We start from the raw sequence: 262,370 nt of genomic DNA, 5'->3' as shown, positions 1-262,370 counted from the left end.
TGCAGGCATCATCAGTATCGCTAAAAAACAACACAACAACGGAGTTAACCAACAGTAATGCAAATGTAAAAATACCTTACAAACTGACAATCAGATTTTACGATTAGGTAAGGTGCAACTGAACTGTCGGCTTTGGCTTGTTTGTGGGGACGCTCGATGAAACATAAAAGAAAAGAAAAAAGGGGGAGAACACAACATGCTGCAAACGATAGCGGTAAAAAATGCCGGCGGTGATCTGGCTCTACGTCATTGATAAGCTTGTCACAATGACAACACAGTTGGTGGACACTTCAACGGTGAGCGGAAGTAAAAACAATCAGGCAATATAAGGGGGTTGATGTTAATTTTTGCCTTGATTTTGTGAAAACAAGTTGTTGTAAACCGCTGGAAAGTAAACACATTGCTCCTTGTCATTCACGCAATGGTTGTTTTTATGAATGTGGAGTGTTTCCAGGAATAGAAGTTTTTTGTGTCCTTCCTCCATCTCTAGGAATCGGACCTCGTCAAAGTTAACTCGATGGCCGAGTGTGGCAGCGTGTTTTGTCAGTGCTGTCCTCTGGCCATTATTCGCTGCAACGTCGCGGTGATGCTCTTTTAACTGAGTCTGTAATGCTCTTCCGGTTTCACTAATATATGCTCCACCGCAGTCCTTACACGGAATGTAATACACAACGCCTTTGGGTTGGGCCGTACTCTTCTCGATGGGGTGTGACACCATCCTGCCAAGTGTTCCATGTGGCTTTGTGTAGACCGCAATACCATAGTCCAACATTATACGCCTTAGCGTGACTGTTAAAACGGGAACATATGGCAAAACGATCGTACCGGTAGTTGACGCTGTTTCTTGCTGGGGCTTGACCGCAGGCTTTCTTCTAAATATGCATGACGGATACAGATTTTTTCCGCAGTGCATTCTTGATGAACTTCATCTCTTTGTCACGGCCTTCTTCTCTGGAAACCAGAGCCTCGGCTCTATCCATCAGCGACCGCACTGCCGCTGTCATGAGCTGTATCGGATGTTCCGACTTAAACGACAAGTACCGATTGGTGTGCGTCTTGCGATACACACGAGTGCTGATCAACCCATTCTCATCACGGATAACCTCTGTATCTAAATGCGGTAGTGTACCACCACTTTCCTTTTCTAAAGTGAATTGATAGAATCTTCCACATGGTTAATGTGGTTAAGGAACAACTGGAGCTGTGCTGCATCAACAATGGCGAAGGTGTCGTCGACATAACGCTTCCAGTAACGGGGAGGATGCGCAAAAGTGGCAAGTGCCTTATCCTTATTTGTTTCCATTACTACATTTTCCACTACCACAGAGATCGGAGAACCCATCGCCGTACCAAACACCTGTTGGTAAAACACACCACAAAAGGAAAAAAAGGTGGCGTTCAAACATGATTTCAGCCCTTCTGCGATATCCTCGCAGGATAGCAACGTGCGCTGCGCAAGGTTACTGTCATCCTCTTAGCGTGCAATGACATTAGTAACAGCTACCGATATTGGCACATTGGTGACACGACGTCAAAGGACACCATACACTCACCATCCGCTATTGCCAAGTCCTTCACTTAAGCTGCAAATTCACGTGCGGTTTTAACGCGATATGGGCTCTTCCCAATCAAAGGGGAAATAATCCTTGCTGCTATAAATTTGGCGAGCATATAAGACGGGACCCGATAAAGGAAACAATGGGTCTGAGGGGCACACCAGGCTTGTTTTTTTTTATTTATTTTTTTTTTTTCTTGTGTTTTTCTTACGTTTTTTTGCGTTTTTAGAGTTTATGCGCTTGATGCACTATTGTTGACATAACCCTGTGGAAGTCTCGCCGGATGGCAGACGAAACGTCGGTTTCAAATAAACACTTTAGAAACTTAAGTGCCAGAAAGCAATTCTGATTAATTAGTATGCCTGGCAGCAAAAATAGCAGTATGCATAATACTTGTTTTAGCGAATTTTTTTGTGGGTAACAGGGTTTTCAATACAAACCGACTATGTGTTTATTTTTAATTTATTTAAACAAAACAAAACACGATTTACGAACAGTAACAAGAATTTCAATACGTCAAGTAATATGTGGTAGGATGTGGAATGGGAAGAAATACCCAAATTGCGCTCAAATTATCTTGCAAAACAGCATTTGAAAAATTGCCAAGCAGGCACAGAAGTGATGTTATTTTGTGAATGCCAACAAAGGCAATTGACTTCGTAAAATAAACTTCTTGTACGTAATTTTAAACAGTAGTTAATAATCATCGAAAATATAACAGCAATATTTACACAATAAAAGTAGGCTATATAGTACTCCAAAAAATCGTTAGGTACGCTTGAGTGTTCTCAATGTCATATAAGCATTCTTAGGCTTCCTCGAAAAACGTGCGATCAACGATGGCCAATTTTCCCGGTTTTCCCTTGCAACTAAACTTCAGTCTGTTGCGATAAAGCCTTACTCTCTCTTGAAATTCAACTTCGGTTTCACCCTCTTCTATTTCCAAGTCCTCGGTGGGAAGTATATTATCAAGCTCTTGCATGATAGCAGCGGCGTCCAGGATTTCAGGTGACGATGTTTGGGGTTCGGCTTCTTCTTCTTTATCATCGTCGCTTTTTTGTGATATATTAGCGTAAGGTGAACTTTCATCTCCATCTGTGGTTGTCTGGCTGTTTGTGTGTTCATCTTCGCAAATAGCGATTTCGGAAGCATCGGTGTTTGCCTCCGGCTCTTGTGGCATCGATACGGATTCTTTTTCTGTCATTACGACAGCATATTCATTTTCGTCAGTTGTAATCGATTGGTCACTGTCGCTATTTGAAACATGTGCCTCAGTTTCAGATTCACTGGAATCAGCCTCACTGTTGACAATTGAACTTTCGCCAACATTTGGTAAGTTGGTGGGTTTGTTGTCAGCACTGTGACTGCTAACGGACACCTCAACATCGAAGATGTTATTGGTTTGAACGTCGTACGACCCTACAGCCTGCAACATATGAAAATATACCGAGATAAAGATGACTAACAATCAAAATTTAATTCGGCGTTTGTCGAAAAGCACTCCCAGATAATATTCCAAGAAATAAGCAATGCATTTGTAAACATGTACATCTTGATTCCAAGTGTGCGACGAGGACTTTGGCCATTGTTGTTGAAAATATTTAATACTTACAACATTGCACTTGCAAAACAGCGTACAAAAACGACGGTCGGACAGGTAAATGTCTCGGTTATTTTATTCGTAACTGTTTAATGTCCATTCCTTTCTTTCGGCAACCGAAAGCCTTTTGAACGGACCTTATACACATACCGCCGTTGTGCAAACAGTTTAGGAAACTTACTTGTTTGTTTTTTTCTCGACGGCTGCTCCTATACACCACAAGCGCAATGAGCAATACGAACATGAATATGCTGCTCGCAAGAATAGCCCACCAGGGAATCGGTCCGCAGCATACTACTGATGATTCTTCAAAAAAGTAAACCACATGGCAGTCATACAAAGACTCATCACACCGCTTGGGTGCAGTGAACGAAAATAAATTATTATTAAACTAAAACGCTATCAGTGTTTTGAAAAAGTATTCGATTGATATACAGAACATTGTGGTTCACAATGGACGAAATAATACGATATGAAGAAAATCGGCTTTTTACGTTCGCTCAGGATGACGGGTTGAGATGCTGGACTGGAGTACCCGTGTACATTCGTGGCACTAACCGTTATGGAATAAGACAAAGACGCTTCTTTGGTGAAAGAGAGTTTGACGTCTGAAATTAAATCGCAAAAAGAGAAACTGTGTAAAACACCGTCACTCCTTAAAGAGCCCACTGGAATATTTGTAACCAGTAGTTTAAAGGCATAGATTAAAATTAGCAGGCACAAAGAGTCAATTAAAAATAAAAATTCCTATCTTTTTTTGTTTTGAATGTTCATTTCTACTAAGTACATTTCGAAAAAACCAACACTTATTACCAATCTTTATTAAAGAAAATGTCACGAAATGACTGTCTGTGTATGTCGGTACTGACTGACGGAGTTGTCTTTCAATGTATCAATGTAATGCAAATGTTTGTCGTAGAAATTCGGGATGGGCCAAACTTCCCTGCCAATGCGAAATACTTACTGTTAGTAGTAAAGGTTTTTGATTGCTTTAATAATGATTGTTGGTGTTCTGTTGCAACTCCCACTCGGTACGACGTAGCACCCATGGAGCGTTTCCACGATGTAAGTATATGACTACCATTTTTCGAAGCAACCAGCCCTGTCGGTGTGGTTGGCACTGGTGCAAAAAAAACACAATTTATTTGTTGCCGTATCTTAATTTGCACTATAGGTATGTTTGTTTTGTAGAAGTTATGGGTGGCCTAGAGAAAATGGTAAAATACAGAAAAGCGTTATTATAATTTATAAATCTTATTATAAATCTATGCATGACTCCAAAAGCTGTGAAAATGCGGGGGTCCCAATTTAATTTCCTCATGACTTTGCCAATGGTATTACATACTGCTGTCCAGATACGGTTTAGGTAAAATTTTATAGAGCACATTGTTTTCTTGTTGGTTTCACCGTAATTACTGTCCATATATCTACATTTAAAGATGAATGTGGCCGATATTGTTACACTGTAAAAACGTTTTCCTGCAACCCGAAACTCTAAACGTTTACCTGTTGTCACATTTATCTCAGGTGCTCCTTCGGTGTTGATAAACACAGCTTTGTTCGGCCTTTCAAGCAAAGTTAAGGTTGCAACCTGTATACGGTAAGTTGTTCCTGCCGCCAGACCCTGGATGTTGTGCGAACTTTTGGGACCGGCATCGATGTTTCGAAGCAAAAGGCTTTTGTTGAAGATGCTAACACTGCGTTGTAAACATGGAATCAGTTACACATTATACGTGTTGCCCTTTTTCACTAGTTTTTACTCATTCTTGACTGCCACCCAGCAAGCTGCTTGCGAAGGCAGAAAAAAGAAAAGTTTGCCACAGTTTTTCAGATTTAGATTATATGAGTGAAAAAAATTGTGCACAAAATTATCAATCAGTAATGAGATGCTTAAACTTTAGTTGTTTGAACTTTTCTAGGCAGATTACATTATGAGACTTAGCGAAAACGCCATCTTTGTTACGTCACAGTGGTTCTCATGTAAACAGTTGTGCTGTGTAAGTTCATAGAATTAGTCTGTGTGCAGGCTACTATTTTTCACCTTTTGCCGGAATGTTTTTGTATCTAGTTTAATCAAAATGTTAGTTGTGTCATGGGGCAACTGAATTAAGTGTTTTATGGGCAAGAACACGTGTTTTATGTTCTATTGTAATACTTTATGTGCACAAATAGATACCAAACATTTTGTTTCTATAACGCGCACTGTTTGTCACATGGTAAACTCGTTTGAAACCTGAAATTAACACTTCTTTCAAAAGCTGTTGGTTTCCAGGTCAATGATATACTGCTTAATGTCATGTCGTCGAAGGAAACGTTTGTTGGGTTTGGGGAAGCTGCAAAATAGAATCAGCAACATTTGTTGTTTTGAATCGTATGGTCAATACACCTAAAATATTGTTACCCGCATCTTGTACAATCGTTTGCGATGGATCACTCGGCAAACCATGAACATTTACTGCTTGAACAGCAGCAGTGAACCAGGTCGCTGCTGTGTCCAGATCAGAAATGAGCAAGTGCAAACCTGCAAAATAAAGTATGTGTATTTTCGTTTTGAATGTCTAACGATATGCATTGGATACTTAACTTTTTTGTATTTATCCGACCCGTGGTTTTTACATTGATTATTTTTTAAGTTTTCAAGTACATTACACAACCCACTTGGGGTACATCAAAATAACTTGTTTTTCATTTATAGGCAATAGAAACTTTTTGCATTATAGGCAGGGACAAGCAGAATATGGGTATAAAAAAGATTATATTTTAGGCCACAAAGACTTTCTGTTTAATCTGTTGGCAACCATATTGATTATGTTCAATATACGCTAATGAATCAGTTACCGGTAGTGTGGAAGCGTTTTTCAGATAATCGCTTTTTAGTTGTGTGCGCTCCGACTGCTATGATGTATGACAGTGCACCGGTGGAATAATTCCATGTCAGATTGACGCTTTTGACGTCATATCCACTCAAGCTTAGATGTGTGGGGGGATTTGGAACTAAAATAGACAATATAGGCATGGGTTGTTGTGGTTTTGAACACGCATTACCACAAATTAAATATGTAGTAGGCTACAACAATGCCCATACGAAAGATGCAAATAAACCTTTGGTGTACAATAGACGTTTTTACGAAGACGCCTCTAGACATGAATACAGGTGGATGATGAAATATCACATCATGCACGGCGGAGTATTATACCTTTAAGTATTTATGTCGCAACTAAAAACGATTGTCACACGATTGTTTGTTTACCTGTTGTAACAGTAATTACTGGCGAGCCGTTCTTGTTTTGGTACTTTTCAGGGTTTGCTGGTTTCGGAGTGCTTATAGTGATAACTTGCACAACATATTGAATGCCAGCCTCCAACTCCGTAAAATTGTGGTAGGAAGTTAAAGTTGTCACATTAAACAAAACTCGATCTCCTTTCTTCAGCAAAGCCCTGAGAACATAAGGAAGTAATGCAGGTTATAGTTATAAATGCAATCCGGCAAAATAACTTGACAGAGAAAGACATTTAGGCAAGCTTTGAACAGAAGTGCAATGTAAGATCACAATAATATATAATTGCAGTTAATTGTCCAACCTGTATTCAATGGTTCCATTAAAAGAAGGAGGTGTCCACATCGCTGTTATTAATGATGTTTTTACTTCAATATACCGAAGATTGGTTGGGTTGTCGGCAGCTAAGTATTGATAAATAGTTGCTTTTAATTCGGTCGACCTTGTGTCTACTAACTCAGCAAGATTTCGTACCAGTTAAGATAGATAGTTGAGTTGGGTTGTTGAGATTTTTGTACGCGGTTTGGTGCGCGTGTAGGAAGTGAGTGGTTGTGAATACTTCAACCAAATACTCAGTTCCGGGAGTCAGATCATCCACCTCTATGTCGGTGCTGCTGTTCGTTTCTTTCTCCAATATCGTTGCGCCATCAAAGGATAAAGTCAGACTGTAGACAACAATTTAGTCCCACTATCGCGCACATAAAACAGTAGTATTTGAACGTTTACAAACGCGTCGTACCAACCCCAGAAGAACATTTGCTATAACGTTGGTAATACGTAAGGTCCGGGACATCTACTTACGTGTAGTTGACTCTTCCAACAGTTCGGGGCGTAGGCCATGATAAAGTGGCTGATGATCGAGAAACAAGGACATCCGAAAACTTGGTTGGATTACCAGCAGCTGCAGCCATTTAAACACAAACGTAACTTGTTAGCCCCTCTTTACAATACAAGTCAGTACTACCTGACTGATGTAAGTTTATCACCATGTATTCAAATTTGCATTATAAGGGTTTATTTCCTTGGGTCGGCCAGGTAAAGCTAACATTATTAAGGTATATTTACCATTAATTTACTTTTGGGTGTGTTTATACTTTAAATCGTAGCTCTATATACCAACCAGTATATTGAGAGGAAATCGGAGACCAATGACTGTCGTTCCTATATTGTGCTAGCACTGAGAAGTTGTGGGATGTCCCAGATTCCAAACCGCTGACCAGGTTATCCTTGTGACTTGAGACGTTGAATGTTTGTGTAACATTTACAGAGCGAACCAAAATCTGAAAAAACGAGGTTTTAGTGTGAAAACGTACAGAGAGATTGCAGAAACATGCTATGTTGATAGGAGTGGGGTACACGAAACATATTTAAATCAATTACTTTGCGCCTACGCTAAATAACAACGAAAAAAACAAATGTTTACAAGCACATGACAGCACATATATACCATATATCCTGTAGCTCCTCTAATGTAGTCCCAGGACATCGACACAGAGTTATAAGTGACGTTAAAAATGCTAATATTTTGTGGTACTGGATAACCTAAAATGAAACAATGTATTCAACAAAGGCTGCACAAATGTTTGACGAATATATAAATAAATTAGCATAGACACATAGTCCACGTTTTTAAGTCAAAGTCGCGATTTTCACGTATACCGCATTATGGGAAAAGTGATATGCACTTAATAATACATACATTAAAATGTGTAAAGTCAACACAGTAACAGTGTTGCAGTAAATGTACGTTTTAGGAATTAACTCGAAATCATCAGTCACTTTCACAGGCTTAATCGGTCCTAACCTGTAAACTCCCAAACGCGCATTGGATCGCTTTTTCCGGCATCATTTACAGCCCTAACCCCGCAATCATAAGTTCGGTCGGCTGAAACATTCTCCAACTGATAAGTGGGTGAAGTCAGGTTGTAAACTTCGACGGTTTGGTTCGATTCAGACGACCCGCATGTCACGTCATAGCTCTGTGCCCCTCTAACTTCGTCCCATTTGATGAGTATGGTGAAGTTGTATTCGCTGAAATTGGCGACTAGGTTGGTGGGGACACCAGGGACTGTAGGAAAGTAGGGTGAATTTAGAACTCTTTATTACATATAAAGTGGTATATTAGGCGATTAGTTGCCAAACAACAGTAAGGATAAGTTTGTGCATTTTGTGTTATTATTATTATTGGTAACTTTGTAGCTTCAAATTAGTACAGATTATCACTTTCATGCAAGAATGGTTGTACAAGCCACCAAAATTCTCACTAATTATTAAAAAGGTTTTTAATTAACTATACACCAAATTGATTCGTGCGATTGTATCTAAAAATTCCATATCTATGCGTTGTTGCATTTGCTGTAGATATAGCCTACAATGGTGTGAAAAGATTCCAAATATCGTAGCAACATTGCTAAAGACCTTCTAAATCAAAACTTCGTACCTGTGTATTGGTAGGTGTCGAACAACACAGACCAATCCGTTTCACTACTGTTATAGGTAACTGTGATGCGGTACTGGGTTCCAGATATCAAATTGCTTAATCGTGCGGTATGGTTGCGAGTCATAATTCCGCCCACGGAAGATGAATTAATCGCAATGCGGAAATTGGGATCGCGAAAACTTTGGTTAAACCAACTTACGACAAAACTTGTTCCTTTAACTTCAGAAAAGCTCCAGATTTCTATGGAATGTAAAACGATTGTTCAGGTCTATTTTTTTCTGACATATAGCATCGATTTTAATTACAGTTAGATAAAACGGAATTATGTAGTTTCTTATAATAGTTTGCAAGAAAACAGTAGTGATCGCAATATTCTTGGAGCTACGCCATCAAGCCTGATGTAATATGATGTTATAGTCAAAATAAAGCTGTAAATTGAATTGTCACTTAGGCTACGTTCAAATAATGCAATATCTTTATGTCATTTATTTATTCAAAAGTCAGAAGTGTTCATAAGCCAATTAACGCATATAGAAGTTGTGATTAGTTTGGTGGACTAACCGGTGGAGACTTCGTCAGAAAACTCGCTCGGACCAAACTCGTTGACAGACGCCACTGACACCAGAAAAACATCTCCCGCATTGATTCCACTTGCAACAGTATATTGTGTTGCAGGAGCGTTGACATTTATTGTCCTCTTGTTAAAGTTTTTGTCTCTTAGTTGAATCGTGTAGCTTGTTGCTCTTTTTGCCACCGGCCACGAAACGGTGAAATTGTTGGTATGAACCCCAGTGACGCGAATGGTTGGTTTTGGCAAGCCTGTGAAAAGCATCGTGTGACCGCAACTAGGATACCTAGCAAGCCAACCTTGTTTCTTATCCCCATAAAATGAGATTCGTTTAAAAACCTCTCAAGGGTAATAAAAGTTAACTCTGTAATGCTGTTGTCTTACCTGCGTAAAATGAGACGTTGCTCTTTGGACTTTCAACTTCAGTTCCGTTGGCCAATCTGGTGATGACTTGCATTATCAACACGTATGAGTTAGTATTGGTGAGCAGATTATTTGTAGCTACCTGCAGAATATTGATTAACTGTCCTATTAGAGAACAAGTCACCAAAAAATAATCGACAACAGTGAGGTATACCTTGTAGTTACTGGAACTGTCGATATCCATTTCGGAAAGAGTGATGTTCTCAACGATATCTCCTTGGTCTGTGGTTACTTTGAAGTCGTACCGCACTGCTCGAGTAACTTTCGGAATTGTGAACTCGACTCGATGCCCGCTCGCGTTTGTGACAATGGGTCTGATGCCGACCATCGAATCATCGCTGGGTATTGCACCGGGAGCTACGACAAGCACACATTTACGACGATTTATGGAACTTTTTGCTCAGGTAAACAGCTACATCTATACCTGTTGTGTAAACTATGGTATATTGATCTGTAATGTTGGCGTATCGTGCAGTGAAGATGCGATCGTACACCGTTTGGTCCGTTGAATTTGAAGGACAAACCTTCACTAGATAGTTGTGTCCTATAATGTTGACGCTGTTTTCTAGGAAAATGTGTTTGCGTTCCCCGTTTGCCAACAACTCTAAACAAACATCAAAGGAACAATTAGGCACATAAGACACGTGGACTGAATAGATCGATCAGCGAATTGCATCATGCTGATCGAAGAAAAAGTGTATCACAACTGAAACACTATGGATGAAACTACCAAAGGAAGTCTGGTGTGATTTTAGGCTTCGGTTTGTACAAATGGCATTTATGATACTTTATCAAATTACAGTTTACTTGTGTGGTTTTAATTTAACTGGCGTCACCGAGGAAAAGCTAACAAATACAAATGCTAACAAATTTATCGAAAAGCCTGACTTTAAAAACTGCTTGGCAACTTCGCACCTCTATCAATAAACTGAAAACTTGTGGTCGCATTTCCTTCAATGTTAGGAATAACGAGTTTGGTCGCAGCTTCTTCATGGCTCATTGTTGTCCAGGTTCGCTTTTCCGACGACGAACATTTCGGGTTGGTGGAAAATGTGGGGTACAGTATTGTATTGTCCCCGAGTGGTTCATAATCGTATCCCCCGGTTCCTGAGGCTAAAATGCGTTTATTCTAAATGTGATGTTAACTAGCGTATTTTACAACACAAACGTCAAATCCTATACTATACAGTGGTGGTCATTACGCTCCTATTCATTTAAATTAATTTTAGTCAGCTAACACAGCTTAAAAAGCTAATGCAAATTTACGTAGGCCTACCATGCAAGTGAATCTTTGAGTCTTTGAATTCACTGCTTTCCGGAAGAACATATTTCGATAAAGTCACATTCGCCTCCGCTTTCTCTTTGATCAAAACCTCGTAATGCAGAAGTGCGTCGCCACTTGTACTGTTTTCCACTTCCAGGACTTTCACTTCATGTTGTTCAGAATAGTGGGAGAGAAGTTTGGTTTTCATGTCGTCGAGCCAAGCAGACGTAACGAGTGAAGTGTTGAATGGATTTAGCGGCAAAATCACACGACCGAAAAGCGAAAGTGGGGCTGCAAACAAACGGTGTACTGATTGGTTTTCGTAAAACTGTATTGATTACAGGTCAAAAAGAATTTAGATATGTTGTGGGCGCCGAAATGAACCCTAAATAAAAGTTTATTTCAACTTTGGCTATTTGGAGGTGTTTTTAATGTTATGTTTACGCATGAGTCTGTTTAGCAACGAGTCAAAAAGACATGCTCGTAGAATAGAGGACAATCAGCTTTTTGATCTAGTTTCAAGCTTTATACAAGGTTATGCCTCACCCGTTTTAAAGTTTGCTGGATTTCCAAAAGGACTTTTGTCCTTTTCTAAATACTGGCCAAAGACAACCTTCGAAATCCGAACAGAACAGCTGTGCACATGATCAGCTCGCAGGTTTCTAATTCTGTGTAAAATATTTTCCATCATTGAATCTCTGATAAACCGATGAAAAATCACAATAATAATTTCACCAAACCTCGACTTCTCCAAGGCAATTTAAAAAGCGATCTGGCCGCTGAAAATGTGTGAGTATCATTTTGGCCAAAAAGAAGAAATTATATATCCTCAGATCTTACGTGTTTTGGGGGGGGAATGCAGCTTAAACGCGGCGAGGTATAAAAAACGTGATGAAATAATGACGTAAATTATGGTACAGTTATACCGTTGTTCTATAATAGTGAATACCAACATGAAATATTAACCAAATAGGTACAACTTACACAACGACGTAGTAGTTGCTGGTGATTTCGTGGTTAGGAGCGGATACGTAAGACAAATCCTTCTCGAGTGCTGAATATTTTACTTTCCATTCGGTTGCACCAGGAACTTGTTCAAGCATCAAGATCACAAAAGTCGGTCGCGCAAGATAGGAAAATGTAGCGGGACCTGGGGCTGGTGACAATGCAAATAAGTTCAAGGCAAAATGCTCCAGCTTTTTCCACTTTTTGTAATATACCGTGATTTGCATTGTATACGTCACTTGAAATTATGCAGAAATTTAGTGAACTAATTTTGAACATGGATAATTGGCTACTTATCTTACGTTATTTTGCCCTTAAGAAAAGTAAAAACATTCACGAAAACGAAACAAACTTTAACGTCATAACACATGCGACCATTTGTAGTCAATATGTACAGAACAAAGAAAATGTTGCTTGGCTGATGAAAATTCCCAGTGTGGTCGCAATTCAAGTATACCTGTCCGTACTGCCAACCAGTCCGAGTATGGTGAATAACTGCCGCCGTCAACGTATCTTCCCCGCAATTTGTAAACAGTGTTTCGCTTGAGATCTTCGATCTATGAGCCAACGTATATCATATTTAAAAGGATATTACCTTGGTTAGTACATGTACTTGTTTTGGACTTACCCAAAAAGCGTTGAATTCCACTTTAACCGTGTTGGTTTTATTATCACGAGGTCCGTGTACCTCATGAAACACGTACTCCAACACTTCATTTACCCTTGTGTAAATTTCAATCTTTTGATGCCTTTGGTTTTTTAATAATAGTATCGGTTCTAAATAAAAGGAAATACAATATTGGTAGGCATTTGTGCCGCAATAGAACCACATGCGTTGGTAAAAAACAATTGGTTACTTCAACTAAATCCAATTACCTGGCATAAAAGCTACTTACTTTCCAGTTGTGCCGTTGTCGACCCCAACAAACACAACAAGGGGAAAAACGAAGCGATCCTCCCAACAGTGATCATTGCTTTTTTGGTTCTCAATCGCCCTAAACTATGGTGTCAACAGGGACTGTTCAACCGCAACATTTAGTTTAACACATAACAAGACAACCAGGAGATTCTGTCTTGTTTCAATCTATAACAACTGTATACAAGCAATATTGCGCCCATCTGCCACAAACAACAAAAAAAGATAATTCGTAAGACGTAGGATCAAACAAATACGCCCACTTAAGCAACCACAACGTTTGCATCCAAAGATAGCAACTGCAGGAACATCCATACGTGTTGTCAACATACCTTTGTTTCTGTACGTCAGAAGCACCCAGTGTCATGACCTACGTATCAAAGTAAATGATGTATGTATCGGTTATGTTTGTTAACACATTTGCGCCAATATGGTACAATTAGTAACTACTCAAAACTATATGTATAGGTTACTGCTTTCCTAGGGCAGGAAAAAATTAACATGGGATAAACAACAAGCATATACAAAATGATAAGGAACAAATTCTTTGTGCGAAGACGTACTGTTGTTTCATGCTAAATTTGCCTACAAAAGGAACAATTACGTATCCACCAGATAAACAGTATTGCAACCCGCTTTCGTGACGATAACACGTGGGCAGGTAGACGGATAAAGAACACAGCATGTAAATATACACTTCGTTTAGGTTTTGGGGAATTTCGGGAATGGGCGTTTGTGCAACATTACGAGCATTTGCGTAGCCAGAGAGGGACCAACGGTTACGACTGCTCCCAAATTTCCGCGATAAAGTTTGTAAGTTTTGTTTTCCTTTTCCCGTCCTTTCTGTTTTTTTTACGCTTTGGAATTTATCGTTGTGTTTGCGTTTTGCGTACTTGTCCTGATGAAGGTCGGTTTGATAACGTCTAAAACGTCGACCGTATAACACATATAAGTTTTGCCGGAATAGCTTTAAATTTATTGAATATTGTGACAGCTAGCATCAGAAACAAATTGTGTGTTCTGCACTTTGCGGCAATTTTTTAATAAATATATGTTTCAAGTAACAAACCCATAACGCATTTGGCCCCAATAATTTCCGGGTAGCTACGCCACTGTATTGGAAAAAGGAATCACTATATTAAATCCGATTGTGCCCAAAAACAACGTTGTGTTTAACTTTTCAATCCCCTTTTTACCATTTTGCCACTCTCTCTGCAAAATCTGCCGTAAACCTTTTTGGTTGTGGCCCTAATTTCAACTACGCCATATAATGTAAATTTAGTTGTCATGACAACAAGCATAAAAGAAGTCGAGTAAACAGCTCACCGTAACTCTGAGGAATACTAGATGATATACCCATGTATAAAGTCGTCCATGTCGCCATCTTTTGTAATTCCATGGCTTCCGAAAGCATTTCGGTACTTTGTAATCACGTTAGTCATTTCGTTATCAGTAAATTGTAAGGGGTTGGCGACCATCTTGGCTCTTAGAACGTAGCCACAGTGTTAATGGTCGATTCGCGTCGTACGATAATCAGGCTTGGACAGGCTTTGCAATCGAACAATGTTTGATTTGAACACGGGTATAAAAAGAAATTAATTTATTTTCGAAATTGCAACCGAAAGAATGTCGACGTGGACCAGTCTACGTTAGTTCACCTTCAGAGTCAATATCTATATATTATCCAACATTATAGGAACAACACACACTGGCAGTAGTGTAAAAACCGGTGAATGTACACAATCCACATCGAGTCGAATCCATAGTCTACAGAAATGCGCCTCCGCAATATCTAAACAACCTCGGTTTGGAGCAAGTTTCCCATCCTCGCTTCACGGGGATCACGTGAGCCGAAAACGCTTTTCCTCTAATTCGATTTCTTGTCGCCGCTTCAAGATGGCTTCATTCTGTTCCCTGATCCTCCTCATTCTCTCATCCAGTTCCTTTTCGCGCTCGCTGGTCGCATCTCTTCCCTGTGCAACCACATCAGGAGAGGCGCGCCTCTTGCTTTTTGGAACACTTCCTCCCAGTCTGTCTTTCACATTCCGAGCGTTTAGTGTTTCCACGTTAATCCTTGTTCTCTTTTGATTCATGCTCAAGTCCACCTTTCTACGCTTTCTGCGTTGATGAGATCCCTCGGAGGCTAAGACAGGGAGAATTTTTGTAGGGATTGTAGTCGCTATAATGGAAGATGATATCTTGTCGTCTCTCCCAGATTTGACAACAAAGTCATCATCAGTTTTACTTTCGGAGAGAATGTTTTTCTCCTCCCACTGGAGGTCTCCACCTCTTTTCCTCTTCTTCCTGTTCATTCCGCTCATCTTAGTCCTTGCATCCACCTCAGTTTTAGGCAAAATGTCATCTTTCCTGGCAACAGACTTTATGTGGACACTTAGTCTCTTCTTGACTGGTCTTCTTGGAGGCGGTGTTTCTTCTTGGTTGGGTGGAGGATCAGAGATATCTTCAATTTCGCCAGAGGACAATGATGAAGCATCTGAAGTTCTGGATGCACTGATGAAGACACGGGTATCAACTCGCTGTTTCGAAGGTGTTGAGTCATCCTTGTCGTCAGACGCAGCTGAAAAGTTTAAAAAATTGCAATTAAAAGATTTTTTCCGGGATAAAGGAAATTCAAGCAAATGTGAAAGATTTTAAACAAAGTTTATTTTCTGAATAAAGTTGTGACACATATATATTTTATCTTATAATCTATCCATTGTGATTTTATAACGAATCATAAAGTCACAATGGATAGATTATAAGAGAGCATATACTGAAAAAAACAGGTATAAGTCTTAAGGCCAGAATGGTTCGTATGTATGTCAGAGGGGCCTTAGATAGGAAAGTTAAGCACAAAATTGAGGACTGGTAAAAGACTCAATGAAAAAAATTTTGGACAGATGTGTTGTTCTCCGAGTTCAAAATATTATTTCAAGCCTAATTCAATGTGATTATATGTAAAAAAAAGTTTTAGTTTTAGAAAATTTAGATACTGCGGCATTGGTAGAGATGCCACAAAGTGTCATTTGCAATCATGTTTGAGAAAGCAGTATTTTATTGCACACATACCGTTGCTATTTTCTGTAATTTCAGTGTCAAAATCCTCGGCGATTTCAAACTGTTCGAAATCTTGCTCCCCAATGTCAGAAAAAGCCTTTTCCTCTTCATCTTCTCGCACACTTTTCCTCCGAGCGAGTTTGGGAGCACTCTCCATGAGGCGGGCGATTTTTTCTCGTCTCTCACTCACCGGAGTGTGGGGGGCAAAGTGGAGAACACTTCTTTTGCGCTCCTTTTTGCTGCGGAAAACAAAATTTTATTCTATCACTGCCTTGTCCAATAACGTAACTTTAAAAACAGAAAAAACAGGAATATTTGAATTTTTATCATTTTTGACATATGGAAATGTTAGGTTTAGTATTAGAAAAGTAAGCATACAAACACTTACATTTCTTTTTTGCCATTTTCATGGTTAGAAACACTTTTTGCACTTGTTTTGCTTTGGGTCTCTGGTTTTAATCTTACAGACTTCTTCGTGAAATGTTCGTTTGTAATATTCCTGCACAGTAACATTTATGAATAAATTAATCAGTCAATTTGGATTGACATGCCCAATTGCACAAAATCTAATACCAACTGACTTAACATAAGTTTTTCCTTAAAGTTGACACTTTTTATTTTCTTTAACCAGTATTTAGCAATATTTTATGCAATAGGTTGTTAAAACAGCAAGCTCTCAACAAATTTCCCACCTTGTGATAAAAATTTTTTCCTTTTCATTTTCACCCGAAACCTTCCTGTATTTTTCAAGGTTTGCCTTGTCAGCTAAACTCGATTTGACAAAAATGCTGGGTTGTCTTCTGGTTTCACTTTGACCCTCATCTCTTGAAGAAGGCAGTGGGTCTCTGTTTTCATCTTTCGTGTGGTTACGGGGCATTCCTTTTTCTTCAAGTTTTTTCCGCAAGTCCATGGACCTAGGTTCAGTTTTTGTTGCTGCCGTTTTTAGTGAAATAACTCCACTTCTTGATGACTGGGAAAATTTCTTAGAATCACTACAAACAAAAATTAATTTAGTTGAAAACTAAAACATCATACTATTTTTTAAAAACAAACCAACCAATACAACTACTGTTTGTACTAGTAATGTATCATAAAGCCTAATAAACATGCTTGGATAAACTAGGCACCATGGGTGCTTTTTCATGCTTATGAAAACAACCTACCTTCTTGCCCTATTAGTTACAGTCATCCCACCAGATTGGCTATCTCCTATTGGGCGAGTCTAAAAGTAAGTAAATACTACATTATATTTGCTGTTATGTTATATTACAAAAAATGGCTTCGTTAAACACCAAATAACAATGGAACTTAACCAGTTTTGCAGGACTTTCATCACCACTGGAATCTGAGAGGAAACTAAGGTCAGATGAGTGAACACTGTCATCCCCACCAGAGCCTACAACATAATTTATTATGTTACCAAAGTTTTAATGTGGTGTTCACCTAACTGTTCTTCTCTACCTGCCCTACGGTTTCTGGCACTTGTTTTTCGTTGCTGTAACTCTTTAGGTTTGGAAGATGCGAGTGGGTTTACTGGTACTGCAGGCTTTCTGAAATACGGGATATATGTTTTTAGTCAAGTTTGAATAAAATTGAAAATACTACGAGAGAAATTCTTATCTAAAAACGAAACTTATTTAAGAAACTGTTATCCTTAAAACAAAAATATTAAAGAAATTGTTCACCTTTTATTGACAGTTTCCCTTTTAACCAGTTGGTGATCTGATTCTTGCTTCTTTCCCACATCAATATCAGATATCTTCTTTTCTCTGTCTTTTTTAATTGGCTCCGTCTTTACTTTCTAAATCCCACAGAATTATGCAAATTTTTAGTATTACCATTTGGGGCATTTTCATGAGCGATGAAATGCATTTTACTTGTATGCTCAGATTTTCATTAAATCAGTAGTAGTAATAAAAAACTACGGCAAAATTGCAATCACTGCAATAATTTTTTTTGTGGGAACTGAGCTTACCGACCTTTTTAGTCAATTTTTTTTTTGTCCGTTTCTTTACTTTAGGTTTGGGTTTTTTGTCAGCTACTAATTGTTTTTCTTTTGGTGACGGAATGTTTTTTTCAGGTATTTCAAAATCACCACCCAAAAACTGGTCGATGGCGTTCAAAATATCATCATCTTCATCAACAGATTTAAGACGTTCGGCCACCCCACTTCTGTCACTACACAAATTTAAATTCAATATATATATAACAAATATATACATCATACATGCCAACATTTGGATGGAAACCGATTTAACTATAACCGAAGTACAGAAATGATCAAGGCAACAATGTATGCAGTATAAGCAAGGTATCATTTACTCTATTTTTTCTTTTTGTGTGTCGGTTTTATTCTCCAAATCATCTTGTGTGCTCGATTCACTGTCACTTTGTCCATCTGAGCTTGTGCTAAAAGGATCAGTTGAAATTTACATGTTGTAGATTAATTTAAACATGTTTGTTTATTTTGTTGTTTTGTTCCCACAATCTAAGTGTCAGATTTTTGTATCAGCCTACATAATATTTTAAAATGGAAAAAATACAATCAGAAGAAAAAGCTCAATACTAAGCCAACTCTACAAAATAATGCTCTGTTCAAACTAGCTAAACCAGTACTAGAACATCCAACCAACCTTGACACATTAGATTCTGGGTCGTTTGAGCTTGCACTTGCTTCACTGTCGGAAGTGTCAGAATCTTCAGAATTTTTCCGGTTAAACTTGTCATTTTGTTTGGCTGGTGCAAGCAAAACTAAATTTTATGCAAAACTTTGGTTATATTGTATAAACATCTATCTTGTGTCAACTTCAATAAGAAAAGAATCTGGACCAGTTCATCCCAGTATTTTATAACATTACAATACTTAAAAGCATGCTTCAAAGGATCATTTTTATCAATAAAACAAATTACCTTCCTTTGGATCCGGGGTTAGGTTTATAAGATTACTGCTCTTTGGGGGCTGCAATTTTTCGAAGATGCTGCCTTCATCCTTGGAACAAAACAGCAAAAAAATTTTGCATTGATGCACATTATTGGGCTGGCAAAATTTATATACACATTAAATTTTATTGAGGTTAAATTTGACTAAACTTTTTTTTTGAAAAAGCATTTTTCATAGTTATGCACATGTAAAGATTACTAATATATAAGATACTTTTCTGCTTTGTAATGCAGCTCGCCGTAACGTGTCAAGGTTTTCTACATCCCTATTCTGGATTCTTGGTTTGTTTAAAGAAGCCAAAGCAGCCAACCGTAAAGCTTGTAGCTCATCATCCTGCAATGCAAAAAATATTTAATTGAAGCGCTTAAAAAATCCAAACACAAAAGTCCACATTGACATCTCTTAGTTGAAACCCCCAATAAAAAATTTTCAGCAGTTAAATCATAAAATAGGCATTTTGCGTGTTATAACTAAGGGCACAAAATAAAATTGCCAAACAAAATGGTATTTGCATGTCACATCCAGCAAGCTCAAGTTAAACGTCTAAACAAGTTCCATTACATTCCATGTTTTTGAAAAATAAACACAGCAGAAATTAGAGATGTTTGCACTCGGCGTTGGTACATTTAGTAATGAGCGTTGGCTTGGCACATACGATTTCGGGGTTGTAATTGTAACACAAATTACCTCTTCCTCCGACATTTAAGTTACAGATGCAACACACTAAAACAATCCAGTGATAAAAATCAAAGCTATTTTGCTAAACAATGCCGAAAGTAACATACAACTTTACCACACGTTTATCCAATGAGCAGGAATAAATAGGAAAAAATATTGTCAATACTGCATGCGCGAGAACTATTATTTTATTGATCATAAATGTCCTAAAAATAAAAAATCATCAGCACTATTATAAACTTAGCGTTTGAAACGAAAAGCGGACTAAAAATTATTTGTCACTTGAGACCGAGGGATGGCAAGATGTTGTACTTTGAAGTGGAACGACCGGATGAGATCTAGTAGTAGTCCCTGGATAGAGGAAAATCCAAAACGTACAGTTGGAAAGTAGGGGATTTTTTTCTGGGAGAAACTGTCATGGTTAGAAAATATTAGGATTGTGGTTAGGATTTTGATTAGGGTAAGTGTTGGTGTAGAGTTGAATTAAGCCCAAAAATTTCTGAAAAATGCCCTAAAAAACAATTTTGGGAGCCACTATGTCGTGTCGAGTTTTGCTGATAAAAATGGTAGAAAGGCTTGCAAGCAGACATACGTTATTTCTGTTCGAAGTGCCTCGATTATTATTAGATTCCGACTTTGGTGCAATGGCCGTGCCAATGTATCCACAACGTCATTCTCATATAGCTTATTATGTTGTGTTTTTGTGGCATCAACCGGATTTTTATTAACGTTGAATAATAATCACGCTGCAAACACATATCAACTCATTTACGGCGAGCGTGCTATTCGTTCGTGTGCAGGCAAGATAATTAAAAAATCCGGTCAACCTATTTTATGACACTTCCAGCAACAAGCCTTTTCAAATGAGTCACGGGGTAATCCGAACTGAAATAACCATGTATGCATTTTCATATAAGCCACATATTTGTTGGTAAAAGATTCGAACACACGAGGTAACGAACAAGAGACGAACAGACAGAGACTTTTGTACGCGTGGTTTGTAACGATTTCCTTGTCGCAGGATCGCAGCCAGTCGCACTGGAACGTGATGGGTTGCGACAGATTGCATGTGGCGAAAGGTTGGCGGTTGCGTTTCGATGGGCTGGCCTGTTCTCGAGATGTTTAAGGTCTGTCGACGCAACGAGTTGGTGGTTGCGTTTCTATCGGCTGACCAAAGCAAAACCCATCGAAAGCAACCGCCAACTCGGTTCTCAGAACGTTTCCTTTGATCCACATCGACAGACCTTAAACATCTCGAGGACAGTCCAATCGTGGTGGTTTTGGTTGGAGATGGTCGGATCGTCTGGAAGTTGCGCTTGGTCTTGCTGATGGTCAATCGCACGTTGTGATATTGGTCTGCAGTCCTCCTAGGTCTGAAACAACAACGGATCCTACGGCAGTAAATTGTTCATTTAGGCGTAGAGTGTACAGTGGAGTAGATAAAAACGCAAGAAAACACCAGAAAAAAAGTGTTTCTCGACGTTGGCCTGTGGCGCCCTGGGTAATGGGGCATTATGCAATTTTACATTTTCCCTGAAATACCGTCAGCAAAACCGTTCCGAATAAAAAAATTTCGTTCCAAATTGAACAATTTCGTTTCGGAACGAAAATTTTGTTCCGATTTTGTTGGAACAGTGTCCGCAGTATTTGCGTTTTGTCAAAAGTCAGACCCAAACTAATAAATCCGACAGGTCGTATAGATTATGATAATAAAGAAACAAACAGATTGATATATCTCAAAACCAGGTATCCTTTATAGTAGACAAATATAACCCAATCTGCCAACAGAAAAGTGGGAAGGTTTATTGTAAAGTACCACAAAGTGAAAAAGGTTTTGCCAGCAGGACCATATTTATCACCGCTGCACTGGTAAGACGTAGGACGAAACAGTTTGCACAAATTCTAATGTCTAGGGGTTATTGAAGGCCTTTGTAGCAGGTAAATCAGTTGGCTGACATTTTAAGCTTATTAGAACAAAAATAGTCCAGGAAATAATCAGGTTATCGTGTCGCGTCTCGTAATGCATTGAATGTATCACAATGCCACGTATTCCAATTAGATGTGTAATCGGCCAATGTGTTTGGTTCTGTTTTGTCTTAAAGTTGATTTTTGAGTTGACCTGCGTGCAAATCAAACAAAGAGTGCATTAATGTTGAGGGGTCTTGAAGAAGTTTTTTTGTATTTAGAAAACATGAATAAAAAAAAGAAACGTCTGGTAGTTTTTTTGCCCTTTGCGTTCGTGGGATTGGTTTTGTTGATGTCGAACAATGAGAGCTTTGATGCTTTCCAAAATCATGGACCGAGAATGGAAGAAGCTGATAAATATACATTGAGAGATGTATTCATTACGATACGCACAGGTCAGAAGTTTCATGAAAAAAGGCTGGATGTCGTTATAAAAACATGGTTTAAAAAGACGAACTATCAGGTAAAATTTGCAAACAGACGATTTATTACACTAAATTGATGCTTTGTGTCCAGCCCATTAGTTTACCCACACTTTCGTTTCTGTATTAATTTTTGTCATGCACAATCCCTTTTTGTTGTTCAATATGGTAGTAAAAATCAACGCGTTGTTCGCTTGTATTGGTTTGTAACAGCGTTCCCCAAACTTTTTTGTTTTTTCGAAACGATACACTCCGATGATCTGCGTCCACGTAAAAGTGATGCCAAACCACACAAATACGAAAATATCTCTGTAAACAAAAGTTTCGCAAATAAAAACAAGGGACCAAACCTCTTGATGCCAGTAACAGTACAGCGTATGCCTATACACAATTAAGATTCAGAATTGTTTGTGAGTATTGGCATTCATGTCTTCTTGTGATATAAACGTATTGTACGTATAATAAGATTGTTGAATACTGCCCTTTTGGCAAACAATAAATATGCCTGGCAGCATCAGTAACAATTTGTATGATAAGATAACGCTTACAAATCATTTCGAAAGAACTTCAACCGTACCCAAAAATTTTTACGGGTCACTCCGCGGAGCTGAGTTTGAGAACCGCTGGTTTATAAAATGTGTGCTTAAAAATTATGAAAAGGCTTGATAAACATTGCAGTGCGTATAAACGGACCATCATAATCCCCTTGCCACCTATAGTTAGCATTTTGCTACGTCGCCTGGTCAAAACAATGCAGTCAGCTTATGCCTATATGCCGGTAGTCATACCATATCTTTGCAACTCAAAAACACCGAGGCGATTGACAATTTCGAATATTTATTTGCAAACTTACAGAATTACAAACATAGTAACTATTTTTACAGCTGACTAAAGTTAGGCCAATTTAATTTTGTGTGTGTGAGAAGAACCAAATCACAATCTGACTGTGATGTAACAATACAAATTATGCCATAATAGAACAAAATTAACAGTGTGTTTGAACGGCCAAATTACACATCTTTTACAAGCGAGGTTTATTCATAATACTTTGACACATGGTGTCTGACCAAATTACCGGGACATACCGGTTGACTGACCACGACTCTAGGACAAGGTGCTAAACCGGGGCAGTCATGGCTAACAACAAATACCTCTGGTATTTCTTTTCAATGTAAAGACTGGCCTACCTCATTTTACACCAAATACAGATGTCACACGTGTTATTTCAACTAAAAGTTGTCATCAGGTCACAACTAATGATACAGACATAACATTTTTAATTGTAAAAGGAAATAAACAGATTTGTATTTGATTTTCAGGCAACCATCATAACGGACAATGATGATCCGATATATCAAAGGAAAAGTGGTAAGCTTGTATTAATTTATATTCTAACGTCAGTTGTTTATCCGCAATTTTAAATGGGTCGTTCTTTAACCAGGCTTTGTAAATTTCTCACCTCATAAAATTGAATATGTTTTTAAAATTATTGCCACGACCTTTGAGGAAAGTGCATATAAACCTAAAAAGTTTATTACAGTTCCGTTAACTTTTCAGAAAACAAACTTGTTCCAACGAAATGTGAAGCAGCACACGGACCGTAAGCAACTAATATATCTGTAAAACGTACATCATATCTACCAAGATTTATTATGCAGGGATGGCATTGGATGCAAGCAAGGTGTCGCCTACGATTTGTTTATGGCTGACAAAGAGAAAAGGTTGGTGCGAGTGTTAATTACTAGTTCACGAAAGGAGTATGTGTGTTGTGAATAAATTTGCTACATGTGTATTTTCTCACTAGAAATTACAAAATACTTTTTGGTGTTTTGTTGGTTACGTAGGTGGTGGTGCAGTTTTGACGACGACCAATACGTGAATGTCGATCGGCTGTTGGAATATCTCAATGGGTTCAACTGGAAAGAGAGTATTTACATTGGAAGAAGAAGTCGGCGAAGTTTTAAAGTACGTTGTTTTAGTGTAAAGCATGTAATCATAATTAATGTAATTGTTATTACTGTGGTTAAATAAAATTACACTATTAAAGCGGTTGATGCTTTATTGCGAGAGTCGGAAAGGGGTGAGCAACACAAAAAACACATGTATATAAGGCGGCAATCGCGACACGGGAAAAAGGCAATAGCACGCTTCAATGCACAGGCGAACACTACAGTTCGGTCGCCACACTATAAACATAAGAGATAGCAACAGAAATCTTTATTTCTAATGCTTTAAGAGATGTAGTTTTTGTTTTCTATCAGACTAAATACAAAGGCCGGACATACACTCATCAGTTTGGAACAGGTGGTGCTGGTGTTTGCCTGAGTCGAACGCTTGCTGAACGAATGAAGCCGTGGTGTGGGTGAGTTTAACAGTTAAAAGCAATTTGGGTAGCCAGGGTTCTTTTATTTTTTTTTAAATTATATCTTTAGTGCAGTACGTATCCTGTAATTACCCCCACACATTCGCTTATTTATTTCAAAAAAAGTTTCGAGACAATACAAAAAATATCGTCTGGTAATGAGAACTAGGTTACGAAAATCTGAATTCACAAACTCGTATTTCCACACAACTCGAAATTCCTCGCGCGACTTTGAAAATTTGCAATAAATCCAGTAAAACTCTTTTTGTTTAAATCTAATCATAAGGTTCACAGGCTTCGCAGCCAAGACATTACTTCTGCGTTGTTTAAATCTATGTTTTTCCTGCACAAAATATATCACCTTTATTTACATTTTAAATCACTTCAGAGCTGATGTATTGCCTCAAGTTGGTCAAGAATTAGGAAAGGGTGACGACGTGGTATTTGGATTGGTGATTACTCAATTCATCGGAGTGGACCTGACAGAGTCTCTTCTCTTACACTCTCACGTGTCCTCAGACAACTTAATCAGCATTAAAACCGAGGATCTCAAAGATCAGGTTGGGTCAGCACTTTAGATAAAAAATTTCATTTGTGCTAAATAGTTTGTTGATACAGTGGGAATGTTAATTCCTAAGCATGTATACGGTATATGCTGTCAAGTTTTTAACATGATATATAAGGTTAATATTTTGTCCACAACTAGTTGGCTAACACACGTGCGATGCAATCTGAATCGCCTGATTTTAAACATAAACAAGTTATGCCTTTTATGATGATTTATTTAGATTTCGTTTTCCCACATTGGACACAGAACGGTTAATCTGTCGGGTATCAACGCCATGTTCACTGTGCGGGAAGATCCCACAAGATTTATGTCTCTGCACTGTCACCTTTATCCCCGAGACGAATTGTGCAAGCGAAATTAATAAAAATTCACAGCTCAACTCTCTTATACTCGTCCAGTTGAAAATTCTGCAAAATACCTGGAAAGTATAGACCAATACTTGGAGCCATTATTGTCGTATCGAGTTTTGCTAATAAAATGGCGGAAAGGCTTGCATGCACACATGCATGAATTTCTACTAGGAAGGCCTTGAAGTTTTTTAGCGGCCGTGACAATTTCCACGAACTATCTTTTGAAAATAGTTACTTTCCGTTATCCGTGCTACTAGCAGATGTACCATGAACTTTGGAATCAGGGGTGTTAGTGGCCGAGTCAGTTAGGTTTGACGGTTGGAGTAGGGGTTCAAGCAACTCGAGAAAATCCGAATAATTCGGTGATGTTAAATTTGCCGACGAATGGAAAGACGTTGCAGAGCTCATGTTTTAATAAGAAGCACTTTGAGAGATTCAAAATAATGAGGACTTTTCCAGGAATCAACCTGTTCTTTGACGCTTTGGTTAAATTTTTGATTCTTGAAGTCTGGTTGTGCAATGGTGCCAAGCCCATTCTTTTTGAGCCGCAAGATCCTAAAATTTAACAAAAATGATTAATTATGTGAGAGAACATTTTATTTGTGCAATTCAGCTTGCCAGTGACTACATTGGTACTTCGACATCCTCAGAGACCGGTGGCAAAGTTCGCTTTTCATCACCAAAACAAAACAACCAAATTTAAACGAAGTCATGTAATTTGTTTAAAAACAAAACATATTAACAATGAAAATCGCCGCAAAAATTATGCTTGTCTTTAGTTAAAAAAAATTATTTGATTGTAACGTGCATCATATGTTTGTCTTGACTCCAGCAAGTGTGCCATCTTTTTCCAAACCATTGTACATTCATCAAGTTTCAGGAAAATATTTCACTAAGGAATTTTTTTAGCATGTTTTGCATGCTATAAAGATATAAGTGTATCATCTCATATGTGCTCTGCCAAAATTGCTAATTCTGGAAACACTGTATCCTACATGCACAACCACAAACTATCATTGAACATAGATGACTGCTCCAAACCTCTCTACCTGTTCAACATTTAGGTTTCCACTAAAGCTAGAAATTTGAAATAGTGTGCCGTTTGCAGTATTTTTCTTGTACAAACGCAGCTTGAATGAGTTAGTCAAACTTGTTACGATATTGTTTACATAGGAAAATATTTTTAACCGCATGATGAAATGCAATCGGTACCTGTAAAAAATCTGATGTCTAGGGGTTTCTACGCTTTTGTCGCATCCAAACCAAGCAATGACGTAACATCATAAGCTTATGAATACAATAGTCCAGGAAATATTCAGATTAGGGTGTCGCGCCTGGTAATACAATCAATGTACCACCATGCCACGTATTGTAATTAGATGTTTAATCGGCAAATGTGATTGGTTCTATTTTATGTTAAAGTTGATTTTTGAGTTAATCTGCATGAATATTAAGCAAAGAGTTTATTGATATTAAGAAAGTTTATCACAGTTTATAAAACATGAGTGTGATAAAACAACTGCGGTTAGTTTATTTGCCTTGTGCAATTATGGGGTTGATTTTTTGGATATCGAACAATGAGAGCTTTGATGCTTTCCAAAAATGTGGCCCGAAAGTGGAAGAAGTTGAGTCATATACATTGAGAGATGTATTCATTACGATACGCACAGGTCAGCAGTTTCATAAAAAAAGGCTGGATGTCGTTATAAAAACATGGTTTAAAAAGACGAAGTATCAGGTAAATTTGCAAACAAACGAGTTATGACATGCATTGTGTCCAGGCTGTTGGGTAATCATTAAAACAGGGTGGGTATAGACCAGTTTGTGTTGATGTGACTATCCTCTTGTGCAAAAGGGGTGGCTAAACCATTTTATTAGTGACTAATTTGGATCAAAATTTGAAAAGTGTGATGCCAAAAAACCACACAAATACGACAATATCTCTTTAAACAAAAGTTTTGCACCTTCAGCCTACTGCTTGGTGCTAGAAACAATAGTGTGTATGCCAATACACAATTACTATTCAGAATTGTTTGTGAATATTGCCATTCATTTCTTCTTGTGATATAAAGTTGCTTGTTATATAAACGTACATTGTATGTATATTAGGATGACAGTTACAAATCATTTCAAAAGAACTTGACCGTTCCCCCAAAAATTTTCACAGACGACAAGGGGCGAGCCCAGTTTGAGAACCGCTGTTTATAAAACTTGTGATCCAAAATCATGAAAAGGATTGATAAACATTGCTGTGCAAATTAACGGACCAGAATAACACAATGCAGTCAGATCCAACCAGGAAATTGTGTGACGCGCATTGACAACCATTGTTGTAAAATTCCATTAAATTATCAAATAAGTCCTGCGGATAATAACGCTCTATTTTTATGATAAGCGTAGGCAGCATTAACGTTATAAATTGTGAATATTGAAACTACTCTTTAATTTAATTTATATTTTTTATAATTCCGTTTGTTGTTGTGCTGAGTGATGTAACAACACAAATTATGCCATATGGAATAAAATTTACGGCGTTTTGAAACTGACAAATTGCACGTCTTTAACAAGTGAGGTTTATTTATATGGTTGACTGGCCACGACTCTAGGACAAGCTGCTAAACCGGGGCAATCATGGCTAACAACAAATACATCCGCATTTTTCTTTCAATCTAAAGACTGGCCTACCTCATTTTACGCTAAATACAGATGTCACACGTGTTATTTAAACTGAAAGTTGTCAGTAGGTTTACAGGCTTGGCAGCCCGTGCATTGCAGCCTAGCTGGATCAGCCACATTTTCCCGACAAGTCGGAACGTGATTTAAAAGAACGACCCTGGGCTTACCAGGCCCATAGCTCTACCAACTGAGCTACACAGGAGCTCAGTGATTTTAAGGGGTATATTGTGGCCAAGGTATGCGCAAGCGCACAACTTGCCAGGCAAATTCACATATACGTAGGGAATCTCTACCGCCATACTCAGACAACGCAGTAATACTTCATGCAATGGCATGATTGGCAGGATCGCCCAATTGCACAGGTCCTTGCAAAGTTTTCAAACTACGATTTTCGGTCCAAGTCACAACCAATGATGCAGACATAACATATTTATTTGTAAAAAAGTGAAACAAACAGCTTTGTATCTGATTTCTATAGGCAACCATCATAACAGACAAAGATGATCCGATCTATCAAAGCAAAAGTGGTAAGCTTGTATTAATTTCTATTCTAACGTCAGTTTATTATCCGCAATTTTAAATCGGTCGTTTTTAGGACATCAAACACTGGTATTTCATATAAATTAAACCAGTTGATCGTTTCCGTAACTTTTAACAAGGTTTTGTAAATTTCTCACCTCATAAAATTCAATACTTTTTAAGCCAAGGCTTTTGAGGAAAGTGCATGTAAACCTTAAAAGAGTTTATTAAAGTTCCGTTAACTTTTCAGAAAACAAACTTGTTCCGACGAAATGTGAAGCAGCACACGGACCGTAAGCAACTAATATACCTGTAAAACGTAGTATCTACCAAGATTTAATATGTAGGGATGGCATTGGATGCAAGCAAGGAGTCGCCTACGATATGTTTATGGCTGACAAAGAGAAAAGGTTGGTGCGAGTGTTAATTTCTAGATTACGAAAGGAGTACGTGTGCTGTGAATAAAATTGCTAAATGTGTATTTTCTCACTAGAAATTACAAAATACTTTTTGGTGTTTTGTTGGTTACGTAGATGGTGGTGCAGTTTTGACGATGACCAATACGTGAATGTCGATCGGCTGTTGGAATATCTTAATGGGTTCAACTGGAAAGAGAGTATTTACATTGGAAGAAGAAGTCGGCGAAGTTTTAAAGTACGTTGTTTTAGTGTAAAGCATGTAATCATAATTAATGTAATTGTAATTACTATGGGTGAATAAAATTACACTATAAACATAAGAGATAGCAACAGAAATCTTTATTTCTTCTGTTTTAAAAGATGTAGCTTTTGTTTTCTCTTAGACTAAATACAAAGGCCGGACATACACTCATCAGTTTGGAACAGGTAGTGCTGGTGTTTGCCTGAGTCGAACGCTTGCTGAACGAATGAAGCCGTGGTGTGGGTGAGTTAAACATTTAAAAACAATTTGGGTAGCCAGGGTTCTTTTATCTTTTTTTATTTTTTATTTTTGTTTTTAGTGCAGTACCTATCTTGTAATTACCCACACAAATTCGCTTATTTATTTCAAAAAAAGTTTCGAGACAATACAAAAATAACGTCTAGTAATGAGAACTAGGTTAAGAATATCTGAATTCACAAACTCTTATTTCCACATAACTCGAAATTCCTCGCGCGACTGTGACAATTTGCAATAAATCCCTTAAAAATCTTTTTGTTTAAATCTATGTTTTTCCTACACAAAATATATCACCTTTATTTACATTTTAAATCACTTCAGAGCTGATGTTTTGCCTCAAGTTTGTCAAGAATTAGGAAAGGGTGACGACGTGGTATTTGGACTTGTGATTACTCAATTCATCGGAGTGGACCTGACAGAGTCCCTTCTCTTACACTCTCACGTGTCTTTAGACAACTTAATCAGCATTAAAACTGAGGATCTCAAAGATCAGGTTGGGTCAGCACTGTAAACAAAAATTTCATTGGTGTTAAATAGTTTGGTACAGTGGGAATGTTGATTCCTGAGCATGTATACGGTATATGCTTTCAAGTTTTTAACATCATATGCAAGGTTAACATTTTCTCCACTACTAGTTGGGTAAAACTCGTACGATGGAATCTGAATCGTCTGATTTTAAACATAAACAAGTTATGCCTTTTGTGGTGATTTATTTAGATTTCGTTTTCCCACATTGGACACAGAACGGTTAATCTGTCGGGTATCAACGCCATGTTCACTGTGCGGGAAGATCCCACAAGATTTATGTCTCTGCACTGTCACCTTTATCCCCGAGACGAATTGTGCAAGCGAAAATAAGAAAAAGTAACAGCTCAACTCTCTTATACTTGTCCAGTTGAAAATTCTGCAAAATACCCGGAATGTATAGACCAATACTTCGAGCCATTATTGTCGTATCGAGTTTTGCTAATAAAATGGCGAAAGACTTGCATGCACACATGCATGAATTTCTACTAGAAAGGCCCCTTTTTTAGCGTGCGACTTTGGCGCAATGGCCGTGACAATTTCCACGAACTATCTTTTGAAAATAGTTACTTTCCGTTATCCGTGCTACTAGCAGATGTACCATGAACTTTGGAATCAGGGGTGTTAGTGGCCCAGTCAGTTAGGTTTGACGGTTGGAGTAGGGGTTCAAGCAACTCGAGAAAATCCGAATAATTCGGTGATGTTAAATTTGCCGACGAATGGAAAGACGTTGCAGAGCTCATGTTTTAATAAGAAGCACTTTGAGAGATTCAAAATAATGAGGACTTTTCCAGGAATCAACCTGTTCATTGACGCTTTGGTTAAATTTTTGATTCTTGAAGTCTGGTTGTGCAATGGTGCCAAGTCCATTCTTTTTGAGCCGCAAGATCCTAAAATTTAACAAAAATGATTAATTATGTAAGAGAAAATTTTATTTGTGCAATTCAGCTTGCCAGTGACTACATTGGTACTTCGACATCCTCAGAGACCGGTGGCAAAGTTCGCTTTTCATCACCTAAACAAAACAGCCAAATTTAAACGAAGTCATGTAATTTGTTCAAAAACAAAACATATTAACAATGAAAATCGCCGCAAAAATTATGCTTGTCTTTAGTTAAAAAAAATTATTTGATTGTAACGTGCGTCATGTTTGTCTTGGCTTTAGCAAGTGTGCCAGCTTTTTCCAAACCATTGTACATTCATCAAGTTTCAGGAAAATATTTCACCAAGGAATTTTTTTAGCATGTTTTGCATGCTATAAAGATATAAGTGTATCATCTCATATGTGCTCTGCCAAAATTGCTAATTCTGGAAACACTGTATCCTACATGCACAACCACAAACTATTATTGAACATAGATGACTGCTCCAAACCTCTCTACCATTTCAACATTTAGGTTTCCACTAAAGCTAGAAATTTGAAACAGTGTGCCGTTTGCAGTATTTTTCTTGTACAAACGCAGCTTGAATGAGTTGGTCAAACTTGTTACGTTATTGTTTACATAGGAAAATATTTTTAACCGCATGATGAAATGCAATCGGTACCTGTAAAAAATCTAATGTCCAGGGGTTGAACGCTTTGTCGCATCCAAACCAAGCAATGACGTAGCATCATAAGCTTATGAATACAATAGTCCAGGAAATATTCAGATTAGGGTGTCGCGTCTGGTAATACAATCAATGTACCACCATGCCACGTATTGTAATTAGATGTTTAATCGGCAAATGTGTTTGGTTCTATTTGTGTTAAAGTTGATTTTTGAGCTAATCTGCATGAATATTAAGCAAAGAGTTTATTAATATTAAGAAAGTTTATCACAGTTTATAAAACATGAATGTGATAAAACAACTGCGGTTAGTTTATTTGCCTTGTGCAATTATGGGATTGATTTTTTGGATATCGAACAATGAGAGCTTTGATGCGTTTCAAAAATGTGGCCCGAAAGTGGAAGAAGTTGAGTCATATACATTGAGAGATGTATTCATTACGATACGCACAGGTCAAAAGTATCATGGAAAAAGGCTGGATGTCGTTTTAAAAACATGGTTTAAAAAGACGAAGTATCAGGTAAATTTGCAAACAGACGAGTTATGACATGCATTGTGTCCAGGTCGTTGGGTAATCATTAAAACAGGGTGGGTATAGACCAGTTTGTGTTAGATGTGACTATCAAAATTTGAAAAGTGTGATGCCAAACCACACAAATACGACAATATCTCTTTAAACAAGTTTTGCACCTTCAGCTTACTGCTTGGTGCTAGAAACAATACTGTGTATGCCAATACACAATTACTATTCAGAATTGTTTGTGAATATTGCCATTCATTTCTTCTTGTGATATAAAGTTGTTATATAAACGTATATTGTATGCATATTAGGATGACAGTTACAAATCATTTCGAAAGAACTTGACCGTTCCCCCAAAAATTTTCACGGACGACAAGGGGCGAGCCCAGTTTGAGAACCGCTGGTTTATAAAACTTGTGATCCAAAATCATGAAAAGGATTGATAAACATTGCTGTGCAAATTAACGGACCAGAATAACACAATGCAGTCAGATCCAACCAGGAAATTGTGTGACGCGCATTGACAACTATTGTTGTAAAATTCCATTAAATTATCAAATAAGTCCTGCGGATAATAACGCTCTATTTTTATGATAAGCGTAGGCAGCATTAACGTCATAAATTGTGAATATTGAAACTACTCTTTAATTTAATTTATATTTTTTTATAATTCCGTTTGTTGTTGTGCTGAGTGATGTAACAACACAAATTATGCCATATGGAATAAAATTTAAGGCGTTTTGAAACTGACAAATTGCACGTCCTTAACAAGTGAGGTTTATTTATATGCTTGACTGACCACGACTCTAGGACAAGGTACTAAACCGGGGCAATCATGGCTAACAACAAATACATCCGCATTTTTTCTTTCAATCTAAAGACTGGCCTACCTCATTTTACGCTAAATACAGATGTCACACGTGTTATTTAGACTAAAAGTTGTCAGTAGGTTCACAGGCTTGGCAGCCCGGGCATTGCAGCCTAGCTGGATCAGCCACATTTTCCCGACAAGTCAGAACGTGATTTAAAAGAACGACCCTGGGCTTACCAGGCCCATAGCTCTACCAACTGAGCTACACAGGAGCTCAGTGGTTTTAGGGGTATATTGTGGTCAAGTATGCGCAAGCGCACAACTTGCCAGGCAAATTCACATATACGTAGGGAATCTCTACCGCCATACTCAGACAACGCAGTAATACTTCATGCAATGGCATGATTGGCAGGATCGCCCAATTGCACAGGTCCTTGCAAAGTTTTCAACTAGGATTTTCGGTCCAAGTCACAACCAATGATGCAGACATAACATATTTATTTGTAAAAAAGTGAAACAAACAGCTTTGTATCTGATTTCTATAGGCAACCATCATAACAGACAAAGATGATCCGATCTATCAAAGCAAAAGTGGTAAGCTTGTATTAATTTCTATTCTAAAGTCAGTTTATTATCCGCAATTTTAAATCGGTCGTTTTTAGGACATCAAACACTGGTATTTCATATAAATTAAACCAGTTGATCGTTTCCGTAACTTTTAACAAGGTTTTGTAAATTTCTCAGCTCATAAAAATATTTTTTAAGCCAAGGCTTTTGAGGAAAGTGCATGTCAACCTTCAAAAAAGTTTACTACAGTTCCGTTAACTTTTCAGAAAACAAACTTGTTCCGACGAAATGTGAAGCAGCACACGGACCGTAAGCAACTAATATACCTGTAAAACGTACATCATATCTACCAAGATTTAATATGTAGGGATGGCATTGGATGCAAGCAAGGTGTCGCCTACGATTTGTTTATGGCTGACAAAGAGAAAAGGTTGGTGCGAGTGTTAATTACTAGTTCACGAAAGGAGCATGTGTGCTGTGAATAAATTTGCTACATGTGTATTTTCTCACTAGAAATTACAAAATACTTTTTTGTGTTTTGTTGGTTACGTAGGTGGTGGTGCAGTTTTGACGACGACCAATACGTGAATGTTGATCGGCTGTTGGAATATCTCAATGGGTTCAACTGGAAAGAGAGTATTTACATTGGAAGAAGAAGTCTGCGAAGTTTTAAAGTATTTGTTTTAGTGTAAAGCATGTAATCATAATTAATGTAATTGTAATTACTATGGGTGAATAAAATTACACTATAAACACAAGAGATAGCAACAGAAAACTTTATTTCTTCTGTTTTTGAAAGATGTAGCTTTTGTTTTCTCTTAGACTAAATACAAAGGCCGGACATACACTCATCAGTTTGGAACAGGTAGTGCTGGTGTTTGCTTGAGTCGAACGCTTGCTGAACGAATGAAGCCGTGGTGTGGGTAAATTCACCATTTAAAAACAATTTGGGTAGCCAGGGTTCTTTTATCTTTTTTTATTTTTTTTTTATTTTTATTTTTGGTGCAGTACGTATCTTGTAATTACCCCACACATTCGCTGATTTATTTCAAAAAAAGTTTCGAGACAATACAAAAAATAACATCTGGTAATGAGAACTAGGTTAAGAAAATCTGAATTCACAAACTCTTATTTCCACACAACTCGAAATTCCTCGCGCGACTTTGACAATTAGATATAAATCCCTTAAAAATCTTTTTGTTTAAATCTATGTTTTTCCTACACAAAATATATCACCTTTATTTACATTTTAAATCACTTCAGAGCTGATGTATTGCCTCAAGTTGGTCAAGAATTAGGAAAGGGTGACGACGTGGTATTTGGATTGGTGATTACTCAATTCATTGGAGTGGACCTGACAGAGTCTCTTCTCTTGCACTCTCACGTGTCCTCAGACAACTTAATCAGTATTAAAACCGAGGATCTCAAAGATCAGGTTGGGTCAGCACTGTAAACAAAAATTTCATTGGTGTTAAATAGTTTGGTACAGTGGGAATGTTGATTCCTGAGCATGTATACGGTATATGATTTCAAGTTTTTAACATCATATACTAGGTTAGCATTTTCTCCACAACTAGTTGGGTAACACACGTACGATATAATCTGAATCGCCTGATTTTAAACATAAACAAGTTATGCCTTTTGTGATGATTTATTTAGATTTCGTTTTCCCACATTGGACACAGAACGGTTAATCTGTCGGGTATCAACGCCATGTTCACTGTGCGGGAAGATCCCACAAGATTTATGTCTCTGCATTGTCACCTTTATCCCCGAGACGAATTGTGCAAGCGAAAATAAGAAAAAGTAACAGCTCAACTCTCTTATACTTGTCCAGTTGAAAATTCTGCAAAATACCTGGAATGTATAGACCAATACTTCGAGCCATTATTGTCGTATCGAGTTTTGCTAATAAAATGGCGAAAGACTTGCATGCACACATGCGTGAATTTCTACTCGAAAGGCCCCTTTTTTAGCTTTCGACTTTGGCGCAATGGCCGTGACAATTTCCACGAACTATCTTTTGAAAATAGTTTCGTTTAAATAAAACATTCGGTGGTTAAAGTTGGCAAGATTCTGATCAATTTAAAACACTGTTTAGGACAATGTATTTCGTGCCAAACGTGTATCTCGATTTTGGCCTGTGCCCCCTTGGGAAGCATGTCCGCACTAATTGCGGAAGTTCAGACCAAACGTGATAAATCTGACAGGTCGTATGTAAATTATGATAATTTTGTAAATCTTTTCAGTCATCCATTATAGCAGACAAAGATAATTTAATCAATGAAGTTTACCATGTCGAGGGCCATTTACGTGGCAAAAAGGCACACAGATCAATGACCGCAGTTATGATTGCTTCCTTATGAATTGTTTATTGTTTGGTACCAATGTAATAAAAAGCATAACTTTTTATGAAACTCTCTTTGAATTTCAACGAACTAAGTATCTATTTAATATACCTGACTCCTTCTGCATCGACTTTAGTTTATCGCGATTCCTGAAGTTAATGAGGAAACATTTAGATTGATTTTCAGGTTAATCAGGGTATATATTTACATATAAGACGCTTGCATCGGCAGTTTGTTTGCAGGTGCTTGTGATAGTGTTTTCCTAAGATACCTTGGCTATGCATCACAGTCAATAGAGAGACTCAAGACGTTTGAGGTCACACCTCCGAAAACCAACACGATTTTAGGGCAAGAATCACAATAAAATAAACACCGAGGCATTGAAACGTATAGCGGAACGAAATGTACTTTTTGGTGTTGTGAGTAGATTTTTGGTATTATTATCGCTTCATTTGGCTGTCAATGAATAAGAGATTATATAGATTGCTTTTCAGCAAGAGTAAACCGTAGCAAAAGGTAAAATTTACGCCACATGCAAATCCATAGTCGATCGGCGAGGGGTAGGTATCATAAACATGCTCATTATATGCGGTAGCGGCTGCGTTTCCAGCATCAGTAAGCACAACGTACTGTGAAATCAACCGTGTTATGTTTAGTTAAGGTTGTGTAAAATGTATAGGATATGAGTTTACGGTGAAAACAATCCCTGTGTTATCTGCAATTGTTGCATCGTACTTTATGTGGATAATATAGCTCCAACATTTTCCAAGTGATGGCCCACAGTAGAAAGCAACACAAATCAACACCCTTTATCAAAACCCAAGATCTTATATTTCAGGGAATTTCATTGAAGTATTTCTTTTCATTGTTGAGATATATGCGCATGAAGATGAAACATGCAAATACTCATGAAGTATACCACTTCATAGAAATCTGGTTAATTTATATTTTATTGTCATAAAGGAAGGAGAAAGGTCAATCTGTCAGTCTTTGACAGGAAGTTTAATTCAGCAAAATGAAGATCCAACAATTTATGCATGGCACCGCATGCTTTCTCTATCCACAAGACCTTTTATGCCAGCGAAAATAAAAAGCGGTGCAGTAGGACATATTCATGCACCTACATTTTTTCGAATTAGGCGAAGTTCCGGATAATTAAAACCTCAATCCCGTCGTTTTCCAATCATATAATACATAAGCAAACTATCCCAATTCAACACAACTTCTTTGTAATTTTAAGATCTTAGTGAGTGCAACACGTTTTCTATCTTTACTCCATTACCAATATAGCTTATGGAGGCGAACTGAAGTTGACACGTTTCAAGTGAATAAAAATTAAAAATATCCGTTTAATGTTTGAAAACCTGTTGTGATTTCGGAAAAGACAGTGGAAACAAACCCTTTTTAACGAAACCAAGAAACACAAAATTTTGACGTTTTAATGCGCACGAATATTAAACGTTTTTACCATGAAACTTTCGAGGAAAAGTGCCGGATAATATGCTGCCGGGTGTCAAGTGCGGATTTCCAACTTTTGGTCTACGCAGGTCTCAAGGCTTCGCGGCCTTGCACACTCACTAATCTAACCAATCTCTTCAATTTAATAATGTTTATGAGAGTATACTTATACATTTCTTTGTAATTGGGGGACAAAATATCACCGAACTTAAACTTTTACCATTATTTGCCACTGATGTCGCTGTAATAATCATCGACGTTGTTATGGCAACTAAGGAATAGCTTTGGTTGGTTTATTGAGTTGTGGGCGCGTAGTAGAAAAGATAGGAGTATTGACACACTTCATGCGATTAAAATATGCCGCATGTGTCCAAGCCCAAACTTTCGGAACCACTTTGGCATTCTTGGGATTATAAAGCGCAAAAGAAAGGTTTGCACCATACTGTATATTCTGTAAACGGCAATGAGTACACTGGTGAATGGTTAAACAACAAGAAACATGGTGAGTTCTTTTTAACTATGTTTGGTAGCGGTGTAGGAACTAGTTCAATTTGCGAAAGTGTACTATACCTATTGTATTCCCACCACATTATATATGTAGGCTACATAGTTATGTTATTTGCAGGAAAGGGAACATATCACTGGAAAAGTTCTGGTGGGATCTATGATGGTGACTGGAAAAATGGAAAGCGAAATGGGTTTGGGACACTGAGCTTTCCAGACAAAGCAGCTGAAAAATTTAAAAAGCAATATTCTGGTGGATGGAAAAATGATATGAAGCATGTAAGTTAGTTAAACCATTTTAATAAGCTGTTAATGTTATCCTAGTCAGAACCCAAATTGGAAAGTTTGTTCGGTAATTTGCCTAGAGGACTTTTAAACGAATTTCGATGGCACGGATTATGAGAACACTTGGTTGTAGGTCTATGTTGATGCATTAGCTGATATTTTTTGTGCGAATTATCAGCAAATATCTGCAAAAAATTGTGGTGGATATATCATATATTTACTTTGCTATTTTAAAGGAGTGTATTTTTGTTGTGAGAAATAACGTAAATTAATGTCCATAATCAAAAGATGTTTTCCTAGTATATACTTTCCAAATTTCCAATTATTTTGTAAACAGAATTGAATGATTGCAAAAAAAGGTGCAAAAGAGTTAAGGGTGGGTAATGTGAAAAGTAAATGCCAAAGTTGGAAATCTGTGAGTAAACAACATTAGTTCCCAGATTGTTTCACATAGTTTGAGTCTGATTAGCAGTAACTGTGTTTGTTTGAAATGTCTGCATTGTTTATAATATAGCTTACCATCAGAATAATATATCACTAAATCTCAATCTTATATACCATTATGGTAACTATTAATTGCTTAGTCCATGCAAACATGCAATTGGAGCTGTGAAAAATCATTTTCATGCAAGGTTTTTGTTACATGTGCAGGGTTATGGGACATTTTTCTACAATGACACTGAATACTATGAAGGAGAGTGGTATGCTGATAACAGGTGTGGATGGGGAAGAATGTATTTTTCCGATGGATCTGTCTATGAAGGAGAATGGGATGAAGACAAGTGCAATGGAAGAGGAATGCTTAGGCTAGGTATGGTAGTATAATTATTGTTTTTAAACCAAGCTATGACCATGTATGTATATACTCTCTATCACCAATTTACACATACTGTGCTTCTGCTATTTTGCACTTTACGTCACAGGCTAAATTTTCTCTCTGAAGTTTCCACCGTATGTTTTGCATGTGTTGTAATATGTCGTAATAATAGTAAAGTTAAACAAAATTTGTCGGCTTGTCTAAGTTAGGAACAGTAGATAATAATATTTTCATGTTAAGGGTTTCTTGTAAGGGGTGCTAAAGAGTGATGAAAATAATGTAATGAATTTTGTACAGCAAATGAAAATCGCTATGAAGGTGAGTGGAAGGGTGGAAAGAAAAATGGACGAGGACAGTTTTTCTACTTGGACACTGGCCAGGTAAAAAGAAATATAAGTATGTGTATTGAAGAAAATAAGGCTCTTCTGGCAATACAAAACCACTGATTTATTTATGAAATACTCTTGGTGAAGGTTGTTGCATGACAATTAAAATGTTAAGTAAAATCAGCAGTTTTGTATTTGCCTTTTTCATATTGTTGAATAGGCTTGACAGAATCAACAGAGTATACTTAAAATGCATAATATAATAAAATATTTGTTTTACATGGAAATGCTTGCACTTAGAAAAAAACTTGAACCTATGCATGTATAAATGTTTATGTGGTACCAGAAAATATCTATTCAGCTTTCGAGTTAACTTTTTGCTGTTTGGCACTTTTAGCTTTATGAGGGAGTGTGGGTCGAAGATGTGCCAAAGTGTGGCTCTATGGTTGACTTTGGACGTGAGGGTGCGCCAGAACCAACTGTTTATCCAATTCCCAAGGTATAATACAGGAAATATCGAAAATTGTCTATTTGACTCGCAACTCCAAACTAAAATTTATTTTGATGGCCATGCATTTTCACTAATCTGGTCCAGTAAACTAGCATCAGCCTAAAAGAATATGTGTTAACTGTTGTGTGTTTAAAACTGAAAAGGCTTTTTTTAGTGATTCACCCAGTACATTAACATGACAATGGAACAGGTTATGTAATACTCTATTTGCCACAAATTTTTAGGTGGAACTGGTCGATTCACATGATGTAATTTCAACCGCCGAAAAATCACATCTGTCGGATGATGACTAAACCAAAAGAATCTTGGATGAACGCACTGTGACATGCACTTATACTGCCCAAGCCAAACATGAGACTCAATAAACTGCAAATCATGTGCTTATAAAGGACTGTAGCACAATAATAACATGCATGGCTGGGGTTGTAAACTATTGGAAAATCAGGTCTCAAACAAACAGTACTGGTTTTGCTTTTATTAATAAATTTGTGTCAATACAATAGAACACCGAGCGGCAGCTCATTTTAGACAGCATTTATCTAGAACAGTGCAAATGTATACAACAACAAATCAAAACATAACGCTTACAACTTTTCAAGTTAAAATACTGGTTTTACGGCGACAATTTTTTTTATTTAAGATGGACTGGAATTGGCCAAATTATTTCTTATTTTCACAAGACCTTATGCTCGAACACTTCTCAGTACTAGTGGTTGTGCAAATGATTGTTACATGGGGTAACTGCAGATATTTAAACCCAAATCTACAGCAGCGTCAAACATATGTTGCACATGCATGTAGATCTATTGCACAAACAGAAAATAGTTGCTAGGTCTTTCCAAAAGTAATACTTTCACACTATTAAAAACTTGGCTTTGCTAACCATTAAAAAATTGGCCAACAAGGTAGCAAAGAAACCAACTCAAACAGGGTCTACAGAGAAATGTCCACTTAGACTTGAAGCTTGACTTCTTCCATTTATATCCAGACTTGGTATTGGTTGTAGATGGTCCGATGGAGCATGGCTTTGCATGGATGCACCAGAGTGCATTCGACTTACAGACTGGTGATAGCCATGTTCCAAATTGGCGTTTGGATGAAGACGGGACATTTCAGCTGTTGAAACACTTGCATGATAAATAAGTACCTCACACTTATTTATTACACCAAGCAGGGTTTAGGAACTGTACGCAACTTTTTATAGGCACAAAAAATTTACCTAATTTACTGTGGCCAGTGAGGTATATTAGTTGGAGTAAAAAAATCTTTTTTTTCACACGCCGGTCACTGTTACTGCCATCTAGTGATTGTATTACTGCCATCACAATGAGTTCATTAAAAAGCAAGGTAAGGCAGTAAAAAAAAACACAGAATCTTAAAAAAGTAAATTTCTGGGGTGGTGTTATAGAATTTTAGTGTCATAGTTTAAAATTTGGCGGCACTGCATTAACTAAAAAGTCATTTATAGTTCGCAAATAATTTTTATACACATTAATGCATTTATTTAGGATATTACTAGAATGATAAATCAGTAGATTGGTAAATTTTGTGTGTTGGGTAATGTTAAGTCACATTCAAAAGCTTTTGGGGAATTTCTAAGATATGAGAACTAGTTACATCAATGTCAACTTTGTGTAAGAAGTTTTTTAGAACACCCCGCAATGTCAATTTACAGTGTGGCAGTTTGTCCATTGACCAACTGTGTAGGTTTACAAAAATAATCTGCAGTCATTACAGCATATCCAGACCTACTGTTTATAATCCCACTGTGATGTCACAAGATTGTGAAGAGGAAATAACCCCTACACGACAAATGGGATTGGTAGCAGAAGGTAGTGTTTATAGATAAACAAAACTATAAACGTATATGACACGCATACTAATTTAATCTAAAACATAGCCTAGCAAGTGCATGACACATAGTTTCAGCGTTAATGACTGCCTTACTTAAGGCAGGCATCTCTTGCAACAAAAATCTTCTTGCAATGTCAAGGTTAAATGAGGTCAAAGTTATCTCAAGCATGACCAGCAAATATGCAAATAACAGATATTCACAAAATTTGCCATTTATACCTTCAGTCTTCATCTCCCTTTCCAATATTTCAAGTTCATTGAATGCATCTTTAAACATTGTGTACTTGTGTTCAGCTAAAGTACGGTAGAAGTAGGCAGCAAATGCAATGAACAGAAACACCACTGGGATAAGCACACCAGTAGCAACCCAGGCAGGAACAGTTCCATTGTTTACTAGAAAGAGTAAAGTTTTTACTTTCGGTTTCTGCAAAGCAACTAAAGTTGATGATGGCACAAAAACAGCAGATTGAACATTATTGTTGATGTTAATTGTATGCCATAGAAAACAAAAGTGTATAAAAGCTAATCCACTTGTATAATGTATACCATTTTGTTGGGGATTTGTACTGGTGTTGTTGCAAGTGGTACAATCAACAGATGAAGATTGTCCTAATGTTTCGAATTTCAACCAAATCAACAAAGCAATTTCAATCATGAACAGAATGAGACCAACCCCTGCAATGTATAATTGCATCTAAGGCTTGTTAACATAGCTACCAATGCCGTAAATTGTTCACACATGACCCAAAAGACTAAACTACACTTTCCTGTGACATATATATACCTGTTGAAAGAATCCATGCAATCTCAATGTAATTTCTCATTCTGAGGTGGGGAGATTGTTCAATCTAAATGACAAAACAACATGCCAAAACTACAATTTTATGCAATTATGCCACAGTTGTAATTTACAAAGAAAAGTATAGAAAACCCGGAAGCATTATATAACATGTACAGTATGAACAGTCAGATGATAAAAGACTTGTGAGTATAATATATATACATATGACCTACAGCCTTGGCATGGTGAATGTTTGACACAGCCTCAATATTAGGCAACATGCATGTTGAAATCATCAAAGCAAAAAGATGAACTGCAACCAAGCAAGTGGTGACACACGAGAACATTATGAGCAGAGTCGGGTCATAACGTACATCCCTGTCAAGCTGAACTTCAACCATTGCAACCTGAAAACCATTAGTTTGCATCCGTACACTGATGTTGCGCTTATAGAACATTTTTTGTTAATAAGTAGTAAGTACATAGTATATTATACTTCTATATTTTTCATAAAGAACAATTGAAATTCAGATAAAAGTGTTTTTCATTAATCTTATTATTTACACAATCCCAGTACTTATAGTGAATAACCTTTATACCAGTGATAAGCATGTTATACATACTTGTGCAAAAAACTTTTAATTACATGTTCCAAAGCAAAGTAAAGCCAATGTCAGGAAACAATACACTTACCATAGCAAAGCCAGCAATCAATGCTGACGTACGGCTCACTGCCTTCAACTTAGCTCTGCTGAGGTAAAGTTGTCGCCACTGGGTGGTCATGTTCCCTTGAATGTACAGGCGATTTCCACCGCTATATGTGCTACCTGTTTCAAAAAAGTTGCCCTCAAAACTAATAGACAGACTTGGTAATGTCTGGTGAAACAAAAGTGTTACAATGAAGAACAAATCAACCACAATTGTTTTTGCAAACATGTGAAACATGCATTTATAAACATCTAGAGAAAAATCTTCTTTCAAGATGTTTTGTCACAGAAAAATATAAAGGGTTAGTTTTAGTGACTAATAGTGCTCTGAAGCATGGCAATGAAGGGTTCCTTCTTACCAATACAACAGTGAGTTTATTTTCAATTCAATATATATATATATATACATTTTAGTATAAACAAAAATCAAGTCTTTATGTAAAAGGAAACTAAAGGTAATACAAAACAACACAATTGTACAAATCCAATTCATACTATCATGAAAAATATGTTAGATGCAAATTGCATCATGCAATCATACATGGTTAAAGTATCAACTAAATATTGTGTATCAGATTCGAAAGTTATAATATTCACAAAGGATTTTTTAAAGGCAAATGGCCATACTGCCGACTATAGTCAATGATGTTTCTGGTATTTGTAACTAGTTAATTTTTTTGAATGAATTGCTAATAAAATTGTAAAGAATATGATTTCATCTCTGTTCACATCATTTTTTCCAATTAGGATTATGTTTATACAACCTCGTACATAAAATGTGCATAGATCAGGTCAGTACCTGTATGAGATCTGTTTAATATACCAGATTAAATAAAAAATGAAAATTTACCAATAATCTGCGCAATATTAATGAGCTAATCCATTAAGATACGAAAAAACGTTGCAATTGTCCACGCAGTTAAGAATCGCCGAAACAAAATCCTCCACACAAAAAACAAACCTTCCAATCTGGTTTACATGCAGAAAAACAATCACTGCATTATGGAAAAAAAACACCAAAAACATCCCTTAACTGCTGCATCAACACCAAAAGCATGACAAAATAACATTGCATGCTTTTTTATGTTCACTACCAAGCATGTATTCGCATGCGAAGCACATACATTTTATTCAGAACCAAATGATTGTAAACACCAATAACAACAGATGGCACACCTCTAGAATAAAGACTGAGTCTGGAGTGGTGATCGTTTCCATCAGTTGGTGTTTGCTTTTCAAGTATAACTGACATTTTCTTATCAGTAAAATTTATTGAACGACATAATTTGTAATAAATAGTGTTTTTGGTGTAAATACTGCCAATGTTTGCCTTTTTTGTTAATAACACACTGAAACAACACCATATATTCAACAACAGGTTTCTATAGCAAATTATAAGGATCTAAATTTGAACACAAAATATTGCTATTAATTTTCGATCACATGTGGTAAGTGTGAGACTGCAGTTACAAAAAAGTTCAACAAAAAATAAAAACAATGACGTATAATTCACGGTTGGGCAATCCGAATTTTCCTGGACCACCTGGTTCCCAAAAATGGTTTCAAGCAAAAGTTAATCGCATATAAGTGGCTAAAAACAACATACTCACTTACCTTGAGGGCAAATTAACTTCCTGTACTTAATCAAACCACCAAACAGTATTTTTGCTTCACAGCCGAAATTAAAAAATAAACCAATCAAATAATGCGTTGTGCACATATAGTTTTTAGAATACTATGGATTTGTAAAGTAATGAAATGAAAATGCAATAATTATTTCGTGTAATGCCATTACGACTGACAAAATAAATAATGAATAATTTTTCTTGTAATTTTTTGGGCAAAAATGTAAAATGTTTATGCAGTCACGTGACTATTTTAGCCAATGATAAAAAGGGAGCCAAATGGATTTTCGGTTTGAAAGAAATTCAGTGAAAATTTACGAAAAGTTAAGTTGTGTGAACTACTTCTCCAGAATGGCTTTAACAATAACAAAAAAAGCAATTTTTAGTTTAATCGTCTCGTTGTATTTTCGGCAGAACATACTTGGAATTGGTTAATTTTTAGGTGACTAATTAATTTTGTTCTGCGTAAAAAGTCTGCTCTGTTTACACGTTTAAAGTCAACTTGACAGAAAGTTATTTGAGATGACGAACGAAATATACTACTCGGACAAGTATTATGATGACATTTATGAGTACAGGTGTAGTACTGTTTATTAATTATTTTGTTTGTTGAGTTACTTGTATGTGATCGTATTTACAAATGTTCTGATATGGGACTTGAAAGTTGGACACCTAAATTTTGTTGTTGCAGACATGTAATGCTGCCCCGTGAGATTAGCAAACTTGTTCCCAAGTCACATTTAATGTCTGAAGCTGAGTGGCGTAGTCTTGGTGTCCAACAAAGTCAGGGATGGATTCATTACATGAAGCATGAACCTGGTAATTAGATGATTTCGTATTGATTATTCAGTAGAGTTATAAATGCCTATCCAATTCCTAATGTTTTGTAGAGCCACATATTTTACTGTTTCGACGGGAGAAGCCAAAGACCTGCTCATAAATAACTGGGCTTTATTAAGACACTTGTGAACTATTCTGACACTTCCAAATGCAAAATCAATACTGCATTTTGTGCCAAAACTGCTGTATTTAATTGTATTGTTTCATGTCTTGCATCACTCGATGCTTACTAAAAAAATGTTGGAAATTGTTTTCACAGTTTTGGGCCGTAATCTTTCCTTTGTCTTTGTGTCCTATTCCTACTGTTCTATTACCAACCACTTTTCACTGCTTCTTGCTGCTCATGGTTTGATTCATTACGGAGGTGAATGCATACCCTATGACAGCCACAATGTTCGTAAATCTGTCGCACAAGATCTAAAACTTACTAATCCAGGTTAAAACAAAAGGATTTCAATATGTCGCCTTGTAATTTCTTTCATTGTTTTTTCAATAAGCCTGGTGTGAATCTGAACAAAAAAAAGAATCCACAAACACTCTTTAAACACTGTCTTTTTTGTTCTTAATTACCTAGTATAAAAGGCAGTTCAGAAAATCAAAAAAATACCTCACAAAACACAACAGTTGTAGCAGCAGAGTTTACTGACCATAATACAGCTTGTTTAGATAAAAGTAACGATCATAAAACAGCAATGGATGAAAGTCTGCATAATGGTAAAAATTAACGAATGCACGACTATTATTTACACAACAATCACAGGCTAAAACACGATCCCGTCTACACATGTTACAGAAGTAAAAATGTTCTTGAGTACACGTAGCCCCAAAACAACACACATTCTAGTGTACATTTACACATCTTTTTTACAGAAAGAGCAGGTTTAAATAAACACACATCTTACAGCCTTGAATTTACTTTTTTCCAGAAAATGAAATAGCAAGTTTGGGTTTTACTCGTTTTTGATCCACAGTACCCTTTTGGTGGCGAGGTGGTGTTAAAACACTGGCGATACTACTTGATGGAATTGGACTGTCCGAGAGGATGTATTTTGCAGGGGCTGCTGTTTCTTTTGGTGGAGTTACAGGAGCACTGGTTGTTGCTACATTTTGCGTGAGTTGCATTTTCATAACCTAAACATATGACGAAAAATTTTTTAACCAAGTGATCGGCACTGGAAAATTTAAAGCTTCATTAAAAACTATAATTCACATTTTAAATAGTCACTAACTGGATGAGGCCATACATTTAAACGATTCTGCATAAAGACTTTTCAATGGAAAATTTACCTGTGGTGGAATAAAGGTGGTATCTGCTACCATATACACAGGTTGTCCAGTTATATTTGCTGATTGCGGTGATGAGTAACCAGATAATAATTGTCCGCCTAAACAAATATTTCTTTTAAACATTAAAACTAATTCAACACAAAAACAAATAGGATTTAAACCATTTTGCTGAAAAGTCGTCAGATACAAACTAACCAAAAGCCAACCTTTAGCATAAAATGAGCCAGTTATGCTTTATGGAGCTGCAAATTATTTAAATTAGCAGGAGTTGGTTTACCCTTTGATACACAAGCAATTAATACATTTTTAGCACAGAAATCAAAATAAATAAATAAAAATGTACTGGTGTGCCAAAGTTATATAATGATAATTTACATTATTTTGTAGAAGCATAATCTTGAGCCATAATATTTATTGAGCTGAATTATGATACCTGGTGGTCAAAACCTATTTTCAGTTTTCATTTATTGAGCTGCAGGGATAGTTGTGCCCATACTGTTTTGACCAAGGTCTCGACAGTGCAGCCTGTGACTGTTGCAGTGAACTAGAATTTTTTGGATTTATTGTATATTATACACATTTTTTTTATGGAGCCAAAATAGAGCGTTGAACTTCGGTTGCCAAATGTGCTGAGTTTATACCTAATTTTCTTATAACATGAACCTTAGTAAATACATTGTTTTTAGGTCTTTTTTGTTATAACGTTACGAATGCGACGAGTTACATGGTGCGGACAGACACGCATAATAGCCACTCGTTTTTTTTAAAAACCTTCCCCCCCCCCGAACTAAGCGCCTATGCATGGCAAGCACCAATAGGTATTCACTGTTTCTGCATTAAACTTACCATATGCTTCCGGTCGCACTGGTGACATGGTCCTGTACAGACCAGGGTGTGCACTGGTAGCAGGAACTGGAATGGTGGCTGGGAGAAAGTGAGGAGGTGGGGGTACCTGGTAGGGATAACTGGGAACAAACATGGGACCCTCAGGGCCCATTTGCCTAAAAATAAGATTTTATTTTAAGACATGGTAACCTGTATACACACTAACTTTGGTGGAATTTTATCATAACTTGCCAACTGTACATTTATGAAATAATTTCAAATTCAGTGAGGCTACAAAGTTTTAGATGTTAAATTACATCATTTTAACTTACATGTAACTTCCCATCATGGGTCTCGTCAGAGCAGGTGGGGGAATATTAGGAGGCAAACGCGGATGTTCTCCTGGTACTGCTGTTGGATGGTTAACGAAATGATATGGAGGTGGATAGCCTTTGAGAAAATTTAAAAACAACAATGTTAAATTATATATGCCGTGCTATGGATATATATTTATATATACCAAGTAACATCCCACATGGTTTCTTGTGGGCTTGGCTTCGTTTTTTGTAAAGTTTGCTTAATAAGCAACTAAAGCAGCACTGCTTTATCTATTATAGCATGGAAATAGAACTTGAAGTAAGTAATACAAAATCGTTGTTAGGCATGGGGTGATCTGTATGGAAATAAATAAAATCTTTGGCAGAAATTGTCCCTTGATCTTAGCGTAGCAACAACATAGGCCGGATCATAGTACTAGCTGTGTCATATCATCAACGCAAAATAAGATACTGGTATGTGGGTTACGAGTTGATGACGCAACTTTACACGGAATGAAACATTCACCGGTGGACTGCGTTATCGGAAATAGCTGTTAAAAATGCGGCCGCCGCATAGTTCTCCAGCGCAACAATAGGTGGTGTGGATTGATAATTTTTTTTCAAAAAATTTAAAAAACGCTGACAATTTAGGCTTGTGTAGTGGCCAAATCATCATGGACGAATCAATACCACGGTTGGGGACGTTATAGCCAACTTTATGGAAATTGCAAAGAAATTTTTTGGTCGTTTTACGTAACTTTAGGACAGTTTCTTACAAAGGGTGTAGTAGAACTAGAAACTACAGCATTCTATAACAAGAAACAGTTTCACTAACCAGCTGAACGTGGATAATGCGGAGGAACGTCTGACAAAAAGTACTGTTGTGGTGCCATCTGATATGGAGGCTGGTGGAGCTGGGGTAACGGTATAGAAGGCGGTGGCTGGATGCCCCGAAAAGCTGGTGACACCAAGTTAGGCTGACCCGTCTGTAATTCAAATAGGAAGTTTATGAGCATGCATTATTGTTGATGTTTTAGGAGGCAATGTTTAAGCTTTTATTTGCATGTTAAAATTGACACATTGTACACTTGGATTATGATTCCAATACGCAGTACTTAGTTAAAAAGGTTCGAATTCAAACATGTTTTGCCTTGTCATAATCTCTTTGTCAAGTGGTGACAAATATCAATTTAATACAATACATATTCTAAACTATCAACTGTTTAGCAACAACATACTGTTTGGTTCGGTGTACAGCTTGCATCGAAAATACACGCCCATATGTGAGTCAGCCAATTAGAAAGCAACAACACGACGTGGTACAGCCAAAGAATTACATTGACGTGTCATAAGCGGGCAACGCATTACCTCGATTAACAGACCGGATGTAATACTTACCTTGCGGACAAAGAACCACGCATTGGTGTTAAGCATATGAACAAATGGAAAAGATTTTAACGAAGTCAGCGATACCAACTCCAGTGATTTTTTAACTTGGCCGATTTGTTTTGGGAAGTAAGTACGTGTCCTTACAGCGACCAAAGTCATTTGCTAACCGACCTGTTGCCACGACATATTAAAAAAATCATCAATTTTAGTTTGACGACGACAATATTGCCAAACAATGCATTTTGGGGTTGATAATAAAATGATAAACAGTAATACTATTACTGTAATACAGTGACATTTAAACGGACACGCACCACATAGCTGAGAGCCAAAGATGCGGCCATTTCAGTTGCTTGTTCCTTGGAGACGCAAGGCAAACTGTGAAAACGTGCCCCGTTCCACAATTGAACGGTGACTTGTAACATTCCATTCTGCAATAACAAAATAATATTAAAAAGGTTGATAAGTAGATTTAAAATATACCTTTGCATTAGGTTGAAAAAAATGTTGAATTGCGACTCTTGAATAAGAAAGAAAACTGTTTTGTACTGTCTTGATTACAAAAGGCGCAAGAAACAACTGAACCGGAAATGCTTGCAAGTACATGCTACGCACAAAATGATTTGAAACCTTTCCTACGACATAAAAAAATTACCATGTGTATAAAGTAAGACATAGGATGCCAAAAAAAATAAGGGCGGCGAAATTAAAAAAAAAACACAGGGAAACAAAATCTCATTGGCAATAAAGCCACGGGGCATTTTTGAAACGTGATTTTATGCTGGGGCAGTAACGGCAGCTCGTCACAGACATATTTAAGGCGCTCGAGTGGTAGCCGGAAGTCACTTAAATTTTTAATAAACTCCCGAACAGGCGAGCTTAAACGACGAAGGTTGTGCGACGGGCTCTGCACTAAAACGTGCAATTTGTAACAGAAGATAATTAACCCGGGTCAAGCCGACCTGTGGTAATTCCGAGCAGGTGTAGATGGGCACGAAAACTTTGTTCGTCTTGCACCACTCCAGCAACTCATCCAGGTTTGTTCTGATCCCAGCTCGTGGGTCTGAAGTATACAAATTCAAATTAATACGGCGTAACGGGTTAAAGTTGTTTGAACCTGTTTGGCGTAAACGTTAGCCCAGTAACAATTTGTAAAAATTGCTGGAAACACAGGTTTCAAAATCGAATACAACACACATTTTTGAACGCCACGCTATCGTGCTTAATACAATGGGCATCAATTGGCGTTCAACAGGCCGGGGGCAGGTACCACCCAGATTTGTAATGTAATTTCCTGGAATAATTTCACTGTTAAACCAGATTGTTTAAACAGATGAAATCGGAAATACTACTGCGTTATAGATTTGTATGAATATGTTTTTTTGCCAATATAATAAATCTTCCTTCCCTGTAAACATATATAGTATTAAAAATACATGTCTCTGATTTCAAGTTTGCTAACAAAATTAGAATCACCCTTTTAGTGCATGAAGTATTGTCCTGAGCCCTGGTAACCTTCGCCACAAAATTTAATACCAACGGATCCTGACAGAGAAATGAATTTAAGCAACATCTGTATCAGAAATAAACAGATCACGACGACCCTTCATCAATGCAATTCGCTGAACGGTTTGTCTTCCCGTGTCAATAACAGGAACACAAGCGGGATGTTCTAATGTCATCAAAAAATTTACCGTAGGCATGCGAATTATGTGTGATTCTGATGATGTGTCATTCAAACATTTCCAATGAAACTAAAACCTGGAATTGAAACTGCCTGGCGTCATCCTGTATTGTCAATGCCTAACGTTTCTCTAGCTCTATAACCAATGCACAAACAATTCTACCACAACGAAAATGAAACGTCCATGTTAGCGATGTTATCGAAAATATGCCAAAATTGTCTGGAAATAAAACAATCAAGCCAACATTTTAAGCTTTCTTGTCATTTTGGGGCATGAAAATATTTACTTGGAAAAAATCAACTGATTTACGTCAAACTGTTTTGATGGTATCGCAATGCCCGATCTTTTGAAGATATAATCACAAATTGTGTCTTACTAGACCCACAAACTGCAAGTGCTATGTTAGATAAAACAAACCTACATGTAAGCCCATTTTTGTGTGTAGCCTTTGTATTATAGATCTGTTACTTTGCACAAAATATATACAACTACATGATGTCTCTCTATACAGAAAACAAATAACACGACAAAATTCCAACCTTCTGTGTCGTTTAACATACAGCAGTTTTCCTGATGAACTCTAGTTACACGAAAAATTATGTTTCCTACAATTTGGCCCAATATGTTTCATAGACTATGGGAATGTATTTGGGTGCAGTATTACCACTTGAAGAACACTGCTTCAAGTCAACCTGTGTTTCACATTTACAAGCGAGCATAAAGACCTTACTTGTTTGTGCGTCTTCAACTGAGGTGGATCGCACTTCATCTTCCTCCTCAGATAAATTCTTTTTTTCCTTTTCGCCATCACTAAAAAAAAATGTTTGAGGATTTTCTGGAGTATGCAAATAATCTGCAATAATTGCATAGAATTTAAGTCACACACTACAGCCTTTGACTCAAAAGTATTTTTAAAGATGGTAATGCAAACACATGTCACAGCTAAATCCAAAAAGTTTTGGATACATTTGTGATATTCTTTAAAATGAAATGTTTATTTCCATGCTGGCACTGAACTGCGAGGCTTTAAATACAGAACAATTGAAAAGGAAGACAAGATAACTGTTGAATAGGCAGAACTATCACAGCAACCAGGAAGTCACCAAAATAGCCAAACGACTTCTCTAAACTTAGCATGCCACACCAGTTTGATAGCTCCATGTTTTAATCTCTTAAAAAACTACGGGCAAATAAATGCATTATTGTATGAAAGACTTGTACTAACCAAATCTAGCAGAAAGTGTGTTTCATATGAAGTATTGTTTACTTGGTCTTCCTTTGATGAAAGACCAATACTGATTTCTTTGTTTGTTGTATGCATATTATTATGTAGATGAAAAATAGGAAACCACAGGCATGAGCAGCTGTTAAAGCAAAACTACCACCTACACTTTATTGCTATTGTGTCGATCATCCTGCTGGCTTGCCGAGTCACTTTCACATCCATCACCAAGTTGCTCTCCTTCTGCAATCAGGAAAGAGATACTAACGTTGAATAGAAAATTACTGCATGGAGAATATTTCACAAGCCGACAAAAACGAACACAGTTATCACATTAGAAATTTGTTTATTTCTTCAGAAAGTAAACAAGAAAAGTATTTCAAATACTAATAAAACCATTCAACAGTACTTCATTCAACATTGGCTAATGCACACTAAAGTTAGGCAATACTGTATTTAATTTAAGTGAGTTACAGATAGGATCATTGTTATGACTAAAAATCTCATCAGTGCAGCTTTGTTGACTTGCCATGATCTTGCTAGCTAAATACAGCCAGACATTGAATTAATTCTGATGTTAAGAAATACTGACCATTTGATGCGGTTGACCATGTTGTCCCACATTCAGACTCCTCTTTTATTTTACCTTCCTGGCTTCCAAGGCTGAGAATTTCACACAGTTTTTCAGTGCCTTCCTGTAAAGGTGGTCAATCAATATCAACTTTTAAGAAAACCACATGACTAAAGCCAATTTCTTTATTTCATAAGTATAATGCTTTAGAGTGAAATAGATTTTAATCCAGAAAACATATTTCCGATAAATGTCATTGAAAGCAAAGGTTGGAAATCATTGCAACTATGGGTCGGGAATGGGAAGTGATCCCTGGAATTAGTTACCAGGAGTATAATTAAACAAACAATATATACAGTCTTTATACAAAAAAGTTACTTCCATGATCAATCAATAAAAACAAGTGGAACGACTTGGGTTCCCAACTCTCTTTCTTCTTACAACCCACTGATATTAATAATTTTTTTATGGGGCCACTATGATCCACAAAATTTGTTATGTAGACAGTTCCTACTCAGCCAGCAATGTTGCCATCCATATATACACAAATCAGACTTAGATGAAATACAGACTTGATCTTATCAATATAGTGACATGCTTTGGATCCCTGACAGACCATGGTTGGGGGCATTGTTTAAAATCATGGGTTTTAACTGTTGATCACATACACAATATCCAATAAACAAAAAGATATGAAATTTGGTATGCCAGACAATGATTTCGCTGGGTTGCTGGAGAGAAAAACTACTGCAAAATGAGTAACACAATACAAAAACACCCTGTAAATGTACCTTTATATACCAATCTATTTCATCCCAGTAGCGTGTTCCCATATTGTTAATTCTATACAGTGTTGAGGCGTTTATTGAAATGGACCAGAGAAAAGTGCAGCAAATACTCCAAGAGGTAATAGTCTCAAAGCAACAGGGATGATAGGACGTAGAGATCCGCATGCTATAAGTTAGGCTTGATTGTCATATCGCAGCAGATCACTATTTTAACACTGTGTCAGCGACAAGTTTTACAACAAATACCCATGTGCAGTTTCTACTTCTACAGAACAAATCTCAGAATGAGAGTGTTTAGTTTTTGTTTCAAAAAGAAAATTTTATGATTAATTTGATAGTTAGTTAAAGAGGTGTAGTTTTGCTTAATCGGTTTGTTATCTTATGCTTAACGTCACCTACTTCCTTTATGTTGATCTAAGCAATTTTTCTCTATTTACTTTAAAAAAAAACACATCTGTATCTTCAAAACCTCCCAGCTAAATCCATTTCACTACTATGCTACAATTGAATTAAACATATATACACAAGAAAAAAAAACATTTTCTAAACAACATGTCAGGCCTGTGCCTTCAACAACCTAGAATACCATCTGTGACTAATGCAACATGTCATAGGTGGACCTCACAAACATCATTTATCCCAATTTGCCACCTCACAACAATAGTCTTTTACAGCAGGCCACAGGCCACTTAGTTGCTATACTGCAGCAAGTTTTTATCAGACATGAGATAAAGCCATTGAGCGGCATCAACAGCTTCCTGGTAGGAAGTGTAGGCATTATGTGACAGAACTGGACAAACATTCACAAAGCTGGCCTGACACTCCACACTGCTGTCTGGTGCACTGGTGCACTGGTTAGGTTAGACGTGGAAGAGTTGGGACAAAAATACACACACTAAATCTTAATGAAATGAATTAAATTCTTGAATGTTATGTACAAATTTACTTTATCATTGAAACTGAACCAGTTTTGCTGACCAACTAATCAGCGACTGGGTTGCAGATTTACGAAGGACTGCCAACATGCATATATGCAAGTATAGTAGCCCTTTTTTAAATTGGTCAACATGTCATGCATACTGGTCAACAAAAAATTAGTCTTACACATATTTCAAAGTATAATAATGACTGCCCTTTTGCTTTGTAACTGCTGCTTCTACATACTCCAATACACATTATATGCCACACTGCATGAATGCAGTTAGATATTGACAACACACCTTTGTCGACAGCAGCATACACTGATTGACAGCAGTTCTACATTAACCTAGACATGCCACCGCCAAGCAAGTGTTTTTTGTCACTGGGACACGCGTTGCAACAGGAAGTCTTCGCACAGAATGGCAGCAGACACATTACTCTCAATGGGATTTTTGCCCTTTTAATAACATGTTTCTGGGTTTTCAACAATTGTTCCCATATATTGCATTACACATCGGTGACTACAGGCGGTTAAGAAACGATATGTTTCAAACCCCAGGAGATGTATCAGAATGGCACTGTTTCTTCATGTTTATTAAACAGTGACATAATTTGTTTAACAATGAATATTTGCCTAAAAATTAAATCTATGGAAGTGCTGGTTTTCATGTCATGTGTAACATGATGTTTAATGTAGGTTAGTGTGTTTTTTCAATGCCACTGCTTCCTAAATTAAAGCCAAACCACCACACATTTGTTTTATGTGACAATTGTTTTCAAACACAAATGAACAGCACAGGTATTATACACACATACATTTCTTACCTTGAGGAATGCGGATGTGCTTTGTACCCTGCCAGTGGCAAAAGGTTGGTTTTCGTTGGTAAACACCATCTTGTCATTATGACCATCAGTGGAAATGGTTCCTGTCATAGACACCACAAAGCTGTCAGGAGTCAACAACTTTTCTATTGGATCTGGTTTATTTTTTGCCAGCAGCTTTTGTAAAGGTATTGGATGATTTATGGTGGTTGGAATGCTGGTGGTAATGGCAGTGGTTGGTGGATGTACTTGTTGCTGGTTTGTGTTTGAAAGCTTAAGGGAAGTTAGCAGCTGGTTCAAGGCCTGTTGGTCAGGTTGCTTCACTGTGGAAACCAATAGTGCTGCACTTTTAACAACTATGGAAAATTAGCTACCATAAAAAATTATAGTTATTACCTTCGCTGGTAGATGCTTTGGGGGTTGATATATTTAAAGATTCCTTTAACTTTTTTGTCATATCCTACAAGTATAAAAGTGTTTTTTTTTAAAAAAAAGGACAATAAAATTCCAACATATAAAATAAAATACAGAATCATAGAAAGGACAGACCAACATTTATGCAGTATTTTAAGTATTTTTTAGTGCACTGACCACAGAGTTATTGCTGTTGTTTGTTGACATACGAGTTTTAGTCATATTCATGGAGTGCCCGGATTGATGTTCTTGCTGTTTGGAGTTGGAGGTTTTGGAGGAAATTACTTTCGGCAGGGTTTGAGCAGCCTATTAAAAAAAATAAGATTTAAATTTTCATATTTAAAAAGCAGTACATATTTCCTCAGAAAACAAAAAGACTCAGTATATACATTGTACAGTAAAAAACACAACACCCTGGCATCTCATCGGCAGCAAATATTTATAATTAAAATTTGTCTCAACAACAAAAAAATGGGTTCCTCCAGGGCAATACATATTGCCACATGACTGGGAACTACTGGTTTATACTCTGTGTTCTAAACTGTGTTTAAAGATATTTGGTAGAAAATCACCTTTAACATAGACAAGACCACATCATCATCTTGATTAGAAGTTGGTGGACTTTGCTTTGTTGGTGCTGATGATTTAGAAGTGAAATTTCTGGTACCATGAGAAGAATGCTGCTTGTTTTGAGACTGAAGTTGAGGGCTGCTTAGCATGAGGCTGTTCCACATATCCTCAAAGTTGCTGTCACTGGTGCTGGATTGTTGAACTGTTTTCTTTGAAGGGCTGTTGCAAAAAGAGCACATGTTTACATCCAAACACATAATTTGTTCAAGGGTTGTAGTAAACCAGACATTATATACCAAAATATTACATGAACTAAATATAAATAAAAGTTTTTCTAAGAGAGTTTTACATGAAATTTTTTCATAAAAATATTTCTGCCTTTTTTGAGTTAAATTGAGCATTTAAATATTTTTTTTTTAAAAAAAAGGGAGTGCTTAGATTTCCTTTAACACTTACACTGAAGAGGGGTGCAGGGGGCGGGGCTGACTTCCACGCTGGAGCAACTGCACAGGTTGGTTCGGCTGTTGCTTGGGTGAGGACTAAATACACCAAGTTTTTCCAAAAGACAATGATTCATAAATATTCAAATTACCTTTCGGTGGGGGTTCTTAAAGGCAGGTCTGAAAGCAGAGTGACGCGACTGAACAAAATGACCGTGTCCCATGTTGGGACCACCAGAGGGCAGACCAGATTGGTGTGGGCTGCTCTGTGAATAAAAAAAACAGAATTTCAACCAAACATTATCAAGTGTTTTTGAACAAACTTACAATTTGGTGACTTGGGCGCACGACTGCGACTGGCTTGTTGCCTTTATTTAACAATCTATCGCCATAGGAAAGATTAATTATTGCACATGCTGGAAGTTTATAACCTCTTCTGTCAGGACAGCGGCCTCTAAAAAAGCATGAAATAAAGTAGTAACACAGGATTCGAATTAGCAGTTCGCAATTCGCAAATTGCGAACCGTTTTTGGAGTTGTTGCAAACCGTTTTTAGGATTATTGCGATGCAACACGCAGCAGATTATAAGCCTTTTTTAGCCTTTTTATCTATTCATTCGTACACACAACAAGCGCTGATGCAAACAACGTTGTTAACGTTTCTTGGCACGTTTCTTTCAATCCTCGCATTTTGTGAAGCCTCTATTGCGCAAGTCAATGAAACGATGGCGATGTATGACGAAACAAATATTAACGTTTTTGCGATACGTTTTTTACCGCTAATTAGAGCCCTGTAATATCTATATATAATAGCTTACTCCTTGCAGTCTTGTTCCTATATTAGGCTTGCAAACAATGTCAACAGTTTACACACTGAAAAATTACTTTTACAGAATTAGACAAAAAAAAAATTATTTTTGAATTTGAAATCAGACTTTGATTGCAAAAGGATTAAAACCTTTCAGGACAAACTTACAATTCCTAAAAATAAAATTTTGAATACCCTAAAGTAAGGCCACCGAGGAATTCTCTGTCAAACAAAACATCAAACATTGTATCCTTTCCATTCTTGGTGCCACTGTGAATTCCCACAATAGTTCCACGATATCCAAGAGGCACAGTGTAGCCATCACGCACATTTACCACTCTACGGGTAAAAAAAAATAATGGGCAAGGTTAATTGTGCTTGGAACACACATAGCATGGGAAGGCCTTATGGTTTCTATTTTGCGTTTTTTCAATACCTGTCCAGTAGATGGTGCTGTGCACTTTTGTCAGGAATCAGCGTTCCTTGTTGGGTGAGAGGTCGATAGAGAAAATGGGGACGAACTCCAACCTCAACTTCTTTCATAGCATCCTTTTCTGCATTCTGAAGTAAAACTTACTGCTTAAATATCCTCTATAATTTACAAAGAAAAACTGACAGGATCATTCAGTAAACTCGATCTATGTGAAGCAAAATGTAAACAAAACACACTAAACATGTGTAAAACAAACATCTTTTGCCCGAAACTATTATTCACCTTAAACTGTGTCAGGGCATCATCTATGGCTTTGATGACGGGTGGTTCCACAGTAGTAGAGCTTTCATGGACTTTCTGTCCATCATAACATGGCTGAGATTTCAACCATTTTGACAACTCTTGCAACTTGTCATGCCTGCAGCATAATTTTCACACATCACAGCAAATATTAAGCACATTTTGAGACTTTTCATGTGATTATGAATATAACACGATAAGGAATAAAATATAAAACAATTCCCCTACACATACAGAACAATAGTGTGTTTACCAAGGTAGAGTAAGACCTATGCAATTTTGACAAAACAAATTAACAAAATCTGTAATGGCCACTTGGGTTCTGTTTAAACATAAATCAGGTTTTCTTTCAATAGTAACTTACACATTATCTTCACCAAACATTGCCTCCGCATCAATTTGTGATTCACTTCCATTGTTCAATACACTTTCCAGATAAGAAAACACCTCTGGAAACCTGAAATAATTAAATATATTTGACTTTAGTAACCAATATCTTAATATAGGGTACAAGTGAACAGTACTTTTGAAATAAAAAACGTGTTTAGACAGACATACTTTTCCACATAAGCTCGGAGGACTTGTCCCACAGCATCAGAATATAACCATTCGTTTCTTGATTTCTTGGTAAAACCAGCAATACCAGCATTTTCCTTTGAGAATCTCAGGTTCAGTCCCACATTCCATTTTCTAGTTACTGGACTGAAACAAAATTAACACAAAATTCAGTCTTTTGCTTTTGGAAAAGAAGTTTTTTTCTTACTAAAATATGTAGATAGAGCCAGTTATTCTACAAAGAAGAAAGTTGGAAATTCCGATGGTAGAGGCCAATCTCCAACTTGGCTGATATGAAGACAGTTTCTAAAGAATCACAAAGCATTAATATTAAAAGTTAGCAAAAAAGTCGTGGGGTTTTACCTTAGTTAATACAAATTTAACACATGAGACTAGCGTAGAATTAAAATATTATCAGTAAACAGAAAATAATTCCAATTTTTAATAATAAATCGGAAATCAAAAAGACATAAAAATAGTTATTTTTTTATAATTATCTCTATAGCAATTGCAAAATCATTAAATACTCAAGCAATTGCCACCAATACACACAAAACTCTACAAAATTATTTCCATAGGCCTTACTCGTACTCACATCTGATTGAGCAGCAACATCAGCAAAATCAGGTTCGTCTGGCACTTGAAAGTTGACAGTGGCATGGCCATCTTGGGCTTGCAATACCTAAGAATCACCACGTAAGTAACAAAAATGATGTGACAACCGCATTCATTAATGATACTTACAGTCCCATAGCAACCATAGTTTGGGACACCCAAGTTAAAAACCTCCGCTTTGGGTGGAAAGAGCTCAGCCAAGGTCTTTAGTTTCTTAAATGATGGGTCTTTGACTGATATATTCTACAAAACACATTGGTAAGGATTTATTTGCAAACAATCAGTAGTTAAAATTGTTTTTTGCTGATTGTATGCTGCTGTCATATTATTTTACAACATTTTTTTGACACGACCCTTTCTCAAGTTGAATAAATATAAAACAGATTACTGTTGTAGTTCTTTCACATATCTATCAAAGTTCATAATACAACAATTGTTTATACAGCTTTTTAAATTTTGAAAACTATATTTAAATCATTTCAAATAATCACCAATAGAAAAAATCTACTTGTGTCAAGTTTTAACATTGAAATCTTAATAGCAACATGAATCCACATAAAGGACATTGTACTAGTTTCAATGTCTCATGAACATAAGCTAGTATATCCACCAATATGTAAACATAAATGCAACAAGTTAATGTTTATTAAGGGCTTTTTATTTAAGGTCTGATTTCGTTAGCGTATTTAAAGCCCGCCCACCAACTGTAAAAGTTACAACTGTATATACATAGTAAACCCTTTGGATACAAACCAAAAAAACTCAGGAGTGGCTTCTTTCTTAAATTAAAAAAAAAACTAAAGCAATAACAACATTTCTTAATCTCAAAGTTATAATATTGTAAGTAACAACAACGTGCAGCAAACTGAACAAACCTTTATGGTTGCTTGAAGAGGAAAGGCTGAAGGTGCATTCGACCACTGTTTCTCCAGCGTTATCTCACCTCGTTTACCACAGATATATTTGCGCCCTTGTAACAGCTGTGCAAAAACCACAACATTTGTCTGGCCGACTTCGATTCCGTGCCTGAACAGGTACCTAAAAATAAATTGTAATGTTTGATGAAATAAAGATATATATTAAAACCAGTGAGTTATGTGATCTGCTAAAGTATTACAAGATCTTGACAAACGAAAACATTTTATAGCTGTTAAGATGTGGAGCATGTACAGAGCTTATTAGTGTAGCTTGTTGACTAGCTGGAGTTTGGCTTGCCAGAGAAATACGATTCCGCTTTGTTGCGACCACATTGTAAAAAGATTGAAACAGGTTGCACTGTACACCGTCTGCAGCTCGATTATATCATGATTTACTCTTAAACTCATAGCTTGCAGAAACATAGCAAATTTTATGTGTACATATTATTAAGTGTTGAGGATTCAACTCATAATAAAAAAGCTAAAAAAAAATGCACTTTGATGATAGTTTATGGTATTACTAAACCATACTTTTCATGTATGTCATGGAGTTCTCCACGGTATTCATCCTTTTCTCTTTGCGAGAGTTCTTTCCTCGCAAGACGGTGGTTTGAACCCCGTGATCCAGACACTTGTTCTCGTAATGTGTACTACACAAAGTAAGCAAAATTACTAATTACTAATTGCTAGTTCAAGCACTGGCATGTTTAAACTTATTCGGAAAATTGGACAGTTCATGTGCCACAGTGGAAAAAAATTTTTGGTATATACTTTAATGATTTACATTTAAACAATCTCAATTTAATTTCACTTATATCATAGATATAAACATGAAAGCCTATGTACATAGTAAAGCATGTGTGCAAGCACTTACCTTCACTCTTCCATCAGAAACAGCAACTACTTTGGCTTCCTCCATATGGGGCCAGTTCACATACACAGAATTCCCCAACAAGCGTTCACCAATTTCCTCCAAGCTCTTAGAAACGAATTAATATTGTGTTTGCTTATGTTTTATGTGAGATCCAAGTGGAAATGTTACACAATAGCTATCACATATCTAAGATTTAAGCTTTCCTAAATAACTAGAAGCTTTAATTTGAGGAATTGTACTAGGTGACAGTTGCTATACAACTTAATTGTTTCAAAATTGCTGCAACATACAAAGCCCCTTTATGCACTACCTTATTCAAAGAAACATATAATGGTTCTTACAGCATTGGGATTTGTTGAAGCGCCATAGGACTCCCTGTCATCTTGGACACCTTCTTGTCTGTCATCAGGTGAGCAAATCTCGAGAATCATGTTTTCTCCTCTGCTCATACTTTGAAAAACCCTCACTCCAACTTTCTTCAGGTAAGATCTGAAATAAAACAATGTATTACAATTACACTGGGGAGTCCATTAATGCTGAAATGCCCTATACAAGATGCATTCTAAATGTGGATGTGTCATATTTTACAATACATTGCAACAAACACGCACAATAAGCAAACATGTCTTAAATGTTTTCTCTGTAAGGTTGCATCTAGTTTGGTGCCATACGGATGACAGTGATTGTTTTGTCACCACAAAGTGGAAGTCTTTGCTTGGCCGTTTGGTCAGCAAAGTCGTCTGATAGTCACACCAGCTGCACTGATGAGACCTTTTAGGTCGAAACAGTGACCATCTGTCTGCAGCTTATACAGGTCTTAAATACATTTAGCACAATACAGGAAAATATTATTATCATACATTATATGTCTCTCAACACGACTGCTAAACTTAGGGAAATAATTGTTATGGTTATTGTTAGCTTGGTTCCTAGATTGTATTATACCTGTGTGGGAGATGATATAGGGTGGGAAAACCATGATAGTAGACAGATAGCTGACAACCAGGCAATAAACCTTTCACATAAGTTCGGTAATCTTTCTTTAGCCACTGTTGAGTTGGGATTAGAGTCTGTCTGAAAAGTTATGAAAAGGCAGAGATTTACTTTCAAGCAATATAAATACAAAAAAAATATATGATTTGTTAACGTTACAAACTAATAATTAACCAGTTTTTGCTATTTTTTAAACAGTGCATGTTTTTTTCTTATTTTAACATAGATCTAAATTTTAAAACGAAACACCTTATATCAGTGTATATGAACTAACAGCTTCTTGTGTAACATTTTGCAAACCAAACTATATCAACATTTAACAAATAGTTTATAATAGTGAGTCATAAGATCACAATATTACTTGGCCGAACAAGACTCTATATCTGGAAACACATCAGGTAAAGTCGACTTGGCATAGTAGATTTGGTTTGGATCGTGTTGGTAGAGATGACAGGGTCCAGGTTGATTACGGCGGTGCTCGGAAGTCGAAAGTTTTTGCATACAAGGTTCCATGGCCTTCAGTAGTCGGTTCTACATGACAACAATTTTTTAGTAGAAACAGAAAAGTGGGTCATTACATAAGAACAATGAAAACTCCACATAATCAACATATTTCAGCAGGCATGTCTTTAGCATAACATAAGTTATATCAATAAAGTCTATTACAAGATTTGAAAAAAAAACTTACATCAAAAGTGAAGATGCTTGTTAAAGCAAAACATGTCATTATAAAAGACAAATTAATGTCAGGTTAAATAACAGAGGTATTCAGAGATTTATTGAACATCGACCACTTTGAATATTCACCTCATCAATGAATGGAATCAGAACAACTGCCTCCCAATCTTGTTGCTTTCCATTCAAATCTGTCTCAAACTTGGTTGGGTAAAAATCACCAATAGCAGAGGTTTCCTCGTCCATCAATTTCTGGCAACATACACATGAATATCAGCTTTTTTGTTCGGAATGCAAAGTGTTCTCATTTTTTGCTGTAAGGCAGCAATAACTTTGTAACATTTCGCAATGAAATTTTTACCATTGATCTCAAAGTAAACCACGACCCAAAACTTTCTCCAAAAAAAATAAGACAAATGTTTCAATAAATACTTTAATTTATGTGTAAACAACTACATGACTGAAGTTAAGATAATTCCAAAAGTCAAAGATCTGTGCATAAAGTACCCATAGCGCTTCTGGCACACAGTCTTTGCTGGCAGCTGGGAGAACAGCCATTAACTGCTGAAATGGTAGGAACGGCTTGCTCATCTTGAATTTCAGTTTTACGTGGGAAAATCGCTTCAGATCGGACACATATGGAGAATAGTGATAAGGATAGTACCTGAGTAATAACATATGATGAATAATCAACATAAAACAATAAATATTTGCATGGTTTCAAAAAAAATTTGAAAGAGATTTAATATTAAAGTTCAAATTCATGCATCTTTTTTTATTCCTTTTTGGTGATTGACTGGTTTTAGATAAGTAATGATGGAAGGATAAACAGTATGCATTTGGTATAATATGAAATACAAAAATAAGCAGCAAAGTAATTTAAAGATAAATACATTTTTGTGAAGTTTCATTTATCTTTATTGAAATTACCAGCTCCATGATTGAACACCATTGTAATAATAATGGCAAATCCACTGCAATCCCAGTATGTATTCATATGCAATTCTATCGATGGCTTCAGGGTTTGCCTGCAAAAGCAACAATGCTCTTCACAGTGGTACAAACACACTTATACATGAGGCCTTGAACAATCCACAGGTATGTTAACTATAGGCCACAGACAAAAAATCAAAGTTATTTTCTACTTCAAATGAATTTAATTATATATATAATAAGCCGTATTTTAATCTTGTGCCACTGAACTGCAATTTTTTGATTCGGTACTGTCAAAAATCAGAGCCAAACCAGAAAAGTACTTAAAAAACAACAATATCACAAAAATTGTTTGTGATGGATAGAATTTTTGCCAAACCTTGACTTTAAACTTTTCCTCGTAATAATGATTTTTGTGCAGTTTGAATTCTTGCTGAAAAGTGTCGAATTCTGAATCAGTTTCTGCTTCATCATGACTCTCACTGCCTTCTGAAGGAGTCATTGTACCCTGCTTGATCGCAAGATCTAGAAACAACAAAATAATTAATGATTAATGTACACAAAGAAAAATTTCACGAATCAATACCTTTCACAATGCGAATGGACTTTGCCTGGGCAATTTGCCCAGGATCAACTTTTTTGTCACTCTTGGTTTGAGATTCACTTGTTGATTTCTTTGCGTTTGACTTGGATTCTAGCCATTTGTAGTCAGAATACACTTCTTCGAAATGGTCAACATCAAACTGAGAAGTAGCATTCAAAGAAGATTAGAAAACCACAACGGTAGAAATTTGCCACTTGGCAAAAATTAAATAAATCAAATTAACATTTTTACTAAAATATTTTCTTTTCAATTGTGCTTATCACATACACACATATTTTAAATAATGCAAGTTGGTGTTTTACAGTGTCAATGAATACAGATAATATAATTTTTGGAAAGGAATTGGCTAAAAAAAAAATTTATTAAAAACTTTTTACAGCAAAACTGAATCTGAATAATTACTGAGGAAATGGATTCCAAGAAAGCCTGAAACCTTGGCAGGTTGATGGTACCTCCTTCATTTAAATAGCCGTCGAGAGTAGGCAATACATTAATATACGATTGGTAAAGAAATGGAAGAGCATTCTGAGCAATGTGAAGGTCTGGCAGATGGGGAATAAAATCATTTCCTATAAGAAATCCCATCAGTACCCAGTCATCTATGATAGCTTCGATGTCATAAGGAAAGGGCAAAGTGCTCTGAAAACAGAAAAATATTAGGAGCAATATCATGGTCCTACAACAGTTTGTGTAAACTGTGGTGAAAAAGTCTTAAAAATTTTACTGTGGGAAACCCGTATCACACCTTGAGAAACTTAAACTCATGGTCAATGTATTCCCGCAATAGCGTAATGTGCAGGAGGTGGAAAGTTGTTTCTTCTGCTCTTGCCGTCCGTGAGTTCTTTTTGGACCTGGTAAACTTTACTTCTTCCCTGCAACAGAAATATGGTGATATGTTTCATGAATTAGTATTTATGTGACCTTAGATTGTATGAGGGTTAGGTATTATGTAATTTTGTTTCTGAAAGACTCCCTCTATTGGACATTCAAATCAAGTTTTCTTTTCAAACAATTCATAGATACTGGCACAATCTCATGACACATTGTTTAAAATATGATTTAATCCAATACAAAAAACCTAGAGGCATCAATTGAACAATTCAGCTAGTGTTTTTATAGAGATATCATAACAGAAACAATACGCTTTTCCAGAAACCAATAAAATAAAAGTTTGGCCAAGATGTCGGCAGAAAATTTTGAAGGATTGGAGAATTAACAAAAACACAGCTAAAACAATTGGTTTCCAATTTCCATGAGTTGCAACATACTGACATGATTTATTGCAAACTTACCTAAGCAGCGAGAAATGTGGTTCATGTGTACATAAACCGAGGATAATTAAGTCTGCATCAAGGCCGTACAAACAATGCCTAATATTAGGATTATAACCAGGCTGAGAACGCTGATAACGAATAAATTCCATAATTTTGTGTTCGCCCTCTCCTGGTGTCTAGAAATTGGAATATACCAGAATGTAAATGTTTGCACCAACTCAATGACCTTTATTCAAAACAACATGACTGACCTGATGGCCCGACAGGTAAATGTCAACACCTTGCCAAAGTCTGTCATGGGTTATTTTTGCTTTAACAAAAAACTCCAGCTGAGTTTGCAAACGCTCCATAAAGCTAGTACCTGGTATGCAGAAAAACATAATTATTTTTTTTTTATAAGAATTATAATACGAAGTATCAGAATTATATAACAACTAGTGCTACCAATACGAAATTGAAACGCTTTAAAAAATAACATGAGGATATCCTGGAAAAACAGCACCAGTCAGTTAAATATGAGGTTAATTGAACATTTATCATTGATAGATTCAAAACAACTGCTACACTATAATCGTTATTTTGGTTTCAAATAGTTTCACAAAAGTGATAGTTCAGTGTTAATGGTTGCAGTCTTTTACCAGGGGTTATGCAGTTGGAGTCAAAACGCTTTTCTGTGGGCAGTACCTCCCCTTTGAGAAGTGCAGCTTTGATGTTGGCCTCTGCCTCTTTTGCAGACCTGTGTAGCATTTAAAGAAAATAAACAACAAAGCTTTATTATAGTTAATTTGGACAAACCAAACTACTTTGCAACCTTTTAAACAAAGCTTTTATTTTGTTTTACCTGAAACGTCTTCCTCTTTGTTGGTTCATTTTTGCACGTGGGGCAACACCATCAACTGCCATGAAAAAAGTTTTCTGAGGTCGTATGATGCGAAAGAGAACCTGGCAATTGATTTGTACGTGTTACCAATTGTAAACACTTATTGACATAGAACAAAATATAAATTAAAAAGCAAACAATAGCTCTTCAGCAATATTAAAGCATAATAGGCAATTAAAGTAGGCTAGTTGTATGGCCGGATGTTCACTTTAAATCTAAGCTAAACATATCCACAACAAAACTAACAGTAAAACAAACAATAGACATAGTAAATAAGGTTCACAGGCTTGCGTAAGCATAGCATTACTTCTAGACATAGTAAAAATTGCAAATGCAAGAGTCACCTCAATGTACCGAAAGATATCCTGAAATATCTTTTCTTCAGTTATCCGAAAGTGGGGATCATCATCATTTGGATGTGAGCATGTGTGGATTATTCCATTCATATCCAAGTAGAGGTTGTCAAACTCAGGTACCTGGAATAACAAAACCAAGTAGTTACACACCAAATCAAAAAAATGTTATGCGTAGGATTTACCTTTTTGCGAAAGTTTACCAACAATCTGTGCAAAATCAATTAGCTAATGCATTAACATATGGAAAGCAATCTGATAATCCACAAATTGCCTTTGCAAAACCACAAACTTTTCAATATGGACTTACACATATTTTGGAAACTGAATGGTCACGTTTTAAAGAATTTTCATTTCTATATTTACATAATTTACCTGATATTCTTTCACCACTTCACTGAGGCAGGGGTACCTTTCACTGATCCATCGGTAAAATTTGGGAACTCCCATTGTGTTTGCTTGTAAATGCACTCAGTAACTTTTCAATAAAAAATACCAACCAGCCTCCTAATACTATTGCATCAAACAATACCGTCGTCATTTCGGCGAAATAAAAAAAAAAATTCACGAAATTTAATTTACGCATCAGTAAACACAGCTTAAATCAAATTTCTATGAAATTATAACATGTTTCATAAGTGATTCAGAAATGTGACCAACTTATAATCTGCAAAAACAACAATACAATCCGAAGAAAAACACAACAAATTGACAAAGTAACGAAAATTTTTAAAAACGAAAGCAACATGGACATGAACATGGATCCATACAAATTTTACATACCAAAAGCAACTGTTAATGTAAGTCAAAAATCAATCACTTTCCGGGACATAGAACTTCCTATCAATTTGCACAGGGCTTGCCTAGAGCATGCAGGTGAAGGTGATATAAGTTAAAATACCAACCGGCTCCACAATTCCCAGCGAAATGGACTCAAAGGCAGGTCATTGTGTGTGACGGCATAGAGGCTGCTTGTGAGCGCAATGGCGGCAGAGACATCTTGACAAAAAGCGAAAATTCAAACACTTTCCGGGCCATAGGATTTCCTATAATTTTGCACAGGGCTTGCCTAGAGCATGCAGGTGAAGGTGATATAAGTTAAAATACCAACCGGCTCCACAATTCCCAGCGAAATGGACTCAAACAAAGGTCATTGTGTGTGACGGCATAGAGGCTGCTTGTGAGCGCAATGGCGGCAGAGACATCTTGACAAAAAGCGAAAATTCAAACACTTTCCGGGCCATAGGATTTCCTATAATTTTGCACAGGGCTTGCCTAGAGCATGCAGGTGAAGGTGATATAAGTTAAAATACCAACCGGCTCCACAATTCCCAGCGAAATGGACTCAAACAAAGGTCATTGTGTGTGACGGCATAGAGGCTGCTTGTGAGCGCAATGGCGGCAGAGACATCTTGACAAAAAGCGAAAATTCAAACACTTTCCGGGCCATAGGATTTCCTATAATTTTGCACAGGGCTTGCCTAGAGCATGCAGGTGAAGGTGATATAAGTTAAAATACCAACCGGCTCCACAATTCCCAGCGAAATGGACTCAAACAAAGGTCATTGTGTGTGACGGCATAGAGGCTGCTTGTGAGCGCAATGGCGGCAGAGACATCTTGACAAAAAGCGAAAATTCAAACACTTTCCGGGCCATAGGATTTCCTATAATTTTGCACAGGGCTTGCCTAGAGCATGCAGGTGAAGGTGATATAAGTTAAAATACCAACCGGCTCCACAATTCCCAGCGAAATGGACTCAAACAAAGGTCATTGTGTGTGACGGCATAGAGGCTGCTTGTGAGCGCAATGGCGGCAGAGACATCTTGACAAAAAGCGAAAATTCAAACACTTTCCGGGCCATAGGATTTCCTATAATTTTGCACAGGGCTTGCCTAGAGCATGCAGGTGAAGGTGATATAAGTTAAAATACCAACCGGCTCCACAATTCCCAGCGAAATGGACTCAAACAAAGGTCATTGTGTGTGACGGCATAGAGGCTGCTTGTGAGCGCAATGGCGGCAGAGACATCTTGACAAAAAGCGAAAATTCAAACACTTTCCGGGCCATAGGATTTCCTATAATTTTGCACAGGGCTTGCCTAGAGCATGCAGGTGAAGGTGATATAAGTTAAAATACCAACCGGCTCCACAATTCCCAGCGAAATGGACTCAAACAAAGGTCATTGTGTGTGACGGCATAGAGGCTGCTTGTGAGCGCAATGGCGGCAGAGACATCTTGACAAAAAGCGAAAATTCAAACACTTTCCGGGCCATAGGATTTCCTATAATTTTGCACAGGGCTTGCCTAGAGCATGCAGGTGAAGGTGATATAAGTTAAAATACCAACCGGCTCCACAATTCCCAGCGAAATGGACTCAAACAAAGGTCATTGTGTGTGACGGCATAGAGGCTGCTTGTGAGCGCAATGGCGGCAGAGACATCTTGACAAAAAGCGAAAATTCAAACACTTTCCGGGCCATAGGATTTCCTATAATTTTGCACAGGGCTTGCCTAGAGCATGCAGGTGAAGGTGATATAAGTTAAAATACCAACCGGCTCCACAATTCCCAGCGAAATGGACTCAAACAAAGGTCATTGTGTGTGACGGCATAGAGGCTGCTTGTGAGCGCAATGGCGGCAGAGACATCTTGACAAAAAGCGAAAATTCAAACACTTTCCGGGCCATAGGATTTCCTATAATTTTGCACAGGGCTTGCCTAGAGCATGCAGGTGAAGGTGATATAAGTTAAAATACCAACCGGCTCCACAATTCCCAGCGAAATGGACTCAAACAAAGGTCATTGTGTGTGACGGCATAGAGGCTGCTTGTGAGCGCAATGGCGGCAGAGACATCTTGACAAAAAGCGAAAATTCAAACACTTTCCGGGCCATAGGATTTCCTATAATTTTGCACAGGGCTTGCCTAGAGCATGCAGGTGAAGGTGATATAAGTTAAAATACCAACCGGCTCCACAATTCCCAGCGAAATGGACTCAAATAAAGGTCATTGTGTGTGACGGCATACAGGCTGCTTGTGAGCGCAATGGCGGCAGAGACATCTTGACATGTAAGCGAAAATTCAAACACTTTCCGGGACATAGGATTTCCTATAATTTTGCACAGGGCCTGCTAGAGAAAGCAGGTGAAGGTGATATAAGTTAAAATACCAACCGGCTCCACAACTCCCAGCAAAATTGTCTGAAAGCAGCTTACTTTTCCTCATCTTTTACCTAGCTTAATACTATCGTTTTGTAGTTGGGTGTGGCGTTGAAGATGTTTAACGTTATGAAATATGTTGTGTTTTCTCCATGTTCCTCATTATCATTTTCATAATGTTTTCAACGTAATTTTGTGTTGTCTGATTGGTCGGAGCAATTGCTCCTCTTTTGCTCCTATTTTAAATTGCCCAATGGACGTCTTTCCTAACCTTTGTTACGTCACAGCAATTACACCGGAAGTTTGTTCAAAATTTTATTAAAGTTCACTTGCTATTTGTTACCTTGGTGAGTAGATGTTTGAAGGTTTTTGATTATTTTGTTCGTGTAGGTGACTATAAGATTGTGTAGAACTTTATATTTGCCTTGGAGAAGCTTACCGCGATGCATACAATGATGGTTTGATTTTTACATAAACTTAGTGAAGAAAGTTTAAAACTATTTTAAGTCTTTTAAAGCAGAATTATTTAAGTTCTTTCCTATCGCATTGAATTAAAATGATACCTTTCATCTGCTAATTGACGTAATTGAAGTATGAGAGATGTAGCTAAGTGTGAAGAGTGGTTAACGACTGGGAGATGCAGTTAAGCACTCTTTAAAACGATGCAATCTGTGCTGACGGGATCTGTTTTATTTAAATTGATAATTTTGCAGAAAACTATACTTGCGAAACGCTCTATAATCATCCATTGCTATCCGAGACATCATCCATATCTGACGACCTCAGTATCCAATACATTTCTCAACAAGCCACGACAGTCCTGTGTTTGAGGAGCAAAGATCAATTGACGATGGGAAGAAGAACGCCGCCCAAGAAATATGAAGTTGGAGTGTCCGGGAAGCAGACATGTTACCTCCTTGCTGAGGGGTCACCACTTCCTTCCGTGTTGTTGGTGACCGATAGCAACGGGAGGAACATTGTCTGCCCCCAGGTGGTATCGGCGATAAGTAAACTTTTTACTTTAAGTGCCATTTCTATTCCAGGGGGAACACTGAACCATGGGGCGGAGGAACTCATGTACGGGAAAAGGTTCGAGTCAGTTGATTTTATCATTCTGGCTCTTGGTACGAACGACCTGGTCTCTCGGCATGCTGATCACCACCATAACAGTATCGGGACTGATTTTCAACAGCTGATCGAGGTGTGCCAACAAACGTACCCGCAGTCCCAGGTTGGTTTATTGTTGTGTAAGCAACGTTAGTTTAGTTGTTAAACACGTAGCAAATAATAGGAATACCGGCCCCAGTATTTTTTGTCTGTTTGCGTAACATAAACGTACTCCCCCTTTTGGTTAGAAATATATTCAATGGTATAAGTCATTTTTTATGATGTTCGTTTAAGATTGTGATGGCTGGAATCTTGAAACAATCTGGTTTTCACAAAGACTGCGTTCCACAAGTCAACCGGGTACTGTGCAACCTTGCTCAGGAGTATGGGCTCAGCTTCTTGGATTTTAACATCTCCAACGATCGAGGGAACTGGAGCGATAAACTCCATCTCTCAGACGCAGGGCTGCGCCACTACATGGACAGTCTTGAAGAACATGTCCATACTCTTCTAGCTGTGGAAGATTCAGTTGGTGAGATAAAAATGACCAAAATAATTTCAATGCAGCATATAATCTAATGGTTTCCCATTTCGCATTGTAATAATTTGCAGTACAAATTACGAAACAAATTTATTTTGGCACAATTCAAACTATTTTCTGTTAAACAGTTCCAACCGTCAACGTCCGTCCAAAAAAAGCAACTCCAAACAACTCTTTCCACTCCAGTCCATCACTCAACGGACGAAGAAAATACAAACCCCTAAGCTGTTTCGGTTCGGTCGTTGACTGCATGCGGCTAAAGAACATGAAGGAAGCCGTTCGTGACTCGTCGGCTAAAGCTGTTGGCTCCCATGGCCGAGTCGACAATGAAGCAAAGAGCAGTGGGACTGCTAAAGCCGTTCGTGACTCGTCGGCTAAAGCTGTTTGCTCCCATGGCCGAGTCGACAATGAAGCAAAGAGCAGTGGGACTGCTAAAGCCGTTCGTGACTCGTCGGCTAAAGCTGTTGGCTCCCTTGGCCGAGTCGACAATGAAGCAAAGAGCAGTGGGACTGCTAAAGCCGTTCGTGACTCGTCGGCTAAAGCTGTTGGCTCCCTTGGCCGAGTCGACAATGAAGCAAAGAGCAGTGGGACTGCTAAAGCCGTTTGTGACTCGTCTACTAAAGCTGTTGGCTCCCATGGCCGATTCGACAATGAAGCAAAGAGCAGTGGGGCTGCTAAAGCCGTTCGTGACTCGTCGGCTAAAGCTGTTGGCTCCCATGGCCGAGTCGACAATGAAGCAAAGAGCAGTGGGGCTGCTAAAGCCGTTCGTGACTCGTCGGCTAAAGCTGTTGGCTCCCTTGGCCGAGTCGCCAATGAAGCAAAGAGCAGTGGGGCTGCTAAAGCCGTTCGTGACTCGTCGGCTAAAGCTGTTGGCTCCCTTGGCCGAGTCGACAATGAAGCAAAGAGCAGTGGGACTGCTAAAGCCGTTCGTGACTCGTCGACTAAAGCTGTTGGCTCCCTTGGCCGAGTCGACAATGAAGCAAAGAGCAGTGGGACTGCTAAAGCCGTTCGTGACTCGTCGACTAAAGCTGTTGGCTCCTATGGCCGAGTCGACAATGAAGCAAAGAGCAGTGGGGCTGCTAAAGCCGTTCGTGACTCGTCGGCTAAAGCTGTTGGCTCCCATGGCCGAGTCGACAATGAAGCAAAGAGCAGTGGGGCTGCTAAAGCCGTTCGTGACTCGTCGGCTAAAGCTGTTGGCTCCCTTGGCCGAGTCGCCAATGAAGCAAAGAGCAGTGGGGCTGCTAAAGCCGTTCGTGACTCGTCGGCTAAAGCTGTTGGCTCCCTTGGCCGAGTCGACAATGAAGCAAAGAGCAGTGGGACTGCTAAAGCCGTTCGTGACTCGTCGACTAAAGCTGTTGGCTCCCATGGCCGAGTCGACAATGAAGCAAAGAGCAGTGGGGCTGCTAAAGCCGTTCGTGACTCGTCGGCTAAAGCTGTTGGCTCCCTTGGCCGAGTCGACAATGAAGCAAAGAGCAGTGGGACTGCTAAAGCCGTTCGTGACTCGTCGACTAAAGCTGTTGGCTCCCTTGGCCGAGTCGACAATGAAGCAAAGAGCAGTGGGACTGCTAAAGCCGTTCGTGACTCGTCGACTAAAGCTGTTGGCTCCCATGGCCGAGTCGACAATGAAGCAAAGAGCAGTGGGGCTGCTAAAGCCGTTCGTGACTCGTCGGCTAAAGCTGTTGGCTCCCATGGCCGAGTCGCCAATGAAGCAAAGAGCAGTGGGGCTGCTAAAGCCGTTCGTGACTCGTCGGCTAAAGCTGTTGGCTCCCTTGGCCGAGTCGCCAATGAAGCAAAGAGCAGTGGGACTGCTAAAGCCGTTCGTGACTCGTCGGCTAAAGCTGTTGGCTCCCTTGGCCGAGTCGACAATGAAGCAAAGAGCAGTGGGACTGCTAAAGCCGTTCGTGACTCGTCGACTAAAGCTGTTGGCTCCCTTGGCCGAGTCGACAATGAAGCAAAGAGCAGTGGGGCTGCTAAAGCCGTTCGTGACTCGTCGACTAAAGCTGTTGGTTCCCATGGCCGAGTCGACAATGAAGCAAAGCGCAGCGGGACTGCTAAAGCCGTTCGTACAACAGGAAAGTTGTTTGGATTTGCGTTCGATGGCTTCAAACGAGGTATTTACACTATCCTCAGTTTTTTTGTGTTCTACCTTTTTTTTATGCAGTACTGTTTGTCTTCGGTTGGTTTTGGATATGTGATTGATTGCGCCTTCAGCTGTTTTTCGTTTATTCCTGGTTTTCGTCGAGTAATTTGGAGAAGCCGGCCTGGTCGAAAGCGATATGCTTGCGTACCTGCTTTATTGTTACCGTTGCGGTTATCTGGACGGTTGGTGCAAACTGGTGGTGGCAAGTATAAAACTCGTGATGGAAAAATTAAAGTAATTTGCCGATATTTGGACTTTTATGGACGTAAACAATTCACAAAAACACTTGGCTTTAATTTTCTGTGCTCTTGCAATTTATGGGAGGGAGTTGAAATTAACAAGCGATTAAAAAAGCTGTTCCAGTTTTGTAAGGCTAATGAAAAAGAAATTAAGAAGTCGTTGGCTCCACGCCGCGGTTCCACCTCCTTAACCACACCACGAAACGAGGAAATCAATTGTTTTGGAGCTGTTCAAGCTCTAGTTAAATGTTTGCATGAATATCCAAGGACGTCAAGGCTGCCAAACAAGGCCGTTAAGGAGGTTTTGAAATGTTGTAAACTTGGTTTGAGCGAAAAAAACAGGTTAAAAGTAAAAAAGTTTTGGGCTTCAAACAGTGAATTTCGCAAAAAAGTTCAAACGGGTTTCAAAAAAACGCATCACTTGGAAATATCCCAAAATTTTTCACCAGCTAGTACGCCTGTACCTGATGAAACTTTATTCTGTGTTTGCAATATGCCCTACGATGGTACATTAATGGTGGAGTGTGAAACGTGTCTGCAGTGGTTTCATCCCAAATGCGTGTTTGACAAATCGTCCGTCGCAGTAACTTTAACGAAAGACCAGTGGAAGTGCTCGAATTTGGTATGTTCTGGCGTTCATCTTGAATCTCAATCTTGCTTTGCACATAGAACACAACAGTGTGAAGTTTCACTAAATGGCGACAATTAACTTTCGCCTAACGATAAAATTCCGAATGCGTCTTCCGCTGACACAACCTGTCGTAGTTTTGATTTTGAGACTTTCGCTGTTGACCTTGAGTTCCCCGTTAAAACTAGTACACCGGTTGCTTCTAGATCTGTAGAGGAAAAGGCATCATGCGTTGCTTCTGAGGAAAACATTGAACTCCACCATAGTGGTTTTGATGGTTTGGATAACAACAGTTTCGGAGACGATATTACGACGATGTTATTTGGAGAAATTGCAGCCGAAAACGATAATGCATGTGTTTATTCTCCTAACAAAGAAACTTGTGATGTAATTAATGAACTTGGTGGAGTAAGTTTGGAAATTCAGCGAAAATTTCATCACAGTGCAAATGTTAATGTTAGTGGCATGTTTATGTTGTCCTTGCAGGAGTGGCAATCCATGGTCGAAAATAGATCTAATCACCATTTTGGTAATGAGTTGTATGTTGATATTGCTGTTGAACAAATTCGAAAGATGTATGCCGGTTGTGTCCCGAATGTGTCAAACAATTATTTGTTAAACTTTGAGGCGATTGCTAAGGATAAAAACTGTAACAAGGAAGGTTGGATAAATTTGTATTGCGCCCATAAAAGATGTGAAGATTGCATGTGTGGCGTTAAGTTTGTTGTAACATTTTGGTCATTTGTAGACAAGGTCGAAGGACGGGTTGAAATATCTGGTAAGCGTAATCATAAACCTGGATGTAGAAAAAGTAGACGCATAAGTGGCTTGTTGAGGGACAAAATTCGCCAAGAGTTGAAAAATCAAACTGCCGTAAATCAGCACAGAAAATTATTCGACAAACTTTGTCCTGAAGAACGTTGGTTAGGCGCCCATACTTATTTTCCATCGAAATCAGTTTTAAATAACATCAAAAGCGAAAACAGCCACGGAAACAAGCACAGTAGATTATGGTTTGTAAATTTGTACGTAAAGCTTTTAGAAATGGAAAAGGATGATATAAAGTTTGTACGTTGCATTCGTTTACATCCTCCTTTGGTAACGATGTACACGAACGCACAATTGAAAACGTTTAACCGAATTTGCGCTGTGGACGTTGTGTATTTTGATGCCACTGGAAGCGTGTTGCGCCGGATGGAAAATTACAAAGACTTTCAAGTTTATACTTTGTTAATTAGAAACCCAAGCAAAGGTTGCACACCGCTTCCAGTTGCAACTTGCGTGACAACGAACCATGACGCAATTTCGATAAGTCACTTTTTGGAAACGTTTCTTTTTGATTGTATCAAAGTCTGTAGTGTGTCCCGCCAGCCAAAACTGCTTATCATTGATGGCTCAATGGCAATGTGGAACGCAGTTTTGAAAGCGTTTTGTAGAGAATCTCGTTTGGAATATTATAACCGTTGTTACCGCATTGCGACAGGAGTTCCAAATTACGGCGACCTAAAAAAAACTGTTGTTCACAATTGTTATAGCCATGCAATGAAAGCAGCGAAGTCGTTGTGCAGCAAACATTGCAAAAGTTCCAAACTGTCAAAAACTTACTTGTTTTGGCTCAATGTTTTTTTTAATTGTGAGACGATTGCAGACTTGGACATTGCTGTGGAAAGTTTTATTGTGTTGACTAACTGCGAAACATCATCCTCATTACTTCAGACACATTTTAATCGGCTAACATCAATGGTAATTTCTGGTAAATTCAGTATCAATATGACTGACGACGACAATGGCGTGAAAGAGGATACGGACTACACTTTTTGTAATAAACATACTGACAAATTACAGGAAAAACAATCTCCATTTTGTTGTCGATACAAACGCAAATTAGATGAATTTTTAAATTCACATGTGTACAAACAAAACGAAACAAAAATAAAAAACAATCTTTATTGCAATCCCAGTTTTTGTGAACGTGTAATTGAAGTGGTTTTAAGTAGAATATGTGCAACATCAAAGATAATGCTTGGGGGTTTGTCACGGCATGTTCACGACGGCAAAACTAGTGACGAGCAGGCGAAAATGTTTTACACTTATTCCACAGACTGTAACGTCATGAAAAGTTGTGTACACCAAACAGTTTTACGCAATAACAAAACCCAAGGAATAATTGAGGAGCATTTCGGTGATTTAAAAACAAATATATTCAATGGAAAAAGAATAGCTCGTATAGACGATTTTGTCTCCAAATATTATGATTCTATTAAAGTTTTACAAAAACTTTTTGCAGATTCCATGTTGAGCTTTCGTGAACAACCGAACAAATCCCCTTTAAAAGCAAATAATATTAAAACCGCCAAACGTACATTGGTTGTGGAGTCAAAGTTCAAAAAGAGGAAAAGAAACAAAACCAGTTTTTACTCATCGGAAATTATGTGTAAACGTGTAAAATTTGAAAACAAAGTATCACTTTCCCCACAACCAATGTTAACACTTAAGTGCACCCCGCCAATGCCATTTTTCTCTGTCTGTCCAAAATTCCATGATAGTTTTATTGACTGTAAAAAAATTGCAGATTTCGTTTGGCATCATATACCTTTTACCCCAACTTCAATTTTTGACACCGCCCTCGTCATGCCCTGTCGTCAGTCAGTTTCGTGGTTAGATTTGTGTTCCCTTTGCAGTAGACCTCGTGGGAAAACTTATTGTGCTTTAACTCAAAACCCGGCGAATACACACAGTGACTTAACAATTGGTTGGTTAACGGACAACGTTGTAGACTGTTATATTTCCAGAACACTCCGTTATTGTAATTTACGTATGACTGGCGCCTTTGGGTTTGTGTCAACTATTACAGCGGGAGAAATTTTGCAGGGCAAACAATTCAAAAACATTCGCAAAGCACTTCATGGCATGTTTCATAACGAACGTTTGTGTGAGCATGTTTTCATTCCAGTTCTTTTTGAAGGGCATTTTGTGATTTTGTGGTTTAAACATTTTGAGAACGAAATGGTTCTTTATGATTCTACAATGACCTTTGTTTGAGTCCATTTCGCTGGGAATTGTGGAGCCGGTTGGTATTTTAACTTATATCACCTTCACCTGCATGCTCTAGGCAAGCCCTGTGCAAAATTATAGGAAATCCTATGGCCCGGAAAGTGTTTGAATTTTCGCTTTTTGTCAAGATGTCTCTTACGCCATTGCGCTCACAAGCAGCCTCTATGCCGTCACACACAATGACCTTTGTTTGAGTCCATTTCGCTGGGAATTGTGGAGCCGGTTGGTATTTTAACTTATATCACCTTCACCTGCATGCTCTAGGCAAGCCCTGTGCAAAATTATAGGAAATCCTATGGCCCGGAAAGTGTTTGAATTTCGCTTTATGTCAAGATGTCTCTGACGCCATTGCGCTCACAAGCAGCCTGTATGCCGTCACACACAATGACCTTTGTTTGAGTCCATTTCGCTGGGAATTGTGGAGCCGGTTGGTATTTTAACTTATATCACCTTCACCTGTATGCTCTAGGCAAGCCTTGTGCAAAATTATAGGAAATCCTATGGCCCGGAAAGTGTTTGAATTTTCGCTTATATGTCAAGATGTCTCTTACGCCATTACGGTTACAAACAGCCTGGTATGCCGTCACACACAATAACCTGTCATTGAATCTATTTCGCTGGGAATTGTGGAGCCGGTTGGTATTTTAACTTATATCACCTTCACCTGTATGCTCTAGGCAAGCCCTGTGCAAAATTATAGGAAATCCTATGGCCCGGAAAGTGTTTGATTTTTCGCTTTTTGTCAAGATGTCTCTGCCGCCATTACGGTTACAAACAGCCTGTATGCCGTCACACACAATAACCTGTCATTGAATCTATTTCGCTGGGAATTGTGGAGCCGGTTGGTATTTTAACTTATATCACCTTCACCTGTATGCTCTAGGCAAGCCCTGTGCAAAATTATAGGAAATCCTATGGCCCGGAAAGTGTTTGAATTTTCGCTTGTATGTGAAGATGTCTCTGCCGCCATTACGGTTACAAACAGCCTGTATGCCGTCACACACAATAACCTGTCATTGAAACTATTTCGCTGGGAATTGTGGAGCCGGTTGGTATTTTAACTTATATCACCTTCACCTGTATGCTCCAGGCAAGCCCTGTGCAAAATTATAGGAAATCCTATGGCCCGGAAAGTGTTTGAATTTTCGCTTATATGTCAAGATGTCTCTTACGCCATTACGGTTACAAACAGCCTGTATGCCGTCACACACAATAACCTGTCATTGAATCTATTTCGCTGGGAATTGTGGAGCCGGTTGGTATTTTAACTTATATCACCTTCACCTGTATGCTCTAGGCAAGCCCTGTGCAAAATTATAGGAAATCCTATGGCCCGGAAAGTGTTTGATTTTTCGCTTTTTGTCAAGATGTCTCTGCCGCCATTACGGTTACAAACAGCCTGTATGCCGTCACACACAATAACCTGTCATTGAATCTATTTCGCTGGGAATTGTGGAGCCGGTTGGTATTTTAACTTATATCACCTTCACCTGTATGCTCTAGGCAAGCCCTGTGCAAAATTATAGGAAATCCTATGGCCCGGAAAGTGTTTGAATTTTCGCTTGTATGTGAAGATGTCTCTGCCGCCATTACGGTTACAAACAGCCTGTATGCCGTCACACACAATAACCTGTCATTGAAACTATTTCGCTGGGAATTGTGGAGCCGGTTGGTATTTTAACTTATATCACCTTCACCTGTATGCTCCAGGCAAGCCCTGTGCAAAATTATAGGAAATCCTATGGCCCGGAAAGTGTTTGAATTTTCGCTTATATGTCAAGATGTCTCTTACGCCATTACGGTTACAAACAGCCTGTATGCCGTCACACACAATAACCTGTCATTGAATCTATTTCGCTGGGAATTGTGGAGCCAGTTGGTATTTTAACTTATATCACCTTCACCTGTATGCTCTAGGCAAGCCCTGTGCAAAATTATAGGAAATCCTATGGCCCGGAAAGTGTTTGAATTTTTGCTTTTTGTCAAGATGTCTCTGCCGCCATTACGGTTACAAACAGCCTGTATGCCGTCACACACAATAACCTGTCATTGAATCTATTTCGCTGGGAATTGTGGAGCCGGTTGGTATTTTAACTTATATCACCTTCACCTGTATGCTCTAGGCAAGCCCTGTGCAAAATTATAGGAAATCCTATGGCCCGGAAAGTGTTTGAATTTTTGCTTTTTGTCAAGATGTCTCTGCCGCCATTACGGTTACAAACAGCCTGTATGCCGTCACACACAATAACCTGTCATTGAATCTATTTCGCTGGGAATTGTGGAGCCGGTTGGTATTTTAACTTATATCACCTTCACCTGCATGCTCTAGCCAAGCCCTGTGCAAAATTATAGGAAATCCTATGGCCCGGAAAGTGTTTGAATTTCGCTTTTTGTCAAGATGTCTCTGACGCCATTGCGCTCACAAGCAGCCTGTATGCCGTCACACACAATGACCTTTGTTTGAGTCCATTTCGCTGGGAATTGTGGAGCCGGTTGGTATTTTAACTTATATCACCTTCACCTGTATGCTCTAGGCAAGCCCTGTGCAAAATTATAGGAAATCCTATGGCCCGGAAAGTGTTTGAATTTTCGTATTTTTGTGAAGATGTCTCTGCCGCCATTACGGTTACAAACAGCCTCTATGCCGTCACACACAATAACCTGTCATTGAATCTATTTCGCTGGGAATTGTGGAGCCGGTTGGTATTTTAACTTATATCACCTTCACCTGCATGCTCTAGCCAAGCCCTGTGCAAAATTATAGGAAATCCTATGGCCCGGAAAGTGTTTGAATTTCGCTTTTTGTCAAGATGTCTCTGACGCCATTGCGCTCACAAGCAGCCTGTATGCCGTCACACAAAATGACCTTTGTTTGAGTCCATTTCGCTGGGAATTGTGGAGCCGGTTGGTATTTTAACTTATATCACCTTCACCTGTATGCTCTAGGCAAGCCCTGTGCAAAATTATAGGAAATCCTATGGCCCGGAAAGTGTTTGATTTTTCGCTTTTTGTCAAGATGTCTCTGCCGCCATTACGGTTACAAACAGCCTGTATGCCGTCACACACAATAACCTGTCATTGAATCTATTTCGCTGGGAATTGTGGAGCCGGTTGGTATTTTTACTTATATCACCTTCACCTGTATGCTCTAGGCAAGCCCTGTGCAAAATTATGGGAAATCCTATGGCCCGGAAAGTGTTTGAATTTTCGCTTGTATGTCAAGATGTCTCTTACGCCATTACGGTTACAAACAGCCTGTATGCCGTCACACACAATAACCTGTCATTGAATCTATTTCGCTGGGAATTGTGGAGCCGGTTGGTATTTTAACTTATATCACCTTCACCTGTATGCTCTAGGCAAGCCCTGTGCAAAATTATAGGAAATCCTATGGCCCGGAAAGTGTTTGAATTTCGCTTCATGTCAAGATGTCTCTGACGCCATTGCGCTCACAAGCAGCCTGTATGCCGTCACACACAATGACCTTTGTTTGAGTCCATTTCGCTGGGAATTGTGGAGCCGGTTGGTATTTTAACTTATATCACCTTCACCTGCATGCTCTAGCCAAGCCCTGTGCAAAATTATAGGAAATCCTATGGCCCGGAAAGTGTTTGAATTTCGCTTTTTGTCAAGATGTCTCTGACGCCATTGCGCTCACAAGCAGCCTGTATGCCGTCACACACAATGACCTTTGTTTGAGTCCATTTCGCTGGGAATTGTGGAGCCGGTTGGTATTTTAACTTAGATCACCTTCACCAGCATGCTCTAGGCAAGCCCTGTGCAAATTCATGGGAAATTCTATGTCCCGGAAAGTGATTGATTTTTGGTTTACATTAACAGTTGCTTTTTGTATGTAAAATTGGTATAGTCTGGTCCATGTTGCTTTCATTTGTAAAATTTTTTAATATTTTATCAATTTTTTGTTTATTTCCTCTGATTGTATTGTTTTTTTTGCGGATTTTTAGTTAGTTACATTTCTGAATCACAAATAAAACATGTTTTGAATTCATAGAAACTTGAATTGAGCTGTATTCACTCATGCGTAAAATAATTTTCGAAGAATTTTTTTTTTATTTCGCCGAAATGACGACGGTCAAACAATGCACACCGGCGTCAGTTTAATTCGGCAGTGAGTGATGGTTGTAGTTGTCGCTTTTCGTGTGTCGCGTTGTCTCTGTCTCTAGTTGCTTTTGAAATATTTTTATTTCTACTTTATTTCTAAAACGCCTTAACCAAAACTCAAAATTGTACCCGTATACTCGTTAAAATCTTATTATGTCAGCTACTATCCAAAATTCATTGTGACATATTTATGGGGATTTTGTTTCTTCTTTTCCCAAAAGAAGCTGGATAACAAACACAAGGCATACGATAAGCCAGAAACGTGAGGGAGTTTAATTGCTGTCAGACCAGCAAATTATGAAGTTATGTAAAGTCCTTGGTGTAAACATGTAAAACACAATTGTCAGGAGCAAAGCAGCTCTGCGTTAATTGAGCGAAAAGGGACTTGTTTTAAGATCAAGACAGAACTTGCTTTCAAACTAAAAAGATTAAAGTGCATGTGACACGGTCATGTTAACCATGCGCAAAATTAAAAGTGTATCAACAAAAATATAAGTTTTTCGGTTCTACGACAACCAAAGTAGAAAATTCGCAGCAGTTCCTGCACGAGTATAACGTCATCTATTACGTCACTCTTCAATTATCTAGCTTTCACTCGATTACGTTCCCAACTGTTTAAATGTAAATTTGATAACTTTTTTATAAAAACCTGTGGCCGTTTCATATTAATTTTTTTCGCCAAGAATTGGTGAAAGTCATGATCATTTCAAATTTGAATTATTTTTTATTTCAAAATATCTATGTCAGGGAATGATAGACCAAGGACAGCGGCCAAAGCGAAAAAAGCAAAACTTGACAAGAACAAGTTTCAAAAAAGAATAACCATGTCGAGCTCAAAACGTTTTATCAAAAAGAAATACCCTTTGTTACAATTTTATGTCAAGGTTCAGGAACAGAAATGAATTAAACTTCGAATATACGCTTCATACTTTATTTCACAATCAGGGCATTATAGCCTTGGATTTCAGTGATTGCTGAGCAATGTAATTTAAAAAAACTTGATTTTTCATTAAATTGACGCCCAGCCCAAAGTGCGAACCATCGAAGCTGTGCACCAACTTAGTGAGTGGGCGATAGTCGAAAAATGGTATCAAATACTGATCGCAGTAATCTCTAATAGCCGGGATATACTTGGAAGTTGCAACATCGTTTTGTCCAAGGTGCAAATAATCGGGCGGTTTTAGCAAACCAATAAGCATTGGCGACATGAAAAATATCTTTGGCCACATAGAAATCGTCGTCACGTTCTTGTCTTTATAGAAATCCTGACGGATTTGAACAGCTGGTCCGAGGTACCTTGTGATGACAGCTTTGGCGTCCATGTTCATGTGCATTCCAACCCCGACCAGAACAAGTGTGCCTTAAAAGGTTACATCAGATATATAAAATGTAAGCAAATAAAAAAATTCACCTTCTTTTCCTTTCAACTCATGCATGAGTTTATGAAACGCCTCAGATTCCAAAAAGCTGTGGAAAACATGGACCTTTGCCGTAAATGTAAGATTTCTTCCTCCACACAGCTTTTCCCTGTACTGCAAATCCTCTATAGAGTTGATGACAGCCCTGCAGTCATCCCAAAAAAAGAATTGTTCTGCCACACACTTAACTTTTTGCTCCTCCGTCATTTTCTGACCCCAAGCTCCCCGCTGGATGTCGTCAGTGAGCAACATCATTAAACCAGCAAACATGTTCCGCATCAGTGAATCCCCAACGAAACGTATGTCGTGATAGGGTGATGATTCGATGACGTCACATGCTTGTTGACCTTCATGTTTGGTCCATGAACATCGTCTGTCTTTTGTGTGCCAGTCGGACAGCTCAGCGTATACATATTTTCGTGTGTCGACACAACTGCCAATTGTGGCATAATGAAACGCTTCTTTGTTACAAGTTATAATCAAGAATTTAGTTTGTCCAAATTAACCAACCTCTCACAATCGCACGTTTCTTGCGACGATTTGGAGCAAATGCCATTTTCGTTGTTGTAACAACATGGTTTCTCGCCACTTTTATCGCACCAACTTCCAACTGCTGGCCATCTGCTGCCTGGAACCTTTGCCTGCAAACTTTGCGAGCAAACAAACTGTAGTGTTGTTCGTACACATCAATATACAATTACATGTTTTCACCAATTCATAATATTTAAAATGAACTTATATCCGAAATGGATTATCATAATAATTAATAACCAACAATACACATTACTTACTTCTTGTAACCACATTTTCCATCATCGCGCCAAAGGTTTTTCAAAATCCCTTTCTCTCGCCAATACATCTGGTGTGTGCTGTCGAAACTAGAGATATTTGCTTCAATTCTTTGTTTCCATTCTCCGACAGTCAAGTTGTGCAGCATATTTTCACATTGCTTCACGTTTAGCTTTGTTTCTTCATTTGAATTTTTCTTAGTGCTGATCTGTCCGTAGAACTTCAAAATGTCAATTACAGTCCAGCCACTGGTTGCTCCTATCCAGAACAGAAATGCAAAGAATAAAAAGATTGACACCCTAAGAATCTGTTTATTCACACGCGGCATGTCTCTGGAGAATAATATACAGAGGATACCATAATTTACGTACAAATATTTTACATGAATCTTTTACATGTGGTAGTGACAGTTGGATCAATCCAGAGTTTTCGATCCAAATAACTTTTTCTGAAACAAGAAACTGTATGTTTGGTTCTCGTGCGGCTTCCTGGTATGTACCCCTGGTTTTGGCAATCTGGACTACTTACTTTTATCGTTTACATTAAAATGGGCGCTTCTAGTTGCAAAATCTATCAGTATTAAGTGTGAATAATGTATTAAAATCCCAACACAGCGATCTTTAGACAGCTCAGATCGATTTATTGAGAGAAAAATATATTTCGCCTAAAACGGCGAATATTAATTTAATGTTATTAATATTAATTTTTATTTATTTTTAGCTTGCGTAACCTTTTTGCGTTAGATTCTTGACTTTTTCCTTTCTGTTTTTACTTTTTGGCAGTTTTGGTAAATGGAGAAACTGATGATGCCGTTTTAGTCGAAATATATTTTTCTCTCAATAAATCGATCTGAGCTGTCTAAAGATCGCTGTGTTGGGATTTTAATACATTATTATTGATACGGTGTGCGATCGACAGCCTGCCAGGGGCCTTTGGTTTTTTGATCCAGTTTTGATTTACTAATCACATATTAAGTGTGAACTAATTTTGTTTTGGTTGCAGCAGTCTGTTTCCATTCTTATCTGCATTTCACCTTACAAAGCTCTACCTTTCGATTGAACATGGCACCTCTTTCGATTGAACATGACACCTCAGAGAAAAAATCTTCTCGGATATTTGTCGTAGACCTACCTGTTCATCCTCTACTGGAGCAATAAATTGGTGTGATTAGTTTATTTCATAGAGCATGACAAGGTTTTCGAAGTTTTTCAACAATGAGGCGACAGTGGCGATCGTAGTCCATGTTTTCGCCATATTGATGACATTGTGTTTATCATAAAATTATCAAAACCTCTTAATCACTTGAACGTTGTTATCAAATGCACTATTGTGACTAAAACACCCAATTCAACAACATACTTCGATACATATGATGTGTAATTACAATGCACATCTCCCGGAGCATCGTTTTGCTGGTATGTAATGCTGTACAAATTAGTTGACTCACAGCAAAAAAAAATCTTGTTTGTTGCAAATTTGCCGCAACAATACAATCATTTCAACATAAACAAATATGTACCCTTTGTTCCTATAGTAATGAAGCCTGTTGGCATCGATTCTACAAATATTAGAAAGTTTTGTACTCAGCAATCCAGCAATATATAAAGAAATATATATATATCATAGTTGCATGTGTAATGTTTATTAAAATTGTGTTATAGCGAGGTGTTTATTCGAGATACAAACTACAAAAATGACACAATGTGCGAATAAACCACGAGAGACGAGGGTAAAAGAAAAAAGGCGGCAATTTGTCCGGTTCGCTATAGGAGCGAAAACGCATTGAGAGAGGCCGCTACAGTGTCATAATTTGTAAATTTCTCGGAACCGTCAAATACTTTCAGCATTGATGACCAGACGAGGCAATCAGTCTGGTAACTACCAAACAATCAAAGGCCACTACATCATTTTTGAAGGGAGTTTTGTCAGAATAAATAGGAAAATACCTCCTTTTCACTGCCAGTCAATAATATTTACAGTATGTTGTATCTATTCCACTGCGCCCATTCTGTTCTCCTCTTTGAGTATTTTCCTCGTTATTCTGTTCACAAAATTGTCGTTAACTAGCAAGGGTGTCATTATAGCATTGTAATGTTTGGTAATCTTCATCCGAAAATTCGGTTAACAACGAATTTAGTAAATAACATCTTAAAATACACCTCGATGACAAAGTTTGATGAGTAATCCGAATAAGCATTTATTAATCCTGCAGCACAACCACTGGTTTAATGACACAGAAAATCGCTCAAAACGTGGTCGTAGAATCCAAAAACGTAAGCATGCAAGACTACAAACAGATATCAAACGTAGTTTCATCATCAATTTTGTGCACGCGGCAAAGCAATGAGTGTTTACAGAGGTTAAAGTAGAAAGGGGCTTTTATTACCATTGTATACAATGGTGTGCACACAGCATTTCGAGATATACAATTGCCCCTGCAAGTTTTAACAGCATATATGATAATGATTTCTAGATGGAATATAAAACATTTCTGCAAAGGAGCACCCACAATCAAGGAAAAATTTTGTGTGTGTACGTGCAGTGCTTTAGTGTAATGCAACGTCGTGCAGAGAACGAATGTACAACAAAATCTGTGACAAAAAGCAGAAGTGCAAATAGTGCAAAACTACCACAAATGTATCGGGAAATTCTACCCTAGGAATATGTCACACTGCTTTAACCCCCATGTGCGTGTATTTGAATAAAGATAATCAAAATCCCGCTAAGAATTTACAAGCACAATACACAACAAACCATAATGAATATATTCACCTATATCACGGTTCATATTTGATATCACAACAACAAACTCACATTGTGCTATGGTTAGTACCCGAAATAACAAAGTTTTTCAAGGACAAAACCGTTGGTACAAATTAACGATGATTTGAATATATCGAGTTTCTCCAACGATACAACGGGATTTCATCGGGTTTATGGCGCGGCACTCCCACATGCATTACACGAAAACACCAACGCTTAGGAAATAGGAAACGGGTTGGCATAGTTTGCAGCGTCACGTGATCGGCAAAGAAAGCATGGTGAGGAAACAATTACAGCAGGTTGTTTTATAGCACAGGAAAATAAACAACCTGCTCGCGATCAGCGTATTTTGCTTTTGTAAGACATAAGTTGGGAAGACGCTAAGAAGACCTGATAGAAATCGAAACGTCAAAATCTACGTGAATATTTGCTCAAAAGTCAGTTCTCATGAACATATACTAAAAGTGTATACGCCTCGTGTTTTACGTTAAAACAGCGATTCTTAAAGATCCAGTTGTATGGACAAAAACTGGTGAATATATCAGTTAAGACTTTTGCTTAACAGGGACATAAACGACGACAAAGTAAAATAAAACAGTTTTTTATGCATGACCATTGAAGAATTTTTGTGATCTGTGTCAATTTTAATAATCCTGCACAGTTCAACCGCAAAATGTTTGCGAAACACTGTTTTAAACTATAGTGCATCATCTTTGGATTTCAGTGATTGTTGTGCAATGTAATTTAACAAAACTTGGTTTTTCATTAAATTGACACCCAGCCCGAAATGCGAACCATCGAAGCTGTGCACCAACTTAGTGAATGGTCGATAGTCGAAAAATGGTATTAAATACTGATCGCAGTAATCTCTAATAGCCGGGATATACTTGGAAGTCGCAACATCGTTTTGTCCAAGGTGCAAATAATCGGGCGGTTTTAGCAAACCAATAAGCATTGGCGACATGAAAAATATCTTTGGCCACATAGAAATCGTCGACACGTTCTTGTCTTTATAGAAATCCTGACGGATTTGAACAGCTGGTCCGAGGTACCTTGTGATGACAGCTTTGGCGTCCATGTTCATGTGCATTCCAACCCCAACCAGGACAAGTGTACCTTAAAAGATTAAATGAGATTTATGAAATGTAAGCAAACAAAAAAGTACTTGCCTTCTTTTCCTTTCAACTCATGCATGAGTTTGTGAAACGCCTCAGATTCTAAAAAGCTGTGGAAAACATGGACCTTTGCCGTAAATGTAAGATTTCTTCCTCCACACAGCTTTTCCCTGTACTGCAAATCCTCTATAGAGTTGATGACAGCCCTGCAGTCATCCCAAAAAAAGAATTGTTCTGCGACGCACTTAACTTTTTGCTGCTCCGTCATTTTCTTGCCCCAAGCTCCCCGCTGGATGTCGTCAGTGAGCAACATCATTAAAGCAGCAAACATGTTCCGCATCAATGAATCCCCAACGAAACGTATGTCGCGATAGGGTGATGATTCGATGACGTCACATGCTTGTGGACCTTCATGTTTGGTCCATGAACATCGTCTGTCTTTTGTGTGCCAGTCGGACAGCTCAGCGTATACATATTTTCGTGTGTCGACACAACTGCAAATTGTGTCATAATGAAACGCTTCTTTGTTACAAGTTATAATCAAGAATTTAGTTTGTCCAAATTAACCAACCTCTCACAATCGCATGTTTCCTGCGACGATTTGGTGCAAATGCCATTTTCGTTGTTGTTACAACATGGTTTCTCGCTATTTTTATCGCACCAACTCCCAACTGCTGGCCATCTGCTGCCTGGAACCCTTGCTTGTAAACTTTGTAAACAAATTAAACTTTAGTGTTGTTCGTACACATCAATATACAATTACATGTTTCACCAAATTCATAATATTTAGAATGAACTTATATCTGAAACGGATTAACATAATAATTAATAACCAACCATGCACATTCCTTACTTCTTGTAACCACATTTTCCATCATCGCGCCAAAGATTTTTTAAAATCCCTTTCTTTCGCCAGTACATCTGGTGTGTGCTGTCGAAACTAGAGATATTTGCTTCAATTCTTTGTTTCCATTCTCCGACAGTCAAGTTGTGCAGCATATTTTCACATTGCTTTACATTCAACTTCGTTTCTTCATTTGAATTTTTCTTAGTGCTGATCTGTCCGTAGAACTTTAAAATGTCAATTACTGTCCAGCCACTGGTTGCTCCTATCCAGAACAGAAAGGCACACAACAATAAGATTGACACTCTGAGAATCTGTTTATTCACTCGCGGCATGTCTCTGGAGAATAATATACCGAGGATGAGATAATTTACGTACAATTATTTTACAGAAAGCGTTTACATGCGGTAGACACGGTACGTACTCCTGGTTGTGGCAATCTGGACTAAATACTTTCATCGTTTACATTGAACTTAGGCATTTATTAAAAAAGGCTGGTGTACCAGTATATAGCCTATCAGTGTCAAGAGTAAACTAATATTGATTTGGTTGCAGCAGTCTGTTGTCACTCTCTTGACTTAATCTGCGTTTAATGTGTATTATCCTCACAAAGCTCTGCCATTCGATTGCACGGCTCTTGTGTAAGTAGACCTAACTGTTCGTCCTTGTCTGAAGCAATAAACACACTTTATATGAACAGCCGAGTCAATAGAGCGTGGGCCCAGGATACACATGTAGTTTTATTTTGTTTGTTCTTGGAACATTTTTGTAAGCTTTTTGCTGACGTTTTTTCTAGAAATACCTTTTGTTTCGCTTGGCAGGGCGTTTAAATCTGTCCAAAAAATATGTTAAAAATTATAGGATCGTAACATGTTTTACAACCATGGGGGCGACAGTGGAGACAGAAAACCCAGGTATATGTTTTTGCAATATTGATAACGTTTTTCTGTACAGGAAAGCCAAAGCTATAATGCTGTTAATCATCCTTGGTAGACGTTTCGAACAATGCTGCGTTCATCATTAATGCATTTTAGAAATGAGCTACATCAACAAAGCACTGAGGTGGGCAGCCAACTGAATGACCAGAAAAACTCATAGTAACACGCCAGTCACATTACATGACAACAACTACACAAGATCTCGGCAGTGACGTCATTATTTCAGATGTGTCGAGCTGCAGTAAGGACCTTTATGTTAAATACGCACAATGGTTTGGAACTGTAGTTTATGTTCAGAGCACGTTAATTGATTGCAACGATTGAGAAGCTGTTGCTTGTCTTTAAAGCTGAAGAGTTTGGAAAGAGACGTGGTGCCATGGATCATGCGCAGTTTGATGGGGAAGATACTGCGTCTATTAATAAAGTGTAATAGTTCACGCCGTATGTCATTGTTTACCGAGCCAAGAAAGGGCACTCGGAAAACAATGAACTTGGGTTATACGGGACGCGAAGGTGTCAAGAGGCTGTCGTTCACAGCGGCATGTCGGAGGTTGAGGTAACGCCTAATGCAAGTTGAAATGAATGGGGATGGAAAACCATTATAAGCATGCAAAAAATGTTGCAGAACTAAGGTAGTGTTGTGTTTAAATTTTCAAAATCTCTTAATCGCTTGAACGTTACCAAATGCACAATCGCGACTAAAGCACCCAAATTAACAACATACCTCGATGCATGCGATATGTAGTTACAATGCACATCTCCCGGCGCCCCGTTTTGCTGGTACATAATGCTGTACAAATTAATTGACTCACAACAACGAAATTCTTGTTTGTTGCAATTTTGCCGCAACAATATAATATTCCAGCAATATATAAAGAAATATATGTAACATGGTACCATGTGTAATTTTTATTAAATTTGTGTTGTAGCGAGGTGTTTATTCGAGATACAAACTACAACAATGACACAATGTGCGAATAAACCACGAGAGACGAGGGTAAAAGAAAAAAGGCGGCAATTTGTCCGGTTCGCTATAGGAGCGCAAACGCAGAGAGAGAGGCCGCTACAGTGTTATAATATGTAAAGTTCTCACACTGTAAATCAAACAGTATCGTAGTCACCACCCACAAGGGTGGTCCCACTAAAACACGCTTATGTTGGCGGTTTCCACCTTAACCGGAAACAAAGCGTGTGTGTTTCCACCATGCTGAACGTCGACCAGGATGCCTTTTTTCCACCCCCGCCCCCCGGGTAACAAACACCACGTCACTAATTTAACGAACGTCATTTATTTGCTCCCAAAAAGGACTCATCGTATTTTGTTCAAAACGCGTTGCACAGGCGTGCTAACGTTTTCCTCTGCTCCTGCCAAGGCCGCCAAGAGTGATAAAGACTTTCGAAGTTTTCTGGGAAATTCAATATCAAACACCCAATAACATGCAAAAACCATCAGTGTAGCAACATTTGCAATTTCAGCGTTGAACAAATAAACCCTTTGAACATATATGCCAATTTAATTTTTTGAAATGACCATACATGGATACGGACTCTCTGGAAGCAATAAATCCTCCTTTTTCTGTGGGAAAGTTGTATTGAAGTGAATTAAAAAATTTTATTAGACTTAGCAAGAAAATACAAACCATGTTATAGACCATGTAATTTTCTGTTTCTTCTTTGAATACTCTTGGAAGAAATAGTAGTGCCAAACTCTTTTCTGTTGGAAGCAAATACATTTTTGAATTAAAAGGATAGGACAGTTTGCATTCATCAGCTAATCATGTTCCAAAATAAGACAAAACATATAAACATCCACAAAATCACTTGTGCTTACCGTCAACCATCCACTTATCTAATTCACATGGTTTGGCAATTTTAGTTAAGTTTCCCAGTTTTTTCCAAATGTTTGGATTCACTTCGTTTAATTTAGCTTGTATATCTGCTTTGAACACTCGTTGTGCTTCTTCCAGAAACTGAAAGACACAATTTTAGTATAATACAAGTAACAATACAACGCTGGCGACATGTTACTCACACATAATGGTAATCTTAAGGCGGAGTACTTTGATATAATGTCTGAAATGCTCAAGTCCCCTTTCTGAACCTCTTTTCTGCGTATGTTGTATGTTCTGGACATTCTGTCTTGCAATATATCAAGATTTTTGTCCTTTTTTTTAAGTTCAGCATCCAAGACTTTTATGTGCAGTTTGATACTTGTTGCATCCTCCATACAATCAGATGCCTGCGAAATTTCAAACCTTGCCTTAGTGCATAATACATTAAACCAAACTACCTACCACAAACACCCGCTTTGCTGATTGCAACTGGTCATTGTCTTTCCTAGCATGAAAACCGTATTTCCTTTTCATGGCTTTCACCGTATCATTGTTATACATGGGTCTTCGCATATCCCTGAACCTTTGTTTAAGACTTACTAGCCATGTACCCTGCATATTATCAAGTTCTTCAATTCAGCCAAAACACTATATATCATATAAAACTTAACTGTAATATCTTTTGTTCCCTTATCTGCCAAGTTTGGATATTTTTTTAATAATGCAATGCAAACAGATTTATATTCAAATGAAGTGGGATATCTGCAACATAAATTAATACTAACTTTATGTGAAAGAATTTTTAATGTACAATAACAAAATATACATACAGTGTATAACAAGCTATTGAGTCAAAAATGATTTGACCGATCTTTTTTCTGGTGTGTGTCGATATTTCTTGGTTTGTCTCCAATATGTCAGAAATGAATGCAGGAAACTTTGGCAAAGAGTGGTGATAACAACCATGATTTACTTGTATCCCCATGTGCCATGCTTTCCTCCGATTCAGACGAAGTATTTAATGGTACAGTACAATCGGATTCATGTTCTCTGTAATTAAAAACAGGGGGTGAATCATTATTATCCCTACCTTGATCAATTTTTAAACTGTCCATAATTTTGTCAGGGATGTCAGTTTTGTTGCATTAAATAATTTTTTTGATACTGTTAAATACAACTAGGTACTTACAAGCCATACTGAAAATCTAAACAAGAAACACAGGGTTAATGCTGTACATATGCATTTATCATTTTTATGCCTATCGTTGCAAAAGTGTGTGCCTGAGACGAATAACTTTTTTATCACCTATGTCAAATAAATCCAGGGGATGATAATTTAATTCAAAACCGGGTTGCAGAAATACCTATGTAGGAGTGCAAATGTTTGTCAAAACTTTTGGCAAGTACATATACACAAACTATTACCACATATTCATGAGAAATAATAATATCCCTGATTTGGCCAAAAACAGGTAATTCATTATTTATGTCAAGCAAAAAAACATTTCCATGCACATACTTTGCACCATTTATATGGGCACTTGTGGCAGAATACAGAACGGTATCTGCGCAGTGAGGTGCCAAAGACAAAAGTGGTTACATTTGTATCAAAATTCTCCAAATTAGTAACAGTCTGATTACCAAATTCATTGACTTCTGCTATGCATGCTCCACTAAAATGTTCGTAACACTTTCCATACTGCAATCTTTGTGCAACTGTCAAACAAATGTTTTTAAAGTTTTGTGACTCAAGAAATGAACAATAAAATTCACCAACCAACACTTTTAAGTGATTCACATGCATTACATCGATTTTAGGTGCAAAAACAAGTTCCATTATTTCTGCCAAAAGAGAATACAATTTCCATGCTTTGTCTCCTTCTGGAACAAGATGTCCCACAACAAGTGGGATTAGCCTAAACAAGCACCATGTCTCACTTGCACACATTGAAAACTTTCCATTAACATGAACAACTTGTCCTGGTAGACTCCTCGGTTTATTTTTGTAGTCTGTTGGTCCATATGGAAAGCAACTAAGCTTTTCATTTAATTCACTGATAGAACAAATTTTCTTTGAAGACAAGTGTCTAAATAGATATTGCAAAAAATACTGCTGTACACCTTCCATGCAGTCATGCATGATATCTGGTGGCAAAGATGTAACAGGGGAAAAACCAATTACTGATGAAATTGCACAACTTTCAAGTACACCATATACACAAGACAGTGTGCTGTCCATTTCAACACCACTAACATGTTGTGCATGTGTGGTGGGATTTCTTAAAACAAAATCTTCTTCACAAGTTTTTTGTTTTATTTCGCTATGCAAGCACATACAAAAGCTGCATATTCGGCCGCTACTAAAACATTTTCGAAATCCGCCAAGTTCATGAGCTCCAAGGTTATCAGCAGACAATGTTGCTATAGTACCATATAGTGTATGTGCACCATCACATGTCACAATCCCTTTCTCTTGCAAAAACTGTAAATCTTTTATAACAGGTTTAAGAGCAGTATGATAACCAATTGTTTTCAGCTTCTTAGATTCAATGAGAAGAGCCAAAAATATGTTTTTTAAGCCAGCACTATGTTTTACACCAATGTTCCCCACATAATAATAAAACACAGTAAGCTTGTGCTTTGTTTTTGAAGAACCTAGTGGATTACAAACTTCCAGTTCATCACAATAAAAATGGAGTCGCAACAAGTCTCGGTTGCCCCTGAAATATGATTTTGTACAAAAATATTCACCGTCTGTAAAATCAGAAAGAACATTTGTCTGTGATGCACATGACCTGTTATTCGACAAAACTGCCTGCAGCACATCTTGCTGGTTTAAATAATTCAACAAAGATTTTATTATTGGTACATATTGAAAAGTTATGTCATTATCAGTCTTTACAGTTTCAGGCTGAACCAACCCTAGCTTCTGACAGCACTGCTGAAACATGGATTTGTTCTGTAATTTCTTCCACAGGTCTGGTAAAAAGTTTGGATTTTCCAAATGCTCATTGAATCCAACCTCAGATGTGAAGTGCTTGATTAAATTTTGATGAAAATGGGAAAACAAGGCAGTCATGTCATTTATAATGGTTTCATTGCGTGTTGAGGCAAAGATATAACGCTCTCGTAGTTGCAAACAAAACTTAACAAAATTGCTCACAAACGTTTGCTCCTCCTCACAAACAGGAACGTCAGATAAATTGGGTCCGTGACATTCCACATAATCTGAAATAACTGGCTCTTGCTGATTGATTGATGAATAATTGGAATGCATTCTTAGGAGATGCTTTTCATAGCTCCGTACACTTGAATAAATTAAACCACACTTCGCTATTTTACATTGGTAATTAATAGTCTTTCCATGCTCAAATTTTAAATGGTGAATTAACTTGGTTTGTCCATTGTTTCACAACATTCCAGATATGGGCAAGGTATTCCCTCCATTTTTAAATTAGGCTAAATACACTGTAAAAGTAAGTAAATAACATAAAACATGCAACTAATACATACCCATCTTGACTTGACTTTTTAACAGCGGTTGCACTATACAAATTATAACGACACCAAATCAAACAAGTTTCACGAAAACTGCGTGAAGTGGACGACGTAAATGCGCATGCGCAGTAAATTTTCCCACGACCACGCCGTAACCACAGAAATAATAAATAAAATCAACGGTTGAATGCGACCCACTCTCTGTTTAAATTGGTTTATTTCAGTAATTTAAAATCAAAACAAACCCAAAAAATTAATTTCTATTTGAAAAGTCATTTTGACATACGAGTGAGATTTAGCAGTATATATTTCAACAAGGTTTTACTAAAAAGCCAAATGCACTGACGCCTTGGGTGTATTATAATAAATACTTAATGAACGAAATGAGACATGTTTTCTAAATATTTGGTGAGCGGAATTTTAATTCATTATATCCAATGTTTTGATTAGTGGTGGCCAACTCCACCTTTTGGGTGATGGACGGATGCATGATATACTGATGTAAGGTAAATCGTGGAAATAGTGATACCACATGTGTGTATTTCCACGCATTTGTGGATGTTGCCACGACAACAAAAAACCACCCCTAAATTTCCACCAATATAATTTACAGTGCAGAACCGTCAAATACTTTCAGCATTGATGACCAGACGAGGCAATCAGTCTGGTAACTACCAAAGGATCAAAGGCCACTATATCATTTTCGAAAGGAGTTTTTGTCAGAATAAATAGGAAAATACCTCCTTTTTGCTGTCAGTCAATAATTTTTACAATATGTTGTATCTATTCCACTGCGCCCATTCTATTCTTCGCTTTGAGTATTTTCCTCGTTATTCTGTTCACAAAATTTTCGTTAACTAACAAGGGTGTCATTATAGCATTGTAATGTTTGGTAAACTTCATCCGAAAATTCGGTTAACAACGAATTTAGCAAATAACATCTTAAAATACACCTCGATGACAAAGTTTGATGAGTAATCCGAATAAGCATTTATTAATTCTGCAGCACAACCACTGGTTAAATGACACAGAAAAAAGCTCAAAACGTGGCCGTAGAATCCAAAAACGTAAGCATGCAAGACTACAAACAGATATCAAACGCAGTTTCATCATCAATTTTGTGCACGCGGCAAAGCAATGAGTGTTAGAGGTTAAAGTAGGAAAGGGCTTTCATTACCATTGTTTCATATGCACACAGCATTCCTAGATATACAATTGCCCCTGCAAGTTTTAACAGAATATATGATAATGATTTCTAGATGGAATATAAAACATTTCTGCAAAGGAGCACCCACAATCAAGGAACAATTTTTTGTGTGTACGTGCGTGGAGTGCTTTAGTGTAAAGCAACATCGTGCAGTGAACGAATGAACAACAAAATCTGTGACAAAAAGCAGAAGTGCAAATAGTGCAAAACTACCACAAATGTACAGGGAAATTCTCCCCTTGGAATGTGTCACACTGCTTTAACCCCATGTGAGTGTATTTGAATAATGATGATCAAAATCCCGCTAAGAATCTACAAGCACAATACACAACAAACCATAATGAATATATTCGCCTATATCACGGTTCATATTTGATATCACAACAACAAACTCACATTGTGCTATGGTTAGTACCCGAAATAACAAAGTTTTTCAAGGACAAAACCGTTAGTACAAATTAACGATGATTTGAATATATCGAGTTTCTCCAACGATACAACGGGATTTCATCGGGTTTATGGCGCGGCACTCCCACATGCATTACACGAAAACACCAACGCTTAGGAAATAGGAAACGGGTTAGCACAGTTTGCAGCGTCACGTGATCGGCAAAGAAAACTTGGTGAGGAAACAATTCAGCAGGTTGTTTTATAGCACAGGAAAATAAACAACCTGCTCGCGATCAGGGTATTTTGCTTTTTTAAGATACAAGTTTTGAAAACGCTAAGAAGACCTGATAGGAATCGAAACGTCAAAATCTACGTGAATATTTGCTCAAAAGTCAGTTCTCATGGACATATACTAAAAGTGTATACGCCTCGTGTTTTACGTTAAAACAGCGATTCTTAAAGAGGGCTCAACGGAACATCGCGTGATCCAGTTGTATGGACAAAAACTAGTGAATATATCAGTTAAGACTTTTGCTTAACAGGGACATAAACAACGACAAAGTAAAATAAAACAGTTTTATATGCATGACCATTGAAGAATTTTTGTGATCTGTGTCAATTTTAATAATCCTGCACAGTTCCACCGCAAAATGTTTGCGAAACACTGTTTTAAACTATAGTGCATCATCTTTGGATTTCAGTGATTGTTGTGTAATGTAATTTAACAAAACTTGGTTTTTCATTAAATTTACACCCAGCCCGAAATGCGAACCATCGAAGCTATGCACCAACTTAGTGAGTGGTCGATAGTCGAAAAATGGTATCAAATACTGATCGCAGTAATCTCTAATAGCCGGGATATACTTGGAAGTTGCAACATCGTTTTGTCCAAGGTGCAAATAATCGGGCGGTTTTAGCAAACCAATAAGCATTGGCGACATGAAAAATATCTTTGGCCACATAGAAATCGTCGACACGTTCTTGTCTTTATAGAAATCCTGACGGATTTGAACAGCTGGTCCGAGGTACCTTGTGATGACAGCTTTGGCGTCCATGTTCATGTGCATTCCAACCCCGACCAGAACAAGTGTGCCTTAAAAGATTAAATGAGATTTATGAAATGTAAGCAAACAAAAAAGTACTTACCTTCTTTTCCTTTCAACTCATGCATGAGTTTGTGAAACGCCTCAGATTCTAAAAAGCTGTGGAAAACATGGACCTTTGCCGTAAATGTAAGATTTCTTCCTCCACACAGCTTTTCCCTGTACTGCAAATCCTCTATAGAGTTGATGACAGCCCTGCAGTCATCCCAAAAAAAGAATTGTTCTGCCACACACTTAACTTTTTGCTGCTCCGTCATTTTCTTGCCCCAAGCTCCCCGCTGGATGTCGTCAGTGAGCAACATCATTAAACTAGCAAACATGTTCCGCATCAATGAATCCCCAACGAAACGTATGTCGTGATAGGGTGATGATTCGATGACGTCACATGCTTGTGGACCTTCATGTTTGGTCCATGAACATCGTCTGTCTTTTGTGTGCCAGTCGGACAGCTCAGCGTATACATATTTTCGTGTGTCGACACAACTGCAAATTGTGTCATAATGAAACGCTTCTTTGTTACAAGTTATAATCAAGAATTTAGTTTGTCCAAATTAACCAACCTCTCACAATCGCACGTTTCCTGCGACGATTTGGAGCAAATGCCATTTTCGTTGTTGTTACAACATGGTTTCTCGCTATTTTTATCGCACCAACTTCCAACTGCTGGCCATCTGCTGCCTGGAACCCTTGCTTGTAAACTTTGCGAGCAAACAAACTGTAGTGTTGTTCGTACATATCAATATACAATTACATGTTTTCGCCAATTCATAATAATTAGAATGAACTTATATCTCAAATGGATTATCACAATAATTATTAACCAACCATACACATTACTTACTTCTTGTAACCACATTTTCCATCATCGCGCCAAAGGTTTTTTAAAATCCCTTTCTTTCGCCAATACATTTGGTGTGTGCTGTCGAAACTAGAGATATTTGCTTCAAGTCTTTGTTTCCATTCTCCGACAGTCAAGTTGTGCAGCATATTTTCACATTGCTTTACATTCAGCTTCGTTTCTTCATTTGAATTTTTCTTAGTGCTGATCTGTCCGTAGAACTTTAAAATGTCAGTTACAGTCCAGCCACTGGTTGCTCCTATCCAGAACAGAAATGCAAAGAATAAAAAGATTGACACCCTAAGAATCTGTTTATTCACACGCGGCATGTCTCTGGAGAATAATATACAGAGGATACCATAATTTACGTACAAATATTTTACATGAATCTTTTGCATGTGGTAGTGACAGTTGGATCAATCCAGAGTTTTCGATCCAAATAACTTTTTCTGAAACAAGAAACTGTATGTTTGGTTCTCGTGCGGCTTCATGGTATGTACCCCTGGTTTTGGCAATCTGGACTACTTACCTTTATCGTTTACATTAAAATAGACGCTTCTAGTTGCAAAATCTATCAGTATTAAGTGTGAATAATGTATTAAAATCCTAACACAGCGATCTTTAGACAGCTCAGATCGATTTATTGAGAGAAAAATATATTTCGCCTAAAACGGCGAATATTAATTTAATGTTATTAATATTAATTTTTATTTATTTTTAGCTTGCGTAACCTTTTTGCGTTAGATTCTTGACTTTTTCCTTTCTGTTTTTACTTTTTGGCAGTTTTGGTAAATGGAGAAACTGATGATGCCGTTTTAGTCGAAATATATTTTTCTCTCAATAATTCGATCTGAGCTGTCTAAAGATCGCTGTGTTGGGATTTTAATACATTATTATTGATACGGTGTGCGATCGACAGCCTGCCAGGGGCCTTTGGTTTTTTGATCCAGTTTTGATTTACTAATCACATATTAAGTGTGAACTAATTTTGTTTTGGTTGCAGCAGTCTGTTTCCATTCTTATCTGCATTTCACCTTACAAAGCTCTACCTTTCGATTGAACATGGCACCTCTTTCGATTGAACATGACACCTCAGAGAAAAAATCTTCTCGGATATTTGTCGTAGACCTACCTGTTCATCCTCTACTGGAGCAATAAATTGGTGTGATTAGTTTATTTCATAGAGCATGACAAGGTTTTCGAAGTTTTTCAACAATGAGGCGACAGTGGCGATCGTAGTCCATGTTTTCGCCATATTGATGACATTGTGTTTATCATAAAATTATCAAAACCTCTTAATCACTTGAACGTTGTTATCAAATGCACTATTGTGACTAAAACACCCAATTCAACAACATACTTCGATACATATGATGTGTAATTACAATGCACATCTCCCGGAGCATCGTTTTGCTGGTATGTAATGCTGTACAAATTAGTTGACTCACAGCAAAAAAAAATCTTGTTTGTTGCAAATTTGCCGCAACAATACAATCATTTCAACATAAACAAATATGTACCCTTTGTTCCTATAGTAATGAAGCCTGTTGGCATCGATTCTACAAATATTAGAAAGTTTTGTACTCAGCAATCCAGCAATATATAAAGAAATATATATATATCATAGTTGCATGTGTAATTTTTATTAAAATTGTGTTATAGCGAGGTGTTTATTCGAGATACAAACTACAACAATGACACAATGTGCGAATAAACCAGGAGAGACGAGGGTAAAAGAAAAAAGGCGGCAATTTGTCCGGTTCGCTATAGGAACGCAAACGCAGTGAGAGAGGCCGCTACAGTGTCATAATTTGTAAATTTCTCGGAACCGTCAAATACTTTTAGCATTGATGCCCAGACGAGGCAATCAGTCTGGTAACTACCTAAGGATCAAAAGCCACTATATTATTGTCAAAGGGAGTTTTTGTCAGAATAAATAAGAAAATACTTACTTTTTGCTGTCAGTCAATAATTTTCACAGTATGTTGTATCTATTCCACTGCACCCATCCCATTTTCATCTTTCAGTATTTTCCTGATTATTCTGTTCTCAAAATTTTCGTTAACTTGCAAGGGTGTCATTATAGCATTGGAATCTTTGGTAAGCTTCATCCGAAACGTCGGTTAACAACGAATTTAGTGAATAACATCACGAAATAAACCTCGATGGCAAAGTTTGATGAGTAATCTGAATAAGTATTTATTAATCCTGCTGCACAACCACTGGATCAATGACACAGAAAATAGCTTAACACGTGGCCGTAGAATGCGAAAACCTAAGCATGCAAGACTACACACAGATATAACATAGTTTCATGATCAATTTTGTGCACGCGGCAAAGCAATAAGTTTTTACAGAGGTTCAAGTAGAAAGGGCTTTTATTACCATTATTTACAATGGTGTGCACACAGCATTCCTAGATATACAATTGCCCCTGCAAGTTTTAACAGAATTTATGATAATGATTTATAGCTGGAATATAAAACATTTCTACAAAGAAGCACCCACAATCAAAGAACAATTTTTTGTGTGTACGTGTAGTCCAGTGCTTTAGTGTAAAGCAACGTCGTGCAGTGAACGAATGTACAACAAAATCTGTGACAAAAAGCGGAAATTAAAATAGTGCAAAAACAACCACAAATGTATTGGGAAATTCCACCCTAGGAATATGTCACACTGCTTTACCCCCATGTGCGTGTATTTGAATAATGATGATCAAAATCCCGCAAAGAATTTACAAGCACAGTACACAACAAACCATGATGAATATATTCGCCTATATCACGGTTCATATTTGATATCACAACAACAAACTCACATTGTGCTATGGTTAGTACCCGAAATAACAAAGTTTTTCAAGGACAAAACCGTTGGTACAAATTAACGATGATTTGAATATATCGAGTTTCTCCAACGATTCAACGGGATTTCATCGGGTTTATGGCGCGGCACTCCCACATGCACCACACGAAAACACCAACGCTTGGGAAATAGGAAACGGGTTAGCGCAGTTTGCAGCGTCACGTGATCGGCAAAGAAAACATGGTGAGGAAACAATTACAGCAGGTTGTTTTATAGAAAAGGAAAATAAACAACCTGCTCGCGATCAGCGTATTTTGCTTTTGTAAGACATAAGTTGGGAAAACGCTAAGAAGACCTGATAGAAATCGAAACGTCAAAATCTACGTGAATATTTGCTCAAAAGTCAGTTCGCATGAACATATACTAAAAGTGTATACGCCTCGTGTTTTACGTTAAAACAGCGATTCTTAAAGAGGGCTCAATGGATCATCGCGTGATCCAGTTGTAGACAAAAACTGGTGAATATATCAGTTAAGACTTTTGCTCTACAAGGACATAAACGACGACAAACCATTGAAGAATTTTTGTGATCTGAGTCAATTTTAACAATCCTGCACAGTTCCACCGCAAAATGTTTGCGAAACACTGTTTTAAACTATAGTGCATCATCTTTGGATTTCAGTGATTGTTGTGCAATGTAATTTAACAAAACTTGGTTTTTCATTAAATTGACACCCAGCCCGAAATGCGAACCATCGAAGCTGTGCACCAACTTAGTGAGTGGTCGATAGTCGAAAAATGGTATCAAATACTGATCGCAGTAATCTCTAATAGCCGGGATATACTTGGAAGTTGCAACATCGTTTTGTCCAAGGTGCAAATAATCGGGCGGTTTTAGCAAACCAATAAGCATTGGCGACATGAAAAATATCTTTGGCCACATAGAAATCGTCGTCACGTTCTTGTCTTTATAGAAATCCTGACGGATTTGAACAGCTGGTCCGAGGTACTTTGTGATGACAGCTTTGGCGTCCATGTTCATGTGCATTCCAACCCCAACCAGGACAAGTGTACCTTAAAAGATTACATGAGATATATAAAATGTAAGCAAATAAAAAAATTCACCTTCTTTTCCTTTCAACTCATGCATGAGTTTGTGAAACGCCTCAGTTTCTAGAAAGCTGTGGAAATGATGGACCTTTGCTGTAAATTTAAGATTTCTTCCTCCACACAGTTTTTCCCTGTACTGCAAATCCACTATAGAGTTTATGACAGCCCTGCAGTCATCCCAAAAAAAGAATTGTTCAGCGACACACTTAGCTTTTTGCTCCTCCGTCATTTTCTTGCCCCAAGCTCCCCGCTGGATGTCGTCAGTGAGCAACATCATTAAACTAGCAAACATGTTTCGCATCAAAGAATCCCCAACGAAACGTATGTCGCGATAGGGTGATGATTCGATGACGTCACATGCTTGTTGACCTTTATGTTTGGTCCATGAACATCGTCTGTCTTTTGTGTGCCAGTCGGACAGCTCAGCGTATACATATTTTCGTGTGTCGACACAACTGCAAAGTGTGGTTTAATAAAACGCTTCTCTGTTACTTACCAAATCGCTTATGTGTTTTATAGCGTTATGTACGCTTAACTTTTTGCAAAAAACCGTTGATTGATGTTAGTGAAAGGAAGTTGTTTTTATGAGTGCTAAAATTACTACACCGTTTTACAAAGCAGGCAATAGTATGCGGCTGGTGTTATATATGTTGGTTTTAATGGCCATAGCTAAATTTCGTTCAAGAGTTTTGTTTTTCCAAACTAACCAACCTCTCACAATCGCACGTTTCCTGCGACGATTTTGAGCAAATGCCATTTTCGTTGTTGTTACAACATGGTTTCTCGCTATTTTTATCGCACCAACTTCCAACTGCTGGCCATCTGCTGCCTAGAACCCTTGCCTGTAAACTTTGTAAACAAATTAAACTTTAGTTTGTCCGTACACAGATACGAGCATGTATTTAGAAGCTGCGCAGTCGAATGATCCTGCCAATCATGCCATTGCATGAAATATTACTGCGTACCTTGTAGGATGCCTAATACCATTTACAAGGAAGAGCATGTTGTATGGTTTAAAGGAAGAGCATGTTGTTAATACTGCGTACGTTATGGTTAATTTAGTAAGTGCTCACTATCACAATTTCAGTGTGGTTTGAATTAGAATAAATTTAACACAATTAAGAACATATATTAAATTTCAAATATTTTAATCTTTGGAAAGTACTTAATATGTCTAACATAGACGACCATGGCAATTAATAACTAACCATACATATTACTTACTTTTTGTAACCACATTTTCCATCATCGCGCCAAAGGTTTTTTAAAATCCCTTTCTTTCGCCAATACATCTGGTGTGTGCTGTCGAAACTAGAGATATTTGCTTCAAGTCTTTCTTTCCATTCTCCGACAGTCAAGTTGTGCAGCATATTTTCACATTGCTTTACGTTCAGCTTCGCGTCCTCATTTGAATGTTTCCGAGTGTTCTGTCCGTGGAATTCCGACATGTTGGTCATTGTTTTCCAACTCCTGTTAGTTCCTCCCCATAACAGTAATGCACAGATAACTACGGTTGCCACCCCAAATATTTGTAATTTTCTAATTGTAGCCATTTCTCTGCAGAGTGGATTCCCAGCAAGCTGAGAAAGAAAATATGATTAGTTCACGCAAACCTCATGTGTGACCGTGGCGCGATTGGCAATGGCAAATTCAAATCACTTTTTGTTAACATTCTGACGGCCCCACCATTATTCTTGTTCAAGCCCTTGCTCTGGGAACCTAAACTCCTTCATTTCATCTTTTACTTTGTGCTGAGTGGTTAGTTGGCGTCGTTCAAGCGGTATTTTGCTGTTCTAAACCTGCGTTGTTATTTACATGTTTAACCGTTTCAGCACTGTCGCCCAATGCAGTTGACAGCTGCAGGAAGTGCTGTGGTCAATTTCCTGACAAAATATGTTTCAAACACTCTCAAACAGACCTGTACTACCTCGAGAGCGAGACCATTATACGTAGTTAGAGAAAAACTATTAGGATCGCAACGATTTACAGTTTTGTTGGTCGTAAACAACACAAAATATATTATTGCTAAATGCATTCAGCACCAATAGCACTCAGCCGTTTTGCTACTAAGTGATGCTTTTGGCCAGATTGGAAACTGAGTGCTGATCCCTGTATTTTCTAATGCCCATATGTACCTACCCCTTTTCTGAAAACAAGCATTATTTCCTTTCTAGGAGACCAAAACATTATGACAACGAATAGAAGGCTCGTCAGTGTCAAAACCTGTGCTTAAAAATCTCTGGAAAAACTCAATTAAAGAACAACAACACAATACTTTAAATTTTCCTTTTCATAAAAGGGTTTTTAAAAAAAACTGTGCCGTCTTTATGCGGCTTCCAATAAATAGAAAGGCTTGCTTCGACGCAAGATACGTACAGTGGTGGTGACTATGTAATTTATGATACACAACTACATAAGACCGGAGATGAAAACTATTCATCAACAGAATGACACCGTTTGTTTTGTTTAGGACAGTGATGTCAGTAACCGGACTTAATCGATATCAATATCGGGTTATAATTTCAAAATTCCTATGCTAGAACAGGGTGGTGGTTGATGACACACGTCATCAGTAAAAGAGACCTTTAACAAAACTAGGTACTGATGAGAAGGCGGTCGATCATCTCAATTCATATAATTACGTTATTGCTGAAGCGAACAAACTGCACTGATTTTGTTACTCAATCTAATCACACTGATTCTGTTTCCTTGCGGTTGTATCCTATAATCTCTGTAATATTTGAGAGCGCCAAAAAGTGCTGTCGTTAGTGTGCATCATAAAAACGCAACATATGCTAAATCCGCTGAACATGCGTGCTATGACTGGAAACAACGCAGGAAGACGAAAACCGCTTGCGTCGCACAACATATACAGTATACGGTGTATACAGTATGTACACCCACCTAAAACCTGAGACGAATTTGTTTCTTATATTTGCCAGCAAAGAATAAGACACATCATAGCAAGTTTTGTTGCTTTATTATGCCCCAAAATATGGACTCTTAGTCGGCAATATAAAAAATCTTACGAAAAAAAACGGTAGATTCACAAGGCACTAGCCTATGGTTTAGTAGCCTGAACGTGATAGGCATATAGGCTAATTTCCAAACGAAAGACCTGCGTGACGTACCACAGGCATAACCCACCTGGGGTTGGATTTATTCGCTACCTAATGTTTTAAATTGTAATGATGGAAAAGTACTTTCGCCCGTGTTCCGCAATTTCTCCCGTTAACCATTCGTAACTTTTGTTTCCCACGTTTGGCTTTGGCCGTTTGATCCGTGATTGATGTTCTCCATTGTTTTATGTCCCGCTGTGTCTTAGCTGTTGCGCCCTTTTGTATTTTTTCGTCGCTTAATTTCTTTGCGCGTGGGTTCGCTACTGTGTTTGTTTTATTTTCTGAAGAAGCCTAGTCGTTTGTACAGGCGAAACGTCAGAAAATACAATCTTTTTTAAACAAAAGGTGTATATTTGTTGCTTTTCACCAGAAGAACGTCAGATTCATAATTCATAATTGGTTATAGTGAGCACACTTAAGGCGGACTTTATAATTTCAGTTATAGCAGCATAAAAGTTCTTTATCAAAACGCTGCAACACACATCATTGAAAGAGACGTTGATCGAAACTAATCAGGAGAAGGCGGTGAGTCATTCCAATGTTACCGAAACGAACAAAATGCACCATTTTTGTTCATCTCTCTCTGCTCACTCTTTGTTTTCTGGCGGCTGTATATGCGATGATTTGAAATCCAAATCTCACTCAACCCTTGTAATAATTTAAATGTTGTAACAAACGCTGCAGCTAGTGCTGTGTATAATTTACGCGATATATGCTAAACGCGTTGGTCTCATAGAACTTCCTGAACGTGTGCTGTTACGCATATGCCAGCAATTACCATGAGGAGAAGCGGCACCAGTACTTGGGCTTCCAATAGTAGTTGCTGGGTATACGGATTTGATGCTTCACCATTGTAATATTACAGAAAATTGTTAGAAAATTGTGTGGTATATGACGATTGTCCGTCAGAAATTGTACCTCAGAAAAATTATTCCATTGTCATGAATGCCGCATCGAACGATCATAAAGGATCATTGTTTGCACCCCGTAATTCAGGTAAAATTCAGGAATGTATCCCCTTGTAAATACGCGAAAGGTAACACCTGATCATGAACTTGAAAAAAATCAGATGTTGTTTTAATTAGATACTGTTCATGGATAATCACGCCAATGTTGGGTATAACTTAATTCGGCTGCAATTGCACAATAACACATATTCACACAATATGGCTCTTCAGAACTTTATTAACAACCAAAACGACCATGTGAGCCCACAAAGATATTGGATGACTGCGGTATACCAGAAAAAGCGTTTGTTGGTATCAATCGCGGTCGATCTCGTCAAGAGGTTCAGTAGAACTACCGCTTGAGTTGGCGCATGGCCGTGATTTTTTTCCTCTGTCCCAGTCTGAGGTGCTGAAAGGGACTACCATGATTTCTTTGTTGATATTGGAATTTTTTCATCCTTCCATTCCGTAAATTAAAGACAATCAACAATAATAATCAAAAGGATAAATCAATCAGTTCTGTTTGTGGTTGTGTGATGTGACCGCCATCACTGCGAGTGAATTCTGGGGTGTGGAACGATAAACAATGGCATAACAAAGCCCATTGGAAAACTGTCCAAATTCTCGAGTGAACCGGTGGATGCTCTTCTGAGATCTGGTGTTATTGATTTTAAGTTGTTGTCAAACACCCGCATTCGGGGGTAAACCGGATCGCAAAATGTGGTCATACCACGTTTCTGACGCATTATTTTTGAAGACTGGTCGCATTGGTCGCAAACATTTTTTCCAGTGTTGAAACGCAAATCTTTTGGTTGCATGGTCAAATTTTCTTCGATTCTGATATCAAGTCAGTTTTTTTAAGCGATGCAAACATGAAAGAATTTATATCGAAGGTAAACGACAATGTCACGCCTTGCTTATGTTAAGTAATAAATATCTGTTGTCTGCATTTGGGTGAATAATTTGCTTTCGGGACAATGGTGATGATAACATTAAAACCATTAGAATCTTTTTAATGAAAAGTTTTGCTGTCAACTGAAATTTGCTGTTTCATATAAACTTGATGCACCGACACTCGACCAAATTAGAAACAAAAAATGCACGTGTCTTTAAGCAGTTTTAAACATAAACGCAGTACAATGAAAATATATCACGATCAGAAGGTATCGGTTTAAAGCCAAGTAAATTAAATCAATATCCAAACAGGAAAGAGGAAAGAATACAGTAAACTAAGTACATCCGTTGAAAAATATAATTGTTGTTCATGTTCAGTGTAGAAACCAGTAGGTTATGTGTATAAGCCATGCGCCGCCCAAGAAAAACGATTTTACAGAAACACATCAGTCAGTTTTTTAATGGGTTGTTTCGGTTTGCGGTACGGGTTCGTGATATGATAAATTGACCATTTCGAAAAACAACAAGCAAGGTGGAATATACATGCAATCAATCCAACAGACATTTGCTTGTAGCGTAAGAACCAGTGAAATTACCGAAGTCAAAGGAGAGTTTAAACCTGTTGCAGAACTTGACTTTAGGAAAATAGAGACAAGGCATAGAGTAACATAACGTTAAGTCTTAATTGCGCATCGCATCTTTTGACATTATTCATTGAGCCCATTTTTACCAATCTGATATTTTTGCCGTTTAGTGTTTCCTGTAGCATTTAATTTGAATCAACAATAACGCCTGAGATCAAACTGAAACAGCCCAAAATTTCGAATGAACAATGCATTCGAGTTTATCGGACAGGAAAGACTGTGACGTTGTTTGTGGTGTAATTCCGCTGTTTACTCTGGGAGCTTTTTTATAGGCTGAAATGTATCAGTTATCATAAATTATTTTCTTTGTTTGTTTCACGCAGATGCGTTAATGCTACAGATATATTTGAGATAAAATAGTTAAATTTTAAAGGAATATTTTTATAAATTCGGGATTCCTCGTCATTTCAATAATGACAGATACTCGTTTTGCAAGTTATGTATGATAGTGTAACATATTTATAGGGTACATTGGTGAGTTAGTCATTACGTTACTGTATAAATATTGTTGAACGCCTGGCATAACGTTTGTGTTTGGTCATGTTTTGCATCCTTAACCGTATGCTATTGTCTACAATGGTGTTTGCCAACTTAACCTAAAGAACGAACTACAGCAGCTAAGCATCAGTACCTATCCTTAAGAAATTGAATTGTTCCTTACCTTACCGATTTGATACGCAAAAGCAGCAAAAATGACATTGCAGAAGTCATGGCTTCAGTTGCTGATACTGGTATCGGTTTTGCTGTATGGGTGGGTAACGTGGAAAACCGCCTATCCCGGAAAACAACAAGCAAGGTGGAACATATATGGCTTTCAAACCTCCAGACATACACACGTAACAGAAGAACCGGTGGTCTGGCCAAAGTCAAAGGAATGTAACAACTTGTTGCAGAACTTGACTGTTGGTAATTGGAGAACAAGGCAAGGAGCAAATTTCTCTAGTTTCGACAGAACACACCAGATGTATTGGAGAAAGAAAGGGATTTTGAAAAACCTTTGGCGCGATGATGGAAAATGTGGTTACAAGAAGTAAGATTTTGTTAAAGGAACGTCAATTTTTTATTTGTTTGCACAAAGGTGGTTAAATGTTTCCCCAAAATCCATGAAAACATTACCAACTGAAACCTGTCTGACGGAAATGCTTCACAATATATTTCTTTACATTAATTTGCTTTCCAGTGATGTAGTAACAAAGCTACAATATCAATTCTGTAGTAAGACACTCAATTATTCTCAATTTATTACTCAATTATTCCGACTGTTAGTTTGCAGGAAAAGATACCGGGCAGCAGGTGGCCAGCGGTTGGAAGCTGGTGCAACAATGACGGATCCAAACCATGTTGCAATAACATACAAGACGGAACTTGCAGCGCTCCAACTAAACAAGCTTGTGATTGTAATAGGTGGATCACAGACTTAACGCTGCGTAGAGTATGCCTATATCTACAAAAACAAACTAAGTCTCATCGCTAAAAAAAATATGTACTTGTGTTTTTGAAGCAAGTTTGGCCTTGAACTGTCTGCATTGTTACTTCAGTAAACTTTGTGATAATACGGTAATTAAAATAATCTTGTGGCAAATCGCTTCCAAAAATCACTTTCTGGAATGTTAAGGATTATTTTAACACTTTGTGTTTTAAACAACATTTAAACAGAATCTGTGAACCTAAATTCATGGCTTGCTTTGTTTTAGTTGCGTCGACATGCGAAAGTACGTGTACGCTGAGCTCTCAGATTGGTACCCGAATGACTATCGGTGCTCGTGGACCAAGTTTGAAAGCGCAGAAGGATGTGACGTCATCGATAAATCGCCTTACCACGACATACGTTTCGTTGGGGATTCACTGATGCGGAACATGTTTGCCGGATTAATGATGTTGCTCAGCAACGACACCAAGCGGGGAGCGTGGGGCAAAAATATGAACGAGGATCAAAAGGCTTTATGTGTGGAGGAGCAATTTTTCTTTTGGGATGGTTGCCGAGCAATAATATCCTCAACCGCGGACTTACTTTATAAGGAAAGGTTGTGCAGTGGTAAAAAGTTGAACTTTACTGCGACCACGCACGTATATTTTAGTATGTCAGAAGCACGGGAGTTTCACAAACTCATGCTTGGGCTGAACGGAAGAATAGGTATGAAACTTTATGTGATGGTCGTTTGTATTAAATATAAATTTGATATCAGCTTTTTTGTGCTGGAAAAGAAATAAACCGTATAAAGGGAATTAACCGTGTTAAGGCTACAGTTTCATGTTTCATAAACAATCACCAAAAGCTCTTCTGACGACAAAAGTATAGTCATTTCGTTTGGATTGTTATAAAAACATGCAACAACCTTTACATTATTGAATTATGTTGCAATGATTGTTGATGTATGACCACCTGAACGCGGAAAGAAATTAACAGATTTTTCATCGCCAGAAAAGCATTTTGTCACTTTCTACATGCCTGGCAGCGTCAGCAACCGATTGTTTACGTTTATAGATTGGATCAATAATTGAAATAGTTGCTGTAGTTGTTCACAGACATGCTTTTCAAAACTTACATGCATTTGGTTCAACAAATCACGCGTTTTCCTTTCTTGTTTATTTGCTTTTTGTTTTAAGGTACTCTTGTCCTGGTTGGGGTTGGAATGCACATGAACATGGACGCCAAAGCCGTCATCACAAGGTACCTCGGACCAGCTGTTCAAATCCGTCAGGATTTCTATAAAGACAAGAACGTTTCGACGATTTCCATGTGGCCAAAGATATTCTTCATGTCGCCCATGCTTATTGGCTTGCTAAAACCTCCAGGTTTTATGAGTCAAAACGACGTATCCACTGCCAAGTACGTTGCAACCATGCATGATTACTGCAACCAACACCAAATTCCATTTTTCGACTATCGACCACTCACTAAGTTGGTACACAGCTTCGATGGTTCGCATTTTGGACTGGGCGTTAATTTAATGAAAAACCAAATTCTTTTGAATTATATTTCGCAAGAATCCCTTACGTAAACTAGAGTCATATGCTTTCGCTAATAACTCATTTCAGTACTGTGTTTACACAACCTGTGCATTTCAAAGGGTTAAATCTGCATGACTACAATAAGCATGCACGTGTGGATTTCTCTGTGCTTTGATATATCATGATATTTGTTCCTTAACTTGTCGAAAACCATCAAAATGAATATTGAGAATAAAATATCGGGGGTGCTCATCTGCCTTTTTTAATATTCTGCAACTAGCTAAAGTCTTTTTGCAAACAAATCTCGCAATCAAAAAGAATATATTTTTTATTTTTGAAGATGGGTCATGTTCTAAAACAGAAAAGATTTAGATTCGGTCGAATTCGAGCGAAATCCGATTACTTAATGACGTCATAAATTTTCATATAACGTCATTTAGTACTCAAAACAAAAAAACTTTAAAACACTTACAAACAGTTTGTAGTTTCGCTTCAGCGACATAAATCCACATATTTTTTTTCTTAACCCTTGAGCTATTCTCGCTAAATTTTTCATTCGTACAATCCAGGCTCTATGTAAAAACCCCAACAGTTATTAAATAGACGGAGATTCGGCCGAATATTGGGATTCGCTCCGGTGCATTATCAGCAGATAAACAATTTTATTAGGCGGGCTAAGTGTTAAGTAACAGCAATGATTCTGGAAGGACAGGCATTTACCATTGTTTCCTGTGCACTTAAAATCCCTTATGTGAACTGAACTAAATAGTTGTTGTCCTCGCACAGGGTAGTATTAAAGTCATAAACAGTTTTCTTGACAGATAGTGAATCATGCGCGTTTGGGCTCAAAGAGCAAAACAAATAAGTTCAAATTCTTGCGCCGTTCCGTTGCATCGAATGGCGTCCTAATCTGTGGTCTTGCAATGTCGGCGTGTTGCTTGTAGCACATTTCCCTTGCCTCAGTTATTGAGGAAATATGCAAAATATCAACAAGAAACAAACTCTACAAAAAAGGAATGTAAATTTGACTTAGCCGCCATTCGATACCGAAGCAATCTGCACCCACTTACTTCCTAATCTGACTGTTGACTCATGGCTAAAGCTTCCTGGAGTAAATGTGACAGATTTGAATGAAAAAAGGAAAATGGTACTTTACAATGAACCATCCCAAGAAACGTGTAACTGTGACAGGTTAGAACAAACTTTTTATTCAAAAAGATAAAAACGGTAAACATCTGTGGCATTTATCTTTTTTGTTTAAGTTTTAATATAAATAGTGTGGTTTGATAAGTATCCATACGATGCACTTGTATAATGCCCAAATAGTCTGACATATACTAATCTGAATATATATATATCCTAACTCTATATTATCTTTTAAGGTGAATTGGCATGAGCAGTTATCTGCACGTCGAACTATCCTTCTGGTGTTCTATGGACCAGAGATGCAAGTGACGTCAATACAACCCGACTAAAGCGTATGACGTCATAAAGCAATCGAAGTTCAATGAAAAACATTTTGTAGGCGGCTCAAATATGCGTAACATGCTCTACAGCGACACCGGGCGGGCGGGAAGAAAAATTGCGTTGCGGCAAACGTTGGAACTGATTTAAATGCATGTATTTCAATTGAAGGACGCTTATTGGTATTTCTATGAAAATTAGTTTTGGTGCTGGGAAATGCCCACCGTGTAGACCTGCATTTTTGCTGAGGGCCTTGAACACAGGATTTCTCCAATCTAATACCCATATAGGGTTTAAATAGCTTTAATGAAAATTTTTTGCCTCGTACACCAATACTTATCTGCAGGTTCATTGCTATGGTCGTAGTCGGTATACACAACTTCAAACTTATTTCATATTATATGCGCAAAAGAGCCATAATAATCAATGAGAGCTGCAGACAGGGTGTATACACGCCTACCAGCTAGCACAGTGCCACATCAACAGCTGCACTGATGAGACCTTACAGGTCGAAACAGTGCGTGTACACACCCTGTCTGCAGCTCTCAAACTTATTTCAGTTTTCGATAGTTTACGAATTGTGTCCATAGCTTTGGCGACACGCATTACTGCGTCAAGATGATGAAAAGTCACGTGTTACTAAATTATATCAAACAAGATACGAAATAGCTTTTCATGCTTTAATTTGTGCACTAGACACAAGACATATGTATAATCCTATTTTCCTGTGCATCAATTTCACTCAAGTTTGTTAGAACAACTGCAGTATTCGACATGTTTTCTTACACTCCACAAAATGTTTATTCGAAGATCAAATTAATGAAATGGCGCCATGTCTTACTTTCACGTGTATCAGAAAGTCACTGTTGCACTCATCCATGAATCAAAAATGCAATAATGGTAAAGAAAAAACAGCAGCATACTCGGCTAAGCGCTAAATGGCTTGTTTAGCTATATACCGTATAATGGCAGTGGACAAGCGTTGGAAAGATTTGGAGCAGTTTTAAAAACGAGTCCCAACCGCGTTTGTTCGCAGTTTACATTTTTGAGTCCGTCATTACACTTAACCACAATGGGGTACCAGTGACTGTTAATTTACATACAAGAAAATAACCAAAGTATTTCTGTGCAGCTACAGTTTCAAGCAGGAACCGATCCGGGTGGAGTTTGCAAACGAAAATAGACAGCAACGTATTTCGGATAGTGTGTAAATCCACCTATTTGAAGGTAACGCATTGATTCGGTCTAATAATAGGCGATACTGAAGAAAAAAAAAAGGACACATGACACACAAACAAACAAAAACAACAAACGGGAAATCGGCTACTGGTAAGATTGAAGACGGGTAGGTGGCAAAAAAACGACAAAAATCGTACTGACAATTTCAAAATGCATTTACAATGACTTAAAAACTAACAAGTTCATTTAGTAATATGAAGAAATCATCTGAAGAAAAATAAAAGCAGGTGGGATGAAGACAGTCGTGGTTAATCCGTCACAGATTGATCCTGAAGAATTTGTTTTTTCATTCAAGTCCATCTTACAGAATTTTTGAAGTATTCTTGAAGTTGAAGTGGCACATTTATGCACAAAGACCAGGACACAGCGACATTACAAAATGTATGATACAAATCAAAAGATTACAACAAAAAGAATTTAATAACGCAGCTTGTCTAGTGGGGCGACAACCCGTTAACCAATACACCGTTGCAAGATGTATACTTTGTCTTTTACTGATGCCATTCGGATGCCATTGTCAATGGTGGCGTCACTGTGCGCTAATTAGACCCACGGATGCCGAAGAGTGTTCTTTGGTGCGCATGCGCAGATTCATAATTCCAGAATCTTCTCCGGTCATGTTATTTTGTCCAGTTGTTTCGGCAGAGGAGTGATCTAAGGTAAAAAAAACATCATCCTGTCACGTGCGAAATATTTGTCAATTTTTCCGTTCAAAACAGAAAGCAGATGTGAAGCAGGAAATTGCTGGGATATGTCCAGTTGTTCAGGATTGGGTAATAATTTGTTGACAAACATGACGTCGCGTCTTAAAAAGGTGCCGAGCATTGTAATATTGGGTCAAATCCACCAGGTGGCAGCACTTTCTACCTATTTATCTTCAGAAATAACAAACGGGTAGTGTTTAAGCGGGCAATACCCAAAGGCAAACCCATATAACTGGAAAAAAAACTAATTGGAATTCTTGTCCGGGTGACCTGGGTTTAAATCACCGTTCAGCAAAAAAGAAACGCCCGAGGTAGCAAGTTAAATATCGCAAGGCAAAAAGCACTTTTATGATTACCCCAACGTGAAACATGTTAAAATATTTTAAACTATTCTGTTAATTTGTTTCAGTATATCGCTTACCGCCTGATGATTGCTGTTTTCTCCAATCGTTGCTGTAGGTGGAGTAGGGTTGGCAGATGTTCGGTTGATTTGAGTAATCTGCAATGAGAGTTTACTTTAAATATCCAGTCCGACATGACATCTTAACCAGTAAATACAGATCACATTTTCATAGGCCATCGTTTTTTTGTCTAATCCTGGTGCTTACCGGTAGGGGTACCGTAGGTTGCCTGGTTCTGTGTCATAATTGGAGGTTGAGTTGCTCTTTGAACGTTCGCCGAAAAACTTCCCGCGGCCGTAGGCATCTGGTTATAAGGGGCGCTGTTATTGGGTGACATGGAACTTGATCCGAGCGAACTACATCCGGGACTTCCACTTGCGTCGCAGTTCTCACCTGTCATTAAGAAAGTGTGTAATCGATTTTGGTTGCTACAAAAGATGCAACAAAGAAGTTGTGCTAATAGCAATTGTATAGGTCATGCCGCATTGGGAAAATAATGGAATCGCAACAAAACGCAGGGGCATTGTTAGGTTGTGCAAGCGGTTCGCTGAAACGCCAAGTATAGAACCGGTGACTACCAGCAACAAGGTGAGGTGGTTTTGAGTTAGTACCGGTTATTGTGATTATATACATTCAAATAAAACAAGTGGAACAAAACGTGACTACCGTCAACCGAACGAAGAAAACGGATGTTAGTGAGGAAACAGAATGGAACGCTAATTGCATGCGGTGGGCTGTTCATTAAACAAAGGAAGGTGCCAAGTGTGCAACCGTAACGTGATGCCAGAGCACAATTAGAGCTCTACAACAGACGGGGGCGGGTTTGTAATTCGATTTCGGGGCCCGGGGGAAGCAGGAACTCGGGCCTTTCTCGGAAGTGGGCTGCAATGTGACGGGGACGCCCTGGCAGAGGATGCTATCGACTGTATGGTTTACAAGCAGTATTGGAACTTGGTTCACAGGAAAAAGAGGTCGGGAGGAACTAAATTAAAACACACTCCCGGGGAACGAAACAGGATAACAAACAGGAAATTCTCGGTCTCCCGCTGCTGTGCACTGGAAATTCGTGGTTTGCCGCAGCGCGTGAGGGTGATATGCGTGCTCATCCATGTGCGAAAGTCCCAGCAGGTGTAATTAGGTACCTGTTACTTGCAACCGCACCAGTGAAAATGTTTGGAGGACGTTATATGCGCGTCATTGCAGTTGCCAAAGCCGTTTGCGGCCTGCGGAACAACGCGCGGCGCTTAAACAACGGAAAGAAGGGGCGATTTCCGGAGCGTTCGAGTCAAATGATTTCTGGGGACCGGTGTATTTTTACTGCCACCAGGTCACAGATCAAATTTCAACAGGGAAAAAGTTTGAACTCTTGGATGGAAGAAAAAACGAGGGAAACCTTTAAACGTTTCTACATTAGTACGAATGCAATGCCAAACACAGGTCGCATGTGCGAAGCAATATAGCAATGCTTTTGTAATAAAACACAAACCTTGTCGCTTTAAAATTATGGCAATTTAGGCATCTAAATCTCTATCAGGATTTTAGTAGGCTAGGCTGACAGACGAATAGTCTTGCTTGTCCAGTTCTCAACTAACTGAACATTTAATCGAACATGTGCGTTTACTCTTACGATCGTGATGCACCTTGAACCACATGCAACAAAAGGCACCTGTTAACGGTTTATCGGACAGGTGTTCGTTTGTTTACTGCACCTGTTCCCTACGTTTACCGGAGCAAGCGGGGCATTTGTTGCTGGTGTTGAGCAACAAACAGTTTTTGGAAAAACAACCGCGACTTAAGTTCCTCTAATCCTCGCCGTTTTACGCGTCGCTAAGCGCTACCGGGGAAATATAACTACGAGGGCCTATCACGTAACGAAACACGTGCCTGGTGGTTTTCACGTTTCTGTGATGAAAGTTCTTGCTGCACCTGTGCAAACCTGACCTAAAACTGTTCCAAAAAAGGCGTGCGTAGAGGCCCATGATATTGACATAGTGTAAGGGAACAGGCATACGTGACCTCTTGGCACGGGATTGGAAAGAATTTTGCTTCTTTTCCATTACAATGACCACAATTTGTGGAGCTGGCATGCACATAAAAATACAATGCTTAAAAACATGATTGCAAAGACGCCCTTTAGGATTGTTTACATGCCACATGCACATGCTAAACCATGCCCCATGCACGACCGCCGCAGTACCTGTCGAGCGCGTCGTATGAGTAGGTGAATAGTGACCCGCTGATGACGTAGAAGTGACGTAATGATGATGGGGATGACGGTGACTCGGATCGGTGTATGCTTGATGGATCGGGCCGTGCAAGAAAGAGGGTACAGGGGGCAGAGGCAAATGATGAGCGGAAGAAAAAGCGGGGTCACCAGAATGTGAGCCGTATGCTCCATGTGGTGGGTTTGGGTGATAGTATGGAGCAGATGTTGGGTTAGGGTAAGGTTGTTCCGCTGTATATTCGTGGTAGGGACGAGGAGGCACCTGGGTGAGCTTTACTTGTGGTATTTGAAAGTTTGTCGTTGTGGATGAGTCGCTTTTCGGCATTGCCTTATACTGACCACCGAGCTGATGAACCCCGTCAGGACAATGTGGTTTACCGGGAACAGAGCCCTGACTATCAGGACCCGGGTAGTTCGGGGACCCCTGACGCGATCCGCCAGGTGGCGCCTTTGGTTTGGCCGGCTGCAGTGTGGTAAGTTGAACAGACTGCGGCGAGCGGCTGCCCATCGGAGAACTTTCTCGACTGGGAAGTTTACCAGGTTGCAAATGTTGTGGCGGGGATTTCGCTTTGGCTCCGTCGGACATGTTTCGGTCATGAGAGTGAGCCTTAGAATCAACTTCCTCCTTGACATTTACATTTTCATCACCGCTTCTAGCAGTTTCCATGGCTGTTTTTATGTGTATTATGTATGTGTGGTAATGTGTGAAAAATGACCGGGGTTTCATAACGGGTTTGGGTAAAGGATGAAAACAAACACAAACAAAATGATGTTACAGACAACATATATTGGTATTTGAGGATATTCGAATACGATTTACATCCATTAAAATGATACACACACACACACACACACACACACACACACACACACACACACACACACACACACACACACACACACACACACACACACACACACACACACACACACACACACACACACACACACACACACACACACACACACACACACACACACACACACACACACACACACACACACACACACACACACACACACACACACACACACACTCTGTATTTCTGTGCACTACTCATTAAACAGTTTACTCACAACGCTGAAATGTGCGTAAATGTATAAATCCATATGATTAAGTGGTTTCACAATTGCGCATAATATACAAATCGTGATGTTGCATTTGTTAGAGTAAATCATAGTTTCTTTAAAAATATTCCAATTGATAATAAATATGACAAGCAGTGAGACTGTTTTCATCAGTCAGCAAATTAAGAATCGACATATCGTAACTTTTAAAATGCCGTAAAAAATCAACTTCAACTGAAAGGTAGTCTAAGCGGATTCCAAACAACAAACTTGTTCTCAATTTCTCATACACATGTCATGCAACGAATTAGATATCGCACAACACCATTCGCAACCCACCTGCAGGGTAATTTGATGTTGCGCTTCCCGGACGTGGGAGTCCCAAATTCCCGCCCATCATACTGGGCGACGTCGATGTCGAGCGAACGTTGCACAGAGAATAGCCGCCATATTCCCCATTGAGCATTGTGTGCCCCTAATTTGTAAAGCATGAAATAGTAAATACGACAAGCTAAAATTATTAGAATTTCAATGAAACCTTTGGGCTGCAGCGGAATGTACAATATGTCGACACGATAAGGTAAAAAAACAAAGGTCTATTACAACTTATTTTGATGCATTTTGTACTGAAAAACCCATCTATTCATTTTAAAACCTTTTTTTATACAAAGAGCTGTCATCGTAGAATTTTAAGCCAAATACAAACAAAACCTCAACTGAATAAACCTATTTTAAGTACGTGGGAAATACTACTACACAAATTAAGTGATATATTTATTATCTACACAGTTGCGGGGGAAATCCAATATCCAACAACTTCACAGACGCGAAATTGTGGCGCAATTTGGTTCCAACGTTCGGTTGCAATGTCCCCAAGTCAGCCTTAATTCGCCAACATGGCACCGTGTAGCCAATGGGCTTAGCACTGTTGATGGTATTAAAGCGTCTCGCCCCGGCGCGTAGGAAAATTGCCTACGAAGAGCACAGCCCGGACGAGTCAGGTCGCCTATGATGAAAGGGCAGGCCGGGCTCATTGCGGCGTCCCTGGAAGCCGCTGGACGGTCATTACGAGCACATTTTGGGGTTGCTTACCTCGCAGTGAGCCCCCATTTTTGTAAAACCCGCGGGTTCAGGCGAGAGCCTCTGAGGCGGTAATAACAGTGTACGAGCGGGACGGCAAAAGGACGGCGTGGAGCGAACAATGCGCTCAGCTTTTTGGCCAGAAATGCATTCCACCGCTTCAGGCAGGTAAACAATGGGGTTCCGCGGGCGGATCTATCATCTAGTAAAAGCGCACGGTTTCGGAGCTGGGGTAGCTTGGTGCACGCGAGCTCACAAGGCCTTGGGGCGAGTTGGTTTATGTACTATGTAAACATAGTTGCCGCCTGCGCAAAGGGGTTTGGCCTCACCGGGATGCCTTGTTATGTACGACCGTTTTAGCAAGGAAAACGTGCCTTTGACTCACAGGCCTACAGCTAATGAGCAGATTAAACCAAAATTTAACCCTATCCAAACAGACCTTGAGAATTGTGTATACGCAGTAAATTAACCGACGGATGGATAGAGGGCGTACTGTATACGTTCGAAACATGGCGCTTGTGTGCTTATACCAATAACACGGCAACTATCGCGGCGACGAAATTACATGTAGTGCGGTTTGCCAGTCGAGGCCAAATGCTCTCCACGAGTGTTGACAGCGCACCTGCATCGCCTTGGATGGTGCCGACTGCAAAGCAATGATCGCAAAACAGAGGCCTAATATGACACCCTGTGGTACACCCTTCGTTCAAGAGAGATCAGGTACTGTGTCAACACATGTGTCGGTGCGCAGATTTTGCGGGGCTATGTTGGGTGCATGGAGTTTAATGAAGGTGGCTGAGACTGGCGTAGTTCATCAGCTTGAGAGCTCGAGAGCTTGTCAAACTGTGTTGACGGTTAAATCTACCTGAGGGGCCGACTTAGTTATTTTCGCAAGTATTCTGTAATACAGTAAGTTTTATAAATTGAAAAGGCAAGACTTTGCCATTGATCTCGAACGGGTTGTTTCGTATTGCAACACAAAACATCACAATTTAAACAACAGTGTTGTTGCCAAGGGTAACATGGGCGTTGCACATCGTTAAACTGTTTGTTTTTAGTAAATACGAAGACAGGATTCTCTGACGTCACCGCCCGCACTTTAAACTACTCGGCGTATAAGGGTATAATGTGGGGTTATTGACAGCAACCAGGGTCATTACTTGTTGTGGGTTAGTGAATACAGTTAAGGTTTACAGTTTCCTTTTTACTATGATAAAGATAAAAATAGTCAAATTTTAGGTATTTATGTTTATGGTATGGATCGAAATGCAATTTGAGCAGATATAGACTAAATCCACATTTTGGAATGAATACCAACACTTATACAACCCACCTTTCCTCCGGCGCCCATCATGTCCTTGCCGCCGTGTTGCTCCACCACAAAGGGGCGCAATGGGTGCGGCGGCTGTGAAGAGTGATGTTGCTGAATCACATCAACACCGTTGTGTGCTTGCTGGACGGGCAGAGGGGACGAAGAAGTTGGAGCAAATCGGTCCGGGTAACCGTTGGCTACAGGACGGTGGTTAAGGTCGACGGGCAAGTTTACCGCATATCCGTTCTCTGTCGAGCAAAGCAAGGTGTGATAAAAGGCGGGAACGGACGTCGGGCGTACAAAGGAAGCCCAGGTGTGGATATTGTCAACAAGGCGCAGTTGTGCTTCAACGTCCTGAGCAATTATATTTCAATCTTTGGTTGCCGCCTCTCGATGCCATAAACACAAGCTATATTTTCATGTGATCGTTCAAAGTTGTTTTAGGCAGCAAATTGTCTACCTCACACGGTGTTTACATAGGTAAAGTGGCGATTTCGTTTCCGCTACAATTTCAAAGAATATTTTTGGGGGTACCCAAGAACATATGTGAAGGAAAACCAAAGAGCTGCAAATAACATTATTTATGGCATAGTTTTTGGTGCAAGTCACCTCTGCGCCTGGTGTAGTGATGAGTGCGATATAAAGCAATACAGCATAGGAAACAAATTCACCATGTAACGTGTTTACATCTGATAGGTCGATTGTCGGCATTTAGTTTGTCTTTTAAACATACATGATGTAACAATGATTTGCAATTTCACAAAATTCGTAAAACTCCAAAAGTTACCAACTTTTCGCATATCACCTATCACCTTACGTCAGGTTAATTTCTAAAGATATATTTGATGCCTAAAGAAGCAAAACCGTAACCACATTTAGAAACAGACCAAATTGGAAATAACTGCCAAAAGGAGTGTACCGCATTTTCCACTCCATCGCCCAAGACTTAGTTTACCAAGAATAGCCTTAGTCATGTGAGTGTTTCGGACGAACCTTATCGGGACCTCGTTAGTTTACATCGCTGTTATGTTGGAATTAAACTGTTGGAAACACTGACGAGTTTCGTGTGTAATTTCTCCTCCGCTAAGTGCGGCTCTATTCTCATTTGGCGTCAGAGCGTACGTGCTTGTGAAAGGGCGTGTGCCTAAATGACAACAGTTTAAGGCTTTTGTGCAAGTGATTTACGAACAGTGGGAGATGTTGAAATACCCACGCCCACGCAGGGATTATCTAGTTGTGTATACGGTTCCGAATAATCGCTTAAGCATTCGGCGCAGGCGACTAACGCACGGTGGGAAAGGGGAGATTGTCCAACACAAAACGGTCGTGAAAGCGGGAGAAATCAGCGCCCAGTGATTACCCCGTAAACAAAAGCCATTGTGGGATTAGCCCACGGGCTAAAAATGATGCGCAGGGCGGTTTGGGACTGTGTTCGACGTACACAAGTGACTCAACCCTCGGAGGGAGGACGTCAGGACAGGAATGAGGACACTGCAAGTCGCACGGAATGAGGGACATGCGATCGCGTAACGAGGAGCCAAGACGCGGCCCCAAAACTGGGCCGATGGTATTTTTCGCCCTCGGGCCACTTTCATCAGGCGGCAATTTCCGCGCGTCGGACCCGGTAATTGCACGCAATTGGGGGGTTGCGTTTCGCTTTTGGGAGGGGGGGGGAATTGGAAAGGTATAAAAATGCGCTGACGCTCATCAGGTTGTGGTCGCTTCAAACACCTCTGTGTGATAATGGTAAGACGCTTTATTTTTACGCAAAACTACGTACAGTGCAACATTTTAATCCGTTTGCTTGTGCACAAAAAGGGTCATCTTATAACGAAGGGAATCGTTTATGATTTTGGAATAATATTCTGTTTCCAAAGGCCTAATTATAATTGCACCACTTACCAAACCTTTATAGCGTGGCACAACGTAATTTTCACCAAATCGGCCTGGTTAAGGACCTGAGATTGAATTTGGTCAGGTTTTACCTGGCAGTCACACGATATTGGCGATGACTAACCAGCACTTTTTGATTTGCTTTAAGGCTGCGGTTTCCTGTGTGGATATACTCAAAGCTAATATAAAGGAATTAAAGTCCGAAATGTTTGTAAATAGTTGTTTAAAAAATGGTGTACAGCCATAACAACTGCAGGAATGTTGGACATCTCGCGTGGTTTTCCGCAGTGCAAGTAAAACAATAATCCATAAAAAAGGACGTAGAAAATTACGAAAAATTTTCTATCTAATTGCCTCGGTCCACAGCAAGCACGTGCACTGCGCCAAGTCAAACACAGCAGTGCCGACCTTTTGCCCAGCTTTATAATGAGGTAATTGGGTATCTTCTGGAAAGCGAATCTTTGCGCAAACTAGCTAAGAAGTCTGAGGCGTTTGACCTCACATACCTGTTGGAGTTTACAAACGTAGCCAAGAAAACAAAGGGGCCCTGCATGGTTTTAAACAGGTGTCTGCGGTTGTTTGAGATAAGAAAAAAAAATCATTTCAGTTCTTTTAAGCAATCCGATACACTGCGGTGCAAAAATGCTGCTCGGCGAAACGCGATAGCTAGCACTTTGGGATGTCTGAAACGTCCCGTGCTGTGGGCAAAGGTTGTTGATTTTGTACCTCAAAAACTACGAACCAACGTGCAAATGTGCAAGGAATCGTTGTTTGGTTTCATTTGTCTGTGCGCGATAGTGTTGTGCATTCAGGTTATAATTCGATCTATGCTAGCAACGGATCTGTGTTGATAAATTCTAATGCGACACAAAACCTGAGGCCAAAACACCGCAACGCGTTAAGGATCACAACTGTATTACTATTGTCTAAGTTGCCTGTACTCGCAAAAACCAAAACGGAATAGTCATATCGCCACTAAATAAAACTTGCATCAGTACAGTCCCCCCTGCTTAAAGAAGCGTTAACAGCTTTTTCTCACCGTGTGAATGAGGGTACATCTGCATGGCGTGCGGAGGGTGGTTGGCAGTCGGACTGACGTGGGGGTGTTTGTAGTACATCGAGGGGTGACCGGCCACCTCCGATGACGTCACAGCTTGGATGGAAGGAGGAGGGGGGAGGGAATTTGGCGCCTGGAGCCCCAGGAGACCGTTGATGGTGTAGGAATTGCGGACGTCGTGTTCAACCATCATGGAAGTTGGAACGCAGGAGGAAGTCATTCCTGTTTATTATTATTTGTTTGTTTAGGGGTTGGAAAAACAAAAATATTCGAAATTTCAACGATTGCTGACAAGCAACTCGCAAAGTTAATGGGGATAGTTGACTTGCTTTTGTTACAACAGTCATAAATTTACAAATTATTTTGTAAAAACACACAACATCACAAGCATTTAATGTAGAACTCAATCAATAGGGAAAAATGTGATTTAAAAGAAGAATACGGTTGAAACAAAACACACTATACGTTTAACGATTTGAATATCAAGTTAATTCCCACGTAACCTCTCGTTTCAAAATATGGAACTTTTCAAGCATTTTGTCGTGAACGCCAACAGACACGATTCCATCACATCAATTCGAACTTAGTTTACCGCAGCATCACGAAAACAGTAGAACATGTCTTTCTACTTACCCAAACCAGGTTGCCCCATTCCCGCGGCGACGTGCGACAAGTGAGGGTGATTTTTCGCGTTTTCCGCCGCTTTGTTGCGCACGATCCTGAAAAGTTGAAATTAATCCAGTAAATCGGAGGGAAGAACACTACAGGATCCCATGTTGCACCCGCATGTATTAACATCGCCTGCGAAGCGTGTCGTGCGGATGTCTTGTTCGCTTTAGTTTGAAATCAGAGACGATGCATCAGTTTGACTTTTCGATGCGAAGGAAATACCAAAAGCACATTTCAGAACAAAATTTCGCCATTCCTTTTTTTTGATTTATTCGGATCCCTTCGACGGGGATAAATTTTGCAAAGCAAATTATTTTTTCTTGTAAGCGATATATAGAATAAACTTCAAACTGGATTAACAAGAGTAAACTCCAAAGTTGTTGACCAAGTTTACATGGTAAGTTATCTTTTACATGGGCGCCAGATAACATGGTTCTGTCGTTGTCCATGCTATTATTGTTCATATACCTGGTAGTTTAATATGCAAAATCGAACGATTTGGTTGACTGTCAATTTAACTCAATTTCTGGCAATTTTGCAGACATGCGTACGTCGCATGCCACTTCGATGATTCACGCGCCCACTGCGCCGCGTAAATGTTAACGTAAATACGAAGCGCTGCTTGGATTATGAGAAACGGAAAGACAGGTCGGCAGACATATCACGTACAAAACCCCTGCACCGGTAGGAATTCAACCCCCACGCAAAGACGACGTCTTCTAATGACTCCAAGGTGTCGAAGTATCAAGACGGTATTGGCCAGACGTGCGGTTGAAATTTTGGGTCCCTGTTTAAACGACCTTCAGTAAAGCGGTTTTTAGACCCGGTTTCTATTTTCGCTCGCGGATGATTCTGTGTTGAAATTACCTGCTATGACTCAAGCCGGAAAATTTGCGTGCGAATAGTGTACCCGGAATGTTGTGGGGGTTCCGAACCAAAGAAGTTAATGAGTCTTTTATGAGTACCTAGTGTAACCCAGTGTTTTGTCAATTTTTACTTTGGCAAAACACTATAGGGGAAAATTTCCATGCGAAACTGTTAATTTTCATTTTAAATCATGTTTATAACGTTACAAGACTAAAACAACGGTTTAGTTGAGCAAAACAGCTTCAAGGAAAAAAAGAGGGTCGAATGGCGAAATTATTTCATTTTACTTTAACATAAGCGTGGAATAAACTATCGTTTCGCACAGCATTGTTGTGTGACGCTTAACACTTTAAATAAGGCTTTTTATTGTTTGACTATTCAGAACATAAGTTGTTCGTTTCTGCCCAACAAAGAAATATTTTCCTGATATTCCTTTCCCACAAATGACTCAAACAAAATCCAGTCTCTTAGGCGGAAAATCGAATATCCCCACTTTTCTACCTTTCCACATTAATTCCAATCCGGGAGCGCCGGTGCTTGGGTGGCCCAAGGCGCCACAGGCCAGTCACAATCATTTTACCTAATGCTGTGGATTACCGTCAAAGCATCGGGACCGTTACTCTTCCCATACCGGGCTGCTACAATCGTATGTCATGGGAACATTAAATTTCCTCTGAATGACGATTGGGTAAACACAACAAATGTGTTAAACCTAACGGCGCCCAAATATTGGGATTTAGCGGCTTTCCGATGTAGGAAAGTAATCCAGCCAAGACACGCAAGTCACTGTTGTGCAGGATTGGAATACATTCATGATCTTGTTGTAGATAGTTTGGAAAGAAAGTTGAAGGCGCGTTCGAATATTTGGTAATATTTAGAGATTGGGTCTTTTCTTAAATAAGCTACCTGGGTATATTTAATGTTAACGGTTTAATGTCAGGGACATTAGTTGTGTTTGTCGTTTAAACCAACAAGAAAATCCATATCTGACCAAAACTCAATCCTAGAAATTTTTGTATATCAAGCTTGTCAATTTTATACGCAGGAAAGAAGCTTGGTTTACCAGAAAATTTAAATTTGAACTACGCATAGACCTCCAGCTATAAGGGTTAGCTTTCGAAATTGTTTTGCACAATAAAAACGAATGCGCCGTACAGACTTACAGACTTGCATCGGCGCAACAGAAATTACTACATGTGCAGTGATTTAGAAACTGTTTTTATATCGCCAGCCAATGAACGGCCACGTTCGAGTCATTGAAGATTCTGCGAACAGTTTGCATTTGTCACGACATGACAAAATCAATCCCAGGTGATTAACCGTCAAAGGATCGCCCCGTCCGTTTACATACATCACACAGCAATGTCACGAATCCGAGTCATTTATACATACGCCACCAACCTGTTAATTGAACTGACACTGGGCACGTTGTCATGGTCGCATATCTGTTCCCCAAGCAAACGGTCGCGAATTTCCCACGCGAACATGGTCGGGTTTTGCCGCTTGTATTCACATATCTTCTCGACCACTTTGGGTGTTGCAACTTTGGGTTTACTCCCTCCGATCACGCCCGGTCGTATGCTTCCGGTTTCGTAATATCTGGTAATTCAACACAAAGCATAAGCGCAATTCTTGCTTGCGAGCTAGGTTTTTAAGACGTGTTTTACGTTGCACAGTTTATGTTTTTAAAAAAATATGGACGAAACATTTACAGCATAAAAATGGATTAGCATTAAACTTTCCAACTAACAAAATGTTACTGCATTAATTAGCTTCTGTGGGTTAAAAATTGAAATGTACACATGCGAGTACATACTTAAATTGACGAATCAGCAAAAATTAAATAAAAATCCCCACTTCTAAAACAAAACAGTAGGACTACATTTGCATGACCCGATCAAACACACATAGGGAAACCAATTTGTGCAACTTATTTACATGAAACAAAGCTAACCTGGCCAAAATCTTGCTCACACAGCCGTGGGAGACGCGCAATTGCCGCGCGATGTCGCAAGGGCGCACACCGTGATGGGCTTGGTCGACGATCTGCTGTCGTATTTGGTCTGGAAGAGGTCTTCCATTGACATAGACACCGCCTAACTGGTTGATTCCACCGTGTCCTGTAATAATAAGAATACATATACATCATATTAGTATGAACGTAATTGAAGATAAAATGGTCGAAAATACATATCAGCAATGTATTCAAAATGCTCCATCAGGTCGACAAATGCAACGAAAATTTATATGACGTTTGCTGCATAGTAAATAGGTTAAACAAATTTGGGTGCCTCAAGCTCAAAGGCTTTAACATTCAACACCACAATATTGTAACAAGATATGCAGCAATTTTAGAAGACGTCACATCATGAACCCGCCAGCAATTTTTCCCTTGAAAAAAAACACACAAAGCATCGGTTTAAAGAAAAATGCGCTAAAACCAGAATGTTCATTACTGCAGCATTTTCGCTGGATTACAGGGATCGGCGGCCTGGCGTTAACAGGCGGCGTCTTACCAGCTCCGGGGCCTCGGATTGGGTGTTGTCGCAAAAACACGACCCCGGAGGGCCCCGGGGCATCCGCGCTCGGGCCCAACACAATGCGCCCATTGTTCGTTAGGATGTGACAAAAGGGAGCGCAATTTTGGTCGGAAAATCGAGGGAGGATTGGGCGACAGCATGATGGGTGCAGGGTAACCCAGCTTGGTTGATAGACGGGCGGTTAATCATTGGGAACCTGGGCTCGTTTTCTCTGACGCCAAACAAACCGTAAGGGTTTCTCCGGTGTAATAGCCTTGGATGTGAGCATGCGGTCGATCAGCACAATGTGTTGATTTGGCTTTAACTTTGGGGGTTTTGTACATCATGCGAATTTGCCGAACATTCTCGTGTAATGTTGATGTAGAAACATAGCAAGGATTTTTCTTCAATTTAAAAAACAAACAAGAAATTCGTCAATTTAGATTTAAGACCCCGTGTGGTAATATATATCTGTTAGTTCCGGATGAAATGCCCGGCAGTTGATTGGTATTTTAGACAATAACTGTGCGGCAGTCAACATAAAGAATTAACGAACAAACTACGATAATTTTTTATCCTTCACTGCCTTTCACAGAAATATTTCAAAACCGGTAAGGATGTTTCTAAATACCCCACCATGCAAACTTCTTATATGAACCTTTTGCTTTCCAATCGGTTTAAACAAAAAACGCCGTAATTTTTTTCAAATTATTTCGTTTATTTTATTCACGTTGCGACCAAATGCTCTTTTCAAATCAGTCCTAAAAGTGTCATATAGCTTGTGCAAAATTGGGTTTAGTAAGTCAACTACTAATAGATACCAACTAAGGGTGGGTAAATTTGGGGGTGAAACAAAATGGCGGATATACCTCTCGTGGAGTTTAGGCTCTCTAGTTTCGGAAACCAACGTAAATCCTCGGCTTTCCTACAGTTTTCGCACTTGCACAATTTGTGGGAATAGAGACAACAAATTTCGCTACAGAGAGAGAACTACATCATTTATTTCAGGGAAACGAATATTTTTTAAATTTTGCCTCGACCGCTATGGTTCAAAAATATCATTCAACCAAACGCAGCCTAAGAAAAGAAATTAGGATTTAGACCTGGTTTTCAACAATTTTTGATATAGAAAAAAATAAGTAGCACAATAGAAAAAAAGGGCGTCGCAGTTTTGCATTTAATTTGTAAATAACTGTGACAGCAGCAAAGAAACATTTAAAAATACTGTTTTTCTACGAAAATGCGACTGCATTTATTTTGTTGTGTAACTAACTAATACAGCAAATACAGCAGTGTCATTGTCTTCTTTACACAAAACAAAAATGCATGTCAAATACTTTTCCACTAATCATGAAAATACAGAATGAATTAAACTTCAATTTAAAAGTAGAGTGTGATCTTAAATTTAATGTTTTTTTGTCCCACAACCGCATTTAAGGACATTTATTCACACGACAAGAGTTATTGTAGGCCTAAAACAGTCCCAGTCAAGGTTCACTGCAAAAATTCTCCCACGCTGTCGGTCCGCGAGGGTTGATATCCGTGAAGTCACGCGCGAGCGCAATTGGGCGCCCGTGCGTTCGGCGATGCTCAATTTAATTTGGCGAAACAGCTAAGCCACGTTCAAAAACAAGGTACCCATGACAGCAGAAGCGAGCGCTTGGGACGACAGGCGCTCATTTATTCGAAAGTTGTCTGTTGGAGCTGTATGGGCGGCCCTTTTCCGCTACACGCTGGCGCGATTCCGTCGTTCGCACCTCAACGCGCACGTCGGCACTCCTGTACAATCTAATGCGTTGTCTATCTTTCCACCTTGCTGACCTCGGGGAAAGGGAGTCTTCGCTACGCTACATCAACACAACAACCGAAGCCATAAAACCATAAATGTCAACATTGGGAGAAATAACTATCTTGCTTGGTTTTCCCAGGCATCCGACTCCGTATCCCGTTTGGTTTGATGCAGCCATTTGACAATCGGTTTATCGAGCAAATTATCATACAATCATTGATTTTCATGTTCACTAACAGTCCTGAAACAAAATAAACTGATTTGACTCAGACGTGAGATTGAGCATAGGCCCCCAACACGAATTCAGTCCACACTAATCATACGGTCGATGAGGGATTAGCCACGTGTATTTGAGTACGCCTTTACACATCAAAGTGTCCGCGTGTATATAACGGGGTCCCGGTTGCCTCCTCGTTCGTCAACGCGACAAGAATGGCAGCAAATTAACCGCCAAGTACTGAACTTTCCATGTCGATGCATTCGACTTCATTCGTTGAATTAGCAAGACAGCGGGCGTACGGCCATTGTTGCTTTGTTCCGACTCCCACAACCAGTTCGGCTTGGCTAGAGGAGCGTGCCAACGTGGCTAATTCAATACGTTGCGTCGATTTGGTTCGTCAAACGTTACAATCAAATTTTTACGCTTTGTGGTATGCGTGCGTCCCCTTTTAAAGCGTCAAGACAAATAGCCCAGATTTCGAAAAATGTTTTAAAAACTGACGTAAACCTACTGATGCACTGAAAATACACAATCACAGTTAGAAACATGACTTCAACAAAAAACTAAAATCAAAGTAAAGGAGCATTAAAAACTGTAAAATAGAGTTGGCAACAGAGCAATTGGTTACATTCAAAAGCCATATGGTTTGCATGAATTTAATACAGTTATTTCGATATATATATATATAAGATACCCTGTTGGAGGGCGCTTAGCAAGGATACAAGATCCGCAACTAGAATATTCAGTTTAACAACTAGTTCACACAAAAAAAATATATATCAATGATGTTCTTGCATCGCCATGCGGATAATTTACGAAAAAATAGAGCGTACTTTTACAGGAAATAGGAGTCAAGTCTCCTGGGTGTATTCAGCACCGGGACACCCCGCCGTTAGCAGGACACCGCGCTCTGATTATCCGCCTAATTCGATTGCATGGGAGAACCCGATTAATCGCGGCGATTTTGAACAATCAGACCGGCAAGTTCTCGACTTTTTGCTGTTGACGATTTTTTAAACGACCAAATCGACAACAAATGTGCTGGTATTTAAAATATATACGTGCAACAAATATATACATAAAAATGTTATATTTATAGTCATGATAATAAATCCATGTACAGTCCCAAAATATACCTTTTATACTGCAGCTGATGAGCTGCGAAGCATAACTGCCCAAAAACACACGAATATGGAGGTAGAAAGAAATTTACTTGCAAAATCTATGTGGCTAATATCTTTCCAAAACACGAATTAACAATACGAAACCCGGTACGATCATAGAGCTCCTTGATTTGGGGAGCACGGACGACATACTGTAGGTGGCTCAAGGTCAAACCGCAACAAACGCAGGTGCCATCTTCTTTTAAAGAAGTAGTTCTATAACAGTTTTCTCGAACACAAGACGCGGGAAGGACCAAAAGACTCGCGAGTGCTTCCGAGTGGCCACCACTTGGTCACGACTGTTGAGCCATGTATGGATCCCCGGTATTTGTAGTTTACTATGTCAAGGGCATATGGCCCTTCAGGTAAAGCGAGCTTGTCATTTCACTTACGCGTGCCGGTTTGTGAGGTTATGCGATCAAGTGCGATGCGAGTTTTTTTGTGTTGTAAGGACCCTTGGAATGAGATTCGCACCTTTTGAGAAGTTTGGCGTTGACAACAAGACTATGTAGGTGTCGGTTGCCTTGGAGGCAAGCTGTTGGAAAGTGTAAGAGTAATTGTCGCCCCCAATACGCTTTATAGTGTAACAGAATTTGTAAGTTTAGCCATAACTGCATGTGGGTACGGTTAAAACTACCGAAAGTCATTGTTTTAACGCGTTCTTTGACACACAACATACCTGGACGCCATAGACATTTGGAGGATTTCTTTTCCCTTTCAACAGACGCTCATGAAAAAAATTTCTCAGTAGAAAAACTCAATATTACACTGGCTTATTCGTATTTGCGAGAATGTGCGAGTCATTTCGTGAAAACCATTGGTATCTTCCATATAACATCTGAAGAAGGGGTGTGCGAAGGTAATGGGTGGTGCGGGCTTGGTACAAGTGCGGCTTGGGGAAACAAAGGCGTTCCACTTTCTGTGGTTAGAATCACAAGCGAGCACCGCACGAGAAAATTACTCGAGCGCCGACGGGTTCCTATATACACACATTGCGTATTCGATGTTCTCTGTGATAGAATCCTTCTCGTCAGTAATAGCATCGTGGGGGTGATTTTAGTTCAGATGGAGTTGGAAAAATTCGGTAAAGTGCAGGTCTAGAGACGCTGAGGCTTTTAGAGACCTTTAATACAGTCTCAGTATCAGACATTTTGTCTCATTTCTGGGAAATCCTGCGCACAACAATTAATCAAACACTGTCCAGTTTTTTTGGGAAGATTTATTTTGTTTTAATCGGCAAATTTTTGCGCACGTTATACCCCTTTTTCACATACGCGAATTTGCTTCTAATGCCTTATGTCACATCAAATTTGAAGTAATTCCCCGCTCGGCGTATTGTACATGATTCATATAACAAACATGAAAAACAATGAAAGGTTGCAACAAAGTTACGGCAATAAAGAAAACCACCACTATTATCATTGAATTATACAACAAAGATTTTAGTTATTCTCACACTAAAATGGCAAATCGCGAACGTGATACGTCATATCGTTCACATATTCGTAGGTCACAAGTCGCGAAGACGACGAGCGAAAAACAATAGCCAAGGACTTCCTGGGCGGGAAACGATGGAAGGGACGCATTATGAGCGCTGTCCAAACATGTTTGTACAGTGAAAGCGACGAGAGTCGTTCACACCTGCGCGGCACGCACATGCGTGTGGGGAAGGTGCTGACTTGGGCCCTGGGAGACGTTTATTTTTTGAACCGAGGGGTCCTTACGTTACTCGCCGCTCTCTATGTTTACCATTAAAAGAAGAGCAATGCGTCACTGACTTGTTGGAATAATTGGACTTTTCACAAAAGTAAAATTTACGCCCAATTTTGACGCATATTGATTACGGTCAAAACCAATTGGCTGCTTTCGTTTCTATACAAAATAAACAAAACAGTAATTTCGTATTTCGCCTCTGATCAAGGCGCATTGCGGAAAGACATTAAACCTTCGAAAGATTTTAAAAAGTTGTCTCAGTGAGCCGTTTTCCTGTGGATCCATACAGTTTCATGAGTTTGGTTTGTTTATTGCTCTCGAAAATTGCGTCATAATAAATACCTAACTGGAACATCTTTTATAGGTTTTAGTCAATGGTTCTGCTTTCACAGTAGAAAGCTTCGAACTGGCTGAGAAATTGAGAAACTCCAGTTTAGAATCCCGAAAACAACAAGCACCCATTTTAGCACCACGATCGACAGAAGTAATTTGAGAGCCCAAAATCTTGCAAACATAGCGAGCAATAAAGTGACCGCAAAATCATTACTTGGGAAAACAACGCAAAAGGGTAGGCTGGCGTGATAGATTGGACTGGAGGGAATTGTTGTTTCAACGGGTATAAATGTTTTCGCGAATACATCTCGCTTTTTGACAGAGTCTATATAACGACGAGTCATTCAATTATCATCCCTTGTACATTGCCAGCTGGGCTTCCTTTTTAAACAAAGCTTCAAAAGATGCATGCTTTTTTATGTGTGTGCATCAAGACATATCGAAAGCTATGTCGATTCATTAAAAGTTGATCGAGATGAAACCGATTACGCAAGTTGCACATGGTTGTCTTTTGCAGCGAGTTGCAGCGCAACAATTCAAAAGCAAAAGAAATTATCGTTATTCCTAAAAATTATTCCAGTTTTAGGCGCAAGAGCTTCAAAAGCTTCCGAACAAACTTGTGCGTCAATCCCGCAAGTAAACAAAATAGACCAAGTCCGACTAATTCGTTTCAACCCCGCAGAAGACCCTCTACATATTTCGTAATACGGTTTCCCCTGACGTCTCCGCGCACCCATCAGTTGGCCTAAAATGAGACATTTTGGCAACAAGGGAGCCACATATCTTTCCGGAGACCAAAACCTGGCTCTGAAAATTTGTCTTGAGTAAGCTGATCGCAGTGAGTAGGCTTAATTTGGCACTGGGGCGAATGGCGACATTACCTCGTGCTCAACAACGCGAAAAATGCGGCGTCGATTTCGACAATTACACAATTGGAATTTTTAATCTTACATATCGCGGGTAAAACCGAAAAAAATCCCCAACGTCGTTGCGTAGTTTACTCGGCAAGATTTTCACCAGAGGCGCAAGATGTCCATTTGGAGGATAAAGGACCTTCCTGGTGCTGTCATAGTTACAATTTCCATTAGTTTTAAACTATTCAATCAATTCATGTGTCTAAGAGAGCTTCCGAAACACAAACAATTGCCACCGTAACACGACCTTAAACCAGAGGTCTATCATATGTGATCATAATAACTCTATGACACATTTATAAAAATCTTTACACTATTTACAGTATGCAGACAGGGGCCACCACCCCCACACAGCTTCTTTGATTATATTAAGGGAATTTTGCGTACGAAATAACGCCTCTTGTCAGGCAAACAGACAACCACAGGCGCCCGATGGGTGAGTGGGACACTTTTCTTCTCTTTATGTCACTCAGACAAAAGCCGCGACCGCCAAGTGGTAAAATTGGACTTGACCTACACTTGAAACAAACCACCATTATAATAGAAAGATGCCTTGCCTTCTGCCAGGCTCAGAGGTGATTTGATCAACGCTTTGTGAACAGATATAAGCATGGAGGATACACTTAGGGGGCAACGTAGTAAGTGAAAAACAAGCGGTTTCCTTACTTTGATCATTTCGGGGATCTTGTAAGATGGTGTTTAGAGAACGTTTCATGGCAAAGTCTATCTTACAAACAAATGTGTTGTAACAAGTATGTTCTTGTAACGGTATGGAGCAGTTTTGGGCCATTGTGTGTTGCATATATACCCATCATCCGCCATTAAGCACCATCTTATGCAGTTGGGAAATATTACCGTATTCTCGAAAATCCATCCAATTAACAACAAACGTTGATTTCAATCACAATGCAAAACTGTACGCAGAAAACATCGCCGCTACAACTAACATCCAACCTAAACCCAAGTTTAAGTAATTTGCACGGAAGCTCATTGAATCGGTGTCTCCGGCGATAATCAGCTAATTAGGCTTTGTCCCACGGTGCGCTGAGTGTCTCCCAGCAAGGGATCGATAAACACTTAATGTACGGCAGCGCTATTATGTCGCCTGGCAAGAGTTGCAAAGCCCGAATAGATACACTTCCCATGTAGCGGGCCTACGTCTTCCAGCGCTTTCCATTGTTCCGGCGACACTCCGGTTTGACCCCGGGCCGCTCAATGGTTTACTGAAGTAAGCCTTCGCGACACTTTCAACTGGTTAGGAGTTGAGGTCAATGCGTGGATTTTAACATCTTAACAGCGTCTAAATCAACGCACCAGGCCAACACAAAAATGCAAACCAGGGGATTTAAACACACGCCTTCCTTAAACGCATGAAGGTATTCACAATAAATGCTGTTTGAAAAATGTGGGAAAGTTGTAGAATTTGTTTAAAGCAGTTGACATTATCATGGAAAAATCTGTGCCATTGCCATGCTGGTACATTTTGACCCGCAAATGGACAGAACTTCGCTTTGGAAACATTTCATTATGTTTTTATGCTTGTTTAAAGTTGTTTTTGGTGCTCCTTTGTTCAGTTATGTGGTGGTTAATTGGAAGGCGTTTTCCAAATTGCCAAAACAGGATGACGCCTTTTTTACTTAATTTTAAAACAAACGCAAATGTCTTGAAAAATGTCATCGATCCCACGGTGTTGCCCCAATTCCAAACCGTCCCCTGAAATTGGCTAATTTCCCGCGGAAACTAACAACCGAGAAACTGGTTGAAATGGAGACCGAACGGTGGCAGTAAAAACGCAACAACTGCGGGATGCCGGGAAAGATGACACTCCCTCATTTACGCCGGAGAAAAAAACTCATGTTACCCTTTCGCTGACCGATTTAAAACCCCGTTTATAACGAACGTTTCATTTCGGTTTAATGTTTCCGCAAATAGGAGGACGACGCCACGCTCGTACCAACCACTGGGACAACAACAAGGACGAGCCATTTCCTCCACGTGACGTCACGGCCTCGTTGGGTCACCTGACGTGCGACGTCGGTTTTGGGTTGCGTTGTTTACGTCACCTGGGGATGACCCGTTCGTCGAGGTTTTAGTTTTTTCTCTGCGCATAGCTAAGCGGTGGTAATAGTTGTTGCTCACCGTCGACTGACGTCATAAAGACGGATTTTTTTGTCCGTGCCGCTTTGTTCTCGGGTTTGCGGGGGATAATTAGAGGTGATAAGAGGCGCGATCCATGCACTTAGTTTCAAAAAACAGTCGTGTAAACTGTTTTAAACTACCTATGATCAGGTTGTTCAGTGGGTTTTGCCTTCTGCCTCACGGTCCCGACGCCTTTCGATGTTGTGCCATCTGATCACATGACAATGCAGTTTTCAGATTAATAAAAAAATACTACTTTTACCAGTCAGGCAGACATTGAGAGACCACAATGACTAAGCGGAGTTTTTTTTGCAAAAACACAGACAAAAATTGGCGCACACAAATTACCTACAGCCGTAAAGTTTGCGACCATCTCGACACGTAAGAAAACCCCAGTGAATCGGTAAAATTGCTCGGGAGTCTAGGCCAAAGGCCTATTGGTCTAATCCAATAAATTGCTTCGTTCGCCTGCACCGTACGGACCACACACGCGCTCAATAGCTTTTGCACTTAACGGGGCGACCTTATATGGCCCCCTGCTTGTTTTAGGGTTCAAGAAAATACATGCGCGCATAAGACGAGATGGTGGTTGCATTAACCAATGTTCAACAAGAGATCCTGAAATTGCATTACAACTGGGTAGTTGCAACATGAACAAACCGAGCCTTATCCATCACTCAAATGTTTAGCAGTCAGCCCGAATCGCTGTTTTTAATACCATTCACAAGGACAATATGACCCAACGGAAGGTCGCCCTGCTGGAGTTCTATTGGGTGGGCGTTTCTTGCAGTTTCTCGCAGTTTCAAAAGTTGCAACTGAACCCATCATTAAACAAACCCATTATACACATGGGTTCAGTAGGTGTAAGAAAATAAAAAGCATTTTTGTATCAATATCGGACAATCAGCAAATATATCCCAATGCAAAGCCTTTTCGGAACACAACTTGTCTCAAATTTCTTGGACAATCACTCATTTTACACCGCTGAGTAATAATCCATGATTTGCCTCAAGCATAATTACGTCACTCAAAATATGCAGGTCGTTACACCACACGTTAACGTACGATATGATCACGACCAAGTATTTGACGTTGAAATATGACATTACCGCATGAAACAATTTGCGTAGCGAGTGGGGCAGTAGCGCTAAGGACGTACGCACTGTACGGGCAATAAACAGCGTGCTGCACAGCTTATACGCCTGTGTAGTCAAGTCACATCTTAAGTATGGGTGGGTCAGGGAGAGGATGGTGCTTGAGCTACGAGAGAGCAGCGCTCCAAGGTAAGCGAGTATAAAATCTGAATCGTGGGTGATAATTTTACGAATATCATCTTCAGGGTTGGGATCCCGCGCAATAAACAACGCGACGCGATGGGAGGCTGTGTGTTAAATTTACTCTTCAAAACACAAAATTGCACAACGGTATGAAACTTGTGTTATAATCAATATTCTAAAACTGTTTTTCAAACATTCTTCACTGATAGCAAAATGGAGTATACAAAACTTGTTGATGCGAATGCCCGTTAAAAACGCGCGAAGGAATTTTTGTGAACCCTAACTATGTTTGCATTTTTAATTTCGCCCAACCAAGTGATTGAAGTTAAAACATCAATCAAACATTCAAATACACGTGTGTCAATACCCATAGGGCCAGCTTTAACAAACGTTGCTAAACGCACACGCTATTTTGCGAAGCAATGCACACGGCTCAAGCAGCAGAAAAACCTCACCCAAGATTCACGCGTACCGAGCTGCGTGCAGCAGCGCGTCGCGCAAGCTGATGAAACTGGGCGGCGTGTGGAGTGTGGAATTGCGGTGGCGTCCCTGGAGAGCTGCGTTTGCGATTTTGATCGACACCTAATTAGTCTTTGACAAGCTAAACGGAAATCGTTAAAAAGTAAACGCGCGTCACATGTAAGCGACATACGCAATTTTGTTTGGTATTAAAGTACCGATGGTATAATTGCAACAGGAGCGCTGTTGTGAACCACGTCATTCAAATCGCTACCCTCGTTTTGAACTGTGTTATACGTGAAAAACGATATGCGGTCGCCGCTTAAATGTTCGTTTTTTGAATCTGTATATGGGATGAAAATATTTATGTAAATACCAAATACGTCCAAATGTGAACCAATGTGTGCTGAAAGGAGGGTACACATAAAATTTCACAATAATAACTTTGAATATCTTATAGCATATTTTAAATCCGTTTCTAATCAAATCAATTTAAAAAAATGGCGGCAAGCGCTGGCGCTCAGAAAGCGAAGGCTAAGCACTCCCTGTAGGCCTATTAAGGGGAAGCAATTATTTGTTGCCTTTCGACACATAAAAGGCAATTATCGTAGCGGTATAGGCGAGGAAGGGCAAATCAATTTGATTTTCAAGCCTTTTGTCCGCTAACCAAAGTCAATCGGGTGAAATCGACCTGACCGCTGCAAACGAACCCTGCTGTGCCGGCGTTTCAAAACGTTCACGTCCGTCAACAACAGATACATTTTGCTTCTAAACACTGATATCCTTAAGCTAGCATAGTTTACACTCTCAAGGAAAATTCAAAAACTCAAAAAACAAAAAAGATTCAGTTTAAAGATGTTTAACACTTGTCTTTTCTAATATAGCTAAAATATTAATATCCTCGTGCAATGACTGACACCCATACAACACGTTTTAGTTTGCAATAGTTGCAACCAAACACTTAACACTACCCAAACACATAAGTTCTTTTTGTACAAAAAATTACGAATGAAAAAGAAAACAAAAAAGAAAGCTTACCTGATCTCGTGTGTGACAGGGTGGTCATCGAAGGCGAAGATCCAACCCCACCAACGAAAGGATGCCCCATGTTTGAATGTCCCACCGTCATCGCAGCACCCCAATTCATTGCTCAACTATCCGCAGACTAAAGATGTTGACGCTCAGTCCCAGTTCACTCGTAAAAGTCTGTGTAAGTTTTGAAATCGCACGGGGATTGCTGACTTGGATTATAAAATCGCTTGCTATTGTTTTACTTACTGCCTGCTCATAGACACAAACGAAAAATTAATTGTATTTCCTACTCTGAGTAAAATCATTATTATTCAAGTTGAAAATGAGACATAAGCGTTTGTTGGGTTCAGTAAACCACTCTTAAGCAGGTTTTCTGGTACAAAAAATCTTTAACAAAACTTAAAGCTGAAATACCACAAAGGCTTGAAACTAATTCCAGAATTGCTGCTGCTGCTTCTCAACTATGAGTGCCTACAGGATTCTTTCCGAACCAAGACCCCAAAAAACAAAAAACACAAACACGCGCAAGACATATTAGCAAGCTTCTGACCAAATGAAAACAATTGGCCACTCTAATCACTTAACGAACGCGTCGCTGTCCTTCAGGCCTAATATCGCGAAACCCTTTCGAGTGCGCGCGTGTCTTTCGCGGAGAAATCTAAAAAACAATCGCGCGCCCAGCTCTCTCGAGAAGATGATCGAAAGCGCGACTATTCCTTCGATCCGCTCGTACTTCAAGTGCCGAATGCTCGTCTATGACGTCATATTTATACCCGGGACCACAGAAGGCGGTAGGTTGGAGAGACGTTCAGTTTTTTTTCGCTCGTACAGCGGGAATAGCTTTACCTGGGGGTTGAGCTGATTCATGATTTGCGCAGATTTTTTTTTACATAATTACGAGTTAAGATCGGGTGCGTAGTTCAGGTTAACCTAAACGATCTCTGCTGTGTTTAGATTTTATCTATTTATCTGTTTGACGCATTTCTTTCTTGTACCATCGAATTACTACTCTTACCACAGAATATTAACTTAACTTAATAAAAAAAAACTACCTAAAAACAGCTCAGTAAAACTAACTAAAACCACACCAGCGTGGACGCAAACTTTGTGTTTGCGTCAATGACTAACTTCCAGGGTCCGTAGCAGATTATATTACCAAGTTAATGCGAGCTCAATTCAAAACGTCTAAGTTTTATACCTTAGCACTGTCATTGTTCTCAAGCTCTTAATCCTCTTTGCTAATTACTTGCAAACGGAACTTTCAAACAAAAGAAACCAATTTGGACAATGTAACATTTCCCCAAAGTTTTCTGCCTTTGATCGTTTAGTGACAATTAGCACTTGTCGCGCAATAATCATGCGACAATGGCGGTCGTGCTAGATTAATGTGTTCGTCAATGTCGGCTGGGTTTACAAGTCGGAGCCTATCCAGCAGGTGTATTGTTCAATTGGCAGATATTTGCAACTGACAAGAGGTTCTTTTAATTGCGATTGCTTAGCTACGGAAAGGAAGTATGTGATGTGAATTAGAGCGTTATGAGATAAAAGACTGTGCTTATTCCTCGGTGCTTACTTTGAGGTATAGCTTGTTGGATGAATGCAACCATAGTATACGCACTGTACACTGTGTGGACTGTGATGGAACGTATTTAACAAAACTGCAGCACTTTTGGCAAATGTTGGTAAGAATGTAAAATAGATCTACCTGTGGGAAATTTTATTTGTACACCGATCAGCACTGACTAAAAACTTACAACTGATATTTCGCGTTAAGTTATGAAGGAGGAACGAAGTTACCTGAATTATGTAATGTTTCCAATCTTCAAAACGTCATAAAAAGCATTTAACACCAATCTGTAAACGTGTTTTAACGCAAAACAACATCCTGAACATGTATTATCCATTTCACTTTACTGAACATGTCTCTTGCATTTTAAGAAATTGTTTGATGCGCAAATACCTTAGCACTCTAGCTTACTAGCGCCATCGCCAGGACAAACATATGTGGCGTTTTTTTAACGTCTTTTCGGTTGGTTTCTTGGTAATAAAACCACATACGCAGCAACCATTTAACAAAGTTATTTCGAGTTTTTAAATGATCAATACCGCAGTCCACATTTCTGTGCCAATAGCCAAATGAATTAGCCTGTTCGGTTTAGGCCAGATATTTAAGTTACAAGTTTATGAGTTGACAATAGTTCTGCAAAAGCGACTGCGTCCGTTTCTGTCGATGTATCCCTGGGAATACGCCATTCGAAAATTCAAAATACTAATTTGCACTAGTGTTAATAAAACAGACAAATCTTTTCAGCGTTATTGTAGCGCTATTGTTTAGTACGTGCACACATAGGAAATTATATTTGTCTCATATTGTTTGGAGTAATAAAGTTTCAGGTATACATTGGGAAGAAGTTGATAGTTGGTGCAACCAAAACCATGTTGTAACGATGTTTGAGCAAATGTGTAAATGCAAAAGGTGGTTCAAACGATGTATTCAATCTTTATTGCGGAATTTTACGTAAACTTCATATATCTCAATTTTGTCGATATGCGGAAAATTTGTTGAGCTGTCCGATCGACATTCCATCGGAGAGCTTTGCTCGTGGACCAAGTTTAATGACGCACAGGCGTGACGTAATCGCTTCATCTACGAACCCCAGTTGTGGAAAATGTTCGCGAATTTGGCTGCGCTCTGGCGACAACGAGCGGAAAAAAAATAACGCACCGGAAAAAAAGTTTTGTGCGCCAGTGCATTTTTTTAGGAGATGACTAATCAACACTATAGAAAATAACCAGTACAGGGAAACGTTGTTTAAAAGAATTTCTTATCTTTGTAATATGATTAATATAAACTGCAACTTAAAAATCATGTGTTGAACTGTCGTATTTGTCGCCACAGTAAACAGGAATGTTAGAGGCGGATTAACCTACTAAAAATGTCAATCAGAACTGCTGTGCTTCTCAGTCGGATATGCTGCGGTTTCAAAAATCCTTTCCATACATGAACGGAAACGGCCAATTCTTCCATTGTTTTTTGAAGGTTTAAACACGAACATTACTAAACTCTGTGGACGGTCTGGTACAACCACCACGCAACCTGGTAGCAATGGGACTCATTTTATTGTGACCCATATCATGGTGAGAAAAAAGACGGGTCTAAAATTTAAGAAGCGACTTGCTTAAAACTACTGCGAGTAATGAGCTCGCTGCTACGATGACGTCATCAAAAATGGGGGCACACAAAACACACGCGCGAAAAGGGAAAATTGGGGGGGCAAACAGCGAGGCTCACAACGCGATAGTCGCAATGGGTGGAAAATACACTTACAAACAAGAAAACACGCGAGAATGCAAGAAGTTTACGGAAAATAACCCAGGCGCGCATTGGTGTTGACGCCGCGACGACATGACGGGAAGTAGCGATCGCTGGCGCCGTCTAGCGGCATGAGATACAGGAACGCGCGAGGGCCACGTGATGAGTTGATACAATTCAGCTGAAAAGTCGGCGGCAGACCCAACTTTCACATCGACGGGGCGAATTCTTGCATAAACACAACAACAAGCAGCAAATGCTTTGCAGAGCGGATTGGCAGTTACGGCGACGATTGTTGTATGTGCGTGGTTTACACATAAACCTGTACTGGGAACGGGTGAAAACGTGTTTAACAGCCACAGTATATACGTGTTCAACCGACGGGTTCAAAATAGTTGGAGAAGTAATATTTGCATTGGAAAGGATAAGCCTTCGTATAGATTTATAAAATTACCCACGAGTTTGTCATTGGAAAATACGCCCGCTCACAAGAAAACCACGTACAAGGCACGGTACACAAAGAGAGCTACACAATACACCTCATGGCGTGTTCCGTATAAAACCGGTGAGGGTACATTAAAAAAAAACAAAGCTGGTATTAAAAACGCTCCACGGTGTATAGTTCCAGACGAAACGTTTTGGCATGACGTAGCAAAAAAGAAAAGAAGCATGTACCCTCAATAGAGACCGATTAATTGCAATAATACTGTCTTATAAACTGTGACGTAACAGTGTGGCTGGCCCTATAGTTGGGCGATACACCGAGACCTGGTGGTTATTTAAAAATAATCCCCCCAGTGATATGTTATTGGGCAGGGGAACCAAAACAGGATCCAGACACGCACTGTTAAGAGCACCGAAAATAGTTTTTCGCAGACAACACGTCGTAAAAAAGGGAGACTGCGCCGCGGAGATTACAACTGGAATAATAAAACAACTCATGTGGGCGGCGCAAGTGCGTCCCCTGGCGGTAACGGAGGTGAAACATCAGGTCGCCCTTCTGTGCTCACAGTGCATTTTTTTGTTGAGAACTTATTGTTAGTAGGGTTCAATATCCCAGGGACAGCTAGGTGCTGGAGTATTAAACAGTTTGGGTAAATTTGCAAGTTTAGTTTGGTTTGGGCCAGAAAAAAACGTCTCGGTGTCATTGTAATAGGATTTACCCTTTGAGAAATTTGGAAGCTTGGGCGTCGTGAGTATGATTGAACGTAAGTTTGGTTCTGTTTAAAACGCCAACTGAAGTCAGTAAGTGCATTTTTAAGTGTTAAACGCGCAGAGCTTTGGGAAGAAACTCGATTTAAAAAGGTGCGCGCCCCAGCGGTCGAAAAATCCCGCGCAAGTCGTCGCGGGAGGGCACCATTGTGCGGTTGGTGGTAAAACAACAGATGCGCGTCAATAAAGCATTTCCAAAAACCACAAACCCAAAAATTATTACCTTATTTGCAATAGTTATAGTTTATAACAAAACAGCGCCGACTGCGTTTTTAAACGTAGAAAAGCGCGATAAAAACAATTAAACGGCGAAGGATTTGGACACAGGCAAGTTGCTGGAATTGGGGTTTTAAAACGTATTAAATTGATGGCTAAAATGTTGTTTAATCCTACGAGTGAACCGAGACTTAACCGCATAATTGCAGGCGAGCTAAAGAGGTGAGGCAATTGAACAGATTCGTTTTCAAAACATATTTGTAAGTAACACACGCCCACCTATGTAACTGTTCGTTGTGATTCCTATAACCGAATAAACGGGGTTTGCTGTTACAAGTAAAGCGGAATTTGAGAAAAATTGCGACAAAAGAAGCGCCGAGAATTTAAAATTTACCCGAAAAGACCCAGAAAGTTCGCGGAGATCGTGTAAAATTCATTGGTTGTGAGGTTTGGGATGGGTCGCAATAAAATCTTTTTAAAACGCCCGCTTGATGCCGGAAAAACACAAACAACAAACTTAAAGATGAGTGAGGATTGCATGAAGACGTTTGGCCACACGGTAAAGGGGGTTCATAGGGTCGTCGTGAAACAAAGCGAATTACGACATATTTTGCTAAGGCTCTTTGTAGCGAAACGGAAGTGGGCGCAAAAAAGGAGAGCGATAATTGGGAACGCGTGTGCTTTGAGAGCAGTTACATGGGATTTTGGGCAGGCAGGCGAACACGCTTGTCGATTGGTGAATTTCATGATTTAGGTCGTAAACCCATATTGACACAATTTCAAGGCGATCTCGTTCGCGTGACAAACTGGGCAATACTGCCGATGCAGAAATCCGAACGAGGAAAAATCGTCATTGGAAAGCCAGGTTCGGCATTTGAGACCAACTTACACAAAACACACACAGAAAAAAAAACGGTAAAAACGGCGGCCCGTTAAGTACAAAGAAGCAAAGAAACGGGACCAGGCGAAAAAACGAGATCATCATCATCAATCGATCATCACATAGCCATAATCGCGCTGGAAGGGGTAACGGGACGACTACCTGGGTCCGTTCATACCCCCCAGCATGCCACCAAGCCCAAGCATGTGGGACCCAGAAGGATTCTGGCCACCGTTTGGCGTGTTAATAGGACTGCTATTGAGGGAGTTTGCCGAACCGGGTCGATTGCCAGAGTTCGGCGCAAAACGCCCGTGTAACGGTTGGTGAAGACCGTTGGGCGTCATTGACCCAGTAAAGCTATTTGGCTGGGGAAACTGGAGGTTGTGTGGATGGCTTGAGGCAAAAGGGCCCGTGTTGTAAGGTGCGATGCTGTGGCTTGAATTGGAAGAGGGTTGGTAGCCTTCGGGGAGAAGCTGGAATTCAGTGACGAGGGATATGTGATCGGAGGGTACGTGAGGATGGGGGCAACCCACGATGGTGTTGAGTTTAAACCAAGCTTCATCGATGCCACCCAACACGCCGAGACATTTGAGTTGTGTTCGGGAGTAGAAGATGTAGTCGATAATCCCCTGTACACAACAACAACAAATCGTTTTCCAACTAAATGACAATGCGTCTTCTTCCTGCGCACGTTGTGAAAAAAATTCGTCGCCAAAAAACTTTATTTCCGTGGTACGTGGCAGGAAATTGTGAACAACAAACAAACTATTCTGGTTAAAACAGCAGCAACTTTATGATCGTGCTTTAAAGTGATTACCTTGAAGTCGTATGTGTAGTTGGTGTTCCGCAGTAAGCTGTAGTTACTCTCGTTGTAACAGGAATTGAACTTGAATGGGTGGGTAACCGATTTCGGATCGAGCTAAATTAGAAAAGAAACTCACACTCTTGAATTCAAGCAAAGTTTTGCAGAAATTTCACAGGTATTAATCTTAAATGTTGGCATGTGTTACTTTGCCCATACTATGTAGGCCCAATTCTGCCGTAGGGACACACCCACATTATGACGTAACAAAGAGGTTTTTGCAGTGTATGCAGTTCACACTATCACGTCACAAGGCAAATATTAACCCACGAACGAGGGAATCGTAAACGACAAAGTTATTGAATGACTTTGTCGTCGTTACTGCAGCTGCAATGCAAATTACACACGCGCGATGAGCAACAAGGGACCTCGGCTTAAATAAACCACAACAAACTGGCTGAAGACCGGAGACGGATTAGGCCAGGAAGTTCAAATCTGGGCTCTATGCAAAATCTGCACGTCCGCACTGGTTGCAAATACAAAGGTGCAGTGACTGGGCAGCAAATACGGACCTACATCACCAGCCCGTGTAATGCATACGCTGCACACGTGTTATACTACCAGCACGCTGCATCTTTATTATTACTAAAACGTGTCATACACTGTCATAACTGTTTTGCCTATTTTGGCAATTAGAATGTTTGTTGTCAGAGATATTAAATGACGACGAGATGTTAGGTAATGGTGGTATCGCAGCAACAGCCGGATCCAAGTCAATTTTACCATACAACAAGGTAAACTATGAAATTAGCAACGCGATTTCAAGAAAACATATATAAATACGAAAACTGAATATAACCAAGCCAACTCATACCTGGAGAGTTCCGTTAGTTCGCATGCCGTGTCCAAACGTACTGAGGCATTTGCTGTACTTTATTTCCTTGAAGTCCTGATGTGTGGCCGAAACCTTTCCCGTCTGTAGGTATTCCACAACACCTGTAAGATATAAGCTTGGAATAGAGAGAGACAGAGAGCGGTATTTGAGCAGTCACGTCGCAGTTTTGCGGAAAATGGCACTCAGCGTTACCACCACGGGTAGAGCGCATCTTAAAATTCTCTTTACCCTTGTCGTATGTGGTTTTATGGACCAGTTATATGCGGTAAAAAACGGCACATAAAAATCCCATTAGGATCATTCTTGAAGTAAACTAGGAATGGTTTTGCCAGAGCGAATAGTGGTATTAAGCGATCGCGACCAACTCACCAGAATCTGGAAGGGAGTTAAAATCACCACAAAGTACAAGTGGCATCTTATGGCACTCCGCCGGTCCAGCCGAAGTCCTTCCACCAGGCCTGAAACTCTGATTCGCCTCGTCGCACATTCGCTTCAACTCGTGGCATAACATAACCGTTTGGATCAGTTTGACGTCACTGCGGAAGGAAGCAGGGTTAGGTCGATGTATTTGTTCAAATTTATACTGTAAACGATATCGTCGTGAAGATTTTTACCGAGCTCCCCGTTTTCATAAAACTAAAATCGTGATTTCGGTGGCTTTGTTTGACAAAAATATATTTGTGCGTCTGTCAGTCGATCTCTCTTCATAAACTTAAGTGCCAGAAGAACGATTTTGATTAATTAGTATGCCTGGCAGCAAAAATAGCGGTAGATCTCTCTCATTGTTTGGAAAACTACGTAAACTTTTACGTTTTCCATGCTCAAAAACCAACTGCATGGGTAGAAGCGATTCGTAATCAAACTATCTATTGTGTTGCAGATGATTATTTAAGTGAACTAGGTCCATAATTGGTATAACTGTTTAAATAAATTAGGGTCATCCACAGTTTAGGCACAAGGGGTTGATACAACTATACGATCACTGTAGTGTGTTTTTGTTGTCGACACAACAGTGTTTTGTAACCAACAAACAACCAAGGCACCAAACGCACGCTAGCCACAAGATGTATATTAAAATACCCTTTATGAAATCGACCCACCGCACGAGCAGTTGCTAAACCCAACCAAACAGGGATTCCACGGTAAGTCGATATAGGCGGTGTGCGCTTCTCATTAACCCGAGCCAGCAAGCGCAGAAAGGACAGGCGCCCTGAATTATGTCGCGGGTCGATTTGGAAGTAACTTCAGCACTGATGTGGCGACCTGGCGTTGAAACTCGCGCACAGGAGGGGCGAAAATCACCACAATTGATTTTGAGATAGTGTAATGACGTTGTGAGTGCCTTAATGCCGCCCCGCGGAGCTACTATACCAAGAGACCTCTGTCTGCGGTAACGCCAGTAAGGGGTATTAAGCTGCACAAAGGACCAATTTATGATACAAAAACTTGCTATGCAAGGGATAGTTTAAGGTCTTCTGCCCACTGCTAAATTCATAGCACAAAAAGACAATGTGTGATGGTGGCAATTTTTTTAGAAATTAGAGCAGTTTCAAACCTTTGTCTGTTCGTTTTAACACTTTCACTAAACACAGAGAAAGCAAACGAAACTATTTAACATTCAGCAACCGAAATATTATCGAAGAACTTCACACTAAAACATGAATATGCTATAGAACTGATTGTTGTGTAAACTAAATGTCACTGCTTGTAGTTTGCCACAAGGAAACTTCACAAACCAACGGACAGTCAAGGCCACAAACTTGATGTACGGAGCTGCACAAAGTCTAGTTCGGCTTACCTGAATTCAGGATCCCAATGCATGTGAGCGTTTGCCGCTAAAACCAGTTGCTTTGGACAGTCACCCGACGAATAACCTTCATAACAATACAAAAAAACAGTTGTTACAGATTATTCACTAGGCCCATTTTCACCGAGGCGGTTTCGTGCTGGTCGATAAACCGGGCTTTATTAAGGCCCAGGCGCATTTGCATCCTAGTTCTCGCTAATCAATTGTGTTTCAGCGAAATGCGGGCAGTGGTCTATGCTCCTCCTGGGTGGATAATGTTCTACGGCAGATAATATGCATGTGATCTTATAGACAGACCGAGTTTGTTTTACATTTTCAACCAGTGAGTCGAAAAGTACTTCTTCAAAACTTCCACCCTGAAGTGTTGTATACCCTTACGACCAAATACACTGGCACTTACCACCGTTGTTGTAGAGGTCCTCATTGGTTTCCAGCAAAGCCGCAATGCCGATGTTGTCCTTGGTCATAACCCTGTTGAGCATGTCCTTAGAACCCTCATTATTTTGCATCGCTACCTGGTTAAATTCCACCAAATGCTCTTTGACGAGCGTGAATCTACAAAAAAATTCAAGTTTTAGAATTGTATACACGGCACCTCAATGTTCATTAAGGGAATCCATGTCTGTAGAAACGTGCCTGCTGTCAAAAACAATTACATGTTTGAATGCGGCGACACATTCTCTCAGAAATGGGTGCATCGCCTCATGTTTAAATACGAAATATTACACAGGACACGAAGCCACCAATATTTAAACTCTGTCGGAACGAGTCCAACCACAATAACCCAAGACAATCCGCTTTGTCAGCAATTGGTCACGTTTCAACCGGTAGCGCCAAACTTTTACGTCACAGCCCCGGAAGCTGCACATCACGCACCCTATAATACAATCAAGCGCCCTGACAAACACAATCGGAAGGCCGCTTTGACGTCATACCAACAATCGCCAGATTTTTTTTAACGAATACCCGGTCGAGTCCAATAACAAGTGAAACCAACAGCTGGGCTAAACATGTTAACGCATTCGACCCCTATTTGCCCTTCAGAATGCATTTAAAACCGTAAAACCCAACTGGGGAATGGCGTTCTTATCGCAGGCACCACTTGGCGAACATTCGTCGAACACTTCGCGCTGTGACGTCACAATGGCAGCGCAACCGCCGCCATTTCGCCTTAACAAACCACCGTACACGAGTTTAAGTCGAAAATGTAAGTGTAGTCAGGCTTGGTTAAAATATCCCTTGATTCATTTGTGGGTGCGCTAATTAAAAATTGTTCAGTATTATTTTGAACAACTACATGGCGTTTCACAACTGAATAAACAGGACATTGCAATAACTTTTTCGGTGGCCTTTTTAGCCCGAAAAAGGAATTTAAGGTAAGCCTTTTTGAAAATGAGTCAGGTATGTATTTCACAGATCAGAACATTAGCAATCAAAACAAACATTCTCAAAGCAATTTATCCAGACATATTGACATATCACAATTGATTGAGCAGAGCACAATGTGGATTGGTCAAGATAAACAACACCACTGTGTTTTGGTGCCTTGGGTTCGGGCTTTACAAAAGCAAGTGGAGAGCTTGTCTTGACTGGTTCCCTTGGGTACAATTGCGTTTTGTACAATTTACTTAACCCACTGTGAATCAAACATAGTCCAAAGCAAATACAAACAGTTGACTGAATGAACATTCCAATTTCAGATTAAACAAATTAAAACTGAGTGTCTTCCAATATTTCCCTGATACCTTCAAATATTGCTGTGTTTAATTTTTAATTCCCTGAATACAGGCCGAAAAACAGGATTTAAAAAAACAAATGCGTATTGATTTTACCTTTGAGGGAAGTCAATTAGATAATCTGGAATTTCTCCAGCAACTGTCTACTCCACACTATAGCACCCATCGCCTTATTTCAATGCAACATTCAAAGTTCCACAGATTTTGTGAATTTTGGGGTTATATATATTCTTTCATAACAAAGAGAATATTTCAATGTGATATACCTAGAGGCTCCCAATCATTTTTAATGTATAAAGTTGGAGTTATATTCTTACTTAGAAACCTTCCAGAATATTGCACAGCCATCCACATGTTGCCTCTCGTCCTCATTCATATGCTTTGCTCTTGACTTGGGGTTGAAGATGCCTTCATAACCATGCGCCTTCATTTCAGGTTCAAAAAAAGCATGATATTCACAAGTTTCAACTTCCTGTGAACAGAAACATGTGGCTTGATGACTACATTCTTCACAGAGAAACTGAAAAAGGGTTGCATGTCGTACAACAAACCAGTTGATGGTGAGACGATAACTTTTTTAGTTAACTAATAAATGTTCCACATGTGCATTATCGCAATTTTTAAATGTGAGAATTGGTGTACACTGTAACAGGTGAAAAAAAATACCAAAGTTTGAATTAATCTGCACTCATGGAAACAATTGTACTTAACAATAGAGTAACACCAAGCATGTGTAAATATAGCTTGCAGACTGCATTAAGGGAAGCAGTGCAAACAAAATGAGCATCCTGCAGTCTGGGATGATTAATTGGCAACTGTCACAACAAAAACAAGTCCTGGACAACTATATATACAAAAGTTGCTTAAGGCCATTAAATTTTAAACTAAAAGTACAAATTCTGTGAGTTGCATATAGATGGCCTTGTTTCGACCAAAAACGTCTCATTAATGTAGCTTGGTCTGGCCATGTGGAATATCTTGCCTTATGGGTTGAAATTTCACATCTATATTCACTTCACAGAATTTATATTATTCGCTTCATGCATGTACAAAACTTAGAAAAACACATAAAGTAAGAGCACAGTGATCATGTGCTGTTAACTGGACAATGGGACTGTTTAAAACACAATGTTGTCGGGCCATTAAATTTGAATAGTCAATAATGTGTTGGGGTAAACAATTGGCTAACAACCCTTGAAGTGGTAACCATCAGTTATATAATAAGACGCATACACAAACACTAAGCCCTTGGTCTTTTTAGATAAGTACCTGGAGGGCCACAATGTCTGCACTGTAATATTGAATTTCCCGGAGTATTATTTTTCTCCTGTATTCCCAGTTGAGTGCCCATGGGGGACAATAACCATAGAGCTGTGGAAAAATAGACACAACATTAGCTATAAATGTACATGACACTGGCAATTGTTTATAAACAAAGAAACCATCATTTACGTGCTGGAAAATGAGTTCATTGTGAAACTCAGAAAACTATTTTATGTGACTGTTGCCTGCTTTTGGCAATGAAAATTTAAATATTTTTGTATTATTAACAACAACACCGATAACAAACTCTTACTTGTCGGGTGGCATATTTATCGCAAAGGACATTATAGGACATGACATAAAAAGATGCCATGGACTGGGTGCGTTCAGGATCACCTGTCCGAACCCACTCTCGCTCTGGGGGCTTCAGTGTTGTCACTGAAAGTTAAATCAAAGTAGCTTTATTTAAGTTTAGGCATGTATTGATGTATATATACATGGTGATGTATCACATAACATAGTCCAATTTTTTTGGTAAACAACATTAAAGAAATAGCTGATGATAAGTTTACTTAATGGTGCCTTGATGCAGAGTTTAAAGAACAGTATTTAGCAATTTGTCATTAACAAACTTGAAAAAAAGGAAATCACTTTTGACACCAAGTGGAATATGGCAGATTAAATCTATTTATTCTCTAGGAAATCTAACAGATAGGAAAAGGTACTGCTAAGGAATTCCTGTGTTGATAAGGCTTTAAAAAAACATACATACCTGCCAAATTGTCAAGGAGATAAGTGAGGAGATTGTTAGGTCCTGTTTGGTAAAGGTTCAGTATTTCTGAAGTTAATGGGTTTCCTTTCAATCCAAGTAGTTGCAGCTGGAAGAGCTTTCCCAGCTCGTAAGGTAAGACACGTAGGTAGTTGTGGTTGAGCATAAGTTCCCTGCAAGCAGAAAGAAAAAATTTGCATATTACGTCCCCTGAAGCTATCTGAAGTAGAAGTCAGACAATCATTTGCAGGGTAATTAACACAGGGAAGAAACTATTACAAGAAACAAGTTTTTTGCGGAAACTAAAATACAAACAAAATTAATGAGTAAATCTCAGTCCATTTCCCATTGGAGAGAAGAAGTTGGATTGCACAGAGCAGCAACAACATTTGGGCATTTTAAAGGTTATGAAAGCAAATGAGTTTGGGACAAAATACTGTAAAAATAAATACAAGGTTTAATCTACCACCCAAATGACCTTTTTCACCAAATATATCTGTGGGCTTATTGCAAACTTTCAATATTCAGCAAAGTCACTTTTTCATCACTTCACAAAAACATGAGACCAAAAAACAACATGATCCTTAACCATTCCAACATCTTACTAAAAGTAATTAATTTTTTTACAAAAGACAACAATTGCTCAAACATTATAACAAACTAACAATGTTTCACAGTATGGCTTTGTCTGTGGTGAATATCATGAGAGGAAACCCTGTGTGTCGAAAACATAGTATTTAGGAAGCACAACAACATTACATAAGTCTGCAGCACATGCCCTGGGCCACTCGGTTCCCTTATATGGTAGGCAGGAAGGTCAACACAAGACCTTCAGCACATTGTCGTTTGTTTTCCAGAAGTTAAAGTGATATAATTGATTTTGTTATACACAATATTTTATGTTATGCCAGGGCATTTGGGGAATGATTGAACATATTGAAAACAGTGATACACATATTTTGTACATTATAGCGAAAACCCTGTGGTTTGGTTTGGGAAAAAGGCATTTCTCCTATGCTTTTGGCCTGATAAACAGATTTTTCACTGTATAACAGGAAATCTGCAGGTGGTTGGCCTGACTGATATTTTTGAGCATGTGATCTTATAAAGTCATTGCCATAACGTGATAAAAGTATATATACAGTTAAACACACAATTGTTTTCGCTACTTAACACATTCTTTAAACTAATAGGGCAAGTTTGCTTTATTTGACTTGACATCAAAAAGGCATCACAGCCAAAATTACAACTGAGGTTATATGTGAGGCAACTGATTAAACCACTTAAGCTAATCACTTTAATGGACATAGTCCAGTCTAATGTGCTGGAAGGAAGCCAAAGGAAGAAAACTGAATGATAATCATGAGGGAAATCGTATCAGGTTTCACAATTTTCCAAAGCGCTACCCTATGCTAACACACTACCCACACAAGATTTCCTATCTGTATGACACGAAAGAATAGTCTCATCATGGGCATTTGTTAAAATGGTTTTGATCTATAGGCAGAAAACACAGTTTGCAGTAATTGCCTGTATCTAGTTGGGAAATCTCAAACCACAGCCTGTTTTTGCAAGCATAATTTTGAAATATATGTACCATACGCTGTATCAGTCTCTTTTCACTTAACTACTAGAATTGTAACTGTTTTAGAAAGATGGTTTTCCTGTAAACTTTTACAACACAAGCTATTGTGAGGTCGTCTTAACATCAGACGTGACCAAACATATTGTATAGTGGTGTGGTTTGTCATTGTACAAGAATTTATGTTTTACAAAGTGGTGTAGCACACTCAGAACATTGCTCATAAAAAAAATTATTTACTTTATCACATCTGTTAAAAATTAGTTTGTTCACTTTCCATTATCTAAGGAGTATTTACTTGTGAACAACCTTCAATGCCAATAGCACATTTTAAAACAGAACATTTCTCTTCCCACCACATACACACAATTAAGTCAAGCACAATCCATGACAGGAAAATGAGTGTTTGTATCCAGTTCACTGCAAATGCAACATGGCATATCCACTTCAGCTTCAACAGTGATCTTAACTTCCACAGTGATATTGACATAACACAGGAATTGATAAACACCAGAAAAAATATTTGTATGGCAAAAGATGTATAATATATAATCAGCAAAGAGAAATTGGAATACTTAGTAGGATGCCTGTAAATATTCATATTAAAGTACCGAAGTATAGTATATTATAATCCAACCAAAAAAATATCTTAAATAGTAAATATAAGTGGCAATTATCAGTTTTAAGATGGGCCTATCCCTGAGTAATTGATGCCTGGGAGTTTAATATACTATATGTTTTCGTCCAGAGAGTTATGTCACAAACTGCAAAGGCCATCCATATTAGCCATCTATATAGAAAAGTCCATCCATATTTAGACACTTGTGTGGCCATGCATTCATCAAGTGCCCTTGAATGCATGGCCACACAATACGACTCTGAATGTGTTGAGTGAGATATTAAACAACAGATTTAATTTTTCACCTGAGTCTGATAAGATCCCCAAGTTCAGCTGGCAAACTTCTCAGTTTATTGGAAGACAAATCCAAGCAGACGAGATTCTCAAGGAGCCTGATCTCTGGTGATATTCGTGTAAGCTGATTGTCATTAAGGAACAAGGCAGTCAGATGAGACAACTGCCATATTGCTGGAGACAGATTGCGGATGGTTCCTGCAGAGAATTTGAATTTACTTGTACTTGACGGATTGACAACTCTCTTGTTGTTAGGACTGTATTGTTTCTTTGGGTTTAACTTCACTATAAATATGAGTCTCTACTGTTTAATCACTAGTTGTAAGTTACTGACCAAAGGTGCCTTTTTTATTTATAAGCATGTTCTTTGATTGTAGCACACTAAGTATACATTAGTTAAGAGAAAGCTTGCAGTGAAAATTGTTATTAAACTCAAAAGTTTATAATATACCAGATGTTTAACTGTGCTAAATAATGCTGGTTTATACCAGTTATTTCAAGTTCCTCCCAATGTGACCGCTTTCCAGATTTCGCCTCCTCCTGGGTCATTATCTGTGTATTCCTTCGCCCATTCCGATGCTTTGGTTCATCTTTCGGCATTTGTATCAACTAGATTAAAAATAATGCCATTGTGGTTACACTATGCAGTATTTTGCGGTAATATTGCAAAAAAAACAACTTCAAAAAGTACAACAACACCAAGTCACCAAGATGCACTAATGTGATGCAACAGGGACAAATAGTGGCTTTGTCTGCAGCTCACTTAAAAACATTACTGGCTATATTGGTTGCACTAAAAACTACAGTTCAGTACATGTGTAGAGTTGACTATATAAAACTGTATACACAGAATAATTTGTACAATAAATGTGCAGAGGCCAACTAAAAACACAGAAGTCAATTTCAGTGAAAGTAAACATACAAGATGGTTTCTGCAATTAAAAATATATGGGATATCTCACTGGATAATGATTGCTTGCTTTTTGTGGTAGATTGTAACACCACAGTGGTACCCATCAAAAATAATTGCTGATTCACATGCCAATTTACAAACTATTGGGCATTGGTTTTCCATGGTAAAGATTGAATAACTGGTTTATGTCAGGGAATCAACACATAACAAGGGAGGAGGGGAGTGCTTCTTCACTAAGAGCATGACCAGTTTAGGGTTTATATATTTGAGGTGACACATGGCAAACTATAAAACTATAGTAGTATTTTGTGCTTGATAGTCTTTGTTTCCTGGTCAATGAACATGCAGAAACTCTTTACTGTGTTACACAGGTTCAAATGTCAGAACTTGTGTAAAAGGTATGGAAACTGTGAAAATCCCTCATCAAAAAACAATAGGTAGCCTATATAAGCTTTACATAAAACATTCTGGAAGTGGTTAAGGCACTCAACAATGCAATTTCACAGTGCATAACAAGTCGAATTACACAACATGGCAACAAACAGCTGTTTAACTGTAACTACTCGCACATTACGATGCATCGGATAGGCAGAGAATGGTTACTACAAAAGCGCTCTATCGCACAAAATAAGTAGATAATGTGAGCAGTTACCTGCATCAAAACAGGCTTTCCACCTTAGTTTTCCAGTAGAATTGATTTCTGAGTTCAAAAAAGAACAGTTGATGGACAAAAAATGCTTTACTTTTCACTTCGCTGCGGCAAATCCTTTCTTTGTCGTTCAGAAAATGGCGTCTTCCCTTTGACTAGCATTCACTCGTACAGATGAAAGACTGACTTACGAGATCTACGTCATAGCTTTGCGCAAAACGCTCTACTAGTCATGCGCGAAATCGTTTTTGTCAATTTTATTTGTAATTTCTCATGATAAATACAGTTTCAAGGTTTATTTTCAGGAATATTGTCAAAAATTCTCAATAGCATACTGTAGCGTTGAACCAATGTAAAAAAATTAAATCGTCCAGGTATACGTAACATTTGTCGAGTTTTTCAACTGTTAACAAGCAAGTTAAAAGACAAATTCTGCTGCAATGATTTGGTAATAGTCAATATAGTTATTTTCGCCAGAACGAACATGTATTTTGAAAAAGGTTAATTTACCACTACCGTCCTAGTCTGAACTACAACAATTTTGCTAGATATTAAACTTTATTTAAACTATTTTCGACAAAGATTATATTATAACAGTTGTATAGCCATGTGGTCGCGGTCCCTGGTAAAGTAGGGCCCGATTAGAAAAAATAATGCAGGGTCTGTACTTCACCGAAATGTTATTTCGATTCAACCTTCTTTGGTCTTCATAGAGGCCCTTGGAATATTTTGCGGTGCATGTGAGAATTTAGGTGACATATTCTCTTTAGACGTTTTTATCACTCAACAGTCAAAATAAGCTTCCACAAAAAAATTAATGAAAATGATGTCAATACGTCAGTTGATCTTCTTTCCTTCGGTAAAACAACTGCACAAAGCCAACATGTTTTGTTGGCAACAAATCTTAAAGAGGCTGGACTGGCAGGGTGCACAGAGAGTAATGGAATCTGTTGGTATTTTTCAAAAAATTTTGTTGTATTTTAAAGATTTGTAACATACGACCATATGAATATATACACATCATATCAGCTTATATCTTTACAAAGTGTGTGGAAATATTCAGAGCACATGCTGCTTTATTTAGGTGCGGCTAAATCTTATTCCAAAAATTTTGTTCTTGTAATTTTCTGAAGGCTGCTCTCCCACATGACAGGCTCACTGAATCCATGGATCTCTCGGGAAACCACAGCTCCAACACATGTCATGAACATTTTTTAAAAGTCAACTCCTTTCGACGTAGGGGCTATGCTTCAGTGTGCGAACAAATTACACGGGAACACATCTGCCCCACTCATTTTGCTGGTATTCCAAACATCGTTGAAAAAGCTAAGGTGTTTTACTGTGAAATAAAATTCCTGGGAAGTAGATAAAATTCACAAGCGTCTTAGTTAACTCGCGTTGTCCAGCAATGTTATTTTTCTCTTTTTTGAAAAACGTAGCAAACAGGACTAACATTCATCGGTCAGATCGTCAGCTCTCTTATTCATAAGCAAAAAGGCCCCATATCAGTATTAAATCCCAAAAATCACGTTTTGAAGGCTATCAGCATTAATACCCATACTGAGTGATTTGCTTTTTTGACAACAACAATTCCTGTGGTCAGTGACCCATGAAGATCTACTGGTACTATTCAAAGAGAAAAAAATTGATTGCAGCTGCATCCGGGAAAACACAGCAAGGATCTGAGGAGCCTCCAGGAGGATCTTTTGTCCTAAAGGATAGCAAAAACAGTCCCAGGGGGCAACCAAAGCAACTTTACTGTAACAATTTTTTTTTGCCATTGCGAAGAAAAGGGTTAGGGCCAACATTAAATTGCAAATTGGATCAGGTTTTTGTGATTCATTTTTTCGCAAAACCAACTTACATTTTTTGTAGCCTTTTTAGCTAAAATAATGTCTCACCAGGGGGCTAAATGCCCCATGGGGGGCGCTTTAAGCAACTATCTTGCAACTAATTTTGACCTGAATGCGTAGACAAGAGGCGGGCCCAACATAAAATCACAAATTATGGTATACTTCTGTGATTCAATTTTGAGCTACATCCCCTTGAACATTTTGATGTTTTTTCAACTAAATTTTTCACAGCACCCATAACCAAATGTCTAGCTGACTGAGAAGGGCAAAAAATGCACTAAAACTGCACCAAACACGCTGAAAATCGCCCTGGCTAAAGCACGTGACTCCCTGCTCATTCAAGCCGAAAATTAATTGCAATGCATCACCGGTTGCCTTGTGACATCACTGAGTTTCTCTATGACAGGGGGTTCCCCGCGGGCGAAACTATTTTAAATTATTTACTGATATGCGGTCTTAATATTTTACGAACCCCGAAGCAAACCAGCAATTAAAATCCCTTGGCGACTGTTCGACTAGCTGGTTTTATTATGAAGTTGGCAACCTTACTGCTTTTGTACAATGTACAAGTGGCATACCCTTTGTGTGAGAAAGAATGATTTGCTAAATTTGTGAATATAACGGGTACTCCCATCAAACATAGATGCAAGGATTTTTTGGACTAGAAGCTTCATATATTGAAACATTTTTTACAGTCTGGTTTTTATGCTTTCAGCTATAAAATACGCGGCTCTTTGTATCGCATACGAAATTTAAAAGTTGTCTAAAGCAAAAGTTCCAAATCACCGGGACACAGTAACCGCAGAGAGAACAAACGTTAGCAATCATATGCGGATACAGCGTTAGGGGGGCTGTAAATTACATCCCTCAAACATTTCTGCTGCGTTTATTTGTCAAAACCTTCGGGAAAAATATAAACCAGGGCCTCGTACAAAAAAATTAAGGATCCGGGTCCCAAACATGAATATAGCGCAACCTGATGGTGCTAAGCTAACGAGTTATACTAAGTCGCACTCGCAAAGTTGTTTTTCAGATAAAGCGGACTGCAAACGATCGTCCCTGAACGGTCTACAGCAGGGATTCCCAACCTTTCCGTGGTTGTGTACCACTTGGAGTTACGCGTATCCAACCAGTAACCTAGAGAATGAAGGAAGTTGAACTATATTCCCAAATTACGGAAGGGTGCTCGCGTACCACGGATTGGGAAACAATGGTCTACAGTCCAGACTAAACGTTCCTGCATGGGGACGACTACCTGGATTCTTTTTGTGTTATTGACCAGGTTGGTAGGAAAGAATGATTCACGAACAGAACAAGTTTACAACATGTGAAGTAAGCACGTATCGTATCTCGTTGAATAAGCATAAGTGTCACATTAAACTTCAACTGGTTTTAGCAGCAACCTTACATTTAGGATACAAGTAGAATAGGTTTATTGGGACGTTGTGGTAGGCTTACATTCATAGTCACAGAGCTTTTAGGTTTCAAAACACAGTTCAAAGAGTACTATAAGTAAGCATAAAGCTTTTTCATCAGACGTAGACATGCAAAGAGTGCTCCCGACTTGTTTGACATACATATAGATGCATAAAAACTTGAGTTTATATCTGTAGGTTGTTGTTGTTGTTGCTGTTATGCACCTAAACTTCAAATTCAAGACCCAAACCAAGCTTGTGGCCACCGGCGTTCAAGTTCTTGGCATCAGTCAAGCTGGACAATGTCAACTTCACACCTACAACAAGGGATATTTTTACATCAAAGCGTGGCAACTTGACGATGTGTATGCTCCATGGATAGTTAAATATTTGTTTTTATACAGAAATCACTGAAGGCGTACCTGATCTCAGCTGATGAGTGTATCCCACACCAATTTGACCGGAGTTATTGATTTTAGCCTGCAACAAAAAAAATGTAACAGATTTGTTTACAATTTAACCCTATTGTAAATGTGTTGAACATTTTGCAGTTTTTTAATATCCATTGCCATAAGATTTTAAATACATTTGCATGTTTGCTAACAAAGCCATGTTGTTAAACTCGGGCTGAAAAAAAAACGAACGAAACAAAAAAAACTGCATCACAACTTTTTAACATTCCGTTGAAGAATGAAATTGATATGTACACCTACGTTCAGTGTTGCATCAGCATCAATGATATATTTTGCTGCAATGCCAAAGCGAGTATTGTTTTGTCCAGAAGTCCAAGCGAGTTGAATGCCGGTTGACAAACTTTTGTTTACACTCTGGAAGATTGAACCTCCAAACTCGGACGCATCATTTCTGCAACCCAATACACAATGAAACAAACTTACACTAACAATTTGACACTTTAACCAAATGATCATAATTGTCATGTCTTTTTTAATGTAGATTATGGTGCCATACAGTCCATTATTTATATACTTACACTGTGGTGAGAAGTTGGAAGTCTGCTCCATTATACCCGATAGCAACATTGTTTTTAGTTAAAGATGATTTGGAGGTGTCAAAGGCGAACTGATAACCAGCCAACCAACCTTCATACCTACACATGAAAAACATTGCAATAGAACATTTGTAATTGAATTAAAAGTATGAAACAGGTTTTCAAACGTCTTTGGACGGAGTGACACTGAAACTTCCACAATCAAAAAATTTTACTGTGACTAGGTATATACATACATATGAAAAAAACAATATCAATTCCCTCAACAAAACCACACTAAAAGCCAACTATTGCACAAAGGTAAATTTATATATATATATATGCAAGAATTTACATACATCACACGCAAAAAAAGGGTGGAGTTTCGTTATACTTATTATTGCAATATGTGGTGCACATAGTCATAGGCTTAACCAGGATTTTTTGAAGGGGTGTAAACTTTTGAATATTTTTGGGTATTCCCCGATTTTCAGGTGTAAACTAAGGTTAATTGTGACCAAGAATCGCAAAATACGAACGCCAGTGTTCGTGCCAATTGTCACATACACAGTGGCTTCCTATTTGCCAAGCAGTAGCCTTAGCGCTAGCAGTTGTTTGCAACATTCGTAATATTGGCAACGTATTTACCAACTAATTGACTTTCACACAGGTAAACCGCATGCCATTACAACAACGTGACCACTATTCGTCCTTAGGCTGACGAAAAATGCGTTTTTAGGTCAAATTTTAAAGAAAAATTTCTGGTTTTCACAGGGATTTTGACAAAAAAAATGGCGTTTGTTTAGCTACAAAAACAGACCAAAATATTTCACAAAGGGGGGGGGGGGTCCGGATTCCTCGGACCCCCCTGGATACGCCCATACACAAAGTGTATAATATATCTGTTTATTTCATATATATGCATGAATTTTTTATGAGATTACAGAATTTTGAGGATTTGGCAGTTTTTCCAATCTATATAGGACACATCGCCTAGTTCAAAGAAACTACACAAATTATACCCAACGACTGCAGATCCCTTCAGTGTTGGTCCAGAGAAATCAAAGTCGGTGTCAAGATTTGTGTTAATGTAGTCTCTCTTGTAGGCGGTCTTTAATGTACCAGACTTCTTACTAATCAATAAAAATCAGTTTCAATATATATTTATCACTGAAAACATGTAGTAAATGCACACTTTACATACCCAGTATTAGGTGAAAATGCAGTGCAAAGAGTAAGCTTTAGACCAGTGGCAATTTGGTCTTCAATTGCAACTTCCGTTGAAAGATTGTGGTCGGTGGTCCACTTTTCAGTAAAAGTCAAACCATGTTTAGCTTGTTTGTATTTAGTCTCCAATGACCCAGAAATATTTCCAGTGTCATTGCATGAAGATCCTTTGGTAGTAAATTCCTGAAACAAAATAATTTACAAATAAATTTTATCCGATCAAGGTACATACTTAAATCTTTCCTAATTAAAAAAAAAGTACTTACAACTCCTGTAGCAGTTTTGGTTTTCAAATCAACCTTTGCAAACCCATAGTCTGCAAAATAGAACAATAAAATATTGAATGTGGAGTAAATGTAAGGTTTCCCAAATTAAAACAATGGATTGCCAACAATGAACTTACTTATATAGCCTACAGAAAAACGTCATACAAATTTACTTACTAAATCCTTTTTCAAAAAGATCTTTTGCTGATTTTCCAAGGTCTGAGTATTGTGGAGGAATGACCATCTTGGGTTTTACAAATAAGTACAGTAACTAACAATAAAACTAATTTAGAATTAGACAGCAGTTGATCTGCAACAATTTATGTAGGGGGTGCATATCACGATATAAATAGCAAGGTTTCAAACTGCAATTCCAGTCCATTCTTTTGATGCATCACAGAAACTGAACAGAATGCCTGTCTTTGAAACCAGCCTTCTTACAAACGGTGCACACTGAACAAAAACACATACACTGAAAATGTATTTCCCATTGTCCAAACCAACCAATAAAGACCCATGCCAAAGAACACGCCTTGACGACATGGCCGAAGGCAAGCCATGTACAACGATCAATGCAGAGGTGAATGCGGACATGATACGACCCGCGTTGGGAACGCCCAAGCTTTGCGCAGGGGCGTACGTAGCTGATGAAAGTTGTTGGCAATACATTTGCTTTTACAATTTTGAAATGCATTTTCCATAACTCTATGTTACAAACATAGTTAATTGCCCAAATTAGTACCACTGTTTAATATCGCTTACTGTCAAACCATCTTCATGAACAAAAATCAATCTGTTTTAATCAATAAACAATAGTCTCACACAAAAGTAACAAACTGATGGCACGAGCTAACATTAATCGTAACGTGACTTTGTTTTTTTAAGTGACTCATCTCGACATGCAATAACCACGAAACCAAGATACAAAAATGTTCTGTAAATGATCCATACAAAGAACAATGGTGAGAAATTTACGATCTAATTACAACACGCGATTGGTTCATGCTACACCGGGTAACCGGGTTTCCATTCCATTGATTGGTTGACCAGCGAAAAATCCCTCTCGGTAATGAGCTTATGTGTATTTTCGCTTGCTGGATCGCAGCAAACGAGTCAAACAATCAATTATTTGAAATGATAGACTACATCCTGCCAATAGAATCATCAGTAACAAAATTCAAAAAATTGCAGCATTATAGGCTACGACACACAGTTTATATAGCTGCTGGCGTTTGGGGATAATAGCTGACTGCAAAAGACAACATTGTGTGGATGATCACAAACCGCTTTTCGCTTCTCACTATTTGTGGTTACCTGACCACATGAGACACTTTGGTAACAATTTCGCTCGTTTGCTTGCGGAGTTGTTTGTTTTACCATCACAGGACATCCGCACAACTTATTAAATGAAACTAAACACAATAAGGCCATGACACGGATGAATCTTTGTTGGTTTAGTTTTCTTAATGATAAATCGGTCGCCTCCCGAGTTGGCAAAGCAAACCCTTTCAGATTCAACAGGGCATTGTTTTATTTCTACACCACAGACAACAAGAATAACATCAATGTAAAAATGGAATCAATGCCATCTCACGCGAAAGTTCAAAGGATAGTGTGAGTGGCAGGTTTCTAGCAACTTACGCAATTTTTTGAAACTGGTTACTTCAGAAAAGTTCATTTGGATTTTTGAGGGTCACTTGTTTTAGTTTCTATTGGCCTGAAAGCCCATCATTTCCAAACTGTTCTTATGAGCCTGCCTGCTCTATAGTATCAATAAATATGACTGAACTGAAAGACCGCCTTAAAGCTGAGATTGAATGCTACGAACGCGCAAAAGAATCCTTTATGCTTTCTGCAACTGGTAAGAGGCTGGAGCACAAATTGGCCAAAGAGAAACGAAGGCAAAACAAAAACGACTGTTGCTGTTTTTGCATGCGACGTAAGTACTGTATAAATAACATTAGCAACGCGAGATACGACAACGGAAACGACTCACGGATACTGCAGTCGAGTATCCCGCAGGTTGTTTTAGTCAATACAAAAGGCCAGCGAAAAAAGATAACAAATGTCCTATATCATTATGCCATAAATAAGTCAGCATGTCTGTTACGTTTTGATGAGTATTACAAACATCTTTAAATTCTCAGCACTTTTTTGCGAAGGCACTCAGTTATATTGGTCTTAGATGACCAAAATTAACACACTAAACGTGTCATCAGCGCTCATCAGCAGTTAAAACGATCGGTGAAATCGGATTATGATGCTGACCATACTCGCTGTTGTTGCATAATTGATTATAATGCTGTTGAGCAGGAAGACACGCGAGCGTACAATTGTGACCATCTGTTGTTCGAACCTTGCCTTGTTTCCATCGGCCTAAAAAGTATGTGACAGTCATTTTATCTAAACAGGCACTCGTAAAACATACGAAAACTTTTTTAAAAAATATACATTCCGGAAGCGTTGACGACTGAACTGTAAGCCATTGTTTTGAATTTCGGCGTTTGACAGAAAACAGTTATGCGCAGCGCTGGATTGAGGTTCTGCTGGCCCTGTAAGGTAAATTGTAAAAAAAGTGGCCTGAAAATACACACATATTTATTTATCCAAGCAAAAAAAATTCGTCAATCAATTTTTGAAGTTTGTGAATGAATTAAATTTTCAATTTAAAGAAGAGTACCAAAGGTTGTTGACCGTTTGACATGTTTAATTCTGAACTTACACCTCATAAAGTAATTTGAGACTATAACGGCATGTTTAAACGAACAAGAATTTGTTGTTTGTAACAAGCGATTATATTACCAGAAAAATCTGCCGATCCAAATGAACAACGTAGACGCCTTCAGTATCACAAGGACAAGATTGAAGAAGCAACTCGAAACGCTTGCGCAACACAGCTGCTTGTGTTGAAAGAAACCACCAGGGAAGTACGTGAACACAAGTCACTCCAGCCCAAAGATAAACATCTCGCAATTGCCCATCGTATTTTGTACGCAGAAAAGTATCGTAAAAGTAGGTAATATTTTAAATAAATCACATACACGCATATTAGTAAATTAAGTACAGTTTTGATTATAATATTATAGTGTAAGCTAAACATAAGGGGTATTGAATTCAGATTTTCGAAAAACATACATAGGCCTATTATTATAACCCTCGTAAACAAAATAATTTGTTGGTTATTATGGGACTCAATCACGTTATTTGCGACATATTACATAACATATGCCACAATTTCCCCATATATTACACGAAGCATGTGATATTTTGCCTAGAATTACTGGCTGCGACCGAATCTCAACTCAAGTCCAAACTGGAAAGTGCCATTTCCAAAACATACCAGTGCGAACCTCTTGCAACAGATCTTCACAAGGAACTCGCCCAAGCGGAACGCGTGTTGCAATATGTTGCTCGCCGAGAGCACATGCGAAAAGGCAGCACGTGGAAGTTTGACTATCACCCACAACAAGTAAACAAGTTTAAAATTGTACATAAAGCTGCACGAAGATGTGCACGTATGGTTTCTTGGTATTAATTATGTGGAATTCAAGTCCTTCCTCAATTCCACCTTACAGTTACACGTTTATTCCAGTATTCTCGAAATAAATTTCTAGGTTGCGATTTTTAAAAGATTTTGACCACACCTTATTCAAATAGAATATTAAAGCTCATTACACCGGCCTCAACATTACACCAGCCTCAACGTTACACCGGCCGAAACTTAGGGATCATAAGATAGTAGGTGCTTATTACGTCACAAGACGTCGACAACAAAATCACTGTAGGGGCGGGAAATAATTATTTTGTACTGGGGAGCTTATTGTTCGTAACAAATTGTACAAAGTAAACGCACCAGAGACAACAAACGTCAACATTTTCTAAAAAGTTGTCATCTAAATTAATGGCTCCCCTGTTGTAAGAATCGAGAGGTAATTGATTGTCGTGCATAATCCACTGCAAACCAATCTATGTCTTAAAGGCGGGATACAGCCTGTCGTATTGGGTTGGAAGCGATCAGCATTGGTTGCGAGACAGATACAGAAAATGCGAAAGACGGAAAGAATCAATCGACGAGGAAGTCGTGATTTCGAACGCAACGAGAAGAGTTGAGGAACGGGACAACTCAGAACTTCGAAACACGCTTTTAAATGGTAAAATGTACATTGTGTAGGGAATTTTGCCCTCAGGGTGATGTATCTTTATTACAGCATTAAACATCGCCATGACGCGCCGTGACGAAACTGATATCCGTAGCGCCATCTCGCGGGTAGAGACAAATCAACTGAGGCATGAACTGGAAAGTGAAATCAGAAGCGCAGAGGAACTCCTGGCAGAGTTGCGAAGAGGACCGGAGAGGGAGTTTGGTGATGGAGCAGATGAAGAGGAGCCAATAAAAGATGAAGAAACAATTCAAGTTACAAAAAGGTACACAAAAATGTTTGTGCTTTAAAATGACGTTTTTATGAGAAAATACAAGGCATTGTAAAGAAAGACATTTGGTCTGTTAGAAAAGGTTGATTTGTTTTAAGGTTTTGTTGTTTTTGTCGTTCAGTAGGTTCAAAATTACGTAAGTTTTCATCAAAAATTTAAATGTCGAGCGACATTCTGTTCAAGTAAGTAGGACATAAGAAAGAAATGGTAGGAAACAAAAATAAGTCCGCTGAAAGAATAATATTATCCATCCCACTCCAATATGACATATATATTGGAAAAACATAACAGATACATTGTTTTTAACTACATTTCCGAGAAGTGCAAAAATGGTCTTGAATATTTGTAGTCCCATGTATATATGTTATGTACAAAAATGTTTATTTACCAATCACAGCGAGGATTACGAGAAGCTGCGCGAACGTTTGCACGCAGAGGTCTGTTGCGAAAATCCCAACGTCATTGAACTCAGAGAATGTGTTGATTTGTTCGAAGCAGCAAACCTTGATGACATAGACGGAGACTTAGCGAGGGCACATCGGATACTGCAAGCGCAAATATATGCTGAAGGTAGACCCACTAACAGTAACAAAACCTTTCATAATTTTCGAATGTGATTTTACTTGCGTACAGGTCTACGGCATGGCATAGATGACCGAGATATTGGTGCAGTGAAAACCATTTTGAAGGAAACCGACACCAAGGAATTAAAAAGGGAAGTTGGAAAAATTTACGATGAGGCTAAAAAATATCTCCGCCAGATGGCGAAAGAGCGCCTTGCTGACAACTTAGTTTCAAAACTAAAAAGAGGTATTACCGTCCGTCAAACATATAATGCAGACGTATCTTCATTGCTTTGAATTACAGCAATCTATATCTAGTATGTATACACTCAAAACAGAGGGAAAAGCAACCTTTCGCCAAGTGAATCACGCCCAATAACTTTGTAATCTCCTAATTCACTAACTATGCAATCAATTATTTTGACTTTCTTTATTACCAGAACTGGCAAGTGCTGCGGATGCCCGAAGTTTGCCTCACATTAAAACCGCCCTGTCCCACATACGGGAGGAAGGAATGGAGGAAAAACTGAGGGTAGAGGTCAAGTTGGCTGAAAATCTGATGCGCGAATTGGAGGCGGAAAGAGACGAAGAAAACGATAGAAACGAATTGGACAGAATTAACAGAGATGTGCAGAGGTTGCAACAACGTGAGTGAAAAAAGTTGGTAATCTGATAAAAATACGAGTTGGCTGCTTCAAATGTTAAGTTTTTTACGAAAAACGTACACTTTTTGGCGGAAATTACAAAGAGAGCTATTTATGGAAAAAATGTTGCAGTTCTTCAAGAGGCAATTGATCAAGGTGAAGTTAGTCTGCTGGAAAGCGCAATCAAGAGTGTGATAGAAAGTGGCCTACAAGACATGATAAAAGCTGAACTGGCAGCTGCAAACGGATTGCTCGACAAACTGAAGGAAAAGATCGCTTTCCGCAAAAGTGTGGCTGAAATTCCGGCCCGGGTGAGTTAGAGTTGCTCTTTTAGTTTGTTAAATTGTTAAGTTACCTCAAATATAGAGCGTGCAACCGCCTCGCTTTAGTTGTATAGTCATGTGGTTTAAAAATACGTCACATTTGCATCCAGGCGAACGTTTTTGGTGTCACTATATATTTGCGACTGGATTAGTTGTTGTTTGTTTGATTATTACGCGCCTTTAAGGTTTATTAACCCAAACTTTTACTTGTCGTATAGTATGTGTCTGAGGTCCGCAGTTACATCAAGCCGCCTACTGGGGTTTTGGAGGTGATGCAAGCCACGTTTTTACTACTGGGCTTTAACGAACAAGAACTAAAGGTGAATTAAATAATATTTCTTACGAGATTTTCGCAGGGTAATGCAAAAGGGGAAACTAAATTTTAATTTTTGAAGACTTGGAAAAGTGTTCAGACCCACTTGGGAAAAACGGGGACGGATTCATTTCGCTATCGAGTCATCAAACGCGACGCAAACGTCATCAGCGATGACGTCGTAGAGAGGACAATGCAAATACTTGGCGAAATAACAATCGACAATGCCCAAAATCTCAGTCTTTTGGTCAACTTGTTTTATCGGTAAGGGTGATAATGTTATTGTCCTGATACTGCAGCACTCGTTCAGTGGACCATCAATGGCGCTTGTAATGTTTTATGTTATATTTAAACCAAAAAAAGTTGTTAATATTTTAATACGTTGTGTATATGTAAGCACTGAGTAATTACCGACGACGTGCCAACATTCTTGGACAAGAAGCTGAGCGTTTGATGTTTTTAGGTATTGTCAAGCTGTAATAAACGAAACACGGCAACCACACGAAGCTGAAAGTTGAGGTCATCACATTTATACTTACAAGCAACCCCCCTTCATTGACATTGCGATTTCACCTTGGGACAATAGTTGTTGATCAACTACAATACATATTTTTTCGTCCTGAGATAATGACTGGTTAGGAAGCCGCGTGTCTGCTCTTTTTCATGTGCCCTGTGCCATAAAGGAACATCGCATGTTGACGTAAAATAAAGACAAAGGGCGTTGACGTCTGTTTGTACTTCCACGATAACACAATCACACAGGCGTGTCGTCAACACGAAGCGAAACTACAAATAAATGAAATTCCCAGTCTGTTGAGTGAAACTGCTGCGCCCATACTGGCAATAACATTTTTTTCTGTGCTGTGCAATGGTATATTGCGGCATTCAATGATTTTGTTTGTTGATAATCATTTAATCTATTATAAAGCGCATGGTGTCGATATTTGTCTGTCTGCAATCAAAGTTCATTTTTGCACTAGAAAAAGGCTTTACATTTTTCTGTAGAATTGTATAAAATGCATTCTTAGTTGTAATTGGAGATTGTTTATGCATTCATCTGTTCTGTCAAGTTGCCAAATATATCATAACCCATTATCTTTTTTCGGTCAGTCGTAAGCGCAATTTAACTTTCGATAATCACTGGGAACAATTGTGCGGTCATCACAAAGACACAAAGCGCTGTACAACTTTGTGATGTCATAAAGATGTCTCAATTTCAAATAGGGCAAACAGCTCGTCCATCTTGGTAACAATCGACAGGCTGGACTGCTTTGTGTTAGTTTGGATCGGTTGCTTGGCTACGATCCGGTCTATAATAGCAAACATAATATTATGGAACTGTCTCGCTCGCGTGCACCAATCACGTATGATATGTTTAGAAATTTTCAAAATCAACAACATATTTGTTTGTTAGATGCCCACCATTTTTATGTTGTGGTATGAACTGCAGCCAGCTTAATAGTAGACGCACTTAACCCCGCAGTACAACATGCCTGCTGGGCTTTTTGCAGAAATGCTCCAACACATAAGAATAGGACTGTTTTTTTTTATTGTTCATTATTTGTCTATGGTCAAATAACATTTAATGGCATTTATTCGGAATATGTTCTTTCTTTTGGAAGAAAGAATACAGCTGCATTGTTTTTCAGATTTCATGTAAAAAGGTTTAGCAGCTGGAACAGGGATATTAGAGTTTTAATCTGTTAGTTGCTAAACATATTATATGTCCAACACGAATAAAGCCAAACAGATTTGACCAGAATGTATGTCATTAGCTGACATTAAATTCATCACAGAATTAACAAACTTTGTAAAGACCGTTCGTTTTCAGACAGGTTTCCAGTTTTCCATTGTAAAGTTTGGGGTAACGATACTTCACCCGGCAACAACTTGTAAAAACTTGAGACCTCTGACTCATGTGTCGTGACGTAATACCGTTCATAACCACATGGGTAGGCGGGCCGATGACAAATTTACTGTATGGATGACCTAAAATTAACGTCAACGCCGTTGCCCGATACAATTAAGGAGAAGGAATCTGCATGTTGTCTCATTCATCAAATATTCCACACGAGTTCGCAAAAACTTCGGAGGTTTTTCAACGTCTCCTCTAGCGTGCTCTTCGATGACGCGGGGGTCTTTGTAACAAGACTACGAGTACCATCACGTAGTGCTACTCTATACCACGAACAAGAACACTTTCACCAATCAACTTTACCACTCGACGATGGGCATTGAAGGTGTTTTGCTCTGCGTCGATTGAAAACGACTGCAGTGGACTTTTTTCCCTATAGTATAGTATGGCAAAATTTAGTTCAGACGTTTAAGATATTGGTTTTCAAAATTGGTGTGCTTGCTATAAGATCGTACGCGCTGTGTGTGTTACACAAGTAAGATGCATGCTTTACATGATCCTTATGAAGATTTGATGTTGGATCAGCATACTAATTGACGTTCTGCCACGGATAAAAAATGTTGGAAAGCAGAGCTGTGTTACATGGTGGTAAAAATACATGTGTTGGCCAAACGTAGAGACAAACTTTACAACAAACTTTCTGAACCAAAGTGCTGGAATGGATGTTCAAGTAGCATGAAAGTGGAGTGGCGGATAGGCCTAATAGCTAACCTGTGTTCGGGCACCACGCCTTTCATGTAACGACAAACCTTGTGCACACACGTTTGCAATTTCGCTAAACAAGAAGCGGCAGTGAAGTTTGTTTACTAACGTTCCAGCTACAAAATAACTCAAGCGTCCCTACCTGGGATAGTCACAAGACGATTAGGGGCTGTGTCTTGTAACACACAGCGGTCGCTTATTTGACAGCAAAGGTTGTCTTGAAATATGAACAGCTCTTCCGAGGCAGACCCGAGAAAAAGTTCTAAAGAGACGTTGCAGCCGATTGGTTGCCAGACGGATACAAAAACTCGCACACCTGGCGAGGGATTGCCACAATCTAGGAAAGAGAATAGCGTCGCCGCGCCGCTTGACAATTGTTTTGATTCCAGCAAGGTAATTATTTGTAGATATAGTCAACCAAATTTTCCGTAAAGTTTCGCCAAACTATTGTAAAGATTATGCATGTGTTTTTCAACTGATATTTAAAAAAATTATTGAAAAATGATTAGTTTTGTTGCTGGAATGTACTGTTGCCAATATACAGTACATGTAAGTCAGCATTCATGCATTGGGCAAACCGACACACGTGTATACTTTGTAAAATCTGCAGTAAGTTTGCTGCTAAAAAAAAAACAATGACAAAGAAATCAACAAAATAAGCAGGTGCGCACTTTTTACTTGGTATAGAATTGCACCAATTGACCTCATAAAATGTGAGAATTACCTATGTGTTGGGATGATTATACATCTGCGGCTATCAGTTACCAGGCCGAGACCCGCGAGAAATATGTTCAACAATCGCTCTCTTGGCTTTGTTTACTACAAACTCTCAGTGAATGGGCATTGTGACTTCAGAGTCAGTAGCGTTGTCGCACGGAGCTACAACAAAAAGTGAAGTTTTATTTGTGAATCAAACAACAGAAGTTTCCACCCGCAAGCAAGGATGTTGTTGTTCAACTGTTAGTCTGGTCAGCTAGAAAGGGTCGCATAACTAACTTATATAGAATATATGCAGTTGCTAATACATTGGGAAAAAAATCGGCAGATAGTTTTGCCTTCCATTCATTTACCAGAACAGCAAATCATCACATTTGTTTTGACGAGCGCCAGAGGCTGTTGGTTGACGAGCATGGCAAAATGCAAAAATCGTTTTGAATTTTTATACCGGTTTAATCACACCAAAGTTGTCTCGATTGTCAATAAAAGCCGCCCTTCCAAGTGATAATACTCGTGCAGAACACGAGGTCTGTCGCGACTTCAATGTATTTTCAATCCAAATATTTTGGATGTTTTCCCGACTTGGTGTCAACATATCTAATCCAGACCACCAGAGTGTCAAAAGCGACCGCGAGTTGACGGACGGTTCCTTTTCGGGGTGATTGATAGCTTTCACGCAAAGTCGACCCAACAGTCAGCAAGTCCTTTGATCGAAAGTATGATGAACGCCTTTAGAATTCGCCCCCTGCCAGCATGTTGGTTTTGCACACACGTTCGTCCTGAGCACCACAGCTTTGTGCGCCCAACTTTGTGCCATTGAGCCCTGTCGTAGGGATTGCCAATAATGACACTTTGGAAAAGTGCCAATTGCGTTTCTCCGTCCCAGCAAGGCCGAGTTTGTGATAAGGCGTGCGGTTTTTCAGCGGTTGAGGGTTAGAGTGGATTTTTTCGAAAAGATTTAAGATGGATTGCATAGCGTTAACAAAGTGGAACAAAATATGATCGTAAATTTTGTGGTAGTGGCAATTTATGAAAATAATTTATCTTGTTGCGGCACTCAATAACGATAAACTTGACTTCAGAAAAAGTATGTTTGAAGACCGTTCGGCTGATGTTGCTGTGTAGCGAAAGAAGTTTATATATATTCTGGTTTATAAGTTATATATAACTTAAAAGTCGAAATAGTTTAAAAGATCAATATTTGCCTAAATCCTTGTCAGCAATTTTTATAGCGCAGCCACTTAGACCGCGCCTCATGCGCCCTTCACAATGACAATAAACTCGAGTGTCGGTTATTGTTGTGTGCATTGGCTGCGATATGGATTTCTCTCCAACAACGGAAGCGAGTCGAGCTTCGCGTTGAGCGATAAAGCACGCCACACCTCCACCCTATGACCCACACTTAGCGACAAAAACCTCTTGTGAAGGCATCAGTGGGTTTTTGACCTTGCCTAACGTGACGTACATCCGTGGTGGATATGTCCGGCTTTGCTACCTCGAAACATTTGTCTAAAATATTTGTGTTTCTCGAAAAACAAATACTGACGATGGCCTTTGGGTGAAGGTATATATATATATATATATATATATATATATATATATATATTCCAGAGAAAGGTGGAGAAGGTTGATTTTTTAACAATTGCTTCCCTAGTTTAAGTTGTTAGGCGAAATAAAACAAAGGAAAGGGTGGCGTTACGGGCACGAAACAGACGAAAACGCCCCATATCGCATTTCATCACGAATGAAAAAAGTCTTTAATGGCTGTTTCATTTGTGGTTTTAAAACTAGCCATGAGTGGAGACTATAGTGTTAAAAAAGTAACAATAGAAAAGCATTTGGTGTCATGAATAATAATGACAAATAGCCAATCGCTCAGATTTTTGTAACAACGTTAAGTGAAGCGATTACTATCTTCAGTGAGTGAAAAAAGATACAGAGACAGAAGACAATATTTACTCACACAAGCCATAAAAGCAAGCCGGGCCTATTCGGATCTATCAGGCAAATATTATGAAAGGGGTTATCGCCAATGAATTGTATCTTCAACATCGATGGCTTTATTTAGACGTAGTATAATTCTGGCACCCAAGAATCCAAAGAGGCGATTGAATATTTGTTTTTACTTGTGTCGCACGAAAGTCATAATTGTTGGTAGATAAAGTTTCACTTTGGGAAATTGTTGTTTAGATGTCAAAGAAAAAATGTGAACGGTGACAAGACAGAATTTTTATAAAGAAATAACACCCAGCTACTTCCTTGTACATAAGCATTCTAAATATGCTAAAAAATCTACATTGTAAATACCTTTCAATTTTCTGCGTGAGTTTATGTACTTTTTTCCATGGAATAGAGAGCGGAAAGGCATATGCTGAGAACACTGCACTTTGGTTTCTGCGTATATCTCCATGGGTTTGCGGTGGACCGACAACAAAACAACTTTCTGGCTATGAAAACTTACAAGTCCCTATAAAGCGGCGGTACACAAGAAATACTGCTGTTGCGTGAATAGCGATTATACGGAGGGAATTGTTGTTCATTTTGGCCACCCATAGAACCTCTCAATGAAATCCCATTGAAATAGTGAGTTGGTGGGCGCGGAGTAAAATCATACACACAGCCTCGTGGGCTTTTGTGTGTTATTTTTTTAACCCTGTCATTAGAACCGAAAAGTCAAAGGCACTATGGTATCAGGTCGTTGTAAAACTTGTGAGGTAATCGGGTCGTTGGCTTGTCGTCTGGTTTGCAGAGAGAGGAAAAACTCAAATGCTTCGAAAATATTGCGGTTTTAATTATAATTATATGGCTTTGTTTTGTATTTTAGACTGAACCACCAGGTTCTACAGTGGTTGATCAACCTTTAACTGTTCATTCGTTTTCCTACCTTCATACTGAAGAAGAGGAAGAAGAAACCAGCAGAAGCATATTTGATATACACAGAAAAAATCTTAACTCTGTGGGAAACCAGAGGTCAGTCATTTATTTTATATAACATGCCATGTGTCAAGCTTCGTCTGATTGGTTTATTAAAGCAAATTTCCTCAGGGCTCATGCATCGAAAATATGTAAATACTGGCATTCGCTGTATGCCTTTATACAGTAACGCGATTTAATTTCGTAAACATATTTTACTTTTTAATAATATTTTCTCTATCGCTCAATGTGTGCTTCTGGTTTCGTTATGCGTTCGTTTTTTTTTCAGGCGATCTGGTGCAGAAGAACCTGTCAAGGAAGAAGCTCTAATCTCGCCTAAACCTCCTACGTCACACAAAAATCGACATTTTTTACCTCATCTTCTTATTAGCGTAAGTGAACGCAGTTGTTACTATTTCATAAATTTTATCAGTTCCAAGCCACAAAGTCCAGAAAAGTTATCTGCGCGCAATATATGACTTTAACAACTCACAAATCTTTAATAGTCCTGCCGTTTGACTACCGATTTGACAAAGTTCTAAAAAACTGTTTTCTTGACCAGCAAACGACGTTTTACCTATATTTAGCACGTAATATCTGACAACTCAACCTCAGAAGAGAGCGATCCAGGATCTGATCCCGGCCGAGTTTCCATCACCAAATCCCCGCCGATTAAAGTTCCGTCCCGAGGCAAGAAGCTCTACGACTACAACGACCCAGCTTACTCAGAAAAAAGTCGAAGAGCGCGTCGTCGTCGTAAGAGAAGTGAAGTCGACATCGAAGTTGGCTTGAGACTTTCTCGCTTTGTAAACCGGCCGTACGAGGGCGCTGTCGACAAATATACAGGCCGGACAGCAAAGCAGCAACTTATCAGGCCGCAGCGGAGACAGAGAGCGTTAAACAAGTCGCCTCTCGCATCTTCGGACGACTCATCGCCAGTGGGGTCAGTCGAGCGTGTCGACAAGTCACGTGCCAGCACAGCAGTGCACATCAACCGCTACAGGACTCACAACCGCGATCAACGCGACGCATTCTACAACAGCCAGCGATTTTCCCGGCGAAGAAGTATCTCCGTCTCACCGCCAAGAACTCAGTCAGCCTCCAGACCCGTTCATAGACTCTTACGTTACACAGGTTCGCAGTCGTACCACCCATCGCCCATTACCTCACCAGGGACTTCCCCGCCTGCGTCATTGGGTTCCGCCTCTCCGGCGTTGCTGCGTTACCGTCGGAGCACATTTAAGACAATTTTATCGCTGCCACACGAAGAAGGTGAAGTAATGCAATAAAGTTGAATCTGGCAGTTTTTTTTCCTTATTGATAACTTAAATAATGTTATGTTATTAGGTTTCGTGTAAAAATGCTGGTTCCTAAAAATGCTGAGAGCTAAAATACTCGATCGTTAGACATAATGAAATTTGGAACCTGCGATACATCGCATTTTTGTCATTTCATGAAGCAAACTTATGGGCTTTAATATAACAGGAGCCGAGATTCTAAATTTGACAAACAGCTTTTCATACGATTCGAGGAAGGACGGTGATCAGAGCATTCTACCTCTCATCCAGTCTTGCAAATTAGCCCACACAAGGGACTCAACATCTAAAAAGCAACAAGCTGCGTCGTTGACAGAGGTCTGCGAACGATTAAACGAGGCTAAAACGAGGCCAAACAGCGCACAAAAGATGACTAAAGGATCAAGCAAGTCAAAGGCCAAGAAATCCGCTGCAAAAGGGTTTTCTCCCCAGGTAGGTTTTTGTTGGCAGTGCGTAACCACAACAATTTGCGGTTCCCCATTTTCCTCAGGTATCGGTGTTTGTCAAACTACACCATGGCGCAGTTTTTTGGAATGACAGCGTGAAATAATATATATAGAACAACATATTTGCTTTGCACTTTTTGGCTCATTTCGGTCTTTTTTAATATACCTACACAACAATATGTGTTTTACAACGAAAAGCAAAGAGAGCAGAGCCAAGCTAATGGTATAGCGCACAGGCACCGCAAGTTTTATCAATTGATAATTGGCCACGTTATCCGTAAACTGTTGAAAAAAACTCCTAACGGTTATAAGTGGCTATGGAGCGAAACTACCCTGAAACAGTACCTAAATGTTATATGGAAAGGAATTGTTACAACTAATTAGCGAAATTGTTTTGAATACAGTTGGCTTACAGTATTGAGCTTCGACTTGTTCAACTTCGTATAACAAACACTTTATTGCATTTTTAGCCACCATCGCCTGCATCGATGCAAAAACGCGTTCTTTTGAACACAAGCCTACCAGCGGGCTCCCCTACTTTCCAAAGGGCCATGAAAGGATTGCGGCCGCCTGAGGAAGCCGAGGAGCCCACTGCTATGAAGGCTAATAACCTGATCCCCCCTGTAGGAAAAAAGCAACGGGTGCGAATCTCATCCGCCAGTGGAGGACGCACCTATGGCAAAAAGTCGCCACTTGCGGCGCAGCCAAAACGGTCACCCAGCGATAGTTACAACAAGTCACCAGACCCGGACTATGATGCCACAATTGCCGAAATACGAGACAAACTTGGCAACTTGGGCACTGGAATGAATGCTGAACCGCCGATGCCCAAGTCTATTCTCAAAAACAGGCGTCGATCGATTGACGATTTGGACGTGGGTACTAAAAAAGGCCTGAACTTGTATTTAAAGACAAAGCATATGGAGAATGGCCTTATATCTGCAGCATATCGATAGTAACAAAACAAACTGATGTTTTGCGACGACAAGAAACCACCGAAAAGGGTTTTACTAACAGTTTGCGGCGATGTTGACATTCACGACAAACTTGGTGTCATTGTTTGCTTTTTATTTGGCAATTGTTGAGCACAGAAACTGGGTTTCAATCATGGTTATACATAAATTATTCGGTTTTCAGGTGTAAAGCCACAAAATATACACCTTATTTTCTTGTGTTTTTTTGTCTGGGGTTTCTCAACGGTGACCATCAGTCGGCCTTTTTTGGAGGGGAAAAGCAGAATTTGCGAAACGATTGCTTTATATGGAACTTCACTATAATGTTTTTGTTTAAGTTTTTTCTTACCATCTTCGTATTTGTGGATAAGCAGGTTGCCTCTCGTGCTCTTGAGCGTATCTTCCGTTGGGCACAAAGCCTAAAAGTGGGAAAACTACTGTTTGTTTACCGTTTTGCGTCGAAAAAATTAATTTGTGAGAGAATCAAGCAAATGGCGTAAGCAAATGAATGCTTTGTTGATCAAAATAATATTAATAAAACAGTACTTTTGGTTGAACTGGTATTGTAAGCTTTGCCAAGAAACTGGGTATAGGCTAATTCAAGGAATCAGACTTGGACGTTATGCTGCTCGTTGCATTTAGTTGATCTCAGTCCAAACATGTCTTCCTCGGTAAATACTTTGTGAAACTCATCAAAGCTTTTTTTTTAAATTTCCATTCCAGCAAAGATGGCCTTTGAGATCAAAAATGGTATGCGTATGTTTCAGGGCAGCAATCAGTCGTTACCGACCAGTCCCCGCCTGGTACATGTTCAACAAATGTATTGATATCTGCCTATAAATGAGGTTGTTAACGATGTTTGCCACCCGTTAATTCAAGGCTGTCACCTAACATCCGTGTAGCACGGGTGTATGCACTGCTATTGTTTATGGTTTGACTTCCACTGACTGACGGGGTAGGTAGTGCTGGGTTACGACCAAGAAAGGCAAACAAGCACCAGAACGCGTAATGAGCATCGTTCCACCCTCCACGCATGCACTGAGTGTGACTGGAATCTTTTATATCAACTGCAATGTTACACCCTTTAAACCTGCCCCTAATTTACAAACCTGGATAAAAAACTGGGAAAACTCTATTTTATTCTTGTTGAAAGCATATATCAACACAAAGCACACTTGAATGAAGATATTACAACATGTTGTTTTTTGCAAACGTTCAGTGACAATGCAGTAAACACCTACATTTAAAGCCAAATGAATTATACAGATAATGTTTAACACTTCATGTACACTTCAAATGCTTGAAATACAATGGATAAAACTTCAGTGTAATAAGGTTTACAGGAACAAAAATGTAACAACCTGAAAGAAAACACACTGAAATGAACAATATTAAAATGCAACTTTCGAATATACATCACACTGTGAATTTACATATTTTTAATCTTGGCAAAACATATTTTCATCTTTGGCAGTTCTTCCAATGCACATAAAGCTTTGCAAAACTCAATTCAACAGCCAGGTGGTCCAAATTATCCTGAACGGGGTTTTCTCTCAATGATGATCGAGGCAACATTGTCCCCAGTCAACTTGTTGTGAGCATTGTGCGACCCATCGCAATATGGCCACTGAAAGTAAATAACAAAAATAAGTAACTAAAGTACACAAGATTACAAACAAGTCCATACACCTACCCTCTTTGATCGCCAGCATCTGCAGAAGTTGGTTTTCTCAGCAAGATCCTCAACATCGATAATATCATACACTTTGTCCTTGGATTTTTCAATGTTAAAATTCATGATCCTTTCTTGCTGGACATTTTGGTACTTGTCATAATATGGCTTTAGGGCAAAATATCCAGCACCACCAACAACAGCAGTGAATGACACCACATGAGCCCAGTCTTTCACTGAAAAAAATAAAGCAGTATATATGAAATTTTCACTGCAAGCAGTGTTTTTAAAAACTTACAACTTGCTTTGTGTATTAACAAACAGCATTTATAAAAAAACAACTACAGTGCAACAATAATGTAAAAAGGTTAATGTTAAACTAATTACAAAACAGCTTTAAAAATCCATCATATTAACAAAACTATGGTCTAATAGTTACTTTATTTCAACATCCAGTTAAAAAGTTGCATGTGAAGCATTGTGTGCAATTGGTAATTTGAGCTTAATTTCTATTGTTGGTCATAGAGTTCAACTTACAAGAAAGGTCAACAAAGCCTTTGAGTGAGCGTGGTATTGGAACATTCTTCAGGTAATTTGGCACCGTATCACGCACCAAGTAAGCCAAAACTTCCATTGCTTGCTATGTAGTGGTGCACAACTAAAGTATACAAATCACCTGCCAAAACATTTAACAACAAGATTGTTTACGTACACCGCTCAACACATATCTGTTTGCTAATATGCGGCTCTTCATCTTTCAAGGGTCGCATGCTTAATTTTACGTTTTTCTGTCACTGCTCACAAACCCCTTTCTTCATAAACCTGTAAATAATTGTTGTTTAATTGAGCTCATTATCAACAAGTAAGATACAGAAGAACATGGCGTTTCCACGCATTCCGTGGCAACGCACTGACAAAATGATGACACACCAGTTCTGTAGCGGAACGCGTCCGCGACACTCTTGCTTCGTCAGCAAACCACTACCGTGCAAAGAAAAAAAACGCCAGAACTCTTTTCAAACCCTACACGTTCTCGCTGATTTGTATTACATTTTTGTGGTACTGGTTTGTGCTTTTACACACGCGCGTTGGTCCAAACTAGCCACAGTGTTGTGGTTACGAACAAAAGTTTTAAGCATTTGGGCCTTCTTGCACATATACTACAAAAATACCTTCGTCTCATAAAACATGCCTGATTTCCTTTCGAATCAATGCCATAGACGTGTAATGTCTCGTATGTTACCTCAGTGGTGTAATTTAAAACACTTTGCTAATTTGACAACAAAAAAGCGGGCAAAACCTGTGTGCATAATTTAGTGCTACTTGTATTTGGGCAAAGTTTCGTAATTTAACCCACAGCTAAAAAGGTACTGGTAGTCGCTTTCAAGAAACACAAATTTCATGCAACGATAGTTACCATGCGAACGAAGAATGTGAAACACCGCGGTTCGTGTGCAAGGAGAAAATGTCAATGCTCAAAACATATAAGAAGGTTTTGGAAATCTTGATACAAATAAAATAGCCAATGCAGTAGTCGAGACAATGCTTTTTTCTTACAAAATGTTACAAATTCATAACGTTTTAGAATATAAAAAATGCCATAAACTGCTTTGTAAGATTTAGAATGGTCGGCTTGCCGGCCAATTTAGAATTACGGACATAGGCTGTCGAGTTCAATTTATACAACAAAGGAAATGACTTTTATTGGAATTGTAACGATCTATACGTCAAGATTAACACGGTTTTTTTACGAAAAATGCGGCTGCGTTGAAAAAAACTGGTTCCAACGAAAAATGCTTTGGATCAAGTAGCATAGAGTCAGAATTTTTCTCCCAAATTAGATCGTTAAGTACCGGCCTTTCTCACTAATTCACTGAACTAAATGTCCAGAATCATGCATCTGTTTAATTGTTAATATTCCTAAATCGGTGTCCATTCTTCGACAAACACATCTCTTATTAGGAATTACCAACCTAATAATCCGGTGCATGTTAAACGCGCCTGCGGAAAATCATCGCAAATGATTCTCATGTCTAACTACAAGGTACGATAAATTGCTGAATACTGTCGTAGAATTGTATTGAGACACAACATTTAACTATGGTCGGTTTCGTGCACATATAAGCATATCGTATTAATATATAATATACGACACAGTTAATCTGTACTTTGCGTCGGAAAGAGAGCATACAATTGGAAGAATCCACCATTCGCTATAAGTACAATTTGTTGCTATTTTCATTAGACCAAGTACAATTTATTTATCACTTTTGCATTGACTGCAGCAAGCAAGTTTTTCACTATTTGCAAGGGGCCAAACCTACAGGCGGCGTTAAAGAATGTACAAAACAATTCGTTTTTTGTTACCCCTGATAAACGTCGTTACCGCTAATGGTAGCAACAATTAGAAGAGAAAAGTTTACCAACAAGAGAAAAGAATTGGAACTTGGGAAAAGCTACGGAATATGAAAGTGAGACGGAGAATGCGAGGAGTTGCTGAAGCAAAGCCAGTTAAGACCTATTTTTTGCATATTTTAGCGTCCACTCGCGGGCCGTCTTGTTGTACTTTTCCCTGTTTGTTTTAAAAAGTCGAGCGATTTCAGGCACTAGTGGGTCTTCTGGGTTGGGGTCTGTTAAAAGTGAACAAATGGACAGCAGCACTGTAACAAAAAAAGACACTTCACATAAGTCATGTGAAGTAGTGGAGACTTGCAAGCAAGCTTCTTTATATTGTGCTTTTTTTTCCAATGAAAACATTCAAAAAATTTAAGTTCTGTTCTAATACAGTCACACAACATAGTACTTGCCTTTTGAAACTGTTAATGCTGGTGACCATTGGGATCGCAAAATGTCAAGACAAATACTACCGTTACTATTAATATTCGGGTGGTAAATACGAGTGGTGAAACTAATCTGAAAAACAAATACAGAATTTACAGGTTTATTAATCCAGAACCATCCAAACAGTTGTCAAAACACCTGTACCTTTGGTGGTTTAAAAGGATAATCTGTAGGAAATTGTATGTTTAGAAAAAATGTTCCGCCTTGGTAGGGACTGCTATCCTAAAAAAGAAATGGTCTTTATATGTTTGTCCTTTATGAAAAACTATGTTTTGAAAAATCATTAACATAAAAAGCAGTATTGCAACTGTAAAATAGTGTAGTTCGGCAATTAATTGTAGTAGCTTACTGGCTGAACTAATTACTGTAGGCCTAAAAGATTAATTAGTAGCCAAGTTAAACATTACCCTGAAGTCTCCAGTACTTAACAACATTGTAAGTTTTTAAGGAAAATACATCACATTGTTACATGCTAATAAATATATTCTGTGGTTTAGTATAGTGACTTTCACAAACCACTGCTTCATGATACAACATATTAAATAACATTGTGTCATCATATTGATGTGTACTTACAGGTCCTTTGATGCTTGCTTGCCAATGAAACACTGAAAAATAGTTTTTACAATAAATTATAAGCAATCAAATTAATTTGGTATTGAATAAGGTATAGTGATTTCTAAAATCAGTTGCAAAAATCTAATAATAATCAATTCTGTACATAGAACATTTAAGGAAAGTTTACAGAAATCACAGCACTTACTATCATCACCCACTGGACCTGCTGTACAAAGCTGTGTAGGATCATCACCTATGTCTTTTTTTTCCTGCAGAAAAGAGTGAATGGATGTATAAATTGTAAAATATTTAGTAACTACTTAGAATGTTTTTTGATACATAACATAGTTAATTCTCCCGCCAAAGGCAATCGAAAATAGCGAAAGAAAGCAGATCGAACATTATATTAATAGGATGGTCCAGCTTAGAACCAACAGTGATTGTCAAGAAGTTAAACCTTGAAATACTAATACGCACAAACAGGAATAGAGTCACTATTCATAATCATTGCATAGGGCACAAATTTTAAACACTAACCACACACATTTTCATATTTTAGACAAACCTTAAATATTCTTTTTAAAGCCATTTTGAAAATATCATATGTTACTATTGCTTAACCAGCAGCAAAGCTAGAAAAAGAAGGTAGCTTTTAAAAGGGGAAAATCCGCATTACGACGTAACAGCATAATTTTATCAAACAATATGTCAATATGCAACGCATCATTAAATTTAAAAAAAAGCGCAATATTTATTCTCTCTGCGTTACGATGCTATAACGTTCTGAATAAACTACCTATACGAAAATGTAAACTTTCATTTACTGCGAAAGTAATCGACCCTTGCCACAAACACAAAAGAATAACCGGAACAGAAAGAAAATGAACCACAAACAAGTTTACCACTTTGAAAGAACCCAGAGAGGGCAACCAAACGGGCGGAAAATGTCCAACCCATTCACTACTACTCTTTACTATCATCATGTTATCATGAAAATTGAAACTTTATTGAGAAGGAACAGAATAATGAAAGGCATTTTTCCAAACTGTCAACAAAACAATTTACCAAAAAAAATAAAGCAAAATAGTCAAAGTTAAAAAAGTTGGTACCTTTAGAGCTCTTTTGAAGGCAGTACTTCTACCATACATCTTCACAAGTTCTGTTATAACAATTGATTCCAAAGCACTTCTACGACACTTCATGATAACACGTGCATTTAACAACCTTTATATACATGTTGTAATAGTTTCCCTAGGGGGATTTCCCTTTCGGGACCATTATTTTGCTTGTTTGGCCACCATGGCTACAGTGGCGAAATGATGTTGCGCCATGTTTCGTAGAGGAACGAAGATGACGTTAACTTGATAACATATTGATGGATTGCCCAGGGTGAATTTTTAGTAGCAATCAGTTGCGCAACATTCAACTGGTGTTTTACCATAGAAGTGAAACCGATTTAACATCACTGATACTATATTTTACAGTTATTTTAGCATTATGACCTTATTTTGGTCAGAATGGTAGGGAAATGATATTGACTGAAAATGGAAAAGGTCACCACTTCGTTGAGCCAATATAAAATGTTGAACATAAGAGAATGAAATACCTAAGAAGGATGCCGAACCAAAATTAAGGACAAATCCTTCGAATTAAGGACACCCGTTCTTTCTAAGACGCAAACCTTCATAAAAATGTCAACTGCAAGCCTACTTTTAAACAATACGTAAAAACTTTTTACCAAGAACTCGATTTCTTTCCCTTGCCCGTGTTTGTACAGAATTAAACGCGCATATAACCATTTTTTAATAGAGTGTATGGGGGCAGAACATCCTATCAAAGCTCCAACCATGACCCAGGACGAAGCGAATAACACATGTGTTTCTATCACAGAAAAACAACACCGTCTAGGACTATTTTCACAGTAAGGACAACCCGGAAAATCCAACACATAGTTAGGTTGAAAACGATACGGTTTGAGGAAAAAAGGGGTCGACAGATAACACTGGGGACAATGGAGGTAATAACGATAAACAGGAGGTAAAACAAGTACATTTTGTTCGGTTTAATCAGTCGCTCGATTGAGATGAGTATAAGTCACAAACACAAGCATTCACTGCAACAGGATCTAGAAGTTTCATTGAACAAATACTGCTATACAAAGGGTTATCACGTCAACCATCAAACACATATTTACTTGGCTTACATATTCATCTTATGGCCTTAACTTTATAATATGTGACAGTAAATAAAGGCGGGTAAGACGCCCAAAGCATTATTTGGACGGCTGATCAATAAAATACGGTTGAATTGAAATTTCATGGGGATACAGACCGATTATCATGTTTGAGAGGCAGTCCATCGACACAAAGCAAATAACAAGAAATAAAACACTAGTCACTTTCCATGGAGTATGTGCAACATTGTGGCAAGCGTTGTCCTGTCTATGACGTCAACACGGAAAGACACATGGTCACGTGATCATCAGTTTCTTTTCACGATTTTTACCCGGTATCTTCATGCGAAAAAACAAGAAAGATTATTAGGTACCATAAAACGGAAAAGTCTTCGCACTGGTGGGATCTGTTGGAGCGGAACAGTGTGCAACTGTCTGCATCTCACTAAGTACAACGCGGTTTAACGAGATCTGAAATGAATGCACTTTGCAAGAGTGCCAAGTTTGTGAAGATAATTTGTTGAATTGCATACCACCGGTTTCAATCATATAGGATTAAGTTGTACGGGATTTGGGCATAGTCGAAAGGCAACTAAAATAATTGATTTTCAACAGTGAAATCTTTTTTTTTACAATATCTGTTAATATTGAAAGCACGAAACACACTAAGCTTTACTCTGAAAAATTATACAAAAAAAACAATTTCAGTGAAAAACGGGGATAACTGGAAAAATGGGCCGCGGATTTTATGACCAGTAAAAAAAAACAGAGGTATTGCGTTTAAATTCAGTCGTCATGGCGCCAATCGGCAAATTCATTGCGAAGTGAAGCGTGGAGAGGAGTCAGAAAGAAAATTAACTGCCGGGATATTCGCAACCAGCACCGGGGAAATGTCAAATGATTCACGGAATCTACGATATACGAGGACTCGGGTGATGACGTATCATAGAACAGAACATTGCGAGTTCGGAGAACGCATGCATAATTTACGGGTTATCTTCCGTTGCGTGGTAAGGTTTAATGACAAATCTATATCTCCCCTGTGGGATGGGAACAGTAAAAACCACAGTTGACAGTATATCCGTAGGCAAAAAGTTCGGCCGTAAGGATCCGGGAAAAGACTTGAATTCATTTTTGTCGGCGCCCCTGCCAAATTATTCTACGATTGGAGCAAAGAAAATAATACGCTTTTGCATGTTTAGACAAATATACATATATTTGTGTATAAGCTGCAGACAGATGGCCACTGTTTCGACCTAAAAGGTCTCATCAGTGCAGCTGGTGTGACTATAAGACGACTTTGCTGACCAAACGGCCAAGCAAAGACTTCCACTTTGTGGTGACTATACAATCACCGTCATCCGTTGGGCACCAAACTAGGTGCAACCTTACGAAGAAAACAAGGTGGAAACACTACGGCCAAGCAAGTTCACCCAATAGTGCCGTCAGGCCCCGTGTCACAATAATATATATTTGTTTCTTCTTTAACTCTCCCGATTTCTGATCCTTTCAAAATTTATCATTTTAAACAACAACAACAAATCAACTAACCTCCACAATAGCGGTGACTTCAGGAACGTGATAATGTAGAAGACAATAGATGGCATTCTTAATAGATTTTGTTGCTTGGGGATTGGAGAGACAGGTTCCCATCAAGTAAACGTACACCACTCCCGTGTTCTGTATAAACTCCTGCAAAGTGTAAAGAAAGTGTACAGTTACGCCCCCAATTGAACAGCCAGCTGAAGAATTATCTATCGCTAATCCCGGGAAGCGAAATGCTTACAATTCATACACAACTTGGCAGAATTCAATATTTTACTTTCTGTATGTGCTTGCATTGCATTAAACATGATCTAAAATAAACGGTCTAGGTTTCTGCTACCAAGGGGCACAGATCGTTGTGTTGTGGTTTGCAAAGATAGCTTTGTGTGGTTTTATATCAATTCATCTGTAATGGTAAAGCGGTTTGCCTTTTCGGATCGGGTTTGTGCCAAAAAACTTAGTTGTTCAAAATTTCTAAAAGACGTCCTGTAAGTAATCCAAAGTCGTTGTTTGGAGTTGTTCATATGATATCTATATTTCGCCTGTATATACAGGCATCATTCACAGGCACAAAGACAACAACAGGGGATTCAAAGTATACAAATTTTCATTTCTAAAAGAATTCGTTTAATAAGTAAATAAGGCCAGGGGAAAATCAGGTCTACCTTGAATACCACATCACCGCCCTCTTCTTGTACAGCAGGCCGCAGTCTCGAATTAATTAAATCATCGAGGACAGCTTCAGTTTCGTCCCTTGGCGGTTCACAAACGCATTCGCCTGAAAACAAACGTATTTTTGACCAACTAAAATTTTGTTCTGTGAGCTGCATACATAATTCATATTATTGACTCCTCGCTTACTTGTATTTTGTTGTTTAGAAAGATATGCACATGACTACTATACTATTATATTGTATATAAACCACCATGGCACAGGGAACTTTTTCATCGGTTGCACTGAGTTTCAATTAGAAGAAAATTTTGCAACACAAATGGGACATCTTAGATTTAGGGAAAATTTCCGGTATTTACAGGGTCACTGCTGCAAATGCAATTCTTGCCTATCTAATGCAGTATTAATCATCGCAGCCAAAGCCGATTAAAGCAAGCGCCATTTTATCTTGTAAATCGGAACGGGTTGCGGAATGGGATTAGATCTTAAGACCTTCGGTATTTAAGCTGTACGAGCTCACCAAAAAAAATGTGCAACAATTTAAAATTTGCGTGAGGCAACGGCTTATCTTTGAGCTGGACTGTTGGGTTATCAGTTGACACAACCTTATAAGATTAATTGTTTATAAATTGTCTTCAAAAAAAAACACGAAACGCACTGTTATTTGTCGAAGTGTGTTGGAGGCTTTTCTTAATAAATCATGCTCTATACAATATGCCACCATACACAAGGACATTTTCCTTGTGTTATTTACGTTGGCGTTTGAAAAGCGAACGACGACTTTTTTATGCAAACTTTTTCAAAGGTCGTTCAAACGTCCACAAATTTGAGTGCCCGGATCGAGAATACAGACATGCAATCACTTTAAGAGCTCAAAAAATCGATTTATGTGGCGGCAGAAGGACGCCTGGCTCATTGATTGGTTGCTCGTTGCACGTGGTCTTCAGAATCAGAAGGCAAATGAACAAAGCAGTTTAATTACATACACTGGAGAAAGACGGCTGGGTAGGCTGGACGTGGAATTAACGCCGGAAAGTATTGATTGTTTTTTACATAGCGTTGACTTGACAATAAAAGCGATGTTTGGATGGAAACAAACAACCACAAATTCGTTTCAATATTACAAAACCCAATCACACACTTTATTATATTTCCGTTTTCTTTAAAAATCTACATAGTACTTAAATACATAATTTTCATTAAGTGTGGCCACAGAGTTTTGCAAATACACTTTTGATAACAAGGTAGTTTTTACATCGCTGCCTTATGTTGGAATATGGTATTACACCCCAATCCACCCTTAACTGTGCAGCACAAGGCAGTGTCATGTAATTTTCAGTATCAATTATTCATCAGGAGTTTGTCATTGTATTCAATAGTGCAAGGACTTATTTATTTTGGAAGATAGAAAATGGATACTATGGGTAAAGAGGTAATAGATTTGAAAATCAACAACAACTAAAAAAATTGTTTTTTTTGTATATTTTGTTATTGTATAATTATACCATATTACATTTTCACCAGCAATTTACCTTGTAAAGTGTGAAAGTGTAATCGTTTTGTTCCGTGGTCGTTTACTGCTTGCAATTCGGAAGAGAAAAATTCAATTAATGTTGCCAGAACTAAGGGTTTCAAATTTTCCCAGGTCACAGAGGAGTCATTTAAATGTTTCTGCGTCACAAAATATATATTAGTCTTTCATTACAGTGTGCCTTATCACATTTACAAACATACAGCATAGACAAAGAGCAAAATTTGCAGAGTGCATTATGATACTTGTTTACCTGCAATGGTGCTTAAAAACCTGTGACACCTTGTGTGGTCTAACAGTATTTAATAATTCATGCCACACAATGAGTAAAGCAATGCAGGGGAATTCAGACAGCTCCAAATGTCACAGTGAAAAATAAACAAACCGTAGTAGCCGATACATGTTTTAAAAATATTAGGTATATACCGTATCACATTAACAATATCTTTACAACTAGAATACATGTTGAAAAGTACACAAATATAAAATTATACTTCACAAGTTTTGGTTTTGTTGGTTTACCTTGACTTTAATGCAGTCCGTATAAAATGTTAATTTTGAAACTCCTCTCAGTTTCATCAATTGCCTGAATTCAAAATAAAATTCCATCATTACAAAACTTAATATGAACCAACATGAAGCACAAACACCTTGCTAATGGCGAATGAAGACAGAGATACGTGGAGGAAAACTTCATTTTCTGCTGATTGTTTTGCAGTATTGTTGCATTGGGGTAAAAAAGCATGATGTCCGCTTTGTAACCATTTACAGCCTCAACATGAATTCCTAAAGCTGAAGAATAGTAATTTACGCTTACTTTAAAACTTCAAACAAAAACATCAAACCTTTCTTACCATTTCGTATTACAACTTGGCCTGGTCGAGCTGTGACAATTCTGTTACCAATGTGAAATGATGGAGATACCTGTGGCTTAACAGGGGTTGCCATGTCATGAAATGAAAACTGCTGAAGACTTGTACACTGGAAGAACATGGAGAGCATGTTCATCTTTGGAAGAGTGGCATCATTGTCTTCAGTTAGGAGGTTTAAGCTAAAATAAAACAAAAATAACCAAAAATCTCTTTACAATTTTCATTATTTTCAAGATATGTTACAAAGAAAAAACAAGAAACACAGCAATTGTGATACATATCAAAGAATTACTGACCATCGAGAAGTTTAAAAACACCAAAGTAATATATAACATTGGGAATAAATGGAGTTTGTTTTAATTAGTTAAGAATGGCATACATCACCAAAACACATTTAATTTTATATTTTCAAACAAGTGTGGTTTTGGCCCTCATTTAAACAAATATCAAATTACATGTATGTTTGTTAAAAATTCTTTGTTACTTTATATCAAAACACTTTCTTTAAAACAAAATCATGTGGGATCTGGGATGTAAAACAAAACTGAAAATACCACTTTACACTTAGGCCTACTTCTCCTCTCTATTCGTTTGATAGAACAATGGTGAACAGAACAACGATTTCATCATTATAGCTTTTCCACGATCATGCCTAACGCTGCTTCCATCGGATATCACAAGAAGGTAACGTCTTTTAAGTGAGTGATGATGACACCTTACGTCTAATTGGTGTTGTGGCGCAAGCACAACAAATATATTCTCGGTGGATTCCCCTGCGAAAGAATCGAACTGGTAGCACTAAGTACACACACAAATATAGGTTTTGGACAAGTGCCACCTAAAATATTCACCTCATTAAAGGTCACCTTTTATGTTCCAAAATCCTGACGCTACGCAACAAATAACTTGCAACTATTCCTGAAACCTAATCTCCCGCTAAATCGAGCCGTGCTGGTGTGCTTGACCGTAGCTACTACACGTTATAGTGCGAACCTTCTTTGCATTCATTTTCAAAGAAATTGCACACAAAGCACTGATCTCTATTGTTTTTAATTAAGAGCAGTGGGACAGACTTTACAGTAGATAGGGTTGTCTTGTCGTGCGTATTTGTGCAATACGTGATTTTTTGTTTTGCTTGTTGTTTACAGATCCTAAACGGGAATTAATACCAACATATTAAAACTGTAAGTGTAAATAAGTTTCCTACACCTGCACAAATGGCTATTTGTTCTGCCTGTCAAAGTCTTTCTGGCGACCGCTTTAAAAAGATTGCCCCTACAACCATGTACTGCTAGTCCCCGGCACTATTGACCGACTTCACCGAATTCATGCTGACAAACTCCACGATTCGCATTTGGCTTTTACACTAAAATGATTTTGCTTTGTCTGATTATGTGATGGAAATCCCCGGCGTGTATGTGATGGTCGCACTGATGAAACTTTCGCGTTCGTTTCATGACACATCAAAACCCTTATGATATCATATAATACACAGCTTGTAAACACAGCCTATTCATTGCTTTGGCGTCGTGTGTTTGTAAACATACCGTGCAGTTACTTGAAAGTGCAACCTTTTAGAAACCAGACAAAATGCAAGGTTCAGGATGGCAAGAGGGTTAGAAAGCCCAAAATGATCTTCCAAAATCATGGAACCCAACTTTTTCTCATGAAAAAGTCCCAAGGCAAGTAGTTTTTGAGGTGACTCGTGCAAGTCTGCTAGTCTGTAGGTCTACAGGTTATTATCAGCTGTCGCTTGGTTATAAAGAACGTCAACAACACATGGATATCCACCAAATTTTGATTGCCACCACATTTTGTGCAAGGAAGAACCGACTTTGAACCAAAGTGCATTGGTGTGTCGACGAGGCATTTCGTCGTAACATCCGCGATGAACCATATATATGCATACAATGGACGGATGAACTCTGCAGAGTTTCAGTTTTTTGTTTCACAAAAAAGACCCCCTGCAAATAGCAAAAACACTACAATTTAATTTATATTAGGCAGTTGAGTAATACAGTTATGCGAAAGTGCATCTATGCCGTTTGGACTGATATTTGTAGTCAGCAAACGTTATAGTATGCTGTGAGGCTTTATTGCAAAAAATGCCGTAACAAGAATGTCTGAGCAAAAGCAGAAATAGCGTTTTAATGACTGCTGTGGCTTGCTGCGACGGAGTTATATATGTTATGCGTGGCAGATATGGTCGTGTAATACTATAGAGGTGTCTTGTATTGTGTAGTAGTTTTGCGCAACCGTTTCCGTTGCTTATAGGAGCAATATAACAGTAGAACAAAACTGTATCTCCGAATGCAGATGAACAAGTTAATGCTTTGATTTTAGATGGTTGTTTTCTTGTCTTGGAAGTTTTGACCCTAGTCGCTGTAGTTGCACAATTTGGTCTGTAATATGTGATTATAAAAGCAGAATAAAACGAGCAAGTAGTTAACTCAGCTATGTGGAACTAGTACATTAAAGTTTATTTGCGCTTTACTTGCATAACTAAAGGTTGGCCTAAATACATTTGCGCTACTGATTAATCAACATGTAACGGATGTAGAAAATTTCCAGTAAGTAAATGATGGATTCGAGCAGATTAGTTTTAACAAAAATGAATGTAGTCTCAATGGTATTGGTGTTTGTAGTCTGGGTGTCAAGAACATCTTGTAAAGTGAATTGCAGGGTGGGATATGTCATTGAACACGAATATGGAACAAACAGTGAGTGGAACAATATAACGTGCCGAAATGGAGAAGTTTGTCTCAAAGGGAATGGAAATATGGCAATGGTCGCCTATTACGTAATAAATGGTTGGTCATGTGTTGTGAATGTGTAATTACGTCATTGGACACATAAAAACGATTTTGTCGCCTAGTTCAAGCGGATTTCGATGTAGCCTTGTGCAAGCCCGCCAACGAATGCTATCAAGGTGTTTGCCCTGAACTTTTCGACGAGTTGTGGAACGAACATGAATCAGTCTTTGCTGAAAACGGCATTTACTCTGCTTCGTTGGGGTGAGTTGCGGTGCTGTACCGTTTACTCTGTGCGCATAAACTCACATTTACTGTTTTACAGAGATTGTACAACGGAATGCTAAAGAGACAACCGTTTTTTAAAAAGGAATTGAAACTAATGTTTGCGTTACTTTTAAATACAATTGGACACGTTGCAGGAAAAGAGATTTCCTGGCGTTTGGGTTCCTGTATGAATAATTCGCAAAACAAGAATAACGCAGTTGAAAACTATACATCACCATATCACTTCCATAGCTACATGACCATGTAAATCCTCATCAAGTGTGTAAATGTCGACACAGTAGTTTTTTGCATTCTTTAAATATTTGAGGAGAAATCACCCATTAATAGCACTGTAACAGCGTTATACCAAACGCAGGGTGATGGACAGAGACCCACAAAACAGAACAAGCTTTTTCCATTCTTTTCCAACATGTATTTGAGCAAAAACAAAGTCACATGGTTTCTGTTGTTTTGATTTATGGGAAGGGACTGTAGTATACAACAACAATGGCACGCATAACCTTCTGAGTTGTGCAACCCTGCCGCAGAGTTGCTGTACTTCTAAAACTGGTTACTCGAACAATTACTTTATTCGACTTGTTTGGCAACGATGCGCGTGTGTGCGAACCTACGTACAATGTCAGTAATCCGTGCAAGGGTGAAATAACAAATGATATTACAAAAATAACAAAGACAGAAAATGGCCAAAATTGACTGTAATTGGCTGCAATGACAAGTATCAGCAGCTGGTTGGTTCATCTACTGATGCTGACGGTGCATCGTATTGTTTAAAACCTTTCACAATCGTTTCCGTTTGGTGCTAACGAGCAAAACGGAAATACCACAAAACAAAGCTATATTTATTAATGTGGGCAAATAAAATCATATTACTGTTTGACTACAGGCTGTTTGCTATAGTGTGGACTTTGCTTGCGTCGGCTGCATTCTAATATTTTCCGTTTATTTTGTAATAACAAAAACGTTGAATAAAAAAATGTAATCAGTTTAGTTAGAAATATGAAGTTTGTTCTAAATAAATCAAATTTTGATTATGTTACGCCTATATCAGTAAATATTTGGTTAAAAAATGACGAAATATATTCGAGTAGGTTCGTCGTACGTTGAAGCAAACATGAATGTTGTGTCATCGTTAGTGGTGGTTTTAGTTTTGGTTTCAGGTGCATCTTGTACAGTGGATTGCAGGGTGGGGTACACCGTCAAGCACGAATACGGCTCAAGCAACGATTGGAAACGTACAACATGCCAAAAGGGAGAAGTGTGTCTCACTGGAAATGGAAAATTGTCCCTGGTCGCCTATTACGTGATAACTGGTTGGTTATGTGCTACGAATGTGTAAATATGTCATTTACTTCATTTAACACTGTTTTATCTCCAGTTGAAGCGGACTTCAAAGTTGGGATGTGCAAGCCAGCCGAAGAATGTCATCCAGACGTTTGCCCAAAACTGTACAGCGAGCTGTGGAACAAATATCAATCAGTGTTTGCCGAGAACGGCGTTCACAGTGCTTCTTTAAAGTGAGTTTTAATGCTAATGCACTTTATTCAATAGAATTGATACATTTTTTACAGTGCGTTAAAAAGGTTTTTCCATTTCAGGCAATGCACTACGAAGTGTTGAAGGACAATTCGTTGCTCCGAAAAATAAAACAAATACACTGAAAATAATACTCAGCTTGCCTTGTATTTGTGCGAACCATATTGTCGGGCACGTCATACAGAAACAAATTTTCTTGTGCTTGCTGCCACGTGGATGCTCTTTGCATGGCAGCAAATCACGAACACAATTTGGGTACTGGTTATTTTTATTGCCCGACTAGCCCAGTAACAAATCATTTGATATTTAGTGGGATTGGAAATGCGTTACGTACCCTAGAAACAACTTTGAAATGTTGTAGGGAAGGACAAACAACAGTTCAAAACCAAATAACAAAATCTATTGAGAATATCATGAGTGCAAACAACATAAACATTTCCACAAAACCAAATTGTGTAGAATCAATACCATTAGTAAAAATAACATTTTAACTAAAAACGGCAACTTCACTTTACTCATCACGAAAACTTTTGGTTACGTTGGTTATTCATTGCTGGTGCGTGCAGTTAAATATTCAGAATATGTTGATAAAAGCAGGGGCAAAAACTAAATTTATATCTGTCGTCAATATATGCAAGCGCCAAGAAAGTTGGATAATCCTTTTTGATATATACTGCTGCACTTTGGCATGTGTTTGTTTGACATCACCTACTAATTCGGATTTGTGCTTGGGATAGCATTTGGCATATTTATGCTAAATTAATTAACCTAATGAAGAAAAATGTTTTGTGACGAATCAAGATCAAACAGGAAAAAAATGTATTGGGTGTTTGGTGCTGGTTACAATGCAGCAAATTTCAATGGGTTTGCAGCAATTATATTTCCGTTTATTTTGCAAGCCTAGTCCTAAAACAATATAAACGCAAGCGCAACCGATACCGAACGAGTGGCTTCCTGACTTGGTCAATAAAATGACTGTATTATGTGAACATTTTCCCTGTCATACACACCGCTCATCCGCTGAAGTTTCGTTTCTGCATAGAAGACAGCAACTTCCACTTTTCGTTGCTAAAAATAGACTATTCATATCTTTTGCAGCGCGATAGCAAGGTATGCAGAAAAAAAGTTATTTGCTTTTATAAATCTTGCAATTTGTGCCACAGACATATAGTCTAAATAGCACGCTGTGGTATAAACACTGATAAAAATGTTGAAGGTGATTACCATTCTTCTTCTGTTGGAAACACTGAGCAGCGGTAACGTGTAAGTGATACTTAATATATTACTTTTAGGTTTACTACATTTACATTATTGTGTTGAGTAAATGACAAATAAAAAGATTATTGTCAATAACTTTAGTGTTAAATTTCCTTCTCCTAAAATGTTGTTCGATTCAAATATGTGCACGTGAAGGATACAACTTGGTACGTTAAACCTCAGCCACTGCAAATTAACGTTTGTATTTAGTGTGAGGCTACGTCGTCACATGATCGTTCGCTCAGATCTTAAAGACGAGAAAATAAACAATATCAAATACTTGATCCCTAAATATGGAAATATTGCTTCTGACGCCACTGGAAACGGACAAGAAACCCTCAGCAATTACTACAGTGTAGGTTTATCATCAATGTTCAATGTTGTACGCCAAAGTAACAAAGAATGCGATAGACTTACTTTTTAGGAGAGATCGCAATAGGAACGCCACCTCAATATTTTAATGTTGTGTTTGACATCGACTTTTCAAATTTGTTGGTTCCGTCGATTCGCTGCAGCAAAACGGATCCGAAATGTAGTAAGTAGGTGTATTGTTGTTTGTTACCGCAGTTATTTCAAACGAATCTGTATGGTTTTGTAGCGGTGCATCAAAAATACGACAGCGGTGCCTCTTCAACATTTGTTAAAAACGGAGAAAAGGTTTCTTTTTACGGTTACAGTGGATTGTTGAGTCAAGATGTGGTTTCGGTGAGATGGTTTTTGTTTACGTTACGGTGAAATATTCTACACAGGGTTAATCGGATCAGACGATCCGTACTATAAATTGTTTGGATCAATAAAAACAAACACCAATGCAGTTAGGGCCAAAACCCTTTAAATATAATGTGCTTGTTCTGAAACGATGCCTAATTCCGAAATACTCTGTCAGTGTTTACAACATTAAAAGATTCTTGTGTGCCTATCACCACAGCATACTCTCATAATTATATATACATAGAAATTGTATCAAAAAACTATTCTTTCAGGTTGGTAATGTGAAGAGTTTCAATCAGACCTTCGTTGAGCTTACTAAGTATCCTAAAAATTTTCCTATAAAAACCAAATTCGATGGAATACTGGGTTTGGGATATCCCGAATGGACAATAAATGGAACTACAGCTGTGTTTAACCAAATGTATAAACAAGGAGCAGTAGCAAAGAACCAGTACTCATTCTACCTTAACATGTAATGAACTCTGTTTTACAACATTTAACATTTCATAAGCAATGTGGAGCCAATAATATGAATTGTGTATAAGCTGCAGACAGATGGCCACTGTTTCGACCTAAAAGGTCTCATCAGTGCAGCTGGTATCACTGTAAGACGACCTTTTAGGTCGAAAGAGTGGCCATCTGCCTGCAGCTTATACACAATTTAACATTTAGTCCAGAATGAAATTTTTCATGAAAGTAAAACCACAAAAAAATCAAAATAAAATTGGTTTATTAAAAAACAAAGGAATTGATCTTTCCATTGCAACTAAAATTAGAAAATGCAGACGTACAACTTTATAGGAACCCAGCGGAACCCGATAGTGGAGAGTTATACTTGGGTGGTGTGAACACTGCACGATTTAGTGGAAAATTCAACTATCATAAAATTGTCAACAAGGTTAGTAGTCGAATAAACGACACACGTAATGTTCAGGTGATACAACAAATGTGTCGACTATGTTTGCCTTCAGAATCACTGGCAGATAGGCATGGATGGTTTGACTGTTGATGGTAGTCCTGGTACCAATTGTTGTGTCGGTGGCTGCGAAGCAATCATAGAAAGTGTGTCATCCGTTATTTATGGTCCAAAGAATGAAATCCAACGGATTAACAAGGCTATTGGTGCTCATTGGACTGTAACTGGCGATGTGCGTGCACATCCTATAATAAATATCTTTCGTATTTGTATTAAAGAGTAGTCTATATTGCAGTACCTGGTGGAATGTTCAACCGTCGCAAAGTTGCCGAACATTACCATCACCCTGTCAGGAACAAAATACTTTCTCTCACCTGAAGTTTACGTCATAAGGGTAAATGATTCCACCAATTTAGGATTTAAGTTTGAAAAAATCGGTTAGATTTTAAACTCTGGTTGTTTTTTCTCCAATACCACATACTCAGAGCATGTAGGCTGTTTGATTTTAGTTTACTTTTTCGGAGAGATTTGTTTTCGTCTGTGTTGGGAACAATAAAATCATATTTCAACAATAACTATATTTCTAACTGCCGAATTAATGAATTAGTGCTAAATGCCGTTTAATTCTAATCCAATTCACAAAAGAAAGGAAATTCTGGTTGTACTACTGCCTAACACTTTTTTGTGAAATAGGTTGGGCTTCGTTGCTACTCTCAATTCTTACCTTTTCTTTCTCGTAAACCTGCAAACCCACTGTGGTTGTTGGGCTGGGCCTTCATAGGAAATTACTACACTACTTTCGACCTTGACAATCACCGTGTAGGTTTTGCCACGTTGAGACAGGATTGGAAGGAATACCGCCATCCCAAACAACGATTGTAACATTGTAAAGCTCTTGACTGACATTTTAATCTACTGTACATCATGATTCTGACCAACCCTGCATTGACGTTCCAATCTACCACGTGTGCAAGTTAAACTTCACATACACGTACAATAAACGGCAAATGATTACAAAAACTGTTACTGAACAGAAGCAATATATATTTTTATGTAGTGTGGCTTTTTGTAAAAGCTCAAGCAAGAGCGGGGCAAATATAGGAAAAGTTTTCGTACTAAATGAACAGCACAGCATGCAGGTGGAACTAAGTTTAGCTTGGGGTAGCATTTGGCACAGTTATGCTGATTTATTTAGTTGACCGAAGAAAAATGTTTTGTGATGAATTAAGATCAAACAGGAAAAAAATGTATTGGGTGTTTGGTGGTGACGATGCAGCAAATTTCGCTAGGTTTGCAGAAATTGTATTTTCGTTTATTTTGCAAACCCAGTCCTAAAACAATATGAACGCAAGCGCAACCGATACCGAACGAGTGGCTTCCTGACTTGGTCAGCAAAATGACTGTATTATGTGAACATACTTCCTGTCATACACACCGCTCATCCGCTAAAGTTTCGTTTCTGCTTAGAAGACGACAACTTCCACTTTTCGTTGCTAAAAATAAACTATCCAGTGTGGCTTTTTGTGAAACTCAAGCAAGAGCCGGGCAAATACTTTCATACTAAATGAATAGCAAAGCATGCAGGCGGAACAAAGTTTACCAACGTTAGAAGAAATTCCAATTTTGGCAGAAATAGTGCTAACATAAAATTCTACTCGTGTTTGCTCCAAATTTGCTCAGGAAATTTTCTATTTCAAGCAAAACTGTGTGCTTGTTGGCCTAACTATTGGGTTTTTAATTTTGATCCCAAACCGTCCGAAACGAGAACATACTATAGTCTTTCGATACAACCTTTTGCAGAACAGCTGACAAGCCAATGACAGCAAAACCTGTATATCTAAATCTTGTAAATATACGGTACGTTCTACATGTTAAAACTTGTGACTTTGAACCAAAGAAAATGTGAATAAGAACCGAGGAATACACGGTTACGCAATGAATTAAAAACTATTCTGGACAAAAATACCCTCTAAAAATAAACAATGTTTGTTTGTACTATCGAAAACTCAATAAGGTTTTATTTTGAAAGGATTACGATTGAAAAAAAACTGTGTATTTCAATTTAAAATATTACACGTAACTATTGTCGTGTGTGTGCATTTGCCACGCCTGGATTGTAGTATTCGAGTTAAACGCATCCAATGCTAACATATAGTCGCTCACGAATGTCCAAAGCAAGTGTTTGGAAATGCCCATTTTCTTTATGTAGCAAAATACAAGCCTATATATATCTACAATCTCTTTTGTAATCTGCTCGGAATCATTCAAAAGCAATTATATAAATCCCGTCGATAATTGGGCCACACCGACTTAAGTTTTTATCGGTTCCCCTGCCATTTGAATTTTTGCATGTGTAGTTTACATTTGTAATATTTCACGCAAAATCAAATGATTTGTGCTTGAGAACATTGTCACTTAGGAAATTTACGCTTATCCGCAAGTGTCATAAGCGTATAGTTGACCACAAATTAGCCGGATTGATGACCACAGGTGAACTGAATTTGTGTATTAATGGTTATCGAGTCAGGCATAGACAACTATTTCCGTGTCAATTTACATTAGATACACATACGATTCTATTTTAACACAATATATATCACGTGATAGTTTGTGACCAATCAAATAACACGTTTTTATCCATTTAAATATGCAACACATATACTAGCGTAATTCAGACAATGATCAACCAGGAAAAAACGGGACACCCTTTTATTAGTTTTTACAGTTATTGTACAAAGCGAAGTAAGTGATAATTTGCACAAAAAAGCGATTATTTGCAACGAAATAAACTGTTTTCTAAAAAGCACAAAATCCCATATCTACAGGTTCCTTTCGCAACTTCTTTTTAACCTTTCACCAGAACAGCGAAAGATAACGAATGAGACTTTAACGAACTGTTTGGATTTTTGTCCGCAATTGCACTCCCATATCTCTTGTACAGAAACGAAATAAAACGATCTACTCAAAGGAAGTATATCTTTATCTTTATACAACGGACTTGCTGTACCTGCTTTTGCGGATGCGCCACACAGAGACTCCCACAATCACAGCTATAGTGACCAGAACACCAATTACAATGCCGATGATGTCCGGCGCTCTTAAACGCCCCAAAGGATTGGAATTTGTCATAGGAAATGGCTCAGCCGCTGTGCTTTCGCTTGCAGTGTTATCAGCTGCATGGGTAGTTGCAACGGGGGTGCTTAAATCGCGTGAGCTAGTCTCCGATTGCAGTTGGTCAGTGGAAGTTGTGTCTGTATCTTGGATAATGCTGTGGAACTCTTCGTGTTGTGTGTACGAATCCGTTGTGTCGCTTGAAACATGTGTTGTAAAAACTGGAAGTTCTACAAAAAATTTGGTTGAAGTTTGTTCTAAATGGGGTGGGTGTATTGCAGTATATTTCCACCACATACGTTTGGCCTCTGTGTGATAAAGTAAACGAATATGATTCATAAAATATAGCTCATTAATTTTACTGAAACATTTATGCATCCGTAACAAAATATTGGTTGCTATTTTCGTTCGTGACGAGTCGAACGTGGCGTAACTTAATTTTATTTCACCTGTAACAAACGAATATCTGAAAACATCACTGGAGGAAAGCGTCCCGTTAGCCAATCTGGTCGTTACTTTCAATAAAAGACTGTAACTTTTGTTTACTGCAAGGGCAACTCCGGTCGTTACCTGTAAAGGTATACACAATTTATAATGTCGTTAAGTCTACATTTAAATATTTAAAATAAGTTTTTAAATAATTTACAGGCAAAAAAACTTCGTGTATGTACACCAAAAACTAGTTGAACTAACTTGAAATGTTGGTGAAGCGTCAAGTTCGTCCTCATTTAGTATTAGCGAATCTATAGTGGTACCAGTAGCGTTTGTCAGAACGAAAGAGTAGGTGCAAGCCCTTTGTACGTTTTGTACAGTGAAGACAACGAAGCTTTCCTCAGCTGTTTGGTCATCGGTCGCCAGTTTATAGGAAGATATTGGATCATTCAAATTTTCGGGACCTTCAAGATGCATTTAGTAAAACAAAAGTTTAAAGGGTGTAGTATTAAACTACACTTTATGGCGAATTCGCAAATAGCTTTAATCAAACTGGTCATATGGTCGGTGGGGGAATACAACCAGATATTTACGGGATTCTTTGGCATGGATTACTTTTAGTTACACGATAAAAATCGAAATAGTGTTTCTAAAGGTGAACAAAAACAATGTAAACTTTTACCTGTTGTGTATATGATCACATAGTTCTTATTTCCGGTGTTGCTTGCTGAGTACACTCGATCATACACGAGGTTACCTTCGCTTTCATTGTGTGTTGGGACGCACACTTGGATCAAGTAATCTTGCTCTATGGCGTACACCTCGTTGTTTTCAAAACGGAACAAACTTTGCGACCACACTGCGATGCCTTAAAGTAACGAAGGTTGTTAAATGAAATGAAAGTACATTCCACTTAATATTGTGAGCAAATGCAATTGAAGCAAAAAGCTAAGGTAAATTCTGCAAATGAATGAAGCTCAGGCAAAAGAGAGTTGGTAGCACGTTGCCCAATCGTTAAATCTGTCAGTTTGTAAAGTATTTTTTTACATTTACATTTTTATATCCTTGTATTACTATTGGTTAACTGCGTTGTTGTATTGTTTTTTAGCGATATCGATGATGCCTGCAAACACAGGCGAAAAATGTATGTCGTAGAAACTTTAAAACAGACAGAAGACTCAGGATTATTTATTGTAATATTTTGCGCTCAGGCAAAAAGTGCAAATTCAAAACTTGAAAAACTTCTTTTAATCGCGTGATGTTTGTGAAATAAGTTGTACATCACAAAGCGAAAAACCTCAAAAAACACCAAATAGCCGCAAGAACGGGTATGAATAGCGTGTTGTTTAATTTTTCGTTGGTCGTTAATCGCCAAACAACATAATAATTCCTCAAACCACTTACCATTAAAAAATGTAAATAAAAATTTATTTTTTAGCACCTTCATCAGTCATGTTGATGTCGTAAACGGTTCCCAGATTTCTATCATTTGAAATGGGCAAAATCGCGTCAGTCACATTTCCCTTCGAACTATGGATTTTCCAGTGGAGTTCACCGATCCGGCCACAAGTTAGTGTCGTTGCCATCAATGTTGGAACTCCCTTATCAGATTGTAGAGCATACCCACCTCCGTGAGATTCTGCCAATATTTCGGGACCATGTTTAAATCATTCCTATACACACTTCCAATTTATTGCACAAATGAACAATTGGGGCGTATAGGAATGCATAGATTGTTTTGCGCAAAACTTAACAAGCTGTATTCTTGACGGGTTTTCTCTAATACCAGTATTATATTTCATTGCTGCTTTTATGTCAGCAGACCTAGCAAACCACTTCAGCCAGGCTGGTTTAAATTGCTTCTCAATTGAGTTCAAAATGAAAAAATACGTCACGCACCATTACCACATCCCAATTGTTTTCATACACATCCTAAAAAAATGGAAACTATACAAAAGAATTGTGTATAAGATGCAGAAAGATGGCCACTGTTTCGACCTAAAAGGTCTCATCAGTGCAGCTGGTGCCCAACGGATGACGGTGATTGTGTAGTCACCACAAAGTGGAAGTCTTTGCATGGCCGTTTGGTCAGCAGAGTCGTCTTATAGTCACACCAGCTGCACTGATGAGACCTTCTAGGTCGAAACAGTGGCCATCTGTCTGCAGCTTATACACAATTCATATTATTGGCTCCACATTGCTTATCACATACAAAAGAACTTTTATACCTTACCGTTATAATGCACAACCATTCCTTCAAAGTTAGCGGAATCGACTAAGATTAGTGAATTGATTTCAGCGGTAGTTGGCTCAGATGTCAGTTTCAGTCGTAGCTCGAAATGTACGGTATAATTCGTCTTGCTTAAGACCATGACTTTTCCAACGTTGGATACTGTGCTGTATTTCTTTTCAAGAATTTGGTTTATTTGGGTGAAGCTGTAGGATTTGTTCCGGAGATGGACTCTTCCAAATGCGGAAACCATTTCTAAATGTCAATTACGTAGTGCAGAATAGTAAATATTGGGCGCTACCAATTAACTATATTTTTATCATTCATTTTGTTAGCATTATTGTACCTGTGGAAAAATTTGTCTTCGGTCCGAATGGGCTTTGGATCGACGTTAAAGTTGTACTTAACAACTTACTTACTCTCGCTCTTGCAGCGTAAAGAGTATTCGGGGACAGGTCGTTGATTCTGCATTGTATACCAGCAAGACCATGAAATAAAATTAGGTCTACCTTTAGACACCAGTAAAAAACTACCAGAAACAACTAAATAGTATGAAAGGTGTAATGGAGTGAGCAATTTTAAACGTTAGACAGTTGGTTGTAGTTTGTTATTACTACACGAACTTAAATAGAGTTATCACCAACATAAATGAATAAAAACGTGTTTTTAACGTGCGTTATTATTGCTGTTCTTTGGAATTGGCGAAACGTTTATTTAGATTCAAGCGTTAAGTTTTAATCGACTCTCACAAAAGCAAATTTTATCGTGTATCCATCCCTTGCTGCTTTCCCGTTTATTCAGTCAAAAATGAGAAAATCGTAGTCCACTTACACAGCAACGTAAAACGTGCTCATCGGCTCCTCCGTGGGTGTGCTCATCGTAAACGTTTGTCCTGTTGCTAAGTTTGTGTACTCCACTTCCCACTGGTAAGCCCCAGTCACAGGTTCGAGGAAAAGTACCGCGTAAAATGGAGTTGTGTAGCTGTGAGTAATATTAGCTCCATTCGGGGCTGTTAAAAATAAAGTAGATGTGGTAGAGCCCGAATTGCGCGAGCGCCGTAAATGTAAAACACCTTTATATATTCGATGCGTTTCATGAGGTGTAAAGCTTATTTATAGCCTACCTGTGCGGACTATAAACCTTGTTTGAGCTTTTGTTTCAAGGTTTTGTATAGAGACATTGTATATGACGTTGCCCTTCAATCCTGTAACCTGAAAAAAAATTCGACATATTATACCATTACTGAAAAAAAACTGCACTGCTTTTATTGCTCGGACGAATTTTTCAAATACAAACTGCATCCAATAACTTTTTTACATTAAACTATAGACTACATTTCTTGCCTTGTAGTGTTGCAAGTTATTGTTAAACAATCTTCCATGATTGTTGAAAATGTTCCGGGCCGAAATGGTTACGTTGTAGTTGGAATCGTTCGGCGATATTGTAAATCCATTGCACGTGACGTCAGTTACTGTCACTAAAAAGATAGGAGGGTCACATTTCTGAAACTGGTATACAAGGTAGCCTTCTACATGTTTTTACATTTGCATATTATACCGTATGGGCTACACTGCTCTTTCGCATATTAATCGCTTATTCTACCTCTTAAAATGTTTACTTGTAAATTTAATGCTCTCTGTAGTTCCTACAAAACTATGCACGATTTAAGTGGGACAAAACAGAATGTTTTTTACCTTGTCCTAGAGCTCTGCAAATGAGTAACGCTGTTATAACGACACACTTTAGCATTCTGAAAAAAATATCCTGCATTCTCATTCTCACAAGCATTTAAAACCAGTCTTATTGATAATTTGTGATGCATGGTCTGAAATACAGTTTTATAGCCTACTATATCTGTTTATAGACTGCAATTAATCATGCGAGCCGCTGAAAATGAGCAACAACTCTTCCGTTGGTTTACCTGCTACGTTAACTGAAGACGTCAATTATTTACGTCTGAGCTACGTCATTTCAAACGGTCTTGCATCAATGTGGTGATAAATATGGATATTTTAAACGGTAGTCAATTAATTTGGAGGAAGTCGACAAATCGACTTTGTGATTGATGCAATGACTTGCAAATCCAAGGCAGCTGTTTAAGCGTCACGGACCACCTTGTTTCGATATTAAATAACCCGGCTTTATACTGAATATTGCCCATTAGGTCAGCAACTAACCTAACCATAACCGTTGGTCGATAATAATTAGTTTTAATACAAACTCTGACTGCATACAAACTCATATATGCCAAGACTTTTCAAGCTTATTTGTTGTGCAACTCCATTTTAAGAAGGAAATTTCTATGCGACCCTGTAGCAATCACTTGTGTATTTCATCATTTGTAGTTGTTTTGCCTATTCAATCATAAACTTACGTAACATTAAAATCATTACGTCACGAGGCAATAAAGTGCCTTTTGATATAAGATCAATGCAAACACCTTTTGCACGAATGTTATCAATCTTAATCTTGAATTGGCTGTGTGATTGAGAATTTCTCCAACTCAAACGATTTTATTTTAGGCTTCGTGCTACTGTTTCTATAAAACTCCTGGCCGAAAAGGCTGATCACATGTTGCGTAGTCTGAGCTAACGCTCCACAACATCTGACCTTACTTTGTTCTGCCTCATTGATTTTGATATCGTCATTTATTGTCAGTATTAGTGAGTGCATTTAAAAGTTTTAATACATGTAATTACTATAATGCATTGCTTACTTTCGCCGCTGCTAATAAGCAAGCTGAACCCCAAACCCCTTGATGGGTACAGCCTACACGTTTTATTTTTCTCCTCTTATTGGCAAGTACGTACAACTTAGCGTAATGTTTGCACAAAATTAATAAGAACCGACCAGCTATGTACCGAAAGATAATAAAACATAAACATCCATTGTAAATTTGAAATGATATTTTTTGTTCTGACCCCAAAGCCCTGATCCTTTCGACTAGGGGAAGTCCCTGTCTCTGTACAAACTGGATTGCCATGTGTGGCAACCGTTTGAGGTTTTATGGAGATTCTGTGTTTTCATTGTGGACTATTCAGGTCACAATGAGGGAAACTGAGTTCTTATGAAACTAAACGTGGGTTTGCTTTTGAATATCGGCATATTATTGACAGAATACCTTTCTGTAAAATTGTATGCTTCAAACTCTGCAGTGTTTGCCACAAACAAAAAGCATTGCCTGCTTTAAATTAGACTTTATCGTCCCACCGGCATCCACGATTGGTGAATTCGGTCTCACATTTACCTTAACTATATGCGATCGAAAAATTTCACCTCTCTGTTTGTCCTAAACGTTACTCAAATCATTATGTGTTTTAACATTATTTAGAATAAAAGCCATGTTCAATACCAGGCCAAAGATTGGCGACCTTGCTGGGGAACTTTTTGAGGAATCTGGTGCAATGCAACCAGGGAAGCAGGTCCTCGAAATCAATGGAGATGCAGGAAGTGGAAAATCAGCATTGTTGCAGCATCTTGCCCTTAAAACTTTATTGCCAAAGCAACACAATGGCAGTGGTATGGGTGTCATTTACTTTGACCTTGATTACCACTTTGAGTTGCCTCAATTTGTGTCGGTCATGGAGCAAAGGACGAAAGTGGGTGAAGAGGAAATTAAAGCCTGGCTATCGAACTTGTTCTTGGTGAGGTGCGACACAGCTGAACAACTGGTTGTCACACTGCATTCCATTGAACCTATCATTGCAAACAGCAAGATTCCCATTGGGTTGTTAATTTTGGACAGCATTACTTCTTTCTATTGGATTGACTCACACACTGGTGGAAAAAGTCAGTACTTACGGGAATTAAACATGAACAAAGTAATTGAGATTTTAAAGATTTTCCGAGACAAATATGGCATGTCCATCGTGGCAGCCAGCCAACATCTTTTAAATCCTGAACAAAAACCTGCTGAAGGTATAAACTTGCAAGTATCAGACTATTGTAGGCCATTTTTCAGTCGCCAGTGGCAGGACTTTATCAGACATCGATTTGTTGTCACTAAATCCTCAGGGAAAAATGGTGTGTGCTATACTTCACACAAAATTGGCACCCAGTCTCGAAAGAACTTTTTGATAGGTTGTGAAGGGGTACAATTTGTTTCTTAACTCGTAATGAACATTCACTCAATTTTATACTTATCAACGTTAAAACTTTATCAAATATAAGTTGTATCATAAAAACATGTTTTTCTGTTCTTCTTGAGTAGATCTGCAGTAGTGTGTTAGGGGTCAAAAATGTGACACAATGGAAACTGACACATCATCATCTGATGATGAAGCAAATGATCGTTTGAGGGCTGCAGCCTCTGAAGAATTAACTGCTTATATGCAGAACGCAGGTCACTTTTATCATAGTGTTGATTGCATAGATGTACTTAAAATTAACTTTTTGTATGTTTGATGCAGATAATGAAAAATGTAAAGCAACCGGCAGTGTATCAGTGCAGGGTATGCAACTACTTTTATGTCTCTTCATTAGCTTAAGTTATTAAGCAATAAATATCCAATTTTTGTACTTTCCAGGAAAGTATGCAAAAACAAAAAATAGTATTAGGGAACAACTTTATACGGATATGTCAGACCAGGACACTGTTTCAAACACCACACCAGAATTCCGAGCTCATGTTGCAAAAAAACTAATGAAATATTTTGATGGGTAAGCAATGTAGAATTGTTTTTTCAAACATCTGTTCAACCCATTTTCTTGTTTAGAATTTTGGAAAGCAAGGAAGTTGCAGCAAAGATTGATAAGCCTTGCTCAGGGATGGATGGAGGAGTTAGACTCTTACATAATTCTGCTGTTTTTGTGGATTGTGCGAGTGGAGACAATGCAAAACCACAAACAAGAAGTATTAATAGTGACTATAGCAGGTAAAGTTGAAAAAACTGATTATGTCAAGGTGAACAATGTGTTTTTTTTCAAATTAAATACAGTTGCTGTCAGCCAACAAAAAACTGTGTTTAGTGATTCGGATGATGAAAATGCCATTTTGTCCAGTGTTGTAGTTTCTGGGGAAGAGATTCTGAAACATGGCGAAGGAGCATTTAAATCATGACACAAAAGTTGATAAACCATTAAGTGCAGGAAAGGGAGTTTGTGGAAAACCACTTATGCAGGTTGGGGAGGCCAATGGTATTTCTGGTATGAGTTGTCATTTGTGGATATGTAATGGCAAGACATTATTACTCCACAGTCAAAATAACTAACCGTGTGCTCACGTTCTTTCTCACTATGCTTTCTTCCATCACTTAAACATACTACTTGTAGAAAGAGTACCATACGCAATAAAAATATTTATTTGTGATAAAAAAACGCTTACAATCAATTGCAAGTACAAAGGAATTGTGTGCTACCATTGAATTTATGCATAATGAAGGCTTGGAAAACCATGTAATACCTCCATTTTATGTGTTGTTATCAATTCAAATATACCTAGTAGGATTGGAAACATTTCAGATTTAAAAATTTGCAGATGGTTGTGTGTATGCCGAAAGTAAAACCACAAGTCAACTAAAGTCAGTTGTATTTTTTGTAGTATGTCAGTAATAACCCCATGTGACAACAAGAAAAGAGTACATTTCTCTATTGTGGACTATTTAATAGTTTTGTTGGTATTGCAGCACCATCTAATGGCAAATAGCACAAGTGATTTACACTGAACCAATGCTGAAAGGCATCCAGCCACAGCAAAAGCACAATATTTCATCAGGAATTAGTTTGAAAATAAAGTTCTACAGGATGTATATGTACCAGTGCAACTACAATTGAGAAGGTGACCTAGTTACTCCAAAAGTGAATACTACAGCAAGCATTGCATGTGTTGCTGGTTACTGGTGCATAAGATCATTACTATGTTGTGGGCTTGGTACACTAAAGACCTGACAGAATAAATGTGCAATCAAGAGATTATTCCACACTGTGGAATGACGCCCTGGCACCAAATGTACACAATAAAAACCATGGCTTAACAGTAAATCAATAATAACAGTTTAATCTGCAACAAATCTAAGCACAATGGTCAAAGACAGATGTGGCAATCTGCTGTACACAAGGCCTGCCATACACAGGTAAAAGTGTTTTGAGTTAATAGGTGCTTGCTTTGTCCCATCAAACATAGAATAATCTTACTTTGGAGGTGCTGACCAACAAGTCATCATCATAAAAACTGGTTTCAATTACAACATTGCCACTGCAAGACAAATCACGTTAATAATATTCAAGTATGAATAAAAAGCTAGTTTAGTTAAAAGAACACAAATTTCACTCAAAACATTTTTGAAGCTAGATTTTATGAAAATCAGGTGGTATGTGTGTGCCTGATTTGTGGTACATATATATGTAATTGTAACTAATGTACCAACTTCCAAATTTTGCACTACTGCATATGCTCAGCATACTAATTCACTAATTATAATAGCATTGCTACATTTATACATGTACAAGCAAATCAACATAAGTTTTTATGATGACTTAAAATAAACTTAATACAAGGTTTGTTCATTCCGTGCATTTATATTGGAAATATACATCTTGAGAACAAAAGTTATAAATGATTAAAAGCAGTTCTAACCTGAGAACATCAGCAGGCATCATCTGGCTGGCAGGAGCTGCTTCAATTATTGATTGCCATGTGTTTGTCGATTCAGGAATGACAAATCCAAATTCAAAAAACCATTCTTCAAAAACAATGGAGTTTAGACAAATTTCTCTTTCAAAATATCAATATTTGTAGAATATGGAGCCCTTCTTACTGTAAAAATAAGCACTAAATGCCACCAATGTAATAATAGGCATGTAATGATGCTACAACAGGGTTAATATTTTTGATGACAACTAAAGTTGTGCTCATTTTTACAGTAAGAAGGGCAGTATTCTACAATTGCACTTAATCCAATTTTGACAAATACATAACAGGTTGATTTATTGGACTGACTTTTGTACAATTTATAAATTGGTCACTTCACAAAAATGAGTAAAACTCAACATTAGTTTTTGTCACAGTTGCAGCCACAAGCTTATATTTTATGGTAGATAAGTTCGGTTTTATATCAGGCAGCAAACTTACTAACGTCACTGGCCAAACAAAACTATTTACCCACCTTCCAGACATCGACCGTGAAACAATATTCGCTGTTCAAGTCTGAACTTCTCCATTACTTGCTCAGATGAAAAGTTTATCTCCCTCGAGATAGCTTTACATTTGAGGATCTTCTTTGGCACACGTGCTGTGTAAACAAGAATGACAATGGATCAGCAAACTTGAAAAGCACAACTCATATGGTGCCTGTGGTCTATTAGGAACTTTTATTAGAGCAAAATACCATGTAGTTGGCACTACCAAGTATGGACCTTAGCAGAAATAATATTTGCTATAATTTTTAACTGATTAACTTGGTCCACACAATATTATGCTAATTTGCAATGGCACACCTAGCAGTAAGTTCTTTAATTGTTTAATATATATACAGCAATAATACTGAATAATGTGTTATGACAAAAGCACTTACCTTCATGTTCTTGTCCAGGAACTGAAAGATCCTGTGTTCCTTCCCACATTATTTTACCCGATGATGCATCCCGTAAGTTCATCCAGTTGCTAAAAAACACAAAAAAGTTGAAAAGCGTCTAGTGAACTAACAAATATAATTAAGGTTTGCTTGACTTATTTGTTAATTAGTAATTTTTTGCAGTTTTACAAATAGATAAAGCAAAAGTGCTTATCGCAAAATTTGTAAAAAAAAGCATGTTGTTGAATAAAAGAAAATATACTTACAGTTTAAATCCATTGAGCACAGCTGAGACATGATCAGCACTAACAGCCATGGTAGAGAGCAGTAATGTATTTTTACCAAACAGCCTTGCAAAAATTTAAGAACAATAAACCATGAGCTATGCCAGACAAGATAGACCTAAATAACACAAATTTAATTATTGAAAGATGATATATTACCGAATGATGTATATTAAATCTTTTTGAAAAAAGCCATATCTCGAACAACAACGAACAAACATCGCCTTTTGATTGTCATTGTTTGTAAATCGGATCCTGTAAACTTTGTCACCATAATGTATAAATGTATGTACCTCATGACATTTTTCTCAAACGTGTCAAATAACACGATGCAAAATAAGCCTTGCGCTAAATGTAACACGAATCTTCATGTAAACTTCAACGACTCAATCTCTGATCTCAACATTCTAAGTAATGACTTTACCTTTATCCAAAGTAAATAAAATCTCTTTTAGCGTCATTAACTTCCCTAAGTGGGCGCTATTGTATGCCAGTTTCTTTTGTTGGTTAAGGAAAATTTATAAACTTTATACAGATTTTCATATTATATTTAGGGCCCCGTTTCGAAATAGAGTTGTTCATTGGAACTGAGTATTGCTATTGGCAATGGTTGAACTATTCCCTGAAAATTTCTAAATTAGGTGTGCATGCGATAAAATCATAAATTTTACGAACGTTGATTAATAACTTAATATTAGTTCAAATATGCTGTTTTACAAGGCAAATTTGCCATTCTGTTCTTTTTCACTTAAAGTCGGCACAGAATAAAATTTCGTGACAAACATTGATACATTTACACTGTTTGTTTTTTTTGTTCTAAACACCAACTAGCCCATATACCCTAGCCCACATCAACCTATGCCATCATCACTGCATAGACCTTCGTCAATATAGAGCCCTACACTGCATATGTACCCTAGCAGAAAGTAAATGCTTACCAAACAGTATAAATGTGGGTCGGCGTGCTATGGCTGTGATAGGTTTATAAAGCTTATGTCACATACATACATGTGCAAGCAGTAATTGTAGGGCAACAGCATTGCGGGTTGTCGATTCTTGAACAAAACAGATCGATTAGTCTGTTAATCCATGCTTGGCATGCCCTCGATTTCCTAAAATGGAATTCAATACAACAGCCGTTAATTATTCTGCTGGGATTGCAATTCATAAAAACGGCTTCGAAACGCTATGTTACGAATGTGCAACATTTAAAGCGCCCCAGTTGTTTTCGTACCATTTTAATAAGACAGGTTGTTTCACAAATCTCAAGGGAAATACGGATATTTGCAAAAACAAATTTTAACAAAAAATTATTTTTGACCACTTCCAATTTTCGTATTTAGTGGCGTATTAAGGATTGAGTAAAGGGAGGAGACACATACAAACTATTTTAAAGCGCCACATGTGTTCACTTTATCACCTCCTTGTATCTGACTGTAGGTATTATTAGGCTACAATAATTTGGGAAAACAGAAGCTTAGCCTATGCCAAATAATTATAACAGTAAAAAAAAAAAACAGAGTTCAATAAGCACGATATTGTTTGCACAAAGGTGGCGATTTTTTACAAAAGATCAAAATTACACAGTTGTGGTTTAAGGTTATATCGAGAAAAGTATACAATTAAGGGAGTCATTTAAGTTCGCTTTGCAAGAAATAATCGCCTTTCGTTTGTTCATTGTATTCGCTTTATTCTCTGAAGAACTTTCGGACAAGCGAAATATCAGGAAAGCATATTGTTTCTCCAAAAAAATGTAAACATAATGTTTATTGAAGAACGACTAGATCAGTAAACATTTCGCTTTCAAGACCTTTCCGTGCAATGCTGAGATTTAAATTACTGGAGATAATTGTATCTATATGACGAAACTTTTTAAGGAGTTTTTAGGTGCAGGTCTCAATGTCACGTTCCAATTGCATGGAGGACAAGATATAGTGTAGCAGTTGGCAGTATATCTTGACATACTGTAAGTACAACCTACTGAACATCGCCATCTTTTTCTCGATCGGTATTGAACGATTGTAGAATATGGTGGATCGTGCGTTATTGTTTGGCACGGATTGGTTGACAATGGAGATTATGACACTTTCTACGCTATGAAACGAAAAGAAAGCTTACACGACAAAGCGGATGGCAAAAAAATTTAGCTAAGTATTTATATTAAATTAAAATACATGTCTCAACACAGACTGGAAATTAACTGACGCCCGTTTAGGATATGCAACTTTATCGGTGCCGTATGTGATGGTGTTAGAGTTTGGAATATCGGTCTCGATGTCCTTTCACATTTCTGGGATGTTTAAATTTATGAAATGTCTTTTGAGTTTATGATAGTATTGAAATATTGCAGGCCAATGGCTCTCAACTGGGGCCCGCTGATTCCTGGTGGCCCGCTGATTCCTGGTGGCCCGAAGAGCGTTGTCAGGGGTCCGCGGAAATCTATGGATATTTACGCCATATGATTCATAAACCTCTTTTTTTATATATGTTTATGCATTTTACAACATAACCTTGAAAACAAGCAAAATTAAAGAAGCAAGGTAGGCTATATCGTAAACGAACGCACACGTATACAAAAGACTTAATTCCCTGCAGGGGAGCAAAATTTTTTTTAAAGACCTACGGGTCCTTGGCTGCTTTAACGTCAGCAAAAGGGGGCGCTAGGAAAAATAGATTAAGAGCCACTGTTATTGGTTATGCCTAACTTGACGCAAAATGTCTATAGCGCCCTTTGTACCATCAAAAAACAAGCTCTATTATTCCAACACAAGTAGCCACGCAATCCTTTCTGAGATGTAAATTTTTGATAGCAATCGCGAACCTAGGTAAAAAGTATAGTGAGATCGTAAAAAAAATATTCCAATGTTTGACAACCACTGATCGAAATGATAAAACTAAGATATTTTCATTGAACGCAGCGGATGCAACAAGAAAAGAAAAAACATCACCCCGTCCTTTCAAAATATTACCTTGACGACAAACGTAATTTTATAAGATTTTTATTTGCGATTTAAAAAGAAAAAAGGGCATCGACAAAAATGCAATATTTATGTGGAAATATCGACATTCTGTCGACTTTTCTTGATTCTTGGTCTTGGTAGGTTTAATACCAGACGTAGTAGTTGCCGCAGTTGCTGACCTTGTAGTTGTTGCAGGCGTACCTACAAAATAAGAATAACAATTAAACCACTAAATTCATACATCATCATCATCTACATTTACATGTGCATTTACAGTTATGTTTTAAATCAGAGAGGACGGAAAAGAAGTAAAGGTTACAACTAAATCCAGAAATGTAACTTACACGTATTGACGGTACTGGTAGCAATAGCTGCTGGAAACGGGCAAGCAGAAGCTCCAGCGCAAGTAACTACCGTAGGCGAATCCGGGGAAGCAGTAACGGACACTGCATCTGGAGCAGCAAGAGTATTGGTGGACGAGCTTGGGAAGAAGTTGAGCCCAGTATTGGTCGAATTGACTCATAACGGTGTTGCAGTGGCCGACGATCTTGCTGGCGTACATGGAAACCATACGAGAAACGTAGTAGTTTCTGTAGTAGTAAGTGCCGTGGACCTTTCTGATGATGTCGAGGTATTGATTCCAGTGCTTGATCTTGGCATCCCACATCTTGTTGTAGAAATCGCTTCTCTGCTTGTTGCGGCTTTCTTCGAGCTTCTTCTTGTAATCGGCAATGGCGGTGGCTCTCTTGCTGAGGCAAGTGTTGTACTTTCCGACGATATCAGTAATGAGAGCTTCGGCCTTGGTTCTGTAAGCGGTGATGCTAGCGCTGAACTTCACAACACACTCGAAGACTCTCTGGTAGAGAGCGGATCTGTACTTGGAGACGGCTTCATCCTTCTTCTTCTTAAGTTCGGCTTGGAGGTTGGCGAGTTGGATTTTCTGGCTGTAGGTCAAGTAGTAACTTCCAGTGCTAAACGTAAAAATCAAAGAAAATATTGTAGAAACAGGTGAAACTCACTATTATTAACTTAACTAACCATCTGATCATAACAGAGTAGGCGTATCTGTAGATGTAAGTGTGTCTCTCATCGATGATTCTGCAGTATTCGTTGATGTAGTCAAGGTGGAAGTTGATCCACTTGTTCTTCCAGGTACCGAAAGTGGAGGAGAAGGTCTTGATGTTTTCTTTGACCTTATCCTTCATTTCCTTTTCGACGGTATCGGCGGGCTTGTTGATCTTGCTCAAATCTATAAACAGAAAGGTTTAAGTTTGACCAACATTTGAAAAGTTTTCGCCCAATTCAAAACAACTATTACCGCAGGTCTTAAGCCTGTAGGTGGCTCCTCTCCAGCAGTAGTTGAAGGTTCCCAAGCAGTATCTGGTCAAAGTGTACTTGGTGCTGAATCTGTACCAAGCTCCGAGACCGGCACTGAAAAGCAACCATATCTGTATAAAGATGATCAACACACACCTTAACGTTTGTTACTGACCAGCTGCTGTAGAATCCCTTCTGGTAGAATCTCATGCAACCGTAGCTCATGTAGCACTTGTAGGCACATCTGTAGAATCCGATGAGTTGGGACCTGAAGGTTCTGAGCTTGGCGGCATATTCATTGGAGCAACTGCGGGCCCAGCTGAGTTGGGAGCTGCGGTAATATCCAACGACGTAGTTCAAGTAGTAAGCAGTGGTGCTCTTAGTGCCTGTGAAGAATTTGCATACATATTTCCCATTGCATTATGCAAAATACGACGTTTGTCTTACAGTAAAGCTTCTGGAGGACCTTCATGTAATGGTCGACCTGGCAGTTGGCAACGGCAACCTTGTATTGGTAGAACTTGGCAACGTAAGCATTGATTCTGGCATCCAAAGCCTTGATGTATTCGGCGATCTTGGTAAGACGAGTCTCAAGACAAGTCCTGGCGCTGTAAACAAGATGAAATTACTTGCTATGATTATGTGTTAATAAACGTAATATTCATGGTGATAAGATATTTAATATTTGAAAGGTTTTTTTATTTTTATTTTTACTTCTTGAGGATCCTGGCGTGGAATTCCTTGATCCTGTTGAGCTTGCCGTTGAGAGCATCGTTGTACTTTCTCAAAGCTTCGTATTTCATTTGGTAAAGCTTGCTGTTGTAAGCTCTGATCTTATCGTCGCGTTCCTTGATGAGGGCAGCTCTATCGGTGGAGCTAAGGACGCAGCTAAAAAAGAAAAATGTGTGTTACAAAATACATGTGTTTTGAGTATAAAACTCCGTTTTAGCGCAGTTCAGTTCACTTACGACAGACGGTAATCGTAGTATTGGGTGATGAACTTCTTGTAGGCAGCCATGTACTCGTAGGTCTTGGTGTAGAGGTAGTTGTACCAAGAGATACGCTTGTAAACCATTTCTTGGCTGATCTTGGAAAGAGCCTCTTGAAGAAGGTTCTTCACCTCGTTGACAACATCATCAACGGACTTTTCTGCATGGAAGTAGTTGAATAAGAACTAGATCCATAACATTTGTTACTGTTCGTTACCTTGCCATCCAGACTTTCCGCAGAGTTCAGTGGGGTAGACCTTCAAGATGGGAGCGTAGTACTTGGTGGAGCACCACTCATTCTTGAAGTAAACGCAGAAGTTGTAGTAGGTGGAGGGAAGGTAGACGTTGAATCCCTTGGTATAGTAGTAGCCGTAGCTACAGCTGTAGGCGTTGGTGGCCTGCAAAGAAACGATGAGTTTAAATCATATCTTTTACAATTGTTTTTGCATTAACAAAGAACTTACCGCAAAGCAAGCCAAAAGAACTAGCAACAATTTCATGTTTTTCTCTTTCAATTTTCCTCTCTTGGACAATTGAAGTCGAACTGATTTGCTGATGATAATGCCAGGCTATTTATACACTCTTCCGTAGTTGTTTTTGTGAAATGTAGAATCCCGCAGGTAAACGATCACAGCACTTACGTGATTCGTTTGGTTAAGTGTCAAAACCAACTCACGTTAAGTGTTGGTTTTGCAGTTGTTGTGTTCACTTGTTTTGGACTCTGCCATGCCAACAAACCGATCCAGTAAATTATTTTGGAACAACATTGCACAATGTTGATGAAATGAAGAGTTTTGGCTGTTTTCCGCAAACATGTTTTGCATAAAAATGTTTTTTTTTTCAGGTAATTAAATGGTTAGTTATGAATTTTGATGTGTCTTTTATTCAAATTTAAATATACTACATTGGCTTTGCTCTTCCATCCGCAAAATCTGGCCCAATATTTTTCGCTAAAAAGCTTTCGTCATCATTCCTTTAGTTTATTTCACTGTATCCTTTCTTCTTGTGTTTTTATCATTATTAAAATCTGTTTCAAGTTGAAGATTACAACATAAAATATTAGTTAATCGGAATTGCTCTTCTGGCGCAATTCCAATTAATTAGTATGCCTGGCAACAAAAATAGCAGTTTAAAATATTAGATTACAAAATATAAAAAAAGCATTTGAATAAGAACTGAGGATGCTTTTAGCGAAACATGTGTTCTTTACAATAAATGCGTTTGACACAAGGTTATTTATATTTTAATTTTGCAAACGTGAAGTTTCCACCTGTGTCACGCACAACAAGTGGCGTTGGGAAAAGGTGGATTTCGGAACGTATATATTGAATGTTGTCAAGTTGAAGATGAATACGCTGGAAAATCTATTGACATTTATTTTGTGGAAATATAATAGATGTTTTTGGTTGTTCAATCTAGGCAGTGTGTAACGTATTTTACTCAGCAGTTCGTTCGGTACTTATGCTATTTCGCAAGGTTGCATGGGGAAACACAATGCCCATACCAAACACATGCGGCTATCATTTGCACAAAGTTGTTTTAACTTTGAGTGATCGCACCAATGTTTTTAAATAGCTATGAAAACAATCTGCAACGAGGCACACCTCTTTGCAGATTACCGTACTTGTCGAACTCATCAACAGCCATACTTTAATTGCGGCGTTGACATTAACGTGCAAATGTGCCAGGAGTGATTAGAAACAACTACAACATTGCCTGTTTGTTTGCATTTGTACTCTCTAAGCAGGTCGTGTTGCAATTGTTTCTGTACTTGTGTTTCTATTTGTTGTGACAACCGTTGCAATCAGGATTTTTTGCGAGTGGTCATTTTCATTGGACGTTGTTTGGGGGTGTGTCAATCGCTCTTTCAAACCAATGAGTGACATATATGTCACGTTAAATTGTAAAACAAAAACTTCACAAATAGTAATTTGACAGTCTGCATGTTTCAAACTATTTCAAACCAATTTCTTAAACTTGATGTTGTTTCTTGCAGCAACTAAAAAAGTATTCTATATTCTACCTAACTAGGTCGGTATACAGAGTTACAACACTATAGGGGTAATAGTGGGTAACCGTGGTTGGAAGCAAGATGTTTGGTACAAACAGCTTTATTGACAGGGTTGTCATATAATGTGTTTAATGAATGAATACTGGATCAATTTAAAACCAAAAGTCCCTGGCAGGCTGTCGATCGCTCACTGTATCTATATAATTATATGTTAAATTTCAAATTTAATATATGGTTGTCATATAATGCTTGTTTCTAAGATTTATGCCTATTTTCAAGTGCATGCTGTGGTTCCCTTGAAAATACAAATGTGTTTCAAAAGAACGTAAATATTTTCGATATTTCGATTTAAACGTGCTTATTTTCATGCAGATTGTAAGTTATGTGACGTACTATAATGTTGTACATCTTTAAAATAAGGCCATCATCTTAACGCAGAAATCAGGCTCTAATATCAGGTAATGTTTTTTGTATTTTAAATCAATTTCGATATTAAAATGCAGCGATGATAATCTTTATTAACTGCAGAGCATAATTCCACCCACGTACAAAAAAGAACAATTTATTTAGTATTTTCATGTCTGTTTTTCAACACGAGCTAAATATGTATTTGAAAAACCAAAAGAAAATAATGATAATTTGGTCAGGAAACCCACAGCAAATATATTAAAAAGATGAAGTTTGCAGTTTATTTTTGGGATCACATAAATAGACTATTTTGCTAATTTGCCAAAACGATTTGCCAGAACCTGGGTCTAGCAGAAGGACAGTAAGATATTTTCAACTAAAAGGGTTGCAACTGGTTATATACACTATACGCAGCAGACATTTCAGTTATAATTTTAGCACAATTCACATATATCTGGTAAAAACGCTTGGCAACTGCCGATGTTTATCAGCTGGCGCTGGCACTGCCATGCATCACTGAAGCACACTTAGATTCGTTTGCGGCACTCTAAGTTTTTTTATTTCAATTAAATTTACAAATGAGCCTAAACAACCGTACAAGGAATGATGTCCGATACACTCCCTCAGTTCCACATTCACATCGTTCCAAATATGTTTTTTTTCGGTTCCATCCAAAATGCATTGTGACGCATAACGATTTTGGTTTCAGGACGTGTAGCTGGCAATACATGACCCAAAAAACATCTTGTTGAACGTGATTAAATCTTAGGTAACACTTTTGTCTTTCACAGCGGTGTCTGTTTTTAGTGTTATAAGGGTGGAACACCCGATTCGCCCTCTCCTGTATCCACCACCTGCATCTGTGTTGATGTAAACGCGATTCTAACAAAGATTTTTTCAAGGCGAATTTGTGGAGTCTTGAGAAACGTGCAATAAAATCAACACTATTGGCGACTGAGAAACAATGTTTTAGTCTAGCAGAGGTTTTAAATGTTCAAGAACCGATGTAACACTGATCTGTTTTAAATTGTCATGATGACATTAAAATTTAGGCATTTTATTTTAAGAAAAAAAATCATAACGCGTTTAAAACCAAAGCTTCCAAAGATCTCTATTATCTACGTACCAATTCACCATGTACGATTTTTATGTTGTAAGGTAGTATTTAGGAAATAGTTTTTGGTAAATTTGGTAAAAATAAACATTCACCGTTGACTTCCCTTAAGCTTGTATATTGTAAGGGTGGATCTTTTTTTGTGAACTTTGCCTCATTGAGAAATATTGCTGCACTTATCGGAATATCTAAGAATTCCGGCAAATAATCCTAAGTCGTTTGTTTGAAGTTTTGTAGAAAAGTATATTTTGCCTGTGTATAGGCATCATCAGTTATCGGAATATGATACAAATCTTTTTGTAAGGAATACGCAGAAACAGACCAATGTGCCAGGAAAGTAATGTTGAAACAGACACGACATGCCAATCCACCAATAAAATATTTCCATTGTGAAGCCTTTTTTGTGGACGGTTTGACGTTCAGGACGCTTTGTTATACGAACGCCACACCCCTATTTATTTAGCGCATGGCAAACAGCATGCTCAAACCAACTTTGCTGTTGTAACTGGACAAATGCGGCCTTGTTGGCGGTTTGAAGATTACCTTGATGTGATTGGAGCCAGTCTGTTTGATTTATCAAGTGCTGCGTATTGCCAAGTGGCATAGATTTGTCATAATATTATCCCATCACAACCCCTTAGAGACACAAAAACAATTGCGCAACAGAAGACAATCATGATTGCTGCAAATAGAATGTGTTGCAAATTGCTTGAAATGCAAAATTTACAATATTCTTACCTTCAGTGTTTAAAAGTCTAATTTTGCATCATGTTTATGTGTTCTCACGACACAAACAACTATTTAACGACGTTTTTAAGAAACTACTTTTCCAGGCCAAAAGTATTCGAAGCCTACGTGTTTCGTTAGATTGTACACTGCACTTTAAAATCTTTTCTTGCTGCTTTTGTTTCTTACCTTACATTGATACCGTTACTTTTGATCCAGATATGGAAATTCTTTTTATGATCTTTAATAATTTTCTCTTTAATGTCACCGTAGTATATTTCGATATGGCGCTATAGCTTGAATAATTCGCAGAGGAAAATTGGGCGCTTATAAATTCTTTTTACCTTTTCAAAACAAAGCAATTATTGCAGTGTTTAAAAAGTAATTTCTACTTTGTCAAACAATGAATCCTAATTTGGAGATCCACTGCCTGTAAGAAACAAAGCACTTCATCAATATGGGTTAATTGTAGTGGAAAAACAGGTATAAATGTTTTTGAATCAATTTTAGAGCTGCCATCATTTGTACACAAGCGTCTTGCAAAACCAACACTTATGCAACTAAGCATTGCATCCAATAAAAACACTTCGGGTAAGCGAGACATAAGTGGTCCCGTGACTGTACGAAAACAGCCGAGGAAGAGTGTATAAATAGTCTGGCATTATCACCAGCAAATCAGTTCGACTTCAATTGTCCAAGAGAGGAAAATTGAAAGAGAAAAACATGAAATTGTTGCTGGTTCTTTTGGCTTGCTTTGCAGTAAGTTCTTTGTTAATGCAAAAACAATTGTAAAAGATATGAATTAAACTCATCGTTTCTTTGCAGGCCACCAACGCCTACAGCTGTAGCTACGGCTACTACTATTCCAAGGGATTCAACGTCTACCTTCCCTCCACCTACTACAACTTCTGCGTTTACTTCAAAAATGAGTGGTGCTCTACCAAGTACTACGCTCCCATCTTGAAGGTCTACCCCACTGAACTCTGCGGAAAGTCTGGATGGCAAGGTAACGAACAGTAACAAATGTTATGGATCTAGTTCTTATTCAACTACATCCATGCAGAAAAGTCCGTTGATGATGTTGTCAACGAGGTGAAGAACCTTCTTCAAGAGGCTCTTTCCAAGATCAGCCAAGAAATGGTTTACAAGCGTATCTCTTGGTACAACTACCTCTACACCAAGACCTACGAGTACATGGCTGCCTACAAGAAGTTCATCACCCAATACTACGATTACCGTCTGTCGTAAGTGAACTGAACTGCGCTAAAACGGAGTTTTATACTCAAAACACATGTATTTTGTAACACACATTTTTCTTTTTTAGCTGCGTCCTTAGCTCCACCGATAGAGCTGCCCTCATCAAGGAACGCGACGATAAGATCAGAGCTTACAACAGCAAGCTTTACCAAATGAAGTACGAAGCTTTGAGAAAGTACAACGATGCTCTCAATGGCAAGCTCAACAGGATCAAGGAATTCCACGCCAGGATCCTCAAGAAGTAAAAACAAGATGACAAACTTTTCAAATAATAAATATCTTATCACCATGAATATTACGTTTATTAACACATACTCATAGCAAGTAATTTTATCTTGTTCACAGCGCCAGGACTTGTCTTGAGACTCGTCTTACCAAGATCGCCGAATACATCAAGGCTTTGGATGCCAGAATCAATGCTTACGTTGCCAAGTTCTACCAATACAAGGTTGCCGTTGCCAACTGCCAGGTCGACCATTACATGAAGGTCCTCCAGAAGCTTTACTGTAAGACAAACGTTGTATTTTGCATAATGCAATGGGAAATATATTGCGTGAAAATTGTTCACAGGCACTAAGAGCACCACTGCTTACTACTTGAACTACGTCGTTGGATATTACCGCAGCTCCCAACTCAGCTGGGCCCGCAGTTGCTCCAATGAATATGCCGCCAAGCTCAGAAGCTTCAGGTCCCAACTCATCGGATTCTACAGATGTGCCTACAAGTGCTACATGAGCTACGGTTGCATGAGATTCTACCAGAAGGGATTCTACAGCAGCTGGTCAGTAACAAACGTTAAGGTGTGTATTGATCATCTTTATACAGATATGGTTGCTTTTCAGTGCCGGTCTCGGAGCTTGGTACAGATTCAGCACCAAGTACACTTTGACCAGATACTGCTTGGGAACCTTCAACTACTGCTGGAGAGGAGCCACCTACAGGCTTAAGACCTGCGGTAATAGTTGTTTTGAATTGGGCGAAAACTTTTCAAAGCTTGGTCAAACTTAAACCTTTCTGTTTATAGATTTGAGCAAGATCAACAAGCCCGCCGATACCGTCGAAAAGGAAATGAAGGATAAGGTCGAAGAAAACATCAAGACCTTCTCCTCCACTTTCGGTACCTGGAAGAGCAAGTGGATCAACTTCCACCTTGACTACATCAACGAATACTGCAGAATCATCGATGAGAGACACACTTACATCTACAGATACGCCTACTCTGTTATGATCAGATGGTTAGTTAAGTTAATAATAGTGAGTTTCACCTGTTTCTACAATATTTTCTTTGATTTTTACGTTTAGCACTGGAAGTTACTACTTGACCTACAGCCAGAGAATCCAACTCGCCAACCTCCAAGCCGAACTTAAGAAGAAGAAGGATGAAGCCGTCTCCAAGTACAGATCCGCTCTCTACCAGAGAATCTACGAGTGTGTTGTGAAGTTCAACGCTAGCATCACCGCTTACAGAACCAAGGCCGAAGCTCTCATTACTGATATCGTCGGAAAGTACAACACTTGCCTCAGCAAGAGAGCCACCGCCATTGCCGATTACAAGAAGAAGCTCGAAGAAAGCCGCAACAAGCAGAGAAGCGATTTCTACAACAAGATGTGGGATGCCAAGGTCAAGCACTGGAATCAATACCTCGACATCATCAGAAAGGTCCACGGCACTTACTACTACAGAAACTACTACGTTTCTCGTATGGTTTCCATGTACGCCAGCAAGATCGTCGGCCACTGCAACACCGTTATGAGTCAATTCGACCAATACTGGGCTCAACTTCTTCCCAAGCTCGTCCACCAATACTCTTGCTGCTCCAGATGCAGTGTCCGTTACTGCTTCCCCGGATTCGCCTACGGTAGTTACTTGCGCTGGAGCTTCTGCTTGCCCGTTTCCAGCAGCTATTGCTACCAGTACCGCCAATACGTGTAAGTTACATTTCTGGATTTAGTTGTAACCTTTACTTCTTTTCCGTCCTCTCTGATTTAAAACATAACTGTAAATGCAAATGTAAATGTAGATGATGATGTATGAATTTAGTGGTTTAATTGTTATTCTTATTTTTTTGTAGGTACGCCTGCAACAACTACAAGGTCAGCAACTGCGGCAACTACTACGTCTGGTATTAAACCTACCAAGACCAAGAATCAAGAAAAGTCGACAGAATGTCCATATTTCCACATAAATATTGCATTCTTATCGATGCCCTTTTTTCTTTTTAAATCGCAAATAAAAATCTTGTAAAACTACGTTTGTTTTCTATTTCGTCATTTCTGTGCGGAAAAGGGTTTTAGGGGACTCTTCTGGGAGTGGAATTTGTGTTGCGCGGATTTTTTCTTGTCTTTTAATGTATGGCAATCAAGTAATCAATTGTAGATTTTTTTTGATTTTATTAGAAAAGACCTATATTTCTGAAAAAGACATTTAATTTTCTCATTATTATTGTCGGCAGTCAATTTCCAGAGGGCCATTGTTGTTTGTTAGCCCATTTATATTGTCAATGTAAAATCACTTAGACTCACACGTGCACATGTTGTGCATGTCGCTTAGGCAATAGAAAGCATGCAAAGTAGAAAATATAATAAAGATACACACGCAGGGTTGCATGGATTCAGATATAGGAAAGATCTGGGATACTCCGAAAAATTCACTTGGTATTACGCAGCATTAAATACAGCAAAAGTTTTCAAGCAGCACAGACACACATGATACAGTAAACAAAACGTGCCATAACAACACTAATCATGGACCAAGTGTTGTATATCATATCTTGTTTAACATTTCCGCTCAGTGAAAAATACATAAAAACACTCAATGAATAATACATTTTGTTGCATTCAATAATTAACATTACATTAAATTTAAAAAATCACATTTAAATTTGAAATTTGCAAACTCAGCATCAGCACAAAAGTTGCACGTATTCACGTATATAAGCAAATGTAAATAATTTTGCAATTTGATTGATGGTTACAGATGGTAGCATATAAACCATTGTAGTTTATTGCGGCGATTCATTGTTCAAGCAAGGGTGATACACACAGCGCTGTGCGCATTGCTTCCCAAAACATTTCTATTTTGTCGGGATCACTCGGATATTGCAGAACCACATTGGGATTTCGTTTGCATCGTCGTTGAAGAAGCAAGGATCGGCATTGCTGGTCATCGAAACTCACAAACACACTTCGATCTTTACCAGTTGAGTATATCCAATCTTCGAGAACAGATAGAATGTATTTGCATTGAGGAGTTTGTATCAGCGAATCACTGAGAAGGATGATCGTTTTCCTGCTGCATTCCATCTTCAGCAAGAGTTGTTTCACTTGGGTCGCACCACAAAAGTCGTCTCTTCCGTGTACACAGAGATTGTAAGGTGGAGAACCGTCGCTCATTTCAGGAAGCAATCGATCGTCGACCCATCTACCGAGTTTTGCATCTGTGTGATCGTAGAACAGGAAACCGTGAAACGCGTAAAATTCCGTCATACCAACATTCTCATCCAAGCTTTCATAGCTTTCCTGTGCGTCAGTTTTGCGTATATCCCCGAAAAAAGACTTTGCGAGGAAAATTTTGAAACGTCGTGTGTGCAAGATTACCGGAATATACGTAAAGGCAGCCACGAAAGCTGTAAACGTAAGTGACAAAACAAGATCAAAGTTAATTTGACAAAAGTGCGACGAGCTGTAGGCAAACACAGAGTGCAGTTGGTCCATTGGAGATGCGCGACACGCGACACAACCACCGTAGTAAGTAAACATGGACGGGGGACAATTGGGTAGAAAACCAGGTAAGACTCGTTTCTCAAATTCACCGGAAAAGATCAACCAACCAAAGTTGTTCACCATCGAGCAGGTACAAGTTAACACATTTCCTCGCAAATCTAAATAATCCAACCGCGACATGACGTTTTGATCTATGATATCAGGACTGGCATCGGCGATGTGGTTACTGCTCAGATCGATTGAAGACAGGTTAAAAAAGATGAACACGCCAGGTTCGATATGTTGAATAAAATTATGTGACAGCGTCAGAATTTTCAGTTTCGGCATGTTGCTAAAATCGCCCTCCTTGAGTGAAGTAATCAAATTATGCGAAATATCCAAATGCACCAGATTTGGCAATTTTTGTAGAGCCTCGTGTGGAAATTTCTGTATTTTGCAATGACTTATATCGAGGTCCCGCAGTTGCCCTATTCCAGAGAAGAAATTAGAACCCAGTGGATATCGTAGACTGGCATACTCAAGTTTTAAGACGAGTAGGTTAGGAAATATTGAGTAGACTGGATGGTTTCGTGATATCAGGTACAATGGCACGCCAACACCAGAGAAATCGATTTTCGTTATCAACGGAAACTTGGCACCGATCTGCAAATAAAACCTTATCAACAGAACATACAAATCACCAAAATATCCACCCGCTTGCAGAAACAAGGTTTGAGTGATGTAAGATGATTGCAGAAAAGTGAAATTTAGTCCGTGTTGATAGACAGTGTTATTAAGACGAAAAGTATTCAAACGACCAAGCCCCATCAGGGCGTCAGCACCTATTTCCCTGATGGGATTATAGCGGAGATCCAGCTCTTCCAACGCCACCATAAACGAGAAAGTGCCGTTAAAGATGTAACTGATTCGATTGTACGATAAATCGAGTCGAACAACCATCTTTGAATATTTAAACATGGTTTTGTTTAACTCTGAAATTTCGTTTCGTCGAAAAATTAAGTAGTTTACGTCAACAGACTTTTCTCCCAAAGTTTCGTCGTCGATTGTTGAATTTCGAACCATATTTAAAACACTTCTTCGACTTCTACTGAGTTGGTTGCAATTACTCCCGATTTCATTGATTCTTAAATCTATCCTCCGCAGTTTGTTTAGTCCTGCCCATGCGTTTGCTTCCAAAGTTCGAATCCCCATTGCGGCTAGATTCAATTCTTCGAAACTACTAAGATTCCTAAGTACTTCCAAACTACGAAAACTGACCTTGTTGTACTTTACGCCGTATCGCACGTACTTGTTGGTCCAAGTCGTGCCCAAAAATGCTCCCAAACGTAGTTTTTTGAGTTTCGGAAAGTGTCGAAACGACTCGCCTAAAATTAGTTCTTTGTTGCGTTCTACAATCGGCCACAAGGAATCGGAACACCTCGTATTCCCAGCAAGCACGATCGATGTCAGTTCTGGAAGCGGAGACACCATTTTTGGATCAGATGAAAGGTGCATGAAACAGTTGAAAGCGAGATTAAGATGTTCTAACTTCAAGTTTTTCGAGAATATATTTTCAGGCAATGAAGTAAGCAAGTTGCCTGCCAAGTTCAACCATTGTAAGTCGACCAATAAATCGAAGGAGTGCTCCTTAATGTGGAGTGGTGAATAATCGTATTGCGACGTCCAGCATAGAATCAAAAACTTGGTTTTTGTGATGGTTGCAAAGTCGTCACGAGATGTCTCACAAATGGGGTTTCCCCGCAGTCTAACTCCTAATAAGCTGGGCACAAAAACGTGTTTTGGTACCACAGTAAAGTTAGCGTAGCCGAGATCCAAGTAGCCAAGCTTGGTATTAATAAAAGCGTTATCCTCCACGTGAAAATCGTTTGGACAGAAATTTTTTGCATCGCCAAGAATGCAGTTTGCTGAAAATCGCGCCACCTCCAGGTTTTCAAGATGTTTAATCTTTTCCGCCTTTAACGGCTTCATGATTGTGTAAGAAGCCAACAACACGCTGAGTGAAACTGGCAAGTCGCCAGGCATTTCTTTTATGTTGTTTCGACTTAATTCGAGGAGTTTTAGCGCGGGTAAACACCCGAAGCTTCCGGCTTCTATAATGAAAGGCTGTCGACAGAGCTTGGCACTGAAGTCGAATCCAAATTGCACGCAGTTTTCGGAAAGGTCAATTGCAACCACCGACCTGTAAGGGCAAAAATCAGTGGATCTTACAGACGCAATTTGGTTTCTACTCAAATCCAGCAGTTGGACGTCTTGCTTTACGAACGGAGGTATTTGAGCTAAGCCTCGTTGTGAGCAATCAACAAACTGGTACTTCTTGTCCGAAAGCATCCATTCAGGGTACTGAAAGCCGGTTACGTGAACATTTCTACTAGTTACGTAAAAAAACCTGGAAGGAATCCGAACCAACTGTATCGGCCGACATTGCCATTTCTCTATCTGCTGCGACGCCAACGCACACGCAGCTGCAAACAGCAACAAACAGACTCTAACCAATCGTCTCATTTTCCGTGAATTAAGTAAAACTGTAAAACATTGATCACTGTGGCATAAATTCCTTCACTACCAAGAATATCTATGCACTTCCTTCCTTATTTATAATTGAGTTCTGCGCGTCGTTTTAACGGTTGTGTCATTGCACAGCATTGTGCGCAGGCTTCTCCAACCTCACCAGGAAGCAAATTGTGGGCCTTCCATTTCCTTATATCAGCCGCCTGCTTACCGAGTGTGGAATTGTTTGTTTTTTTGTCTTATTATTCTTAAGTTGCATGTCGATTGTAAGCGCAGACTATGCAGTCACCTGTGTTTTCATATGCTTCGTATTGCGTTTCCAGCAAGTGCTAGTGTTGCATTTTTATATACAGTTGCCAAATTATTCTTTCTTATCGTAACGCTACAACCAGTTAAGTGTGCATATGAATCCAGTCAATCAACCCGCATTTAGACCAGAAAACAATGAAGAGACATTACAAAACTTCATAATCCCGCAATTAACAAAACAATTAAACTTATTTTTTGCCTATTGAATTGTTCAAGTCGCGATGTTTCGTTGTCATTTGCAGTATCACACATGGGCGCATGGGGTACAACTACATGATCGGCTTTACCGAAGCACATTTAAATGTTAAGAAAAAAATAGTATGTATGAAACGCGATTTTTCATTGGGTACGAAACGCAAACGGCACCTCTTTGTAACTGCGTCACACACGAAAGCGTTAGGGAACCACCTGATAAGTTTCTTCTAACTACTAAGAATTCAAATATGCAAAGTAAACCCAAGTAATGGATTAAGATGACAACAGCAAATACAAGAATATACTTACTACCAACGAAAAGGGAATCAGCAAATCAAAAACAAATCAAACAAAGAAACAACCACCAAGCTCGTAGACGCCTTCAACCAAAGGAACTTGCCGAAACACTATGGCAAACGTACATATCTCACGCCAAAGGCGATCAACAGCCAAACAGTCATGGAGCGAAGTGATAAGATACCGCTAACAACAAACTATGCAGTATTTTGTGATGTCATCAACCAAACCAATTACAAAACAACTTTTTTCCAAACCAATTTTCCTGAAACCCGTTCCAATCAAAGCACGTAACTGTTGAATATCCTTCACAAACAAGCAGAATTCCAAACATCAACCAAACATTTCTACAAAGCAACTGCAAAACTACAATCAATCCCATAGTGGAAAACAACGCACACAAAGTTGGCTCTCCAGAAGCGGGAACCTCGATTGGAAACACTACACACTGACGTCATCAAAGTCACCTGTTGTCTCACACGGCGTAACAAAAGTGAATATGTACGACTTCACGCGACAATGGGTGGAGCGATGTGAATTGTCCAAGTTGTCCGCATCTGGACGAGTTGCTTCACGGCACAGATTTTCATATTTGGATTAATAAGAAACATGTGTTTCTGTCTGATATGTTCTTTGATGTCAGCTTAAACAAATTATCCCAAATATGCATTTTCTATCTTGTGCAACCAAACATCACTCTTCAACGAAACTCATTAAACCAGCACAGCAAGGAATTCTTGAAGCTAAATTGCAACGAAATTTTGAATTGGTGATGAAATTGAAACTATAACTCACAGAACAGTTTTGTTTTCGAAGCATTCGATAAAGTGACATTTACCGGCAAAATATCTTTTCACAAACGTACACTAGATGTCGTGCTAAACAATACATCGGGAAAATATGTTGGGTGACGTCAGTCAAGCTTAACAAGCAGAAAGCCAGGATAACCTGGTTTCGAATATCTCTGTGGTAAAAAGAATCAAACGAAAACGTATTGGGTGACATCGGGCAAATCAACACTTGAACATTGAAAAACAAACCGGTGCTAGCTGCATAATGTACCCATCTTTCAATACAACTTAACAGATGCCTTTACAAATATCACATCCCAACCGTAATCACTTTGTATTGAAAAAAAAACAAGTACGATATACGTCAGGGATTCCCTAGAAGTAATTGACAGCATCGGTTGAGCGCTGGGTGACATCGGTCAGCAATGATACACAAAAACAATATTCAATGTTCAAATATTTAGAACATAAACCTTCCACCTTTACGCGTATTAACTTTATCAAACCATAGATAGATACAGATTTGTTTGAAGTAAATATATAAAAACGGGCGCCGATGAAACCGAACCGTAGTTGGTGGAAGATCGGTTGTTCTCGTCACATAAAAAATCTTCGTTCAAAAACCAACAAAGGGTTGCCAGAATTGACGACATAATGTATGAGAAAAAAATGTAATGTGGAAATACTCCATTGCAATCATGAAAAAATAATATAAGTCGCACGTAAATATTGAAAGTAATGTTTTATGCGGAAGTAAAAGTATTGTCACAAAATCCATCGTTCAACATTGTTTAGAAGGCGGATAACTTTGTACGATAAACCTCTGTTGACGGATTTACACAAGAAAGAAAGTAAAAGACGAAACTCAGAGCCGGAGACAAAAATATTCGTGTTTCAAAGACGTCCTGGACTGTAAGCAACATAAATAGTAAAACTTGGCGACAACTTCAAAACCAGATACATGCATTTAGAAGTTAGGCCAGGGGCGGGCAACTTCTCCAGTCGGCGGGCCTGATATAGAAAAATGAAGTACTTGGCGGGCCGGATTCCTGAATCGATACATTAATCGCGTATTTATATCCCCATCAATCGTATTTAATGTAAACTTTAAGTTTGAAGCATAGAGACCAAAAACAGTATTTAATGAATTTATTAACGTAATGTACTTCAATAGCTGTTGAATTCAGTAAGACATCAGCGGTCGACCAAAGTTGTCAACAAGTTCTTTGAACTCTGACTGCATGTCGGACGTAGAAACCCTTAGTAAAATCACTATAATATGACGTAGTAAGCAAGTAGTGGGGGATTGCGGCAGACTGTGGCCGCGGGCGACATTATCATGTAAGACCGGAAACTGTCTGCGGGCCGCTTAAAATCCCGCCGTATGTTGCCCGCCCCTGAGTTAGGCAAAGGAGTAAAAACAGAGTTATGGAGAAAAACGGTATTAATACGCATATTCTATATACAAATAACACACAAAAGTTGGATAAAGCACAGAAAAATGGGAAGAATATTTACGAAGCAATTGGGAATGTTTCGTCTTCGTGACGTGAAGTAGAAAGGTTTATTGGTGAGAAGTGACAGAAATCCCTGTTGATTCTCGCAGCAAACAGCCTGAAGTAATATATTGTTACTTGTCGTGTAACAGAGCTCAGGGCATTTCTATCTTAGCAAGATATCGACGAGAAACACTGAACTTTAGTGTGGAATGGTCAGAATATTACGATACCGATGACATAAGTTAATTGAATTTTGAATGAGTTTTGTCGCCTGGTTGTAAATTTCTGGCCTTCTGTCCAGCAATTAAAAAGTCACCCGACAACAGCAAGGTTTCATAATATTTATGTGGTATTTTGTGAAGTTCGATCATCAAAAGTTTCGTTGCCAACTTTACTGACATAAAACGATAATCGTTACATCCGCACTAACCTTGATACAGAGTTGCGGGAAACTATCAACAAACAATGGTTTCCTAAACATACAAACGAGACTGACTCTAATACATCACCTTGTGGTTAAACATTTGCGAAACATACGCCAATAGTTGAAGCAAAAATTTACAAAAATCCGCTGGTTTACAACTTAAAACTTTTCAAGGGCGGGTGGTTGGCAGCATTGACCAAGGGCCCGACCCGAATACCAAACAAAAAACCTGATTGGAATTCGTGCCCAGAACATCCTAAGTTCAAATCCCGGTGTGGTCAAAAAAAAAAAACTTAAATCTTTTCAATATTTTTGCGAAAAAACGTCATTAAGAAAACTTCTTACCAGTTTAGGAGGGAGTTGATCTCCACAAAATAATTCCAATCGATTAATTGTAATTTGTAAACTCAAATAATAAAGGATGTATTGATGTTGTAAGTAGGAAATTCACTTAACTTTGGCTTCTACAATACAACGGATTGGTTATTTATGCATCGTTTAACTATAATAACAGTTGTGTTGATGAAAGTCTTTATATGATTTAAAATTATTTCATGAAGCAAATATTTTGCGACGTGTACTTATTTCCATAAACGCAACATCCACTCAGTTAAGTTTGTTTGTGTGATTTTATTTTAAATCTTAAGTCATGTAAAATGAAACTACATGGCATAGGTATTGGGTGATGCCGACTTTCTTTATATTAACACAGTGGTGGCAACCAGAGGCTTGCACATGACACAAACACAATATCGTGTTAGTATCGAATAGCAATGATAGTTTCTAAGTGGAACAAATAGTCTTCATACTTACAGGGTCTGGCAGGTTCTGAAATTTCCCTTTGAAGTCGTCATCTATCCATCCACGACCGACAAGAAGTTCACCTTGTATATTGTGAACACACTTGAGTAAGGTTTCTACCGCATCACCACGTACGTTATTGTTGCCAAGGTCCAACTTCCTCATCTGGAAAAAAAAGGTGGAATTAGGAAATTAGTTTAGACAAATGTGACAAATGTTTAGAACACATAATTGCTGGTAAAATATAAAAAAAAACATCTACCTATCGGGTCTCATCAGTGCAGCCAGGGGTTAACTAAAGTCAGACATGGCATATTCCATTTTGTGTGCACTTTTGTCTGCAACTCACTAATCATTATTGCCTCATTGCTTGGAAATATTTTTTACGAAAAACAGGGTTTTACAATTGCTTGTTTGTGTGATTGCGTTATCTTACTAAAAAAACCTAAAAGTCTATTTTGCGTTGGCACGTGCGCCATAGTTTTCTTGCTTTTACTTTGGAAGATATAAGTGCTTAAATATGGAGCCGAGTGGACGTGGAATCTCTGCTTGAACACCTGAATTCTATTGAAACGAGTATCGAGTTCACAATGGAACGTGAATACTTCGGGGTGATATCATTTTTTGATAGTTATATTTAAAGTGAGAACCGGGGGCCTCTCCACACAAACGTATACTGGTAACCGACTCATTCCGACAGGTATCTGTCGTTTCCGTTCGCGAACTCCATCGGCCACAAGCATGCAGTAGTGCGTGCACTGTATACAAGAGCGAATATCTTAGTTTCAGAGGAAGAGGCTTAAAAACAGGAGGTTGGGAATTAGCAGAGCGTGTTTGCGAATGTCCACCCAAAATCCTTTCTGCGGCGAAACCCAAATTCCTCGCCTAAATGTGACGAAGGGTGTGGTTGTGTCGCTATATATTTTGCAAGGCCTTCTAAGACCTTGGAAACAGATGCTTTAAGATTTCTTGATCCAGGTTTTTGAACGCCCGCCTATCGGACCGCGTGCTTTGGTTTCGTATCCCAAATATGGTAAAGGAGATGCTTTCGATGCTAGAGGTGTGACCGCATACCCTGTGCTGACTGCGACGGCGTATACATAGGCGAGACTTGTTTGTGACGAACGCGTGGAAAGGAAGAATTTATAGTTTGTGTGGAGAACATTGACTATCAAGTTCATTGCGAAAACATTTCTTCAAAACAATGTTTTTTCAGCTTTTTGGTCGGAGATTACATAAATCGCCGGTCAAATAAATTGTTAACATGGAACACCCTATAACCACTGGTCTAACATACAACTTACTGGTTTCTGAAGTTGTAATATGGAATTTGCAATCTTACAGATTGCACCACTTGTCATCTTACAACCCTTCAGAGTCAGATTCTCAATCCACTGAATACATGAAGCAATAGCAGATGCACTTTCATCATCAACTGTGTTCCCACCAAGATTCAACGATGTCATCTGAAACAAATAAAAAATTGCTGGAATAAGTTTTCACGACAACAATATCATTGTATTAATATTAATTATAACGTCGCGGAAGCAGAACAATCACTTGGTGAATTTAACCGTTGAGCTCCGGTAGCTCAGTCAGTTAGAGAAGGAACCCGAATTACACATGGGGTCAAAGGTTTAATTAACACAAATGCTACAACTCCATTACAAACCATAAAAATGCTTTATCACATCCTGGATTAACAGTTACTGTCAAACCGACACAAGTCAGATACATGGGGACATTCAAACTTCTTTAAACTTATTCTGTTTGCGTACCAACATACAGCGTCATGTTTACATCCACATACTTTTGCAACAATTGAATGTTTTTTATTTAATGTCTCACTTTTGGTCAAGTTTTTAGACTTTTTACACCTAGTATTGCTAAACATTGTGCTAACGTTACAAGAACCAATAATACTTACAAACCAAAATACAAATTCTTGTAGGTCAGCATGCACCAGGCATCGCTTGCAGTTTATTGGTTTTAAATCCAAAGACAAAACAAGGTCATCTTAGTTTATACCTTTTGTTTTATTCCACTGACAACTTCTTGGATTGCGGAGTTGCTGACATTTTTCATAGTAAGTTCAAGTGTTGAAGGAAATAAATGAATGAAACATGACAAAACACAAGCTTCTTCATCACCATCCAGTGTAAGAATGCTTGCAGGTAAATCTGACTGTAAATGAAGGAGTAGTTTAATTTAGTTCTTCTTTATGTTTGGATAACTATAAATTTGCATTATACTAAATGCAAAAACAGCAAATACCACATATCTTAACAGTGAAAAAATATCATGACACACATTTTACTCAATTATTTCTTTTTCATCATCAATTAACAGGGGAAATGGCCCAAAAATGTTCATTAATATCAGATGGTTATGATCCAAAGTCTAGCTCCTAGAAAATGTTCTTGCAAAATGCTTTGATTGCCAACAAAACTACAACAACGAATGAGTCAATAATTAGGGGCAAATTTTTTCCTACCACAGCTTTTTAACATTACAGGTTTTTCAAATTTTAACATTACAGGTTTTCCAATATCCAATCTAAACAGGTTTCTATTGCAATATTATACACATAAATGGTTACACTTTTAAACCTCAAATGCTGCTTCAGTGCACTTTTTAACCAACATCTCAGGATGCACAGATCTCTGAAAAATACAAACATGAACTTGTAGGTAAATGTATCAATTTAAATGTTGAATTTAAATGTTAATAGTTTGTTCATTCTATGAAAGCGAAGTATTTAAACAAATTACCAGTAGCACATCTGGATACAGAACAACCTTCTCACAAGCCTTAATTCCATTCACAGACATTTGAAACTTAGTTATTGTTAGCTTGTAAACATGTGGTGTTGCTTGATCCAAAAGCAATTGTAGGATAGAATTTGAAATGAAGTTTCCACTAATATCCAGGCAGTTTATCTAATAGAATAGCTTGTTTTTTTCAAAAAAATATTAGTTAGAATTGCTGTACTGTTGTACAACACGAACTGTTTTATTAATCATTATATTTAAGTAAAAACACAATTTACTAGATGTTGAGATCTTGATACAGCAGCAACAATTATACACATGCCGCGATCAACAATCTGACAACCAGACAAAGACAGATTTTTTATCAAGTGAACAATTGATGCTATTGCAGATGCAGTGGTGATGTCTTGCGCCGGAACCGGGTACCCGGACCCGGCCAAATATTGACCATTTTTCAATACCCGGACCCGGCCGGATATTACACATTATTTTACCAGATAGTTGGGAAAGCATTTTTGTCCAAAAAATTGGCAAACTTTTTGCAAATTACTCGTTTTTGGGACCCAGTTTGTGATATTGCTGACTTCCGATTTTCCTGTTGTTTGTGATTAAGGTTTTTCGAGACGTATTATACTATATTAATAAATTCCCGCGTTTATTTGTTCCACTCATGACAAGCTAACCTTATCATAGCATTCTGTTTGGCAATTAAACATTTTTGGCATAATACACGAATCAGTGTTAACAAACTGCCGAATCCAAATTATCTGGCTGGATTTGATTGATAACTATTTGTATCCGGCCAGGCCGGATAATTTGGAACTGGGAAAATCACTAAGATGCAGCTTTATCATTAATTTTGTTGTTATCAAGGGTGAGTGATGTAAGCTAATACAAAATGTAAGAAGTATTTAGTTTCTAGTTCCATATTTACCAAGTACACTAAAGCAAATTGTGCATCAATAGCTTTGTTTCACATGCATAACTTTTATATCAAGTACTAATTTCAACAAAACTATAAACTTACTTGATTTTGGGATCTTAATAAAGCAGCCACAGATTAACACATGCAAACTTCGTTGATTACAAATTTCAAGTTTAACAGAATGAAAAACAATTAACTTACTTGATGATCTAATCTTGATACAGCAGCAGCAATTTTACGCATGCCGATGCCAGAAATCTGACATCCAGACAGAGACAGATTTTTAATCAAATGAACAATTGATGCTATTGCAGATGCAGCTTTATCATTAATTTTGTTGTTATCAAGGGAAAGTGAAGTAAGCTAAAAAAAACAACAGAAACAATGTTTAAGTTTGGTTGATTTGAAAGCAAACCAGTGCAAAAGTTAGCATCAGTAGCTCGGGATGAAGTATTTGTTTGAATAAAATGAGAAACTTACTTGATGTTGAGATTCCAACAAAGCAGCAGCAATTTTACACACGCTGGGACTAACAGTAAGATAACCAGTCAGAGACAGGTGTTCAATTAGGGTAACACTTGAAGCTATTGCAGATGCAGATTTTTCATTCAATTGAATGCCCTTTAGAGTGAGTGCCATAAGCTAAACAAAAAATATTAGCAAAACGTGCTTCAATTCAAAAATTCGTGTAAAGTTGGCAAAGGGGACGTTTATATGCATAACATGATAGAATGCAAAAAATTCATCGTTACCAAGCGGAATATTTTGGTTCATAATGATTAATAATTTAAAATAAGAAGCATACCTTTTGTTTTATTGCACTGGCAACCTCTTGGATTGATAAATTGCTGACATCTTGCATGGTAAATTCCATTTCTGGAGGAAATAAATGCATGATGCACGACAAAGCACAAGCTTCATTATCACCAACCACTGTAAGACGGCTTGGGATGGGATAAATCTGGAAATAGTTAAGTTTTATTGGTTTATTCTTAACTCGTAGGAGTGTAGGAAACTAACAGATGAAAGCTTGTTAAACTGGATATAGAATCACTTTTAGTATCACTTTTTCATTCATTAATTTGCAACATCTATCATCAATTAATAGCAGAAAAATGTCGAATATCTAAATTCAACAAATTAAAAAAAATGTTTATTTAGCTCGTTGTATGATGCTGCTGTATGTAAATATACTCCTAGACAAAATGTTTTGTTACAAACAACATTGTAAAAATTTGTATGTGGGAACAAAATTGAAATGTGTATTATTTTATATTTAATGGTGTTAAACAATTTCAAATAAGTTTGTGCACTAAAGATTAAAAACTGTTATACAGCTATTTCTATGGTATTAATGGTCAGCTAAAATGTTAATTTTTAAGTGATTTTACTGTTTTATTGATCATGTTTTCTTTGAAATGCATTAACAGCTATGATGGAGAATAGCATTTTGTCCAATTATCATAATTGGCCAAAAATGAAAGCTTTTTTGATAATTTTTTTTTGCACACTTATGATGTAAATGTACATATAAATACATTCACAAAACTACCTGCATGTTTGGAAATATATATTTTTACCAAGCATTTATATCACTTCTGTAGAAGAAAGCCCAAACTTCTGACAGCAAGATACACATTTGTATAATCTAATTATGGTGGATGCCCAATTTCAGAGTTTCTCAACACAAAAGTTAAGAACCACTGCCCAATGCAAAAGTGAAGGTTGTCTCGTCTGTCAAGTTACTTACTTGCACACCACTGTTGCTACTTAATTATATATTTGCTACTTTCTGTGGTGAAGTAAATAGTTGGTTTGGACATTATACACTACGTGGACCAAAGAAATGATTCAAGTTTTTCTAACCTTGAATGCAGATTCAACATATTTTTCAGGCTGGACTGAAATCTGTAAATTAATAAAGTAAAAAATAAAACCTAAACAGTGGTTGGATCCATGCTATAAAAAAGTTTTACTCTGCATTATTTATGTAATTTCACTCAGTCAACAGTTTTTTAAACAACTGAAGTTGACTTTTTTAGTAATATTCATTTTGTGTTTTTACTGACCCCTGCTTCTTTTTCACAAAATCTAATTCCATATTTTGACAAAGTGATCTTTGTTACAACCAGATTCTCAACTAGTGATATTTTACGATTCGAAAGCAGTTGTAGAAAAGATTTCGAAATTGGAAGCCCACTGACGTTTAGGGTGTCCATCTAAAAAATCACAACATGGTAAAAAACAAACATTCATTTTACAAGACAACTTACTGGAACATCAAGCTTGGATATGGCTGTGGCAACTTGTGCCATCACAACACAGGACATTTTGCATCCACTTAATGAGAGACTCTTTGCCACGTTTACACATGAAACTATTTCATTTGCATTTTCATCCATAAACCTATAACCTCTCACCACCAACGACCGTAACTAATAAAATACAGAGAGTATTGAACAACATAATGTGCAAAACAAAAAATTGATAATTTTTGTGCTAGAATATGGCGTACCTCAAGTCTATATGATAATTATTCAACTTACTTTGGTCTGGTCGGATGGCCTAAAATTTTCGGAAAACTGTTGGAGAAGGTTTCCACCAATTATAAAGTGTCCATTGATTGCTGTGCAATTTTTAGCTACAACGGCAATTTCAGAATTTGTCACATTGTGGCTGATTGAGAAGTCCTGGCAAATACAACAAAAATAATGTGTATATTATTAGGGCTGACAAATACCATAAATTTCTTGTGACAAAAATATTTTCCAACCTTTATATGTGTCCTCATTTGACTGAGCAAAACTTCCAAACTTCCATGCAAAAATCTACAATTTTCTGAAACTATTATGTTGTAGGGTTTTTCTGATTTACTTGAAACACAACCAATACTATAAGCATCAGTTGGAAGTATTTTTCCAGTTAAAGTTAACGTTTCTGGCAGGAAATAAAGACTCTCTCTATAGAATGATTCCTCATCAATTTCATGTAACCATGAGCAAATTTGCAAAAGTTCTTTTCCCTCAACTTGATGTATTTGTAGTTGGTTGAGGCAAAAGCGCTTCAGCATTTCTTTCTTGACATCTTTTTTCTCACATTTTGTTTTAATAAAACAACTTTTCGCCACCTCACTGACCTTGTCATTACAAAGACCAAAAATAAACTTTGTAACAATTTCCCACCTATTTTCTTTCAAGTTGCAAAGAAGTTGAGAAAACTCTTCGGTATCCGAGAAAAAGATGAGGTAACAAGCAGCAAAGTATTCTTGCCATATTAAATGTACAAAAATGCTTTTAATTTCACATTCCAAGAACTTCATATTCCAATTTTCATCAGTCACAAATGTTGCAAGCAGACCCCTCAATGATTGTGGCTCAATCCCTACTTCTCCAAGGTCATCCTGAGTAAAAACAAGTTTTCTATCTCTAAAGCCGTTCCATGCCAATCTAGCTATTTTGTTTAAATACTCTTCGTTTTCAATTCCTATTTCGTCTCCTCGAATGAAGTCCTGCTTAAAGTAGTACTTGAATCCATTTGCATAAACATGAGTAAGAGAGTGAAATCGGCCTCTACTATCCTCACTAAGACTTTTCCAGATGACAAAAGCAATAAAAATGCATTTTGCTGGGACATAGCAAGAATAAAGAAAGTTTGGATTGCCTTTTATGACATTCCATACTTCAGCACCCTTATCTTTACAAATCTGATGACAAAGATTTTCCTGGGATTTTTCATTAAGGCCCATAACCTCAGCAACAAACAATGGTCGATTTGTTGCATCAATTGAGAAAAAATGCTTTTGTCGTGAAGTAAAAACTTTTTTTGCATTTGTAAGCAAATCACCTCTCATAAGAGCATAAATATATTGCAGAGGTTGATTTGGGTTTTTAGGATTACAATTTTTGCAACTTAATTTCCAGTCAGTTGCAGCTTCATCAAGACCATCTACTGTAATTAACACATTTTTTGATTGTGTTAGCAGGCGGAGAAATGAGTTTTCCTTGTGTTCTTCAATGGGTGAAACAGCATAGGAGTTGGTTGGCAAAGAATTTTTTAGCAAAAAATCTACAAACGTTGTGGGAGTATCAAAGTCAATGTTTTTTACATAAATGTAGAAACAATATTGGGTTTTACCAACATTCTCCATTGCACCACCAATTGCATTTTCAGTTATCACCTTGGATAGTGTGGTTTTTCCAATACCTGGCTGTCCAATTAATGCAACAGTGTTTGCGTATTTTGGCTTTTCTTCATCATTTGCTGCTTTCTCTGCCAAAGAAAACAGTTCTTCAACTGATACTTTACTTTCCTGTTTTAAGTTAATTGTTTCATAATCTTGACTTCTGTTGTAATGCCTATATTCAAATTCTGAAATATTTGCTTCATTTCTAGGTTTATATCCTAACGGGTAAACTTCTTTAGATGGATGATCTGTGATTTCCAGTGGACAAACTTCAATTTGCTGCCGGATCAAAACTTGAAAACTCTTTGATTTGCACTGATTTTTTGCTGCTTCAAGCAACAACTTTTCTATATCAAGTCGTTCATCTGCAACAACATTGAATTGAATATTACCAAGGTTCAATACTTTTCATTAGTTTATTGCGAACCTCATGCTCGAGAAACTACTTTTAATGTGCACAATTTTTCCTAAAACAGAATTATTGTAAATAATAACTTACCATTACTCAGACTTGGTGACAAAGTCGCAGTTGGAACATTTCCTACATCTAAATAGTTAAATTTTAATTTCTGCTTATCAGATTTTATACCTTGGCAAATATCTAATTTTAGACCTACTTATTACATCAGCATTGTATTGTGTCACATCAGCATTGTATTGTGTCACATCTCTAGCACCAAGAATGCTTTTATCAACTGTTGCTGACTGTGCTGATATTGTTTGACGAAAATCTGTTGTATGGAAATGGGTTATTGCAGATTTGTTGACAGTTTTATTGTAACAGGCTTGTTTTAGCTGAAAAGGTAATTACTCAACATTGTTTTTTTACAGCTGACAACTTACAAGTGGATGTGTGTAGAATTTGTACAATAATTTATATTAATAAACGAGCCGTATCAGTCTATATGTGTATATCATGACAAAAGTCAGTCTTTGACAAAAGAGTGCCAATCAGAGAAAGAATAATTTATATATATCATCAAAAGCTAACAAACACTTACCTTGTGAGTCTTGGGATTGACTCATTGGTGCTGTTATAAGTTAAATGCAGAATTTGAACAATGCAAGGATGACAAATAAAATGTAAACAATACAAAAAGAAATAAACCTTCAAAAAAACATGCTGGTTTATTATTTTCAATCTGTTCATACAACAACTACCTTTATTTAAGCACCAATGTTTTTTGCACCTGTTTTGACTTTAACTCAATCAAAACAGGAACCAAATCTTTGTTACAAACTGGAAGTCAACATTTGTGCAATAAAATGCACACAGTGAAAAAACTTTTGTTAATTGCCTAAAAGAACCAAACTTGTACATAAACCAGGTCTTTAAAAAACTAAAATGATACACAAAACTACAAGTTTAGTAAATAACATACAATTCCTTGGTTGTCATTTCGGCAAAATATTTTTTTTTCAACGAAATATATTTCACGCAGGAGTGAACACAACTTCAAACGTTTTATCAAAAACAAAACACAAGTATATGAACAAATTAGACCCCTCAAGGCTATGCAAAAACATAACATAAATTTTTCTAAAGTGACATAGAGAATTTGGAGAACATGTTTATAATTTGATTTAGAGTTTTTTGTTTCATTTGCTGCGATTTTTCCCACCGACGAGACAGTGAACGCACACAGCAATACAATGTAGCTGCCAGACACGATAGTTGCAGTTAATTCCAGACAATTTTCTTCGTTTAACTGTAAATTTTATTTTGTTGGCACTTGGTTCTAAAATTCTTCGATAATTTCGGCTTTGCCAAAACAAAAAAAAATTCAGAAAATGATTTACCGCAGCGTTACACGCGTTTTATTAGGAAATCACTAGAACCCAGCCTCTGTGTTAAAACCTACTCCAGCAAATTTAGTCATTGATTCAGACAATGCAAACAATGTCGTTTGTGAGGCAACACGCACGATAGTGACGCACAATTGTGACGTAAATCTGGAGTAGGTTTTAACACAGAGGCTGGGTTCTAGTGATTTCCGTTTTATTAAAGAACTCTTATTGATTGAAGAATTTAAACTAATGCATTTTCCGACAATATTACCTGCAGCGTTGTGACGTCAGACCATCCGCGAACTCGGAACATTTTTCACTCCAAACGGTTAGCTTTCACCCCGTATGTTTGTCAAGAACATGCGATGCTATGGTTTTTAACCTTTTGCAGTGAAACGTCAAATGGCATCAAGAAACATTCAATAAGTTTCAAGCTTTAAATTACATAGGTATCGTTGTGTGTCCTCCATTCAAAAGGTTTTGTTTTCTTTCCTCTTTGTGTCGCCGCCCAAACAGGAAATAGGCTATGTTAAAATTCGACCAACCTATGCTGCCGACATGTCGTGTTGCAAATGGGGTATTAATGCAAGTGAGTGTGTAATAGAAAAATGTGTTGTGTTAAAACTGTGGCTTGCTAGCATTCTCAAGCCTGGATAGCAATAGGAACTGAGGTATGCTTGTTTTCAAGGCAACAAAACAAAGATAGCGCGACTTGTGAGTAATCAACGCAATGAACGCTTTCATAGAATATAAATACACCAACTGGTGTTGGTGGGTGGAGATATAACTTCCTGATTTTGGGCATGCAAGAAACAGAAATACAATGACCTACGCAATACCACTTATGAGCAGATGCGCTATCATACGCTTGTGACATAACTGTCCAATAACAACTATTGACTGGTACATGTTTAACTTCTAATTACTGTACAAGGAAACAACTTCAGAAAAGTTTTTCAGCTATTGTTGTTGTTTTGTTATAGGGTGAAATATAAAGCATGAATCTGTGCATATACAGCAGTATAGTTTTTCTTAGTGCCTTGGCTGCTTTGGCACTTTCTCCCGAACAAGTTGCAAAATGGCAGTGTCGTACCCCGAAGCTTGTCGGAATTCCATCTGTGTTTCTTAAGGAAACTAAGAGGAACATGGACGTAACTGGCTTTGAATTGCCCGGATGGATGAACTTGACCCAGAAGTATCAGATTATAGATTGCTCCGAGAGAGGTTTAGCTCATGTACCACTGCTGATGAAAGAAGACGTGCAGTTTGTTGATTTAAGCAAAAATCAAATAACATTGGTTCGAAGAAACGATTTTTGCCGTTACAAATCGCTTCAGGCCATAGAACTGGCTAACAACTGTGTGAGGTACGGTTTCAGTTTTGTTACTAAACTTTGTCAATATCATTTCCTTGTGGAATCCGGCAGCTTTGAGTGCTTGCCATCGTTGCGATTTCTAGATCTTAGCGGAAATAAGATAAAGGAGATGCCGGGGAAATTGCCAACTTCGTTAAGCGTGTTACTTGCTTCGTACACCACAATGCGACCTCTTACAGTTAACGAAACGGAAGGTTTGCCCAACCTCAAAGTGTTGCGCTTTTCAGCAAACTGTTTGTTGGGCGACGCACACAGCTTCTGTCCGACTAATTTTGATATCCACCCAGATGCATTCACCAACTCACAGTTTTTCTATCTCGACATTGGCAACAACAACTTTTCGTCTGTCCCAAAACGCCTCTTCTCTTCGAGCATGAAGGGCATCAGATTATATGGAAATCCAATTCATCACATTTTGTCTGATGATTTTGATGCGACGCCCAAAGTAAGATTTTTGCTGCTTGGTTGGACCTCCCAATACAATTACCTGCCTTTACGGATTGAAAGGAATGCTTTTGATTCTCTGGTTGACTTACAATGGTTGAATTTGGCAGGCAACATGCTTACTTCATTGCCTGAAAATATATTCTCGAAAAACTTGAAGTTAGAACACCTTGATCTCGCTTTTAACTGTTTCTTGCACCTTTCATCTGATCCAAAAATGGTGTCTCCGCTTCCAGAACTGACATCGATCGTGCTTGCTGGGAATACGAGGTGTTCCGATTCCTCGTGGCCGAATCAGGTTCGAAAAGAAGAACTAATTTTAGGCGAGTCGTTTCGAAGCTTTCCAAAACTCCAAAAACTACGTTTGGGTGTTTCGGGCACTAAAAGGCTCAACGACCATTTGACGTACGGCGTAAAGTACAACAAGGTCAGTTTTCGTAGTTTGGAAATACTCAGGAATCTTAGTAGTTTTGAAGAATTGAATCTAGCCGCAATGGGGATTCGAACTTTGGAAGCAAACGCATGGGCAGGACTAAACAAACTGCGGAGGATAGATTTAAGAATCAATGAAATCGGGAGAAATTGCAACCAACTCAGTAGAAGTCGCAGAAGTGTTTTAAATATGGTTCGAAACTCAACAACCGACGACGAAACTTTGGAAGAAAAGTCCGTTGACGTAAACTACTTAATTTTGCGACGAAACGAAATTTCAGAGTTAAACAAAACCATGTTTAAATATTCAAAGATGGTTGTTCGACTCGATTTATCTTACAATCGAATCAGTTACATCTTTAACGGCACTTTCTCGTTTATGGTGGCGTTGGAAGAGCTTGATCTCCGCTATAACCCCATCAGGCAGATCTACAAAGGCGCTGTGGAAGGTCTAGGTCATTTGTCCACTTTGCGCCTTAACAATACAATCTACCAACATGGCCTGGATTTTACATTTTTGCAAGTGCCTCCAACTCAAAAACCATTGTTCTTACAAGCGGGTGGATATTTTTTAGACCTATATGTTCTTATCAAAATGTATCTGATTAATGGCACTGTTTTTCCTCAAATTGAAAAGGTAGACTTTTCTGGTGTTAGGGTACCATTGTTCACGATTTCTTTGAATCTATCTCCGTATTCCATTTTTCCGAATTTACTTTCGCTAAAACTGGAATTCGCGAATCTTCGTTACCCTCTGGGTTCTGATTTTTTCTCTGGGATTACCCAACTAAAAAACCTGGACATCAGCCACTGTGGAATACAGGTGTTTCCTCGGGAAGCACTGAAAAAACTCCCGAACCTTGAACATTTAGACATTTCTCATAACCTGATTGGCTGGCTCGACGAAAAGGATTTCAGTGGAATGTCGGTATTGAAATCTCTCGGAATGTCGCACAATTTTGTTCAATACATTGACCCAGGAATGCTAACGAACCCACAACTTCATAACTTGTCATCAATCGACTTCAGTGACAATCACATCGCCGACGTCAGTCCTGATATCATAGATCAAAACGTCATGTCGCGGTTGGATTATTTAGATTTGCGGGGAAATGTGCTAACTTGTAGCTGCTCGATGGCGAACAACTTTGGTTGGTTGATCTTTTCCGGTGAATTTGAGAAACGAGTCTTACCTGGTTTTCTACCCAATTGTCCCCCGTCCATGTTTACTTACTACGGTGGTTGTGTCGCGTGTCGCGCATCTCCAATGGACCAACTGCACTCTGTGTTCGCCTACAGCTCGTCAAGTTTATGTCAAATTAACTTTGATCTTATTTTGTCACTTACGTTTACATCTCTCGTGGCTGTCTTTACGTATATTCCGGTAATCTTGCACACACGGCGTTTCAAAAATTTCCTCGCAAAGTCTTATTTCGGGGATATACGCAAAACTGACGCACAGGAAAGCTACGAAAACTTGGATGAGAATGTTGGTATGACGGAATTTTACGCGTTTCACGGTTTCCTGTTCTACGATCACACGGATGCGAAACTTGGAAGATGGGTCGACGATCGATTGCTTCCTGAAATGAGCGACGGTTCTCCAGCTTACAATCTCTGTGTACACGGAAGAGACGACTTTTGTGGTGCGACCCAAGTAAAACAACTCTTGCTGAAGATGGAGTGCAGCAGGAAAACGATCATCCTTCTCAGTGATTCGCTGATACAAACTCCTCAATGCAAATACATTCTATCTGTTCTCGAAGATTGGATATACTCAACTGGTAAAGATCGAAGTGTGTTTGTGAGTTTCGATGACCAGCAATGCCGATCTTTGCTACTTCAACGACGATGCAAACGAAATCCCAATGTGGTTCTGCAATATCCGAATGATCCCGACAAAATAGAAATGTTTTGGGAAGCAATGCGCACAGCGTTATCATTTTCCACCAATGTTGACAAGTAATTGCCCTTTCAACTAATTTGTTCCTCAATTCTGCATTGCAAGTTTATGATGATTTTTCAGTTCCTTTGTGTGTGGAAATTCACCAGTTAATGTTCGTTAATGTTCATGTGATTAAAATAGATTCCGTTTGGACAAGCGATAACGACGATGCACATAAATACAGGCGAAAAAAATATAGCGTGAACAACGTAAAACAACAACGTATGATCCTTTGCAGGAATTGTCACAAAATATGTTACGGAGTCTTTGTTGGCCATAAAGAAAACAGGGGATTCAGAGTACACAAAATTTCATTTTATATAACCAAACGAATATTCACATCCAAACTACACCGCTCTACATAATAATTCTTGATGCAGTATAGTGAAACAATTCCCAACAATGATTTTCCATATATTACCAAAACAATATGCATAATTCAAATGTTAACTTTTTTTAATGTTATGATAGCTTAAGAACCATGGTCTGTAATGTTGTATCCGCGTGTCTTTTATATCATTGAACATTTGAAACGAAGCTGGCTCGGTCGAGCAGACCAATCATTTAAAATCCCGGCTGGTGATAACAACGGTAACAGTATCCACGGCAGCTTAGGTCACTGGTGTTGTCGCAGTCACTATTTTTGCATTTGGACAATAAATTTTTGTTTGTGACACGGCGAATTTCCAAAGGAAGGTTTGCAAAACAACCCTGGCAAAAGTTTGAGTTGAGGGGAGAACCCAGATTCATGCATCCAGCCGTGCGACACTTTCTTGGATCGGAAAAGGGTGATACTTGTGTGCTGTCTTCATATTCTTCGACGTCAAGCATGTTGTACACGGCGTAATCCTAACAATAAGATATTTGTTGTAGTTGCATGTTTTTATTATTACCGAAATAACACAAGAGGATAGACCACAACGTAATATTTTAAAAATTATGAACGACTTGTAGCGCACGATTTATACAGCAGTGGAGACATTTAAGAAAGGGTTCTGTTATAAAAATTGTACATCACGATCCGTTCTGCATCAGCTACTTCGCCATCATCCGATGTAATCGATATAAACCTGAATATTTTATATCTGGGGTCACAGTAAACCAGATTATATCAATGTTTTTAAAGAACCGGAAATTCTGTAAAAGGGTTTGCACCAACCCCTGCGATTCCCTGCTTGAATGTCACTGTACATAGGTGACAGCATCCTAGTGGCATATTAACCTTGATTTTTGGCAATATACGGAATACTTATAAAACTTGCCAAAACTTCATCTCAGCACGTAACAGTTGCCTTCAATACCTGCCAGTTGACTTTATCGGGCGGCATATTCTGTTACCATCTATATTTTTGCATGTGAAGCATTTGATGCCATAAAGGTGTAAACAAAGTAATGAAAATCAATTACTGGAAGCTATGATAAGTTGAGATGATTTGGTTGTTGTGTCCAGCACGGGATTGATCATACACAAAAATTTATTCATAATCTTAAGATGGAAAATCGCGGTACTTACCCAATCTGGACCTCTTCCTTTTTCACGGATGAAAACATAAGTAGGAGCAGTCACGCGTAATGTGGTAATATCACCGTCGACACACTCCAATTTAGCCAGTATGACATCAGCGTTAGTTTGAATATAATGGGGAATTACGCGAGGTTGACTTTTGATGTTGAGAGCCCAAATTTTGGACCCTTGTTTCACAAGTTCGCAGTGAACCTGCAAAAGGAATTGAGTAGAAAACGCTTTCAAAGACGATAAAAGAGTAAAACACTTGGCAATTTACGAATAGGTCGTATTTTTCAAACTCCCGTTTTCGGTTTGAAAGTGCACTTTTTTCCAATAAATGTATTTTATTTTTTCGAAATTACAAAAACGTTTTTTTGCAAATAATTTCGCTGATTTGTTGACTTTATGTAATTAAAAGCTCACCTCTTCCATCGTATCACTTGTTGTTGACGATGCCTCTGTGGGACGGGCGCATTTTAAGTTGAATTTAAGCACATTTTCTACAAGCAAGCTCAATCTTTTTATAGAAATTTCACTGTCACTAATTTGTAAAAATCTTCCGCTAACGTTGCCAGCACTAGTTTCTTCAGCCGATGTTGATTGAGGAACTGTTTCTGACGTTGTTGCAGTATGATGCTCGGATCCTAAATGTTTGCAAAAAAACCTTAGCAATTATTTCATAAGAACAATGTTTGTGATAATAGTATGTAAGTTAAATGTTTGTCTGATACTGGTATAAAAGTTGGTACGTCAGAGACACCACTGAAGCGAGTACGAGCGTGTCTTGAAAACTAAACGAAAACAAAGCGAGAGAACGCAGAAAGAAGGCAATATATCCGCTACGTTACATTCCACAACAGAACTGACAAAGGTACATTTTTTTTGAACAATCTGTTTCGCCTAACTTGTTTTGCAGAATAATTTTATGCAATTTATGACTACGCAAAACATCACGACACGACCATTTAAAAAATTCTACGTACTTTGAGCGCTTGGCGTTGCTTTTGGTTCAGGTATACATACAGCTTCTGTGACAAACAAACAAAAAGTTAAATTATTACCCACAGTTAGACACCGCATTGTGATTTACCTCCAGCTGTAACGTAATTGTCCGAGTGATCTGCAACATTAAAAACATAGTTTAATTTGTTGATGGTTGGCAATGTGGTATTTTTTTGAGGACTACTTACAACTTGGTTGGTTTCCGACACTTCCTGCGATCACGCCGAAGGAACTGAAATGAGAAGTTAGGTTTAACAAGCGGGTAGTTTTTAAACTGCGACCGACAAAGTTTCTCACATTCAATCCTGCAGTGAGTCTCACCTGATTGGCTGATTGCCAAATATGATATCCTATAGCAGGTAAACTATACAATACGATATAGCGTTTGACGAAAATATGTTTTTCGGGAATAGGGTCAGATTGGGTGTGTGTAGAGGTCAGAGAAACATTGCTACCTATTATATACTTAGGACGCCAGTTGTTTCTTTTCGGAACTTTTTTGTACAGGATTGTGGGAAATTATTTTACAACTTATCAATGCGCGTTTCGTGGGACTTATTGGTTAAGGCGTTCAATTTGCGCCTTGAAAATGCGAATAAACAACATTATTCTTGGAGGTGTAACGCTATCTGTGTTGCTGTTATAAAAACCTTGCAACACGCTTTGTCATTTCACAATACAGGAAACTTAATATGACGAGGTTTTGTTTTAGCTCTTCCGTTGATTTCTGTCCGGTCGACTTCATAATTACGTTTCCACATTTCAACAAACCGATTTGCATTGGTTTTCCTCACTTTGGTTCAAGTTGGTTGGGACCAGAGAAAAGCATTGATCAAAATCAAATAACTACAAGAAACTGTAAAACCTTGTTCCAGGTTAGGTTTGCGGCGGACATAAGTTCGCCGATCATGTGCTTAATTTACGCCGGTAGTTCACATAAACTGCACAACTTTTGATTGTACAGCATGTGGAGCAAATTGGCGCATGTGTTTTACCAATGCCAGGACATCGCAGCAACTTCGCATTTCACCTTGGAAGTCCCTCAAAATCGTACCTGTTGTCTGATTCCAAGTCTTGCGCACTTCCCTTGCTTGTATTATTCCTAACAGACGCAACGTCCGTATCTGCGTTGGTCGATTCAAACTTTGGATAGGTTGAATCCGGATCAGCGTTGACTATTCTGTTCGATGTTACACCGCTATGATGACCTTTTACATTACCGATCTTCAGTACTTTTGTAAGCTTTTCGATGCCGTTGTTGATATTAATCGCTTGACTGTTCGAACTTGCGTCATTGGAGCGTAAATCTCCGCTGGATGAAGGATGTGATTGGTTTTGAGTAGAAACAAAGTCACTCGAGTCGTCTTCGTTTATTTCTTCAATTCTTCCTGTTGCGCTCTCCGATAAAGGTTTATTATTTGTTAGAATATTGGGGTTCGGAACACGAGATGCTGCTGCATCAGTCGTGTGTTTTAAATATTTCCTGGACACTGCGTCAGTCGTATGAGACGGATAATCTTCAGCATCTTCAAATATTTCGTCATCGTCGTCACCGTGAGGTTGGTAAATTCCACTTGATGACTGTAAAAATAAAAATGTTTTTGATTACATTTTTCCAACTGTGTTCATTTTTTATTCGTTTAGTTCAGGAACCATGCACCGTGCTTTTTGGTATTCCCGTTAATTTCGTGACATCTCACCTCATCTAAATTGTTTTCCTGGTGATTTATTGTTCTGAACAATGAAATGACATGTATCCATACCGCACCACCCTCATCCGCAGTGCCTCCGTTTTCAATAAGTTTGTAACATTCTTTGATGAGTGTATTGGGATTTGGCCCAGGTTCCCACAGGCATTTTGAAAGTTCTAAACTTGGGACCTTTGCTGCTAATACCTGCGTTATGCGGATTCATTGTCATTATCAGCAAGAGTTGTCGAAGAGACCGGGGAAAAGAAATACTTGCCTCCTGAATTCCCAAGGGCGTAGTGTGCCCAATCTTGGACATAAAAATAAATTTGTTTAACATTTCCATGGAGTTTTCATTGTCGAGTAAAAACGGCACTTGGAACTGTTTGAAATCGGAGTCCATTACAGGCATAAGAATATTAGACGTATCTAGAGTGGGATTCAAAATTTTAAGACATAATTTTGTATTATATTCTCAAAATGTATATACCAGATTCGATGTCCGTGACTCCAAACACTAAAGGGAAAAAGCGTTCCAATACAGATACATACAAAATGTATATTGGGCATTTTATAACTTCATCGTCTGGTAGAAGCAGCGGCAAAAATACCGAAGAAGGAAAATTGTTTGGTTCTAAAAAATATTTTTAAGTTACTTCCAAAACTCTTCAACGCTTAACCTGGCAAAAAAGCACTGCGCCGTGGCCGGCAGGCAATTCTAAAGTTATGCTTTTTGCCTTTTTAATACCATAAAACACTTTCCAGTTCAGGTACGGTGTGTCGATCAGGTAAGCTGGGGATAACGCAGAAAAATATTTATCGAATAGATTTAATGAAACGAAGATCGATGATTAGAATTTGAAGACAAATTGCAAGAGAAGCGGAAAAAGGTGAAAACAAAGTTTTTACACTTTGTATCTTTTTTAACATTTACCAAAACGAAAATCTTTTTAGTATTTACCAAAAAAAATTACAACATGTGGAAACACCCATTAAAATTGCCAGCACGTTGCTCTAATTCTTTAAACCACATAATTAAAATTTTCCTCTTGTCCCAGTCTGATACAAAGCAGGCCAAGTTTTAACGAAAACTATGCGCGTAGATAACGAAAACGTTGTCGTCGCTTTAAAACACAGCAGCTTTTCGGTAGGAGAAAAAAAACAGACGAGAAGCAATTTTTAATTGAAAATGACGTCTCAGGAAATGCTTTTGTCAATAATGTTTAGTTTTGATCTCCATCGAATGCATTTTTTCATTTCGAACATCTTAAAGTTTGACTTTGTTTGAAAGTAGATCACAATAAGAATGTTCAATGGACTTGGTAAAAGTAAAGTTACACAGGAATAAATACATGAGTTACATTTAAAAAAAAAAGAATTCCATATTTCCAAAATTGTAATAGCATTAGAAAAGGTAATTTATAAACAATTTTGTGCAAAATTGTTTAAAGTTGTATTGAGCGATATTTATTATCAACAAAAGATAAGCAATAATTTTATATGCTTATTTTTTTGTTTTATATGCAGTTCACTCAGTGATTTATTTACCCAAATTCTGGTCGGTGATAACAATTATAGCTCTTCTACATATATTGGCCATCACAAATATGTGAAAATAACACAATGAATAAATTTTTCCTTTAACAATGGTGGAAGAAGATGGCACTTGTATTAATTTTTCCCACTGACCCTGTTGTAAAACATGGGTTGTTCACATATTAGACTTTATTACCAGCCAATAAGACACCAACCTGCTTAGCAAAGTTACTAACAGGATTTTCTTTTCCAAAGTTGTTGTTCCATCTTTTGTACAAAAGTGAATTAGAATCTTTGTTTGTTTTGAGTGTTTTTAGAAGTGCATCTTCAAATTGTTTTTTTAAATCTGGAACACCACAAAGATACACGCAAACGGCATGGCACAAACTGAACCCACTCTCTGCAATAAAGGTTGTTCAATTAATGACATGTGATCTGAAGTAAAAGGCAACCTGTTTGTCTTCCTTACGTTTGGTGAAAAAATCGTTTTTTGTGGTTACAGAAAACAAAATGGAATTTACCTGGTATTTTTAATGGGTATGCTTTGCATGCAGCTGGAGGCCAACTGAGAATATGCAAAAATTTATCCAGTAATTCAGTGTCACACAATTGAATAATAAGGTCAACATTATTTTGTGTGGAGCATCTATCCAAAATCACTGGCACAGAATCGAAGTCCTTTAGAAAACATGAATAAGGATTTGTAACCACACTCACAACCTAACCTGCCACAGTGTTACCTGGGAAACACATTGAATATCTAGAAATGGAGCAAACTTTCTTTGTCGCAATGCAGTTTGAGAAAGCTCTTGTATCCTGTTTAAATCCAAGGGCATTGTGTAGAACTTTTGTTTTTGACATTTCGGTATCACAGTGCCATGTTCTATATTACAGGACCATGTGCTATTGAAGGTAAATTTCCAAACTCAGTTGCTTCACTGTAGTAAGCTTTTAAAAATTTAGGTTGATTTCACATTACACTATCCTGAGGACAAAACAATATAACGTATGTACAAAATTTGCATTCTTCACAAAATTCTTCACACATTTGGAACACAGAGGTAAAATTTTCCAAAACCGTCCAAACAAGGATTTTCTGAAACAAGCCCAATACCAGTCCAATTTTACTCTGACTAAGCTGAATTTGGCGGTTACCACACTTACACCTAAACTGAAAGTCGGGCGCAGATTCGACGTAAGCCTGGTTTGTGCGGTCACAAAGGCTATTGTCGTGCGTCGGTGCGTCATGGTTCTGCTGATGATTTCTACTAGCTGAGTTTGTACTTGGCACTTTAGGCATTATTTGCTGCATAACACATTGGAATATTTGTAAATAAAATTAATCTATCAGTGAAGAAGTTAAATAAGTCAAAAAGAAATTAAATAAATGTGGTAAATGCTGCAATTAACATTTTTATGCGCAACTGGTAAAACTGTGCACGTGTGTGTTAATTTCACAGCATCAATACGGATTTAGAAGCAAACATTCCACGTCACTCGCCATTTATGATATTTACGAGAAGCTGTTAGAATCTTTTGACAATAAACAGTTTACATGCGCCATTTTTCTACACCTGTCTAAGGCATTCGACACCGTAAATCACGAGAAGTTGTTGGAAAAGTTAGAGCGCCGGTATGGAATTAGGGGAAATACCCTACACTTAATCCGCAGTTACCTTGTAGGTAGAAGTCAATGCACTAGAATAGGAAATTCTGTGTCGGATATTAAACCCATAACATGCGGTTGCCCACAGGGTTCGCCATTAGCTCCTTTACTTTTTTGATTGTACATCAATGACCTTCCGCAAGTATCCTCTTTTACAACCAAATTGTTTGCTGACGACACGGTTCTTTCAATGACCTCCCCTTCACTTATTGACTTACAATCCCGTGTTAACGAACAACTCACAAATGTTGACAACTGGTTAAGGCACAATCGACTTTCTCTCAACATTCGGAAAACAAAGTTCCTATTGTTTTCCCCTTCCACCTCAAGCACTGGCAATTTCACCGTCACCATCGGTCATGAAAAACTTTTGCGATCAGATAATATTAAGTACCTCGGTGTATACATTGATGACAAACTAACCTGGACAACTCACATTCATTATTTGGAAAAGAAATTGTCACAAGCATGCGGCACTTTTTTTCAGTTGCGAAATTATCTTGACGTTAAAACGTTGAGAAATGTTTACTATTCATTTGTATATTCCCATATTCAGTACGCTATTGGTGCTTGGGGTGGAGGATCGGCACTCTCACTGAAAAAACTCAACACCATTCCTAATAACATACTCCGCTCCATAACCTTTAGTTCCTTCTAAAGCCACGTCACGCCATTATACAAGAAATTAGATCTCACAAAAATTAGAGACATTTACAAACTCGAACTGGCCAAAGTAATGCACGATTTCCATACCGGCAATCTACCGCGGCCTCCTACAATTCCTTATTTTCGTTAGTAGACACAGTGCACGATCATTTCACAAGAAATGCATCGAAAAAGAACTTATTTCACCCAAGAGTTAACACCACCTTCGGCTTACGCATGCTAAAATTTAGGGGTCCACAGATATGGGAGGAAATAAACCCTTCCATTAGATCGCTCTCCCGTCCATCATTTTAAAAAAAAATCCACATCTCAGTATTAACTTCCTTTTTCATTCACCCTGTTAGCAGTCCGTTTTTCACTTTTTTTCTTGTAGTCCTCTTGTCGTTTATTGCGTTTCTTCTGTCTTTTTTTTTTATTTGTGTTTTTATCTATATTCCACTGTACACTCTACGCCTAAATGAACAATTTACTGCCGTAGGATCCGTTGTTATTTCAGACCTAGGAGCGCTGCACACCAACATCACAACGTGCGATTGATCATCAGCAAGACCTACGATGATTCAACAAGCGCAACCTCCATACGATCCCGACCATCTCCAACCAAAACCACCACGTTTGGACTGTCCTCGGGACGTTAAGGTCTGTCGATGTGGATCAAAGGAAACGTTCTGAGAACCGAGTTGGCGTTTTCGTTTCGATGGGTTTTGCTTTGGCCAGCACGGCCGGGTGGCCACCTTTCATCACATGCAGCTTGTCGCAACCCATCACCTCCCAGTGCGACTGGCTGCGATCCTACGGCAGACGGTGATTCTCCGTGAGGAAATCACCTTTACATGGGCGCCTGACTCGATAACCTTTATGGTTTTATCGGTGCCCATGCCATTTCATTTCCTTGTTTTTTGTTCGTCGCGTAGTTGCTTTTCTCGCAAAAATAAACATAATTTGATTTGATTTGTGTAGGATTGTAAAGCAGAGGGCAACTGATATCTGCTTATTTTTTAGGTAGAGTTTGTCACTTTTACAATGTTGGCTGGTTTACCTATAAGGCAATAATCTTTCAGTAATGTTCTTAACTGTTGATGCAGGTTTTTCTACACATCCAACGGATTTCGTGCTAGAAATAACATGTATTTTTGCGGAAAAAGTTATAGTCTGTTGAAAAATATTGTTGACGCAAGTAAGTTTCGGTCGTTTCTGCATTGTGTGCCAATGCCGAGGCATTTGATGATTTCTGAGGATATTCCTCAAACGTGGTAAGTTGTATTTTGTATAGTGGGCCTGTAAATTTGTTGAGGTTTAAGAAAATGATATATAACTTGCTTTAGCAGGAACGACCAAGAGACATTTTATGAAGTGGATTTTGCACACTCTAATACGGTGGAAAAGGTTAGTAATCTTTTGAAAAATCGCCTTTTATGAAAGAGCAAATTTCTCCACTAGAGTTAATTATGAAATCCTGTGTTCAAAACAAAATGGACAAAAATATATATGTTATGGGCAATAAATTAGGTTTGCATTTTATTGTTGACAGTGGTTTGAGTCTAAATGTGAAGCAAAAAATATGCTACACAAATTTGAAAAATCACTTACACTAACCTTGAAGCCCCCTTCAGTTAAATCTCATGGTGAGTTTTAATGGATTTACCTACTAAAACTCTTTTTTGATACTTCAGTGTTTTTTGTTTCATTTTTGAAGATTTATGTGAAAGCTATGTGCACTGGAATGATGCTGACATTCCATATATTGTTACTCAGTCAGAGTGCTGTGAATCACTTTGGCATTTTAACGGAAGCAACATTTGTCAATATGTGATCACCATTTGCGATGTTTTGGTTTTTCCGAAGTTTAAAAGAATGGTATTATATATATATATGTTTACTTAATTTTTGTCATGGCTGTATCATTGCCTTGATGTCTATGTGGTATGCCAATATGTTATGCACAGAACAAGCAAACACAGTACAACCTTGGAAAGGCAAGTAAAGCAATAAGAAACAGCCTCAATATCCAAAGTTCAATTGTGTCACATGAAACAAGATTTTTTGTGAAACTTTTGAAGAATGTGTTTACACCAGAAACTCATTTGAGTAAAATGGTTAGTGAATAGTTTAGGTTAGCACAGTTACAGCATATGTGTATGTTTTAGTTAAGTAGATCAGAAGCAGCAGAGAAGAATACCAATCAAACTGTGCAGGTTGTTAAGACTTGATTGGCACGATTAATATGTTGAAGTAAATCTAACTATTGTTGCAGTGGGCTTGTTCAATGAATCAAGCAAAACATTTAGTTGAGAAATTTGAAATCTCTTCAATGACAAAGTTTATTACACTGTGGAAGAGGTCGTTTGGTATGACTTTAGAAAGCAATAGAACTATATTGTCAATCAGTGTTCTTTTATGGGTCCTATAAAAAAGTTTATTGGGGTCAAATTTTTTCGTAGTGTATTTATTTTTATTTTTTCAGACATTTCAAAAAGTCGTCTAAATTGGGACAAAAGTACCAACACCCCTTATGTTATTTTACAAACTAAGGTGCTGGAATGTCAACATTCAAAAGATCGTAACATGGTAAAAAATCAAAGACGTCATGTCTCAACTCCTGTACAGGTATATGTGACTTGTGGAAAATATTGTGATCCTCTTCTGTAATGCTTCCTTCTGTTTTTAGTTACAAGATCACCCAAATCCTTGCAAAAGGCATTTGTGTATTCAGGGAACAAAAAAAAGGAATTGTGAGGCAAATATTGTAATTCAGGAAATTTTAAAGTTCCCACAATTTCAGGTATTTTTAATTAGTTGGAAATGAATTGTTAGATGTACAATTACTTTAACACAACAAATGTTTAGATGATTTCAAAGTGTATACCCAAAATGAAAAAAATTAGTGTTATTGTAAAAGATTTGATACGAAACAATGACAAGCAGTTGATAAAGGAACAGACTTGCAGTGTTTGCTTCCCCAAGGAGGATGACCATACAGGTCATGTTTTAGGGGAAGTAAGTTGTAGTGAAAGATTTGTAAAATTGTTAATATATCTAACTCAGCTGTATAAACATGATCTTGTATTTATTAGGCTGCCGGATTCCTTCAACCTGTTGATCAGAAAATAATTACCAAAATAGATCAATTGGTTACAGAAGGCGTAAGCAGTATCGAGGAAATTCTAAGAAGCCTAAAACATTATGTCACCCATGAACTTTTTAAAAATGATACCCCACCATCTACTTCAAACAGGAGATTTTATCCAACGAAAAAGGACATTCAAAGTCATTATTACCGGGCATTTTGTAAACACAGATTTGCAAAAAATTGATCAAACTAATGTCCAGTGCTTGGTGGATGAATGGGTGAAGGCAGGAGATGCTGATGACAATATATATTTCCGGCCATATATTGCAAACATGAAACCTGAAGTGATTGAAGGAGAAACAGCACCAGTCATTAAATCTGAACAAACAATGCTGTTAATTCACCAGTTTGATTGGCAACGTAGATTGCTTCTGCGTTATGGCCAAGAAATTTGTTTGATGGATGCTACCTACAAGACATCCAAATATGCACTTCCCCTATTTTTCGTCTGTGTGAAAACAAATGTTGGGTACCAAGTTGTGGCCAGCTTCATTACACAGAACGAGAGACAAATGGACATTGAAGAGGCACTGATAATATTAAAAGAATGGGCTCCTCAATGGCAACCATCATTTTTTATGGTTGATAAATGTGATGCTGAAATCCATGCCATTGAAAGTGTTTTTGCAGGTTCAATATCTTCATAAAACATGCATACCATATATGTCATTGTATTTTTTTTTATAGATGTCCGTGTCCTTATTTGCGATTTTCATCGTGAACAGGCATGGGAAAGATGGGTTAAAAAATCTGAAAATCAAGTATGCCCAGACAAGGATGAAGTTTTATCATTTATGAGAGGAATTGCTAATGCTGAATGTGAGGAAAGCTGCGACAGAGCATTACATCTATTTCAGTCCAGTTCTGTATGGATAAACAATGTGAAACTGCAAAAATACTTCACAAATGTTTGGCTTAAAGAAAAAGAGGTAGATATATTTACAAAAGGTATATCATAGTGTCAGCTGCAGGTAATGAAATATTTTATGTAGCGATGGATGTGGCTTTATCGGGCAGACCAGTTAAAGGTTTTGATTCGCACCAACAATGGTGTCGAGAGACAAAACCGAGTTTTAAAAGAATGCCATGTGCGATTCAGGACAGATAAAACTTTGTCTGGCTTGATCACAATTCTGCACTAGGAATTCCTCCCTAATGCTTACGAGAAGTAAGTTAACTTTACAGAATTTTTTTATATTTGAATGAAAATGGCAAATTAAATCCCATATCATAAAGATACAAGCAAGAAAACATGAGATCTTCTGGCGATTACAGAAGTTACAATACAGATGTTCCCAATTTTCTACGAAACCGCCCAAGGAAGTTGGTGAAACATTGCATTAAACGTATTATAGAGTCGGCAAACATTCAGGCAAGTTTAATATGTAAGAAAGAAGACCTGTTTACTGTGGTAAGCAGTTCATCTTCTGAAACATACACTGTGAAATTTGGCTCTAACAGTGATTTTCCAAATTGTACATGCCATGATTTTTTGCACAATTTTTTACCATGCAAGCATATGTTTGCAATATTTAATAAGTATGCAGATGTCGGATGGCATAGTCTGCCGGAATGGTACAGCAACTCTGTTCACATGGTTTTGGATCCTGCTGTTGTAAACAAATTATCAGCTGAAACTGTTTCCAATTCTGGAGCTCAAACTGAAGAAATCATTTTTACCACTATGGACCAATCAGATTCCAACAAACCTGTAAACATTGAAGTACCTGAAAAAACCAGCAGTGTGATAAAACATTTAATAGACCTTTCCTATGATGTCAGTTCCCAAGTTTTGGATGAAGGCGTTTCTGATGCCAATGCCATGGTGGCTAAGTTTTCTAAAGCATGTTCTTATGATTCTGGGTTTAGAATAACTCAGCCTGTTCAACTTAAGTCTTTGAAAAGAAAGCGGAAATCACCATTCCCTGAAAAAGGTTCCTGTGATAAATTGCCTCGCAAGCGACCAAAAGCGAATCCATTTTCTTCTCGAGTCGGGCAGTTTGCAAATCTCATGCGACCACTGCATCAAGTAGCCACTTTGTTTCCTATGGTCAAGAAAAGTGTAAAACAAAGAACACCACAGACAGCAAAGGCCTGTAACAAAAATGAATCTTCTGATGAGGATTTTATGGATGGAGTGGAGAACATAAAACCAGCGGTGCAAAAAAACATCACAGCTCATATTACATCAAATAAACCTTCGAGTAGGATTTTGAAAAACGGCCCTCATTCAATTTCTCTGTTAGAATTGAAATCACTGGATGATGCGTTGCCACCTGCTGAAGTTAGTGAACTTAAAAAGCATGACTGCAGATTTAATGTTGGTTGGCTTTACGATGAAGTCATTAACAGCTACTTATGGCAAATAACCAGCATGTACCAAGACACACTATATGTTTGTTCTACTGTGGCTCAAACATTGCAGAGAAAGGCTTCAATTAAAAAAATTTGGGAAGGTGTAACGTTTCAGGGCAAAAAAACAATTTTTATACCATGGAATCCTTCCGGGTTTCATTGGGTTTTACTTGTTATTGACATCTCCAACCACAAAATGCTTTATATAGACCCTTTGACAATGCCTGATGTAGAAACTGACAACAATGTCCACTGCACAAGATACGGTGAATTATCTTTTAACAACCAAATTTGGTTGGAAAATTTCCACTTTGGAAACTCCACAGAGAACAAAACAGCCTGATGGATCAAGCTGTGGAGTTATGATCTGTATGTACGCTAAATGGCTAGCAGCTGGAAAAAGTCTCAAACAAATTGTTTGTACGCACAGCTACAGATCAGAAATGTTAAAAGTAATCGTTGGAAAATGCCTTCATGGCACAAATGATAAAGAAACCTGCAAAGCATGTGAATCTGAAAACAATGACCCAATGAATACTCTTTGGGTTGAGTGCACTCGATGTGGACAGTGGTTTCACATTAAATGTGTTGGTTTATCACAGAAACGTGCAGAAAAGGATAAACATTTTGTGTGCAAACTGTAAATCGATGTTTACATCATAATTGTTTATATTTGAAACTTTCTTTCTGGAGGTAACGGCCTAGTTGAACGCAAGTGTGGTCAACCAACCAAATAAGTCTAAAAAGGCTCAACGTTCTACACAGGGTTGAGTTTCTGATAAAAATGAAACTCCCCTAATGTATGAATGTGGTTGACCGTTAGGCCATTACTTTGTGATGTGCCTGAACGCTTTGTGTGGTTGCCGACTAGCTAGTATGGGGTAACCCAATGCTAGCTGAACGCTTACATAAGTGTGGCTAACCTTAACTGGCCAAAACCAAAACTCCACCTTTAAGCTTTTTTTATTTAGTGAGCATTTTTGTTCACAATTGCCGACCATATGCAATTTTATACTAATACCCAGTTTCATATGGCTACTGGCGAGGCGTCTGGGTTAAATCAAAAATGCCAACGATCACGGAACAGGATGCCTCTTTGGGCGTGATGCGAAATCCTGTAATAACTTACATTAGCTGAGATCTAACAAGTTGATGTACAATTTTTTGTAACCTACCGTGGTTACGTTTTTTAACGTTTGGTTCTGACCATGGCGCCACTTTTTATTACATTTTCTTTAATTGCAAGGAGAATAAATACATAGCTAAAACGTTAAAATATTCTATGAATTTGGGACATTACATAACTGAAACCAACGACTTTAAAATACCGCAATCAATCAATACATCTTATTTTTCATTGACAAAATCTCGTACATCTGTATTCCGTAATTTCGTCATACACGTGCGTAAAGCGACCAAACGTGGAAGCTGTAAGCATAAAGCACAGAATTATTGCAACAAATTTTCCCACACCACGAAAGACCTCTTGCCTGCATTGTTTCCTCAAAAAATCCTTAGTTCATTGGCATGCTATTTTTATTAAATTTCTTTGTAAAAATAACATTTCCTCCACACCATTGCTGTTTTGCAAAAACGACTCCAGCTGCATTGTTCAAGTTTCTGTCGCACCCACCCACTGTGTGTTTCTCTAATCGCATTACTACTCCCTCACAGACGGACCCAAGTTTGCAGAAGGAGTTAAAATATTTAGGCTTTCTTGCCGTTTTTTTATTTTCTCGCAATAAATACATTTTCAAGGCTTATGTTCGTCAGACACATTGTCATAAATGTTCAACCACATACGCGTACCATCGGCTGGGAAACAATGCGTTAGAGTATAGACACGCTATACCCTGCATTGTGTCCACGATAGGTCACTTTGTTAAACATTAGGCTAGTCCCGTTAAAAGTTAGGGTAGTCACGCATACCTTGTACTATGACCAAGGTAACTTTGTTAAAAGTCAGAGTAGTCACGCTATACCTTGCTCTGTGTTAACGATAGGTAGCTTTGTTAAATTGTACGTCACGTCCATTATTTCACAATCTGTACGGCATACTCGCTTTTTACTTGTGATGGAGCTTTGTTAAAGTGCATATGACAGGTAAAAATAAAACATGTTAATAATCAAACTAAAAGAGATGTTCGTAACTTTAGAACATTTTTGGCGAAAAAAGTAGCTTGATACGGCTACTGGTTCCTGAGATACAGCTGATCAAAGTCGCACTTTTGCCGCTGCGAACGAAATCGTGCGAAAGCGAGATATTGTTGCGTGACGTTATAAAAGGCGCTTCGGTCGTGCGCGAGTGCTGGCAGCAAGCCTTATGCGTAGGAATGGAAAACATTGTAAAACTGTTTTAAGCATAATATTGCATTAAACAGGGAACAAAAAGTGAACAAGTGCAATGATGTTAATTTAAGCTGCAGACAGATGGCCGTTGTTCGACCTATTATGTCTTATTTAGTTGTGTAATAATAAAACAGTTACTGGGACAGGTTGTTCTTGTTGTTACAGCATTTATGATCGCTAACGTGATACATGGACTCTTGGAAACACGACAGAGACAAACCGTTAGTTTAGCATTGTCGCTTTGTCCACTCACAGTTATGTCGTTTCTGCTATACCCCATGGTTTTTCGTTAATTAGGGACAAATAAGCCTTTGATTCGTAACGTCACAATGACAAATTTTTGTGTGATGCAAAACCCTGTCCTGACCTTTAATGTAACTTAATCTGTGGATTCTCCTATGTCTATACCTGCAAAAACAGGCGCCTTCTCCTATCTAAACAATGCATTTTTTCGACGCAAGCGGCTTATGTGATGTCCTTTTCCCCTCAGCGCAAAAGGTTTACGATTTTTGGTCGCCGTTACTTTTCGTGCAGTTTTCTACATTTTTTAGTTGACGTAGAACCGTAAAACTTTGGATATATGTTTGTTGTAGATGTACCTTTAGTTTTACGCAAAATTGTGATGGCCGTGTCATATGCACTTTAAGTATGCTGTGTAATACAAATTGGAGATCTGGACGATAGTTTTTGTGGTAACATTATTTCTTTAGACACATTGGGTGTTACCTTTTTTATACTTTGTAACGTGTCCATTATAGGTTGCTTCGTTTTGAACTGATTTGATGATTGGTTGGTCTGTTGAACGTTTAAGAGTACCAAGCAGTAAAATATGTTTACTGAAGAATTCACATTTCCGATAAAACTGAACATTGCCTTTAACTTTTGTAGGTTAGCTATTGTTAAAGAAATTGCTATCGCGCTTCACAGAACCAAAAAAAGTAGTGGATAAAATTTTGAAAACACCTGTTTTACAATCAAGTATGTTTCTGTTTGTTGCGGAGAATATTCGGATCAACAACTTTTTATGACATATGTTTTTTGGTGTTTCCTACGAAAAACTCTGAATATTTTGTCCATAGTTAGGCTGAGAATTTGGTTTAATGTGTGTAAGGGTGTGTCTTCAACTTGTTTGTCGAAAGGAATTCATACGCACTGCAGGTATTGTTTAAAAGTATTTCCGACCAAAAATCGATGAAAGCGCCATTTTAGACGAACGCACAAGTGGCGTTGGGAAAAAAAGGTAGATTTCGGAATATATACATTGAATTTTAGACGAAGTCATCAGTCATGATGGTAAGGTATGTTTTCCATGTTTCTGCCTCTTCAAAGCGTGGTTATGTCTTGTGCGCATTTTCATTGTCCAGTCTGTAAACAAACTGTTTCCAAGCGGACACGGTTTATCGCCCATTTACAGCGTCACAAATTTGCCCCAAAAGTTGCATCTGTTAGCGGAAAGTCAACAGTTCAAAGTGAATTGCGCGATGCTAGTCATGCTGGGCCTCGTAAAAATACTTGCAAGCCTGAATCGGACCCCAAGTGTATAAAACTAAATGAAACAAAATCGCGTCCGATATGCCACAAAAACAATGAACAAGGCAGCATACCGAGGCATTGTCATAATATGCATCAGCGCGACATCACACCAATCAGTATATGTGTAGATACCAAAGGTGTATAAACTACAGAATGAATGTAAGAGATCACTTACATTCAAATACCGAATGCGAGCATT

The 262,370-nt window shown here is 38.4% G+C and overlaps 34 protein-coding genes, 1 long non-coding RNA gene and 2 pseudogenes across 44 annotated transcripts; 16 read left to right on the top strand and 21 right to left on the bottom strand.

The window, feature by feature from the left end:
- Window positions 1-2,051: 2,051 nt before the first annotated feature.
- LOC145894554 (uncharacterized) lies at window positions 2,052-13,145 on the bottom strand. The gene is made up of 27 exons (XM_082983176.1): window positions 13,032-13,145; window positions 12,764-12,912; window positions 12,593-12,692; window positions 12,115-12,286; window positions 11,677-11,798; window positions 11,143-11,421; window positions 10,782-10,979; window positions 10,291-10,470; window positions 10,021-10,223; window positions 9,828-9,948; window positions 9,437-9,694; window positions 8,876-9,115; window positions 8,240-8,503; window positions 7,883-7,977; window positions 7,556-7,715; window positions 7,237-7,336; window positions 6,910-7,100; window positions 6,740-6,839; window positions 6,408-6,595; window positions 5,995-6,150; window positions 5,558-5,677; window positions 5,390-5,489; window positions 4,663-4,853; window positions 4,121-4,276; window positions 3,651-3,764; window positions 3,338-3,462; window positions 2,052-2,982 (listed from the first exon to the last, which is right to left on the bottom strand). Exons 1-27 carry the CDS (start codon window positions 13,105-13,107, stop codon window positions 2,365-2,367), a joined length of 4,776 nt encoding a protein of 1,591 aa, XP_082839302.1. The 5' UTR covers window positions 13,108-13,145; the 3' UTR covers window positions 2,052-2,364.
- A 1,528-nt stretch (window positions 13,146-14,673) lies between these two features.
- LOC145894701 (uncharacterized) lies at window positions 14,674-19,841 on the bottom strand. Of its 3 annotated transcripts, none has more exons than XM_082983341.1 (14): window positions 19,737-19,841; window positions 19,248-19,382; window positions 19,019-19,097; window positions 18,742-18,859; window positions 18,431-18,517; window positions 18,088-18,286; window positions 17,794-17,909; window positions 17,570-17,658; window positions 17,422-17,504; window positions 17,272-17,330; window positions 16,801-17,100; window positions 16,497-16,607; window positions 16,121-16,347; window positions 14,674-15,629 (listed from the first exon to the last, which is right to left on the bottom strand). In XM_082983341.1, exons 1-14 carry the CDS (start codon window positions 19,749-19,751, stop codon window positions 14,893-14,895), a joined length of 2,355 nt encoding a protein of 784 aa, XP_082839467.1. In that variant the 5' UTR covers window positions 19,752-19,841; the 3' UTR covers window positions 14,674-14,892. The 3 variants fall into 3 exon arrangements, with proteins under 3 accessions (XP_082839467.1, XP_082839466.1, XP_082839468.1); XM_082983340.1 differs by having other exon boundaries at window positions 19,263-19,382; XM_082983342.1 differs by having other exon boundaries at window positions 18,742-18,844; window positions 19,263-19,382.
- A 3,840-nt stretch (window positions 19,842-23,681) lies between these two features.
- Window positions 23,682-25,405, top strand: LOC145895511 (beta-1,3-N-acetylglucosaminyltransferase radical fringe-like). Its single transcript, XM_082984316.1, has 6 exons — window positions 23,682-23,714; window positions 23,773-23,835; window positions 23,959-24,079; window positions 24,376-24,476; window positions 24,865-25,036; window positions 25,265-25,405. The coding sequence occupies exons 2-6, from the start codon at window positions 23,816-23,818 to the stop codon at window positions 25,403-25,405; spliced, it is 555 nt and encodes a 184-aa protein (XP_082840442.1). The 5' UTR covers window positions 23,682-23,714; window positions 23,773-23,815.
- Window positions 25,406-28,458: 3,053 nt separating this feature from the next.
- Window positions 28,459-30,018, top strand: LOC145895510 (beta-1,3-N-acetylglucosaminyltransferase lunatic fringe-like). The gene is made up of 6 exons (XM_082984315.1): window positions 28,459-28,597; window positions 28,840-28,882; window positions 28,937-28,999; window positions 29,123-29,243; window positions 29,392-29,492; window positions 29,829-30,018. The coding sequence occupies exons 3-6, from the start codon at window positions 28,974-28,976 to the stop codon at window positions 30,016-30,018; spliced, it is 438 nt and encodes a 145-aa protein (XP_082840441.1). The 5' UTR covers window positions 28,459-28,597; window positions 28,840-28,882; window positions 28,937-28,973.
- A 2,889-nt stretch (window positions 30,019-32,907) lies between these two features.
- Window positions 32,908-35,487, top strand: LOC145895034 (beta-1,3-N-acetylglucosaminyltransferase radical fringe-like). The gene is made up of 7 exons (XM_082983777.1): window positions 32,908-33,505; window positions 33,745-33,787; window positions 33,846-33,908; window positions 34,032-34,152; window positions 34,301-34,401; window positions 34,742-34,913; window positions 35,138-35,487. Exons 3-7 carry the CDS (start codon window positions 33,889-33,891, stop codon window positions 35,276-35,278), a joined length of 555 nt encoding a protein of 184 aa, XP_082839903.1. The 5' UTR covers window positions 32,908-33,505; window positions 33,745-33,787; window positions 33,846-33,888; the 3' UTR covers window positions 35,279-35,487.
- Window positions 35,488-37,551: 2,064 nt separating this feature from the next.
- Window positions 37,552-40,618, top strand: LOC145893788 (MORN repeat-containing protein 3-like). Its single transcript, XM_082982126.1, has 6 exons — window positions 37,552-37,786; window positions 37,910-38,067; window positions 38,725-38,884; window positions 39,188-39,270; window positions 39,614-39,715; window positions 39,952-40,618. Exons 1-6 carry the CDS (start codon window positions 37,642-37,644, stop codon window positions 40,018-40,020), a joined length of 717 nt encoding a protein of 238 aa, XP_082838252.1. The 5' UTR covers window positions 37,552-37,641; the 3' UTR covers window positions 40,021-40,618.
- LOC145893786 (calcium release-activated calcium channel protein 1-like) lies at window positions 40,188-44,507 on the bottom strand. Of its 2 annotated transcripts, XM_082982125.1 has the most exons (7): window positions 44,246-44,507; window positions 43,056-43,189; window positions 42,596-42,769; window positions 42,366-42,429; window positions 42,128-42,256; window positions 41,801-41,974; window positions 40,188-40,843 (listed from the first exon to the last, which is right to left on the bottom strand). In XM_082982125.1, exons 1-7 carry the CDS (start codon window positions 44,319-44,321, stop codon window positions 40,650-40,652), a joined length of 945 nt encoding a protein of 314 aa, XP_082838251.1. In that variant the 5' UTR covers window positions 44,322-44,507; the 3' UTR covers window positions 40,188-40,649. The 2 variants fall into 2 exon arrangements, with proteins under 2 accessions (XP_082838251.1, XP_082838250.1); XM_082982124.1 differs by lacking the exon at window positions 44,246-44,507 and having other exon boundaries at window positions 43,056-44,237.
- A 605-nt stretch (window positions 44,508-45,112) lies between these two features.
- Window positions 45,113-46,046, top strand: LOC145896032 (cyclin-dependent kinases regulatory subunit-like). Its single transcript, XM_082984826.1, has 3 exons — window positions 45,113-45,272; window positions 45,386-45,513; window positions 45,585-46,046. The coding sequence occupies exons 1-3, from the start codon at window positions 45,217-45,219 to the stop codon at window positions 45,632-45,634; spliced, it is 234 nt and encodes a 77-aa protein (XP_082840952.1). The 5' UTR covers window positions 45,113-45,216; the 3' UTR covers window positions 45,635-46,046.
- A 112-nt stretch (window positions 46,047-46,158) lies between these two features.
- LOC145896031 (5'-3' exoribonuclease 1-like) lies at window positions 46,159-67,522 on the bottom strand. The gene is made up of 44 exons (XM_082984825.1): window positions 67,374-67,522; window positions 66,990-67,121; window positions 66,607-66,707; window positions 66,404-66,501; window positions 66,017-66,126; window positions 65,784-65,941; window positions 65,237-65,363; window positions 64,894-65,130; window positions 64,474-64,630; window positions 64,267-64,412; window positions 63,885-63,982; window positions 63,462-63,618; window positions 63,087-63,206; window positions 62,641-62,810; window positions 62,232-62,360; window positions 61,628-61,775; window positions 61,287-61,391; window positions 60,944-61,062; window positions 60,371-60,533; window positions 59,625-59,738; window positions 59,476-59,562; window positions 59,089-59,186; window positions 58,884-59,027; window positions 58,690-58,782; window positions 58,308-58,443; window positions 58,029-58,153; window positions 57,788-57,931; window positions 57,113-57,239; window positions 56,938-57,051; window positions 56,802-56,884; window positions 56,348-56,564; window positions 55,953-56,081; window positions 55,758-55,821; window positions 55,365-55,684; window positions 52,852-52,954; window positions 52,427-52,502; window positions 51,768-51,847; window positions 50,315-50,415; window positions 49,667-49,783; window positions 48,799-48,949; window positions 47,979-48,096; window positions 47,668-47,822; window positions 46,822-46,919; window positions 46,159-46,665 (listed from the first exon to the last, which is right to left on the bottom strand). Exons 1-44 carry the CDS (start codon window positions 67,446-67,448, stop codon window positions 46,447-46,449), a joined length of 5,763 nt encoding a protein of 1,920 aa, XP_082840951.1. The 5' UTR covers window positions 67,449-67,522; the 3' UTR covers window positions 46,159-46,446.
- A 15,213-nt stretch (window positions 67,523-82,735) lies between these two features.
- Window positions 82,736-84,520, bottom strand: LOC145895180 (uncharacterized). The gene is made up of 4 exons (XM_082983951.1): window positions 84,195-84,520; window positions 83,914-84,051; window positions 83,397-83,836; window positions 82,736-83,345 (listed from the first exon to the last, which is right to left on the bottom strand). The coding sequence occupies exons 1-4, from the start codon at window positions 84,518-84,520 to the stop codon at window positions 82,927-82,929; spliced, it is 1,323 nt and encodes a 440-aa protein (XP_082840077.1). The 3' UTR covers window positions 82,736-82,926.
- Window positions 84,521-86,978: 2,458 nt separating this feature from the next.
- Window positions 86,979-92,245, bottom strand: LOC145895509 (uncharacterized). The gene is made up of 7 exons (XM_082984314.1): window positions 92,147-92,245; window positions 91,885-92,091; window positions 91,684-91,822; window positions 88,924-89,179; window positions 88,642-88,779; window positions 88,125-88,564; window positions 86,979-88,071 (listed from the first exon to the last, which is right to left on the bottom strand). The coding sequence occupies exons 1-7, from the start codon at window positions 92,243-92,245 to the stop codon at window positions 87,653-87,655; spliced, it is 1,698 nt and encodes a 565-aa protein (XP_082840440.1). The 3' UTR covers window positions 86,979-87,652.
- A 698-nt stretch (window positions 92,246-92,943) lies between these two features.
- Window positions 92,944-95,131, bottom strand: LOC145895508 (uncharacterized; annotated as a pseudogene).
- Window positions 95,132-96,316: 1,185 nt separating this feature from the next.
- LOC145894322 (uncharacterized) lies at window positions 96,317-99,049 on the bottom strand. The gene is made up of 4 exons (XM_082982870.1): window positions 98,724-99,049; window positions 98,443-98,580; window positions 97,926-98,365; window positions 96,317-97,872 (listed from the first exon to the last, which is right to left on the bottom strand). Exons 1-4 carry the CDS (start codon window positions 99,047-99,049, stop codon window positions 97,454-97,456), a joined length of 1,323 nt encoding a protein of 440 aa, XP_082838996.1. The 3' UTR covers window positions 96,317-97,453.
- A 2,031-nt stretch (window positions 99,050-101,080) lies between these two features.
- LOC145894321 (uncharacterized) lies at window positions 101,081-104,207 on the bottom strand. The gene is made up of 4 exons (XM_082982869.1): window positions 103,857-104,207; window positions 103,344-103,481; window positions 102,648-103,087; window positions 101,081-102,596 (listed from the first exon to the last, which is right to left on the bottom strand). The coding sequence occupies exons 1-4, from the start codon at window positions 104,183-104,185 to the stop codon at window positions 102,178-102,180; spliced, it is 1,326 nt and encodes a 441-aa protein (XP_082838995.1). The 5' UTR covers window positions 104,186-104,207; the 3' UTR covers window positions 101,081-102,177.
- Window positions 104,208-108,945: 4,738 nt separating this feature from the next.
- LOC145895507 (uncharacterized) lies at window positions 108,946-111,238 on the top strand. Its single transcript, XM_082984313.1, has 5 exons — window positions 108,946-108,987; window positions 109,130-109,266; window positions 109,503-109,640; window positions 109,931-110,370; window positions 110,844-111,238. The coding sequence occupies exons 1-5, from the start codon at window positions 108,946-108,948 to the stop codon at window positions 111,236-111,238; spliced, it is 1,152 nt and encodes a 383-aa protein (XP_082840439.1).
- Window positions 111,239-113,437: 2,199 nt separating this feature from the next.
- On the bottom strand, window positions 113,438-138,967 carry LOC145894068 (uncharacterized). Its single transcript, XM_082982508.1, has 11 exons — window positions 138,731-138,967; window positions 127,121-127,286; window positions 126,568-126,765; window positions 124,264-124,349; window positions 123,613-123,852; window positions 120,702-120,928; window positions 118,628-118,763; window positions 117,194-117,889; window positions 115,204-115,389; window positions 115,017-115,094; window positions 113,438-114,545 (listed from the first exon to the last, which is right to left on the bottom strand). Exons 1-11 carry the CDS (start codon window positions 138,837-138,839, stop codon window positions 114,421-114,423), a joined length of 2,247 nt encoding a protein of 748 aa, XP_082838634.1. The 5' UTR covers window positions 138,840-138,967; the 3' UTR covers window positions 113,438-114,420.
- A 2,864-nt stretch (window positions 138,968-141,831) lies between these two features.
- LOC145895239 (CCR4-NOT transcription complex subunit 6-like) lies at window positions 141,832-155,835 on the bottom strand. The gene is made up of 13 exons (XM_082984011.1): window positions 155,678-155,835; window positions 154,601-154,721; window positions 154,124-154,310; window positions 151,621-151,790; window positions 151,162-151,286; window positions 150,855-150,956; window positions 149,903-150,057; window positions 148,250-148,404; window positions 147,841-147,916; window positions 146,412-146,578; window positions 146,022-146,143; window positions 145,163-145,264; window positions 141,832-144,974 (listed from the first exon to the last, which is right to left on the bottom strand). Exons 1-13 carry the CDS (start codon window positions 155,681-155,683, stop codon window positions 144,504-144,506), a joined length of 1,959 nt encoding a protein of 652 aa, XP_082840137.1. The 5' UTR covers window positions 155,684-155,835; the 3' UTR covers window positions 141,832-144,503.
- Window positions 155,836-158,782: 2,947 nt separating this feature from the next.
- Window positions 158,783-161,735, bottom strand: LOC145895394 (non-selective voltage-gated ion channel VDAC2-like). Its single transcript, XM_082984199.1, has 8 exons — window positions 161,601-161,735; window positions 161,424-161,473; window positions 161,135-161,340; window positions 160,953-161,063; window positions 159,934-160,050; window positions 159,656-159,806; window positions 159,365-159,422; window positions 158,783-159,259 (listed from the first exon to the last, which is right to left on the bottom strand). Exons 1-8 carry the CDS (start codon window positions 161,665-161,667, stop codon window positions 159,168-159,170), a joined length of 852 nt encoding a protein of 283 aa, XP_082840325.1. The 5' UTR covers window positions 161,668-161,735; the 3' UTR covers window positions 158,783-159,167.
- A 1,467-nt stretch (window positions 161,736-163,202) lies between these two features.
- On the top strand, window positions 163,203-168,325 carry LOC145895204 (uncharacterized). Its single transcript, XM_082983974.1, has 12 exons — window positions 163,203-163,362; window positions 164,229-164,435; window positions 164,699-164,892; window positions 165,403-165,574; window positions 165,632-165,809; window positions 166,240-166,424; window positions 166,488-166,664; window positions 166,858-167,064; window positions 167,194-167,372; window positions 167,603-167,704; window positions 167,780-167,961; window positions 168,161-168,325. Exons 1-12 carry the CDS (start codon window positions 163,203-163,205, stop codon window positions 168,213-168,215), a joined length of 1,998 nt encoding a protein of 665 aa, XP_082840100.1. The 3' UTR covers window positions 168,216-168,325.
- Window positions 168,326-170,539: 2,214 nt separating this feature from the next.
- On the top strand, window positions 170,540-177,199 carry LOC145895506 (uncharacterized). Its single transcript, XM_082984312.1, has 6 exons — window positions 170,540-170,707; window positions 173,856-174,001; window positions 174,234-174,336; window positions 174,532-175,216; window positions 175,430-175,692; window positions 176,177-177,199. The coding sequence occupies exons 1-6, from the start codon at window positions 170,540-170,542 to the stop codon at window positions 176,660-176,662; spliced, it is 1,851 nt and encodes a 616-aa protein (XP_082840438.1). The 3' UTR covers window positions 176,663-177,199.
- Window positions 177,200-177,781: 582 nt separating this feature from the next.
- LOC145894838 (CDGSH iron-sulfur domain-containing protein 2 homolog A-like) lies at window positions 177,782-179,054 on the bottom strand. Its single transcript, XM_082983498.1, has 3 exons — window positions 178,869-179,054; window positions 178,353-178,567; window positions 177,782-178,286 (listed from the first exon to the last, which is right to left on the bottom strand). The coding sequence occupies exons 1-3, from the start codon at window positions 178,963-178,965 to the stop codon at window positions 178,191-178,193; spliced, it is 408 nt and encodes a 135-aa protein (XP_082839624.1). The 5' UTR covers window positions 178,966-179,054; the 3' UTR covers window positions 177,782-178,190.
- A 698-nt stretch (window positions 179,055-179,752) lies between these two features.
- LOC145895298 (ubiquitin-conjugating enzyme E2 D2-like) lies at window positions 179,753-182,931 on the bottom strand. 2 transcript variants are annotated; one of them, XM_082984086.1, is made up of 6 exons: window positions 182,840-182,931; window positions 181,936-181,999; window positions 181,749-181,780; window positions 181,317-181,394; window positions 181,139-181,244; window positions 179,753-180,991 (listed from the first exon to the last, which is right to left on the bottom strand). In XM_082984086.1, the coding sequence occupies exons 1-6, from the start codon at window positions 182,876-182,878 to the stop codon at window positions 180,843-180,845; spliced, it is 468 nt and encodes a 155-aa protein (XP_082840212.1). In that variant the 5' UTR covers window positions 182,879-182,931; the 3' UTR covers window positions 179,753-180,842. The 2 variants fall into 2 exon arrangements, with proteins under 2 accessions (XP_082840212.1, XP_082840213.1); XM_082984087.1 differs by lacking the exon at window positions 182,840-182,931 and adding an exon at window positions 182,296-182,565 and having other exon boundaries at window positions 179,754-180,991.
- Window positions 182,932-183,499: 568 nt separating this feature from the next.
- LOC145894850 (NFU1 iron-sulfur cluster scaffold homolog, mitochondrial-like) lies at window positions 183,500-189,238 on the bottom strand. 2 transcript variants are annotated; one of them, XM_082983512.1, is made up of 8 exons: window positions 189,099-189,238; window positions 188,507-188,703; window positions 188,303-188,444; window positions 188,175-188,238; window positions 187,654-187,792; window positions 186,114-186,226; window positions 185,455-185,595; window positions 183,500-184,242 (listed from the first exon to the last, which is right to left on the bottom strand). In XM_082983512.1, exons 1-8 carry the CDS (start codon window positions 189,152-189,154, stop codon window positions 184,201-184,203), a joined length of 894 nt encoding a protein of 297 aa, XP_082839638.1. In that variant the 5' UTR covers window positions 189,155-189,238; the 3' UTR covers window positions 183,500-184,200. The 2 variants fall into 2 exon arrangements, with proteins under 2 accessions (XP_082839638.1, XP_082839639.1); XM_082983513.1 differs by having other exon boundaries at window positions 189,079-189,228.
- Window positions 189,239-191,228: 1,990 nt separating this feature from the next.
- Window positions 191,229-191,687, top strand: LOC145896102 (uncharacterized). The gene is made up of 3 exons (XR_014401665.1): window positions 191,229-191,334; window positions 191,400-191,538; window positions 191,600-191,687. It is a non-coding gene; the product is annotated as an uncharacterized LOC145896102 (long non-coding RNA).
- A 986-nt stretch (window positions 191,688-192,673) lies between these two features.
- Window positions 192,674-193,179, top strand: LOC145895505 (uncharacterized). Its single transcript, XM_082984310.1, has 3 exons — window positions 192,674-192,872; window positions 192,938-193,076; window positions 193,158-193,179. The coding sequence occupies exons 1-3, from the start codon at window positions 192,674-192,676 to the stop codon at window positions 193,177-193,179; spliced, it is 360 nt and encodes a 119-aa protein (XP_082840436.1).
- Window positions 193,180-194,255: 1,076 nt separating this feature from the next.
- On the top strand, window positions 194,256-196,978 carry LOC145895212 (cathepsin D-like). Its single transcript, XM_082983982.1, has 9 exons — window positions 194,256-194,358; window positions 194,563-194,707; window positions 194,764-194,887; window positions 194,951-195,057; window positions 195,336-195,535; window positions 195,865-195,961; window positions 196,035-196,211; window positions 196,275-196,373; window positions 196,673-196,978. Exons 1-9 carry the CDS (start codon window positions 194,303-194,305, stop codon window positions 196,859-196,861), a joined length of 1,194 nt encoding a protein of 397 aa, XP_082840108.1. The 5' UTR covers window positions 194,256-194,302; the 3' UTR covers window positions 196,862-196,978.
- A 1,092-nt stretch (window positions 196,979-198,070) lies between these two features.
- On the bottom strand, window positions 198,071-203,583 carry LOC145894950 (uncharacterized). The gene is made up of 11 exons (XM_082983674.1): window positions 203,447-203,583; window positions 203,096-203,229; window positions 202,876-202,963; window positions 202,584-202,761; window positions 202,099-202,217; window positions 201,756-202,007; window positions 200,964-201,161; window positions 200,205-200,390; window positions 199,784-199,986; window positions 199,540-199,660; window positions 198,071-199,320 (listed from the first exon to the last, which is right to left on the bottom strand). Exons 1-11 carry the CDS (start codon window positions 203,538-203,540, stop codon window positions 198,965-198,967), a joined length of 1,929 nt encoding a protein of 642 aa, XP_082839800.1. The 5' UTR covers window positions 203,541-203,583; the 3' UTR covers window positions 198,071-198,964.
- A 1,230-nt stretch (window positions 203,584-204,813) lies between these two features.
- LOC145895073 (DNA repair protein XRCC2-like) lies at window positions 204,814-205,890 on the top strand. Its single transcript, XM_082983824.1, has one exon. The coding sequence runs from the start codon at window positions 205,094-205,096 to the stop codon at window positions 205,859-205,861; it is 768 nt and encodes a 255-aa protein (XP_082839950.1). The 5' UTR covers window positions 204,814-205,093; the 3' UTR covers window positions 205,862-205,890.
- Window positions 205,891-205,960: 70 nt separating this feature from the next.
- Window positions 205,961-206,882, top strand: LOC145894169 (uncharacterized). Of its 2 annotated transcripts, none has more exons than XM_082982654.1 (5): window positions 205,961-206,094; window positions 206,162-206,203; window positions 206,279-206,411; window positions 206,468-206,626; window positions 206,721-206,882. In XM_082982654.1, exons 1-5 carry the CDS (start codon window positions 206,001-206,003, stop codon window positions 206,809-206,811), a joined length of 519 nt encoding a protein of 172 aa, XP_082838780.1. In that variant the 5' UTR covers window positions 205,961-206,000; the 3' UTR covers window positions 206,812-206,882. The 2 variants fall into 2 exon arrangements, with proteins under 2 accessions (XP_082838780.1, XP_082838781.1); XM_082982655.1 differs by having other exon boundaries at window positions 206,690-206,882.
- Window positions 206,883-207,036: 154 nt separating this feature from the next.
- LOC145894170 (retinal rod rhodopsin-sensitive cGMP 3',5'-cyclic phosphodiesterase subunit delta-like) lies at window positions 207,037-209,667 on the bottom strand. The gene is made up of 5 exons (XM_082982656.1): window positions 209,530-209,667; window positions 209,264-209,352; window positions 208,856-208,981; window positions 208,327-208,432; window positions 207,037-207,945 (listed from the first exon to the last, which is right to left on the bottom strand). The coding sequence occupies exons 1-5, from the start codon at window positions 209,577-209,579 to the stop codon at window positions 207,864-207,866; spliced, it is 453 nt and encodes a 150-aa protein (XP_082838782.1). The 5' UTR covers window positions 209,580-209,667; the 3' UTR covers window positions 207,037-207,863.
- Window positions 209,668-212,650: 2,983 nt separating this feature from the next.
- LOC145895504 (uncharacterized) lies at window positions 212,651-215,313 on the bottom strand. The gene is made up of 10 exons (XM_082984309.1): window positions 215,278-215,313; window positions 215,031-215,211; window positions 214,793-214,973; window positions 214,539-214,712; window positions 214,272-214,432; window positions 214,000-214,210; window positions 213,826-213,938; window positions 213,546-213,756; window positions 212,852-213,478; window positions 212,651-212,708 (listed from the first exon to the last, which is right to left on the bottom strand). Exons 1-10 carry the CDS (start codon window positions 215,311-215,313, stop codon window positions 212,651-212,653), a joined length of 1,953 nt encoding a protein of 650 aa, XP_082840435.1.
- Window positions 215,314-219,795: 4,482 nt separating this feature from the next.
- Window positions 219,796-222,459, top strand: LOC145895503 (uncharacterized). Its single transcript, XM_082984308.1, has 10 exons — window positions 219,796-219,831; window positions 219,898-220,078; window positions 220,136-220,316; window positions 220,397-220,570; window positions 220,675-220,835; window positions 220,900-221,110; window positions 221,172-221,284; window positions 221,354-221,564; window positions 221,632-222,258; window positions 222,402-222,459. The coding sequence occupies exons 1-10, from the start codon at window positions 219,796-219,798 to the stop codon at window positions 222,457-222,459; spliced, it is 1,953 nt and encodes a 650-aa protein (XP_082840434.1).
- A 395-nt stretch (window positions 222,460-222,854) lies between these two features.
- LOC145894478 (toll-like receptor 7) lies at window positions 222,855-226,620 on the bottom strand. Its single transcript, XM_082983086.1, has one exon. It carries the CDS (start codon window positions 226,552-226,554, stop codon window positions 223,345-223,347), a length of 3,210 nt encoding a protein of 1,069 aa, XP_082839212.1. The 5' UTR covers window positions 226,555-226,620; the 3' UTR covers window positions 222,855-223,344.
- Window positions 226,621-228,471: 1,851 nt separating this feature from the next.
- LOC145894745 (NACHT, LRR and PYD domains-containing protein 4A-like) lies at window positions 228,472-240,044 on the bottom strand. Of its 4 annotated transcripts, XR_014401569.1 has the most exons (20): window positions 239,917-240,044; window positions 239,757-239,863; window positions 239,373-239,486; window positions 239,255-239,302; window positions 237,346-239,120; window positions 237,119-237,262; window positions 236,846-237,007; window positions 236,642-236,791; window positions 236,439-236,480; window positions 235,378-235,533; window positions 235,053-235,214; window positions 234,774-234,935; window positions 233,648-233,815; window positions 233,486-233,539; window positions 232,905-233,060; window positions 232,181-232,342; window positions 230,889-231,041; window positions 230,421-230,539; window positions 230,082-230,124; window positions 228,472-229,766 (listed from the first exon to the last, which is right to left on the bottom strand). XR_014401569.1 is itself a non-coding variant. In XM_082983392.1 (18 exons), exons 2-18 carry the CDS (start codon window positions 239,779-239,781, stop codon window positions 230,483-230,485), a joined length of 3,690 nt encoding a protein of 1,229 aa, XP_082839518.1. In that variant the 5' UTR covers window positions 239,782-239,863; window positions 239,917-240,044; the 3' UTR covers window positions 228,472-230,482. The 4 variants fall into 4 exon arrangements, 1 of the variants encoding a protein (XP_082839518.1); XR_014401568.1 differs by having other exon boundaries at window positions 228,472-230,124; XR_014401567.1 differs by lacking the exon at window positions 230,082-230,124.
- A 1,497-nt stretch (window positions 240,045-241,541) lies between these two features.
- On the top strand, window positions 241,542-244,760 carry LOC145895501 (toll-like receptor 7). The gene has a single exon (XM_082984307.1). It carries the CDS (start codon window positions 241,542-241,544, stop codon window positions 244,758-244,760), a length of 3,219 nt encoding a protein of 1,072 aa, XP_082840433.1.
- Window positions 244,761-244,832: 72 nt separating this feature from the next.
- On the bottom strand, window positions 244,833-251,878 carry LOC145894794 (uncharacterized). The gene is made up of 14 exons (XM_082983439.1): window positions 251,213-251,878; window positions 250,994-251,150; window positions 250,688-250,872; window positions 250,485-250,626; window positions 249,427-249,570; window positions 249,214-249,365; window positions 248,949-249,143; window positions 248,303-248,829; window positions 247,437-247,480; window positions 247,337-247,366; window positions 247,230-247,274; window positions 246,670-246,890; window positions 246,253-246,456; window positions 244,833-245,588 (listed from the first exon to the last, which is right to left on the bottom strand). The coding sequence occupies exons 1-14, from the start codon at window positions 251,306-251,308 to the stop codon at window positions 245,304-245,306; spliced, it is 2,427 nt and encodes an 808-aa protein (XP_082839565.1). The 5' UTR covers window positions 251,309-251,878; the 3' UTR covers window positions 244,833-245,303.
- Window positions 251,879-255,369: 3,491 nt separating this feature from the next.
- LOC145895500 (uncharacterized) lies at window positions 255,370-258,961 on the top strand (annotated as a pseudogene).
- Window positions 258,962-262,370: the final 3,409 nt, after the last annotated feature.

Source organism: Ascidia mentula, chromosome 3, assembly GCF_947561715.1.
Source record: "Ascidia mentula chromosome 3, kaAscMent1.1, whole genome shotgun sequence".
NCBI lineage: Eukaryota > Metazoa > Chordata > Ascidiacea > Phlebobranchia > Ascidiidae > Ascidia > Ascidia mentula.
The sequence above is the reverse complement of the archived record's forward strand: the minus strand, read 5'-3'. Positions and strand labels throughout refer to the sequence as shown.

What these genes read in the sequence shown, in the direction of transcription:
- LOC145894169 (XM_082982654.1), top strand. Translation starts at nt 206,001, where the DNA reads ATGGAAACTGACACATCATCATCTGATGATGAAGCAAATGATCGTTTG. An exon ending in CGGCAGTGTATCAGTGCAGG is followed by an intron (nt 206,204 to 206,278) that starts GTATGCAACTAC and finishes TGTACTTTCCAG; the next exon opens with GAAAGTATGCAAAAACAAAA. An exon ending in CTAATGAAATATTTTGATGG is followed by an intron (nt 206,412 to 206,467) that starts GTAAGCAATGTA and finishes TTTCTTGTTTAG; the next exon opens with AATTTTGGAAAGCAAGGAAG.
- LOC145894794 (XM_082983439.1), bottom strand. Translation starts at nt 251,308, where the DNA reads ATGCCCTTGGATTTAAACAGGATACAAGAGCTTTCTCAAACTGCATTG. An exon ending in AGGAAAACAATTTAGATGAG is followed by an intron (nt 248,830 to 248,948) that starts GTGAGATGTCAC and finishes TTATTTTTACAG; the next exon opens with TCATCAAGTGGAATTTACCA. An exon ending in TGTCGGAAACCAACCAAGTT is followed by an intron (nt 247,367 to 247,436) that starts GTAAGTAGTCCT and finishes TTAATGTTGCAG; the next exon opens with ATCACTCGGACAATTACGTT.
- LOC145895504 (XM_082984309.1), bottom strand. Translation starts at nt 215,313, where the DNA reads ATGAAATTGTTGCTAGTTCTTTTGGCTTGCTTTGCG. An exon ending in TACTACGATTACCGTCTGTC is followed by an intron (nt 214,713 to 214,792) that starts GTAAGTGAACTG and finishes TTTCTTTTTTAG; the next exon opens with CTGCGTCCTTAGCTCCACCG. An exon ending in AAGGGATTCTACAGCAGCTG is followed by an intron (nt 213,939 to 213,999) that starts GTCAGTAACAAA and finishes GTTGCTTTTCAG; the next exon opens with TGCCGGTCTCGGAGCTTGGT.
- LOC145895034 (XM_082983777.1), top strand. Translation starts at nt 33,889, where the DNA reads ATGGCTGACAAAGAGAAAAG. An exon ending in ATGGCTGACAAAGAGAAAAG is followed by an intron (nt 33,909 to 34,031) that starts GTTGGTGCGAGT and finishes TTGGTTACGTAG; the next exon opens with GTGGTGGTGCAGTTTTGACG. An exon ending in CGAATGAAGCCGTGGTGTGG is followed by an intron (nt 34,402 to 34,741) that starts GTAAATTCACCA and finishes AAATCACTTCAG; the next exon opens with AGCTGATGTATTGCCTCAAG.
- LOC145895501 (XM_082984307.1), top strand. Translation starts at nt 241,542, where the DNA reads ATGAATCTGTGCATATACAGCAGTATAGTTTTTCTTAGTGCCTTGGCT.
- LOC145895510 (XM_082984315.1), top strand. Translation starts at nt 28,974, where the DNA reads ATGTTTATGGCTGACAAAGAGAAAAG. An exon ending in ATGGCTGACAAAGAGAAAAG is followed by an intron (nt 29,000 to 29,122) that starts GTTGGTGCGAGT and finishes TTGGTTACGTAG; the next exon opens with ATGGTGGTGCAGTTTTGACG. An exon ending in GAAGTCGGCGAAGTTTTAAA is followed by an intron (nt 29,244 to 29,391) that starts GTACGTTGTTTT and finishes GTTTTCTCTTAG; the next exon opens with ACTAAATACAAAGGCCGGAC.
- LOC145894554 (XM_082983176.1), bottom strand. Translation starts at nt 13,107, where the DNA reads ATGATCACTGTTGGGAGGATCGCTTCGTTTTTCCCCTTGTTGTGTTTG. An exon ending in GACAACGGCACAACTGGAAA is followed by an intron (nt 12,913 to 13,031) that starts GTAAGTAGCTTT and finishes CCTTTTATTTAG; the next exon opens with AACCGATACTATTATTAAAA. An exon ending in GCGCGTTTGGGAGTTTACAG is followed by an intron (nt 7,978 to 8,239) that starts GTTAGGACCGAT and finishes GTTTCATTTTAG; the next exon opens with GTTATCCAGTACCACAAAAT.
- LOC145894850 (XM_082983512.1), bottom strand. Translation starts at nt 189,154, where the DNA reads ATGATGAAATCGTTGTTCTGTTCACCATTGTTCTATCAAACGAATAGA. An exon ending in CAAACGAATAGAGAGGAGAA is followed by an intron (nt 188,704 to 189,098) that starts GTAGGCCTAAGT and finishes GTTTTATTTTAG; the next exon opens with CTTAAACCTCCTAACTGAAG. An exon ending in CTTCATTCGCCATTAGCAAG is followed by an intron (nt 188,239 to 188,302) that starts GTGTTTGTGCTT and finishes TTTTGAATTCAG; the next exon opens with GCAATTGATGAAACTGAGAG.
- LOC145894950 (XM_082983674.1), bottom strand. Translation starts at nt 203,540, where the DNA reads ATGCTTGTGAGAATGAGAATGCAGGATATTTTTTTCAGAATGCTAAAG. An exon ending in GAAGACAAATTTTTCCACAG is followed by an intron (nt 202,008 to 202,098) that starts GTACAATAATGC and finishes ATTGACATTTAG; the next exon opens with AAATGGTTTCCGCATTTGGA. An exon ending in TGTGATCATATACACAACAG is followed by an intron (nt 199,987 to 200,204) that starts GTAAAAGTTTAC and finishes TGCATCTTGAAG; the next exon opens with GTCCCGAAAATTTGAATGAT.
- LOC145895298 (XM_082984086.1), bottom strand. Translation starts at nt 182,878, where the DNA reads ATGTATGGTAGAAGTACTGCCTTCAAAAGAGCTCTAAAG. An exon ending in CCTTCAAAAGAGCTCTAAAG is followed by an intron (nt 182,000 to 182,839) that starts GTACCAACTTTT and finishes TCTTTTCTGCAG; the next exon opens with GAAAAAAAAGACATAGGTGA. An exon ending in AGGTCCAGTGGGTGATGATA is followed by an intron (nt 181,781 to 181,935) that starts GTAAGTGCTGTG and finishes ACTATTTTTCAG; the next exon opens with TGTTTCATTGGCAAGCAAGC.
- LOC145894745 (XM_082983392.1), bottom strand. Translation starts at nt 239,781, where the DNA reads ATGAGTCAATCCCAAGACTCACAAG. An exon ending in GGCCATCCGACCAGACCAAA is followed by an intron (nt 237,008 to 237,118) that starts GTAAGTTGAATA and finishes GTATTTTATTAG; the next exon opens with TTACGGTCGTTGGTGGTGAG. An exon ending in TATCCAAGCTTGATGTTCCA is followed by an intron (nt 236,792 to 236,845) that starts GTAAGTTGTCTT and finishes GTGATTTTTTAG; the next exon opens with ATGGACACCCTAAACGTCAG.
- LOC145894838 (XM_082983498.1), bottom strand. Translation starts at nt 178,965, where the DNA reads ATGGAAGTTTTGGCTTACTTGGTGCGTGATACGGTGCCAAATTACCTG. An exon ending in AGGCTTTGTTGACCTTTCTT is followed by an intron (nt 178,568 to 178,868) that starts GTAAGTTGAACT and finishes TATTTTTTTCAG; the next exon opens with TGAAAGACTGGGCTCATGTG. An exon ending in GATGCTGGCGATCAAAGAGG is followed by an intron (nt 178,287 to 178,352) that starts GTAGGTGTATGG and finishes ATTTACTTTCAG; the next exon opens with TGGCCATATTGCGATGGGTC.
- LOC145893788 (XM_082982126.1), top strand. Translation starts at nt 37,642, where the DNA reads ATGCCGCATGTGTCCAAGCCCAAACTTTCGGAACCACTTTGGCATTCT. An exon ending in GTTAAACAACAAGAAACATG is followed by an intron (nt 37,787 to 37,909) that starts GTGAGTTCTTTT and finishes TGTTATTTGCAG; the next exon opens with GAAAGGGAACATATCACTGG. An exon ending in TCTACTTGGACACTGGCCAG is followed by an intron (nt 39,271 to 39,613) that starts GTAAAAAGAAAT and finishes TGGCACTTTTAG; the next exon opens with CTTTATGAGGGAGTGTGGGT.
- LOC145895212 (XM_082983982.1), top strand. Translation starts at nt 194,303, where the DNA reads ATGTTGAAGGTGATTACCATTCTTCTTCTGTTGGAAACACTGAGCAGC. An exon ending in CAAAACGGATCCGAAATGTA is followed by an intron (nt 194,888 to 194,950) that starts GTAAGTAGGTGT and finishes ATGGTTTTGTAG; the next exon opens with CGGTGCATCAAAAATACGAC. An exon ending in TACTCATTCTACCTTAACAT is followed by an intron (nt 195,536 to 195,864) that starts GTAATGAACTCT and finishes ACAACTTTATAG; the next exon opens with GAACCCAGCGGAACCCGATA.
- LOC145895394 (XM_082984199.1), bottom strand. Translation starts at nt 161,667, where the DNA reads ATGGTCATTCCTCCACAATACTCAGACCTTGGAAAATCAGCAAAAGAT. An exon ending in CCAAAACTGCTACAGGAGTT is followed by an intron (nt 161,341 to 161,423) that starts GTAAGTACTTTT and finishes ATTTTGTTTCAG; the next exon opens with GAATTTACTACCAAAGGATC. An exon ending in AAGGGATCTGCAGTCGTTGG is followed by an intron (nt 160,051 to 160,952) that starts GTATAATTTGTG and finishes TTTCATGTGTAG; the next exon opens with GTATGAAGGTTGGTTGGCTG.
- LOC145895180 (XM_082983951.1), bottom strand. Translation starts at nt 84,520, where the DNA reads ATGCCGCGTGTGAATAAACAGATTCTTAGGGTGTCAATCTTTTTATTC. An exon ending in GGAAAATGTGGTTACAAGAA is followed by an intron (nt 84,052 to 84,194) that starts GTAAGTAATGTG and finishes TTGCTCGCAAAG; the next exon opens with TTTGCAGGCAAAGGTTCCAG. An exon ending in TGAGTTGAAAGGAAAAGAAG is followed by an intron (nt 83,346 to 83,396) that starts GTGAATTTTTTT and finishes TAACCTTTTAAG; the next exon opens with GCACACTTGTTCTGGTCGGG.
- LOC145895073 (XM_082983824.1), top strand. Translation starts at nt 205,094, where the DNA reads ATGTTCAATACCAGGCCAAAGATTGGCGACCTTGCTGGGGAACTTTTT.
- LOC145894068 (XM_082982508.1), bottom strand. Translation starts at nt 138,839, where the DNA reads ATGAATTGGGGTGCTGCGATGACGGTGGGACATTCAAACATGGGGCAT. An exon ending in TGATGGGCGCCGGAGGAAAG is followed by an intron (nt 118,764 to 120,701) that starts GTGGGTTGTATA and finishes TTTACAAATTAG; the next exon opens with GGGCACACAATGCTCAATGG. An exon ending in AACATCAAATTACCCTGCAG is followed by an intron (nt 117,890 to 118,627) that starts GTGGGTTGCGAA and finishes ACATAAAAACAG; the next exon opens with CCATGGAAACTGCTAGAAGC.
- LOC145894321 (XM_082982869.1), bottom strand. Translation starts at nt 104,185, where the DNA reads ATGGCTACAATTAGAAAATTACAAATATTTGGGGTGGCAACCGTAGTT. An exon ending in GGAAAATGTGGTTACAAAAA is followed by an intron (nt 103,482 to 103,856) that starts GTAAGTAATATG and finishes TTGTTTACAAAG; the next exon opens with TTTACAGGCAAGGGTTCTAG. An exon ending in GAAACGTGCGATTGTGAGAG is followed by an intron (nt 103,088 to 103,343) that starts GTTGGTTAGTTT and finishes CACACTTTGCAG; the next exon opens with TTGTGTCGACACACGAAAAT.
- LOC145895204 (XM_082983974.1), top strand. Translation starts at nt 163,203, where the DNA reads ATGACTGAACTGAAAGACCGCCTTAAAGCTGAGATTGAATGCTACGAA. An exon ending in TTGCTGTTTTTGCATGCGAC is followed by an intron (nt 163,363 to 164,228) that starts GTAAGTACTGTA and finishes TTATATTACCAG; the next exon opens with AAAAATCTGCCGATCCAAAT. An exon ending in TCGAAACACGCTTTTAAATG is followed by an intron (nt 165,575 to 165,631) that starts GTAAAATGTACA and finishes TCTTTATTACAG; the next exon opens with CATTAAACATCGCCATGACG.
- LOC145895511 (XM_082984316.1), top strand. Translation starts at nt 23,816, where the DNA reads ATGGCTGACAAAGAGAAAAG. An exon ending in CGAATGAAGCCGTGGTGTGG is followed by an intron (nt 24,477 to 24,864) that starts GTGAGTTTAACA and finishes AAATCACTTCAG; the next exon opens with AGCTGATGTATTGCCTCAAG. An exon ending in CCGAGGATCTCAAAGATCAG is followed by an intron (nt 25,037 to 25,264) that starts GTTGGGTCAGCA and finishes TGATTTATTTAG; the next exon opens with ATTTCGTTTTCCCACATTGG.
- LOC145895505 (XM_082984310.1), top strand. Translation starts at nt 192,674, where the DNA reads ATGAATGTTGTGTCATCGTTAGTGGTGGTTTTAGTTTTGGTTTCAGGT. An exon ending in CGCCTATTACGTGATAACTG is followed by an intron (nt 192,873 to 192,937) that starts GTTGGTTATGTG and finishes TTTTATCTCCAG; the next exon opens with TTGAAGCGGACTTCAAAGTT. An exon ending in GTTCACAGTGCTTCTTTAAA is followed by an intron (nt 193,077 to 193,157) that starts GTGAGTTTTAAT and finishes TTTCCATTTCAG; the next exon opens with GCAATGCACTACGAAGTGTT.
- LOC145895503 (XM_082984308.1), top strand. Translation starts at nt 219,796, where the DNA reads ATGAAATTGTTGCTGGTTCTTTTGGCTTGCTTTGCA. An exon ending in CACGCCAGGATCCTCAAGAA is followed by an intron (nt 220,571 to 220,674) that starts GTAAAAACAAGA and finishes TCTTGTTCACAG; the next exon opens with CGCCAGGACTTGTCTTGAGA. An exon ending in GGTCCTCCAGAAGCTTTACT is followed by an intron (nt 220,836 to 220,899) that starts GTAAGACAAACG and finishes AATTGTTCACAG; the next exon opens with GCACTAAGAGCACCACTGCT.
- LOC145895239 (XM_082984011.1), bottom strand. An exon ending in TCTCCTTGACAATTTGGCAG is followed by an intron (nt 151,287 to 151,620) that starts GTATGTATGTTT and finishes TTTAACTTTCAG; the next exon opens with TGACAACACTGAAGCCCCCA. An exon ending in ATATTCTGGAAGGTTTCTAA is followed by an intron (nt 148,405 to 149,902) that starts GTAAGAATATAA and finishes ATTTTTTTGTAG; the next exon opens with ATTCACGCTCGTCAAAGAGC.
- LOC145896032 (XM_082984826.1), top strand. Translation starts at nt 45,217, where the DNA reads ATGACGAACGAAATATACTACTCGGACAAGTATTATGATGACATTTAT. An exon ending in GATGACATTTATGAGTACAG is followed by an intron (nt 45,273 to 45,385) that starts GTGTAGTACTGT and finishes TTGTTGTTGCAG; the next exon opens with ACATGTAATGCTGCCCCGTG. An exon ending in TTACATGAAGCATGAACCTG is followed by an intron (nt 45,514 to 45,584) that starts GTAATTAGATGA and finishes AATGTTTTGTAG; the next exon opens with AGCCACATATTTTACTGTTT.
- LOC145894478 (XM_082983086.1), bottom strand. Translation starts at nt 226,554, where the DNA reads ATGAGACGATTGGTTAGAGTCTGTTTGTTGCTGTTTGCAGCTGCGTGT.
- LOC145894170 (XM_082982656.1), bottom strand. Translation starts at nt 209,579, where the DNA reads ATGGCTGTTAGTGCTGATCATGTCTCAGCTGTGCTCAATGGATTTAAA. An exon ending in GTGCTCAATGGATTTAAACT is followed by an intron (nt 209,353 to 209,529) that starts GTAAGTATATTT and finishes TGTGTTTTTTAG; the next exon opens with CAACTGGATGAACTTACGGG. An exon ending in TCCTGGACAAGAACATGAAG is followed by an intron (nt 208,982 to 209,263) that starts GTAAGTGCTTTT and finishes TTGTTTACACAG; the next exon opens with CACGTGTGCCAAAGAAGATC.
- LOC145895507 (XM_082984313.1), top strand. Translation starts at nt 108,946, where the DNA reads ATGGCTTCAGTTGCTGATACTGGTATCGGTTTTGCTGTATGG. An exon ending in GGAAAATGTGGTTACAAGAA is followed by an intron (nt 109,267 to 109,502) that starts GTAAGATTTTGT and finishes TCCGACTGTTAG; the next exon opens with TTTGCAGGAAAAGATACCGG. An exon ending in TGGGCTGAACGGAAGAATAG is followed by an intron (nt 110,371 to 110,843) that starts GTATGAAACTTT and finishes TTTTGTTTTAAG; the next exon opens with GTACTCTTGTCCTGGTTGGG.
- LOC145894701 (XM_082983341.1), bottom strand. An exon ending in AACCCCGGATCCAAAGGAAG is followed by an intron (nt 18,860 to 19,018) that starts GTAATTTGTTTT and finishes CATAAAATTTAG; the next exon opens with TTTTGCTTGCACCAGCCAAA. An exon ending in GAAAATGGCAAAAAAGAAAT is followed by an intron (nt 16,348 to 16,496) that starts GTAAGTGTTTGT and finishes TGTTTTCCGCAG; the next exon opens with CAAAAAGGAGCGCAAAAGAA.
- LOC145895506 (XM_082984312.1), top strand. Translation starts at nt 170,540, where the DNA reads ATGAACAGCTCTTCCGAGGCAGACCCGAGAAAAAGTTCTAAAGAGACG. An exon ending in TACCTCATCTTCTTATTAGC is followed by an intron (nt 174,337 to 174,531) that starts GTAAGTGAACGC and finishes ACCTATATTTAG; the next exon opens with CACGTAATATCTGACAACTC. An exon ending in CAAAAGGGTTTTCTCCCCAG is followed by an intron (nt 175,693 to 176,176) that starts GTAGGTTTTTGT and finishes TTGCATTTTTAG; the next exon opens with CCACCATCGCCTGCATCGAT.
- LOC145894322 (XM_082982870.1), bottom strand. Translation starts at nt 99,049, where the DNA reads ATGCCGCGTGTGAATAAACAGATTCTTAGGGTGTCAATCTTTTTATTC. An exon ending in GAAACGTGCGATTGTGAGAG is followed by an intron (nt 98,366 to 98,442) that starts GTTGGTTAATTT and finishes CACAATTTGCAG; the next exon opens with TTGTGTCGACACACGAAAAT. An exon ending in TGAGTTGAAAGGAAAAGAAG is followed by an intron (nt 97,873 to 97,925) that starts GTAAGTACTTTT and finishes TAATCTTTTAAG; the next exon opens with GCACACTTGTTCTGGTCGGG.
- LOC145893786 (XM_082982124.1), bottom strand. Translation starts at nt 43,307, where the DNA reads ATGTTTCACATGTTTGCAAAAACAATTGTGGTTGATTTGTTCTTCATT. An exon ending in TGCATGGATTCTTTCAACAG is followed by an intron (nt 42,257 to 42,365) that starts GTATATATATGT and finishes TATACATTGCAG; the next exon opens with GGGTTGGTCTCATTCTGTTC. An exon ending in TACAAATCCCCAACAAAATG is followed by an intron (nt 41,975 to 42,127) that starts GTATACATTATA and finishes TACTCTTTCTAG; the next exon opens with TAAACAATGGAACTGTTCCT.
- LOC145896031 (XM_082984825.1), bottom strand. Translation starts at nt 67,448, where the DNA reads ATGGGAGTTCCCAAATTTTACCGATGGATCAGTGAAAGGTACCCCTGC. An exon ending in CCACATTTCTCGCTGCTTAG is followed by an intron (nt 65,364 to 65,783) that starts GTAAGTTTGCAA and finishes TTTCTGTTGCAG; the next exon opens with GGAAGAAGTAAAGTTTACCA. An exon ending in GGTGTTCAATCATGGAGCTG is followed by an intron (nt 63,619 to 63,884) that starts GTAATTTCAATA and finishes GTTATTACTCAG; the next exon opens with GTACTATCCTTATCACTATT.
- LOC145895509 (XM_082984314.1), bottom strand. Translation starts at nt 92,245, where the DNA reads ATGTATAACAATGATACGGTGAAAGCCATGAAAAGGAAATACGGTTTT. An exon ending in AGATAAGTGGATGGTTGACG is followed by an intron (nt 89,180 to 91,683) that starts GTAAGCACAAGT and finishes TGTTCTGGATAG; the next exon opens with GAGCAACCAGTGGCTGGACA. An exon ending in TGAGTTGAAAGGAAAAGAAG is followed by an intron (nt 88,072 to 88,124) that starts GCAAGTACTTTT and finishes TAATCTTTTAAG; the next exon opens with GTACACTTGTCCTGGTTGGG.